Here is a 288,358-nt window from a genome sequence, read left to right on the forward strand (position 1 = left end):
AAATGATTATAATGATAATAATAACATTGTTGAATATACAGTATAATATTATATATATAACTGTTGTTTACAATTTATAATATCTTTTGATACTTATTGATTATTGACCCTAACCCCTCCCTTCCCTTTGACACTTCATGTCCCACCCAGTTCACAACACTCCCAAAATCCTCCACCTCCCCCACCCACCCACCCACATTACTATTGATATTGGTAATGTCTTTGCTCTTGAGTCAATTTATAAAATCCAAAAAACAAATTTCTTTAATGAATCACCTTTTAAATACAAATTACCCAGATTTCCCCAACTGCCACACTTGATCTACTCTTTTTCAGGACGGGCTGAGTCAGACGCAGCAGTCCCTCCTGACGGCACAAAGCGCACCCCCGGTTATCACACAGTACGATTGCGCAACCCTCGATTTATCATTGTTATGCCTTATACACCAACCCCACCACTACCAGGAGCAACTAATCGCAGACAGTCTCCTCGCGACAGAACTGGATCATCAACCTCACCTGCAGGAGCTCGAGCAAGATCCCCTTCAGCCACAAGTTCCAGTAAAACCTTAAAGATGAAACTTAACCAGCAGGGCAAAGGCAAAAAGGAAGACACACTCTCACCAAAACTCTCCAAAAATGGTACTAAATCAGAATCCTCCACTCTCAAAAGACCCAGCAATCTTGTGGTGGACAAAATCAGTCCTAACCTCAGAGGTGATGATTCCATCGGAGAGAGTCCTCAGAGTCCTCAGAGTCCCTACTATAAATCCTTCCCGCCCTTTGTACCTCCTGAAGAAAACCCAATAAAGACTGAGTCAGACATCATAGATACAGTAGATATAGAAACACCCCCTGCAACAGAATCAGACAAACTGCGGGCTAACAAGACCAATTGCCCATGTCTCAGAAATTCCCTTGGGAAAGAGTGGAAATTCAAATGCACAAGGTGCAACCAACAATGGCATGCTTCATGTGCCAACCTCAAGGGAGCTAATGATATCCAAGAGGAAACACCACAACAAGCAGCACTTGATACTATCCTCCAAAGCTGGCTTTGCCCTTGGTGCTTCACTACTAACTTTCCAAAACCTGGTACAAGCACAGCAGCCAAAATGGACCAGACTCTCCTAGATAGCGTTCACTACAGTAAGAATATACAGGTCATCTCAGACGCCATTTCAGGTGCTGTGAACCAGAGCATGCCAACCCTAGAGATTTCATCCCTTGAGATCAGACTAAAGAAGCTCAGCGAGGAGATCTCCAACTTCCAAAGATCACGAGAGCCTGGGACCCACATCACACCAGACCCCAAGCCTGTATCCATTCCCCTCCCTAAAACCATAGAACCACCAATTAAGGACTATAAGATGGACTTCCTTGATGAAGAGACCCTCGAATCTGTGACCAGCTTTCTGTCTGACTGCAAGACCTCACAGAAATTTGTTCAGAAAAACGGCAGGATGGTCCTCAAGCTTGGGGAAAGTTACATGTACTCTGGTGATAGTAGTTTCGTCACACAACCAGTTATTTGAAGACACTATAATTAGTAATGGTTTGTATCCATCCATCTCAATTGCTACCCACTTCCGGCCTAACTGTAAAAACTCGTGTATAGATAACATCCTAGTTAGTGATATTGATAATGTTTTGCTCTCTGGTGTACTTCAGGATAGATTAAGTGAACACACGTTCATATTCTCCTTCACCTCAACCCCGGCCCCAAGAAATAAGAACAATGAAAAACATGTCCGCTACTACGACTACTCAAGTGCCAAGCTTAAAAATTTTGTTTCTGACCTTGAGGTGAAGGTGAATCAGCTGTCCCAATCTTCAGATTTTTGCGAATTTGTCGATTGCTTCACATCCACCCTTGACAAGCACTGTAAATTAGAAGTACCGAAAACGACCAAAAGAACACCAAAGCTTAATCCTTGGATTACAGATGGAATCATCCTCTCAATCGACAGAAAACATGAGCTTTGTAAAGAATGGTCAGATACAGTAACAAATAAAGATCCATCTGGCAATGTCCTTCTTTATAAGATATTTAGTGACTATCGTAGGATGCTTAAGGGTATCATAAAGGCAGCCAAACGCTTCTATTACTGTAACGAAATCTATAAAAACATTGAAAGCAGTAAGAAAACTTGGCAGATAATAAATGAGCTTAGGGGCAAAAGAAAGAAAACAACCAAACCACCTTTTATCATCAATAATGAAAGAATCTTGAACCGGAGAGCAATTGCCAATGGTTTTAATTCCTGGTTCGTATCAATTGCTCCCAAGCTCAATGAAACTATCACAACTGACTTGTCTTCTGGTATTCCAATTCTCCCCATGAAAACATTCCATGACTTCCTTAGCCCTAGTAACTCTCGATCTATTATGTTAGAGGACAGCACTCCTGAGGAGGTTCTAAGAATAATCAAAGAATTCGAGAATGGAAAGGCCAGTGATATTCCCATAACCGTTATTAAAACTTCGTCCCACGTTATTGCACCAATTATCAGCAGATACTTAAACAAGCTTATGTCAAATGGTATATTCCCTGATATACTTAAGACTGGCAGAATCACACCCGTCTTCAAAAAAGGTAATCCAGAAGAAATAGAAAACTACCGTCCTATATCCACCTTGTCCATATTTGGCAAAATATTTGAGAAAATCATATATTCTAGGATTTATTCGTTTGTCAGCTCTCAGGGAATAATATCTAAGACTCAGTTTGGTTTCAGGCAATCGCACTCAACCTCCCATGCAGTAAACTACTCTGTTGACCTCATATCTAAGCACATCAAATTGAAGCACCATGTGTTAGGCATATTCATCGACCTCAGCAAAGCTTTCGATACTATAGATCACTCAACATTACTTACCAAACTAGAAAGGTATGGCATCCGTGGCGTGGCAAACGATCTGATCAAGAGCTACCTAACTAATCGATTTCAGTACACTGATGTTGTAGGAGAAAAGTCCGACCTACTTCCAATAAAATTTGGGGTTCCCCAGGGGTCAATTCTCGGACCCCTTTTATTCCTACTTTACATAAATGATATCTCTAATAGCTCTAGCTTGGGATCGTTTGTCACCTTTGCGGATGACACCAACATATTTGTTGTTGGTAAAACTGCACAAGAAGCATATGAACGCAGCAACGCCCTACTTTCAAACCTTCAAACATACATGCGGGCTAACAAGCTTCACATAAACATGTCAAAATGCTGCTACATTCACTTTAGACCTAAGTCACGTATTGAAGCAAACGTTGAAGAAGAATTCATAATGAATATAGACAACTACCCCATCAAAAGAGTAACGTCAGCTAGATTTTTAGGAGTCGTCATTGACGAAAATCTAACATGGGAAGAACATATAATAGCCCTAAAACGAAAGCTTAACCATGCCACCTCAACTCTGTGTCGTCTACGCTGCTCCCTCCCAGAATTTCTCCACAGACAGTTATACTACACTCTTTTTGAATCCCATCTGTCGTACTGCATATCAGCATGGGGTGGGGCAGCTAAAAATCGTATAAGCTCAATATTCACTGCACAGAAGTACTGTCTGAGGGTCTTGTTTGGTGATAGAGCAGCCTACCGGGATAAATTCAAAACGTGTGTTCGAACCAGACCATTTACTGACCAGAAACTTGATAGTAAATTTTATAAAAAGGAGCACACTAAACCTCTGTTTAAAAACAACGAGATACTCACTGTACAAAATCTTTATACTTACCATAGCTACATAGAATTATTCAAGATCATGAAGTTTTCTACTCCTATGTCTATGTACGAAGAGTATTCTCGTTCTTCCAGGAAACCAATGCTTATTATCAATAAACCGGATCCCCCAGACAACCATAACACGAGGTCAACGAAAATATGGAATATAATAACCCCTAATCTTAAAATCTTTGATTGTTCTGTTAGTATTTCTTGCCTGAAATCCAAACTGAAATCTTCACTACTTTCCAACCAGCATTGTCATGCCGTGTATGACTGGACAAATAAAGACTTTGATATATGTAACCTTAAATTTTCGTAGGCTCCTGCAGGGATTCCACCTGACCTCCAAAATTTCATGACCAAATCGACTTACTCTGCCAGCGTATTCCTCTGTCAAGTTAAATGTGATGTGTGAGTGAGTAAGTGTAGTGTAAAGATATCCTATTTTTGTATCCAATTTGAATTCTAATAAAGACCCTAAGCATTATGATCAAATTTTTAGTACAATAGTTATATCAGGGTTGACATCTATGATTAATATTATAACCCAATATTCATTTCTTTTTCTCCCTTAAATTTAAACCCCTCTTAGACATTTAGCCATGATTTAGTATTGAACACCCAAAATACTTACCGTCCTTAATAATCGTAAAGACCATTTGTTACAAAATAGCTGCTAGAATAATGCATGCCAAATATTCCCTCTTACACCCACAAATTATAATGCCTTCCTATCAACGCCTCTAATTTGGTCACTAATCAACCAGACTAGCGTTATGGTGTGTACAAAAGCTACCAGCCAGTACATTCCTTGCCCCGCTAGTTGATTGTCAAAAAATCATACAGCTCAGAACAAACGGCCATTTACCACTAAGAGCATTATATGTTTTCATTTGTTTAAATTTTATGCTGTAAAATGTGCTAAAACTTTGATTATTTGTTTAATTGTTTAATTGAATTATTGGGGTAAATGGACATTAACACTAAGTTATGAGATATGAGAGTTAAATTAATATTGTAGTCCTATTTAACCCAATTATTTTACAACCCTTTATTAACTTGTTTTAATTGGTTATCTTCCAGATACAAATTCGCATAAAATTCTGAAGTCCATAATTACAATAGAAATTACTGTCCTAAAAATGTATCCGTACAAAGAGAGTTTGGGTTTGAACTGTGCCCTGAGTGAGTCTCAAACCGGGAGGTATTCCATAATATCGGAACTTGAATTTCCATACTCTAGTTAAAAGGAGCCCATTTTACGTAGTTAAATTAATACCATCACAATTTAATGAAATATAATAAATAAATAATCTCTAGAAGTCATGGAAAATTGGAGCATTAAATAGGCCGTTAAGTAAGTTGTCGTGCTGAAACCCGAGTACGCCTCTTAACAATGTAGCCCTAATGCGGCTCTCTCTGTACAAAATTGTTAAGCAAAATTTTCAAAAAATCTGGAAGAGACACCAAATCTTAGTTTGTTTTGTTAGTGCACCGTTTGTGCAATTTGTTTATTTACATTGATATTAGTTGTTGCAGCCATAGCCATAAAATGATGAAGTCACAACAGAGAAGTAGGTAGAAGAGATAAAGAAGTGATGTAATTATAATGAGAAGTAAGAGAAGAAGATGTTAAAGAGAAAGAAGTGATATATTATAGGAAATATACGGCCGTATAATTAGATAAAGATAGGAATGATGCGAGAGATGTATGATGTTACGAGATAATGAGATTATGCTATTATGAGATTTCGAAATGTGAGACAAGTATATTATGGGGAGATATATTAAACTGCAGTATAAATTATTAGCCGGCTAAGGGATAAGGGGTTTAGAAGATGTTGTGAAGTTTATTGGGAGGAGGTGCTATAATGGTTGTTGACAAGGTGTTAGTTTTAATTAGTAGATGGGCTTCTTATCTGTTATTTGAGTGTTGTGATACCGCCAAAAGAGCTCTTGGTGGTTAGAAACACTTCGGATTCAGTACGACCCTTCGAACTTTGAAACTAAGATTGGCAACATGATTTAGCGTAATAGGGTATGCGGACGTGAAGAAGAGAAGATATGATACAGAGGGAGATTTGATAAAGGGTTTGTTGTTTAAAAATAAAGATGATTTAGTGTAATAGGGTATGCGGACGTGAAGAAGAAGGGAAGATATTTTAAATGAAGTAGATACATAGAGAAGTGATTTGATATAGAAGTGATGTTGTTAAAGTTGGCATGGTGGAATCATGCTGGGAAATAAGGGATTGGGAAGAGGGATGAGCTCCTTATAATCCCAGTCCTTAACAGGGGGAGGCGGATCCGCAAGGATCCGGGGACACGTTAAACATTTCTATAGTGCTGGAGAGGAAACTGAAGGCTCCCGTGTCTAACGAAGTGTGAATTAACACACTGCCTTGGTACCCTCTAGTCGGCCGTGTTTTCGGGCTACCTGGTGTTCAGTACCTGGAGCTTGTCACCCCCAGGACTGGACATACGTCCCCAGGCAAGTGGAACACGGTGGTACGTGGACGACAGTCCACACCTAGCTAGTATCTTATCTTTTTGAACCCCACAAAGGTGGAAAATTACCCAGAAAGGGAGTAAATAAAAATTTGGAAGATAAGATCTAGTGAACAGGCAAGGCAAGAGAAAACGGTCAAAGTTCATAGTTGTGACAGCTAAGTCCTCTATGGATAAGACCGTCGGTGGAACCTAGGAGTGCCAATCCCACTTACTGGTCATCCATCGCTACAGACTGGGTCCCTTGCCGGTAGGTTCACATATGCGTAACATCCTTTTATGTAAAAAGTTGCGTGATCTGCTCAATGTACAGTCGGGCCTACATAAGCTAAAAGCGACTTGGTCTTTATGATCGTCCAGTTAGTAAGCGAATGTAGCTGTTGTGATCGAGGGGATTAAAAAGTGAACCTCGAGAAGCAATGGGCAGTTCTTTAAACTGCGGAAATGGGGTCAGCTCAGACTGCGCCTGGTTACACATATGGATTAAGTAAGAATAAATAAGTAAGTAAGGGTGCATAAAATGAAAGTTATGATTGAATAGAAGCAGTTGAAATGTAACAGGAGGTCGAAGACCAGAAGTGACAAATTTTGTTGAAGTTGGGGTAATTTACGTTGTGAAATATGGCTAGTGGCTGCACATTAATTACTGCATTAGGCATTTATAGATTTATGAAGAAATATGTAAGTACTACTAAGATTATTTTTATTCTCCGCAGAATACCGAAAAAGTTACGAACAAGTTGAGAGAACTTACAGGTCAGATGTTGTAGCGATAATAAATAAATTAGAAACATTGCCCTTTGTAGCAGCAAATCCTTTTGCACTGTGTTAGAATTGTTTATGCTGTGTGAAGTAGTACCGTCGGCTGATCGAAGTATGGCCGCTTAGTAGTATTATATTTTAAAAGTCAAGTAGTTTAGCTAAGAGTTGTAGTATTCGAATTAAGAAGTATGTATTATTGATTAAGTAATTGCGCGAATTAAAGATATAAACGGGTTGATCGAAGAATAGCCAATGTAGAGTTTCGTATTTTAATTTTTTTTGAAAGTTTATTTTGTCGTGCTTTTGTGAGAAAATGTGCCATAGAAATTTTATCGATCATAACATGTTATTGTAGAATCATTATAAAAGGGTGCATCTTGTATGTAACTAAGAAGTCTTTAAATTATATATATTATAACATGACGGGGTCGTCATTAAATTTCGATCGGGGAGATGTTAGGTAGGGGTATAGTGAATTGAGGGTGAACAGGTTTGCAAATATCTCACGGCCTGTATTAGTATCTTATAAAATATTTGTACTGAGAGACCGGTAGTCGGTCGATTAATTTAAAGTCTTTATCAATTTAGAAAATATTTGGAGTCAGCGTTACAAGCTGAAAGTTGTAAGGTTTATATGATTGCAATGTCCCACGGCGTGAAGCTGTAGTTAGTATTTTAAGCCGTTGTAAATTAGTAGTTATTTGGAATTGTGACGTTCCCGGTGGGAAAAGTAGTGGCTTGAAGATTGTTAAAGTTTCAAATTTATTAGAACTTATAGTTAAAAGAATACTTACAATTATTTTAACAGCATTGATTTTTGATTATTGTGTTGACGAACTAGCCGAGGTGTTACAAGAGTGCCATGAGAATCAACTCCCCCTTCAACTCCCCAAAGACCTGTCAACCAGCACTATACAAAAAGGGAAGCTCGCCTGCTGCTCGTCGCCTTTCGCCTTTCGCCTTTCGCCTTCTGCATTCACCTGTTCCTATCATGGCCCGGGGTCTTGCTCTGCTGTATCCGTTCTCTCTCCACATGTTACTCATTTCTATTATAGGTTCGTAATTTAGATTAAGTTCTTGATCATGTTATTGTCATTGATTGCATTCGTATCAAAAGGTTGATGTTGAAGATTAGTTCGTACTTAGGTCAATTTCCGTCGTATAATGCTTAATATGCTGTTAATATACATAATATCTCATCAGATTCCTCGCACTACTAGTATTACCGGTTCCCGATAGATCCTTCCAGAATTAGGCGATGGAGTTCCTTTCCTGAGGTAAAAATCTTACGTAAACCTTAATCCATCGTTCATAATCATAGCACTTTTCCACTTGTTAACGTTGACGATTGTAGTATTATAGTTATTTCCTGTGTACTAATTATTAGTTCTAATAGTTATTAATTTTCAGGCAATATGACGGTGATACCCACCCCACTTGTTCTGCCTGTCCTCACCTAAGCTCCACCAGTCGTATTGCTTCGTAAGTTTATTACGTCTTCATTAAGAGGTTCCTACGATAGATTTTCCCTTAATTTAACTTAATCAATCTGAATATTGTCACTACTTAAACGCTCCGTACTTATAATTATCTTACTTCAGATTGATTCCCCCTCCTTCCTCGAGAACCGTTCGTCACTATGTTAGATCCTCGAGATGACCATGCAAGATGGTTCCAACACTGGAAAAGAATTAAGCAATCTATTTCAGCTCGACGGTTATAATAGTTACTATCAGGACACAGCACCTAACAAACAAAAGGGCACTGGAGTAGCCCTTTATGTTGACGATAAATTAAATGCTACTGTAATTGAGAATATATCACAAGTCACAGAACATCTAGAAATACTTGTCTTATCATTAAGTAACGAAGATCAACCTGTTAATGTAGGTGTTTTGTATCGTCCACCAAGTGGCTGTATTTCCCAAGCTCTAGTTGAACTTTCTAACCTTCTTGATCACATGCCGAAGTTTAGTTATCTAGCTGGAGACTTTAATATCGATCTTCATGATAAAGATAACAAAAATGTTCAAAAATATGAAGAAATATTATTCAGTAAAGGATTTTGTCCGTTAATATCTATTGTTACCCACGAAAAACCAGGCTGTAAAGCATCCTGCATAGATAACATTATTACTAACGATATTGAGAATGTGATTACTTCAGGCACCCTAAAAGAACGAATAACTCATCACTCACCTATTTTTAACACATTTAACTGGAATGTTGAAGTCAACTCTGAAAAAACTTCTTTTAAACAATATTACGACTTCTGTCAATCAAATGTTAACGGCTTCCTAGTGGATCTTGAAGATGAGCTTAAAACTAAAACAATCCATAACTTTACTGAATTCCATGACACTTACAAAAACTGCGTCGAAAAATCGTTTAAACTAGAGACCCCGAAAACCTCTAAGAGAACTGTTCAGGTTAACCCTTGGATAACTCCCGGTCTCATTTGCTCAATTAATAATCAGCATAAACTGTACGAAAATTGGGTTGAGATAAGAAATAGAAAATGTAAACTCGGGGAAACTGATAACAAGGGCGGCATTTGCCAGTGCCCTGAATGCTCACTAAAACGTAGTCGCTACCTTATCTACAAAGAATACAGAAAAGTCCTAAAGAAAACACGTCAAACTGTGAAAACAGAATACTTCTCTGGTAAATTTGCTGAAAATAGCGGTGATAGTAAAAAGACCTGGGAACTAATAAATCGTATAAGAGGTAAACGGCGGCGTGAAATAAAGCCTCTGTTCACCATAGACAACGTTAAGATAACAAATAGAAGGATCATAGCAAACGAATTCAATAAATATTTTGTATCATTAGCCTCTGACCTAAATACCGCTTACAATGATCTTGGACAAATGAACATAAACAATCTACCTAGTTTCTATGATTATCTACCGCTTTCAAACACTTCCAGCATTTACATGCATGACTGCACAACAGACGAGGTTAGCAAAATCATATCTGAACTTAAAAATGGCAAGGCAAGTGACATACCGATTCATGTAATTAAGCAGTCCTCTAAAATAGTTACTCCTTTACTCACTGTACTGTATAACGAATGTATGAAAGATGGCATATTTCCAGATGACCTTAAAGTTGGAAGGATTAGTCCCATTTACAAGAAAGATAACCAGGAACTCCTTGAAAACTATAGACCTGTATCAACGCTAGCTGTGTTTGGTAAAATATTTGAAAAGATTATATTCAATAGATTATACAGCTTCTTTCATTCACAGAACTCCTTATATGAAAACCAGTACGGATTCCGTAAAAATCACTCGACCAGTTATGCCCTAAATTACTCAGTGAACCACGTAGAATCTTGCCTCAAGAAAAAACAACACGTTCTTGGAATATTTATTGATCTTAGTAAAGCCTTTGATACAATATCACATGAAAAGTTACTGCATAAGTTAGAAAATTATGGAATCCGTGGAAATGCAAATAACCTTATAGCAAGTTACCTGTCGAACAGATACCAGTATGTCTCGGTATTAGGTGAAGACTCCGAGAAACTTCCAGTAGTCTATGGAGTGCCGCAGGGGAGCTGTCTTGGTCCCTTACTTTTTATTATTTATATTAATGACATCCGTAACTCATCAATTATAGGAAAGTTTATACTATTTGCCGACGACACTAACATATTTATAGAAGACACATGTGTCAAAAGACTATACGAAAAAGGAAATGAAGTTCTATCATTTGTGTACAAGTATATGAAACTAAACTTATTACATATTAACATTAAGAAATGTTGTTTTATTCATTTTAAACCCTCACGGGCCAAAGAGGAAGTAGAAAATGACGAGAACATACTAACTTTAAATAATGTAGTTATTAAAAGAGTTCAAGAAGCTAAATTTCTAGGCGTTATTATTGACGACCAACTTAACTGGAAATCACATACGCAGTCACTTAACTCAAAACTTAAATGCGAAGTAGGAAAGCTGTGCAGAATACGACACATTGTCCCAAAGCAGTATTATAAGGATTTATATCATACTCTATTTGAATCACATTTAGGATTTGGAATATCTGTGTGGGGTGGTATTAGCAATAACCGACTTGAACCTATCTTTAAAACACAGAAAAAGTGTATAAGAATTCTGTTTGGGGATAGAGAAGCTTACCTAGAGAAGTTTAAAACGTGTGCCCGAACACGACCTGTTGATAAGCAAAGACTGGGGGTGGACTTTTACCAAAAAGAACACTCCAAGCCCTTGTTTAAAACCCACAGGTTGTTGACGGTCCACAATCTGTACAAGTACACTTGTCTCTTAGAACTATTCAAAATTAATAAGTTAGAGGAACCATTATCACTGTACTCATCATTTAACAGGTCACCACGACGAGAGGATTATTTCATTACATCACAACCATCCTCACAATTCATCTACCAATCATCATACATGTGGAACAGCTGTCGACAAACATCAAGTAAGATAAGTTTTAATACTCCGACAAACGGGTTTAAGAATATATTGAAAATTGCCTTACGAGAATTGCAATTCAAGCATGATACACTTGATTGGTGTGAGCTTAATTTTGCCACAAATGAGCTCAAGTTCTGATTTATGTGAGTTACTAAAATGACCATATATCTTTTCTCATACATATAACCACTGCACTCCAACCAAAAACATTACTTACACCATACTCCACAAATGATATATATATATATATACACAAACACACTAGTACCGAGCAATCGCACTGTAAAACATGCTCACGATACACTCAAAATTGGAAATATTCAACGGCTTGTATATGAAACTTACACTTACACTCAGTGTACACCCAGTGTTAACTAGTATTACACACTGGTAAACTCTACGTAACGCGCGAAAATAATAATTCTATGGCGTTTTTCATTGTCACATCTCACGTCGACGGGATTAAACGCGCGCGCGCGTAACATCTTATCTTACTGCTATCTCAACGAATAAACACACAACGACTTTGACAATTGACCGACGACTTAACGATTGTGAGTTATGACGGACTTAACTGTATGGGTCAACCACTAAAACTGCATTGTATACTATCTTAATCATTATACTGGACATGAGATGACGAAGTATCTTGAGCAGCACTTTATACCTCCACTTAGAACTTGATTAGTCACGAACAATAGAATCATTATAAATCAATACAATAAAAAATCTTGATCAATAAATGCCTAGCAGCACCAGACAGCAGCCGTGTACCTTTTTCGACTCCACGGAGTCCCTGATGGACTATTGTTTACTTTTGTTAATAATTTGACCGCAACCTTTCTTTCTCGAAACACAAATCCTACTGTACTTCATTACAGTATTAAGATAATATAAAGCAAATCATGTGAATATATGACTACGAAATAGATCTATAGACTTGTCCATAATATTTAATACCGTATTGATGGTTTTGAATTTTGTATATTGAATTTTAATGTGAAGCGTTTACTCCTCCCCCTCGGCAATTAATTAGAAAGTTAGATTAATGACAATAATTGCCAAATGACGTAGTAGATATAGATGTTCAATGTTGTAGAGTGATTTCAAGAGTAGTGGTCCACAGGGGCCCGAAAAAGCCGTACAGGCACTTGGGTCCTTATCCTTGTCACTAGTCCCAATTGGATTCACTTTACACAAAACATGAACGTTTACAATTTAGACGTACACATTGGCACGATATTTATTAGAAAGCAAACAGTATAAAATAATACGTGCGTGCGCGGCTTGAGCCGCGCCGCATAACAATTTATGCGTTTAGGGGCTGGAGTACGCGTGTTTACAGATTAATGAATTGTTGCATTGTAAATATTTAAAGTTGACGATATATTATGATTTAATAGTAAATTTTTCAAAGCTGGCTTTGGACTTAGGTAAAATTATAATTTATTTATTTAAAAGAAAAAACCACGGATAGTTTTAAATTTACATAGTCGTATAACTATAATCAAGTTAATCCTGTTTTCAAGAATGCGCGGCTTTGGCGGCCAGTTATTGACTTGTACATAAAATTGAATTTTAAATAGAAATGTGAATGTATTAAAATTTAAAACTTTCAAAACGGAGGCTTATAAATATTATTATATTATGATTGTAAAATAAAGGATAAAATTTTAAATTTGTTTCACTAAAATTTGTTTCACTCAGTTCTAGTTGACATTCCACTATATGAAAAGACCAGATCGCCACTTTAAATTCTTATTCCTTGAGAGAGAGAGAGAGAACCGGAACAGCGACCTCGTGAATCATCCTATTTAATCGCTTCACCCTCGCCACATTCGCTACTACTTCAATTATTGGGGTAAATGGACATTAACACTAAGTTATGAGATATGAGAGTTAAATTAATATTGTAGTCCTATTTAACCCAATTATTTTACAACCCTTTATTAACTTGTTTTAATTGGTTATCTTCCAGATACAAATTCGCATAAAATTCTGAAGTCCATAATTACAATAGAAATTACTGTCCTAAAAATGTATCCGTACAAAGAGAGTTTGGGTTTGAACTGTGCCCTGAGTGAGTCTCAAACCGGGAGGTATTCCATAATATCGGAACTTGAATTTCCATACTCTAGTTAAAAGGAGCCCATTATACGTAGTTAAATTAATACCATCACAATTTAATGAAATATAATAAATAAATAATCTCTAGAAGTCATGGAAAATTGGAGCATTAAATAGGCCGTTAAGTAAGTTGTCGTGCTGAAACCCGAGTACGCCTCTTAACAGCTAGGTAAACGCGATGTGCCTTGTAGGATGAAATCCTACTAGCTGACGCCATTCGCAGCTGTGCTGCTCGCTGTACGTCAGCGATCGAAATTTATACGCGTATCCCCCGTTAAGATGTGCCACTCGACGCGCCACACAATTTTTTTCGTTGCTCGTCGCACGTCGACGAACAACGAAGCTCGTTGCGACGCGCCGCGCAATGAGCTGCCAGGCTAGGACATCGTCCTGGTCCAACAAATTTTGGCGAGCGATTTTCTCCGAAAATTTAATGAGGGCGTCGACGTGCGACGAGCAACGAGAAAAATTGCGTGGCGCGTCGGGTGGCACATCTTAACGGGTGATACGCGTATAAATTTCGATCGCTGACGTACAGCGAACATCACAGCTGCGAGTGGCGTCAGCTAGTAGGATTTCATCCTACAATGCAAGGCACATCGCGTTCATTTAGCTAACCAGGTGCTTTCGCGCCGCTGCGGGCGCGCTTGTTCCACAATACAAGTCATTTCCGGCGGTCGCGCGCAACTGCAAGCGAGAGGGCTATAGTTAGAGCAACACATCGCGCCACAAGCCAAATATTTATCAACATCTTGACTAGCTACGCGGTCCTTTTCCGCATGCGCTCGCGCTGTGCTCAAAAATTGACGTCGTCAATCAATCAACATCAAGATTTTAGTTTTACAATTGACCTTTATTGTTTATGTCAAAAAATCTTTGAATTTTCAATCGGTGGTCGATGTTACCTGAGCCTGAGGACCTCAGGCTTCGTCCTTACTTCGTCACAGGACGATCGGAGCTCGAAGAGCGTAGAGAGTGCTGGCTGGCGTCGTCCTGTGATGGTCGACGTATTTTTGCTTGCTGGGATCCGGCCGAATGACGCCACATGCAACGTGTAGGGTAAAACTAAAAACGCTTCCCCATATGAGATAATATGACAAAAATTGTTTTGGTCACGTGACCAGTCAATGACATTGATATTTCGCTGCGGACGGTTTGGTGGAGGGTTAGGGTCAACGTTTATACATTATAGGGTCAAAGTTAGGACTAGAGTTGTACACTATTGACATTGTGAGGGTAATGGACAATGGTTAAGGTTTATCACTAGCGACCTTTTCATCTGACCACAATATTGCAAAATGCTATGTTGTATGTCACGTGACAAATTTAGCCGAGGGTCGGAAGACGGAGGTCGGAAGTAAGTGGACTCTGTTGGAGTCCGGCGGACTCCGAGCGGAGTCCGCCGAGCTGGCGGACTCCGCCAAGCTCCGCCGGACTCCGCCGGATTCAAGTCTGGCGGAGAGGTCCGGCGGAGTCCGCCAAGCACTCCGCCGGAGTCCGCGGCGGATCGGAGTCCGCCTAGTGGCTTAGTCCGCGGCGGACACTCCGCCGAGCCGCCGCGGAGCCGCTCGGAGTCCGCGGCGGACTTTAAAGTCCGCTCGGAGTCCGCTCGGCTCCGCTCGGAGTCCGCCAAAATGTACTCGAGTCCACTGTAAATACATTTTGGCGGAGCACCGCCGGAGTCCGCTCGGAGTCCGGCGGCTCCGCCGGAGTCCGCTCGAAGTCCGGCGGCTCCGCCGCGGACTCGACTCCGCGACGGATAGTGCCCCCTTCTCGAACATGGCGTGTGTACGAGAATTGATTGATTGAAATAAATTTTCGTGCACTTACAGAATGAATGGTTAATAATTTAATATATATGTAGACCAAGCTCTGTGCACGGGATGCTTCCTGGAAGAATCCAGTTCTTTTAGCGGGGCACCCTACCTAAAGCCAAATTGAGATATAATAATCATATTCCTAGGGAAATAATCAGAAATCGAATACCAATCCAATAATATGATTTATAGGAGTAGTAACCATATTTACTATGCAAAATGCCCCAACCTCATAGTGTAAATTTATATAAAATTCAAATTCCATACCACCACTAAACCCCAACAGTCAACACAACAGCCCAAGCAAAATTAAATAACTTCTTAAATATACCTTACTGTCATACTACAAATTAATTAAACATTTGAAATCTGTTAACCAGAGAATAAATTTCTAAACCTAATGCAAGTGAAATAATTTAGATGCAATAATGAATGCCTAAAGGGGCCTTACGAAGAAAATATAAGCTAAAAACATATATTTTTCGTAAGGCCCCTTCTCGAACATGGCGTGTACGAGAAGGTGCCTTGCGCGCACACATGTGCGCGCTTGTCACGTTTTTCGCGCGTTACTAACTAGTGGATAAGCGCATGTTGCAGACGTATTTTTAAAGATGGAACAAGATAGACCGACACGAGAACATGGATTTGGGTGCCCTCTGGGGATGCATTTTAGTAAAATCAACTCGACACTGTTCATGCAATGAAACTTAACCTAACCATCTTTGATCTTGACTGATTACTGAAATACTGACAGAATCTGATGACGTCACGATGACAAGAAAATGAATTTTTATTCTGCATATGATAGCATCAAATAAGAAGGCAAATGCAATGATGTCCGAGTTACCTTGCCACCTTTCAAAACGATTGGATTCGGTCGAGAGCATTTGCGGTGAACCTTTAAAAAGTGGAAGATGATAAGGGCCCAATAAGGGCATTGGGCAACCACTAAAACCTGGTTTTTGAAACTTTCTCATGACCATGTCGCAGAAATATCGATTCAGGGTGTTACATATGAGCCGCGCACTCGTGCGCGGCGGGTCATACAACGTATGACAAGGGTCCCCAGGTAATTTGAGGGGTGTGATTAACCTTAGACATGTGCGCGTACGTACTTGATATTCATAAACGTTTATTTCCTGTGAAAAGGCCCTGATGCACTGTGGGCCCGGTCGTCTAAATTTCTTCGAAGTAGCGCGCGCCGCTTTCTTCTCGAAATAGTAGCCCGATGCAACCGGCAAGCGCTACAAAGTAGTGCGCGCTTGGCAAGTTTATTAACAATGGACAAATTACGAATCACCCTGGCTTCCTTACATTCACCTAATATAATTAGTTCACCTAGCCATGAGTTATCATACATTGTATGACCCGCCGCGCACGGGTGCGCGGTTACTGGGCCGCGCTCAGCCTGTCATTCCGCCAAATATTTATTTGGTTATATATGTTAATGAACATAATAGCCTGGGGTCCTCAGGTAAGTGCGCGGCTCCCCTGTATCGTAGAAACTCTGCACCATAGTGAAACGACCGTGAGGGTCACGGCGTGATACAAGCCATGAGTCTACGCTTGATTCACGATGTCAATCCTTCGCAGCTCGGTGAGGCACAGTGGTGCATCTCGCCGATCTACCGAAGAGAAGCATTATTTGATGCGCGCGCGACCCAGTAGTGCATCGCGCTACAAAGTCTACGCGTACTGCGTGACGCGCTTGTTTCACAAGCGAGAGGGCTCTGGATTTGCTCTAACCAAAGCCCTCTCGCTTGCATGTTGCAGTAGCGCGCGACCGCCGAAGGCGGCACGGGAGTATATTATTCTACTTGTAAAACAAGCGCGTCACGCAGTACGCGTATACACATGGCTATGCTATGTGAAGCTCTGGATAGACTATAGAGCAATTTAATCAGTCCAGTAATGAGTTGTATCACGTGGTGACCCCCACGGTCGCTTCACTACGGTCACTTCACTATAGTCTTCGACGATACAGGGGGAGCTGCGCACTTCGTGCGCGGCGGGTCATACAACGTATGACAAGTAATGAGTAAGCATGAGCATAGGTGCTTTTTTATTGTACTACTGGGCGTGCACGCTACTGCAAGCGCGACCAGGGCTTTCCGCAATTTAGTTAGAACAACTCATGAATTGCTCTAACCAGAGCCCTCTCGCTTGCAGTAGCGCGCGACCGCCGTAGGCGCGTCACGCAGTACGCGTAGGCGCGTCACGCAGTACGCGTAGGCGCGTCACGCAGTACGCGTAGGCACATGGCTATGTGAAACTCATGAAGTCATGACATAAAATAAAATGTTATTAATAATTCAGCTGAGGAGGTATGATCGAGCAAAAAACTATTTTTGTCAAATAATACGCGCGCACGTACGTGACAGGCTTGCATAAAACGTTAATTTATAGTTATGGCGGGTGGGAGCTACTGCAAGCACAAAGGTCATGGTAAGAGCAATTCCAAATCTAATCGCGCCCATTTTTGAGTGTACAATGATCTATTTGTAGGTTTACAACCTACCAGGACGCGCGCCGAGTTGGACTCGTCGACGGTCCTGGAACAAATATTTTACGAGTATCACCCGTTAAATCTTCTTGCAACCTTCTGTAGATCGGCGAGATGCGAAGGATTGACATCGTGAATCAAATCTCCAATGTACAATGTACTTATGTCCATTGTTAATGTACTTGTCCAATGTACTTGTCCATTGTTAATGGACTAACCCGGCGCGTGCTTCTTCGTAGCACTTACCTCGAGAAGAATGCGGAGCGCACTACTCCAATATTTGTTTCCAAACCATACAGTCCTACTCCTGTCTTTCAAAATAAGGACCACGGGATGGATGATGATTAATCACTCTACACTCGACTGTCACGTGACTTTTTAAACACGTTCTCTTGGTGGCCCTGAATGACTATTCGAAATCATAGCCCTCTAATCTGATCCCAACCCTAACCCTAACCCAATCTTTAACAAAAGCATATGCTGAAACCCTAACCCTAACGAGAAATTAGACTAACTTCCGTATATGGTCATATCACGTGATCAAGACAGTTTTTCGCCAATATCTCGCTAGGGGAGCATTTTAACCCTATGTCATGGGGGGTGATTCGGAATCAGCGTCCGAAAATACATCGAACCATGATGGTCTCAACTGTCGGGGGGCCTTTTAGAAAAATTTCGAAGATCGACTGTAGAGTGATTTAGCACGCTCGCCACGGGATCGTGTGTATGTGGTATGGTAAATGCAAAATGGAGGTATAGTCAGTCATGATGGTCGGTGAAGTGGCAGCATAGTGGAAGTAGAGTTAAAGTGGCGTTTATCGTTTATCGTTTCAGAGTAGCTCCTGACCAAGTATCCGTATAACTATATTAATATGGGTTACTGTATCTTTCATTGTTTAAACTTACCGTCTCCGATTTTCATTTAAAGGGGGACAATAATAACAGATCAAAGAACACATTGTCATCGATGATCGAGAAATGAGAATATTACTAACAGTAATATAACAGATCACTGGGGATTAAAAAGCTGTGACCGCCTGTTGTCGTTATATCCGACATGAAGATTGAAGTGAATATTATTTAATGAAGATACTGTAGGTACAATTTAAAATTTGTAGCAGAATTCATATCATGTCAGCACAGCCGTGAGACGCCTAACAGTAACAATTATCGTGGTTTTGCAACTTATTGTCTAACTCAAGTTATTGATGTTCTTCCTCGCCGACGACCGTAACGTTTTATTCTATTTCAGTATTTCCGGGGAATGCCGACAGTCAAGTCAATAAAAAAATTGTCAGTTTTGAAATACCAATGATCTCAAGTAACAAGCACTATAAGTTAGCTACTTATCTAGTAGACAATGAATGTTGGTAAGCAGAAACGTAGACCTACGCATTTCTGCATTTTATAACTGCTTTGTAGTAATTGATAGCAATTTAACCGACATAATGGATAACTGTTAAACAAAAAGTAAGCGTTTAAAGTTAAAATTATGCCAGGAACGCATCACTAAGAAACTTTGTTTGCTTGAATTGGCTCCGTATTCACGTTTCAGTTCATTATACACTGCATGTGCAACGAACCTGTTAGTGTTACTATTTGCTGCTATTTTGGTCACGGGGCGTTTTAGAGATAAGGTCAGCGATAATATGCGCAGGATTGATAGCGAAGGAATCATGCAGCTCACCAAATCTTCATCTGGGACTCAGGTTAGATCATTTTCTCACAATTGAGAGTGAAAATATTTTCCCACGGCTTCTACTAATTCTAGAAGTCTGCAATGACAATCTAATACAATAAATGATTGATTATTGTCTACTATTAAATTTAAAACATCGTTACAAATAGCGACCATCCGTCAAAACATATCCGGGTAAGTAATCAAATCGTCTTGTTAATAATTTGCTTATCATTCGGTTATTCGGTGAATTTGTGCACAATTTCTCGAACTTCGATTTTAGTTCACAAATGTAAGTATTTAAATTCCTCGTTAAAATTTGTATCATATCTTCACAAAGAGTCTTGTCATGGCGAAATGAAAATAATTCCTTATTTGCCTTAGTCAAATAATTTTCTGCGGCCTCTTGATAAGTTATCAATTGTTAATCCAAGCAACGTGACTGCATACTTGCAGTTGTACTCATGTCTCCTGATTAAGTATATATCGCACTACAAGACTGCTCGGCTGTAGCCTTGTAAAGCTACGCTTCCATGTTACTTCTGATTACCTTGACTACAGATACTGTGCTTCACACGTGTTGTCTGCAGTCAAAGTGATTGTCCTTCAGCTGAAGCGTCATGCACTGCAGGTTGTGAGATGCGATCTATTTAAACGAGCTTTACGAGTTTCTTCGATAACTGACATCATTTGCATTGACATTGTTGAATTAGTTTAATTATAGTAGTTTAAGAAACTGTTGACGCATCTACAGCCCCATCAATAGACAGCTTTACTTGCTATTCATTATTAAATAGTACATCATGTATCATATTTGTGATGTCACGACACAGTTAAACTTGCGTACCTGATGGTTAAACTTCGAACCTATAAATCATCATGATCGATCAAATTTCACGTTATATTAAAGCGCTCCCTTTGGTTGCAATACCCAATACCCACAGTCTATATCATTCACATTGGTAATTTTATAGTTGCCATGGTTACCAATTTATTGAGGTTTAACGGCATAGGACTTCATGTCCTTGAATTACGAGAATTAATTATCACATAGCATGATTTTTCATTGTAAATCCATAAATTTAATTTTATTTGGCAAGATGTTTACCTGAATCGGTTGATAACAACCCGTTGATTACAGTATATTTTATTGACGCTTCATAGCGAATAGACTGGACTCAGACAGTTTGCTACGTGATCCTCACTTTTTACCACATCACCATTGTTTTAGAAATAACTTTAACTACTTCAAGTTAAATGTACGTGCTTCAAATTTAACGTCAACAATCGTGATGTTGAAGTGAACTGTGAATGTTTGTCCTCTAGAGACTTGCCACCTTGCCGAGATGATTGGAAATGACGAAAGTTTTTAAGCGGCATTTTTAGTTCTACACGTTACGGTCAACATGGATTTCATATGAGCTGTAGTTCTTTATAGTATTAATTTTCCAGCGAGTTTCAATGTTGTGTCCTTGATGATGCGTTCAATCTCGAGAGAGCGATCAGCCGTACGAAGTTCACGTAACTTCGAGGGCTTCCAGCAAAATCAAGTTCCGCACAGTTTCAATCAAAGGTTACAGAGCTTAAAAGGGTTTGAACACCTTCTGCACCGATTTGAACCAAGAAAGGCAAGTTTCTTCCTCGAACCTTCTTGCCTGGGATATTAATCTCCCTCTTTTTGCTCGATATAATCTTAGTATCCGTGCAGTAATAACCTAGGATTCAAATGAGAAAACTAAGTGAGTATTGAGTTTTCAAATCTGATCTAATTTAACACCGTTTCCCTTTCAGCCCGCCCTTCCTCCAGTAATCAAGCCCGTTGAGAGACAGAAATACTCCTGCGATGAGCTCCAACAGTTCATCAGGTTCTTCCCATCTCATTTTACTCTCGGACTTCCAGGATCTTCTCTGAGATTCAGGTAACCACATACTGGCCACGTGGCATCTTTGTACAGTAAAAAGTTTAAGTGTGTGGTAAATTTGCCGGCTTTCAGTCGGACAGTGGTCAATGCTAACTTTTTATGTGACCACCAAGTAGCCAAGTCTGATCTATTCACTATTGTACTTTTACTTCTTAATTCCAAGTTAACTTTTACTTTTTAAGTCTTAAATTTAAATCATCTGTTGCCAGACCAGAGACCTATTATCATGTGATTTCCTTTACGTTTTTACTTAATATAATATTCCTGTGGCCTGTATGCAAGCACATGTCGCATGGTTTCCTGTATGAATAACTAACCACGTTTTACTTAGTTTAATCTCCCAATTTGCAGGCACATCTTAGACGAGGTCATCCTGGCTCTTCACTCCATTCCACCAAAGTACAGGATACCCCAATACAATCTGCTAGGGTTTCTCTTCGCGTGTCAAGGGAATTACAGTTATGCTTTCAGGTAATTTTCTTACTTTGACTTTAAATAATAGCTATTCATTATTCAATTTATAAATCCTAAAACTGAACAATACACGTCTTTACAAAACAATAATTGAAATTAAACTTCGGGATGAAAGTTTACCACATTACTGCAATTCTCATTCACAAACTGCTTGATTAATTCATGCAGAAAATCTAAAACGTTTGCCAAGCATTTGAACAAAGCACCTGTACCTGCATTACTAAATAATAAAATGGTTATAAACGGATACTATGATAGAACTTAGTAAATAATAAAATAGTTATGAACGGATACTATTATATTTACTAAATAAAATAATGGTTATGATAACTATGATAACTATGATAACTATGATAAATATGATAACTATGATAACTACATTATATATGATAGTTACTGTATCTGATAACATTTCAGATATTTCCACGAGGTGTCAGCCCTCCAGGAGAACAACATTATCAGCATAGCAAACCAGGCACACTGTTACCTCCGCCAGAACCTTCCAGAAAAAGCACACGAATGTCTCCAGAAACTTATAAATCTGACCTCCTCGGCGGACTTTCTACAGATCACCAAGGAGAGTATTTACATGAGTGAAGCTAAGACTAACCTCGGGTACGCTTATCATGTATTTGGACTGAATAATGCTGCTAAAAGGATGTACGAATCAGCTCTCAAGTACAACAATACTAATCTAAATGCTAACTTTGGGTTAGCAGCGACCCTCCTTGCTATTTCGTACCATGAAAATCGTTCCAGAAAGGACTTCTACCTAAAGGTTGCAGCAAATCTCATCAACATTGTCCTTCTGAGCGAGCCCGGCTTTCTACCAGCAACTATCATGTTGCTGACAATCAAAGCTGAGAACAAAGCTTACACTGATGAACTCTTAGACTCCCAAATAAGTTCATTCCTCAAAGAACACGAGTCCTCATTAAACGCTAAAACATACCGGGATCTTGCTAAAATCAAAATAGCAAGAAATGACTATGAGAATGATCTGGGTGCAATAAGCCTTCTTGAGCAGTCACTGGAGATGTCCCCCACATCGGAGGCGTATCATCTCCTAGGGAAGGCTCAATACCTGAAGTGGTACAAAGACTCCAAGAAGAGGAAGACCTTTGTGAAGAGATCCCTGACTCTGGCTATCAAATCAGCAGGTATGGATCTGACCAAGTTGCCCGACCTCACAGAAGACATGGAAACAGACAAGATTAAAGATTTACCATCTGCCGTCAGTTTAGCTACTGTAGGACCCGGGGTTCTGAAAACTAACAATATGGGAGAAACGGAGATGTTGGAGTTTGTTCGGAGCCACTTTGAAAACGCTGCTAAAAAGTGCTACAATTCTAACCTGGAGACGTTGTTAGAACTGGGCATAGTGTGCGGTAAGCTGGAGGACTTCTCAAAGGCCAAGGAGCTGCTCAAAAGAGCCATTACCTCTGAAGACACGTCTATCCAAGAGAGAGGTTACCGATACTTGGCAATATTTGATAAAAAAACAGACGTGCGGGTTACAGAGACCTACTTCAGTGAGTGCATATCTCGGCAGCACTTTGTGAAGTTGACAGACAACGAGAAGGAAGAGTTCTGGCAGAAAGTCTACTCTCATGCAGAAGGAGTCCTTGTTGAGAAGGGACACCAAAAAGCCTTCCCCTGGATAAGAGACATGGTCGAGGCTGACTACCACAAAGCTGATATCCTGGTTGAATTGTACAACAAGCAGTCTCCGCAGTCTATGATAGGATTGAATGGGGAACTCCCTGAAGGTGGTGGTAAGAAGCTCAGCTCAGTACAGGCAAGAAAACAATCAAAATCGAGGATGAGGTGATTCGTATAAATAAAATACTATCTGATGAAGTTGAACATGATAAAACAAACTGATAGAACAAACAAATTATCTGAAATATGGAATGAGCAATAATGGACGTGAATCAGTGGAAGCCACCCCCATTCAAATTGCGTTTACCTGCGAAACTGTGCTGTTCAATTACATTATAATTAACTTGTAATTACCACAGTGTTTAAGATTAATATGTCATGTGGGTTGGGTGATGCTGTACTTGAGGGTACACCAAAAGAGAGATAAGACGTCATTAATATTCATATTAAATCTTTAGATCTACATTAATCACGAGACTATACGCCTGTATATGATGATACGATGTATTATATCAAAGAAATTACAGCACTATATTCTGAGGAATGTCAACGATTTGCAATGTTAGTTTTTATTAAATTGTGGTTTCTTTTTGTGATTGAGTGACTAAATTTTGGCAAACAATAAGACAACCCAGGGACAACCCAGGGACTGTAGTCGTACTTTTTGAACCGTCAGCTATCTCTTTGTACTGTAGCTGGAGCCATATTATGACGATGCAATTCACTAAGCTAGGCGGCTCAGCAACGCTCATTATTCCATTTGCGTAATGTTCAGAGTGGTAGTCACGATCTTTTTAAACATACCTACATCGTTTCAGTAGATTTTCTCGGTTTTATATCTTAAATCTTTGGAATCCTGTCTTACAGTCAGTAAGATTTCCGTAGAATCCTAGATATGTAACTGAACTTGACTTAGCAGTTGGCTGTCACCCAAGAGATAATTGGCAGCAACTGATCGCTGACATCCGATACTTCGTTCGCATTGCCACATCATGCCACATGTTGTCGTGACTTAATGATTCTTAGAAAATAGATACCGCTTTCCAAACTCCAAATATCTCTACTCCAATTGTAATTATATGCAAATAGCTACCCCCACATAGATATTATTATATTTTTGATACAAAAATGTCACAACAGTACCGGCAGTAGGTACTATGAAAGTAATGTACTCTTAATCACTCAACATGCAGCTTAGAGCAGGTCCATCTCCTCATGAGTAGTTCCTGCCAGCAAGCAACACTACACAACATCCACTTTCTTCCGATATCATTCTGCACACATTAGCTTGCTTACTCAACACACAGCTAATTATCAGGTCAATAGGTCACGCATTACTCGCATCGTTCGTAACATAACACGCGTTGTGAACACAGAACAACACGCCGTGATCTAATACCTACAATATAATTCAGCTCGTTATGTGTTGATGTCATCCAACGACGCGAAAGTTAAAGTTGTTCCTACCGCCCGACCTCGGTATTTGGTTGCAGTTTATCGCTTTTGGGGCCAAATTGTGGTGGTTTTCAGTAATTTCGACCTAGATCTGGTATTAGTGTGATTTCCGTTACAATTTGCACCCGGTAATTTGTGGACACGAGTGCTAATTACCTTGTCTTGTATACAATAACAAGACATAATTGAATACCGTCCGTGCACGTCTGCAGTACACAAGATTGTATAGTTTGTGAGTGTTTGCGGATATAATAATAGTTTGTCGCCTTTCTCGTGGGCCTTTGTTCGAGTTCACATCATCAGCAGCTTCATTGTCAAGAAGAATAACCTGAAGTATCGCGCCTGAGGGGTCTTGTCAACAAAGAATCAGTTGACTCTTGTTCTCCAAACCCTGTTCTAAGTTTTACCTTTTGTAAGCTCTCTCAATCATAAAGAATGTCTGACCCGCAAGTTCCAGAGAGCCTGAACCTCAACCTTCCAGCACCTACCACACCTAGTGATGTTCAACTTGAGGTTGCAGCCTCCCCTACTTCAGGGCCCTCCGCCTCAACATCAGGCACTCGAACTTCTGTTGGTGAACCAGGGGCAGCATCCAGTCCTATGTCACCTGACAGTGTTAGCGGAGCTAATATTGCTCAGCTGAACTTAGAGCAGCCTCCTACTGCACTTGATTGGGAAGAGGTTTGTGGGACATTTTTAGAGAAATTATAAACGTTTTTCAAAAAACTTCTACTTAGTAGATGGTATTTATATCAAATCAGTATACATGAACACTATATCAACACTATATCAATATGCAACACCAGATTAGTCATTATGCAACACGAAACAACGATCATAAATATATTCAAATGGTCACAGTATGAAAGTCCTCAGAGATAGTAGCAAATCTGCAGTAAGGTTCCTTCTTCTCAGGAGAAATCTGAATGTGTAGGGTCTTCTTCGTCAGTTTTCTCTTAAGCTTCTTGTAGGGTTTCATCATAAAGCGCTTGAAGGAGTTGGACTTCCGTCGGGTCATGTTTAGAGTCCAGCTGCTGGTGACGTGGTCTGCAGGTTTATCAGGTCTGGTATTGCTCTTCAGGAAAGGGCGTTCAGACTGGGTCGTCAGGTTCACTATGGTAGGTTGTCGAATCCGGACTCTGTTCTTGGTAGTGTTCGTGAGATTACTAGTTGATTTGCTCATTCGTAGTTCCCTCTTCATAAGTATGGGTTTTAAGGCATTGAGTTGTGCGTTGGACTTGCTGCGAAAGACGGAGACGTGGTTAGCTTTAGCAGGTTCAGGAGCAGCGGTGGTAACTGGGTTAGTTATTTTAGATTCCATGGCAGGGACGCATGTGCAGAGGATGGGAGTCTCGAAGGTTCGGTGAGGCATGTAGTGGATGACAACAGAAGGTCTGATCTCTCCGTCCTTCTTGGAACAATGGTAGAGCGCTTCTCGTTCAGCTGGTGGGAACTTGTGGGGTAGAGACATCCGGCGGGACTTGTTGAGGGACGGGGAGAAGGGTTGGTCGAGGAATTGATGAGCCATATTGGAGTTGATAGTAGAAATAAGGTGTGAACAAGAAGAATAGGATAGGGTGGTGAAGTGGGGGGCGTTTATATACCGTCTAGTACCAGACCTTGTTATTGCATGATCAACAGCCCCAATGGGTCATTAACACGGCTGACGACTGCAGCCACGTCACATGGTCTTGTTAATGAGACGGCCGATTGCATGTTGGTGTTCAGTTCCAAACGACATGATCCACACACTACGTGTATTCTCACGTTTCAAGTTGCGAGGTGACGTGAGCAGGTTCATTGATGATGATCCAACTTGTCGGATCACGTAAAGTGAGCCATGTGGATCTGGTGACTGTATCTCAATGAAGATCAGGTGATGGAGAATTGGATCACGTAATGATGAACTATGGATCATGTCATTCCTTATGTGATAAGGCAGAAGGTTTTAAATTAGCTTTATAGTCCAAGAGAGAGTTGCGTTTCTAGGGCAACAACTATCACTATTGTGAGATGAACGATTCAGTTCTCACATTGCATTTACCATTCTACCGAATCATAGAATAATCACAAGATTATATATATTATGCAAATCTCACATTGGATGTATGTTAATATTTGTTCATGGACACAGTAATGGATGTTACCATGACATCATCTAACATCGATCGTTATTTTATAATAAATCGTAAATGGGAAATTCCCGTTGTTATGATTATTATTTCAGGTGTCTTCAGAGGCGTCCGACGCTATCAACAATGTAGTTTCAGGAATTGTGGACAGAATGAGGATGTAAGTAGATAATTCATAATGTTATATTATGACAACCGAATTTTAATCTGACATGATATTATTATAAAATGCATGTATGGATTATATTTATGTATGTATGTTTTAAGTTATATTTTAAGTTATTTTAACATCGATCGAAGGGGGAAAGGGGTTTCTTGAAAAACTTACCATTGTAATTTCCTAGACAATAGCTCTGTTTAAAAGTGACAAATGCCAGTAGTTTTCAAATATTACAATCTGCATCGCCATGATTATTCATGTAAATTTAGCTTGTAACCTACAGTCTAGGCAAATGACCGTGGCCCCACACTCCTATAGTCACAAAGTGTCTGTATTTCAATTGCTACATCTGCCCTCACACGAATATAATGAGGTAACGGTTTAACGGGGGCTCAGCTTCAGAGAGAGAGAGAGTTCATTGAGCCCTGGAGCAGGTTCCACACTCTCATGAATCATGTAAACGCTTAATACCAGCCCTGAGCAATGTGGTCCCTAGTTCATTGTTCTGCAATGAACTAGGGACCACATTGCAATCTCATACTAAAAGAGAGAGACGTGTACTGTCGAGCCTCACATTATTACTCTCCAAAATTTCATAGCTCTTCGTTCCTGGTTGCGGTGTAATGTGTCTAGTTGCACGTGCTAGTTTAGTACCGCACGTGTAGATAAGAGCCGAGGGCGATGCTATATCTGTCTAACTGGTTAACTGCTGTATTACGATCAATAACATTAGAGCACTCCTGTGTAGCCGTGTATTTGCTTATTGTAACACTTGCTTTTCTATTCATCCCCTCGTTTTGGAGAGGGAAAGCAAATCTACATCGTCAGCAACTTTCTGAGCCGTTGGTGGCTGTTAAACTACAGCGGTACTTCAATCATCAGACTTCATCTCCTGGCATAGTAACCTATTGTCATAAGCCGTCTGATCGAATATCTGATCTTCGAGATTATTTTTCAAAGCCTAAAAGGGATTCTCGACGTCAGAGCTATCCAGAAAAATCCATAGCAGAGTTTAATTTTACTGAGATCAGAGACAAATTTCAAAATATGGGCGCGGTTAATGACTTTCAGATGCCCTTCCCTGATCCACCACCGCCGATACAAATCAATCCAGTCGAGCCAGATTTAGATAAATTGAAGGATGTTGGAGAGTTACCCAAAGGGTAAGTTTTACCCGGCAAAGCCGGAGGGAAATAGGAAGTTATGATTATCTAGTGTCACAAAACAAACTCTTATACACGTATATTAAAATACATATCCATCCACCCAAGGCCTATTTTCACTTCCTTATCCCGCAGAGAGAGAATGTTCGAGTTGAGGAGGATACAACACGGAGACAGAGCGGTGAGCACTGGGGAGACCGCCCAACAACTCGAGGAGTTCTTTACAAGGGATCAGAATGATACTATCCGAGCTCCTCGATCTGAGGTGAGTTTTCAACCGTTTTGTGAAGCTGGAATGCATGGGGATACGTATCTAGGCTACAACTGATCAAAGGGATCATGACATTTTCATAGACCTGATGTGTACTGTAGTTCCAATAAATGACCATGAGTAATAAAATGGTTCAGGGAGTACAGAATGAATTAGAACTGTTAACAAGAAACAGGTCTGTAGGGAACCTCCTGAACACCCGGTTTAGAACACTCCTAGAAAACTCTCTCCGAGCTCCTCCCCAGCCAACTACAAGAAGCACGGTAAGTTAAATCACTAAATGTTAGATTTTGCATCGCTTAGAGTCTCTATTCTTGTATAGATCGATGAAGTTCATACTCGGTATAAATTTCTAACTTGATAACTTCCAGCCTAGTACCAGAACGGGCCCACTCCCACCCCCACCACCACCTGGGGCACCTAGAGTACCTCCAGCTCCACCAGTTCCTGGAGCTCTCCCTCCAAACGAATCTACTGCTGCCCGACTAGAGAGGGAAACTGTAGCCGCTCATATGAGCCAAGCCGCTCTACAAGCCGCCGAACAATATGAGCCGCCAGACTTTGCAAATAGTAAGTAAATTGTGTTATGCAGTTGTTAAAGTGTTTTCAGGCAAGAAATACGAGTAGTGTACGAGTAGTATATAAATTTTGTCAGTACATTAAAAATAAAACATTGAACATTTGAAATTTATCAAAGCTAAAGTTTATGTAACATAACAAAATGGCCTTCACCTACAAGGTGTTATATCAGGAGAAGGCAGATTTGTTAATAGATACCGTCCAAAACGAGTTTGATAAAAATTGTTGTTACATTCAATCATATAGTTGAAAATATAGTTCTATATATCTTGGTGGATCAGAACTCGTCGTGAATAGCTCTTATGACAGGGTTATTTTTATGGTGCTGGAAATGAAGATAGTTCTCCTTTATTTCCTTCAAACTAAGCTTATTGTCATTGTTAGTGTCAGCTTCATGCATCATGTGTCTCGCTTCGTTCGTAACAAAGTTCACACCTCTTGGATTGAGATATTCTTTAATTTCACCTAGATCGAGGTCTCCATCGTCGTTCTTGTCCATCGACGCTCTAAACTCTGTTCTCCTCAACTTATCAATCTCTTTATCATCCTTGTCACCATCTCTAGAAGCCTCGTGGTGAACAAACTCGGACATAGAAACCTTTCCATCTTTACCTTTATCAAAATCCTCCAGCAGTTCTTGAGCTATCCTAGTCAGCACGTAGTCGGTCGTCATGGGATTCTTGAAAGCAATGTACTCGATCTGGTTGAGAACCCCATCCCCGTTCTCATCAGCTGTCCTAAACTTGTGTTTCTGCTCCTTGTCCGAGTAGACCACGTGATCGGGGTCCCCCTCCCCGAGGTTCTGCATCATTATCCGGTACTCCTCCCAGGTCACTATCTTATCCCTGTTATTGTCGACTGTTCGGAACTCGTCCTTGGCAGCAGGGACGTTCTCCTTGATGTGAACGTCCACCATCTTACGGACCCACTTAGGAACTTCATCCTTGTCCAGTTGTCCGTTCTTATCTTCGTCCGCTTGTGTGAAGTATTTGTTGATTTGCGGTTCATCCAGCTCCACTTTTGCTGCGTCTCCTGATTGTCCTAGAGTGGCATCAACCTGAAAACCAGACGGTTATTCAAAACAAGGCAGCACAGTTAATGATAGCTCATAGTGGGCACAAAAGCGCAATTTCTATGAGGAATAGAATAGTGAGGTGAAGTAAAAAAACAACAATTGGGAAAATACTTACAAGAAGAAGAGATAAGATGACCACCAGTAACTTCATATCGGAATAGTACACAAAACTGAGGAGAGAACTGACACGTTAACAAGCGTCCCTACACTACACTAGCTACCTTGTACATCTTGGTAGCTCTCCACATGGCCATGTGCACGTTCCTCATGTTGATGACGATTGCAGTACGGCGTGTGTTACGTGTTTACTGTACAACTGCGAGATTTAACACTCTGAAGAGAGGCTGATCTGGATTGTATTCTGGACACTCGTTTTCATGATGGACAAATCGAGAATGATTAACATATCATCCACCAATCATTCGTGATCAACCCTATGAGTCATGAGTTATTATGCCGGTTTATGGCTCGAAGAGAATGTATCAGATTCCAGAAAGGTTGTACAGTTTGTGAGATTGTATAAACTTGTTAATTCTTTCAGGACAGTTTGATTACGCTATCTCGGACGTAGAGGAGCTTTTCCAGCGACGACTTGTATCCGATGTTCTTCATAGCACTTTTAGAAATGTTCTCGAACTTCACATAGAGGTAAGCATTTGATATATCAAGTAGTCAGGAGATAATATTTATTATCTAACAATGATTTATTGTATATATGTGTCTTCATTGGTTGATTAAAAGATTGGTTGAATAGGTTAACAACGAATAAAAAATACCATAATCGGTTGATACAACTTGTGAATTCTCTCATTCGCTTTAACAAATACTTAAAAAGTTGACCTAGAAGTACTACGTAGCAATAGAAAAAAAACCAAATATGGTATTGATCAATCGAATTGATAAAGACGCATACACATTAATTAATCTTTAGGTTTTTGATCAATACTTTCATATTGTCACAAATATATTGTTAAAATGTACTGCAAAAAACAACCTTATATGGATTGTTTAAAAGTTGGCACTATCCCTCGTCTCATGCGCCACGGTCATTGTTATTAACCAAAATCATGAATGTTGAAGGACACGGATGTAAGACGGGTAATCGACCACAAGACGAAGTATGCTGATATTAGACACGAAACTAACGGTCCCTGTACATCATAGCGTGCAGGGACCCTGGGTGATAGATAGTATGTTTAGCTTGCTATCAAACCGCTGATATCTGCTCATCAATATGCTGAGTAGAAAATGTGTCGCTATCAGTGCTCATGGCTAATGCTATAAGCTCCGATTCAAATGATATGATCAGTGGCGTAACAAAGGGCCTGATTTTTTGATCTGAGAAGGGGTGGTGATGGTTACGTTACGCCACTGGGTATGATAGTCAGTATTGGAGAGTACCATTAACATGATTAAGGACTATGGGATCAGGCTAAAGGTCTGAAGACCAGGTTGATAAGCTCATCAGCTATTCCACGGCTCCGGCAGTTTATACGCTTAAAACAAGCGCTTCGATAAAAACTCTCTTAATGCAAGCTAATGAATAATGACCAGTACACTTTGTTTAAAAATTGACATTACAATGGAATCGTCCAAGGCTATTGCTTGGGTGTTCTACATTTTATGCCATTTTGGGTCAAAATCACACTTACAGAAAATTGAGGTTATTATTAGAATTGATCATCGAGATCGCTAGCAACTTTTCTTACATTTTGTTTGTACTATATTTGATGTTTCCGGTCAGTAAGTGGTAAGTAGTCGCATGGCTCTTGAGTAAACTACGTCAAAACTATACTTATCCATTATTAACGTCAAAATTTTATGTCATATCAAATAAGGGCTGTTATATGTTGGACTATCTTAGTCGCACCACACTAAACTGAACCCCTCTCCTAACAGCGGAGATTAGTGAGAGCTGGAGTAGAGCCCCGACCCAGAGGCAGAGCTCAGGCAGCACCACAACCTCAACCTCAACCCGGAGCCTCTGGACAACAAGCTCAGCCGGCTATAAACCCGTTCACGGGCACACCTCATGTGAGACCCCTTGTCGAACCTTCATCTTCTAGAAGAATCCCTGAAATCGAGAGACAGGTTAGTGAATACTAATTATTACTCTTTTACCGTCATGATATTGATTATATTGTCTCACTGTTAACGTGTTACATTTTGTTATTAGTAAACTTCTAATATTCAATATTGTTCACACATTTGGTTGGATATACTTACGAGGCTTAGAAAATGGAATTAACACTTCAAAAGCAATTATGTTCTTAAATACTGAACAGTCTTGTCCACGAAGGATTTAATGGTTGATATGGTTTTAACTAAACAAAAGATTTTACCACAGATCCACGTCATGTCAATAGAGATGAAGGAGATGAAGGGCATGTTAAAACTGCTGGTCGACACACAGTTGGAAATGCAGCGAGCTGTCAGACAAGAAGTTAGCGCCATGATGAGAAGTTCCACAGGTGAAATTTGTCTACATAAGTATTCAGTTGAATGTGACTTCTGTGATGAGATATTCCAATTATATAGGTGTCAAGTTTCACAAATGTTACTGACGTTTAAGTTAAATATTACTGACCCTAATTAGTTCATATTCCCACTCACTACACCCAAAATCTTTCAATCTGTGAATATGATTCAAAAAGAGGTGGAGGCGGGATTCGAACCCGCGCCTACATAGTAGACTACGACCTGAACGTAGCGCCTTAGACCACTCGGCCACCCCACCACTGGATGAAATGTGCTTGCGATTACACAAACCGTATTTGAATATTGTCACACAAATAAATCTTTCAAACTGTGAATGTTATTAAAAAAGAGGTGGAGGCGGGATTCGAACCCGCGCCTACATAGTAGACTACGACCTGAACGTAGCGCCTTAGACCACTCGGCCACCCCACCACTGGCGGAAATGTGCTTCCGATTACACAAACCGTATTTCAATATTGTCACACAAATAAATCTTTCAAGCTGTCAATGTTATTCAAAAAGCAGGTGGAGGCGGGATTCGAACCCGCGCCTACATAGTAGACTACGACCTGAACGTAGCGCCTTAGACCACTCGGCCACCCCACCGCTATAAAATTTTCGTTTCAAAGAATGTAATCGATATTTTCTAATTTCAGTTGAGCCGGCAAAACCAACCAAGCAAGTGAAAGAAGGTACATGTGTAGTCTGTCTGGAATACCCATGTGATACTGTCCTCTACCGCTGTGGACATCTGTGTTGCTGTTTCAGCTGTGCCAGAGCCCTAAAAGTGGCCGGCCATCATTGTCCAGTTTGTCGGGCTGAGGTCTCTGACATTCTTCGTATCTATCGTTCAACATAAATATTCTAACATTTGATTTTGAACAGTTCATCGACCACTAGTGGGGATTCGGTGATTAATGCAGTGTAATAATTATAATTTGATACCATACTTTTGTTAATTACGTAATTTATAACGTTAGATGTTAGTGGTTTGATCGCTATATTTTCATCGTCGTAAGACTTTGATAGCATACTATATCAGTTTAGTTTTAATCAAGAGACATTGACATACGATGATTTATCATTTGTTCATAGAATTTTAGCTATTTAAAATTCATGTTTCGAATTTATAGTGTTTCGATTATTGCAGAATGGCTGCATAACCTGTAGTTGTGGACTGTTATAGTAACCAATAATCTAATGCATAAATGATAAAAAATCAGCCATTTGATCGGTGGTCTGATTTGTCATGTTATTCTGCCAATGATAAAGCATAAATTTGACTGTTATGAGTTTAGAGTTATGAATTGTCTGGGATAGGTATTACATAATAACCTGGATCCCCATCTTGTCTTTGATTTTTGGTTTGGTTTTGTATCGCCGAAGACACAACTTGTCGCATAGCTCGACCGGAGGTCAATACAATGTTGTGATGTGGGATAAGCTCAATGTGCTATTAAATATCCGATACAATTCATACTTCATACTCTTGAGACATCAAAATTATTTGTCAATATCTTCTAAATAAGTTAATTTTCGGATCAAGCGCGCGGCACGCATAAACACACGTGTATGCGCTGTGTCCAACACACACAATGACACCGCGTGGGCACGTATGTAAAAGATTTAATATTATTGGGTTCCTTTCATAGCAACTACTGCAATCATTATTTACCAAACACCGAACCACTCTAAAACGGTCAGATATAGATGGGGGCCAGCGTGCCATAAATATTGAGAATAAATTGCCTCTATTAATAGATTATATTTCAAGGTCTGGGCATTCGCATTTCGCATCCATTCCAACTCCTGTCGGAATTTCTCCAAAATTGAATTAGTGAAAGGTGAACGTGTCTTATCTATATCTGATTGCGAGTAAACCAGTAATTTTGCAAATGCTTACCCCATTTGCACTGACTGCACTAGAATCTAATTCTCGTAAAACTGATGACACGAGCCAAGATCAATTACCAAGGATATCAGTCGCGTAATTAGAATTCAGGATAATCTTTCGCTGGGAAAATCACATGTATTTAAAATTTCAACGTGTCTAATGTCTATTCGATCTAAGTAACGACAAAGCCAACGGAATTCAGACAATTCAGCAATGTTTGTAAAATGCACTCTAAGACCTTAACTTTATGGTTGAAGGGATCGCACCAAAGTCTAGACATTTTCTCTTACGTTTCATTATCATGTTTAGAGTGGCTCACTAATTACATGTATACATTAACCATGTTGAAACTGTTGGAGATGTGCGCACCCAGTATTACTTCTTTAGCCTTGATTCGCATAATAATAGGTATGGTACGTTTGACGTGAAGAATGTTTACAGTAAAAGACCAAGAGTAAATAAAATAACCAAAAGTCAAAACTTGCTTACCGAGGAGAGATGAAAGTACACGTGATTCTAAAAGTAACTGTACTGTACAGATGGTTGAACTTATTGATTACACGTTGACTGTTGACTGGGGTTTGTTTTGCAATATCTTAAGCCGCTATCATAATATGTCTGGGCAGTATATTGGGACACAATATTTAAAGTAAACCGGTGGTCTATATTTCTATTCAATAATTCACGTTAATAAATATGTATGTAAACCGGCGGTTATTAATGAAAGTATTCATGAAGGATATGCTAATTGCTAGCATGTTTACCAAACTATTTTGATGAGCATTGTAAACATCCGCTTATAATTAATCCCTAATTTACATTACTAGCAAACTGCAGTATTGCTAAATGTTATTGAGGGGTCGGGTATCTACTACACAACCTAATTGAGGGGTGCCTGCTGACACTGTCTACTCTACGAGTGGGGCGGCTACAGCTGCACTCCACACTTCTCCAGGAGGTAGCACTCTGTCATACTCCACCAGGTGTTGTGCGTGCTGTTCTCTCTGATAATAACAACAGATCACTGCTAATCACTCAATTATACTCATTTCACGGTGTTTTAATACCTGGAATGTTGAGCTGTACTTGTACTTAGCTTGTGTGACCACTCCCTTCTCAAAACTTTTAGTGTTACTCATTACTACAAAACCTGGAGTGCGATCACACTCGAGTAGAAGAGGAAATCAGACATGTCTGATAAAACAGGAGTACAGATAGAAGACCTGTGAAGTAACCAGAAACCTATCTGTTGCTGAAACCTACCACATGTGACCGGTGAACTAAAGCACAGCTCCTGTGTACCAAGTAAGATAGTGAGAGTACATCTCGAGTGTCAACAGGGTTATTATAGGGAGACAAACACTCAAACAGATCCTTTAATAACATAATTACTTTGATTAGTACACTTAGTTAATACACCTAGCTACTTTAATTAGTGTCACATGATCAATAATCACAGACATGAGATTGTGTTGAATTAGTGCACACTCACATGCGAGGCTACTGGGACTTAATTTAGACCTTATTAGCGTTTGCTTTTGAAAGTTCAGGCTGATTTGAGAATTCTAAAACTTTTTGAATGAAGTGGATAGTACGAGTATTGAATGAAATAGAGCCCATTGGACGATGGACAAACTAGTGAAGAAGACAGAATACGCATGCAGATTAACTTTTTCGGTTGATTACGATGAAAATTATTGGTGGGTTTTGTACTTGTAATTATAACTACATTTAACCTTTATTCTAAATAACTGCTTTTATTGTCTGTGAAGTGTTCAACACAGTTGTGTTTCCCCGGAACTCACTAGTCACTATTGTTCTTGTCCGAACAGTTAGTGTTGAAATAGGTTACACACATACTTTCACTATTGTTCTTGTCCGAACAGTTAGTTGTGAAATAGGTTACACACATACTTTCACTATTGTTCTTGTCCGAACAGTTAGTTGTGAAATAGGTTACACAAATACTTTAAGAGTCAAAACCAATGAGATGCGCTGCTTTACAATGTGATGAAAAGGTATTGATTATTGAAGCTAGATAGCTATGTCCAATACAATGTGACAATGTTGTATAGTCATTTTGGCAGTTGCCAAAATGACATTTTCGGTCATAGTCTAACACTTTATTACAACAATGAATCGGTGGACACAGTAAAGATAGACGCCTGATAAGAAAGGACCGTGAAGAAGGACGGAGAAGAATACGAAGGGAAGACGGAGCAACAGATGAGCAGAGGAGATCGCGAGAAGTGGAGCCCTAATGGCAATAGACTTGAAACTGTTTATATTCTGATCTTGATTAACGTTGGTTTCTATATTTTAAGTTGAGGGGTCGTTCACATATTACGTAATCAGCTGAGGGGGGGGGGGGGGGGACCGGGGGTTCCGAATTATTACGCTAGTGTAATTTTTACACAATAGCTATGTGTAAAACTGATTACACCCAAACACCTCTGTTTTGGGGAGCAGAGAGTTCATTTTAACATCTCTGTTTTGATTATCAGAGGGTTCATTTTAACACCTCTGTTTTGGTTACATACAAGGAGGATAGTTTAGGAATTGTTTAGAGATTGCTAGAGAGAGTGGGAAATTGTTTATACTATATGGGGATACTTAGGAGTGGGCCTATTGGATGGCAGGTTACCCTTTTTGGTTTTAGTACAGCAGGAGTTTATAGTTGGAGAACTAGGAAATCTAAATTTATGGGAGATTATATAGAGGAACATTGAGACATTGTAATTGCAATTCTTAATCACGTATTCAATTTGAAGTACTTTCCCTTGCCACCTTCCTGAACCAAATTGTAAGGAAAAGACCGTTTTTATCAACAATAAAGTATTGAAGCTGTAGCCTGTATCGTGCTCCAATACAATGATATGATAACGTACATTTAAACCTGGAGCAAAGTTCAATCTGAATGATGAGACCTGGAAGAGATGGTAATTTCACATTGAGAGGAGTGTCTGACTAATGAGGGGGGAGCACGTGTTTACTGTCATGTTGTACACGCACTGACTGCTCTGTGAGGCTCGTTAACAGCTCTGTGAGGCTCGCTAAAGGGACATGAGGGACGAGCTTATAATGGGGGCTAATGTTCGTGAAAATAATGACACGATGCAGTCCGAATACAAGGTGTATATAGTTGGTGTATTACACTTGGTCGCAGTGGAGTTGTGAGCAGCAGAAACTGTAAATGCATCTCTTTCTCGGGCATTAATCTAGACATTATTGGACACTGAACAAATTTTCTATGCCGAACATTGGGGTCAAGTTTAGAGCAAAGATGCCGGCAACGTTCCGGTATTCTAAACCACCAGGAAATGGACTTTACCCCCACATACCAATAATAATGGGATAACGATAGTACAGGATGGTATCAATACCGTGTACAAATGTAATTACAGTGTACAAATGTAATTACATTGTACTCTAATTACACTGTAATAACTTAATTGCACTGTATTCTCTTATTAGACCCAGGGGAGGGAGCAGTTTCTACAATACACATTGTATACCCTGGAGTATACCCTGAAGTATACCCTGGAGTATACACATTGTATACCCTGGAGTATAGGAGTGCGTAGAGAGTATACACATTGTATACCCTGGAGTATAGGGAGTATACCCTGGAGTATAGGAGTGTGTAGAGAGTATACACATTGTATACCCTGGAGTATAGGGAGTATACCCTGGAGTATAGGAGTATACCCTGGAGTATACACATTGTATACCCTGGAGTATAGGAGTGTGTAGAGAGTGTTCCTGCTGTGTTCCCGCACTTTAAACAAAGTATGAACATGGTACGTTATCATTACTCCTTGTTTGGTGGTTTGTAGCGAAGAAAGCAGCAGGTTTGTTCTGTTTGCTAATGAGAATTGAGATGTTGTTTAAAAGTGTATAAGTTTCCTAAAATTTTCTAATTTTACACCCTTACAGTATATTATTTATTAGTTAGCGGATAGAGGACTGAGGTGTCCGGAGTCTCACACTCTAGAGTCTCACACCCTAGAGTCTCACACCCTAGAGTCTCACACCCTAGAGTCTCACACCCTAGAGTCTCACACTCTAGAGTCCCACACCCTAAAGTCTCACGCATTAGAATCTCACGCCCAAAAGACCCGGACCCTGTGTATGAGTAAGGCGATAAGGATGGATCGCAATCACCATCGACCGTCCTCTTTTGCAAGGATTCTTTCGTAATATGTCTTTTCTTACAATAACCACGGTTTAAATTTTAACAACTAGAATCATTTACTGTTCCACACACTCTTACTATCACAAGAATATGCCCTTACAGGAATGTGATTTACCCTTTCCCACGATCTTTATGACAGATTAAGAATCATTATTTTATATCAGCTACGATCTCATTCGCCTGCATTAGAGCATTAAGAATTTAGGAACCATTAAGGATTTAGTGATGACGTGTGTGTATTGTATAAGTACTTTTAGTTACTATTGTTCTAGCTCGTCGTACACAATTTTAGTGTTGCACAATAGAACTATAAAATTTAGAAGCATGTCCAGCCTCTGAGTTAAAACGTGTACAGGAGTATTATTATAGCACAGGGCTATCCTAATAGCTAGATGATAATATTGGGTGGTCAACTTTACCACAGCACAAATTCGGTAATTACAGTAATTATAAAGCTATTAAGCTATAATTATCATCCAGATTGTTCCTGTGTGAGAGAAGTATGACGCATGTTATGTGAGGGTGGGGCAGGGCTATTACAGTTAGGGTATAGTAGATTCTGGACCAAATACCTGTGTGTATATTGAGTATATAGTACACTAATACAGATCTCTTTAAGGCATAAAGGGAATGATTTCAGTTTTTCGGATTGCATCATATAGCAATGAGGATGTAATATGTTTCGCAACTGAGGCTGAGAGGCATTTTATTTTGGGTAATATTACTGCATCTCATGCTGTGTAAGACAGTTTACCTCAGTCTAAGACAATATAATAGACAATATAATTGATTATGATAAGCTTTATGTCCGTTTATGTAAAGAGAAACCTCATGATAGTATGACGTACCAACTAGACTTCCAAAGGGACAACGCCTCTGGCCTCATGAAAGAGCGTTCTTTTATAGGAATAATGTTTAACATATCCTTTTACACTCTCTTCTAATATTATATACACGATAAATTTATTCATAAGAAAGGAAATAGAGATACTTACCAGTTTTCTTAATCGCAACACGACGGTGAACCAATTGTAATAAACCTGGAGATTATGCAATCTTATCTTTTTAAAGTGCATATTTTAGGTGATCGTCTTTATCGTCCTTTATCTACTTACCGATTATAATTTAGACAACGTAATCACTGATCGAAAAAAGGCGAAACTTATCTCTACGACCTACGTTTTCTGTCAAATTTACAGCCAATATCGGCGGTAAGATTTACTGATACTGATACTGTTTACTGATACTGTGATTTGTGGCAAATTTTTCATCTCACTGAGCTGACATAAGTGAGTTGTATGGTTAGAAAATAATACAATCAGTTAACAATGATTAAAACAATTTACAATTAGATCTTTGTGTACAATCACTCTTGAACAAAATCACTATATTGTAATACAATTTCAAAAATTTATTATACAAAAAATAATAATCAGCAATTTATCTTATCTTTGAAAAATTAACGTAACACCTAGCTTATCGACACTCAGCAACATATTGAAAACATAATTATAATTAAACATTATTATGTATTTACCAACAGTGTTACCAACAGTGTTACCAACAGTGTTACCAACTCTTTAATCACGGTTAAACAAATCCTGTCCTCCAATAAATCATGTTGTTCTCCGTTTACCCACTGCACTTTAAATTTTCATTATTACAAAACATACGGATAAACGAAATAATAAATTACTAGATCATATTTTCAATTACAAAGTACCTGCTACTATATCCGTAACCAACAAACAACATGATTGTAGCGAGTAACGCTGTATTTCATTCAGTCCATTCATTTCCAATCGAATTCGTCTACTAGGCATTAACTAATTGTACAGTGTACATGTTATATTTAAGTAATTTGCCCTCACCAAAATGTGCTTGATTACACAAGAGTATTAATCAATGTTCAGAAACCAGAAATTCTAAAAACTACCACCGAATAATAACCATCAAACCTCAAATCATTAAGTTAAAGACTCATTAATCATTGTACACACACTTGAATAACTGTAACCCTCACACACAGATAGACTACAAAGATCATTAATCTAGTTCTCGTTATGGCAGGGGCGTGGGTGGGGTCAGTAGAGCCCTCTTAAAACACAGATAAAGACTTTAAGAGCTCTTTTACTCTCAATTCTATTTATAGCTCACAAAGCAGCGCCAGATCTGCAGTGCAGGGCAGATCTGTAAACCTTACAATGTGGTATGTTAGAGATAAACAGTCACGTGGTCTGTTGAAGCTCTTCACACATTGGCTTGCATGGTTTTACTGCAGCGAGGGAAGTGCTACTTCTCAAATGTGGTTAACTTGGGTTACCAACTCTTGTGTATTGTGGTGAGGTTATGGAACTGCGGTATCATGTACTGAATTTTGGTGAAGGTTTTTCGTTATATATCGCATAATAGAGTCTAGAGCCTCTCTAGGGAGACTTTTCATGGTGAAAATGTTCAGGCTCGCTCCTAAAGTGTGATGTATAATTATCATTAATCAGTGTACTAATACATTTAACCGAACATTATTATAATAAAAGTCTCCTGCTTTTCTCATTTCTCCCAGCTCTACACCACTAGAACAGTATGCCATAATGCAAAACCAGCTGACCACCAACACCTACTACTTGATCTGAGGTGTGAAAATTAACACATTTTTCAAGTCTAATAAAGAGCGGCCAGAGTTCTCAACTATCAGGTTTACAATGTAAGCCTTATAGAATATAAACTCCACTGTGGAATATAGAATTTAATCTCACAAGATTGTGTGAGGGCTGGCGCACAATGACACTGTAACTTCTAAAACACCTGGAGTATTCTATTGTTCGTTGATTGGAAAAGTTGTGGAGATTCAACTCAGGAGTCACGATACAATGGGGAACAATCTAGAACTTTACCGGACTGATATGACATCTGATTGCATTGGATTTTGTTTGTTTAGCAAGACGAAATCTGCCGATATAATGAAGGTGGCTCTAATCGCACCTGTTTTATCATCATACCGTCAGACGTGTGGTTGAGCTAATAAAATCTAATCTGTGGTTACTGGTTTACAACATGATCGAGTGCACTAGAACAGCTCTTAAAGATACTAGAGTTTCAGTTTCATCTAGCATGTGGCTTGTTATTCAAATGGGAGTTTGGAAAACTAATATTCTAGGTCGTGATTGAGAGTATTAAGTGTATTGCGAAGGTGTCCTATGACCTTAGATTCTACAAATGACTACAAGATTAGGGTCTGTGTTAGATCTACTAATCTGGAAAACTTAACTTCAGAAACAAATCATCCACTGTTTTATCACTGCAACATAATAATATCCTTGAATATTAATAACAATTTAACTTGGAAATAAACAGCTGTCCCGATAGATCCGTCTGTGATATCATACAGATAGTTGACTGCTGCTATAGCTGGTGGTATCGTTATTTTCCGCTTTGCGTTGACGAAGATGTTTCATCCCAGGTCCGTGACAGGGTGTTCCTTATCTCATCGCCAGCTTATTAGCTGATAACTTTCAAATATTCTGAAACTCTTCTCGTTCTTCTGAGACCTGTAGAATTTCAGGTTTTAAATCTATAGAACAAATCGTTAGTAGACAGCAATTGTATTTGACTACAAGGCTTATAGATTTTCCATGCGGGCATAATAAGTAATACATAGATACATAATACATTGCCTTAATTGTAATGTTGAATAAGTTGATTGTAAAACTGTTTGTTTACTCTTTCCGCGAAAAATTTATTGTTTTCATTATTGCATGTTACAGCCAATGTTAGATCCGGCCGGATATTAATAACTTAGACACAATTCGCAGGGCAGTGCAGATTTAATTGGTTTATAGAACAGTAAATAAGTTTGACAGTATACGTTGTCAGGTACCACGGTGGTAGTACCTGACAATATACGTTGTCAGGTAGCACGGTGGTAGTAGCACCACCATGCGACAGCACATAAACTTTTTGGGCTTTTTATATCATGCATAAAAAGAATTGCACGATGTAGCTCATCAAGGGTGGGATGAACTTGATATATTATATTATGTTCTGAACCTGGATTGATTTTAAAGACCTTCAAAAATGTGGTTGAAGCTCTTATAATATCAAACGCAAATGTTTTTAAAATATTGGACATTTTAACTATCTCAACCACCCATTTTACAATTCTGAAAGATCAACGACGGTATCAAGACTTCCCAGACATAATTTGATAGATTTTTCGAGTTATATCTTTAAACTTTAAGGTCAGAAGGCATGAATCGAATTATGGAGCACAATTTTTTGATGGTTGTAAGGTCTCGACTTTCGATGGTAAATCATAATTAGCAACAAAAATCGTTTAAATACATAACGCATACCATGTCCACGAAGGGAGATTTAAAATAAACTAGAAAGATTTCGAACCAAAAACGTATTTAACTCAGCTTACAAATTTCGATCCTTTGCCAAATTTCAAAGACTAGCAATGATTATAATTCTAGTCAGTAGTCATACGAGAGATTTTATTTGATGTCCCGAATACTGTACAGAACTCAAAGTAACGATCGAACTAATAATTTAACTTTCGGCTGCCACAAGGCAATTTACAGTGCCTGTGCCTAGTGTTCATGATGTTAAAACCACAACTTTAAAAAATCGACGAACCTGGGCCACATGATCATCTCCTCACAAACTAGACTCATCACAGTCCCGCTCATCACTCAGCTTTCCTCCCTCCACGTCACTGTGCCACTGGTTAGTCAGGTCCTGCATCTTCGTATACGCGTCTTTTATCTCCTGCTTCGTAAACCTGCACAATTAAAAGATGTAAAATATGATGAAGGACAAATAAACATAAAAAAGGACGAATAAAAGACACACTCATTAGTCATTACTGTGTAGTGTGTACACAAAGTAGTCCTCAGATTTGTCTATATTATATCCTAGACATTCCACGAATATAAAAAGACTAAGTTTTTGTTCTCTAGGTTAGGCTTATTGTGTAGGTAGAGAATAGAGACCCGTTATTAAGGAAACCACACGGGGAGCTCCTGTGGAGGAGGCGGGGAGGTGCTGTGGAGGAGGCTACCTTCTTGGTGGTGATATTTAGTTTAATTATTACCTCTTTATACTATACTTAGAGTAATTAAACTCGCCGAGGGTTAGTGATCTTCATGATTCTCAGGGCAATCATCTCACAATAAATTAATAACTCCTTCTAATCAGTAATAATGAGCAACTTTATTGTGGTTTCAGCCTCTTGAGTGGTTCTTATTGGATTTATCTTATAATAAACAGTAAGGTCAGATTGTCAAGTTGTCTGTGGGAAGGAGAGAGAGAGGGAAGACAGTAAAGTGACATCTAGTTAAACATTTAACAAAGGCTGACCTGAGCAACTTGTATGGTAGTTTGATTACCACACTCTTTATACATAGTACATACACATTAATCAGTTAACAAAGGATTGCCACATTTTGGGTCTTATAACCATATAACCCTCATTTATTTAGCTAATTTGAAGATAAATATTGTGTTCACTCACTTTTTCCGGAAGAAAGGTATGAAGTATTTGTTGTCCAGGACAGTGAAGCCCTTGGTTCCGTGCCAGATATCCTCACTCTCTCCTGGGATCTGGCTAGCCTCCATACTCCGGCCCATCTCCATTGTTTTAGACAGGGGGTACTCCTCGTCCGCCTCGCTGTCCTCCTGAAGAGAAACAGTCAGGCATAGCTATAGGGTGGTTTTACAGTTCTTTGATGTTATGTGCTAATATTGAGAGGTACAGACATCATTAAAACATTAGCTGGCATGCTTGGCAGATATCTGTTTAAGTTGTTTTAAAGTATTAAGTCGCAATAAAAGCGCTTAGCTTCAAATTTGTTAGTGTAACTTATTACACTGGGTATTAGATACCCAGGATAATGTATCTACAGTGAATTAACGGACTGCTTTGTGCTGGACTTCGATCGTGTACCGAAATATTTGCATATTTTCGATAGGTTTGAATATAAAAGTAATATTACACCTGGAATGAGCACTGATATTTTCAGGAATTTAGGTTAATACTTAATAAGATGTATTGGGGGTTTGCAAACTGCACGCTCCAGCAATGATAAGCGAATTATCTATACTATAAGTTATAAAAACTTAAAGGATATACACACTGTCGTGAACATTCCATTGCATTGTAATCTAATCTTGAGTCACAAGATAATCAAATAACACGTACGGCTAACATATAAGATACAACACTCCGTTTAGCGATAATAAATCGAATATGTCATAGCTTCATTACTAAAACTCAAAGTTTTAAAATCACTATTTAGTTGTATGAATTTTGATAACAAATAATCAGTTTGCTCTGAAAGAATTTCGTGTTAAAACCAGATGCAAAGGCTGATCACAGTATACAGTGCAAGTCGACTGCTAGATAAGAAATATATGCACTTTTCACACGATATAATACTGCAGATGTTGCACATACACTTTACATTTTGCTGTTTTTTATGATCCACTCAGTATTCAGGAGCCTCACACAGCACTCTTCTCAAAGGCAGAGAATTAGAATTTGCAACAAGAATCAAGCGGAACACAAGCAAGGGGAGCAGATAAGAGGTACTAAAGCTACACTGCTTACATGAGTCGAAAAACTCGTAAAGCGTGCCTTGCGCTGTTTATCCTGCGTCTGGGTTATGGAATGTCAATTTTCATCTTCAAAACTTTAAACTTTGACAATCGAATATATTATGGTGAAGTTTATTGTCTCATTTAACACCTAGATAGTTGATACACTATTCAATTTAATACAGTTCGTCTTATAAACTTACAATATCTTCATCACTATCATCATCACTTTGAGGAAGCTTCTTGTGTTTAGTGGGAATTTTATCATCAGAATCAACGTTTTGGAGCAGCTTCATAAGTGGCATTGTACTACCTCCAAAAAATAGAATGCTAAACAGAACTATCACCTGAAAATGAACATTGTATGACCAAAATTTAAAAATGAAACTCTGGAAAATAAGTCAACCAACAAATAGAGTAAGAAGGTATTTAATGTTTTTCAATGATTGAAAAAATGAGTAAACGTTTTCTTACCAGTGTAGTGCTGACTATAACTCTCCGTTTCTCGTTGGGGAACGGAAGATGGAGTGCAAGCGAGAATGCAATGGCCCCTCTGAGACCGGAGAACCACATAATAAACTGCTTCTTAAAGTCTATCTGATGCTCACGAAATTTGTTCACAATAACACTGATAGGGAAAATGTTTATAGCTCGTCCAACAAGGCACAATATGAGAGTCCAGATAACAAACGCTGGCTTGAAACTGTGGGAAAAACTGAAAATAGCCATCCCAAGATATGCAAAGACCATAGACTCAGCTAGGAAGGCAAATGTCCTGAAGGTTTGTTGAACAGTGATCTGAGTTACGGGGGATAGGTTGAAATGAGCATAGTGGGACATGACTATGCCACTTGCTAATATTGCCATGATACCTGAATAGTTAAGTCCGTCTGCAAGGAAATAAGGTCCGTATGCAAACAATCCAACTGTGCAGAATTCTAAGGATGGTACTTTGTTGAGGTGCACATATTTCAGAATAAGTGCCAGAGCTAGTGCAAAGATTACACCAACCAGAGAGGAAACTGTGAACTTCATCAAGAAGCTTCCAACACCAAGTGTTACGGCCCAAGCGGTACTGGTAGAATCGTCAAAGTTTATCACAGAGTCACACATTACGATTGAAACTGCATCATTTAGCACTGATTCTCCAAACACCAACATGTATAATGTTGGGTGCACATCAATTGATTGAAATATAGCCAGGGTTGCGACTGGATCCACAGCAGAAATGAGAGCTCCAAAACTTAAGCTTTCTTTAAGTGTGAATGGATAGACGACATCAGCCATTCCCAGCACAAATAGTCCACTTCCAATTGTGATGGCAGAAACAGATGTTCCTAGCACGGCATAGGTGAAAATGGAGCCAAAGTTGGCAAAGAAGTTCCCTTTGTGTAATGAGTAACCACTTTCAAAAATAATTGGTGGTAACATAATCAGGAAAAAGATAGTGGGACTCATCATCTCTTCTTCTTTAAAATCAGCCAGTTCGAAGTAGTTGAGGACCTGGAACAAAGCACCAATAATAGCTCCAAGGAATACAATCCCAATGCTTTCAGGTAGGTAGTGGAAATGAAATTTGATGAGTAGGTATACCAACAGTATAGAGAAAAACAGTACACACAAAATAAAGAAGATTGCGAAACTATTTTGCTTTTCAATTAATGCCCCTGATAAAGGTTCTTTAGTGGCAGGAACATCAGGAACATCAGGAACTGATTGTTTTACAGGCTCAAGTAATGTTGTATTTTCACTGTCAACAATTAAAACGACTTGATTTTCCGTTGCTACTGACACATCACCCTCCACTTTGAAAACCCAGACAGTACAAAGTGCAATCAAAAAGAGTACAGCAGTAATTTTTTTCATATTTCTGATGAGGAGAGACGTCTCACTCTGCTGATTGGAAGCAATAATGTAGCCAAAGCGATGAGATGTGTTGATGTATTCTGTAACTACTGTCTTGCAGTATTATAATCCAATGTTCCCAGCCACCTTTATAAGTAGTCTGACATGGGTTAACTGGCTGAAAATTTGTTTATAATATTAATACAGTTGGATGTCCTCCCTTACATTAACAGAATTCAGATAAATAAGCATAGTCGATGTGTGTTTTAAAAATCAACATCAAAACACTTCAGATGTTTGACTTATCCCTCGTTGCTGGTTTGTTCATGACCCCAAATTAATCAGAACCCAACGAAATTGATCTATTTGTATATCATTACATCTCTAAATCATTCCGAATTATTTATAAATTATTCGGAATTCTATTTAATCAACTTTCAAAATTATCCTCAGGATTACGACTATCGTTGAATACTATAAAAAAAGTTGTATCCTATTCAAAGTGTAAAACAAAATGGTACATTCAGGATACATTCAATCAAATCGAGTGATGCAATTGACACCGGAAACAGAAATGGTCCATTGCTTCCAGGATTAATTTGAAATCTTTATAATATGTTCATCTATTTTGATTGAAATAAATTTTCGTGCACATACAGAATGAATGGTTAATAATTTAATATATATGTAGACCAAGCTCTGTGCACGGGATGCTTCCTGGAAGAATCCAGTTCTTTTAGCGGGGCACCCTACCTAAAGCCAAATTGAGATATAATAATCATATTCCTAGAGAAATAATCAGAAATCGAATACCAATCAAATAATATGATATATATGAGTAGTAACCATATTTACTATGCAAAATGCCCCAACCACATAGTGTAAATTTATATAGAATTCAAATTCCATATCATCATTAAACCTCAATACCTAGTCAATATAATAGCCCAAGCAAAATTAAATAACTTCTTATATACCTTACTGTCATACTACAAATTAATTAAACATTTGAAATCTGTTGACCAGAGAATAAATTTCTAAGCCTAATGCAAGTGAAATAATTTAGATGCAATAATGAATGCCTAATGTGAGTATCATTTGTCAACGTCCTTGAAAAAAGTCTGTACAAGAGATATGAGTAACTAATATAGAAGAAAAGAAAAAACAGGAAGTTGTCGTCTGTTGTAAAATAAATAAAATATCTAGAATATAAATTAGAATATAAAATAACATTCAGTCAATGTGTCGTCAATAAACTGTACAATTATCAAATGTTAAAACTGGGTGATACAGTCACCAAAAAAAATACTAAGTATGATAAGTTAATAAATTAAATGTGGTCTATAAAACTACCACTAAGTATAATAGGTCAATAAATTAAAAGTGGTTTATAAAACTACCACTGTGGGAACCCCTTCTCCAGTTAAAACATGTCAGTCATGTGCAAAATCAATCAGAATGGTAAGGTGGTAAAAAAGGGAATATCTTTTCGATACATCAATTATATATGCCTCAGATTTAAAAGAATTAGAAGTTACTTAGTTATCAGCGACTATGATTGCAGTGTAAAATTTGTCATATGAATTGTCGACGGTATAATTAGGGTCTGTTGTTATAGATGATAGTAGCTGTTTCTTATACGAATCACTAAAGCTTTTAACATCGGGCAGATTTCGTAGATCTGTTGGAACATTATTCCAACATTTTGCCCCCAAGTATTGAAAGTTTTTATGTGATGTTGATCTATTGACATAAAGGTTGCAGCTTTCGCCGCTCCTACTACCTCCTGATGTGTAACTAAATTTGTTCATAAAGTTTGTAGGACAATTGTCATGGATGATTCTAAACATATAATTTGACAGATGAAGTTGTCGTCTAAGATGGAGTGGTAACCATTTCATGTCTCTATAAACATTAAGGCTGCTCTCTGTTTTTGGAACGTTGAGAGCTATTTTGGCTACCTTTTTGTACAGAGTGTCAAGTTCAGCAAGTTTTGTCTTGCCAGCTCTACAATAGATCGTGTCTAAATAATCGAATTGTGGCAACATGAGTGCATTGGCAAACATTTTCCTATATTTAATGGGTAGCAGTGCTTTACTTCTATACATGGCACCAATTCTCTTCATGACCTTCCTAATAATATAATCTACATGGCTTTTGAAGTTTAATTTACTATCTAGAATGAGGCCAAGATATTTTGTCTCTTTGCACTCCTTGATTGTGAAAGTTACCTCATTACAATCAATCGTTATTTCATCATGTTGGTCAACAGAATCAAACAATAGGAATTCAGTCTTCTTTTCATTGAGTGATAATTTATTAACACTGAGCCATTTAAAGATTGTCATAAGTTCTATTTTCATGTTTATAAATGTGCTTCTGCAGGTTTGATCAAAGAATAGTGCACCATCATCTGCAAATAGAAAGGGCTTAGATAGGTTACAGGCATAAATGATGTCATTTATGAAGATACTAAATAATATAGGCCCAATGATGCTTCCTTGTGGTACACCACTCAGAACTTCTAAAAATGAGCTTAGATTGCCATTGATCCTAGTGCATTGATATCTACAAGATAAGAAGTTCTTAAACCAGGTTAAAGCAATGCCACCAATTCCATAATATGCCAATTTTTGAAGCAATATTTCATGATTCACTGTGTCAAAGGCCTTCTTAAGATCAAGAAAGATGATTCCTGGTTTATAAGACTTAGATTTACTCATATATATTTCGTCCATCAGATCGTACATCAGATAAGTTGTGGAGTGATTTTTCCGAAAGCCATATTGATGCCGGATGAAAAGTTTGTTCTCTTCCATGTAATCAGTGAGTTGCTTGCCGACAAAGTATTCTATAAGTTTTCCTACAAGTGGAAGGATGGATATTGGCCTGTAATTATTAGGATCATCTTTCATTCCTGCCTTATGGATGGGAGTTACTCTAGCTTTTTTACAAAGGGTTGGTACAACACCTGTATTAAGGCTCAGATTGACAATGTGGGTCAGTGGCTCAACTATGTGTGGTACAGCTTGCTTAAGTAAAAATAGAGGCACATTGTCATATGAGGCCTTGTCATTCTTGAGCGTTTCGACATACATTAGGATATCAGTTTCATTTATTTCTTGGAATCTATCAAATGAGATATTAGAAGTTCTAGGAGGTAAAAAATCAGTAAAACTAACTCTTTCAATATTGGGGGCCTGATTTTGTAATCTTGATCCAACATTTGCAAAATGAAAGTTAAATAGCTCAGGATCATTCTCATTGATAGTTTGACAATTAGTTGTACCAGGGGTCATATTTGATGCCAGTTTGATAGTTTTCCATATCCCTTTAAGATCATTCTTGGCACTTTTAACTTGTAGATCATCGATTACATTAGCCTTTTTGCAGGTTTTAGCTAATTTATTTCTAATATTTCTCTGAATCTTGTAGCAATCCCAGGCCTCATTACACTTTATACATTTGCTACATGTACCACATTTATTGCAATTTCCATTGTCTCTCTTATCCTTCTTTTTACGGAATTTTTTTAGAAGAAAATGTGTATGATTAATGGCATTTAAAAGTTCAGTAGAAGGTTTATGTATGAACTTTTCATGCTTTTCTATGGTCTTGCAAGGGAAGAAGGTTGCATATGCCTGTTCAATATGATGACAAAGGCCAGCAGTGATAGCTTCAACATCTGTACTTTCCAATAGTGGACTGTAATCAGAACAGGTATCTAGATAGTCTAAGAATTGTTTAACATTACGTTTACAATAATTTCTAATTTCAACCTTCTCAAATTTAGGAGCTATAGGCACTGTGTACGGGTCCTCTTTGGTGACAAAGAGGCATACCTTAACAAGTTCCTTACATGTGCAAGAACAAGAGAGTTTGACAGCCAGGCACTTGACCATACATTCTTCCAACTAGAGCACTGTAAACCACTTTTCAAGCAACAAAACATCCTGGCTTTCAAAAATTTATATACATATCACACATTTATGGAAGTTTTTAAAATACTAAAACTAAGGTGCCCAGCATCACTGCAACAGCATTATCAGTCATCTTTTAGAAAGGAAACCACTATCATTTCACAACTCCCATCTAATGACTTTATATCAAGATCCACCAAAATTTGGAACACAATTGCACCTAAACTTAAGCTCTTTGACTACTCCTACAAGATTAGCCTTGCTAAAAGTCGCCTGAAAAAGGCACTTCTAAAGCTGCAACATGCTTATAATGATTCGGCATGGACCACAAGCGATTATGACATAATGCAGCTGTCATTTGAAAACAATCCCCTTCATCAAATTTAATCCAGTGATCTCGGCCCACAGGCTCCTCCTATTAAACAAATTTGATTTTGGTAAATGTGTGCTGACTCCACCACCTATGTATTTAACCTAATATTTAGTGTATTACAGGTAGAAATTGACTTAGGTAGGTATTTTTCTCTTAGGTAGATATTAAGAATTTGGTTAATTTCTTAATTGTATGACTATTTCCATTACTGAGACGTTTTTAATATTTAATTTAGGAGGGTTTTGAAATTTTTATAGGACTGGTTCACAGAGTGAACAGATTCCAGATTTATATATTTTTAAACTGATATTTAATAAATGATTAAAAGAACAAATTTTAAAGTTGCCATTAGATCCAAAAACACACCCATTATGCTCACTTAAACACAACTCTAAATCAGTAGGCTGTCACTCTATTAATGCACCACACCGATACCTCCACTCCTTGTAGGTTATAAAATAAATTCCAAAATCCTAATTTTGTATCGTGATGGAGACCGGTGTTCATACAAAACATTTACTAGGTTGCCGTTTGGTGTGAGCAATAGCGAACAGCACGCACACTCCTTTGCCCCGTCAACCTATATCTAATCTATTTAAAGAGTGACAACCATACTGCCCATTGAATTAGGATTCTGTTAAATATCAAATTGATTTATTGTAAACTTGTTTAATCTGTAATAAATGGCATAAAATTGAAATTTTTGTTTAACTGAAATTTTTGTTTAACTGACTTTACAATCTATCTCACACATAATAGCTTGATGATCTCCAATACGTTCATCAAGAACAGAAGATTGGACAAAATCTGCATAACAGTTAGTGAATATTACATCAATAGTAGTCTGGGTAACATTGTCTCCACGTTTAGCAACTCTAGTTATCCCTTGAATGGTTTGAACTAGATTGTAACATCTCAAGGTCATATCTAATTTTTTGTACTGGGTGGATGAGATATTATTCTGGTCAATGTTTATATCCCCAATCCAGATAACCTTTTTCCCATTCAATTTTTTCATGCAAAAATGAATGTATTCAATAAAGTTATCAACACTGCAATAATTTCCAGAGCGATAGAAGCAGCAAACATTGATCTTGCTATTCTTAAGCTTCACCCATAATGCTTCAATGTTATCAAGCTTACTATCCATAACTAATTCTGTGTAAGCTAGTTTTTTGTTTATCATTAAGCCACAACCACCCCTAGAACTGTTTGGCCTGTCGCATCGCATAAGGTTGAAGGAGGAAGGAATATTTATGGTGTCTGTGTCAATAGTATCATTAAGATTCATCTCATTTAGGGAAAGTATGTCTAATTTATGATCTCTAATAAGTTGAGAAAGTTCATTACTTTTAGCTAAATTGAGAAGCCCTCCTTGAATGTTACAATGACCAATGCAGAGGTTGTGAAACCTATCAGCTGCATTATTAAAATTTGTCATCTTGTGAATCTTATTAATTCACAATGGAATGAATAAAAGTTGTAAAGTTGTGTTTAAACTAAAAAACAGAATAAAAGCAGGTTGTATTTGTCTGGATGTCGTACTGTAAAAATAAAACTGATGGTAGGAGTGTTATGTCAGTATTCAGCAGTATTCTAATGGTGTGCATGATACTTCAAGTGCCTTGCTAATTTAACTATGCCATAATCATTGAGATGGACATTATCCTCTCCATAACTACTAAAAAATGACGATTTTCTAAAGCCTTTCTTATCACTAAACAAGAAACGATTTGTCTCGGTTGAGAGCAGTTTTACATAGGTGTATTTTCTTTGCAGATTTGATATACACTCATTGATATCAGTTATAACCTTGTTTCTGGAGAAACTCTCCCGAGGTAATAAGTTAACAATTTTAATATCAGCTCCAGGTGCCCACTTGTGAAGGAAAAGTACAAGTTTTTCAATACAATTGTTTGTAAAGTCAAGAGCTCTAGCATCACAAGAAAAACTATCAGGGCACAGAAGTTTAGTCCTCATGTTGCGAGGGCTGTTCAGGATAGAGTCCACGTCATTTGTACCACACATAAGTACAATGCTTTTCACATTATTGGTATTAAGAGTGTCTTTTCTTACATCTGATTGAAACCGTTCATTGATTGCATTGGCTGTGGCACCAGGGTAGCTGAATACATGTGCCTCATGATGTTTGGACGATAGCTTTTCTCCCTCTAATTTGGAGAACATACTAGAGCTAATGTAGACACACAAAGATTTACCAGAATGTTCTATTGATCTAGTCTTAGGGGCCGAGGGTTCAGTGTTCTTAACTTGACTGGAAACATCAGACAGAGTAGATAAGGTTGCGCTGCCATCAATTAGGCGCAGAGTAATGCTTATTCTCATGGTTTCAGACTTGTCCTGGATGAGGCTGTGTTCAAAGCTGGTCTGGGATTGTCTGGTCATATTCATTATGTCACCATGGGAGAGGGTGAGGTCAGCAATATGAGCTCTAAGTTTGGATCTGAAGCTTAGGACTCTAGTAGCCCCTAAAGAGATGGTGGAGATCATGGAGCCTGGTGAAATTGACCTCTCGTCATCCGAGTGAAAGGGAATTCCTTGCTGACCATTTCTATACTTGGTAATCATAGCACTATTGAATTTCAATTTTGGGAACTGTGAGCGTAAGCGTTCTAAAATAGACTTTAGGTATGGATTGTCTGCTACTGGCCTTGTGTTATGAAAGCCTCCATTGTAAGCGTAGGGAAAGTCCCCGTAATATGCAACTGCCCTATTCTCAAACTTATGAGTATAGTGGGTTTCTATATCTAACTTGGCAGTGTCAACAAACTGAAAAACTCCTCGACTCAAATCTTGGTATGGATTGATAGAGTTGGTCACATCATTGTCACCATTTACAGAGTGTTTGGGATTTTCCAAATTGATAATTTCTGCTGAATGTTCACTGTCTTCTGCTGATTTGGATAGCTCTTGGGTTAACTCAGAAACAAGATGCGAGGATGACCTATTACTGAGGGGAACATTGATAGACTGTTCACAGTGATCAGGTACCTGGGGCAACACAGGGATAAGTGAACCATTGCTGAGGGGAACTTTGAGTGCACTGTCACTTTCTGATAATTGTTTATAGAGAAAAGAAATTTGCCGACGAAGACTATCATGTGTCTCAAAACAAATATAAATAATAATAATAATTTCAATGAATGAAATGAGGTATTTATATCCCGCTCATATGATTAACCAACAACACAAGGAAGAGGTTAACCATGTCAGAGCGGCTGACATAAAGTTCAGGACACAATAAAACCTGAAACTTACTTACTTACTTACTAAAGTGTATGCAATATCAAGTCAATAAAACAAATAATCAATATCAATAAAACAAATAATCAAAGTTTTAGCACATTTTACAGCATAAAATTTAAACAAATGAAAACATATAATGCTCTTAGTGGTAAATGGCCGTTTGTTCTGAGCTGTATGGTTTTTTGACAATCAACTGGCGGGGCAAGGAATGTACTGGCTGGTAGCTTTTGTACACACCAGAACGCTAGTCTGGTTGATTAATGACCAAATTAGAGGCGTTGATAGATAGGCATTATAATTTGTGGATGTAAGAGGGAATATTTGGCATGCACTATTCTAGCAGCTATTTTGTAACAAATGGTCTTTACAATTATTAAGGACGGTAAGTATTTTGGGTGTTCAATACTAAATCATGGCTAAATGTCTAAGTGGGGGCCGGGGGTTTAAATTTAGGGGAGGAAAAAAATGAATATTGGGTTATAATATTAATCATAGATGTCAACCCTGATATAACTATTGTACTAAAAATTTGATCATAATGCTTAGGGTCTTTATTAGAATTCAAATTTGATACAAAAAAAAATAGGATCACTTTACACTACACTTACTCACTCACACAGATCACATTTAACTTTACAGAGGAATACACTGGCAGAGTAAGTCGATTTGGTCATGAAATTTTGGAGGTCAGGTGAAATATATTGTATGTACTGTCTACTGTTTGATCCCTGCAGGAGCCTACGAAATTTTAAGGTTCAAGGTTACAAATATCAAGTGTTGCCAGAAATATCCAAGCAATGAATTATATGAAGGTACAGGTGTTATACCATTTACCAAGAATACTAATCATAGCTGAGCACACTTTTAGTTCTAAATAACGTATCATCAAGAATAGCAGACAGTATTCATTTAATCTACGAATGAGAATCTTATAGGATTTCGGGAATGAAAGTTTGGAAAGTAGCCCCTCAAAATCTTTGTATCACGTTGCGACCCCCACGGTCGTTTCACTGTATCGTCCTGACGATACAGGGGGAGCCGCGCACTTCGTGCGCGGCGGGTCATACAACGTATGACAAAGCTCGGTGAGGCACAGTGGTGCATCTCGCCGATCTACCGAGAAGAATTATTTGATGCGCGGCGGGACCCAGTAGTGCATCGCGCTACAAGGTCCCCAGGTAAAGATTAGGCGGAATTTGACGGATGTTACTCGTCTAAATTTCTTCGAAGTATAAGCGCGCGCCGCTTTCTTCTCGAAATGGCCCGATGGCAAGTGCTACGAAGTAGAACGCGCCGGGCCTGATCATTAGCAGTGGTCAAGGCGGAATGACAGACTGAGTGCCGCCCAGTAAGACATAGCCCGAGGCAAGTGCTACGAAGTATTTATATTGCGCGCCGAATCAGTCCATTTGATTGACGATGTCAATCCGTCGAGATCGACGAAGCAAGAATGCTAGTTCGTGCGGCGCGTCGAAGCGGCAAAGTCCTCCAATTAGTCCATTAACAATGAACAAGCAAAACTTTAATGTAAGCTCTAACTATGCCACAAAATGGAATTTTATTGCCGTTCATCATTTACGGGTGATACTCGTAAAGTTGAAAGTATTTACAATTTACTTTGTTTCAAAACCGTCGCGTCGACGAGTGATCCAACTCGGCGCGCGTCTTGGTAGGTTATGAACCTATAACGTTCATCAACCATCACACATCAACGCCAAACTTACCTGAGGACCCCAGGCTATTATGTTCATTAACATTGGGCGGATTTGACAGGCTGAGCGCGGCCCAGTAACGCCAAACATCAAACATTGATTGAATTAAAATAGTTGGAATGTGGCATGGAATTTATATAATGTAAAAATCCTCACAACGTAGAAATCAGTGTCACTAATGATATTATGGTTTTGTATCATGATTAAAACAATTGTCTGACTTGTAGGTTTACAAACTACCAGGACGCGCGCCGAGTTGGACTCGTCGACGGTCAATTTCACATAGCCATGTGTATACGCGTACTGCGTGACGCGCTTGTTTCACAAGTAGAATGTACGCGCGCTACTGCAAGCGAGAGGGCGCTGGTTAGAGAGCCCTTTCGCTTGCAGTAGCGCGCGACCACCGAACAAGCGTGTCACTAGTATATAAAAGAAAATCTTCAGATAATTGCAAACTGATTGACAAACTAAACCATCCCTCATCAGAGTGGTAGTCATGACAGGACCATGTTACTTTGATATTAAGTAAAGCTAACATCTTTCGCTAGGGTCTTTAAACGAAGTAAATGTCGGGCAGCTAAATATAAACAAGTGTAGACAACTGGACGATTGTTAAAAAATGTCGTACGAGCAATCGAAAAGGTCATCAAAATATATTTTAACTACAGGAACAACATAAACATGAAGGAGGTACCGATGTTACTGTGCATTTTATTTTATATATTTTGTATATTTTATATATTTTATATATTTTGTATATTTTATATATTTTGTATATTTTATATATTTTGTATATTTTATATATTTTGTATATTTTATATATTTTATATATTTTATATATTTTGTATATTTTATATATTTTGTATATTTTATATATTTTGTATATTTTATATATTTTATATATTTTCTATATTTTCTATATTTTATATATTTTCTATATTTTCTATATTTTCTATATTTTCTATATATTTCATACTAAAAAATGTATATTTTTTCGAAAGTGCTATATTTTTTATTAGTGGCCCTCCTCGTACACCGTAATTGCCATGTTACAATGAATAATAACATCATAATAAAAATAGTTAAACTTTAACATCCGATAATAAACTCGTGAAAATTAGATATGCGATGTAAAATACGTTTTTTACTTTATACCCGAAAATTAATCTCAATCATAAATTTCTATATCAGCGCGGTGCTAGTCACGTATTGTTATGACGGCGCCGAACCTAAACTAATGAATTCGAAAATAATATAAAATTCTAAATCAGAAGTTAAAGTTATTCTACAAATATTTCATTACATTAACTTACTTGGATTAAAGACGGCTGGCAAAAGGAACCAGTTGCCTGTAAGAGCTTTACTAGTACCCGAAATACCGTTTCTAAAGCACCACCCCAAGCCCGATATCAGCTGAGCACAAACGTATAAATTGTTTCAGGATTTTCACAACAAATCAGCTTGTTCATACTAATACTATTGAATATCGCTTATTAGGATGTAAAAGTTTTGATACATAATTTGTAGCGCGATGCACTACTGGGTCGCGCGCGCGCATCCAATAATGCTTCTCGCAACCACAGAGATCGTATGCAGATCGGCGAGATGCGAAGGATTGACATCGTGAATCAAATACATAATATATAATATAATACACGTCAAAAGGTTAAGTGTCTAGTATTTGTGTTTGTTATTATTAAGTTCGATTGAAATATATGCTTAAAACACTACTACATGTTGTAAACAACAAAATATTTACAAAACAAAACGACTGGGACACATAAAGGAGAAGAACAACACATCACACGGACGGAAACTGCTGCTGAGTTGACGAGTATCTGATTGTATTAATTAAGAGAGTTATGTGAGGAGGGGTCCCACCAAAAGATCAAGAATCTTACCCTTCAGTACATTCCATGTTTTTGTCTCATTGAGTACATCTACATTGTAGTGTAGTGTAAAAATATAGTGCTATACTATAATATTATACTATAATATTATTATACTATACTATAACAGTGGTGTAATGTTGCCTGTTATGTTGGCGCTCCTGCTGAAAAAGTGCCCCCTGTTGGCGCTCCCTCACTTTTGGCGCCCCTCCCTTAAATTGGACAAATTAGGTGATTTAGAGGATACGCAGGTAAAATCTCTAAAAAAGTGTGTCTCTAGAGCAAAATGCACAGCCGGGTCAGCGGGGCCCTTCGTTACGCCACTGCTATACTATACTATACTATTACTACACTATACTCATTACTTCATTGCTGTAATCTGTGAAATTTCAAAAGTATTTGATAAAAACCAGGTTTTTTAATATAAATTTAAAAATGAAGAACCCGTATACCTAGAGTACTCACACACCAGCTAAGCTGGAGTACATCTCACTTGTAAATATCGAAAATAGGTTTGCTGTTTTGTGGTACAGTCCATAGCAAGCACATTCATTGATGAGGAGTTCACTAGAAGTGAACTCAGTACTAACGCCTTTTTTTAAAAATTTTTTTATCTACACACTTATTTTACTTCGGTGTATTCCAACAGCCACAATGTTACACAAGTGCAACCAGCCAATTACAGGAAGCCGAAGGATCTTTTTGGCCAGTGACGGTTAAGGTAGTGTGTACCATACTTTCTTCGTCCGAGACTTTGCTGCAATGTGCAGCTCCTCATTTAACCCTCACACCCGATTTCTCGAGTATTCGGCTGAGTAGACCGGGGGCTGCATAGACCACTCATGATCCTTAGCTGAACGTCGACGACGCTCACCCCACGACCAGGCAGTCAGTGGGTTTCGAACTCGCAACCTAACGATTGTAAGACAGGCCTTCTAACCAACTGCGCTACCTGGCCAAAAAATATTATTTAAAAAAAACACAAAGATGAGGTATGAAAATGGTAATATATTCTTTTTGGTAAGTTACAGTGTTAATATTCGGTCAGTGGATTTTTAAAAAATGCAGATAATTCCTCATCAAACTATTTAGAAACAATGCAGAGTGAAAACCACACAGTTCTTTAACAATCATTTATACAATCATTTATACATCAATTTGAGATATATATAATGAAGATTTATTTTTTCTTTTGATTCCTATAAATTTTACTAACAGTTACAACTACAGATTATAAGGCATGATTAACAAGGGGTGCTAGATACTATTCAAAACGATGACCTTCTGGTGACGTGATAGTCATGCCTTTGAAAAACTCTAGGTAAGACTTTAATTAAGTTTATTTTTCAATATCGTCGAATAAAGAGTTTGATACTGAAATTTCTTGATTAATTGTACATTTGCATAGTCCCCTCAAAAGCATCTCTTCAACTCAAAGTCTAATAGAACATGGCAGTATTCAAATGATTCAATTCTAAGTTGAGTGTATTTTGTTTGAAGTAACGGGTGCAGTGGCGTAACGTTGCCTGTTGGCGCCGCCCCCCGCTGTTGGCGCCCCCTCCCTTTTTTGGTGCCCCTCCCTAAAATTGGATAAATTAGATGATTTTAGAGGATATGCTTGTAAAATCTCTAAAAAACTGTGTTTCTAGAGCAAAACGTGCAGTTTTGCTAGTACCGTAGTTAATTTTTTCCAAATTGTCCCATGTCCCACATTCAAACGACGATCAGAGCTGTTTTTCAAAATTGTCCCACATTCAAACGACGATTTGGCACCCCCTAAGATGGCACCCCCGCACAGCGGGGTCGGCGGGCCCTTCTTTACGCCACTGAACGGGTGGTAGGGAAAACACTGGGCAAAAGTAAAGTAAAGTAAAATTTATGACATCACATGATCACACATGTCTACAAAATATCATCACACTGTGTGAAAAAATATATAATAAATATTTCCCCACCAACATTAATTAATTATCAAATACAATATTTAAAAACAATTTCATCAAAAACATTATCCTATTTCAAAAACTTCCCAGTGGAATAAAGATTTATAAAACGCTTCTTTGCCACATAAGGATGGAACCAAAGATAATTGTTATGTTTCTCTTTATTACTGACATAACTGGCTCCTTCAATTCTTACTAAAACTTCATTAGAAACATTCCAAAAAAAGCAATCATTTGTAGTACTTTTAGAAATCATATCTTTCTTAAATCCTTCTAATTTAATTTTAAAACCTAAAACTGTCACAGAGTTCTTGACGTCCGGAGGGAGTTTGTTCCAATATGGAATAACTCGCTCCGGGAGAAAAGACTTCTGGATATTCTTGACCTTTGTCACACTTTTACTACATCTATTGGATGAAACCAGATTAGGACCTGATCTGCTTGGTCTGAACAAGTCTGAACCATAATCAGTCATACCATTAATAACCTTAAAAGCTTCAATAAGGTCCCCACGTATTCGCCGCTCTGCCAGCGTTGTCAAATTGAGGATTTCCAGTCTACGGCTGTAAGGAAGAGTACCCACCTCATCAATCAGACGGGTAAACCGCCTCTGGACGCTCTCCAGCTCCAAAAAAATCCCCCAACTTCCATGAGCCGCAGGTTGATTCCACAATTGGACACAATACTCAAGATGAGGTCTTATTAAAGCTTTATATATAGCAATCATAACAACCTTTTCTCTAATAACTAAATTCCTTACAATCCAACAAATCATACGATTTGCCTTAGTGATACATCCTTTGATCTGTTCATTCCAAAGCAGGGAGCTATGGGTAATAACCCCCGAATCTTTTTCCTGTGCAGATACTTCAAGTTCTATACCATTTACATTATAATTTAAATTAGGATTGTTGTTAAAATTAATGTGCACTACTTTGCACTTGGCAGGATTAAATTGTAATTTAGCCAAATACTTTCCCAAACTTCTAATTCTTCGATATCTTCAGCAACACTACCGTGGTTAGCTGCATTACCAATTAATTTAAGATCATCAGCAAATAACTTTATCTTATTTTTTACAAGGTCAGGCAAATCATTAATATACAGAATGAATAGGAGAGGGCCCAGAACTGACCCCTGAGGAACACCAGATAAAACATGTTTAACCTCGGACCATTGTCCTTCTACAGAAACCCTCATAGTCCTGTCTGTCAGAAAATCTTTAATAACATCTAAAACCTTTCCTTTGACACCAAAGCCTTCCAATTTAGACAGAAGTCTAAAGTGGGGGACTGTGTCGAACGCCTTACTAAAATCAAAGTATAGAAGATCAACCGGGGCACCTTCATCTAAAATGTCAAGAATGTCATCAAATGTCTCTAAAAGATTAGATAAACACGATTTACCCTTAACAAATCCATGCTGATGCTTCGAAATTCGATGTTCTAGAAAATTTAATACATGTGCTCTCACCAACTTTTCATACACTTTGCACAAAATACAAGTTAATGAAACTGGTCTATAATTTAAGGGGTCCGATTTAATACCCTTTTTAAACAATGCTACAACAGATGCAGATTTCCACACTGCAGGTAAAGATCCTGTATCTGAACACTTTTGAAATAATTTAGTTACTGCTTCAACAAAATTGTTGTCATAAGCTAGCGATTTCAACAACTTCGGATGAACACCATCCGGACCAGAACTCTTAAAAATGTTAAGCTTTAAAAGTTGCTTTTTTATATCAGAACTGCTGACTTCCATATCATCAATATCATCAATACTCTCATTGTCAGGTCTTAAATTCTCAGTTTTAGGGAGAGGGCCAGGTGGTTCACGCACGAAAACAGGGCTAAAGGCACTTGCGAGTACCTCAGCTGACTCAGTCGAACTATCTGTGCGTGTACCATCTCCTCTATCTAAAGAAACCACACTTGATTTAACTTGACGTTTATTTTGTAAATAAGAGTAAAAAGACTTACAATTATGCTTCAGATTAGATGTAATTTTCTTTTCATAGTTAACTTTAGCTTTAATTTCTGCTACTTCATAAGTGGGCACTGGCTGCTAGATCTTCTGTCACACTTGTCTTTTCTTACAGCAAAGGAAAAAAGAAGAATGGTAAAGCCAAGAAGTCAAGAAAATCGAAGTCTTCTGCAAAACTTGTAAGTTATTGGTATAGTCATTAATTGATAATTGTGCTACTACTATCATGATTAGTAATTCTTATCAAATTTGAAAATTCTCATAATCTAAACTGGCATCACAACAATTTGAGGTCATCTTAGTTTAACTATTTAATTTTCAAATGCCAATTACTAAATTGTTATTTCCAATGTAGTCTTATAATTTTGTCCTCTCCGAGCTAAGCAGTATAAAAACGTATGATTAATTTTGGCTACTAGGTCTTCATTTCAAAAGTCTCTCACTGTTTTTGTCATAGGTCAAAGTATCATGAAAATCAATATGATTATTACTAGTCGATTTCACAAGATTTATGATCTCATGACTCATCGTTGCAATCATGCAGGTGATCTATCTTGTTAAAATGATGGTGTAAATTATGTTAAGTATACCATCAATTATATTGGATATAATAATACAAGGCTGTAGGATACATTAACTAAAATTGAACGAATACTCAATGCATAAATTCTCAGATTATAAACGTCAAAGTACTGCTGCAGTACTTATGATGGAATCTCGGGTAACATGACCTACTATTTAGCATTTTTCCTCAGCCACAGCTCTTTTAGGGGTTCTTTTCAATCGGTGCTCTGGCGGATACAAAGTATCTCCTAGTCAAATTACCTCTGAGAGGTGTGAACTTTACAACAAGAGCTACTCGAATATAATGTGTTTTCTGGGCAATCTTCATCTGCTACATCTCACTATCTTAAGATATCTACTTCAGTTACATACAATTGAGAGTGCAGTTATTTCTCTAACTCCTGAGGAGGAACCTGGTCCACCTTCAAGGGGGGTTTGCAATGACAGTGGTGCTCACTGTAGCTGTATACTCTCCATAGCGCATTCAACTTTGTTGGCAACGTATTCGTGAAGGAAGATCCAAATCTACTTCTTTAATCTTCATGCTCGTACCGTAGTTTTAAATTTTTACATCTACACTCACACTCTTTACAGCTTCATGGAGTTCCTATAATCTAGAATAAAGAAAAGAAGATTTATCATAAGAAACTTCACTCGCTAAATGTAAAATAAGTGTAAATTGATTTCATATTTTGTTTTTCCATTAGTGGTTATATGGAGCTATTGAATGATTCTCAGCTGTGCCAATAATCCGGTCAATGCTGTATTGACAATATCATAGACAAAACGTGAAACAATGCTGCACGGCAAAATGTAAACAAGAGCAACTGTTTAAATATAAACGGTTTAAAATTTGATTGTTTGCTGCATGCTACTCTCACAATACTTCTTCTCTTGAGGCGAGGTAATTTTAAAATCTCCCGGAGAGGGGGCTGTTTTCTCCAATCTCGTGGCTTGTAACTCAGGCTATGTCCAAGCAGTTGATCTACAGCCATGTGTGAAATTACGGTTGAACTGACCTATTGATTTTATCGGTGTCTTCAAATGAGTAAAGTAGCTTCACGGTGGTCCACTAGTCGTGTTAGCGTGTTTAAAAGTAATATTATTATATAACTCTAAAGTTTAATTCATTAGGTAAGTACAACAACAACACCGTAAGTAAGCATGTTGAAATTAATTATCTTTATTATATAAGGGAGTGGTTTGTGTACTGTGTGGTATGGTTGGTGTTGACACTACACGTGGTTGTCATGGTAACAGCTCGCTCTCTTTGAAGCTTAATGACATAACGCTAGTAACTGTGGTATTTAGTTAATACACTGAGGTACAAAAGTAAATGTATTGACCATGTATTGAATATTTAGAAATTTTATTTTGTAAAACGTTTATTTTGAAACTGTAGACTTTTGAAAATGTGGACTTAGTAAATCTAGAAAAAAGGATCAAGAAATATCATATCTGATATCGTCTCATTAGTCAAAAGTGAGCCCAAAATATTAATGTCAAGTATTCTCATCCATCATATTTTACAGTATTGACAATGTACATGTAGGCAATCGAGGCATTTTATTTTCTTCATAATATTTTTCTAACATTTGTCGAATTTACACATGTCATGTGGCAAGCATTTCGCACGATTTCTTAGTATCATGCATAATTCCACGATGCTCTACATGATTTGTGTTTTACTGAACGCATGAATCTCTAAAGTATAGCTTGATTAGAGACTAGAGATTTTAAGCGTGTTTAAAATTCCTATTGGTCTGCCCCCGGATATATTATTAAGTTATGTGACGTGATTTTAACTTTCATTATGTATGTGTTATTGGACAAATGTCATTAAAGTTTAAACTAATCGGGTGTTTATATTAGGGTGGTTTTTAAGTTAGCTTTTTATTCTTTTTGCTATTAAATTTAGGACACATTCAGATGTGATGTATTCCTACTACAGGCTACACGACTGATTTACTGTCAAGAGTAAAATAATAGTATTCAAAATTCATATCGAACCCCTGACGGATGACGATTGTAGTCCTTTTCAACTGGTACATGACGTTTTATGTGCCTTAGAATCGAACACAATCTCAATGATCCGCTGACTTAAACGAAAACTAATAATATCTTCATTTGAGATTCAAAATTTATGGCTAAGAATCTAATAGTAGAAATATCTACATACCACAATCCACATGGAGCATTGAGCATTCAATTGAATAGTTTCATTGGGATCGTTGGCACCTTTTACCACAGGTAGTTTAAGGCACCTGTGGTAACATTCGAAGTTGTCTCGTTTTGTGGAACTGTCGAAGAGGTGCTCTAGCAATTTTTGTTTAGAACATCTGCTGGAACTATCGTATGTTATGATCCGACGGAACGCGCGATCGCCAAATTTCTCTTATAGATGTAAATTGAAAACAATCGACAATCACTGTACCTTAAATATGCGCGCGCGCCGCATATGTCCTTAATTGCGCGCCACCGGGCCAAGTACGCGCTGCATGCACCTCTGATCGCGGTTCATTCCATTCATCACAGCCCTTCGATTATTTGGCAACTAATAACTATCAATAGAAAAGTATAACCTGCAGCCATTAGGAACTGATCATCCGTCGAAAACATTGCCCGATAAGGTGTCATCACTGCAGGGTCTTGCGAGTGAAGTGTGTAACACTGTAACAGCCTCGAAAATCATTCTATGTCGTTGATTTATTGTGAAAAAACATGGAGCACTGGTCAAATCTGGACCATATAATCGGGAACACCGGAAAACTTTCTAATAACATGGTTAACATTAAAATGTTCGTTTGTGTTATTATTTGACCAATTTGTCTCCTTTTCATGTACGGTAATCTTTGATTGACATATTCAATATTTTGATAACATGAACAATTAATGATGAGATTTAAAATAAAGAATTTCACAAATTATTGAGTCCTCGAAAAACGAAATCCGAAATGTCGAATGAAACAATGCGTCGAGTTATACTATAATTTGTACAATCATGTTTGATGTTATTCATATTGCCATTGGTTAGTTGTCTGGTACCGCCTGTCCATGATAGTAGTACGACTCTTAATTGCCATTCCACCGTATTGTCCACCCTTTCACTTTCAGAAAGTTTCGCTGTAATGTATTTTGTATCTTCCGCTAATGTTTGAAATACGAAGTGAAACTGTCGGTGTTAGAATCAAATAAGGAAAATAAATTTGCTAGAATATATGGTCGAATTTGATGAATAAAATTATTTGAATGGCATAATTTTCTCCGACTTTGAATCACGAACCAATGCAAGGCTGCAAACATGATAATATAATCAATGACTTACAGTTACACCTTGCATGATTATGAATGGAAGTTCCCCTATAAATGCATTTGAACATGGAACCCCTGGCAGCATCCATCTCATGTCTGAAGATAGTGATAACTTATGTTCAATGTTCGTCACAAACACGAGTGTGCTAAATCACTCTAGAGTCGATCTTCGAGATTATTCTAAAAGGGCCTCCGACAGTTGAAACCAACTTCAATCGATGTATTTTCGGACGCTGATTCCGAATCACCCCCCATGACATAGGGTTAAAATGCTCCCCTGACGAGATATTGGCGAAAAACTGTCTCGATCACGTGATATGACCGTATAATAAGTTAGTCTAATTTCTCGTTAGACGGCCCCAACGTTAATGTGGCTCTTGCTATGTGTTGGTTCAGCCGAATTAATTATTATGTAATCAAGTTTATTTTACTATTTTAGTTAGTTGTCATCCGGCCAAACATTAAGCAACTTATATTGCAGTTCCATTTATCAATTAGTATATCAAAATATGTCATTGTAATTTTGCATGGCTGAAATGTAACGCTTGATTTATATATATAATAATTAATTGAATTTTCAAATAAAAAAAAAGGGTTGGGGTTTCAGCATATGCTTTTGTTAAGGATTGGGTTAGGGTTAGGGTTGGGATCAGATTAGAGGGTTAGGGTTTCGAATCGTCGTTCAGGACCAGCTAGAGAACGGGTTGAAAAAGTCACGTGACAGTCGAGTGTAGAGTGATTAATCATCATCCTCACAAACACACACACTCAAATTTTAATTGTCCTTAGTCATAGCTTTTCTGTAACTCCATACACCATATTATGTAATTCTCAGCAGCCCAACCTTACGAACTGAATTTATCAGTCTCTTCTCTACCTCATAGCCACAAAGGTTTAAATGTTTTACCCACCTTCAAATAGACCATAATTTTTGGTACGTACGTATTTTTGGGTACGTACGTACTAATAAACTAACTGATACTTTATTGTTTATGTTTAACGGGTGATACTCGTAAAATATCTGTTCCAGGACCGTCGACGAGTCCAACTCGGCGCGCGTCCTGGTAGGTTGTAAAACTAAACCTACAATGTTTATGTTTAACTATAATGACAATCGAGAGCGAACAATTCATTGTGGCTTTTGCTACCTTTGAAAAATAAAAGTAAAAGTGATGGTGACTCCACAAAACCTCAAATTATTGGAAGCTAGGATAAATCTGCAATAATAACTGATTATAATATGTAAATATGTCTCCAAACAGTAATAACTATCGTGCTCTTCGAGCTCAACATGCTACTCGACAACTTAGTGTTTATACGCCCGAGCTGATTGGAAAAAATTCCAGTAGGATTCTGCAAAACAATAGGATTTTGCATAAGATTATCTGTAAATCAGTGATTTGACAATAGTGTTTGTTTTTGCAGTTTTGAAGTTGCACGTTGAAATCACTCCCCTGCCTGAGCAATGTGAAAACGACCGAAATGAGAAATTTATGGAAAATTATCCGTTCCTCCTGTCACTGTCTGATAGCTGCGCCTTGAACGAGCAATATATCGAACTCTGCTCTAATATTGGTCACAGCACGTGTGCTCCATCCCCACAAATTTAAACATGAACTCCAACGGTCATCAGCTCGCGAGAGATATTCTATAATCCTTGCTTACGATTTCGAGAGGGTGCCGGGACCGTTCTAATTCTTGTACATGTCAATCTAACGAGCACACGAGATTGCTTTAGATGATAATGCTATTGCAAGTGCGGACGAGTTAGCAGGTGTTTTCAGCGAGTAGATGTAGCTTTTTTTCCGCGTCTTGTGGTTGGAAATTGTTGGCTTGATTTTGAAAAAGCTTGATTTTTACGTGCGATCGTTAACAGTTTTTGCTGGTCTGAGGTTTTGCATATTATGTCACGTGCGGTGTTTTTACTGGACCGTAATGAAAATTAGTGGTCCCAATCACTTAAACCACCGTATTTGGAAACATTTTACAGTTGATGGCAATCACGAGTTCGTTACTACGCTTTATTAATCGTTGCTATAGGTGTTATGTTCGTAAATGATTTGGTTCCACAAATATTCTGATCGTTAGCAGTTAGGTCATTCGAGTACTACTAGTACTGGACGACGTGTCGTCGAGTAGTACTCGAATGACCTAACTTAGAGCATTTGTATTAATTATCTATTTGGTAACGGATTTTACCATGATACAGGCATATTGGATTCCCAGTAATTGTTTAGTCATTACTTAATACTTTACTTATAGTAATACTCTAGCATTCCTGTCTCGTTGCATTACATGAACTTTGTCTTTTACATATCCCCAGTCCTCACTTAGTTTCCACGCTAATCTTTTCGTTGTTTGACCTCTCTGCTTATTAGAGCTCACAAATGAGATGACTCGTAGGCCGGTTATTAGGAAAGGGTTTGCTGGGGTTTCGGACTCGGATTTTGTTAGACGGAAACCTTCCAGGGTGAGTATTTGAAGGTGGGATTCGGTCCAACCTTTAACTTCTCATGAACTTGACGACTGTTATTGTTAGTTTACGTTGCCATGTCAGCCTAATTCATCATTTACATTTTCTTTATGTTAGTCATTTCACTGACGGTTTGCTGGCTCTTGTTATCTTACTCTTAGTCAAATTAGTATCCATGTTATCTACAAGGCTGGAAATTGCGAAATTCATACACATTCCATCTACAGAATATTTTAAAATTGGTGAGGCAGTAAAATTTGGTAACAAATGTGAGGGAATAAATTACATCATGTGAATAAAGCTTTCACAGTTTCACGGTAACGATTATTCAAAGCTCGGTAAAAGCCTTACTGATGCAGGCGATGTACCTCAGGGAGCGAGTGGAGACCATAATCCGACTCCGGAACAAAAACACAAACTCTTCCTTGAGAAGCTGAACAGTTGGCTTCGGGCAAACTGTGCTCAGCTTATTGACACCTTCGCCAGATATGACAGCAAAGGATGTGGTAAGCCACTATTATGCTTTTCACCCATTTTTGAAGCCTTGATACTGTGAATTTGAGTCTTAAAAACCCATGATTGCAACCTGTAGGACTGTAGGTTCAAATAGTTTAACTCTATAAGAAGGGTATAGTATAAAATGTATACAATTGTTTTGATCTCGAAACAAATTTAGCTCATTGATTATCTAAACTTCTAAAATACTGAGCAGCTGCATTCCTAACGCCCCTAAACTTCAGGCATGGTATCAAAAGAAGAATTCTGCGAGAGTCTGCTGCTGATGAAGGCACCCCTTTCTAAGGATGAAACTCAGATGGTGCTAAAGTTTCTGTCCGAGAAACCGCCTCGTGCTAAAATCGATTACTTGCTGTTTGCGAGAGGCGTACAAATTCCATTCCCAGTCCGGGATGATGTAATGTGTGAGGTATGCACTGACTGACCGATCAAATAATTGGCAAACTTATTGAAAGATGTTATCATGAAATGAACGAGCTCTTATAGCTGTCAAGCAGTAGCTTTTGCAGTACTTGTGATACCGAACTTACCGTTTACTGATTATAAAATCACGTTGCTCACATTTTTTCATTGCTGCTGAAATGAACAGTTAGTCAGTTGATAACGTTCCTAACTTCCAAGACCCAGGATATCAAGCTGACGGTACGAGACCTCTCACATCCGCAGTGTACCAAATGTAAACTCAAGTTCCCGCCCACTGAACGTCTTGAAGTGCGCCCCAGGTGAGACCACCGAACTTTTAAAAATAAGATGAACACCTTCTCATTTCTCAAGCACCTTAACAAAGTTGGGCATGATTTGAAGGTAGTTTTATACCAGGTGATCATAACACATCCTCACCCTCAGATACGTTGATCTGACCCTGGAGCTGCTCCAATTTCTGGATAAGGAGATACCATGCAACTTTACCGAGAGAGTCACCGCAACTCTGTCTATATTCGGAATTAAACAGCTTGTTCAGCACACTTTCGGGCATTCTCTACTTGATCTTAAGGTAGGAGTAAGAAGAAAAAACAATCCTGATCTCAATTAATTTTAAGCAAAAATGAATGTACATACAGAATAAATTAAATACTGCTTATACTACTAATACTATTATCACAAAATATTATTGTTTAATGTTTATTAACGAAGTATCTCTGTGCAGGTTTATCGGGAGAGGACAGGGGAAACTGAGCCACTGAAGGACGATCTTACATTAGCAGAGATAGGATTTAAGGTCAGAAAAAGAGCTTCACTAAGTTTTGAACCCCAATAGGCAGACGTTTATCGAGTTTATGATACCATACATCAGAACCTTTATAATATGTATTTCTCAATTGATTAAAAACCTTATCTCAGCCAATGGGGTAAACGCTAGCTCTAGATTAAATCCTCACTCTAACAGGGAAACACCTCCGAGACACCGGAGTCAGTGACACTATTCTACGATGTACATGTGAACGTGCACGTCAACATCGAGGTTACCCACCCTTTCTATGCCTGTCCTCTTCTCCTGACAGACCATTACTTTGCCAAACATGAGAATCCCCCTTCCGGTGCTACGTCTGTGTCGTGAAGGAAAGGAGACACTGAAACAAGCTCAAGTTTTCCTCTGATCTTATCAAGTTTTATGTTCGATTTTCATGAGATTAGCAAGCGTTGACAGATCGACTATGATTATCGATCATTTTATTTGAAAATTCCACACCGATATTTTGAATATTGATTTTATTTTCAGTTAATATATTATTATCAGATATGAGTGCAGTGATTCAATTATTACTATGGGCTTAGAACACTTGACGATGTAATCAACGATCTTTAAATTACGTTCGTGGAAACACCTTTGGCTTTAGATAGTTCCAACTGGAATTGGGCCAATGATACAATCGACACTTTTGACTTAAATTTGATAGAAGTTGGGAAAATTAGTTGATTCCACAGAAACTGTAACAGTTTACACCAGTAATGTTTTATGTTAGAGCATGACAATGAAACAACTTTCATTTTTTAACCAAAACCGAGTAACCTGGAAACTTGTTCTTGAATTTTCTAAATAGTAGTGATAGTAAGATGAATATACAAGTGGCAATACAAGTGATATAAGAAATTTATTTCAAAATGGTACAGAATACGTTGTGCGGTAAACACAGTCACCTTGGTGGCTTGGTCAGTCACTTTAACCTGGTCGATCAAACACAGTCATGTCACTATAATCAGTCAAATACAGTCACTATGATCAGTCAAAAACAGTTACTATGATCAGTCAAATACAGTCACTATGGTCATTCAAATACAGTTACTATGATCAGTCAAAAACAGCCACTATAATCAGTCAAATACAGTCACTATGGTCAGTCAAATACAGCCACTATGGTCATTCAAATACAGTCACTATGGTCATTCAAATACAGTTACTATGATCAGTCAAAAACAGCCACTATGATCAGTTAAACACGACAATTCATTTAGAAACGATTAAAGATCGTGAAATTGTCGAACGATAAAGTCAATGTCTTAGATAATATTATGTAGATATGTGGTAGTCATTGTATTTCTGAATCTGTGAAAGTCGCAATTTTCTGTCCATGACTCGTGGTTGTGTTTATAATGTCATTGTTAAAAAATGCTTCTACCCTGTCGCCTTGTATAACCATTCTGACCCCGAGCTCTTTTCGTCCTGCAGTAAAGATAAGATTGGGAATTAAAAAGACTTGTAATATGATGATCTGATAGAGAAAAGAAAATTGATTGGATATTACAGTTTTAATCTGATACACCTATAATGTATTACTAAGCAGGCGCTCGCCGCTCAGCCTGTCGTTCCGCCGAACATGATAGCTTGGGCCCTGGGGTCCCCAGGTAAATACTGTACAATGAACAGCCCCATTATAATAACTAGCAGGAACCCGTCTAACCCTAAAGTGGTGTCAAGACTGAGAGACTGAGAGACTAAAATAATTATTACCTATTTAATTCGCGTTTTTGACACCACTTGGGAGTCCAAATTTTGGGCACTTAAATTCTTATTCCTTGGCCAATTTTTTATTTTTTCATGCTGATTTGAAGGCCATTAAAGCATTTGACCCAGTTAAAAAAGTTTCAGTTGCATATCATTTACGGTTTATGCGGAAAGTCGCGTTAAAGTTGATGCCGTGGTGTCAGTAAAATGGCACGGATCCATATATCCATATATATCGTCTCGCTTTATATATAGTAAGATATAACACAATTTCGAGCAAATAAAATATCAATACCGTAAAAGAGAGAGAAGTTTCCTTGGTGGGGAGACAGGCTAGTTTTGAGTCTCGTCAGATGTCTCAGGGAGTTAGAGGGAGGGGTGTTGGCACCTAGATAGGGGTACCATCTCTTCTCAACCTGAACAGTGTGACTGAGAAAGTATATTCAGGGTAGCTTGCGATCCAGCTAAATTATAAACTGGTCGGTACCATGGCCGTGTGTCGGTACCAGACTACTATGAAAGCTGTGACGGTTCAGTTAACAACAGCAACATCCTGAAAACTGAGCAAGTTTCATATTAGGAATCTGACTGTAGATAGTAAATATACTTTATTGTTTATAGAATGTACTCTGTAAATAGTAGGTAATTAATATACCTTAAAGTAAACCAACAGGTAGGTCTGAGCACCTCATTCCATCCTCAGTAACTGACACCCAATACAAATTATCTTTCTTGACCTCCTTTTCCCCCCGTTTAATCAACACTAGGACGTTGACCTTACCCTCACCCGACATTTAAGTCACATTTGAAAATTAGAGTTAAAATCGAGGAAGTAAAACCGAGGGACAAATATTTGTTGCAGCAGAAAAATGTCATCAATATTCAATATCAGTTAAATTGTTGTTATGATTTTAAACAACATTGCTATTGTACTGTGCAAGCCCATTTAGTAAACTAGACAAGAGAAGTGAATCATATTTTAGCAATATTCGATGTTAACTTCGTGCATTCTTGATTACAATATTTTCCGGGAATTATTTCCCCGAAAAGTCGTGGACATGACTGGTAACCGATAAATTCCGGCAAGGGTTGCCAGAGTATTATGAGGACAGACTGCGAGTCACCTCAGACTGGCTGGCGGGAAGTTTCAAAACAAATACAAAATGACAGTTGCGCACTATATATTACACTATATTGTATCAGCGCACGTATCAAATTACACATTGTTTCATCCGGAAAAATTATAACAAATAACACCTTGGCTTAGTTATCGTGCCGGGCTGGCCCTCTGCTATAAAGCGTCGGGCATTATCGCCCGTAGGACTCAACAACCAAGGTATTATTGTATTATATACAGGCTGTCCCAAAAAAGACGCCCCAGTGAGAAACTCTCCTCAGTGAGAAACCAGAAACCTTCTAGTACAGTCAAATCCGTCCTAATTTAAGCCTTTGTCGGACAAAATTCGCAACAAAGCGATTTTAACGGGATATGGTCGGGACAGGTCCCAGGAATCATTCCAGAGAGTTCCCAAAAAAAAAGACTTCAGGAAAATCCACAATTACCACTTTTCTACCACCTTTTTACCACTTTGGTTTTCCGCAAATAAGTCACGTTCTAGATATCCTAGAAGATTCTAGTTTAAAGCAGTGTGTTTAGAAAACAAAGAAGAACAACTTTCTCTTTAACAACTTTTTCAAAAATAAATTATTTAATTAATTAATTAAATAATTAAAAATTTTTCAAATATTTCAAAAATATATTTTGTTAAAAATGTTCACAATTACATTCCACGTATAATGAACTAATTTTTATAAAACTTTTGAAAATTTTCACTTTCAATATTTTGGACTTGTAAAATTTTCGAAATTTGTAAAGAATAACCACTATTTACCACTTTTTACCACATTGAATCTCCGCTAATAAAACAACTTCTGAATCTTGTAGAAGGTTGAACCAGTGTGTTCAAAACATAAAAGAGAACATCTTTTTATCTGACAACCTTTGGATAAGATAATCAATTGATTAATTAATTAAATATTAATTAAATTTTTAAAAATTTAAAAATATAATTTTTATCAAAAATATTTGCCGTGACGTGAAACGTAAAATGAATTTACTTGAATAACAGAACATACATCGTCACATAGATTAGAATTAGATAACAGATAAAAAGAGATCCAGATAAATGGATTAAACGGTAAAATATCCAAATTTGTACGATACTATTATAGCTAATAACTATTAAATATTAACACATCATATCTCTCGACTTAGTATTGTGCTTAACTATATTGTTAAAATGGTTGTTTAAACAAGACTTAGCAATTTTTCAATCGCTAACTAGAGATCTTATCTCTGATTGTCAGTTTATCGTTTGGAAGTGTAAGCTTCAGCTTTTACTTTATGTTGACTTCTCTTCGTAAAAAAGTTAAATATGCTAAAAATCGAGGACTGAAATCACACCAAATAGTTGACATTTTGAAAACAGAAGAACACATCGTGTGCCTGATACTCTACGCGTGCAGATTCTATGTAAGTAGCTGTCAACTAATATACAATAATAGTAATATGTTTTTACCGTTTTACTTTTCAGTTTTATGTCAACCGAGACTCGAGAGCGCAACTAGAGGCATTCTCAACCAATACTATGTTTTAATTTACCAGGCAAACGAGGAGTTAATTCCGGTGAATAGGAGTTAAACCCCAGGTACTATTTTAACTATTTATCTTTTAAGTAAGTACACTAACTTTTAAACTATGCCCAGCAAGTTTGAAACGGATGGTTACAGTCCTATTCATTATCCTGAGGCCTCTCATACTCTGTATAAATAAACAAACCATCGTAACACAGGTTGGATCAACATTCAACAACCCCTGGTCACTGAACGAAATTAAACGGCAGTACAACGGCCTGACTGATTCTGCTCAGAGTGACGTCTATTGTGTGTTATTGCAGACAGTGATCATAGACCAGTTCCAAAGATTCATATCGGCCAATGAAGATGAGTCCGTTGTAACTGAGTCAGAACCATCTTTAGTTCACGAACACAGTTTAAACAAATATCCATTCTGTAACGTAGAGATCGCACCAAATGATGAATCCTCAAATCGGATTACAGACAGGGTAAGTTATTGTGTGGGGGAGGGGGGAGGTGGTATAGTACACATACGTTAGGCTCTTACTAATTCGCTCGCCCAAAAATTTCTCCGACGTGACTTTTATTATTATTATTTCTCCGTAGCTTAGTGCACTAGATTCCCACTATCGGAATCGTTCTGAATAGCCGATCCTTACCAACTCCGTGGATCCGACTGGTGGTGTCTGATCCAGTGAATGAGTGGCATAGAAATCGTGCAGAAAGCCCAATTACGGTATCCTAACATCCTGTCACGTGATTATCGATTGGGTAATCATTGATAACCCAATCAGTTTCGCTAACGAGATAAACAAATTGCTTGATAACTTCGTCATTTTCAATCCGTTTCGCGCCATCTTTTCAGATCATATTCCGAATGTAATGGCCTATTGCAATATGTTATAGTGCAGTTTACAGCATGTTCGCAAACACGAGTACATGTTGATTATAAGACTCAACGTATGTGTATTGACTCATGGCACCCCCACTCCCCCTAAACGTAACTTGGAGGATATTTTGATTTCTAAGTGTTATTTAACGACCACGTTGCTGCTATAATACCGATTTGAAACATTACTTATACAGGGGGCAGCACTTATCGTGTTTACCATCAGCTGCAGGCGTGGGATGAGAATGACCTTATAGATCCGATAAGCTGGGGAATGGGGATGGAAGATGAACAATGGGGCGCATGTTCCAGTGACCACTCTTATGAGTACAGCTCCGAAAAAGCTCATTCAAAACATCAGTTGCAACTGTTTTATGTTTAAAGTCAGGTTGTGGCAATGCTTGTTCATGCAGAAAAGCAGGAATACATTGTGGATCAACCTGCCTCAAATGTCAGCACAATTGCACCAATGTGCCAGCTGAGGACTCATAAGTAAGACTCTTATCTAGTATATATGGTTATATAAAGTACTGCTTCGATTTTCCGATTAGTTTAATGAAAAGTTGTCAATTATTCGTGTTATGTAATTTTAAAATATTTTGATCGAAAATAATTATTATAATTTTTGAATATTTGTTTAATAATCGATTAACTAATTAATTAATTATTTAATCCAAAGGTTATCAGATAAAAAGATGTTCTCTTTTATGTTTTGAACACACTGGTTCAATCTAGAACCTTCTACGACATTCAGAAGTCGTTTTATTAGCGGAGATTCAATGTGGTAAAAAGTGGTAAATAGTGGTTGTAATTCTTTACAAATTTCGAAAATTTTACAAGTCCAAAATATTGAAAGTGAAAATTTTCAAAAGTTTTATAAAAATTAGTTCATTATACGTGGAATGTAATTGTGAACATTTTTATCAAAATATATTTTTGAAATATTTGAAAATTTTTTAATTATTTAATTAATTAATTAAATAATTTATTTTTGAAAAAGTTGTTAAAGAGAAAGTTGTTCTTCTTTGTTTTCTAAACACACTGCTTTAAACTAAAATCTTCTAGGATATTCAGAACGTGACTTATTTGCGGAATACCAAAGTGGTAAAAAGGTGGTAGAAAAGTGGTAATTGTGGATTTTCCTGAAGTCTTTTTTTTTGGGAATTCTCTGGAATGATTCCTGGGACCTGTCCCGAAAATATCCCGTTAAAATCGCTTTGTTGCGAATTTTGTCCGACAAAAAGACGTATTTGACTGTACTATTCCTCATTTCCTCAATTTTCCTTTAATGGTACTCATCACTTAGTATGTTTACCTAGGGCCTTTCACATAGCCATGTCACATGTGCCTACGCGTACTGCGTGACGCGCTACTGCAAGCGAGAGGGCTCTGGTTAGAGCAACTAGGGCCTCAAGGGTTGGGAGATTTTTGATCGACGAAGCAAGAATGCTAGTTCGCGCGGCGCGTCGAAGCGGCAAAGTCCTCCAAGGAGATTTGTTTTCTGACGCTGACTTCTGAAAACTTAAGCATTAATTGCAAACTATTTTGAGTCCTCATTTTAAAAATGTCAAAATTTTTCGAAATAGTCCTCAAATTATGGGCTCGTCCACCATCCGGAGCGCTGAGCAAAAAGGAAAAAACCTTTTGTCATGAATTTGATTGCAAACTGTTCATTTTTGTCTCATCTAACTCCTGAACACCTCAGTTGATGCTTAAAGTCTCAAGAGGTGCACACAAATGGTCATTTTCCCAGCAGGCCTGAAACCCAAAAATGGACGATAAGTCAAATTTTCATAAATTATGCAATTTTTATATGTGAAAGTCGTTGATTTTCTAGTTTTAATGGTCCCACATATTCCTTGGTAAGTGTACTGACAGAGTAAGGTGGCCAAAAATTTGAAAGAATATTCATGATTATTATCTTTGACGGATGTTACTACATACTAGTCTAAATTTCTTCGAAGTAGCGCGCGCCGCTTTCTTCTCGAAATGGCCCGATGGCAAGTGCTACGAAGTAGCGCGCGCCGGGCCTGATCATATATTAACAATGGTCAATTATTATCTGATTGGTCACTGCAGTAAAAATTTCAGTCAAAACCGCCAAATTTCAGTCAAGGGGACGGCAAAAAAATATTCCAAAATTGAAAATCTCTTTTTGTATTCTGATGATTTTCCGTTTATTGAAGCTTTCTTTAGGAATAGAACTTTGAATACCTCAATCGTGTCTTGTGCTATCATCAGTGACCTTGTAAGATGGTCATTCAAGAAAAATTCAGTCAAAACAGCCAAGCCCAAATTGCGTCGCGGAGGGCTGAAATTCGAATATGTCCTTCCGGTAAGACAACTTCCTGGTTTTCCTGATCGAGTACGGACCCTGGTGCGTGATTGTTAAAATTGAAACGAAATAAAATATGTTTCTTTAGAAAACTGTTATAATGAAAACATCACAGAACTGAATAATTTGAAATATTATTTCATTGAGTTTTAAGTACCATCGATCAGCAGTTTTTAAATGAAGTAATTAGTAACAATTGATACAATTGTGGTGAGATTCCATTGTACGTTGTAACCCTTAATATAACTAATATAACTAATATAACTAAAATAACTAATATAACTAAAATATCAAAATAAGGAATTCCGTGTTAAAAGTATAAATATAATACAATAAAAGTACCTGTTTATTATTTAAACTCGCAATACGTTACCTGGGGACCTCAGGCTATCATGTTCATTAACATATATAGAGATTCGGCGGAATGACAGGCTGAGCGCGGCCCAGTAAGCAATACGACATTCAGTAAATATCCCACATGGTCGACCTTAATCCCATCACTCACAAATTCAACCATCTGCGGGTCTCTGTTGTCGAACTGTTCCAGATACAACTCCAAAGCTTCACCCAAATCCCAACCCTCCAAATAGTCCGGCTTATCAATATCTAGATGTAGTATCTTCAGAGAAACATACTCCGCAAGAAGAGACAGGAGAACGTTGTGCTCCTCTTCACTAAGTTCGGGAGTGGGACACGGCTTAGTGTAGAAACTCGAGGTGAAGAAGCTGGATAAAAGCTTGGAAAACACGGAATAATTTTCAGGTGAATCGTTGAAAAGTGTCGAACGGATACAAAGAAGATTTACGTGTTTGTACAAAGCAAACAGCTTATCTTTTCGTGACATGAGTGCCACTGTATCTGCAGCTATGTCGAGTGTACGTAAGAAATTTTCAAGAACAATATCACCGGATCCCAGCCCAGCCATTATTCCTGTTAGAGACTTATGTAAATTCCACAGATCACATCCCACCACACCCTTAACAAGCTCCATTTCTAAACTTTCAAGATCCACGTGGTTTTCTAAACTATTGTAAAACTTAACAATGTTCTCAAAGTCCTGGCTGTCCTGATCGTAATACAGAACACGTGAACTCAAGGTTTGCAGGTACTCCTTGTGGTCAGTGGGGAGGCGGCTGATGGAGCTCAGTACGTGAGACTGGAGATAGTTTGATAGGTGAGTTTGGTCATTACAAAGGAATGGAAAAACAGTTTCAGGATTGTATTGCAGATACCGCAACTCTTCAATTGGGACATGACTTCTGCCTGACGTTTCAGGAGCAAACTTGTTTTGCAATAACGACAGATACTTGATCATGTTAAGAGTAACAGAACCAGATTCGCAGTTCGGAGGGAGATCAGTACCAGGACCTGACTGATAGCTTGTTGGAGCGATATCAAACAAAATCAGTTCATCCAGAGGTTTCATTTCTCTGACTGAGTAATTGAGTTGTGAGACTTCCCAAATTCCATTTAGCTCGCACCAGATATCGTACCATTTCTTGATATTAGCTCCAGCGATATGATCAGCTGCTGGTTCTAGTAGAGTTCTGGAGTCTACTTTATAGCTCAGTAGGTGTTGCAGGTCTCTCAGTAGCGTCAATAGGAAGGGTAAGTGTTGTATGAGATGAAGTTTGTGTTGTTCCTCTGTAAAAGTTCTGAGCAAATTGTTCTTCTTTTCGTCTTCTTTTGATAACCTGAAATATGGTTCTTTAATGGGTTGTTTTCTTTTAAGTAAACTTTTTTCGGAGATTTCTCTTATTTAAATAATGGGATTCACGTTGATAATGAGCTTATGTGACATGGCATAAATAAAAATATTAATGATTGTCCATTAGTTTTTCTTGTAACATTTCCAACTCGATTGATGATGTTAGAATGGCCCAAAACACACGGTTGTTCGTCTGTTAATAATCGAGATATCTTGAGCCCCAGGTGTTTAAAATCATAAAACTCCGTGCTTCCTTCTAACTTTTTGTTGAGTAGTTCCATATCACGAGAATTAATTAAATTTCACAATTCTAAGTTTCTGAGAATATTCCCTGGTCCCAGCTGACAAATATTTGATTGGCTGTTCACAAGCAATATTTCCACCACGTTAATGTTATCACTAATTGACTTTCTTAAGAATAAGGAGCAGTTCTTGTGACGTAACTGACAAAAGGATATAAAATGAAAGTGACTTCAAAACTTGACCAGATTTTACACAATCGGTTATTGTGTAGTGCACGAGATAATCTGGCACATTATTGGTATTCAGTTGACAATTAATGTATAGTACTTTTTTGTTCATGAATTTGTATTTTTCATGTTTAAATCCTGAAATTTCCTGCCGATAGGTCACCCAGTAAGTCATCTAAGAATCGCTCAGCCGCTCAATTGAATGAATAACGTTTAATATTTAAACATAAGGGATATATTACTTAGGACCAGTTTTACTGCACCTGCCATCGTTCTCTTTTGCTAGACTCGCGTACTTTGACGTGATTTATGAGCACACGGCCCTGATCTACACAGATAGTCGGTAAAAACATGCCTGTACTTATCTACTTGTAGCTAGATTACCTCGCTCTTATATACTTGTAGAGAAAACCTCGTACTCACAATATTATAGTTCAGATACACCTTCTAGTACTGTGGGACGTGGGTGCAATTAATTAAAAAAGTTTTGTTATGAGGGTAATTAGATAACCGCGTTATCGTGGTCGAGTGGAGAGACCAATTTCAATCAATAACCACCACTTACTTAGAGTTCACTCTCAGGTGACAAAATTACTAAAATAGCTTAGTCTCTTATGAACTGCACTACACTATAGCATAAGCAGTATAGAGTATAGACTAACTCTCAAGTCTCCACTTAATTTCTCACCATGTTTCTTCATCCTACTGCCCATACTAAGCGCACTTAGTACAGATTTAGCACTGTTCGAGGTTGAAGAAAAGATTTATCCGCTAAGTCACCAGCTGCTCTAAAGGGCAGGTCTAGAAAAGAAGAGTTCTAATAACATAATCGTCCAGTCAGAATTCTGGTCGCTCCGTTAAGTAATCTTACCCTCTGCTATAATATACTGCAAATGATCCACCTGTACTCACATTTCGGTTGTACGAGTTGATTTTCCGAGAAAAGGAACTTAATATACGGAAGAATATTTCTATCGGTGCTTCAATTGGAACTTTTTAGTTGTCAACCTCATCAGTTATCTCTTGAATGAGCTACATTCCCTACTACTCATGAAGCGGTTTAAGGCCTAAACATGTAACGGGAGATCAGTAAGTGCTCGAATATTGTTGCAGTACTAGATTTTGTTACAGCCTGTACCGTGTCCCGCTTGTCTTATTAGCAACTCTATCTATTTCATTCTTTGTTTTTACAAAATGCTTATCATTTATAGTTTATTCAATGTTAGTATCCTTTAGAAATGCCTATTTTATTAGCCCACTGCAACCGCGCTGCATAATTTGTAAACAATGACCACAATCGTGAACAAACGTGGTCCATCTCGAGCGAACGTTCCTTATGATCACAGTCACATACAGAATTCTAGTATATATTAATATTACATATTCATATTAGGAAAACAATGACCAATATTGCAATCCCTCGAAAGAAAAATGATAAATACAGATCTTCTATTAATTTACCGCATCTACCATAGATTTTACGTGACCAAACAATATGTTACTATTAATAGGCCTCCATTGTGTAAAATACATATTTTACCTAGTTACATTGGTTTTATTCACACAAAAGTTGGCATCATTTATAAATTTAACTACTCTGTCAAATAACCAGTATTTATTAGTTATTATCGGAAACACTAATATCATTGTCACATAGTCACAATGTTGATTTTCTGGAAGCTAATCCTGGAAGAGGACCTCGAGCTTTACAAGCAGGACCCCACCACTAACGTCATCGCCCTGACGTCATCGCCCTGCAACGCGACATCATGTATTACGACACTGGACAGGACTATCAATTACATAGTCGGCAGTTTCTTCATCCTCCCCTTCCTCAGCTCAACCCTCCTCAACCCTCTGCTATTCTGGTACTTTAACAGCAAGAAAAGTAAAGCTAACACTCTCTTCAAAATACTGGCGGTCAGTGATTTCTTCACCACGTTATTCACCCCGCTGACCTACACTGTGATTATGTTGGATAAGAAACTCTACGCCAGTTCTAATCCAGCTCTGAGACAGGCGAGACCATTCTGCTGTATATTTGGGTGTATATCTCAGGTTAGCCAATATTTTTTAATCACCAGCCAATATCGATATATTCCATCACTTACGTTTTTGATAGTCAATATCAAAACGGATTCTATCAAAAAGAAGTCGTTGAACCTTGTGAACTTGCCACATAATCCAAATATCTGTGCATTCCAAATTCCCAATTACGTACATTTCAGGTGACAACATGTCTAATAGCCTTAACGAGGATGGTTCAAATAATCTTCCCTTTTCTCTACTTCCGACAAAAAGTAGTCCTCATCTACCTTTCAATCTACACCACGTACATGGTCATCAACAACACCACATACTACGTAGCTCTCGAGTTTTACACCCATCTCAGGACCGTCCAGAAGATTGGACTGGACATGTGCATCTGGCCAAACTTCGTGCACTGTCTGATTGGAATGACAGCATCAACCACCACTGTCATCTACCTGCTGCACAAGAAACGGAGTCCAGGCGACTGTAAACCACAGCGGAATATGCGGGGTTGTGTCACTATTCTCATGATGAATGTTCCTTACTTTGTAACAGTGGTAACGATCCTGAATGTGAAGTTGCTGCTTCCCTCCCAAGTCAGCTTCAGGGAGATCCTGTTTGCTTGGCTACCCTTCTGCACCTCCGGTCTCAATCCTATCATGATACTGATAAGAATGAAACAAGCCCGGTCCGCGGTCAAAGCCAAAGTAATGACCATTATAGGAAGAAGTGTTGATATAGCCACGATCACATCAACCGATCAACTGGCGGTTGGATTCGTGGTCAATATGCAACACCAAGATTTGGAAAAATCAAAACACGGCCGAGATGGAGACAAATTTACTGAAGTTGTGCCAATGGCTTATATTAAAAATGAGTTTACCAAAGAGTAAAGCTCAGATGATATTGATACCTTCGGGCATATATTTTTCCTACCAATTATTTTATTTTATTTTGTATTATTCTTTAAACTTGCCACAAAGTCATCTTTTGCAGACAAGCATGATTAAAAAACGGAGACAGGTTGAGAGTGATTACTGCAACTGATTAATCATAAATAATGAAATACTCTGCAACTTACCGCGCTGCATCAGTGCGACGTTTGCTAAAAGGGTTCCTCACAATGTTCTCCGTGACCCAATAACATGCACTCTTGATAGCAGTGAGATCGGTCGAGCAGATTTTTGTATCTTTGCCTGAAATATTTGATCGTTTCCTTGATGTTTGAAGTTTGATGTACGAATTTTTGTTGAAATGTGTGAATTTTGATTTGTTGAGGACTTATATAATGATTCAATATTATGATGTAATAAGTGTTAGATACTTTGCAGATTTCATAAACACAGTTTTTCTTGTAGACAACCTCCCCACAACAATTAACAATCTCATCGATGATAATAAGAGTTGAAATTATGATTGCTTACCGACATAACTTTTCTGGTTAACTTTGGACAAACCACAGTCCGCCAAATTCCCTCTAAGCACCTCAGAATGTTCCCCAACACTTGTGACAACATCTGAAAATTCGCGTTCCCAGTGTCTTCTACAACTCTTGAGATCTTCCAGTTTTTGCATGATTAGAATGTCTTGTGGGGTTAACGAATCATAAACTATCTCTGATTTGTAGAGCAGAGTATCCATGGAGTATACACTGAGTGTCTCAACAACATCCAGTAGGAACATAATCGCAGTATCAGGGGAAACTTCCAGTTTTTCTGATATTTCTTTGAATGCTAGGTCTAATCTATGTTTGTGATCCAAATCGGGATCGTTGGGCGGAACATAGCGGTTAGTTCTGAGAGACAATATAGCATGAGTCAGGTACCACAGGATTGTGGTAGAAAGTTGGGATAGCTCTCGGATGGTAGTCTTTCCTGGTCCGAATTCGTCGCGTTTCAAAGTGTACCCTGCAAATACAGCGTGCTATCCTTATTTCTTTAAATGCGCGCAAAATACGACCATTTCAGAATGGTGACAGATAACAACAACATTTTATGCGCGTTCCCAATATTAAAATTCCGATGCACCCCTGCCAGCCATCCGATAGTATACATCCATTTTTCGAATAAGAAAACTTTTTTGTTTACCTACCTGTTTCAATCATAATCTTTTCGTGGTTGTCGTATTTAGAGTTCTGCTCTGCAACAACGTGGTCCCTACCACCTGAAATTCATAAAAAACTAAGAGTGAGTTTGTACTTGCAATGAGCAAAAGTATTAAAGTGTAGTAAAATAAAATGTATGACATCACAATATTATCACACATCTTTACATAGTACCAATACCATTCCAGTACATGAAAAATTATACAAATATTTCCCCACCAACATTAATAATTTGTCAATAACAACTTTCCCTTAACACCAAAACCTTACAATTTGGACAGCAGTTTTAATTGGGGGACTTAGACTGTGTCGAAAGCTTTGCTAAAATCAAACTACCAAAGATCAACAGAGGCACTTTTATAGTTTATCTGTCAAAAATATCATCGAATGCCTCTAAAAGATTAGATAGACACGATTTACCCTTAACAAGCAATGAGCTCAGAACATTCAACATTGATTCATGATTTACAGTCATGACGTATGTGAAGAAGATGGAATTCGACGTAAAACGAAATAACTAACCTATGACTTCTTTGCACTCCGGACATCGTTCCTTCTGTAAAGGGTCACCACAGTTGTTAATACTGTACACATGTCCGTTACCGCACCTGTAGAATGTATACACCTTCTCCACTCCTGAACATAATGACGTTATAATTATATCATCAATTTCCATGCAATATTTTATACCACGAAATGGAATGTTCGGACAAATTCATTACAAAAGGTGGGCGTCCCATATATTGACCCGAGATTATCAAATTGATGAACATTGCAGAACCTCGTGTTTAAGAACTGCTGAAACACGGGTGCTTGTTGAAAAATATTGACTTGTAATAATTACAGTATTGACAGCTTAGCTAGCCAAGCATGATGTATCTGACGATCAGTATTTCCTGAATATTAACAAACAAATACTTTATCCCACTAATGAGTTTCTTATATTTCAATTAGATATTAATCCTGCATTTCAAGCTGCGTTTGTGTTTAGCGTTGTCTAGTGAGGAATAAGTGGGATCTGAAACTTCTGTATTTAATTGGTTTGTTGCTTAGTTTTCTGCTGAGTGGTGCTTTCGGAGGCTTCATTTCATTCGAAATATTATTGTGTATGAATAATTTGCGAAATACTTTATTAATCGTTTTTCTTAAATTCGGAATTGTATTTTCTAACTGTATATATTTGAAAAGCTTACTGAATAAATAATATCTCTAGTTTATATCCTCTATGCAGGGACTAGTATAATATTCACTACTAGTTGGGCCTCACAACCCGAGTGCTTTTCATCCTTTTGTGAATTGGCGTTGTTACTATTTTCCATGGTTTAAAATTTTATTTTATTGGAGTTTTAACCCCATCTTATCTTTATAGGTACTGTAGTACAGTCAAATACGTCTTTTTGTCGGAAAAAATTCGCAACAAAGCAACAACTCGATTTTAACGGGAAATGGTCGGGACAGGTCCCAGGAATCATTCCAGAGAGTTCAGAAATTTTGGGAACTCTCTGGAATGATTCCTGGGACCTGTCCCGACCATTTCCCGTTAAAATCGCTTTGTTGCGAATTTTATCCGACAAAGGCTTAAATGAGGACGTATTTGACTGCACTACTGAGGATGGACGAAAATGTTTTACCGATGTCGTAAAGATCTTGTTGGACATTTTTGGAACTCATTCGTTGTTTGATTGCGGGAAACATTGATCTTGACATCTCTAATTTAATTGATAAACTACTGTTTGTTCTTAATTTCGGCATACATCATAATATTTTATATCCATACAGGGCACAGGCATAAACTGATGATAGATAAACTTTTTACAGGCATGAAATGGGTAACAAAAGCTCAAAATCAGCAGGAACGCAAGAATTTCTAAAGACTAAGTTCCCATCAAAACCTACACAAAGCTACGATGTAGGGCCAACTTGTCGACAGTCAGGGTGGGCTTTATCAAAACGAGCGATAGAAAAAACAACAGGAGAAACATACATAGCTGAGTACTGTAACAGGGTTACTACTAACCAGGAGGAAGTAGTAGATTTGGGCAGACTTTACCAAATCTTTAAAACAGTGAACCACCCTAACATGGTTAAACTGCATCAAGTATTCAAGTTGAGCAAAGAAAAGTATGTGTTTGTGACGTGTAACTATCAAGACTCAGACTTGTTTGATTTTATTGTTGATAAGACTGAAAATTCAAAAATAACCGAAGAAGAAGCAGCTAACTACACCCATCAGCTTCTCCTAGCAGTACAACATCTGCACAAGCTCGACATAGTCCACAGGGATATAAAACCCGAGTGGGCGTATTTCCAGGACGATGACTTCACTAAAATTCTCCTGCACCCGGGACCTTTCTGTACTGAGCCAGGTAATTCCACCAACCTTACCAAACTCTGTGGTACCGTCACATACTTCGCTCCTGAGATAGCTAACGGAAAGGAGTACGGGAAAGCTGTTGATTGTTGGAGTTTGGGTGTGACTGTGTTCGTGATGTTGAGTGGGGGCATGCCCTTTAATTCAATGTCGGAGACTGAAACCCTGGAAATGGTGAAGAGAGCTGAGTACGAGTTTAAACCTGAGTTTTGGAGTACAAGGTCGGAGGAAGCGAGGGATTTTGTGAGTGGATTAATGACTGTAGATCCTGATAAGCGAATGAACTGTGAGCAAGCTCTGCAGCACCCGTGGATAACCAGTAACCAAGCATGTTGAATGAATCATCTTTGGTCAACAAATTCGCACCCAAATTTTACGGATAGTACCAGACCCCAGGGCCCATGGGTCTGTTATTCAAACAGAACTAAGCCATTTCTTTAAATTTTATCATATAACGATATTATGTTTCTGACGTTATTTTTGAATGCCAATTTGAGATATAATGATCGTTACTCTTGCGTTAAACCATATTCGTGAATCGCTATCTAATATAAGAGCATTTGTAGTACGGAACTTATGAAAATATTTGATGATTGTATTCGAACTTTACAAACCACCTTCTGGATTTCATTTAGCTAAATTAATCGTAAATCTTAGTTCCAAACTGAGAATAAACCTTACCAGCATATTTCTCGGAAGGTCTGACAGTGTTGATAATATCAAAGATATCGTCATGAGGCATGCCCATCCAATAGATATTATCCAGATCAGAGTGTGTTAGCAGATCCCGGAAGTACCTCATGAAGGAGTTCCCGTCCGGGGTGAGCTGGCTGGCCAGATACACAGATATCCGGCTGTGTATACCCATACTGAAACGTTGTGTTCGTTTCACGGTCAAAAATATTTTGCGCTTTTATACAAAGTACAAACCCAAGCTATTAAGACATCAAAATTATCATTTCTCTTGACGTCTTAATGCTACGTAATACTCATAACATAAATTTGGACAGTTTACTTAGAGTCTTGACGTTACAGAATACTGTTGAAAACATAAGACTAACTTGCGACTGTTGATAATGCTGAAAACAGGTATCATGTGACCGGGAAGGGATGTGATAAGACAGTTACACTGCACAGTAGTACTTCTCTGTTGGGCCAGGTACAGAAGACATGCAGCCCCTTTATCCAACCTGCCAACATGTAAGGAAATGTGAGATTCAGTGTGCTTGTCTCTTAACTTGTAAAACTAGTTATTGGATTTTCTGCGAGTTATTTTAACATGATAAAAACCAGAAAATTTCAGAAGAAAGGAATTTTAAACAGACGGTTCTTAACTCACGGCTTGTAATTCCCATTATCACAACAGAGAGTACATATAGGGTAAACTTTATCCTTCATATCTTTGTATCCAGATATCACTTCATTGAGGTCCACCATATCTTCACTACACACCTGATGAGTAATCAGTTAAATTATGTAAATTTCAGAAATACTTTTTAGTATGGAAACTTAATTCCATTTGGAAAGGTTTTGTACTTTCCAAGTTTTCATGCTCATGTAAATTAAACTTTTGTCTGCGCTCTTTCTGTTTTGTGCGGTTAGAAAGTATCTCGTCTCGCAAATCGTAACGTAAGCTAGATAAACATAAGGAACAATTGTTGAACAGCACATTGTCGGAGCATAGGCGGTTTATTATGTTATTAGTTTAAACCATCATGTAAACACCTAGCCCATTTCATCCAATCACAAATCACTACTTATTTATCCTCCTCGAGACCGTATCATATTTCTCATTTATATGCCTTGTTTCGTTTATCAATGTTGTTATACGACACATTCTAGTGAGATGGAACCGAATAATATGTAAGAGAGTAGACTCAATTCATTTGTTACATCGTACATCGTACATCGAAGAGAATTTCCTATTGTTGTAAAGTTGTTTAAGTTGGTTAGTCGTATTGTTACTCTATGAATGACCCTTCAAATTCTCGCTTGATCTTGATAAGGGACCGTTCACATAATGTTTGATATTACGAAAGTAAGCCCCATATTGGATGTGGAGGAAGGGGGTTTGGAAAAACTTACGGTTGCTAACACGTGGTCTAGGCCTGCTAACACGTGGTCTAGGCCTGCTAACACGTGGTCTAGGCCTGCTAACACGTGGTCTAGGCCTGCTAACACGTGGTCTAGGCCTGCTAAAGTGCTAACACGTGGTCTAGGCCTGCTAACACGTGGTCTAGGCCTGCTAACACGTGGTCTAGGCCTGCTAACACGTGGTCTAGGCCTGTCTTTCGTAAACAACAATTATATATTTCTATCCTATGCTGATAGGGGGGGGGGTCTCAAAACTTGCGGTGGCTTATGAGAAGGGGGACCTGGGTCCAGAAGAGCCAAAATATGGCTTATTATTATGTGAACGATCCCTAAACTGAAAACGAAATATTAATATCGGACCGTCCGAAGGTTTATTTTGTTTCAGTTAATGTTAGACTACAAATAAGTCATAATCAAGTGACAATAGTGTAGTTATCGACTACATAATTAAACTGTTCACTGTTATTTCTATCTGAAGAATTGGGGACATCTGACTGTAATTTGTTTAATAGTGTACAGGGTAATGAAATACATTTTTTTTTCAGTCCAAGATTATCAATAGCATACAAGATTTGAGCAAGTCTATCTTTTCTCTGTTCAGCAGTTGATAGAATAACAAATTTTCAAATTGCAGCATGGAAGAAAGTGATATGATACATAGAATCCTGGAGGTAGGAGAGGAAATGTTAGAAAAGTATTGTCCTGAAGAAGAAAGATCCTTGATGTTTCCTTTAGCACCACGTTCCAAATTTGTTGACAAATTTCCAGAAACGAACATGACTACAAAAGAACGGAAGGAATCTGATCAACAAATATAATATGAAAACGAGGTGAAGGTATACGATATTTTGGGGGACCTGTACGGTGGTTTGATAGTTTTCCACGGATTCAGCTACACTCACAAACAATATAGCCTTTTCGTAAGAGGTCATTCCGATGATTGCAAGATGAAAGATGACGAGGAGGAAGGCGAATGTGACTTCTTAGTGATCCATGACATGTTTCTGGCTATTTTGGAGAGCCCCCTCCCGGGTTGCAACATTGCCATGTTACGCAAATAATTGCCGCGCTAACGAAATATTTGCCATCTTAGCAAAATATGCGCCGTGTTATGATGTATTTGCCAGGCTGCGCGTGATGATGCAAATATTTCATAAGGAGGCGAATTTTACGTTAGGAAAATGCGCATTCTTAGCAAAATATTTGCCAAACGGTCTGACGCGCGTTGCACGCTCCTTTTTAGTTTGTTTACGCGAGAATGAAATCTTCGCATTGTTAGCAAAATATTCGCATCCTTATAATTTATTTGCGCGAGAGTTAAATCTACGCTTTCTTAGCAAAATATTCGCCACCTTGTAATTTATTTGCGGGAGAGTTAAATCTACGCTTTCTTAGCATAATATTTGCCGCCTTATGTTTTACAAATACATGTCCTTATACTTATACTTATATTTAAACTACTCATGTTAACATATTGATTTAATATTTGTTAAACTGGAAGGCACGGTAATTGAACTTTAGCTCTTTATACACTGAAGTACACCAAGAAGCTACCTATCAGTCTTTAAGTTCAAAGTTGTTATATAGTGTTAGCAGTTAAAACTTCGAACTTCATCCCATTTCAAATTTCAAACTTCAGTACGAATTATTGCACTTATGCGCCGGACGCCGGTTATACTTATAATGAGGTCCAGAACACACGCTTAAAGTTAATATGTGTTTCTTTACCAATTGAACTTTAGTTGATGTTAATTATAAATGTGTACGATTATAACGGTAACAGCTTCGATGTTTTTACAAAACAGCATATTTCTAACTTAAGTGCGGTACCTATGACCTAGACTTTACTCCGCTAGAAACAATAAAATTCGAAGAATTGGACACTAGGGAAGCTACCTAGCAGTAGCGAACTTTAGTGTTCGAAATAGAACTTAGAGTTTCAGTACGTCCGTATCGCGCGTTTCAAACCACAGCACGTGAATCAATCAGGTAATGCCGAATATAATGAGCTGGCACACACGTTGAATAATGTATGATTATATTCATTTACCCATTGTAGTATGTTCTCATGCACTAACAACTAAGTGCTGTGCATCGTGCGAACTGTAAGACCCGGCGGTCAGGTGGAAGACTACCGTAATCTACAAGGGTGGACCGAATCTGTACTTAGATAAACCTAGGGTGGAGTGCTTATTTTAGGCTCCACAAGAGCGCTCCTACAGCTCTTGAAACATGATTATGCCTGGCTAGCCGGAGTAACGAGTTCGACTTACCTACATCATGTCCTCCTTCAGGTCCACCAGGGTCCCGAGTTCGTAACGTCCCACTAATATAGTGGTACCCAACCACGGATACTTGGGAGTATTATTCTCGCAAGTGGCGGGAAGGAACTTAGTAATTTCAATCATAATTTATAGCTCAGGACCTTTCCTGGCTGGTGACTCATTAGTCACATACTTCAGTGTAGAGACTAGTAACATACGCCTAGTTAAGGGGGCCGGAATGGAACTTCCAACATCAAGGTAATTAGAAGTGAACATACAATAGTCTTCAATAGAATATTTAACACGTAACCTATTAGCCCGTCCTAGGAGTACTCACCTCAGTATAGGAAAGGAGTTAGTTACAGGAAAGGAGTTCCGCTCATGGGTTGGACTCTAGATATGTGATGATCCCCGCTGTTCACGATGATACGTAGTCAGTGCTCCTCCAAGAGTAGTATTCCATCCTGTCGTAAGAGAGTCCGTTGTGGAGAGAACCCAGGTTGGTGAGGACTGGAGCAGAGAGAGCCACAACTGAGCATTGTGCCGTATATTTATATTCCCCTCATTAGGAGGTCGTTAATGAGAATTGTGTTATCTTGATTACTTCTCGATTGACTACCCCGTTTACCGACCGTGAAGGGTTCCTCAGAGCGCTATCTTAATTTAGCTTGAATAGTTATGATTGACTGCTCTCGCTTACAGCTCTGTGATTGCTCAAAAACGCTATCTTGGTTGTCACTTTTATCTTGGTCCCTCCTCTGACGTGGGTGCACCAATTATCGTTGGCTGGAGTCAATTAACTTCAACCCGATGTATAAGGAATTAATATCCAAGAGGTATTACACACTGGTAAACTGAACACACACACTGGTATGCTGAATACACACCGATATGCTGAACCATCGGAGGTTCTTACACGAACCACAACTTCGAAGTCTTTGCAGAACCTGAACATTACCGGAACTAAAGTTGACCAGAACTAAAGTCAACTACTGAACACGCACTGAAGTCCACCAGGGGAATATATTGAAACATTTAATCTGACGAACTAAAGTCGTCCGATGAAGTCATTGTGCGATTCAGCTACCACAATTTATTATTATCACCTGGCCTCACATATTGGAATTATGCTAAAAACTAGTAAAAAGTGAAAGCGATCATGATGTGTAGGTACGACACCGACTTTACGTTTAATTTTAACACAATACATTGATCAATCAATATGATTGCAACCAGGTACCGATCACATATTATATTATTAAGAGGTAGTAAGATTTAAATATTGACACAATTATATAACATCACAACATGGTGAAAATATGTCTATTTTGTTAAAGAAAAATTATTAGTATTACTCCTTGTGAATTAAGTTATGTTCATAAAATACCTAATTCATCTATGGATATGATGATCCAGTAACATTATGTCCTAATTGAGTTACGTTTCTTTACAAACTTAAAACTTCGTGATATTTCAATCGATTTTTCTCGAATTCTTTAAAAATATTTGCCTAATAACGGTCTGACGCGCGTTGCACGCTCCTAGTTTTAGTTTGTTTACGCGAGAATGAAATCTTCGCATTGTTAGCAAAATATTCGCCTCCTTATAATTTACTTGCGCGAGGATTGAATATGCGCGTTTTAAGTTCTGAGCAAACTATTTATTTGAACGAAAGCTCAAAATTTACCGAGAAATAGACCTTTTTATTAACTCATTTTGATGACTGTTTCTGATCAGAAATTGCACGAAAAATCGATTTAACTAGGTTTCAGAACCTATAAACAATTCCTTATCCCTCAAAATTGATTTTTTATAGTTAATACGAGCAACAAGCAACATAAATTTGATCCTATGGTTCTACTCATGATATGACCTAGGGAGTTAAGCTGAAACCGAAACATCAAGGCAATCGAACAGGTACTAACACAATTTTCAGATAGAAATGTTCGTTGCAATATGTTTATTGCACCCGAGAGAGTCAGGACCAGAGAGAGAGAGAGTCAGGACCAGAGAGAGAGTCAAGACCAGAGAGAGAGTCAGGACCAGAGCAAGTCTGAAACACAGAGAGATTCAGGACCAGAGAGAGAGAGAGAGAGAGAGTCAGGACCAGAGTCCAGAGAGAGTCAGGACCAGAGAGAGTCAGGACCAGAGAGAGTCAGGACCAGAGCGAGGCCCAAAATCATAGAGAGTCAGGACCAGAGAGAGAGAGTCAGGACCATAGCAAGTCTGAAACACAGAGAGACTTCGCAGGACCAGACAGAGAGAGAGAGTCAGGTCCAGAGAGAGTCAGGACCAGAGAGCTGGTGGGGGAAGGACCAGAGAGAGAGTCTGGACCTGAGCGAGGAGGCCCAAAATCATAGAGAGGCAGGACCAGAGAGAGAGTGAGAGAGAGAGTCAAGAGCCAGAGAGAGAGAGTCAGACCAGAGCAAGTCTGAAACACAGGGAGAGTCAGGACCAGAGAGAGAGAGATGAGAGAGTCTGTCCCTGACTCTCTCTCTGGTCCTGTCTCTCGCTGTGTTGTGTGCCTCGCGCTAGTCCTGAGTCTCTTTCTGGTTGGGACTCTCTCTGGTCCTTACTCTCTCTCTCTCTGTTCCTGACACTCTCTCTGGTCTGACTCTCTCTCTGGTCCTGACTCTCTCTCTGGTCCTGACTATCTCTCTCTCTGGTCGGTCCTGGCCTCTCTCTGGTCCTGACTCTCTCTGATCCCTGAATCTCTCTCTGGTCGCTGCCTCTCTATGATTTTTGGGCCTCGCTCTGGTCCTGACTCTCTCTGGTTCCTGACTCTCGTCTCAGGACCAGAGAGAGAGTCAGGACCAAAAGAGAGTCAGGTCCAGAGAGAGAGTCGGGATCAGAGAGAGAGTCAGGATCAGAGAGAGAAAGTCAGGACCAGAGAGCATTATGACTAGAGCGAGGTTGTTTGTTTGAGTAACATAATAATTTTCAGGAATAAGGAAGCGAAAAGCGTTATTTGGGCTGTAAATCCAACTAAAATCGATTTCTTCGTGGCAACGTTAGCAGTTACATGAGAATAGTCGACCAAAAGGAGTTGCTTGCCTGCTGTGTTTTTCGTACTTTGCTCTTTACTTCGCTCAAGTTACAAAGCTGCAATAAACATATTGCAACAAACTTCTATCTGAAAATTGTGTTAGTACCTGTTCGATTGCCTCGATCTTTCGGTTTCAGCTTAACTCCCTAGGTCATATCATGAGTAGAACCATAGGAGATCAAAATAAATGTTTGCTTGTTGCTCGTATTAACTATAAAAATCAATTTGAGGGATAAGGGAATTGTTATAGGTTCTGAAACCTAGTTAAATCGATTTTTCGTGCAATTCTGATCAGAAACAGTCATCAAAATGAGTTTAATGAAAAGGTCGATTTCTCGGTAAATTTTGAGCTTTCGTTCAAATAAATAGTTTGCTAAGAACTTAAAACGCGCATATTCAATCCTCGCGCAATTAAATCATAAGGAGGCGAATATTTTGCTAAGAAAGCGTAGATTTAAATCTCGGCAATAATTAAAGGATATAATTAAAACAACAAATTCAATTTGTAAATAAACAACCTGATACATCAACTTTACGTGTGTGTAATGTCATATTACAAACTATGTGTCTGTGGATAAGAATGCAAATATAGTTCACCCGACCAAGCTCTTAAAATTTTATATATTAATATGTAGTTAAGGCGAGAACATGATGAGACATGTCAAATCATTATCAAAATAGCCGGAATTCTAAGCTTAGAAAGTCTATCAAGATCAGAGTGTTTACAGCACTAGTGGAGTCGGTGCTACTGTACGGTTCCGAGACTTGGACAATGACGAAAAGGCTAGAGAAGATGGTTGATGGTTGCTATACGCGAATGTTAAGAATGGCCCTTAACATCAACCAATATCGAGACCATGTCAGCAACCACAGCCTGTACGGTGATCTTCCCAAAGTCAGCTCCAGGATAACCCAACGAAGGCTCAGACTTGCAGGTCATGCTCACCGACATCCGGAGCTGACACTGAACAAACTGATCCTCTGGAAGCCGAGTCATGGGCATACTAACAGGGGGCGACCTCATTTAACACTACTAGATAACCTAAAAGCAGATATTGGGCTGAAGTCAGTAGATGAGATAGCTAGACTGATGGAGGACAGAAAGCTGTGGAGAACTGTTGTCAATGGATCTCGGGAATACCACCCGCCTTAAGTCAAGTAAGTCAATTGATCAATCAATATGATTGCAACCAGGTACCGATCACATATTATATTATTAAGAGGTAGTAAGATTTAAATATTGACACAATTATATAACATCACAACATGGTGAAAATATGTCTATTACTCCTTGTGAATTAAGTTATGTTCATAAAATAGCTAATTCATCTATGGATATGATGATCCAGTAACATTATATCCTAATTGAGTTACGTTTCTTTACAAACTTAAAACTTCGTGATATTTCAATCGATTTTTCTCGAATTCTTTAAAAATATTTGCCTAATAACGGTCTGACGCGCGTTGCACGCTCCTAGTTTTAGTTTGTTTACGCGAGAATGAAATCTTCGCATTGTTAGCAAAATATTCGCCTCCTTATAATTTACTTGCGCGAGGATTGAATATGCGCGTTTTAAGTTCTGAGCAAACTATTTATTTGAACGAAAGCTCAAAATTTACCGAGAAATAGACCTTTTTATTAACTCATTTTGATGACTGTTTCTGATCAGAAATTGCACGAAAAATCGATTTAACTAGGTTTCAGAACCTATAAACAATTCCTTATCCCTCAAAATTGATTTTTTATAGTTAATACGAGCAACAAGCAACATATATTTTGATCCTATGGTTCTACTCATGATATGACCTAGGGAGTTAAGCTGAAACCGAAACATCAAGGCAATCGAACAGGTACTAACACAATTTTCAGATAGAAATGTTCGTTGCAATATGTTTATTGCACCCGAGAGAGTCAGGACCAGAGAGAGAGAGAGTCAGGACCAGAGAGAGAGTCAAGACCAGAGAGAGAGTCAGGACCAGAGCAAGTCTGAAACACAGAGAGATTCAGGACCAGAGAGAGAGAGAGAGAGTCAGGACCAGAGTCCAGAGAGAGTCAGGACCAGAGAGAGTCAGGACCAGAGAGAGTCAGGACCAGAGCGAGGCCCAAAATCATAGAGAGTCAGGACCAGAGAGAGAGAGTCAGGACCATAGCAAGTCTGAAACACAGAGAGATTCAGGACCAGACAGAGAAAGAGAGTCAGGACCAGAGAGAGTCAGGACCAGAGAGAGAGTCAGGACCAGAGCGAGGCCCAAAATCATAGAGAGGCAGGACCAGAGAGAGAGAGAGAGAGAGAGAGTCAAGACCAGAGAGAGAGAGTCAGGACCAGAGCAAGTCTGAAACCCAGGGAGAGTCAGGACCAGAGAGAGAGAGAGAGTCTAGTCCTGACTCTCTCTCTGGTCCTGACTCTCTCTGGTTGTGTGCCTCGCTCTAGTCCTGAGTCTCTTTCTGGTTGGGACTCTCTCTGGTCCTTACTCTCTCTCTCTCTGGTCCTGACTCTCTCTCTGGTCCTGACTCTCTCTCTGGTCCTGACTCTCTCTCTGGTCCTGACTATCTCTCTCTCTGGTCGGTCCTGGCTCTCTCTCTGGTCCTGACTCTCTCTGATCCTGAATCTCTCTCTGGTCCTGCCTCTCTATGATTTTGGGCCTCGCTCTGGTCCTGACTCTCTCTGGTCCTGACTCACTCTCAGGACCAGAGAGAGAGTCAGGACCAGAAAGAGAGTCAGGTCCAGAGAGAGAGTCGGGATCAGAGAGAGAGTCAGGATCAGAGAGAGAAAGTCAGGACCAGAGAGCATTAGGACTAGAGCGAGGTTGTTTGTTTGAGTAACATAATAATTTTCAGGAATAAGGAAGCGTAAAAGCGTTATTGGGCTGTAAAACCAATTAAAATCGATTTCTCGTGCAACGTTAGCAGTTACATGAGGAATAGTCACCAAAATGAGTTGCTTGCCTGCTGTGTTTTTTCGTACTTTGCTCTTTACTTCGCTCAAGTTACAAAGCTGCAATAAACATATTGCAACAAATATTTCTATCTGAAAATTGTGTTAGTACCTGTTCGATTGCCTCGATCTTTCGGTTTCAGCTTAACTCCCTAGGTCATATCATGAGTAGAACCATAGGATCAAAATATATGTTGCTTGTTGCTCGTATTAACTATAAAAATCAATTTGAGGGATAAGGAATTGTTTATAGGTTCTGGAACCTAGTTAAATCGATTTTTCGTGCAATTTCTGATCAGAAACAGTCATCAAAATGAGTTAATGAAAAGGTCGATTTCTCGGTAAATTTTGAGCTTTCGTTCAAATAAATAGTTTGCTAAGAACTTAAAACGCGCATATTCAATCCTCGCGCAATTAAATCATAAGGAGGCGAATATTTTGCTAAGAAAGCGTAGATTTAACTCTCGCGCAAATAAATTATAAGGAGTTATAATTAACATCAACTAAAGTTCAATTGGTAAATAAACACATATTAACTTTAAGTGTGTGTAATTTGTCATATTTTACAAACAATTGTGGTCTGTGGGGATAAAATGCAAATGATAAGTTCAACTCCCTGACCCAAGCTGCTTTAAAAATTTTAATTATATTAATATGTACGTTAACGGCCGGTGATAATGATTGATACTCGTAAAATATTTTTTTCAATATTAAGACCGTCGACGAGTCCAACTCGGCCGGGCGCGTCTTGGTAAGTAATACGTAAATAAAAACAAAAAATATAATAATAATACAGTATATAAACTAAAACAACAAAAATAGATTTTTAAAAAACACAGATATGATATGATGAGGATCAGTAAACCATCTCAAATGCTGCCATTACCTCAACCTGGGGACCCCAGGTTATTAGTATTACTATTATGTTCATAACATATAGTATAGTCATAGAGATTCGGGGGAATTATGACAGGCTAAGCGTCGCCCAGTAAAACTAAAAGTAAATACTGCCACTGCACACTGTGCAGTGCTTACTGGGCCACGCTCAGCCTGTCATTCCGCCTAGCCCTAATCTTTATGAACACTAGCAGGAACCCGTCTACCCTAAAGTGGTGTCAAGACTCGAGAGAATAAAATAATTATTACCTATTTAATTCGCGTTTTTGACACCACTTGGGGGTCCAAATTTTGGGCTCTAAAACTCTTATTCCTTGGCCAATTTTTTATTTTTTCATGCTGATTTGGAGGCCAATAAATCAATTGACCCAGTCAAAAAAGTTTCAGTTGTATTATATCTTTTACGGTTTTTGCGAAAATTTGCGTTTAAGTTGATGCCGTGGTGTCAGTAAAATGGCACAGATAAATATATATATATCGTCTCGCTTTGTATATAGTAAGATGATAGCCTGAGGTCCCCAGGTAATGCAGTGTATGCGGTTCTACGGAATTTTCTGCAGATCTGCTTATTGAGTTTATATTGTGACAGATCATGCTATATTAATATATTACTATATATATTATCCCTAGCTTAGCAATAGCCGGACCCCTCAATATTTTGCATTATTCTTGTGTTTTTCAAATGTGCTTGCAAAATCCACAATTACCACGTCTTGTTTACCACCTTTTTACTACATTGATTTTCCGCAAATAAGTCAACTTCTGAATATCTAAGAAGATTCTAGTTTAAAGCAGTGTGGTTAGAAAACAAAAAAGAAAAACTTTTTTAACAACTTTTAATAAAGAAATTATTTAATTAATTGATTAAATAATCACTATTAGTAATTTTTTCCCAAATATTTCAAAATTACAGTCTGATAAAATAATGTTTATAATTACGTAAAACGTATGATGAACTAATTTTAATAAATTTTTTGAACATTTTCACTTTCGATATTTTGGACTAGTACAATTCTCGAAATTTTTTAAGAATTGCCACTATTTACCACTTTTTACCGCATTGAATCTCCGCTAATAAAACGACTTCTGAATTTGAATGTCGTAGAAGGTTCTAGATTTGATTGGGTAATCAATGATTACCTAATCGCTAATCATGTGACAGGGACCAGGGTGCTAGGATACCTTTATTGGGCTTTCTGCACGATTCCCATAGACGTTTAATTTGGAGGGAGTAAAATTACATTATATAATTAAATGTGCAAAATCTAAAAATGAAATTCGGACGAATACTGTGTTCCCTGTATTATATTTATATTACATATATTATATATATATATTACATGACAGTCCGCTCTGAAGAATGCCTATATTCCTGAATAATCGCATATTATCCTCGATAACTCACTTTGGGACTTTCTGCTAGAGTAAAGATAGGTACCTAACTATTAATTCTTCGTAGCTTTGCGTCCATCGTTATAATTATGATCGTACGATTTTTTATTGAATAAAGTTTACTTTTGTTATAATTGGAGGGATTTCAGTATATTGATTGGGTGCAACTGTATTATCTGATCAACAAGTTCTTTAATTGTTTTTGACAGGGGTGTAGGAAGAGGGGGGGGGGGGGGGGAGGGGCCAGGGGGCCATCGCCCCCATAAAATCTGGGCAAGGGGCCAAAAACCACTTTTCTCCACGTTTCATGCTATAGTAGTAGTACAGTCAAATCCGTCCTTTTGTCGGACAAAATTCGCAACAAAGCGATTTTAACGGGATATGGTCGGGACAGGCCCCAGGAATCATTCCAGTGAGTTCCCAAAATTTTCGACTTCAGAAAAATGCACAATTACCATTTTTTGACCACCTTTTTACCACTTTGCTTTTCCGCAAATAAGTCACGTTCTGAATATCCTAAAAGATTCTAGTTTAAAGCATTGTGTTTAGAAAACAAAGAAAGATAACTTTTTCTTGAACAACTTGTTCAAAAATAAATTATTTAATTAATTAATTAGTAAATTTTAAAATATTTCAAAAATATATTTTCATAAAAAATGTTCACAATTACATTCCACGTATATTGAACGGATTCAGCTGGATAACTGGCTGGTTCCTAAATTCCGAGCGTGAACATAACAGTCTGATGAGTTTATTTGATTAGATCTGTGTAAGTAGAGGATTCCTCTCACAAGTTCACAGCTATTGGCTTGCAAGGTCACGAATTGTAGCTTTGTAGGTCACTTTTATTCAATTTATTGATGGTCAGAATATTCAAATTACCGATGAGTAAATTAAGGTCGCGAATTGCAGCCGGATATCTGGCCGGTTCCTAAATTCCGAGCGTGAACATAACAGTCTGATGAGTTTATTTGATTAGATCTGTGTAAGTAGAGCCGTAGAGGATTCCTCTTACAAGTTCACAGCTATTGGTCACGAATTGTAGCTTTGTAGGTCGCTTTTATTTAATTTATTGATCGTCATGATAAATTCAAATTACCGATGAGTAAATTAAGGTCGCGATTTGCAGGTCACTTTTATTTAATTTATTGATCGTCATGAAATTCAAATTACAGATGAGTAAATTATTGTCACGACTTGCAGGCCACGATCTGTAAACATTGACTTAAAAAACTGTGTTATTTAGCATTTTACATGATCGGATCTTAGTGATCAGGAATTCACCATACAAACTCGGGTCTTGATGCATAGTTAAGTTTTCGATATCATCTGCAAGGAGCTACATACCCGTTTGTTGACATAAGTAAGTAGGCCTCCTTCTTTGCACGATTTTTTGATTGGGGCTTGGTTAATATAATTAATATAATTGGAGGACGAAAACCTTCGATAAGTAAATCATTCAGATCGTTTGCGAGTTTAGACTTTAGATATGTATGCAATTGGTTTCATTTAGGCTGATAACGTCATATTCGCATAACCATGGTAATGTCGTCGATAGTTTGATCTACATTTTTGTGAATAGAGCGAATATTTAAGGAAAGGAATCCAAGCTCGTCATCACCAGGCCACGGTATCTGTTTAGGAGATTGGTATGTGCACCCCATTAATTGTTATTAGTTTATCCGATAGTTCATCCATTAGTCCCATATGACTAATCCAAGGTTCTCATCAATCCTCAACTTTAGGTACTCCTCAGTGTATGTTGACATTATTTATTATCTAATTTATGTGGAGTGATCTCATTTCATACTAATTCTCATCGTTTTTACCATATTAAGCTATATCCCTCCAATGGATCCTCTCGTAAAAGTTAAAATACCTACCTCGTTTCAAGTTCAGCAAGTTTTTTCTGGTATGATCCGAGCGTGAACACAACAGTGTCAGTAGGTTACTGGGCGGTGCTCAGCCTGTCATTCCGCCGAATCTTTATTTATTTATTAATGTTTATGAACATAATAGCCTGGAGTTCCCAGGTATAGTAAAACAATAGGATGATTTTATTTGACTAGATCTGTGTATGTAGAGGATTCCTCTCACATGAACTTAAAGGTCTATTAGCTTATTAGAGTATTAGTATTGCAGCTGCGGGTAATGTTCTATGTACATTTTAGTATTATTACCTAGCATATAATATAAGTTACCAGTCTAGGCCAGATAATACAAATATGCAATGATCGTCATGTCTCACGAAGATAAAATTACCGATGAGTAAATTAAGACTGACACCGGATAGTTTTGTCATTATTTGAATTAACTCCACGTATTGTGATTTACAATACGTGGGGGGGGGGGGTTCACCCTGATTTTTTGTGAAACTTGTTTTCGAGATAGCAGTTGACCAACAAACTAAGACCGGTGACCGAACTTTTGAGAGGGTCCCGAACCCCAACCGCCAAACGGTGCCCGCGGGGCAGCCACGCCCATATTTTGTCCAAATTAGGCCCAATTTAACCAAATACCCTGTACATGCCCAAAACCGAGATTTTAGGTGCTCTACTTGTAGCTAGTGGTTCCTTGAACTCGTATATGAATTTTCATCAAGATTGGACAACAAATTGGCTGAGTTATGAGCCAAAAACTATATGACCATATGTGGGCATACGCACCAATTTTGATCGATTTAGGCCCATAAATTGGTCAAATATCAATATTTTTGAATGGAACCACCTTTATATGAAAGGTAAGCCTATACTACACATTCTCTATGAATATCAGCTCAATATCTAACTAACTGTGAATTCTGTGTTCAAATAATAATATTTGCAAAACTGACTTCGCTCAAAACAATAGAACTCAATAGGGTTTCAATATTTTTACATAACATTTTCAGAATCAACGTAGAATCGCATTTCGACCTTAAGTTTTGGGACAGAATTTTGATTTAGGCTTTTTTTTAAATTTGGAAATTTAAAATTCTGAAAAATGCCCGGCAAATTCAAGCCACTTTTTTTCCAATCTTGATAAAAACTCATATACAAGTTCAGGGAACCACTAGCTACAAGTAGATCACCTAAAATCTAGGTTTTGGGCATTTTCAGGGTATTTGGCTAAATTGGGCCTAATTTGGACAAAATATGGGCGTGGCTGCCCAGCGGGCACCGTTTGGCGGTTGGGGTCCGGGACCCCCTCAAAAGTTTGGTCACTGGTCTTAGTTTGTTGGTAAACTGCTATCTCGAAAACAAGTTTCACAAAAAAATCAGGGTGAACCCCCAAACACCTAAAAACTGGCTATGGGCCACAAAAAATAGAAAATTTGTACCTGGGAGGATATTTTAAACTTTATGGATTTGGGCCTACATATATTATCGGTCATAATTATCACAGACATTCCGTTCACTCTAAAGACCTTAGCGTGAATAATTATGTACGTAACATTCGGCCCGTGAAAAAGTTGTCCGTAATAATTATGACCGATAAGGTAATTACATTAACACAGCTGCAATGGGATACAATGACCCTGTTATCACATCACGTGGTGACATATGTGTCACATTGGTAACATAATACTACAATACTACACCTATAATCTATATATAGGTGCGAAATGAAGTTGACACTCACAGTTAGGGTGAACATCACTTCTAGTTAATGTTAAGAAGTTTAAGTTTCGTAGTTTGATAATAACAGCTTTACGTGACCTTATAATTAGTATAATCCGAATACCTTAAATTGGACCTGTTTTTAAGTTTGGTAACCATACTCGCTTGTTTTCTATTTTCTGGGTTATTACCGACACTTTTTAAAAGCTTGTTTCTTCCTGATGTAACCAAAGCGAAAAGCTCTTCAAATAATCACTGAAATTTAGATCTCGAACTTATATCTTTATATTCATTTTGTTTTCTAGTGACGATTGTAACAGTAAAGAGGCAACCTTACTACGGTCGTTAACGTTTTAGTAAAATGGAGCAGCAGACTGTACCAGACTTTAAAGATGAGATGAGGATGGAAGAAGAAAGTACTTCACCAGAATTGATCAAGACAGAGATTAAGCAGGAGGAAGATCATTTTCTTGTTAAATCAGGAGTGCATTCGAATGAAGTTTCTCAGTTGGATTATCCCAACCAGGAATCAGCATTGCAGTGGGTTCATCTGTCCAATTTAAGGTATTCGGAAAATGCCCACATTCGCTCTGAATATTCCTACAATGCAAGATGCAAAGATGAGATGAAGATGGAAGAAGAAAGTACTTCACCGGAATTGATCAAGACAGAGATTAAGCAGGAGGAAGATAATTTTCTTGTTAAATCAGGAGTGCATTCGAATGCAGTTTCTCAGTTGGATTATCCCAACCAGGAATCAGCATTACTTTGCTATCAGTGGGTTCATCCTAATGAAAATGCTCACATTCGCTCTGAATGTTCCTACAATGCAAGGTGCAAAGATGAGATGAAGATGGAAGAAGAAAGTACTTCACCGGAATTGATCAAGACAGAGATTAAGCAGGAGAAAGATAATTTTCTTGTTAAATCAGGAGTGCATTCGAATGCAGTTTCTCAGTTGGATTATCCCAACCCGGAATCAGCATTGCTTCGCTACCAGTGGGTTCATCCCAATGAAAATGCTTACATTCGCTCTGAATGTTCCTACAATGCAAGCAAAAAAACAGCTTCAGTTTCACATCAGCGGACTCATTCCGAAGAAAAACCGTATAAATGCTCTGAATGTTCCTACAGTGCGAGCGTAAAACAAATCTTAGTTCGCCATCAGATGACTCATACCGGTAAAAAACCATATAAATGCTCTGAATGTTCCTACAGTGCAAGCCAAAAATCACACCTACTTCGCCATCAGACAACTCATGCCGGTGAAAAACCGTTCAAATGCTCTGAATGTTCCTACAGTACAAGCGTAAAACAAATCTTAGTTCGCCATCAGATGACTCATACCGGCGAAAAACCATATAAATGCTCTGAATGTTCCTACAGTTCAATCCAAAAATCACACCTAGTTCGCCATCAGTGGTCTCATACCGGCGAAAAACCGTTTAAATGCTCTGAATGTTCATTTAGTACTGGCTGGCAATCAGCCTTGGTTTCCCATCAGATGGTTCACACCGGTGAAAAACAGTATAAATGCTCTGAATGTTCCTACAGTTCAAGCCGAAAATCACACCTAATTAACCATCAGATGACTCATACCGGTGAAAAACAGTATAAATGCTCTGAATGTTCCTACAGTGCTCACTGGAAATCAACCCTGATTTCCCATCAGCGGACTCATACCGGTAAAAAACCGTTTAAATGCTCTGAATGTTCCTACAGTTCAAACCGAAAATCAAACCTAGTTAACCATCAAATGACTCATACCAGTGAAAAACCGTATAAATGCTCTGAATGTTCCTACAGTTCAGGCCGAAAATCACACCTAATTAACCATCAGAACACGCATACCAGTGAAAAACAGTATAAATGCTCAGAATGTCCCTTTAGTACTGGCTGGAAATCAGCCCTGGCTTGCCATCAGATGACTCATACCGGTGAAAAACAGTATAAATGCTCTGAATGTTCCTACAGGTCAAACCGAAAATCAAACCTAGTTAACCATCAGTTAAATCATACCAGAAAAAGCCCTTTTAAATGCTCTGACTGTTCCTACAGTACAAACCGAAAATCAAGCCTAGTTAACCATCAGATGGCTCATACCAGTGAAAAACCGAACAATTGCTCTGGATCAGAATCTGAATACTCCTACAATTCAAACCAAAAATCAAACCTAGTGACGCAGATGACGCACATCGGCGAAAAACCGTATCAGCGAAATGACATAGGAAAAAACTCACATATTTTTCATGAAAACGATCAGGCTTCGAATAACTTTCAAAAAGGTAGTGTTGGAGGACCCATTTTTGTGAAGCCTCTACCTTTCGTAAAGCCTCTAACATTTGTTAAGCCTATGAACCTCGCTGACACCTTTCTTTCCAGTTCCAGCGTCCCTCCCAGTTCCATCTCCAGTAACCAACCAGAATCTCACAAGTCTCACCCTGCAGCTCCTCTCACCTGGTGAATATGTTTTCACACCTGCTCCAACTGTCCCACCTACATACTCTACATGACAATGTTTCCTTCCCCCTATCATATTTCCTGCCAGTAAATGCAGCGACCATGATGGGGCGTAAATCGGAATGTATACATGTATCGTGAAGAACATATTCAGTTAACGTTATTTTTAATAAAACTAGTTCATCTCCATTTATTTTCTAACCAGTTATAAATCGTTTGTTTACTTTTAACGGCATCAATCAGTTATAAACACAGCTCCGGGATAATTAAATAATCAACCGGGATAGAATAATCAATTCTGATAATCCCGCTGTTTTTTCAGCTTAATAAATAACCCCGGCACAGTTTCTATAATCCCTCCCCGCGACAGCAGCAGTGAGCAGCAGTGAGCAGCAGTTAGTAGCAGTGAGCAGCAGTGAGCAGCAGTGAGCAGCAGTGAGCAGCAGTGAGCAGCAGTTAGTAGCAGTGAGCAGCCTTGAGCAGCAGTTAGCAGCAGTTTCTTTGCACTTAGCACCCTCCTGTGTCTGGTTCAACTATATTTGGTTCGTTTTGATATTCCCGTGGGAATTTCATCCGCACACTGTCATTTGTTTTGGTGACACGTATCACGTTACTAAATACTACGACGCGCATTGGCTAAAATTGTCATGTGACCTAAACGGATTTATAAACGGATTAAACTATTCAAAAGTCAAATTACATGATAATGTCTGACCCAATATAAAAAGTAAATTTACCCAATAGTCAAAAAGTATATCACAATGCTGGCAAGCATTACCGTCGCCCTTATATTCACAATACTATTTTATAGTACAGTCAGTACTATTTTATAGTACAGTCAAATCCGTCTTTTTGTCGGACAAAATTCGCAACAAAGCGATTTTAACGGGATATGGTCGGGACAGGTCCCAGGAATCATTCCAGAAAAGTCCCAAAAAATCTGACTTGAGCAAAATCCACAATTACCACTTTTTTACCACCTTTTTACCACTTTGGTTTTCCGCAAATAAGTCACGTTCTGAATATCCTAGAAGATTCTAGTTTAAAGCAGTGTGTTTAGGAAACAAAGGAGAACAACTTTTTCTTAAACAACTTTTTCAAAAATAAATTATTTAATTAATTAATTAAATAATTAATAAATTTTCAAATATTTAAAAAATATATTTTCATAAAAAATGTTCACAATTACATTACACGTACAATGAACTAATTTTCATAAAACTTTTGAAAATTTTCACTTTCAATATTTTGGACTTGTAAAATTTTCGAAATTTGTAAAGAATAACCACTTTTTACCACATTGGATCTCCGCTTCTGAATGTCGTAGAAGGTTGTAGATTGAACCGATGTGTTTTTTTTTTTTTTTTTTTTTTTTTTTTTTTTTTTTTTTTTTTTCTTTTTTTAATGAGGAACCTGCCAAACCCCAGGGCACCAGGAGGATACCACCGGCAAAGCGGCTAATAGTACCCTCCGGTCTGTGTTGTACCGAAGAAGCTGAGTTAATCGATCAAGACTCGGCTTGCCAGCCAAGAGGCAAAATCTGAGCGGCACCAAGGGTTCAGAGAGAGTCATTTCAGCTTCTCCGGTGCTGGATGCCCTGGGGTTTCACATGCGCCGTAGCAAAATAAATATAAAAACACACGCACACAATTTTTTTTATTCTTTTAGATAATTACGTCTAATAAAGTCAGTGGATAAAGAGTAATAAAATGCACATAAGATGGAGAGAAAAAGGAGAGATACTACTGGTTTTAAATATGACTCTATATCAATACTAGTAGTGGAGATAACTCCACTGGCTACAACTTGTGAAAAAAAGGGTAAAGGTAAGGCACGGCTGTAATTTCGAGAGAATAAATAAACAAGAGTGTATAGTGGATCCAGAACTTTGGGTATAAAATGGTCATCAAGGTATAACGTCTTTAAGACACCGTATAATATCCGGTTTTTCACCTAATAAGAAAAGCTTAAGATGTTTAAGATATCGCTCCCAGAATAGGGGTTCCTTGTTCTGGAAACTCCTTCCAATAAACCAACAGCAAACCGAATTTATGAAGTTAACACTTTTATCTCCGTGATTTAAGCAAATCAAATAGTGGCGATATGGGTCGTCATAATTTGCGTCAATATTCGATCTAATAAACAGATTTAGTCCCTGTAGGAAAGAGCTTGTGGCTGGACAGTCAATAAATATGTGAGAGATAGTTTCGAGGTTGTGATTACATAACGAGCAATTTGGACTATCTTTTTCAATCTTCATTTTATATCTCATGTACCGACAAGTACTAATCCGGTGAAGGAGCTTATATTGGTACTGAATAAGTTTGAAGTTATCTGAGAAAGAAGTAAAAATATCCGTAAAAATACTAATCCAATCAATATCCGTTAAGGAGAGGTTAGCACTCCAGTTCCTCATTGGAGGAAGGGTGCTGGGATCTAAACGCTTAGACATGGTATCTCTAATGTTTCTACCTTTGATAGTGAGAGGAGTATCTCTAGAGTTGGGGGTATTCCTACCTCCCCAAAAGCGAAGTGAAAGTTGGGTATCGATAAATGTAATGTTACTTGTAAACGTATCGGTATTATTAAATCGACGTATTCCCAATTTTATACTCGCATATTGAGTCAAAGAGATTATACTACTTGTTTGGCCCCACTTTCTCAGAAATTGCTGAAAACTTAAGAGGTTACCTTCCTCTGAAACGAAATCAGAAAGATAGATGATATTTCTATCAATAAGAATATCGTTCCAGAGCTTGGAGCCAATGTCCGTTATTACGTCGCTTCCCCACACACAGTGGTTGACTGTACTCTTACTTGACTGTGAAGAAATAGACTTCCAAAGCTTATAATGGCGAAGAAGGTTAAAGGTAAAACCAGTATTCTTTAATGTGAGACAGTTTTCTATACACACAGTTGGTATATTTGGGTGTAAAAGCTGATTGATGATAATATTTTTCCAGGCATGTTGGAAATTAGGATCGATAACTTTTCCTATAAGTGACACTTTTAAACCTATAATAAAATCGTTAGTATAGAAGAGACCTAGACCCCCACATTCACGAGGAGAAGTAACAATATCACGTTTCAACTTATCCCTCTTACAACCCCACAAGAAGTGAAATATCATAGTGTCTATTTTACTGATGGTGTTAGTATCAGGAGTTTCTAGTGGTATGATAAGGTAAGTGAACTGGGAAAGAATAAGAGATTTAATAATTGTACACTTTCCTATCAGAGTTAAGTCTCTCTTACTCCAGGTGTTGATAGCGGTGCTGGCGTTACTAAGTTTACTGTGGTAGTTCATTTTGCAGAGATCAGCTCCACTAGACGTGTTGTCGAACTTGACTCCTAATGCTGTAAACTCGTTAGCTACCATGTCTTCCCCGTATGTACTGGTAAGGTAATTTCGAAGACTAGTGTTGTCTCTGGTAGCTCCTAAAGGTATGCACTTAGTTTTACTGATGTTGGGCTTACAGCCTGAGTGCTGACCGAACAGGTTGAGCTCTAGGATAACTGCATCTACGCAAGCCTGGGAGGGATCCAGGTACAGATCCGTGTCATCAGCAAACAGACTCATGAGTATGTCGATACCATTAATGCTGAGGCCTTTAATATAAGGGTTATACTGTAGCTTATTACTAAGTACCTGGGACACTAGGAGGAAAAGAATTGGGGAAAGGGGGCTCCCCTGATGGACGCCACGAAGTATGTGAACAGGGCTGCTAAGGTGTCCGTTAACGTTAGCGTAACTCATACCAGCGTGAAATGCCACTCTCACCAAGTTGATTAAATAATTTCCAAACCCCATACCTTCCAAGACACTGAAAAGAAACTTATGTTCGACCGAGTCGAAAGCCCGTTGGAGGTCGACCTGCATAATCATACCAGTATCCTCTTGGTTCTCATGGTAATGTTCTAAGGTTAGATACATTAAGATCAGATTATCGCTGGTACTCTTCCCTTTTTGAAACCCGGATTGGGCTGTACTAATAAGTGTTGGAAGTGAACTTAAGATCCTATTTTTTATAATATGAGTGAATATCTTATAGTCTACATTCAAAAGGGTGATTGGTCGCCAGTTCTTTATATAGTTTAACTCAATGGGGGTTTTAGGTTTCGGGATAAGTGTTATAATTCCTAGACGTTGTGAAGGTGACATAACCCCATTATCAACCGACTCTAAAAAGGAGTTAAATAGGATATTCTTAATGTCCTCCCAGAATACTTTGTAGAATTCAGCAGTGAGGCCGTCCCACCCTGGAGATTTATTTTTCTTAAATTTACTGATAATACTATCCATCTCCAGGAGGGAAATTGGCCTATCTAACCTATCAGCGTTCTCCTGATCAATAGTATCTAGGTTACTGGAATTAATATAATCGGTTATTTCATGCTCGTTTGGATTCGTAGAGCTAAAGATGTCCTGATAAAAGTTAACTACGTGCTCAGAAATATCCTGCTGTGTGCGTAGTACACTCTGATCGCTGTTAATAAGTTTGGTAATAGACTTTTTTTTAGCTCTACTTTTCTCCAGCCCGAAGAAATATTTGGTGGACCTTTCACCCTCCTCTGTCCACTGAATCCTAGACCTGGTCATGGCCCCGTTAACCTCAGCTTTAATGATACCATCAAGCTGGGATTCCAAGTCATACAATTTTTTGCGCAGATCATCTTTCTGCATAAAATCAGTTATCTTTTTAACCTCTTCAATATCAGAGGATATTTTTTTCTTTTTTGCAACTTTTTCTTTCTTTTCTTTTTTTCCGAATCTGATCGCAAAATCTTTAATTTTCATTTTAATCACGTCCCAGAGTCCCGAGTACGAATCAAAATTACTGTCAGCAGTTTCATTGATAATCTCCCGTACATTACTCAAAAACGACTCATTATTTAGATGGCTATTATTAAGTTTCCAATATCCTATTCCACGTTTAATGGGGGAACCCTGTAGAGATAATGAAATGTAGCTGTGATCAGATCGAAAACCATGACTAATATCTGCGTTACAGACCGGATAATTAACCAGACTATCATCTATAAGGAAGAAATCTAGGCGTGTTTGGGTTTTGTGCTGTTTATTTACGTGAGTATAAACACGCTCATTACCCCTACTAAGACGGAAGATATCACTGATGCCATGATCAGCGGTCACCTGGTTCAAATATTGCTGACGCTTAGTATTACTGTGGGAACTATTACCACCATATTTATCAAGATTATTATTTAAGATAGTATTCCAGTCCCCAGCCAAGATACGATAATCATCCCTTGTACGTCCTAGAGTTTCCAGGAACAAGTTCTCTACAACATAAGTATCATTGCTATTAGGACAATAGACGTTTACCAAGCAATACTTGATGGAATCCTTCTCAATTTCTAACAGTGATACACGTCCCTGTGTGATGATCCTGTGACTGCAAATTTTAATATTAGAATTGGGTTTGACCAGGAATGTAACCCCAGTGGACTTAGAGGTACCATGATTGAAATAAATATCTCCCCCCCAGATTGTCCTCCAGAAGTCTTCCGTTTCAACTACAGAGTGAGATTCTTGTACCATAATAATATCTTCTGGTTTAGCTAGTAGCCAACCAAGAACCGATCTACGTTTCTCGGGGCTTCCGAGGCCATTGCAATTGAAAGAACCTACCCTAAGACTGGCTCCTACACTGTCATTTTCTGACATTGTAAATTCTGAAATTAGCCGCCGCTCTAAAGTTATTTTCACTAAGTTCGTGACGAGTAAAGCTAGTATTGAGTCTAGTACCGTTTCTCCCAATATTGCAAAGAATGACGTAGTAGTTATTGTACAATGACAAAAAAACAAAATGATAAAAACACACGCAATCACACATCTTATTACTAGTAGATGTATGAATCATTAAACAAGAAATTGCTGAAATAACGCTGCTATAGCCCATATAGTAAATGTATTTTATACGCTTAAACAAGTCCTAGAAATCCCGTGATGGGGCGTCCCCCTAATACTATAAGCTTCTAAGCTGATACTCTCCAATATAGAAGTCAGAGGGAAATCAATCTGGCTAGAAAGGCTCAAGTGGCTGGATGTGAGAGGTGAAAGGTGAACCTGACCTCGCCACCACCTGGCCCAAGCCCACACACCATCACCCAACAACAAACCCCCCCATCAACCAACACCACACCGCCTGACCAGCCCGGCCCAACCCCTGAACCTGGTGCCTGCTGTGAATGAACCCGGACATGGTGACGAGTGTATGAGCCGGCAAGATGGTGCAGTGAAGCTGCTAAGAGAAGAGGTTTGTGAGTGGGCAAGATAAACCTTGATAAAGGTGGGTAATGTGTCGTACGACATGATGAAAAAACTAATAAATGGCACATTGTAAACTGCTATGAAGTTATTAGATTTGGAAATATACCGAACAGTCGATGAGTAGTATAATACTATGTAGTCACGAGATATCGCAAAAATTGTGGGGGGACAGAAGCTCCTAAATTAAGTAAAAATTATAACGTTACACTGCGTACTAGGAAAAGGGAGATGCAACTCAGAGTTAAGCTTTGTAAAGTGGTTTATAATTTAGAACACAACACTCTGACCGTGGGATAGAGTGAGATATACCGTTCATCCTCTTCCTCTGTTGGAGTTCCGTCCTCTGCGAGTTCCACCTCCCCGTCCTCTGTGGTAGCTATTTCCACCTCTGTCATTCTGAGATCCTTGTTCAGCATCCATCTGCTCTTCTCCTCCTGCTCTAATCCTGGGTCTAGGGCTCGTGTTACTTTTCACTCTCCTGGAATTTGGGAGGTCATGACGGGCACGTAAAGCATACTTTATCCTACTAAAATACAACTTTAAACCACTGGTATTTAGATGAAGGGGGTCTTCAGTACCCATTGCAAGTCCAGTTTTCAGAGATCCATCATTTGCCATAAAGACTTTGGTATCAATGTAGGTTAATCGAATGTGGGAGTTACACATAGTCTTGATAAAATGATTATATAACTTAACTTTTGAGTTAGTCTCACTACCAGGCGTGCAGATAGGAAGGACTCCAGGGAGGAGGACGTGAATCTCGGGGCGTTTCTTCAGCAGAGCTGCAACGTAGGTGAAGGTGTTCTCCACCAGCTCCTCGGGTTTGCTGCCTTGCTGTCTGAGGTCGTTTGTCCCTACTGCAATCACGACATCTGAAACGTTCTCGAACTCTTGGGAATCTGGGTTAGTGAGGTTGGAGAGTGTTGGGCAGTGAACACTGGACCCTGGAAGTGCGGGACCGAGTGTTCCTTTGCCGTCCCCAAACTTGATCTTACCTGAGGAGTTGGAATCACCTAAAAGTTTTACGGAAACTCGGTCAGATCCTGTGGGACTCCACTTCCACTCCTCTCGATCCTCTCCACCCTCACTCCCAACTGACTCAAGCTCTCTGACTCTCTGTTCAAGGTTCGACTCGCTCTGCTCGATCTGCACTACACGCTCTCTAAGTTGAGTTACAGAACTAATATTCGTATTGGAATGCTCTTCAAGAGCTGATAAACGTTTATTAATATCTTGAAGTTGAGGATTAATCTCACTTAGATGTTGATCAAATTTACTGTGCAAGCTAACAATAAGAGATTTTAAATCCGTAAGTTCGGACGGGTTATCACTTGCTTTATCAACATCAAAACGAATACTGGACTGAAAGTTGTGAGTAACTGGCATTTTAGCCGGAGGTTCTTTGCCAGATTCACTAGTTATACTATCAGAACTATTTGCACTTGAATTTAGTGCACGTTTAATAGATTCACTTTGAGAGAAAGCACTGTCAGAAGAAAAGTAAGAATCAATACGAGGAGTATCGTCAATTTTAGAAAATGTGAATATCGATTTTGAACCCATCAGATAACAGATAAATCTCAAATGTGACAGTTAAATTGACTAATTAATGGATTGTCAAAACAGGTAACCGTTGATAGATCGTAGATTAATAGCAAGGTTGATAGAAGCACTATTAAGAATATGTAACACTAATGTACGGGATGTACGGAATATTCCAGAAAATGTATAGCTATAAGGTAAAGGTGGCTTGAGCAGCGCAATTCTATAAGTTAGCTAATCTAAGAGATAAGAAAAGACCAACATATAGATAATTGTAAATCAGCACTTGAACCGATGTGTTAATAACATAAGAGAGAACAACTTTTATTCGCCAACCTTTGGATTAGATAATTAATTAATCAGTTAATCAATTATTTAACAAATATTCAAAAATTATAAAAATTATTTTCGATCAAAATATTTTAAAATTGCATAACACGAATAATTAACAATTTTTCATTAAATTGATTGGGAAATCGAAGCAGCACTTTATATAACCAATATATACTAGATACTTATGAGTCCTCAGCTGGCACATTGGTGCAATTGTCCTGACATTTGAGGCGATTGATCCACAATGTATTCCTGCTTTTCTGCATGAACAAGCATTGCCACAACCTGACTTTAAACAGTTGCAACTGATGTTTTGAATGAACGTGGTCGTTAAATACCATTTAGAAATCAAAATATCCTCCAAGTTTAGGGGGAGTGGGGGTGCCGTGAGTTAATACACATACGTTGAGTCTTGTAATCAACATAATCGTGTTTGCGAACATGCTGTTAACTGCACATTGCAATAGGCCATTACATTCGGAATATGATCTGAATTCTGAAAAGATATTGGCGCGAAACAGACTGAAAATGACGAAGTCATCAAGCAATTCGTTTATCTCGTTAGCGAAATTGATTGGGTAATCAATGATTACCTAATCGCTAATCATGCGACAGGGTGCTACGATACCGTAATTGGGCTTTGTGCACGATCCCTATAGTGGGAATCTAGTGCACTAAGCTACGGAGAAACAATACCCTAGCGTATGCACTCCTACTAAAGGCCCTTTATTATTACTTACTTACTTGGGTTGGGTTCCGAGCTAGAGTGCTACCAGGCCAAGAATGTCGTGCATATCCACCGCCAAGTAGTAGCGCGTCAGAGGCACGTGACACCGGCCCACTCCAGCATTGAGTTCTTGTTCTGTCCAGTGTACCCAGGTGTTGAATGGTGGAGTGTCAGGGAATTCATTGAGGAAAGCATCAAGAGCAGGTTTGAAAGCGGTCAAGGTTAGGAGGGACTTGATGCTAGGAGGGACCACGTTGTACAGTGCAGACTGCAGAGGCTCTAGAGGCAAAGGAGTTGAACCTCAGGTTATTGACACTAGTGTACTTGGAGGACCCTAGTGGTCGTATACACGTAGTTCCGTATCGTGATGTTCATACTGTTTGGAGTAAGATTGTTATAGATCTTCCAAACTAGGATGATAGTGTATCTCTCACGACGCCTTTGAAGGGAGTACATAGACAGGCGACGGAGGCGTTCCCAGTAGTTGAGATTTCCAAGACCCTGGATTTTAGCAGTGAAGGATCGTTGAACTGCTTTGAGTTTAATAATTTCGCACTGCATGTGAGGAGACCACAGAGGACAGCAGTATTCCAGATGAGATCGTACGTAGGACTTGTACAGGAGCATCATGGACGCTACATCTTACGAATAAGTTCTCTTCTGGGCTTGGGAATGGAGGATTGTGATGACACTTGGATGTTTCTGCTGTGCGAGGGAGCGTGCTTAGAGCATATGAACGCTACCTTGTCTTCAAACAATGTCCAAGCTGTATCCTGATCGTTGCTTGGGTCAGTGATAGAAGCCCAGTCTACTTCTACCAGTTCTGCATTAATAGCATCCCAGTCTGCTGAGTTGAAGTTAATGTCATCAAGGAGGCAGGAGGGGGTGAAGACTGGCCGTTCCGGAGTCTGCGAGGGGAGGAGGAGTTCAGGATTGAGGAGAGTGCAGCTCACCATGTCATGATCTGATAACTCTGTCTTGGTAACAGAGATACTATGGATCGAGTCAGAGTCGTTTGAGAAAACGAGATCTAAGATGTTGTTCTTGCGAGTTGGCTCGAGGACTTCTTGTTGGAGCAGGCATTCTTCATTGAAGTTCAGAAGTGCTAGGGCTGATTGTCGGTCTGAAAGGGAAATACTGCATCCTGAGTCGATAGAAGAATTCGTCCAGTTGATAAAGGGTAGGTTGAAGTCTCCTGTAATGTGCAGTACAGGGGTGCGTTGAATTCCGTTGATGAACTGTTGGAGGGTAGAGAGGCATTCATCAAACTTGTCAAAAGGAGCTGAAGGGGGCCGGTAAATGCCCGCTATCACGATGTTACTGTTAGCTTCTTTACTGTAGATGGCGACAAGTTCACAGTAGGAGTTTGAGAAGGACTTTTTTTCTTCTGCTGTGATGGAGTTGTGGAGATAGGTAGCGGCTCCGCCACAAGCTCGACTGGTACGCTCCGCTCGGTAGCCGGTATAACCTGGGATGTGAACCTCCGCATCTAAGTGATACGACTTGAGGTGGGTTTCCGTCAAGGTGAAGAAAGGAGTGTGGATCGGGTTGGAGCTGATAGACTCTTGGGGGGCTTTCACTTTCCATCGCTGGTTGGTGATGCCAGGATTCATTCCTTAAATTAAATATTGAAGCTTACGCTTCCAAACGAACCAGTTTAACAATCTAGTTTTAAAGCACAACACTAAGTCGAGAGATGATGTGTAAATAGTTATTATCTATGATATAATAGTATCGTACAAATTTGGATATTTTACCGTTTATTCCATTTATCTGCATCTCTTTTTATCTGTTATCTAATCTATGTGACGGTGTTTGTTCTATTATTCAAGTAAATTCATTTTACGTTTTACGTCACGGCAAAGATTTTTGGTAAAAATTATATTTTTGAAATTTTTAAAAATTAACTTATCATCTAATTAATTAATCGATTAATTATCTAATCCAAAGGTTGGCGAATAAAAGTTGTTCTCTTTTATATTTTGAACACATCGGTTCAATCTAGAACCTTCTACGACATTCAGAAGTCGTTTTATTAGCGGAGATCCAATGTGGTAAAAAGTGGTAAATAGTGGTTTAGTTATTCTTTACAAATTTTACAAGTCCAAAATATTGAAAGTAAAATTTTTTTATAAGAATTAGTTCAATATACGTGGAATTTAATTGTGAACATTTTTTATGAAAATATATTTTTTAAATATTTGAAAATTTCTTAATTATCTAATTAATTAATTAAATAATTTATTTTTGAAAAAGTTGTTAAAGAAAACGTTGTTCTCCTTTGTTTCCTAAACACACTGCTTTAAACTAGAATCTTCTAAGATATTCAGAACGTGACTTATTTGCGGAAAACCAAAGTGGTAAAAAGGTGGTAAAAAAGTGGTAATTGTGGATTTTGCTCAAGTCTGATTTTTTGGGACTTTTCTGGAATGATTCCTGGGACCTGTCCCGACCATATCCCGTTAAAATCGCTTTGTTGCGAATTTTGTCCGACAAAGGCTCAAATAAGGACGGATTTGACTGTACTGTATATTCAGGTGCCTTAAAAACCATGTTAAAATTGAGTTAGAGATCTGAAACTTTGCAGGGCGTCTAGACCTTGTCCAAATCGACTGTAAACAAAATTTCATGTTTCAGCAGTATCGGCAAGTGGGTTTTCTGGAACCCCTGTTTTACAACAGATTGTCGTGAAGTATATGTATGTATAGACGCTTTCGCAGTCAATTGTAGCCTACATTTAAGTGTCCGTAGATTCAAAAGCATAAACGTTACAGTCATCTTGAACCACAGGTTTTAAAGATAATCGTTTAAGCTTCAGTTTACATTGTATTGAAAATTAATTTAACGTCATCATCATCACTTGATGACGTCATCAAATTAAGTGTTTTTAAAACTTGATTTTTGACAAAGTAAGAACTTTTCAAATCGATTTTACACCATTAAGGAGTAATTTCATTCAAAATCTGAGGACATTATTACCTTAGATAATTGTTCAAGCATTCCGAAAATCTACCAGAAAAGTTTCCTACCTTGCTCATTCATAAAGATATTTGCTATTGAAGTTAGTGCTTTTTTGAAGAATAATTTTATAAAAACACAAAAGTTGTGAATTAGTATTCTCTGGTGTTGGGCCATCCCTTGGGTTGTGGAGCTCAATTTTGCTTCTTAAAGGTGTAAATTGTGTTATAGGCTAGTTTTAAAGTTAAAAATCGAAAATTTGCACACGTGGGGACACGCCCAAATTGATTTAAAACAGCTAAAATCACTAAAAACTTTGATTTTCAGGGGGGAATGCAACGTCAATTAATGTCAATTAATGTCAATTAATGTCAATTAATGTCAATTAATGTCAATTAATGTCAATTAATGTCAATTAATGTCAATGTCAGTTTCGCAAAATTTTGGAATACTGACATTAATTGACACGATATTTTTCGACCAGAAATTATGTAGCTCTACCATATTTTTAGCACTTTAGAACGTTTATATCATCAATTTATTCACTACTATCACATATGGAAATGTGAAATGTGAAAAAATTCAGATCATTAAACAATAAAACTAAAATAATACGGTTTCCCGAAATTTAATTTTCTTAAATGGGCGTGGCCATCCAAGGGCGTGGTTCTCAACATCATCAGAACTTAAAACCCACATTAAACGAAATGCCTTCATGACATTTATATTTGAATAACGAATCTTAAACAGCTAACATTACTCCTTCATACTAAAAACGCCGATTTTAGATATTTTACCTGTATAAGAAACCAATAAAATATGGGCGTGGCCGGTGGGGACCGAAGATGGAAGAGTTGGAAGCTGAAATTTTTTTGGTGGTCTTTGAACCTAAGGATCAACAGATAAGAACATACTCATAATTATTCAAGGACATTTTGTTTTTTTGAACCGGTCTAACTTACATAGACGTGAATATCTTGAATATTTATCGAATAATGATAATCTCAAATTTTAAGACATATTAATGTCAATTAATGTCAATTAATGTCAATTAATGTCAATTAATGTCAATTAATGTCAATTAATGTCAATTAATGTCAATTAATGTCAATTAATGTCAATGTCAGTTTGGGGTTTTTATGGAATACTGACATTAATTGACGTTGCATTCCCCCCGATTTTCACGATTTTTATCAACTTTGGAGTCCCGTTGTGATCCAAGTTCTTTTTGAAATCTTTTGAAACTTTGCATGCTTATCAAAATATATATTAAATACCACTATGCAAAAATTTACGGTCATTCAATATTGTATGCGCACGCAACGTCCGCTCAAAGTTTGCACGTGCGAAAGGTGAGAATTTTGCTCATTCGTGATTTCGAATAAATTCTGCTTTCCACGCTATTTAAATGGCATTATGTAATATGAATTTAATGCCAACTTGAATGAGTAAAAAGTGCCATATTCAGTCGGTTATCGACAGATATACCTACCTAAACACAAGGAAACGTTTTCAAAGGCAGAATTTCGAAATCGTTGAAATTACCTCCTTATTAATGAAGTTTCGACTGTGTAAATTATCCTGACATTATAATCAAAAAGAGATGATATTTGACCAAAACCCATAATCATGGGTAGAGTGTACCGCTGCCAGTGTCTCTCTTTTCCAAACAAAAGGAAATGATATTAATTAGAGGAACCGTCCGCTAATGCAAATTGATACCGAGAATGAAATCGGTCGCTCGCTTTTCCCATTTAATAAGCTTTATTACAATTCGTAAGCCGTGAATGAATGGGAAAAGCGAGCAACCGATTTCATTCTCGGTATCAATTTGCATTAGCGGACGGTTCCTCAAATTAATATCATTTCCTTTTGTTTGGAAAAGAGAGACACTGGCAGCGGTACACTCTACCCATGATTATGGGTTTTGGTAAAATATATATATACTTGACATACGTTGCATGCCACTTTTCGAGCGTGAAGCGCGCACCGCCGCATATCTCTGATATTTGGGATATATACGTAACATGTACCAAATATATACAAGAGAATGAGAATAAAATTGCAACCACTATAAGTATAATAAACAAAAAAATAATCTCCGCAAATCTCCAGAATGAGATTTTAAAAAAAATGTAAACTAACTCTTATAAAAGTGTTTTGAATCTTAAATACAGTACAATAGACAACATTGTCATTGCTAGGAATTTGTTTAGAGGATGCTTTAGGGAATCTTCGTTCATGAGCTTTGGTATAAGGAACCTTTCTAGCTATCTTCAATGTTTGTATAGGACGTGTGCGATGATCTGTCCAATATCAGAAAAAGTTGACACACGTTGCATGCCACTTTTCAGGCGCGAAGCTCGCGCCGCCGAATTTTCTGATATTTGGGATACGAAACATTTTTATTTTGTTTTTTTAGAGAGGCTGGGCCAAGATAGCCCACGAGAGGATAGCATTGAGATGCTCTGCCTACCTCTGGGGAGTGGCAACCCTGGGGAAGGTTGCCGGTGAAATCAGAGTGAATGGTGGAGGATGGTGTAAGAAGTGATTGTCGACAATAAAGACAGAGTGACGTCCAACCTTAATTATCTTAATAATGCCTGCTCAGCTAAGTCAGTGTATTCGTTTGATTTTAAGAAACTGTACACCAACCTTCCCCATGATAAACTTATTGAGAAGTTATCATCTTTAATTAAATTATGTTTTGAGGAAAAGAAACTTGACTTTATCAATATCAACGACCAGTTTAAAGCAAGATGGTCGGGAGTTAATAAGAATAAGTGGTCTTTTACATACGTAGTGACCTGATAGATATGTTTAAATTCTTAATGGATAATATTTATGTTAAGTTTCGAGGTGTGATCTACAGACAGGTAATTGGTATCCCAATGGGATGTGATTGTGCTTCCCAGGTCGCAGACCTTTTTCTATACTGGTACGAGCATAATTACATCACATTGCAAGTTAAAAACAACAACCCTGTGGTTCACACTTTGAAACACGCCAGTCGATACATTGACGATTTAACCACCCCCAACATCACCAATAAGACTGTCGATATTATTTGCAATGATATTTACCCCGCAGAGTTGAAGATTATAGTTACAAACTCTAGCAATTTATCTACGACTTTTCTTGATTTAGACATTAATATTTTGAACAATCGTTTCTACACTAAATTATATGACAAACGACTTGACTTTAGTTTTAAAGTCGTTACTTTTCCTAACCTTCGCTCCAACGTACCTGTTAAACCTTCGTATGGAGTATTTGTAGGTGAATTATATAGGATATGCAAATCTTCCTCAGTAGTTACTGAATTTATTCATGATGTTAAATTATTAATTGATAAACTGATTACCCAGAATTTTGAGCGGAAAATCTTACATAGATATCTTAAATTATTTATTAATAGTCAGCCAGCGTGTATCCTCAGACACTGGCATATTTTCACAGTTAATGACTTCATGTAATTATAGTGTGTGTGAAGCCCTCTTGTAATTCCTTATGCATGTTACCTTTTGCCTTTCCCCTTTAGCCATAATTTCTTTGATCGTATCGGTACAGTTTTATTTTATTTACTTTCACAGTTTTTTGTTAAACTTTCAAGCGGTATACTAGTTTATTTACTATATTCTTTCATACTTTTATTTAAGTCTAGTTATTAGTTATACATTATTATATCATATTTTATTGATCTAAGGTGTAGTATTGCCAGATCCTAGTTCATTTTGTAACGGAGTTTTATACTAACAGGAAACGATGTAACAGAGTCGATATATTTTAATGTTGCCATGGGGTGGCAAGTCCCCATACATCGCAGTCCGGTAGTTTCATTGCGTCTTAATATGAGTCAGAATCGATACGCTTAAATGCCAGCTGGGTTTGAAAAAGTAAAAACGAGACGAGACAGCCTTCGAGACAGCCTTCGAGACAGCCTTCGGTGGCGCGCGCTTCACGCGCGAAAAGTGGCATGCAACGTATGTCAAAGATAATACTTTAAGTCACCCCGGTCTGATCCAGCTCTTCCGGCACAATTAAGCGTTTGGTGCGGTTTGCCAAATTGACAATTGTGGTGATGTGTTGGTTATCGAATTTATGTCATTGATTGCTACACGTTGTATACCTCGGCCGGCCGCGCGCGAAGCGCGCGATCAAAAGGGGTTGCAGCGTGTGTCAAGTCATTGACAGAGAGGTTATAGTCCTGGATCGAAATATTGACCTCTAATTTGGGCAATGGCCGGACACTGTCAAAGGAAGTGTGAGACAGTTTCCTCTCCGCCGCCGCACAGTACATAGGACGAGCACTGGTGTTAGATTTGCAAATGGTGTGAAGGTGTTTTTTTAAGCCGCAGTGACCCGTGATGAGGTGAACTGCAGTTCTGTAATATTGTCTGTTGTAGAAACATACGAATAATATAATGTTTTACTTTGTGTTACTGGCTGGCGGTGCTCAGCCTGTCAATCCGCAGAACCTTTAAGTTTATGAACATGTTTATTAACATAATAGCCTGGGGTCCCCGGTACACTTTGTAGCTTTTACTAATTCGCTCGCCCAAAAATTTCACGTGACTTAATTCTGGACCTCATTATAAGTATAACCGGCGTCCGGCGCATAAGTGCAATAATTCGTACTGAAGTTTGAAATTTGAAACGGGATGAAGTTCAAAGTTTTAACTGCTAACACTATAACAACTTTGAACTTAAAGATTGATAGGTAGCTTCTTGGTGTACTTCAGTGTATAAAGAGCTAAAGTTCAATTACCGTGCCTTCCAGTTCAACAAATATTAAATCAATATGTTAACATGAGTAGTTTTAACATAAATATAACTATAAGGACATGTATTTGTAAAACATAAGGCGGCAAATATTTTGTTAAGAAAGCGTAGATTTAACTCTCACGCAAATAAATTATAAGGCGGAAAATATTATGCTAAGAAAGCGTAGATAAGTTGTATCACGTGGTGACCCCCACGGTCGCTTCACTGTAGAGTTTCGACGATACAGGCGGGTCATACAACGTATGACAATAGATAAGTAGATTTAAGTTATTTAAGTATAACTATAAGGACATGTATTTGTGTAACATAAAGCGTAGATTTAACTCTCGCGCAAATAAATTATAAGGATGCGAATATTTTGCTAACAATGCGAAGATTTCATTCTCGCGTAAACAAACTAAAAAGGAGCGTGCAACAGTGGCGTAACGAAGGGCCCTGCTGACCCCGCTGTGCAGGGGGGCGCCGTCTTAGGGGGGCGCCAAATCGTCGTTTGAATGTGGGACAATTTCGAAAACTTAACTAAAGTACTAGCAAAAATGCGCGTTTTGCTCTAGATACACACTTTTTTAGAGATTTTTACCGGCGTATCTTCTAAAATCACCTAATTTGTTCAATTTTAGGGAGGGGCACCAAAAGGGGGGGGGGGGCGCCAACAGGGGGGCGCCTTTTCGGCAGGGGGGCGCCAACAGGCAACGTTACGCCACTGGCGTGCAACGCGCGTCAGACCGTTTGGCAAATATTTTGCTAAGAATGCGCATTTTCCTAACGTAAAATTTGCCTCCTTATGAAATATTTGCATCATCACACGCAGCCTGGCAAATACATCATAACAGTACGGCGCATATTTTGCTAAGTAAAGATGGCAAATATTTTGTTAGCGCGGCAATTATTTGCGTAACATGGCAATGTTGCAACCCGGGAGGGGGCTTTGAAGGTTAAAGTACCTATTTGGGAAACATCAAAAAACGCAAATAATACTTTCGTATGGAACTACAAGGACTCTATAAAGCAACGAAAAAGAACAAAAGATCTTATTTTCGGGATATGCGAGTGGATGCAGTTGACCCCTCCAGAAGTCTTAGACTTTACTGTGTTCAGTAATGTCGACAGAAGTGTAGTCAGTAAATATTCATGTTATGAGAAGCTATCGCCTGAAGAAAAAGAAAGTATACTGTTCATGGACGATCTCGAGGGGGAAAATTCAAACTTGTCCCAACGCTTGGAGATTAGCCAGGAAAGTTCACAAGATGGGTTCTGGAAAAATCTAATCGGTAAGGCAGTTTCTTGTTTCAGAGGCTCTCAAGACGGTTTGGTTAAGGAAACGTTAATGATGATTTTGTTAGGGATGTGGTGCTACGATGACATAAACGACAGAATAAATTTGAAAAAAGTCGACTTGTCCGAGACTATCAAGGATGTGGATTGTCTATTAAGGATATCAAAAATATCAAGAGTCAGTTCAATTCAACAGCCTGTATCTTCGTTTGTTGTGGGTGCAACCAAAACTTTACGAATGTTGAATATAGAATTCATAACAAAGAGCCAAAAGTCGGTGCTGACGAATAAAAAAAAGAAGCTTTGGATTAATGGCCCGGCGGGGTCCGGGAAAAAAATTGCTTATAATGGGGAAAGTAGTGGAGTTATTGGAGAATTCTGAGGAAAAAGTAGTTGTCGTGGTCCTTAACGAAACTGTAGCAAAATATTACCAGCAACATTTAGAAACTGCAAATGTCAGCTCCGTCTTGTATGAGTACATTAATGAAGCAAGTTTTGAAGCAGAAACAGAGTCCAGAGTATTTATTGTACACTACAAAGGAGATTTTGTGAAAGGAAAACTGGAAGTTGATGAATCTTACAGACTCGAATCAATCACAGCTATATTAAAGACAAATAACCATGTCTTTTTGGACGATTTCCATGGTTTGACAGCTGGAATGGCACGCAACTCAACCGTAGATCTCTACAGTATCGTCTTTACTGAGCTCAACTCTAGTTCACCGGGACTATTTTGGGTGACCTACGATATCCTCCAGGATGGATTTTTAACTCAGCATAACCGAACCTGCTTTACGATGAGGGAAGTCATGAAAAATGTGAAAGATAAGGAATGTTTCCAGTGTATACCAAATGTGTTAAGGAACAGTCGTCAGATAGCCGACCTGTTGTCCTCTATTAGGGCGCTGAGATTGGAGAATGAAAGAAAGGAACTTTTAAAATATCATGATGTTAACAGTTTTCGGGGTGTAGCGGACATGGACATGCCAACTGAGGAGCACTTCAAGACATTTTACATGTACATGGCGCTTGATCAAGAGATTGGGCATTACATTCATGGCCTGAAACCAGTTCTATATCAACTTCTCACCCTTTGGTCAAACAAACTTGCCATAACAGCCATGGTGAGTGAGATTTTAAAAGCACAACTATCAAAACTTGGTTCTACTGATGTTGCCATTGTGGTTAATCGAAATATTACTTTTAGTAAGATCGAAAAAGGGGAGGACGATTTAGACTGGAAAGAGGAGTGTGAGAAAACTCTCGGTGGTTTAGATTCTCCATCGCAGGCCTCTGTTCACAATTTTGATGAGACTTTCTCCGCTGAGTGGCCAGCAGTTATATGCAACGTTGAATTTTCCAGAAGGATGTTTTGTCATGAAAATAAGGTAACAATGTCTGCTTTAAATGAATTGTCAAATGAAGACGATACCATGGATCAACTTTTATCAAAACTTTACATTACTGTTTCAAGAGCCCGGGTTTATTGCTGCCTAATTTTTGTAACGAGAGATTTGAATATGTTTATTCGTCCGAAAATGATGAGGCGAGTAGGTAAATTTAATAATTTTATTGAAAACACCGGAAAGGCAGCATTGGAATCATTTTGTAAGCTCGAAAGTACCTTGTTAAAACATATGACTAACGAGGGTAACTATATGTGTGAATCTGAGAGTGATAACGAGATGTGTATGTATGCAGGCGACTATTGCTCACTATTACATCAAGCTTTTAATCTTACTACACTATCTTCAACTCACCCTGTATATATAAAGCGAGACGATATCCGTACCATTTTACAGACACCACGGTATTAACTTAAACACGACGTTCCGCAAAAACCGTAAAAGATATAAAACTGAAACTTCTTTGACTGGGTCAAAAGCCTTAATCGCCTTCAAATCAGCATGAAAAAATAAAAAATGTGCCAAGGAATAAGAATTTTAGTGCCCAAAATTTGGACCCCCCGGCCCCCAGTGATGTCAAAAACACGAATTAAATAGGTAATAATTATTTTAGTCTCTTGAGTCTTGACACCATTTAGGGTTAGACGGGTTCCTGCTAGTATTAAGTAATTCGGAGTAATTTGGAGTAATTAATGTATTATCAATATAGTGCTAGCTATCAATAATTTTTCGGTAGTTCGTTGAGAAAATTGATTAATATTATATACATGATTGATGATATAGATTATTGATTCTTTAGTGTAGGCTATTTTTACTTTTATATTTAAAGTGAACGATCCATCATTATAATATTTATTGATTTTGTTTGAATATTATATAATTATCATAATAAAACTTTACGTAATATCTTATTGAGGCTCATGCCACCGCATCGCAGGTTTATTACCACAACTACTCTTTTAAATTGTATGGTCAATTATACTTGATATATTTATTTAATAACTAATAAAAATATGATATATGGACGGTCTCCGTAATATTCTAAAATTTAGAATCTACAATTTTTTTTCGTAAAAATGTCTCTGTTTCCTCCACTGTAACAATTTAAGAGAATGTAATGCGTCTGACCTAATTTCATTGTTTCACTCAAAACTTACAGAGGTTACAATCTGACAATGAAATCGATAATAAATCAGTAATGTAAATTAATTTTGTCAAAATCGTTGTAGGATACCATCATATAGTCAGCTAAAACAGGCAGCTCCAGTTTAATTAGTTGAGGTATTTACACTGACAGAGTATAAACTGGTATAGACTTACTGTATCAAGTTGCAAGGCTGGAAGGGCTGATAAGCAGTATTTCAAACATTCTGTACCACTTTTGTCCAGCAGATGCTTTAAGATATACTGTCTTACAGCAGAATTATCGGTTTCTGATATCAGTGTCTTCAGAATACCTGCCAATAATCAAAAACTATCATTCAGTAAATTGATCTTAACAATTCGGAAATACGTTGATGGAATTGACGCAAGTACAATTTATAAAAATTTGCAGTTTTATCCAGTTAAGCATTACCTAAAACGTTCCCCTATATTTGAGTAATAACTTGGTGGGTACTCACAAAAGCTGGAAGCTGAGTTTTTGGCAATGAAATAAGCCTCAACGTCCACATCTAGTTCTCTGTTGGAATTATCGTAGAAATCCTGCAATTGTGGTGATTTATAATTCCTATTTTTAGCTTATAATTTATATAATATTGTTGTCGGAATATTGCATCACTTACTCCACCTTCCAATATTCCAGGTATGTGTGTTCAGGCCTCAAAATTCTAACTTTCAGTTTCAGATGGTGCACTTTGAAATTAACAGTCATTCTACTTTAATAACGCTTAAATCAGAGAAATTTGAAATAATTCAACATCATGCTGAGAATACTGATGGGTAATAAATAGGACAATGGCTGCCAACCATGACAGTAGATTAGTTTCAAATTTTCTCCTATTTAATGATAAATCAGGGAGAGGTACTTATCAATAACCGAAAGTTTGGAGTTATCAAGACAATTATAGCGCAGCTGCAGTACAGTGGTATTATAAATACCGTCTAGTAGACAGTAAATTAATAAGTCAAGTTGTTCAATCTTCAATTGAGTTAGGTTTCAAAGTCTTAAATTTAACATGGCGATTTTGAGATCTATGGTACTATCCATGGTGGTGATGTCGGTGGCAAGCAAGAAGGCTGCTACTGCTGACCCAGTCGAGGTCAAGAATCTGAAGGACCTTCTCTTAACTTCAATGCAGAGTATCGTGTCCCTCAACGAGCTCGTCACCGACCTGGCAGACAAAATGGCTCGCTATACAACTTCCATGTCTGACACGAGATCATACGTGAAACAGCTGAAAACATCTGTTGTCGAAGCAATCGGTAAACTGTCGAGCTCGTTCAAGGCGACTCAAGAGGACGTGCAACAGACCAAGGTGGTGGTTGGAGACTTGCAGAAGGACGCGAATCTAACAGCTATCACTGAACAAATCACACAGCTGAAAGAATCGCTGGCGGAGACAAAAGCGGAGTTCGCCGGAATGAACAAAGAAGTGATGGTAGTGGGAGGTGAGGAGGAAGCAGGAGACGCTAAATGTGTGAAAGTCTGCGCTGGAACCACCGGACGGGACACTACAGATTGGGCAGGCTACAGCACACACGGACTAAAACTGACAGTGGACATCAGCAAGTGTGGGTACGTGAAGATCCCCACTATCACCACCTCGGTCGAGGGTAAAGGTTACCACTGGAGGGCAACCGGCACCTCAGCAGTGTACTCCACCACCACTAAAGGGTTCACCATGTATCTGGAGGGTGGAAGAGAACCTGGACACAACCCTAAGGGTGGTAAAGCGGAGGAGTGGGAGTGGAATGTGGAGTGGATTGCAGTTGGGTACACTTGTTAGACTGATATTATTTGTAACTTTTCCAAGTTAATGAGATATTTTTAGTTTTACTTTGAATCGCATGATATAGATCTGCTGTTTCATTTCAAATGCCCATCAGCAAAATTTCAATGAAAATTAGTGAGTTAACCTTGTGACAATATTTTCGGTTCAACTGCAATATGATTATACGAGTGTGCATTTTAAATTGACACAAAGTCAGCCATTAGGCATAAACCTGCAGCTACATGCTAAGGTCCTGGCTAATCTAAAATCTAACCACTAAAAGGCGGGCGCAGTAGAGAACACTTTGTCGGACCAAAGCAACATTCCTTACAGTGACTGTATTCGGGAGAGTTTCTAGGTGAACCATTCTCTTCTCTTCTTCTTCCTGACAATTTAAACCTTTCTTATGGATTCTATGTTAAACATAGTTCCCCAAATAATGATCTGAAGTGAATTGTACACTGTAAGAACAATTAAATCAGTGAATTATATCTGAAATAAAAAAAAGATAAGATGAACAGTTTCAAAACTATAGCATATAAATACCTGATAAACACAAACTAAAGCAGATACGATAGCAGTATTAGAGGGAAGGACTTGACCGATGTCATCGCATATCTTATCAAGCGCTTCTACGTTATACTTTCTGAAATTGCTTCTATTATCAAGACATTTGTGGACCAATTTTACGATTCGCATTAGATAATTTGTCAAGCTCCTTTTTCGGTTTTGGTAAACAGAGTTAACTACAACGCGACGGTCTACAAATCGTATGACTTCTAAAAAATATCCAAAAATAAAAGAAATTGAAGCACAACAAAGCTACTACATCGCATAACTCACCGTACAAGACTTCGAAGAAGGACACAAAGTACCTCCACACTCCCAACAACTCTCAGAACCCCTCTGACAATATCCATCAAGTCGGGTAAGATAAGGTCCTTATCTCTTATCAGTAAAGTTAGATAGTACACCAGTATTCTGTTATCTTGCTGGTAATCCAGCCAAGAGGAGAAGTTACTGAAGCTGGTGTCTTTACCAGATGTAATGTCGCTCGCTACCTGTAATAATACAGGTGATTACTGATTATATCTTAAACTTAAATCCCTTGATAGATCTGTTTATATGCCGTAAGATTGGGGCTAATAACCAGAGAGTTGAATCATGCAAAATCAGCTGTTGGAAATTACCTTCAAATGTTGAGACAGGTCTGCATTCTTTACTTTACAGAACACGGAACTCATTTCGCAAAACCACAACAGATGTTCAGTGATCGTCCTGCCCGATTTTATAATGAACCGATGCAAGAGTTACAAAATTCATTCTTTAAATTATGATTTTTATTTGTGACGTATCCAAAGTGCTGTCAGATGTTTTATATTAATGCTTTTCATACAAAGTTACAACAAAGTCTTCTTGTTATGTATCCTGGGTTTGGACAGGAATCAGGATATTGCCCGCTTAAAATATTTCCATCGCGTTACATAATACTCAATAAATGTATTTTAAAAGCAACCTGTTTGGGGTTGCTTAAAGAGCTCTAACTTTAGTCATTCTTACTGACCTGAGGTTGTCACTGATCGTGTCAAAGGCTAGTACTTTAATTTCAGTGTAAAAGGAATACGCGTTACTCCAAGATATTATCTGCTTACAGCACAGGTCTCCTATTCGTATCTCTACCAGATGTGATACAAAGTTCTTCTTGGTCAACTGTTAATAATGTGGTTACTGGTTACTGGCAAATGGGTAGCTGTAGGTTACTGCAATATAATAAGCTAACAAGGGTTTTGGCAACATTAATAATCTCTGACGAAGTCACCTGACCCTACATCCTACATCCTACCTGAACGGTTTATTAAAGCAATAAAAGTTTGGTAGATATTACTACTTACCTTGACAAGGTCGCCAGCTGTAGCCACAATAGAGGGAGGTAGATTACAGAGATAAGGAAGTACTTCCCCCCACTTATCCAGTGTCCCCTCTAGCTGTGTTTTCAGGTCATTGTCAGGTTCTGCTCGCTTCAGCACCTGTCTTATTATCAGTACTGCACTCTGGTAATAATAGAATATGACGTCATATATCTAACTTGAAGGATCATAATTTGACAATATGATATTTGAAATAACAGCCGATTGTAATTGCAATTTAAATGTGCGAATTTTAAAGCTAAATCAGTTATCTTACATTGAGTTCCATGCTCGATACGTCATGTCACATGACATTGATTGTTTGGCTAATGATATTCGACTTGTCGGGCGTGTTAAAACCTTACCGCAATATTCTGGAAGTTTCCCCCTTGTGGGAGAACCCTTTTCCTGATCCATTTGAACAGAGAGAAAGAATCACTGACATCAGTTTCTTGCAAATCGGGTTTTGTAGATTCATCAACTGACAAGATACTGTAATTTGAGTGTTCCGTTATGTCTGATTCACTGTCAGAGTGAATAGCATCTTGATAGCTAACATCAGGAACATTATCTTGTTCAATCTCCACGCCAGATCCAAGAAGATCAAGACAGCACCCCAGCTCCTTAGAAGCGGTTCCCTTTTGTACCAGTATAAAAAGGGAGATGTCAGGAGTAAGGGGTCGGACTGGTTTGCATTTAACCAGTTCTGAGATCACTCGTCTGGTTGCAGCTGATTTTAGGGACGAATATCCGTCGCAGACAACAACCCCGTGCTGAAAAAGAGGATCGTTATCTTTAAAGGTTTAAACGTTGGAATATGCACTATGGTTTTCAAAGTTTCTTAGTGCTAATATATCAAAATGTATAGATAATCCACGTTCAGCAGGTAATATATTAATTCCACGTCATTTTAGTCGAGAAATTAGAATCCAATTCAAATTGTCACAGCAGAGCAGGTTTAGTTCGAGAGCTTACCTGTAAGGGGCCTCTATTGCAAAGAGAAGACTTAACACTTTCCTTTAAGCACGCCCAGTAACATTGTAACACCTTTTGTGGTGTAGCAGTGTTGTCTAGCACACTGATATTACAGTTGTAGTCGGTTAGGATACCGTCATTAGTCAGAAGGCTCTGCAGCAATTGTGGCTGTACGAACTGGGAGCTCAGAACTAATGGTATGTGGGTTTCCAGACTAATCAATGTTAGCAATAGACTTCTGTAGATATCATCTGAATCTGTTGGTATTGGTAAATGCCTGCTATATCTTTTGAAAAAAACCTTAGCGACATTGTCCAAAGTGTAGGATAAAAGTATATCGAGTTGCTGTGAAATGTCGTAATGTTTTGCTACTTCATCGAGAAGGTCATCATTGTTGGTTCCAAACACCATCTCAGTAGCCAGTACCAATACACATCCAGATTTAAGTGATGATTCGTGACCGGTGTTACTGCTTGTAGGCATCAAAAGATGGCGGTATTTTGAGTAAAACACCTGATCTATCCAGGAGTGAACTTTAGTAAAGTTTATAACGTTTCTATAAGAAAAAGATTTGTTGTTAAGCAATGTGAACAACAGTCCAGGAATTTCCGTTGGAAGACCAATGCTCGCGAGCAACCCTTTAACAATAACGTGATCCACTTCAACAGTTATTAGACAGTGAGAATCGAAACACTCTCTGAGAGATTCGTTCGAAAACTCCACAACAAATCTCACATTTAATGAGCTTAGTTCTCCATCTAAAGTCTTTTCTGTCACAATTTTCAAGATATTTTGGACATCTTCCCGTCTGCTCAATTGAACAACAATTACAACGATATCAGATTGAGAAGAGGCTTCAGACTGTACCAATCTTGCTAACTCAGATACTTCTTGTAGCACGGGATCGTGAGAGATTATCATGCACTGCCTCCCACTCTTCTGGTACAGCATCTTCAAATACTGAACCAAGGTGGACTTTCCGGAACCTTCCTTTCCCCATAAAATCACAGGGACGTCAACCTGCATCCTCAATATCATCTGCATCATGAGGACACAGAATCTTGGAGACATCACTATATTACCATCATCTCCAGGCACCACCACCTCATCTACTTTCTCATCCACTTCCTCAAAACCCAGCATGTTGATTAGAGCACCAGTCACCAGATGATCCTCATCTTTCTGGAGACGACTGGTAATATCAAGGTGCTTGTAGTAGTGTTCACTACACTCGGAAAGGAGCTTCTGGAGATGAACTTGGCAGGGGGTTGCAAGGGTGGAGGTACGGTTACACTCTACTTGTTGCTGAAAGTGTTGGTGACTTTAATCGTTTATTATTTAGTGGATCATATTATATTGAATAACGTTGTTTACTAGAAACACTCGCTTACTTACTATACATAACTAATCATTTTTCATGACTTACTTAACAAGTGCTTAAGATCTTCTAATTCACGTGTGTAAGAATACCTACTAATTATACTAATTTATAATTACCCATTGAACAGCAAGTTTGGGGAACACAGAAAACATCTGAGAAGGGTCAAACTGTCCAGAGAACATTCTTATAACCTGCTCTATCTGATTTGCTATCATCAGCCCCACATTCTTTGTGTAAATATCAAGAAACTTTCCAAAGTTTTCGTTGATATCTGATATCCGTTGGATGGTCATCTCCACAACATGGCTTAGCATCTTGACCACATACCACAGTGTTCGAGTTGAAACACCGTTAAAATATTTCATCAAAATGCTAAAAACTTCTTTATTCTGCAGGACAGTTAAATTGGCAGTGCTGAAAGTGGACAGAGCACTGAATGTATCGGGTGTAGTGTGGTAAGCGTGCAGCACGTGCGCCGCAATCTGCCATTCCTTTACACGAGATATATCGACTGATACAGAGGTGACTTGAGGAGGGAGGGTTAGTGAGGACGTTATCTCATGGGGGGACCGTGTGTAATACCACAATATATCGTGATCTTGATCTAGGTCAAGGTGTGATAATTGATCGGGGGATGTGAGGGTTACCTCGAGGATCAAAGTTTTGAGTCTTCCAGTTGAACTTATTAGAGTTTTAAGAGTTTTCTGCAGTTCGGTAGAAGATTCTGTTACGATGTCTGTTATCAGCAGATGTGGCTTAACCACTGAAATCATAATATCAGATTATAAAATCGTGAGAAACGAAATCTTCAAAAACTAAATTAAAAACAATCCGAAAACTGAAACATTACCAACTTAATTAACATAAAGCTAAATTACCAGATAGTAAATGTAGGTCACTAAAATGTGTAGAAGTAGCTGACAGAGTGTTGGTCCTCAAGATCGTTGATATCACTGTTGACTTTCCAGATCCCTGTCGACCACACACCACAAAAATAGACCTCTGAAATATTTACAGTTATTTTCTGAAGAAAATATAATATATTGTATTTGTGCGTCTAGAAACAAAAATGTCACAAGAAGTCTCTACAAACCTCACATTCGAGAAATCCATGTTCCATCATCTAATTTTACTTCTTTTCACAGCATTTGTTCAGACCACGAATTCGACTTTTAAAATACCATCTCTAGACCCTAAATAAAAGTTTGTTTGAAGAAGAATCTTTCCATGGGATGGCAAGTCCCCATTCATCGCGGCCCGCTAGTTTAACTGGCTACCTACCTAAGCTATGTGACCTATGTTGATTGTTGAGTTTCGTCAAGACTTGACGGGGCCATCACATTTTCTGACCACCGCACATGACAGTGAAGTAAAGTTTCGCTCGTTTCGCCAGCACAGCAGAGAGTTCGTATTTGGACTTTGGAGGAGTATATCCCCTGATTGGCGGCTAATCAGGGAGAGACAACATGAACTTGGTGAACTTATATTTAAAGTGCTCGAGATCTTAAATGACATTCAGATGGTAGGGGATCAGATTGCACAATTTAGGTCCCTGAACTGCAAATGGGTTATCAAACAAGGTGAGGTTTGCTATTGAACTGGCTCTACTTTTTGATGGAATAACTGCTGAATTTCCAAGCCTTTGGCGTGAAATATGGTACAGGTACCATAGTTCGAGACGCACGGAAGTTCGACAAACCCTAAAGTTCGACTTTGTCGAACTTTGGTGCGCTACTTGGACTATAGTTCAACACGCACTGAAGTTCGACAAGACTGTCGATTGTCGAATCTCAGTTCGCTACCTGAACCGTAGTTCAGGTCGTACTAAAGTTCGACAAGAGAACTGCGATTGGGTAGATAAGATGAATCTTCTAATTTAGATTAGCTTTCAACTCAGTTTCATTCTCTTTTATTTCATTACGTTTGAATTTAATGATATATTTTCATTGGACAATTATGAGTCACATATAATAAAGTTTGATAATGTTAATAGAAACTGTACATGTAATATAAATAATATTTAAAGTCAACAAGCAACCATGGATCCAACACACTTCAAATAATCCATTCTTTCGAAGTCATCATAATTTCATAAGTCAGGATAATGTTGTTCAGCCTCCTGTCGTAGTCCTTCCACTTTTTGTGTTGAGGAGGTGGGTGACCAGGAATAAAGGTGATGGTAGAAGACATGATGTTTGATACTAATGTTGTACCTTCATGGGCTTACATAATAGTATATACCATCTCAGCATACGAGCTTGTTATCCCGACTAAATTCCGATGTAATCCCATAGCGTACAGCTACAGTTATATGAGTAGTACCACGAACACCAGCCCTCATGAATACCACATGAACTGTTCGATTACAACGAACTGTTCGATTACAAGCAGTAAATGGAGGGAAAATATTATTATTAACTATATTTGTCGAACATCCGTGCGTGTCGAACCACAGTAACAAACAATGAACAGTGAATCGAATAAAGAGCAAAAATATGTTAATGAAAATTTCACTGATTGATTAATTATAGTTATATCAGAAATATATAGAACGTCCAGATCATAGCTGGTTTTCCCTTTGAGGATTTCCCGATATAAGTTTATATATACATAAGTGCCGAGTCGATTCTTACACAGATGACAGACTGCTGGGCCCATTGGCGAATTTTGTAATATAATTATTTAATCAGTGGGATTTCCATTAACGTATGTGTGTCCTTTATTCGGAGATTACTTATTACATTATGTTGTTTGCAAAATCTGTAATCAGTAACCCGTACCATTTTCTGGTAACGCAAGGGATATTCATTAAAAGATACATTTTAAAATTTAGATTGGCCTGTAATTCAGTTTTTTCATTGAACAATTTTGAGTTAAACCTCAGAACCATCCATGAGTTTTCATTTGGGAGTCTTAAAATTGGCAGATTGCCTTCTTTGTCTGCCTAGTTCTTGTTCGACAACAAAAATACAAATTGGCGAATTTCGTAATACATATAATAATTAATTAATCAGTAGAATTTTCATTTACGTATGTGTGCCCTTTATTCGGAGATTACTTATTACATTATGTTGTTTGCAAAATCTGTAATCAGTAACCCGTACCATTTTCTGGTAACGTAAGGGATATTCATTAAAAGATAAATTTTTAAATTTAGATTAGCCTTCAAATCAGTTTTTTCATTGAACAATTTTGAGTAAAACCATAGAACCATCCATGAGTTTTCATTTGGAAGTCTTAAAATTGGCAGATTGCCTTCTTTGTCTGCTTTGTTCTTGTTCGACAATAAAAATACAAATTAGTTTGATTCAGAGGCAAAATGTAGGTGCAGTAATATTTTGCCATGGTTGTTGTACCCCAGTGTATTATATTCCTAGTAGTTCTAGACTCTAGAGCCCTTTGGCTCTCCAATCTGATTGGAGATGTTTCAGTCAAAGTTAATGCCATTGCTAACAACTTAATATCACCGCCGATTGAAACTCCAGTGAACCAGTCCCCTGAAGATCAGATGCCCAACTTTTCTCCGACGATCTTATCCCTCTCAGTGATACAAAATCTCAAAGTTTCGACCGAATTTTAAGCGTTGTCAAGCGATGGCTTCTCAACGGAGAAAAGCCACCAACTATTCAAGCATTCAGAGCGCCTAAAGAAATGGTTTCTTACTTCAAACAATTCAGTTTGTTGAAACTGGCGAACGGCATTATAATGCGGAAATGGGTGCCTGTGAAAACAAAGTGCAGGAGGAAGAGAGATGGCTTATCTGCGTACCCGATGAGAATAGAGAAGCCGTTCTGCAGATGTGCCTCATTGATGGGAAACCACCCAGGAATAAAATTGACCCTGGACATTTGTCGCAGATACTATTATTGGCCTGGAATGTCCCCAGACGTAGAGTTGTTTGCCGAAGCTTGCTTCACGTGCGGAAGAGTAAAACAACCGCAGGCTTACTCCCAGGCCAAAAGAAAGCACATCATAGCTGATCATTTCAACGACATTCTCGTGTTAGACCACATAGAACCAGAGAAGCTTGGTCTGACAGCTTCAGGAAACAATTAGTATATCCTCAGCATGACCGATGCTTACTCCGGATACGTTGTTGCTGCAGCCACCAACATGAACAGTCAGAAAACAGAACAAAACATTGCTTTGATTATGCATAACTGGGTACTGATTCACGGTGTCCCGAGAGAGATAATCAGCGATAATGCCCGAGGTTTCCGCGCAAAATTCTATCAGGCCTTGCTGAAGTCTCTGAACTGCAAAATACATGTATGGTTAACCTTATGATTGTCGATCTTCATCGAAAGCTGAGCGAAGGGGGGCCCTGAGCGAACCAACAAACGGCTTAACCAAAGTTTGAGACTCGTCATAGAGGGTAAGAATCCCAAAACTTGGGACAAATGCCTGAACTATATTTGTTCATCACTCAACAGCTTAAAAAGCAGAAACACTGGATACACTGCAAACTTCCTCGTTTATGGACACGAGCTCAACACTCTGTTAAGCCTTCTACTGGAAAATGGTGACCTGAAGGATCTCTCAGGAAAAGATGAACCTGCTTCCTTAGATAAAAAGGCATTATTATATGATCTTCATTCTGCTTATCGTAGTGTAATCCATAAGGTTAGAAAGAACATTAACGCCTACTACGCTTACTCCGACATGAACTTTAATAATATAATTAAGAATCCTCCATTTAAAGCCGGGGATTACTGCTACGCATACATTTGCACCTAGATGGCATGGGCCGGTGGCTGGCGAAGTGTCTATTTATTCAGGAGATCCCTTAAAAGTGCTTCCCGCGTGTTGTTGTACCTGGAACCTAGATTGAGTTCCTATTTCACCTTATTAACACTGTTTCAGAATTGAGATATTTTGTGCGTGTCTAGGGATCTCTTTGGTGAGATTAGTTGTTGTATAACTGTTTAGCTGACTTAGTTTATATTCTTATTTTATTTTACCCTTTTTAGTTTTTAGATGATTTATGTTATTTGCATGCTCATGTTATAATAGAGTTTGAAGCAGTGTTGCGTTTTGGGGCTTTGTAATACTATGACTGCATTGCTTTGAATTTGAATTTCTGATGTTATTGATTTTCAGTGCTATGTAACCTGGCAGTAACGTTGAAAAGGACTTTGAGGGGGTCTGTAGTCCCCCCGCATAGTATGTTTGTGTATCACTGATTTGTAAACTGAAGACGTAAATGTTCGTTTTGTAACTCAATCTCATAGTTAAGCGATTATATTAACTTCGATGAAATTTAGACACCCACCAGTGAGAGTATCGCCCACCAATTGGCTAATAAAGTTAAGGTCGCTCGAGTAGATACAGCATACCAGGAGGATCTCCATTGTATATATAATATATCGGGCCGAAGAGTAAGGTGATCCTGAGTGTTGGGTGTTCTTCTCTTCTTCTTTATTGAGCGTGGACGTGGATATCCAGTCTTGGTTGCTATAGGGAAGGTTTTTTGTGAACGTATTTTCCTGTGTATTGAAGGGGTTAATGGCGTCCATCAATTATACAATTGGATGCAAGTCATTAGTATAATATGAGCGACAATGGTGGGTCGAGCAGGATCGAGGTGAGTGGTAAATTAGATCATCTCGCTCTATAAAAAACAGCGATAGCTGAAACGAGAGCAACGGGTGCCGCCAGTTGGTAGCTAAAGTAACTGACCATTATAGTCTGCGTGACTCTATGGTACTACTACTAGTCGCTAAGCACCGTGCTGGCGGCCCAACAGAAGGTCCATTGTTTTATTACTTCCGATAAACTTATCCTTTCTAGTTCTACGTTCGTTTTATAAATCTTGTTGCTCTTTTTCCGATTAGTATTACGTAGTAACGGAGATTACTACAATGGATTACGTTGCAGCTTGATAAGTTACTTATACCGATAATTTACCGATACTTTTTACTGCATCAAAAACAAATGTCAATCACAACCAAAGTTATGAATAGTCATAGCGTGAGCATGAGCACGTGCAATCTCTTGATGTTGCTAAGCAACGGCGCAGTTAACCTTATATTATGTTGCCTCTGAAGTTTGATTCTAGATACTCATTTAATTTTCCCATTCTTTTAAGACGTAATCATAATGCCAAGATCAGTGAGTTATTGATAGTTCGAGACGGCGATGACCAACGACTCTGTTTCCACCTCCGAAAAGAAAGACGGTGCGGGAACTGTTATCAGCAATCCAGCAGCGCAATCGATAGATGAAACCGATTTGACAGACAATAATCAGTCGAACCTTGCTGTTACTTTGCCTGAGTCAGCTAAACGTACCTCAACAAGAAACCGATTAACTGGGATAGGGTTAATGATCTTAACGAGCCTATTAGCTACCATTAATGGATCAATAGCAAAGTATCTCCATATCATCCCAACTGGAGAGCTGGTTGTCATTACAGGGATATATTCGGTGTGCACTTTCAGTGTCGTCATCGCCATGAACGGGATCTCTATATTTGAGTTTACAAGCAAAAAGCTGGTAGCAGCGAGGGTGATGGTCGGGACTGTCTCTTATCTAGCGAGGGTTTGGAGCTTTCAGATACTCCCTCTGGGAGATGCCGGTGCTTTGGTTTCGACAGGACCTCTCTTCGTAGGATTTATCGCAAGGATCTTCATCAAGGAAAAGCTAACTTTGGTTGACATCCTAACCATGTTTCTGGGGCTATGTGGTGTGGTTCTCATATCAAAACCGGGAATCTTTTTCAAAACGGACGAAGAGCAGTTGCCTTGGTTCTACTTCATGGTGCCTGTTTTCTCTGCTCTTTGCATGGCTGTGGTATACGTGATGCAGAGAAAATTGGGCGCAACGGTCAACAGTGTGACCATCTCTTTTTATATCGGGGTCGCCCAGCTAGTTATTGGAGTTGGCTACCAGTCGATTATTTCCGGCACTCCGTTCCCTCTGCTGCCTGACTGCTACACCCCCAGATACCTGCTCGTGCTAACAGGAGTGTTTCAAGTGGGGTATTTTGTGGTAGCCAATCTGACGTTAGAGTACGAGAAAGCAACCACCGCCACCCTCTTCAGAAATCTGGACACTGCCCTAGCTTTCCTTGTACAAGCTACTTTGTTTAGTGTGTCTATCGAGATGGTATCTGTGGCGGGAGCTCTACTGATAGTGTTGGGAACTGTTGGTCTGACCCTTGCTAAAATCTTTAACTTTAAATGTGGTGTCGAGTTTTGATTACAGATACGTTAATGAAGCTGGCAAAAAACTAGATTTTATATATTATAATAATAATAATATAACTAGAAATTTATACATCGCTTTATAGCCAAAAAGAACTCAAAACCCAAAGATTCAATTCAAGGCATCTAAAGCGACTCATGAACATGTACATAAGAACTTATGAGATAGTTATTATATATGATAGTTATAATATATTATATTGGTTCCTCTTTTCAGACTGGTTCGCTTCAAATTCGAAGAATATATATGACAAGAGACAGCGTTTGCACAAAATATGATGATTTTTGGATTAAAATTTGTAATAATAATTATACATTGTACGGAACAAAAAGGATATTGAGCTTTATTCATGAATCAAGTGTTATCAATCATGAAAGACATCGGACAGATAATCACGATAAGCACAAATGTGTAACATAGCAATTACATCAAATATATCCATATTATGTTAAGAAGAAACCCCAAAAATCACGCATCCAGTGATGCAGTAAGAAGTTTATAAACAACAGGGAACACCTCCCACGAATCAACAGCTATCTTCATAGTAGTGAACTGAGGAACACACAATATGAGAACAAAATGTTTGGGAGGCAGCCCAAACATGTAAAACCCGTTCTTGTCGTTCTTATTATCCGGAAGTTTAAAAGAACTGAGTTTAAGCCGGAACCCCTCTCCTGGACGCAGCTTACTGATCATAGCGTCACCATCTCCCCTACACTTCTGGTGCTGTTCACAGAACTCCCACAACTTAGAGAACACCAAATCAGGAGAGAAGTTGGAGAGAGGTAGGGGACAGAGAAGATCAACCATTTCAACAGACAGATCAGGCAGAGATGACCGGTAGTGGTGATTGTGTTGGGTGTACTCAATACCAGCCTTAATGGAAGTAGCCGCCGGGCGCAGAGTCTCCACCACCACACTGATTGTATCCCCAGATCTGAGTACCGGCACGTACACACTTTCTACTGCCCGGTAGTTGGGGTTCTGGGGAGTCAGCTGGAATTCCACACATGTCAGATACTCGTCATCACGTGCCAGGTGGATACAGTAGGAGAGGGATATTGTGAGGTGCAGGGAGTTCAGATACACGCTCATGTCAAACTCGGTGTAGCTAACTGCAGGGTTTATGTATTTCTTACGAGATATCGTAGAGCAGATCTTATCTAGCTTCAGCATCGGTCGTTCTGGGGATGGCGAGTATTTGGTTCCCTCAATTGAAAACATAATAAGACTATGAAAGCATGTCAGAAGTCATTAAAACCCGACAAATGGCTCAGGAATGGTTATAATTATGGTTATTATTAATGGTTATAATTATGGTTATTATTAATGGTTATAATTATGGTTATAATTATATAAATATAATTTCAGATCATGTACCTAAGTAAGTGCAAATACCACCCTGCTCTGCCCCTTGAGACATGAACTTGGTAGCCCCAAATAAGGAGGCCTGAAGTTTGCTGATACTGTAAGTCGTGAGGTATCGGTAGAGTAGTAACATGTAGGATTGTTGGAGAGGGAACCTGCTTAGAGCGCGGCACAGTGCAGCCAGGTCAGGTGTGAGGGTCGTCAGCTTGGGATGGTGCATAACTGAGCTGGGTGGACATAAAATATTTAATCATGGATTTTTATTGGCGTTCAGAAATCCATTGTACACTCACCAGTGAATTGGGAAATTTACAATATAAATTTGGGTAAATTGACAGGACTGAGCTACTTATAACGTTATTACTTACTTGATCATATCGGTGAGGGCAACAATTTGTTTAGAATCCAGGTCCTCCTCCTGTGCTAGTCTAGTGCAGTACCGTATAACAGGTGTAGGGCTGTAGGTCAGTAAGGTCAGGTAGTGCTTGAAGATCGTCATGTAATGATCAGAAGCTGATTTGAAAGTAGCAACAGGTTGCGTGGTTACAAACTCAACCAACTGTAGCAGAACCTGAGGTGATGGTAGATTGAAGTAATATGATATTTATTCACAGGACATAAGTTGAGTCTGATTATACATGCAAACGAGATAAAAAATATAATCTAAAGTAACATCGATCAAAAGATATCTAAATTGCTGCTTTTTTCTCTGCTTAATAACAAACCTCTAAAAGTGTTGGAGAGTAGAGATGGAAAGGTATTGAGTTGAGAAAGTTGACAGCATACAGAGCATACTTCGGCTGATCAAACAACATTACTCTCACAGTCTGCTCAATTTCTCTTAGAGTCTGGTCTCTCTTCGAGTTATGGTAAATCTTCCAAACGACCCGAAAAAACAGACTGGGGTACGTGCCACCAATTTTAAAGAAGAAATGCTTGTGAAAATCAAGGAGAGCGGTCATGAGCTGGCCACTTTCTTCACACTCCGTGTGGTGCGACATTGCGATGATCTTCAAAGCTGTCATCTCGCGAGAGTCAAATGCCTGCTTCTTAAAAAGCTCTGGACAGTACGCCTTTTGCTGTAGGAGGATGTGAAATGCAAGCATTTGGAGGTGCGGTTTAACATTACTTGTTTTCAGTACAGTTCTACAGGCCTGAGTGACATGATCGTCAGAGAATATTGTTGGGTTGTAGATTATGCTATGAGGTGAGTTTTGGGAGAGGTCTGGTATTTTCTCCAGTAGTTTCTTTGTTTTCTCCGGTGGGAACATACTGACACAACGCCTGGATTTTGAGATACAATTTTAAAAGGTTAACAGTTAAAAGACCAATCCAATTCAAAGAAGTAAATTAACAGCATGCAAATTAGGACGATTTCTACTCTTGAAACAAGTATACAAGCTATATTGTATACCTAAATAGCATTAGAACTGATCATAGAATACCTTAAAACATTAGGCCCAACAGTTTTGCTCTCAGCAAGGTTCTGTATAACAAAGTCATGTTGGTCAGATGTGACAGCCCCAGAGACAAGGAGACAGTTGTGATAACTTGTTAAGAACTCGCTAGAAGGGGATGTAGAGTACATGTGCAAATAATCAACCTGTAGTGAGCATCATGAAATTAGTAAATCGTATGGATATTACCTTCCATGAATACTCTTATAATTTACCAGTTACAGCATCATAAAAATATGAGAATATCACAAAGTTTGTCACCTTCTTGACCACAGAAGAGATCTCACTCAATGAGCTGTAAGCCAGAACACGCACTAATACATTGATAGAATCATTAGTTGTAACAGCGTAGAAAACAGCAGCCACATTATCTACTATGTCTTGGTTTGACCTGTAAACATGTTGGTTTGGAGCTATGTGGCGTTTGTATCTAATCAAGCAAAAAATGGTACCTAGTTATCATCAATATGTACAAAAACATTAGCACTACTTAAGAGTCATGAAAAGACAAAATTGTTGCAATGCAGCGATTATACTATTGGGATTCAATGATTGATACTGTAGATTGATTACACATTACAGTCCAAACTTCAAATTGATGTTATTGTTATGATATGAAAATAATTTAAATTTAAAACAATGAAATCAAAATGATCATCACACATAATCACCTGACATTGAGACATACATTAGTACAGTTATTGATACTTGTGGGTGCAGTGGTAGACAGTCATTTCAGTGAGTAGCAAGATGATTTCAGACAGGAGCTTTCCTTTTCCTGATCCTGCTGACACTTGTCTAAGCAGGCAGCTTATGATTTCTTCCTGAGAACATTTTGATAAATTATACACTATTACAGAGACAGGGCGAGGAATATGTCTATTTTTGCAGTTGATGAGGGTTCTCTAAAATAACAATGATTTTTGACTTTATGGTATATAAAAGTATAAATGAACACTTTTAGACAAGTACCAGAATGGTTCTATTATTGCAATACAATCTGCATGTATAATCGAATGTCATATATTAAAGATGGATTCTAATTCATATTAACTTGAAGATTTTGATCTGATAGCAGATGAACCAACCCCCTTAACTTCTTGCAGCTTTCCAAAGACATGTCATTTTGTATCTCATAAATATACTGTTTGACAGTTCCACGTAAAGACATTACAATACCTGACAAATGAAATCGATCATTATCAAAATTCAAAGATACGACTACATTTCAAATGCTAAATAACTTATAGATTAGACTGTTAGACAAAAATGCTAGGCTGATGCCAAAATTTTATCAGAGACTAAAAACAGTCACAATTAAATTGATTCACAAATCACATCCAATATATCCATTCAGCTAGATCAGAACGAAATATAAGTTAAGAGGGCAACCCTAAGAAAGAGCCAGGACAGACTTAATCACCAAAAGATCTGTGTCTATTTACAATACTCAATGTTACTAGGCAGAGAAATTTCTTGACCAGTACAAGCAGTTACATGCAGTCCATAATTGCGAATAAGTTAAAAAACGAACCCTTAACATCCCGAAAACCCTACTTTAACATTGCTTGTTCCTCGAAAATCGTTACCTGGAAATTTCTCTCAACTTTTGATTCATTTACGATTCTATCATAAAAATTTAAGGGTGCCATTAAACTTTCGTATAAAATTAAAAACAATATACACATAATATAACAATTACCCTATATAAAAATTCAATATAAATTCAATAGAAAACTAAATAAACACCCTTTAAGTAGTATAAGTAAGCCAGTTTAAACAACTGGCTCCAAATTTATATCTAATTCTGCTATTTTTACTGCACTACTACTTTTTAACCCTCTCTCTCCTCTAACATAATGCTCTATTTGAATCACATCTAAGTTATGGTATAAGTGTTTGGGGAGTTGTCCTCAAAGAACGGTCAAATGATAGTCTTTTTATCACACAGAAGCACTGTATAAGAATCCTTTTTGGTGATCTCGACTCATATCTAGATAAACAATCAACATGTGCAAGAACTAGACCATATGGCATGCAAATACTAGGCCATAAACATTTTGAAAAGGAGCATACGAAACCCATTTTTAATAGGTTAAAAATTCTTACGGCTCAAAACTTGTACAAATATCACTGTATTTTAGAATTCTCTAAGATTATCAAGTTCGAAGGATCAAATATAAGATTATCAAGTACCACTGCCCATACTCCCTTTATGAGGCTATCAACATTTCAAACCGTGCAACGAGTCTAACAGTTATTCTTCTAAATAAATCAAATACCTTTTTGTTTAATGCAGCCAAGCTTTGGAACACTGTTCATAAAAAAATTTTAACTTCAAGCAATTGTCTAGAAACTTCCATTAACTTGATAAAATTGAGAACGAAAGCACTATTAATACAATCACAGGCTGCTGACTTAAAAGAGACTTGGACTCCAAACAATTTTAAGTTACAGTAATTTAATCTAATTGCAGCAGCACATAACATAATTTAAACTATTGCTATCATTATTGTACTACAGACTGAAAATATCTCAGATCTATTTTGGGCGTTTTTAACAACTTGTATTTGTAATTCTTAAATATTAGATATCCTAATTTATAACTTTTTAATCAGAGTGAATTAATAATTGATATTTGATAATTTATTTATTTATTTGATAGTTTAGTCTGATATTGATATTAATATTGATTATATTGATATTGTTATTATTGAATGAAGCTAATTCCAGACATAAATAATACTACTTCTATTAACAAAGGGACTTGGAGTATAAACGACCAATTTTGCATAATTGTCTTTCCAACCAAGAATTCAGGAGGCAAGGGTGGGTGCGTAAACTTTATGGTCTGCACTCTCAGATCCTGTATCACCCTGGATTCATTTCGACGTATTTTTGGTAAAAGTATACATATACTTTCTGGTCACTCTCTTGCTACTCCAAGTCCCCTAAGATATATGGTCTAATGTTTGCACTAGTTATATATATAAAATATGTTTTTGTCTGCTTTAACTGATACTAAATAAAATTGTTGTTTTCTTGAAATAATAAAATATTCAAACAATATACACATAATATAGCAATGACCCTATATAAAATTCTGTAAAAATGGTACAAATTTAGAAACTGAGGTAAAAATAAAAATAAAACCCTTTGTAATAATATATATAAAAACCACTAAATCACATCACAACAAAAAGTAGTTTAGACCCCCATCCAACTAGAGCACTCCATGACCTTTTAGGGTTTAAGAGTGTTGATCAGGTTAAGGTCCAAATCACTTATTGCCGTGGGTGGAAGGGTTCTGGTACCTCTGTACCCCCTGATAGAGATTATACAGGTTCTGAGTAGATCAAAACGCAGTCTGCGTCTGACAAATGACATCACATCACAATACCGTTGGCCTTTCTTTAGGCTGATCTTTTCAGCGAGATGTTTTAGAAACTGTGAAGCCTCAGTTGCCATTCCTCCTGTAGTACTGAACACCATGACCAGTGGCGTGAAGGTAGCCTTTTCAACATTGAGGACTCTGTCATTGTACTCACGTTTTTTGCTTTTCTCGTGAGATTGGTACATCTGTGAGATGCTCTTGTCACTGTTGGACTGGGCTTGAGGGTGAAGTACCCTTACATCTGTGAATGCCCTGTCCAGCGGCGACCAAAACGATCTCGCACTAATGTCCAGTCTTGCACCATCCTGTCTATTTGTTCCATTAGATAGTTCAAGTGTGTGAGGAACGGAGAGAAGCTGGGGTTCTGTTTCAACGTCTTTGCAAACAGTGGTTAGGAGTTCAGCTATTGTATCTCTTAGTGAATTGTGTCTAAGTGAAACGTAGCCTCCGATTTTGCAGGTTAGAGTATGGTTGATATGATTTTGATTTCCACATACACATAGGGAACTTCTGTTAGCTGTAGACAGTGTAAGATTATATCTGAGTGAGAGGGCATCAAAGAATTCTTGTTTGTTAAGGACGTACCCACATGCTTTTAGAGGGAGTGTGGATAACCAAATGGATGCTCCTTTTTCACTAAGGAGTTCTAATTGCCTTTGTGTTGATGGGGATACCTCATTCATAATAGTTTCACGTTGGTGTTTGTAAAGCTCTTCCTTACGCTTCTTTACTTCACTTATGATGTCATGCTGCAGTTCTTCGTTTAGTTGGAAAGTAGTAAGCTGTTGAAAAACTGCTTCTGTGAGCTGTTTTGTAGCATTTACTGAGTTAGTGTACTCCATCTCTGCTGTTGATGTGCAGTCTGGAATGCTCAGCCCGCCCATTCTTGCAGGAAGTGAAGCTATTTTTCTGATTTGATCAGGCACAAAACTTTTGCCCATAATGGCTGGTATAAAGTCTTCCTTGACACAATATTCCTAGTTTTCTTGAAATTGTTGTTTTCTTGAAGAGCTATGACTGTTGTTCTCAAAAGGTCAAATCTTACTCTCTTCCTAATAAATGTCATTGCCTCACTATATCGTTGGCCTGATTTCCTAGAAAGTTTATCCGCTAATTTCTTGAAGAACTTATTAGCTTCCCTTCCCATACCCCCAGTGGTTGATAGGACTATCGGTGTAAACGTCCCATGTTCCACTTCTACAATCCTTTTATTGTATAAATTCTTTTTCTGTCTCTCGTGGCTATTGTAGGGTGCCATTATAATTAACTTATTTATTTAACTTATTTTCAATAACATCAAACTTAACATCGGTTAAATTAGTGAAATTTCGAATTTTAGTGAAACAAATTAAAAATTTTATCCTTTATTTTACAATCATAATATAATAATATTTATAAGCCTCCGTTTTGAAAGTTTCAGAGTTTAATATATTCACATTTCTATTTAAAATTCAATTTTATGTATAAGGCAATAACTGGCGGCCAAAGCCGCGCATTCATGAAAACAGGATTAACTTGTTTATACGACAAAGTAAATTTAAAACTATCCGTGGTTTTAAAAATAAATTATAATCTTACCTAAATACAAAGCCTGATTTATAAAATTTATTTTAAGATCCACTTACTTTGGATACTTTTGAGGGATTCGTAGATTCTTCTACTGGTATATATCACAGGAGGAGCAAAGTGCAAAGAAACTGTCACTAACTGCTACAAACTGCCACTAACTGCAACAAACTGCCACTAACTGCCACAAACTGCCACTAACTGTTACAAACTGCCACTAACTGCTACAAACTGCCACTAACTGCCACTAACTGCCACTAACTGCTACAATCGCGCCCACGCACTGCGCGCGCAGTTTGCAGCAGTTAGTGGCAGTTTGTAGCAGTTAGTGGCAGTTTGTAGCAGTTAGTGGCAGTTTGTAGCAGTTAGTGGCAGTTTTCTGCAGTTGCGCCGAGCCTTTTAGCAATTTGTCTTTGGCGCCTTACATGCCACATGACTTATTGACATTGTATAATTGGTCTAAAAACAATTTTGTATTATTAGAAAATATATGAATTTGGGACAAAATAATTTACTATCGAAGGAAACAAATATTAACTTTTTGACAAGAAAAGCGATTACCAACTAGTACTACAGTTACACAAACACTGCATGGCAATACGATTACAAATTGTTTAAATGTTAAATCCGGGTATCGCTATTAGTATTGTGCTATTGTGCCAAAATTACAATATTATATGGTCAATCGTAATCATTTGCAATTTGGAAGACCCCTCTGCTGATATGTAAACGACTCCTTATACTAACTTGATTGTAGCAAACCGCGTGATGTTTATTGATCATCAGTTCGATAGGACGATAGTTATGAGAAAAGCTACAAAACTACAATTTCCATTACCAAAGTTTTAGAACTACACGCTTGATTGAGGGTTCAGAACTTTATTTGAATAACAGGGCCTCCCACGGATTGAACAGTTTTGTGCGGAGAAAGAAGTGAAGAGAGTACGAAGCCAAAGAGTTCTCCGACAATTATTCCAGCCAGCCTCACCGCAGCAACGCCAACAGCAAGCAGGAACTTATCCTAATCCATGCAACCTATACAACGCTGACCCAGAATGGACATGCCACGGTACCACTATAATATTTGCTTCGATTCTCCGTGATAGCACTAGCAGTAGCAGAATTTGCTGCTTGTAATTCCTGGGCGTTGCTGAACCTGTCATTCCGCCCTATCTGCTATAGGTAGGGGGTGCACCATAAAAATAAACTTGCTCGGATTTTAAAAATTTTTGTACCATTGTTTTCTAGAGACTGTGAGAAATTTCACAATACCAAATTTGTCATACCTTTTTGGAAAGATCAGTGAGTTTTGCCTAGGTGCCATATTTGATGGTGCGCGGCTTTTGGAGCAAAATTAGCTGTAAAAGTCGCGTAATTTGACCAAATTTGACCAAATTCGTTGATTTTTGTCGTATTATTTGGATATATCTTCAGTTCCTTGCATGAGATCCTTCTGAAAATTGGTGACGACCTTCCAATAGGGCTTTCACAACTGTCCGAAAAATTTGGTGGATATCGAAGTTGGTATAGTAATAAAAATGGGGCAAAATACGCTGCTTTTAGCTGTAACATAATGTCTGATGGTTGGATATGCTTTAAACTTTTCGGACACTTTCCTTGTAAGTCTATGAGTAAGCTTATCAATTTTTGTTGCAATCGGAGGTCGGGAAGAATACTTAATATCTATTTGTTTGAAGAAAATTGTGCTGGCCGAAATTAGCGCTAAAAAACCATCCTACAGTCGGCACGCGCGGCTCACTGTCGATGGCGCACTACCTACTATAGGCATATTTTTAATCGCCATAATATGTTCAATGTTAAATCAATGTGTTTAACTTAATAAATACAAAAGCCTGAGCGAGGTTACCCAGGTAAATTAATCTTTGCAAGTTGAATTTGCGTTTCTGAAACTACTCTCTGCACTGGTGATTGTATTTAAAAGGGAACACAAAATGATGTACGTGACCAAAATTATTCCCCGCGCGACGCGATAGCCGATAACTGATAAGATTCTCTTTCAGCATTCAGTTTCAGTTAATTCTGGGTAATTCGCGCGTAAAATCATATTGGCACGTGTGCGTTCCATGTTCTCAGAATTTGACAACGGTAAGTTTATAATCTTTAACTTTAACTGTTTGGGAACAGGTGTTGTTATTTTATGCTGGGAATCCCAAAAAGTGCTTGATCGGCCAGTTCATCATTGTGTCTCGCTAAATACTTGGCTAGTTTCATTATGCTTATATGCTAATCATCACTGTTGGCTTGGGGATGGTATTCAACTGTTGAGGGCCTACTGTAACAGCCATTAATACGCTTATAGTTTTCAGACAGCTACTAACCGATATCCAATGGGTCTCAGCCATAGAACAATACAGGCTCAATTCGGTGGCTCGGAAAAGTATAATCTATGATATTGAAAGGTTCATGCGCAAATTTACCTAGTTTAGCCGTCATTGATTAGGTACAGACCGACGGAATTGCTCATCAGCAGATCTTGCGCTTCCGCTGCTGTATCGGACGTCTGTGATCAAAGCAGTAAAGTCGACCTCCCATAAATTGACAACAGGATGTCCCCTGATTCTCCTAGGTTTCTGGATAGAAGTCGACTATTTATGCTCAATTCTCGAGCCGATAATAGTCTTGCTTAGATTTTCAGACAATAGTCTTAAGATTCCTGTTGGTTTCATCGGTGTAATTTATTACAAATATTATCTGTTCACCTTAAAGTTAGCAAATTTTGCTTTTCGCAATTGAAACTATAAAAGCGATATGATTAGTCTTGCCAACAAAAGGTGGCTCGAGCTCCATTCCCCCCTACATTCAGTAGGGTTTTGTGTTCACCCGGCTTATATATCAGGGATATGATAAACACACGAATCAGGATGTCTGGAAGGAGTTTCTAGATGTCATGGACACGTGGTGTGACGGCGCAACAAAGAAGAAGATACTTTAATTAGGTAGTGCGCCATCGACAGTGAGCCGCGCGTGCCGACTGTAGGATGGTTTTTTAGCGCTAATTTCGGCCAGCACAATTTTCTTCAAACAAATAGATATTGAGTATCCTTCCCGACCTCCAATTGCAACAAAAATTGGTAGGCTTACTTAAAGACTTACAAGGAAAGTGTCCGAAAAATTTAAAGCATATCCAACCATCAGACATTATGTTACAGCTAAAAGTAGCGTATTTTGCCCCATTTTGATCACTATATCAACTCCGATATCCACCAAATTTTTCGGACAGTTGTGAAAGCCCTATTGGAAGGTCGTCGCCAATTTCCAGAATGATCTCATTTAAGGAACTGAAGATAAATCCGAATAATACGACAAAAATGGTCAAATTTGGACGAATTTGGTCAAATTACGCGACTTTTACAGCTACTTTTGCTCCAAAAGCCGCGCACCATCAAATATGGCACCTAGGCGAAACTCACTGATCTTTCCAAAAAGGTATGACAAATTTGGTATTGGGGAAATTCTCACAATCTCTAAAAAACAGTGGTACAAAAATTTTTAAAATCCGAGCAAGTTTATTTTTATCGTGCACCTCCTACTTTAATTTCGCAATACACGTTCTACCGAGAGAAAAGAGGCTTATTCTCTACTGACGCTGCCTCAAGTTTTAGCCAAGATTCTGACGGTCCAGTCTCTTGGTGGAGCAACTTCGGTTGAGAGGTACCCGAACAACAGAGTTTTCCAATGAAAGCGCTGTCGCAATCGACATCAGCCTCACCCTGTGAGACGAATTGGAGCTTGTACGACTGGGTGATAAACAAAAAAAGAAACCGCCTCACAGTTAACAAGCAGCGAGACCTTATTAATATTATTATTTATGTTATTATATTTATGTTATTATATTTATGTTAACACAAGTTTGCGTCTTATGAAAAATTCACGAATTAAGGAGCAATAATTTTATTATTATTTGCTTATTGCTATACTAGTGACTTATTTTTATTCATTATTGTTTATTTACTGTCTAATTCCGACAACATAGTTTTATCTCATTGTATCCATTTAAAGTTAAAAACGGACATTAAAATGAACGCTCGGAGCCCGGAGGCATTCAAACGTTTACGTACGGGCGTTGACTTGAACGTAAATGGGCAGACTATTTAACTTTAAGGTTAGACGGATATTAATATATGTACGCTATGCCCTAGCTGGGGCCTCTTCTCAGACTCTCGAGCGTTCAATTTGAATTGGTGTCGATTCAAAATTAAAGTTAATTAAAGTTCAATAAGATAAACTTATCATTGCTGGTTTGATTTTGGAACCTTCTCTAGACCTAGTAATTTTGGATTCGTAAGTTATGTGCGAGAATAGCTTCCCAGTCCCACGTCAAAGTGATTTATAGATTATCCTTATTTTTAAGGGAATCGTTAGGTATTCGTATACTTATAGTATAGTTTTATTATTACACGTACGTGACCAATATTATTCCCCGCGCGATGTTATTACAAATTAGATTCTCTTTCACTTTGATCAGTTTCTTTCAAAAACAGATTCGCGCGTCAAATATATTTAGTTTGCGCGCTTTTGGTACTCCCAAAAGTACGTCAAAATGCAATTCTGTGAATTGCATTATTATAAATTTATAGTCATAGGTAATAGGCTCCATGTCATTGTCCACAGGACTGGTCACCGTTAACCTTGTTTAACTTAAACTGGTCGGAAAACGCGGATGTGTTATGAAAAATAATGTTTATCGCTTTGCCATTCGGCCGGTAGAATTAGATCAGAAAATCATGCGGATACCGATAAGACGATAAAACAGTTATCGAATTTTATACCTTTACCTAAGGCTAATGGTGATGCAACGCTAATGGAATACCTTGATCAGAAAGAAGTAAGAACTTTTGCTTTTGGCAAATCTAAAAACCACGGAAATTTTCAGCGACATCAACGCTAAAAGTAAAATCGGAAACGATTTTCACTTCAAGATCTACTTAGAGAAAGGGTAATCTTACTGTAGTGCGACACGTACTGTAATGCGACACGTACTCTAGTGCGAAGTCCGACAAAAACACCCTCTGTCGCACTAGGGTACGTGTCGCACTACCATCCAGGTAGCGTATCCTACTGCGACAAAATATCCTGACTTATTTCCAAGCTCAGGTCACATCCTATCCTTCTTGTGGACCATTAAGTGATTCGTCGGGTCGGTTCACGTCACTTATTTCGAATTGATCTTGCGAATACGATTCGTCGGTTCACATCACGTGTTTCGAAGTGATCCACTGATCACAATTCCTTCGGGTCAGTTCAAGCCACGTATGCAGTGTGTGATCCACCGGGTAACTCTTAAGCAGCATATGATCCTCATTCCTATCACACGTATCGTATGAAGGTATATCTCCGATTTGGATAACAAGTTCATATTCTTGGGCCATATATAAAGTCACGATGATTCTACCAAAGCATCGAACAACATCAACATGTATTCTTCAATCACCTCCATTCCTGGACGCACTACTGGTTCAAGAAACGTTATCCACGACGGATACCGCTACTGCCTGGATAATTAGAAGCGCGACGACAGGACCTACTGGCGATCCACTGGGAAGATCTGCTCCGGACGTCTCAGTCTGATGAACGACACTACTGTGACCAGTACGAAGACTTATTCCCACCCTCCTACTCCTGCAGCAAACTCTGTCCACACAGCAAAGCAGCATATGAAACGGAAAGCTTCCGATACTGACCTCCCTACGAAACACCTAATTGCTGATGCTGTTGGACATTATGAAGCCCTCTTGGATGAGCTCCTTGCTTTTGGAGTCGACCCTCAATCTGTCATGAGTGACTACGAGAGAGCCCTGATAAACGCTGTGGAGACAACCTGTATACTACCAAGAGAGGATGCTTCTTCCACCACAAGCAAGCACTTTGGAGGAAGATGCAGCAACATGACCTAGTCCCGGAATACAACGCAGAGAACTCAGCAGTACGGAAGTACTTTAAGATGATCGGTGCTATTGCCTTCGTGGACCTAATCTTCGTGGACCTAATCTTCGTGGATTGTAATCTTTGATTTTATATTTAACCCCATATTTACTCATACACGACTACACTCTTGTCATTAAAACTTAAAAATGGAAAGTCAAATTTTTATTGCGTAAAGTGTTTTGTCGCACTTTAGTTCGTGTCGCACTACAGTCCAGGTAGCGCACTGTAGTGCGACAGTGTCGGCCTTGAAATTTCTCTGTCGCACTAGGGTACGTGTCGCACTACGATCCAGGTAGCGTACTCTACTGCGACAGTGTCGATCTTGGAGGTTTCGCACTAGGGTACATGTCGCACTAGAGTACGTGTCGCACTACAGTACGTGAACCGAACTGCTGAAGGTAATTCGTTAGAAGGCTTACATCTCGATCCCGGGGTGCGGATAGAAGAAAAACATTATTTATAGTCTTGGACACTTATAACTAGCTGATAGCACAGACTACGTTTTTGTTAGGAAGAATTAGGGTCCGCAAATATGATGTCATTGTCAAAGTATGAGTATTTACTTTGATAGACACCCGGCTTAGTTGTAGTGAACGTACGGAACGTTCACTAAAAATAGTTTGTGAACGCGTTCGCTAAAAGATTTAACGTTCGGAACATAAGGTAAAGGAACGTTAATCAGATTTGAAATATTAACACGTCGACACGCCATCGTTTCCCGCAATTTTACTTGTTCTAGATGAGTTAGAAGAGTTTTAGCGCGCGTGCATGCACGTGTCAGCAGAAAATATTTTAAATGCTAATAATTTAGGTATTTAATGAAAAAATATGTTAGTCTCATTATCGTATAATGGTCAGCATCCGCAATGTCTATCAGTACAGCATCTCTACGTAATTGTGTACACTGTATAGTACACGGAATGAAGTATCGAGCATTAACAGATATATGTGTCATCATTAATTATGGATGAAAATACCTTTGAACTATTGAAAGTTGATGATCAATAAACGTCATGCGGTTTGCTACAAGTACAGTCAAGTTAGTATAAGATCTGTCGAAATTCGAGTGAAATTATTTTCATTCCCATACATTCAAAAACTGAGCCAGTAAACCTTATTAATATTTAGACATGATAAGTAAAAGTAACTCCAATCATTCAAATTTTTCGTCTGGTGTATGTGAGATTTTTCCCTCCAAATACTTTACCGGCTGATAAACATTAATATATTTCATGTACACATCTGTTTTCCAAACAGTTTAAGTAAAAGACTAAAGTTACCGGTACGTGACCAGAACTGCATTGAGTGCACACGTGCGAATTTGATTTTACGCACGAATTAGTATTAAATGTTAGACCAAGAAATTGATCTAACACACAACTGTACTTCTGTACACTTCAATGATTGGGCTGATGACTCCAGTGAAAGGGCTGGTGACTCTAGCGAAAGTGCTGGTGACGAGGAGAAAGACCATAAACCAGGGATTCCTTCGGGAGCATGTAAGATTATATCCAAAGTTTGTTCGCCAATGGGGTGTGTCTGGGTGTCAAAGATCTTCAAGGTGGGTGCTACTTGTGATGAACTCTAGAAGGATGGGATGGTAATACTCGGTCTGGCCGTCTGGAAGCCCATATAATTCCAGTTCAGAAACCGATTAAGGAGGTGCGGCTACTGATGAGAAGTCTCCTTAAAGTTTATTTGGGTTAGAAACGCCATCTGGGTCCCTACCCTCGCACAAGATTATTCTCAATTTTCTTGTTGTGTTCCACAATTCTACCAATAAGTATACTTACCTTTATGTACATGATATCTTTCTATAGCATATTCTCTATACAATAGTGTTTCTCCTATAATAATATACCTATTGTACATGACAGACATAGAACTTATCCTGACTGTCATCTTTTGCGGACCCTAATTCTTCCTAACAAAAACGTAGTCTGTGCTATCAGCTAGTTATAAGTGTCCAAGACTATAAATAATGTTTTTCTTCTATCCGCACCCCGGGATCGAGATGTAAGCCTTCTAACGAATTACCTTCAGCAGTTCCATAACTTAAGGTAGATACCATACTATACTACTTGTATCACGTCGCGATCCCCACCGACATGTCATTACTTTCTCTAAGTAGATCTTGAAGTGAAAATCGTTTCCGATTTTAGCGTTGATGTCGCTGAAAATTTCCGTGGTTGTTAGATTTGCCAAAAGCAAAAGTTCTTACTTCTTTCTGATCAAGGTATTCCATTAGCGTTGCATCACCATTAGCCTTAGGTAAAGGTATAAAATTCGATAACTGTTTTATCGTCTTATCGGTATCCGCATGATTTTCTGATCTAATTCTACCGGCCGAATGGCAAAGCGATAAACATTATTTTTCATAACACATCCGCGTTTTCCGACCAGTTTAAGTTAAACAAGGTTAACGGTGACCAGTCCTGTGGACAATGACATGGAGCCTATTACCTATGACTATAAATTTATAATAATGCAATTCACAGAATTGCATTTTGACGTACTTTTGGGAGTACCAAAAGCGCGCAAACTAAATATATTTGACGCGCGAATCTGTTTTTGAAAGAAACTGATCAAAGTGAAAGAGAATCTAATTTGTAATAACATCGCGCGGGGAATAATATTGGTCACGTACGTGTAATAATAAAACTATACTATAAGTATACGAATACCTAACGATTCCCTTAAAAATAAGGATAATCTATAAATCACTTTGACGTGGGACTGGGAAGCTATTCTCGCACATAACTTACGAATCCAAAATTACTAGGTCTAGAGAAGGTTCCAAAATCAAACCAGCAATGATAAGTTTATCTTATTGAACTTTAATTAACTTTAATTTTGAATCGACACCAATTCAAATTGAACGCTCGAGAGTCTGAGAAGAGGCCCCAGCTAGGGCATAGCGTACATATATTAATATCCGTTTAACCTTAAAGTTAAATAGTCTGCCCATTTACGTTCAAGTCAACGCCCGTACGTAAACGTTTGAATGCCTCCGGGCTCCGAGCGTTCATTTTAATGTCCGTTTTTAACTTTAAATGGATACAATGAGATAAAACTATGTTGTCGGAATTAGACAGTAAATAAACAACAATGAATAAAAATAAGTCACTAGTATAGCAATAAGCAAATAATAATAAAATTATTGCTCCTTAATTCGTGAATTTTTCATAAGACGCAAACTTGTGTTAACATAAATATAATAACATAAATATAATAACATAAATAATAATAAGGTCTCGCTGCTTGTTAACTGTGGGGCGGTTTCTTTTTTTGTTTATCACCCAGTCGTACAAGCTCCAATTCGTCTCACAGGGTGAGGCTGATGTCGATTGCGACAGCGCTTTCATTGGAAAACTCTGTAGTTCGGGTACCTCTCAACCGAAGTTGCTCCACCAAGAGACTGGACCGTCAGAATCTTGGCTAAAACTTGAGGCAGCGTCAGTAGAGAATAAGCCTCTTTTCTCTCGGTAGAACGTGTACTGCGAAATTAAAGTATCTTCTTCTTTGTTGCGCCGTCACACCACGTGTCCATGACATCTAGAAACTCCTTCCAAGTAGTAGAATAATATTGATTGCTCAATGAAATAAATGATTACGATTAAAATGTGGTATATAAGTCGTTCGTTTTTGGTGAAGTATTATCAGTTGCCATCATCAACAACAACAACAACAGCTATTCCAATTCCTGACATGGTACTCTTCTGTCTAATGGACGAAATTAATGGACCCACCGCCTCCCGTAAGGTTGCTTAATCGTTTAATAAGCCTTGACACCACCGCTGATTGAAATTCGCGTGCGATGATGTGAACCCTGCTTGATTCAGGGGATGATGTGAACCCTGCTTGATTCAGGGGATGATGTGAACCCTGCTTGATTCAGGGGATACTGTCATTATGCAGTAATGATCTGGTAGACAGGTGTTCGTGGACAGTTGTCCGCGGACAGTGGTCGGGCTATCTCGATACTGCCGAAACTCCTTCCAGACATCCTGATTCGTGTGTTGATCAAATCCCTGATATATAAGCCGGGTGAACACAAAACCCTACTGAATGTAGGGGGGAATGGAGCTCGAGCCACCTTTTGTTGGCAAGACTAATCATATCGCTTTTATAGTTTCAATTGCGAAAAGCAAAATTTGCTAACTTTAAGGCGAACAGATAATATTTGTAATAAATTACACCAATGAAACCAACTGGAATCTTAAGACTATTGTCTGAAAATCTAAGCAAGACTATTATCGGCTCGAGAATTGAGCATAAATAGTCGACTTCTATCCAGAAACACTATATAGCGGAGTTTTAGGGCCTGAAAAGTGAAACGTGCATGCATGCGCGCTAAAACTCTCCTAACTCATCTAGAACATGTAAAATTGCGGGAAACGATGGCGTGTCGACGTGTTGATATTTTAAATCTGATTAACGTTCCTTTACCATTATGTTGCGAACGTTAAAATCTTTTAGCGAACGCGTTCACAAACTATTTTTAGTGGTCTGTACCTAATTAATGACGGCTAAACTAGGTAAATTTGCGCATGAACCTATCAATATAGGGACTGATGAAATCAAGGCAGTTAGTGGCACAGAAATCGAAAGGATTAGTGATTTCATAAATCAGTAGTCAATGACTAGACAGGGTTATTGAAAATTACAAAGAATAAAATGGCGTCTGGACTTGGGACCAGCTCATAGCACAGTTCATTAATGCAATCTGAAAACCATTCTGCTAGCTAAAAGTAAAAAATGATTTTGTTAGGTAAAACGTACTGAAAATTAAAATTAAGATTAAAAATTGAAAACGAACTGAACTAAAAAAAAGAATGACACGTCATGCTAAAATACATATTCCGAAGTAAAATTAATCCCAAATTTTCCCCAAATGTTAAAATACTTGTCGACAAAGATTTCAAACCGTTTGCGCAAGGTGCAGCAATATTAAAACTTTGTCGTGCAAGTTTACGAACTAAATTTTTACAATCCAAAATAAAACTGTTATAAGAACTATTAATACGAGCTAAACGAACTAACTGACTAATAAATTTACCATAATACTGGCCTTTGGGATTATTCCCATCTAATAGGGATAATTAATGACATCAAAATTATAATCGTTCCTCTTGTCGTAAAGTTTTTAAAAAAATTTTCCCTTATAAATATTGATAGTGATAGTAAGACTAATATCTAAAAAGTCAGTTTCACGAACTGAAGTATTATTTTTATTCATAATCATCTCTGGAGGATATATTTCACTTAAAACTCGTTCTAATAGACCAAAATCATATATAAGACCATACCATGAAGATTATACTTTTCCGAGCCACCGTTGAGCCTATATTGTTCTAAATCTATGGCTGAGACCCATTGGATATCGGTTAGTTGCTGTTTGATAACTATAAGCGTATCAATGGTTGTTACAGTAAGCCCTCAACAGTTGAATACCATCCCCAAGCCAACAGTGATGATTAGTCGAAGCATAATGAAACTAGCCAAGTATTTAGCGAGACACAATGATGAACTGGCCGATCAAGCACTTTTTGGGATTCCCAGCATAAAATAACAACACCTGTTTCCAAACAGTTAAAGTTAAAGATTATAAACTTACCGTTGCCTAATTCTGAGAACATGGAACGCACACGTGCCAATATGATTTTACGCGCGAATTACCCAGAATTAACTGAAACTGAATGCTGAAAGAGAATCTTATCAGTTATCGGCTATCGCGTCGCGCGGGGAATAATTTTGGTCACGTTCATCATTTTGTGTTCCCTTTTAAATACAATTACCAGTGCAGAGAGTGGTTTCAGAAACGCAAATTCAACTTGCAAAGATCAATTTACCTGGGTACGGTACCTCGCTCAGGCTTTTGCATTTATTAAGTTAAACACATTGATTTAACATTGAACATATTATGGCGATTAAAAATATGTCTATAGCAGATAGGGCGGAATGACAGGTTTAGCAACGCCCAGGAATTACAAGCAGCAAATTCTGCTACTGCTAGTGCTATCACGGAGAATCAAAGCAAATATTATAGTGGTACCGTGGCATGTCCATTCTGTGTCAGCGTTGTATAGGTTGCATGGATTAGGATAAGTTCCTGCTTGCTGTTGGCGTTGCTGCGGTGAGGCTGGCTGGAACAATTGTCGGAGAACTCTTTGGCTTCGTTCTCTCTTCACTTCTTTCTCCGCACAAAACTGTTTAATCCGTGGGAGGCCCTGTTTTAACGTTCCTTATGTTCCAAACGTTAAAATCTTTTAGCGAACGCGTTCACAAACTATTTTTAGTGAACGTTCCGTACGAATTCACTACAAGTACAACTAAGCTATAAGGGCAAAATCATCGATTAGAGGCTTTTATCTTAAAGAGTGAACCGGAACGTGAAACAGATCCTATTGCACGGTGGAGAACCAAACTAGCAACTTTTCTATTATGAATACGTTCAGTAGGTGAAATTTATTGTTATTAATTTTTACCTGTCAGATACGTAAAATAACAAAGTAATCTCTCCGTTAGGCGTTCGGGTAGGAGAAATAAGCAAGCTGATAAGAGACAATAAAATTACAAACGTATGCAATTAGTGTGTGGCGTGAGGTATATTTACTTTAATTTTTAGTGCCGACTTTAGCTTCAATGATATCACCGCGCACCGTTAACATACTCATAGTCTGGACAGCACCCTTCTAAATCCGAAAAGTGTCATACTTGTAGTAAATATTTGGTAGAATTCGGTCCAGGACAAGCTATTAAATTTTTTGCTGCGCTCCGGTCTATCACAGCAGTTTTCCTAATACCGTAGAGAAGTTTTTTTTATTAACAAATAAAACTCGATTACTAGACTCCTAGCCTGATACGAACTAAATTAAAAATTGCTCATAATGAACTTATCATCTTATCATAAATAAAAATAAATGCTGTTAGCTGTGAGCTTTTGCTGGTCCCATGAATATAATTCAATGGATATGATATAATATAAATATTCATATACTTGCACATTTACGAGTCTTCTGAATCTATTATATTACATAATACACGACTTCTCATTTCATAATTCATATCAAACATTTATATACTCATGCAGCGAGAACAAAATATTTAGTGTCGAAACTAACACAAGCAGTCATATTGCCGTGTTGTAAAACGGCCGACCGTTTACTACAAGTTAAGTCAAGTCAAATCAAATCAAAACATAGTTTTAAAAAACGTATACGCTATCTGCAACATTTGACATCTAGCACAACGTGCACAGTCTGGTTTAGTCAACAATGTTACCTGGGAACCTCAGGCTATCATGTTCATTAATGAATAGAGATTCGGCGGAATGACAGGCTGAGCGCTGCCCAATAATCAACAATGCAGCTCTAAACGCTGCGGACTTGCTATTATAAAAATTGATGAGCGCTCGATTTGAAATCCCGACGCGCATAAAAACTGCCACTAACTGCTACTAACTGCCACTAACTGCCACTAACTGCCACTAACTGCTACTGTCGCGCGCAAATGCGTGGGCGCGATTGTAGCAGTTAGTGGCAGTTAGTGGCAGTTAGTGGCAGTTTGTAGCAGTTAGTGGCAGTTTGTGGCAGTTAGTGGCAGTTTGTGGCAGTTAGTGGCAGTTTGTGGCAGTTAGTGGCAGTTTGTAGCAGTTAGTGACAGTTTCTTTGCACTTAGCTCCTCCTGTGATATGGGTCATCGAATAGCTCGCTGCTGCCTTATTCATACTCCAGTCAGCCAAAGAATTTCCATTATGACGGCTGTAATTGCTCACAGGTGGGTTATCTGGAAACGGTTGCCGATAGTTTTGTTTTGAACAGCAGTGGGTCTTCAATGAAGATTTGATGGAATGGTGTTGCATAAACGTGGCCCCATTATACTGCAAATGAACCATCATACAATGACTGTTGACATGACGTTGAGTACTGCTCTTGCTGAGACTTTAACGGTGGAACTTTAACTTGGAACGGTGGCCTTGATTCCGATCATAATATATCGTCAATTCAAAATATTTACAATGCAACATTTCATTAATATATAAATAATAAACAAGCGTACTCCAGCCCCTACACGCGCGCATCCATTCTTATCACTTATGCATGCGGCGCGGCTCAAACCGCGCACACACGTATTATTTCATACTTTTTGCTTTCTAATAAATATCGCGTTAATGTGTACGTCTAAATGTTCATGTTCTGTGTAAACTGAATCCAATTGTATTTAGACTAGTGACAAGGATAAGGACCCAAGTGCCTGTATGGCTTTTTCAGACCCCTGTAGACCACTACTCTTGATATCGCTCTACAACATTGAACATTTATAACTGTTATATAATATACTAGAAAGCCCGTGGTCACAGGGAGGAAGCTAATAGTAATACTAATAGATTTTTTTGGTAGTCATTTTTTTATAGCATCAACAAATATCCATCACAACCGAAGATACAGCCAATTAGAATATTATATATATAGCTCGCACTGAACACCACGTAATTACCACAAAACCGATCAAAATGCCCCTCTCAAATCCTTGCACGTGCACGTGCACTTATAAATACAATTACTACGGTAACTACGCAACTTCCTATTCCTCGTCTGATTTGCACGTTGGCGGTCGTACAGACAACAAAAATAATTCTTAGAATTATAATATAGACTAGAAAACCCGTGGTCACAGGAAGGAAGCTAATAGTATTTTTTGTTGTCATACGTTGTATGACCCGCCGCGCACGAAGTGCGCGGCTCCCCCTGTAGCGTCGAAGACGCTACACTATAGTGAAGCGGCAGTGGGGGTCACCGCGTGATACAAATTTTTTGTTAGTAAGTTTAAATTGTAGGTTTACAACCTACCAGGACGCGCGCCGAGTTGGACTCGTCGACGGTCCTATATATGGAACAGATATTTTACGAGTATCACCCGTTAAAGTTTAAATCGCGTCAAAATATTATTGATTATACAGCCAATTAAAATGTTGCTCGCACTAAACACAACGTAATATCAACAAAACCGATAAAAAATGCCGTTTTAACATTTGACAATCTTTGCACGTGCACGTGCGTGTAACAACCCTCGTTACCATGGTTACTACGCAAGTTCATATTTTTAGTTTGTTTTGCACGTGGGCGGTCGCACAGGCAGACAGACAAAAAGAATTCTCTGAATTATAAGTAAGATAACGTCATTTGACAATTATTATCATTAATCTACAATCTAACTGTCTGCTACGAAGCACACTCATAGCACTCAGGGGAATCAGAGGAAGACAAAAAGCCCAGCACCTTGGACTGGATGACGTATCCTTCAATCTCATTCCTCAGAAGACGAGCTTTGAGGTCTCTTAAGTTTGTTTATGTAAATCTTATAGATAATTTATTGTAGCTTTTATAATGTGTAAAATTTTACGGACGAAATGATCCCAGGGGGGACTCCCAACCCACCGCCTCGGCGGGTAGTTGATACACCTTTCACAAGCAAGAGCCACTTTGGTCTACTTGCTGTGAGGTGTATCAGCTACATGGGTTGGGGGTCCCCCCTTTTTTTTTCTTTTTTTTAAATATTTTTTTAATTAATTTTTTAATCTAACTGTCTTGTATGTCGAACAACACCTGGTATCAGTCAACACCTCAGGAGATTAGAATACAAAATTCAAGAATCCTTTATACCAGCAATATTGGACAGGTCGTTTCGAACCGACCAAACCAGTAGAAAACTCTTTGCATTACCAGTCAAAGAAGGGGGTCTTGGTATATGGACACGTTCATTTGAGTTTGAGGATATTGGTAAATATAAGGGACCCTATTAAAAGGCACAGTGTAGTTGACTTTGTCACACTATGAAATTACTTAAACCCTTGATGGTTAGGATAATCGTCTCATCCTCTAGGCTAACTTTGTCACATAAGGATATCTTAATCAGGTGATAAGATATCGCTTAAATACGGCCGGCACGGAAATGGTTACATTGTCACACTATAAACATGTGACGGAGTAAATATGGACCCCTTGCTGCCGTTTTTGACCAAATTTTTGAGTGTCCAGTTGATTGGATGGGTACATATGACCATTACCTACATATTTGACGACTTTTTTCGTTAGATGGTGCATTCAGGTTTACTCTGTCACACATTAAAGAAAATATGTGATGAATGTTTAGGGCACCCTGATAAGCAATGCTGAGTAGTGTAAGTTTATTTGATGGCCTGGAAGTGCTGGGAATTGTTATTATATCATATAGTCGTAAGGAATTAAAACACAGAAGGCACAACCAAGCTTACTTTGTCACACAATCTTGATAATATCTGAACATGTGTGAAATTGAACAAATAATGATATACCAGCTTAAACCCCTTATATTATACGTACTATGGATCAAACAACACTGCTAGTACCATGCACCAGTCACATAAATCATTATCAGGTGGTAATATATTAACAGTGTCACAATTAAACTACCGCTACATGGTCAAAAATAGGGTAATTTCGTCACAAAAAATTATTATAACTCTGTTAGCTCCTTGCTGGCAAAATAACTAGTTTATCGAAATTTTTTTGATGATAAAGTTACATAGTATTTTAATAGAAGTATAGTTCTTCAAAATAGGGGCAAGACATGTTTACTTTGTCACATCAGTTATTATAAGAGTTAGGTAATCGTCATCACATTAACATATATTTTTTGTAGTTTGGATTGATTTATATAGGTAATAAAGCAGCCTATGCTAATTTTTACACACTATCTTGAAATTGTTGGGGCATGAAAAGTTAATTTTGTCACATTTTTAGTGACTTTGACAAATTTAACCTAAAATTGTTAAACTTAAGCTCTGATGTTCTGGACAATATTCTAATAGAGGTATAGAATATAGATCTTCAAAATAGGGGCAAGACATGTTTACTTTGTCACATCAGTTATTATAAGAGTTATTATAAGAGACTATTTCATTCTATAATCATTGTTTTTAATCTATTTACGATTTCGTATAATTTTTTGTGACAATGTAAACATCAACTGATCGTAACTTGCATCAACTACATTGTCATCATATAAAATTTTCCCGCCTTTCAAACCAAAATCAGATATAAATTATTCGCCCAAAATTTTAAATTTCATATATTGTGACAGAATTAACCTCATTTCCCAATAACCAAGTGCCTGTATTAGCTAATTATTCAAAACAACATATTTTAGGGCTATGCTTGGTAGAGCAACCATAAAATAATGAGTTGAAAGGGTTTTTAGGACACCTCACAGTAGAATAGAGGTATGGTATCATGAGTGTGACAAAGTTACCCAAATATTGCCTTGTAACCGTTCGATCCGTGCCCATTAACCAATGTTGTATCATAATTGTTAGATAGACCTAATTTATTATATTTCAGACCAAGGAATGATAATTAGACAACTGCAGTTAACTAAGTCACACAAAATGTGACATTTGAAACATTATAGTGCCTAACAACAATAGATTTTCTTTCTGAGCGGTGCATATGGGATTATGGGTTACGTGGCTAATGTTCAGAACTTCTGAACGTGCTAGGTTAATAGATGTCAAAATTAAGCCACTATCGTCAAAAACGCTATTATTTTTGTTTACCAATATCCTCAAACTCAAATGAACGTGTCCATATACGATCTCAGTTTGATGTCTGATCTAGAGTACGAGTATTCCTGCAAAGTAACATGTGTATGTGGAGGTGACAACTCAATTAACCACTCATTAATATGCTAAAGGGGTGGATATGTATCTCTTCGCCACAACTCATTGAGGGATGTGATAGCAGAGCTTTTAGAAACTGCTGGCTGTAAAGATGTTACCACTGAACCTCTCCTCATTCCTGTCAACGGGAGAGAACTTCCTGCAGGGGCCAACAAAGCAGATGGAGCTAGATTAGATGTTAGTGCTAGGAGTGTTGAACCCATTGGAAAGGGCATTTTTAGATGTAAGAGTATTTCATGCTCAAGCTCCTTCCAATAAGGCTCTAGGATTTTTTATTATTATTATTAAATCTAAAATAGCTAATAATTTAATAAATTATTAACAGGCCCCTTAACGTGGGCAATAATATACGCTTTATAAATTATATAAACAAATTGTAGTCTATTTTTCCAATGTTGTTAAGTGTCTCTTTAGATCTGTTTTGGTGTTTTGTGGGAGTTCCCACATTTGTTGGTTGAGAATGCTCAACATAACATACATGATGCTTGACTGCTTTATTGACCCGGACAGGCACCGGGGGCAGACATCCCAACACCAGTGCGTTGGGACATAGTGTTGGTCTGCTTCAGGACGTGTTAGATCCTAGAGAAGCCGCCATCCCCTCTACTGCTTTAGCTCAGCGGCAGCATGAGCCCTGGTTTCCTGCCACATTGGTACCTCTGAAAGTACAGAAAAGTGGTGGATTTCGGGGTCCAGGATCCTCCCTCTTTAGTCTTTAATCTTTACGGTGGTATTATTTCTCTGAGATGTTTGCAGAGTCTTTATTTTATGATCTTTCTAGTTTAGTTGGATAAATCCTGGAGAGCATCATTTTGTCCCCAAAGAAATTCGACTCTTCTAATGAATGCTTTTTGTGTGCTGCTTTTTGTTAACACTTCATCTAGATAGGAATGTGAGTCAGCCCCACCCAGCTCTTCTTTTAGCTGCAGGTAACTGGTGTCTTGCACCTCCAGACACAATAGGAGCTGGTGTACAGGAGAATCATCGAAGCTGTTGCAGAAACGACAGGCCTCACCACTGTCACCACCCATGATCTTTTGGATATTCGCAAAGAGTGGTGAGCTGCCGTGAATGTAGTCCATTATTCGGCTGTCCAGATTTTTACTCGTGTTGTGCCCGAATAAGAAGTTGTTTTTGTCTAGGAGCAGCCCACTGTTTTTGATCTTTGTGATCACACCAAGTATCTTGGTCTCCTTGTTGTTACTGACAGTTCTGCATTGCAGATTTGTTTCGATGCTGTCAATCCAGATCTTATTTTTGTAGCTCATTATGTCTGCCTGAGTGTAATAGGCCAGATCCTTGAAATGTTGCTGCGTTAGGTCTATCATTCTGGTTCCGTGTGACTTATTTTCTTTCCAAAGGAAGTACTTTCTCAGTGACATTGTTAAGACATGAAAGCTTGGTATTCTGCTTTCGTCAACTTGGTAGAGTGTAGCTGAGAGATTGTCACCTAGGATCTCCAACCACTATGTACAATAGCCACGAGAGACAGAAAAAGAATTTATACAATAAAAGGATTGTAGAAGTGGAACATGGGACGTTTACACCGATAGTCCTATCAACCACTGGGGGTATGGGAAGGGAAGCTAATAAGTTCTTTAAGAAATTAGCGGAAAAACTTTCTAGGAAATCAGGCCAACGATATAGTGAGGCAATGATATTTATTAGGAAGAGAGTAAGATTTGACCTTTTGAGAACAACAGTCATAGCTCTTTTATGTAGTTTTCTATTGCATTTATATTGAATTTTTATATAGGGTAATTGTTATATTATTAGTATATTGTTTGAAATTTTTCTTTTTTTAATCTAACTGTCTTGCTGAGGGGGAGGAGTAAATGCTTCACATTAAAATACTTACATCATACAAAATCTAAAACCATCATTATCAACACGGTTAGTTAAGGCCAAAGGGGGGGGGGGGGGGGGGGGTTAAAATTCTTTTTTTCCAGTTTTCACAGATTTGATCAGAGCTGCTGGAGACGAACAAAAAGAAAAAAAACCGGACCGAAATCTTACCTTGCGTCTTTGAGATATCGCTCTGATCTTTGTTGCCAATTGTTTGGTTGCCATTTTATTATTCAGTTCTCGATTATGAAGGGTTTGGCGATGACAATAAATCGTTATTATGGGTTAAAAAGGACTATCCGACTAAGGAGGAGATTTTGCCCAATTTCTTCTTTAAAAGTACACAAAACCTATTAGAAAAATGAATCAGAGGTTAACTTGTCAAAGATTGTAATATGACCATGAAATGGAGCATACAATTTTGTTATATATCATTAGTAATTTCCATTAACAAATAGTTACCAATATTATATAATATTAAATATCAACAATCAGATATATACACATCTACTCCATCATAGGGGCAGGGATGAGGTTATAAGAGACTTCTGATAGTGGTGTCTCATATTTGCTGTCCATTTTTTTCCATTAACAAATGAGACGAAGCCTTACATGATGGTGTACAGTTAGGGTTTGGGCTGAATAGACCAGGTAAAAATATTCCATTCCTATGAAGAACAAGGGCCAAGTGGCCGAGGGCATACCGTGATTGATGGTTAAATGAAGAGGGGCCTTGCCAAAAGATCAAGTCAGTTCTTTCAAACAATGATTTGGTGCCCCCTCCTGCAAAGCGGGGTTGGCAGGGGCCCTTCGTTACACCACTGAATTGAGTATTATCGTATGGTAACCTTTCAGTACATCCACACAGCAGTGTAGTGTAAACATAGTGATACTTACTATACCATACATACTCAATAAATTTAGATGATGTTTATTGTTGTAATTAGTTAAGTATCAACCATGCTTTTTCAGCCATGTTTATGGGAAGACTGATCCAGCAAACTTCACGGAGACTCTTATCTTCATCAAGCAATGAAATTCTTCTGACTTACCCAGAGTCCAACCCAGGAATAGCTCTTCTAGGTTTGAATAGGCCTCCTGTAAATGCTGTAAGTTTGTCACTAGGTGCACAACTTCGAGAGGCATTAGCTGAAATAAAGTCAAAGAAAAGTCTCCAAGGAGTTATTCTCTACAGTACTTCACCTAAGATATTCTGTGCTGGGGCAGACTTAAAAGAGCGTCTGTTTATCAAGGAAGAGGATGTCCCAGGTAAATATCAGCATTTTGATTTTAAAGGTTTACATGTGAATGATAAAAACGTTTTAACCATTTCGTGAACAATTCATGTTAAACCAACCTTCCACCTAAAAGATCACAATATGACAATTAAATGCAATAGTACCTCTCTGAAATTTATCCTTTCTCTCAGGTATGGTGAGAACATTTCGGCTGATGATCCAAGATATGTATGAGTTACCTATGCCAGTGATTTGTGCAATTGATGGTGTCGCTATGGGTGGAGGACTGGAGCTTGCACTTGGTACTGACATACGAATCTGCAGTACCACAGCCAAGATGGCACTGTCAGAAACAAAATTGGCAATAATTCCTGGTGGAGGTGGAACTCAGCGCCTCCCTAGGGTTGTTGGAGTTCCTAAAGCAAAGGAGCTTATATTTACTGGAAGGGATGTTTTTGGAGAAGAAGCAGAAAGGATTGGACTGGTCAATGCCTGTGTAGATCAGAATGAAGAGGGAAATGCAGCATTTGTTAAGTCTCTGGAAATGGCCTCTTTACTCCAGGAAAGAGGTCCAGTAGCATTAAGGATGGCTAAGAAAGCCATCACTGAAGGTTTTGAGGCAGGGCCTATCAGAGCTGGGTTAGAGATTGAACATGAGGCTTATTTGGGTGTCATTCCTACTACAGATAGGATTGAAGCTTTGATGGCTTTCAGAGAGAAACGTAAACCTAATTTCAAAGGAGAATGAATCATCTAAAACATTAGGATATCTACTAAGTTTGTGTTTGTAAAATAAATCTAATCTGTCTTCAAAAATGTTTACCAATCTATTTAATAATTTGATTTATAATGTGGTACAGAGGTTTTAGTAATTTATTAAATAACGTTTGTGATATGACAAAGAACCGCAATTATGTTTCAAAGGCTGTGATCCCTCAAAACCACAAAGAAATTGTGGTTTCTTCATTTTTTCAATTAAGGAAGTACATTATATGTACGCTGAGCTTGATCTTGTGTGATTGCATTACCATGATAAAAAAATTTTTATATCAATGATTTATATGTATATTATATAGATGTTTCCTTTACTTGATATCTTATAGGACTAATCTAGTTAAAATTCCCTCAAACTTGTTTCAAATGATTTACACCAGGTAATAATTTAATGGTGTAATAAAATAAAGTAATTAGTACATGTCTTGGACTCTTGAATCCTGACGTCATATACAGAATATTTTAGGAGAACTTTCTGGATCATGTCGTATAATGTAATTTTAAGAAGAGCGAAAAATGTCTATTGTAAATTAAAAGCCCTTATAATCATAGTTCAGAGAATGGGCCAAACATCATCAAAATCACCAGCGGACGCGGACGCAAATGATCCGTTTGCTGATTGCAACAGAGATATATCAGATGGAATCAAATTAAAAATAAAAAGTATTGACAAAGGGAAGAAGTTTAAACCGCTTGTCAAGGAAAATACTCCATCACTGAAAGCTGGTGAATTGAAAGATGAGATTGAGAGGGCAGGAGAAATTTCTAAAGCTTCATATGCTCCCAGCCCTACTTGTATAGATTACTCAATATTTCCTCCTGGTGATAGCAGTTACTGGGGAGGCAATGAAACAATTCTTAATTTCAAGGGCTCCATTTATGAACAAATAAATGATTTAGAGGCATGTCTCGGTAGTTTATACGGGATGTTGATAGGGGACTCCTGGGGGCATTGCCTGGAATTTGTTCCAGTTCAATACGAAAAAACAATCATTCGAGCATTCGACGAAACCAACTTTAAAGCACCCGGAGTGTTGAACAGATTTGGACTAAAAGCTGGACAGTATACAGACGATGCAAGCATGGGACTTTGTCTTGCTGACAACTTACTAACTCATGGCCATGTTGATTGTCTTGACCTGAGGAAGCGCTTTGTCATGTGGTGGTATTTGGGCTACAACAACGCATTTAGACATGATACAGGGAATAGAGGGAATCCAACACGGACAGGTAGATCAGTGGGACTGGGTGGTCAGATTTCATATTCACTAAAGACGTTTATAGACAATCCGAAGCAGCTTTATCCATATGGAGACGAAGACATGAGTGGTAATGGCTCGATAATGAGACTGTGTCCACTGCCTATATTTCATCGTGACAGTGACACTGAATATTTGGTATCAGAGGCAATGAAGCAGAGTTTTACAACTCACAGTGGTGTTCAGTCTGCAGAGTGTGCTGCTCTTTTGAGTTTTATTATTGTTGCGGCTATTAAATTTGATAAACAGAGTGGCAAGGAGTTTCTTGACACGCTTGATATGGAACCAGTTATGCAGTATTTGATAACAGATGCAGTTAAATGTATTGCTAATAGCAAACAACATGAGGTGAGCTCACTTTCAATTCTTTAAACCAGATAACTTTAATGCATCTTTGAAGAATAATCTCCACTTTAAACCTTTTACATCTAATGGAAACATTAAAAACGTAGACACAGAAACTAAAAAAACGCTTATTTCACACTAATCTTATAAAAATTAGAAAACGATCAGCTTAAAGATACAGAATATCAAATACCCACATTGGCCCCCGGCCGTGTGCTGTAGATGCCCGTTTTAAATCACACTTAATTATATCCTCTACTTCTAGGGTTGGACAGAAGATAAGTTTAACAAAGTACCAGAAGATCAGTATTGGAACTGGAAGGATGAGAACTACAAATACTCGCCCACCAGATCAGCAGTGAATCCTGGCTATGTCGGGGGTTATGCGTGTGATAATATCTCCATGGCTCTACACTGTGTGTACAACTCAGATTCGTTTGAGTCAGCTGTTCTCCGCTGTATCAATAGGTTGGTCTATTATCTTGAGTGTACTTTACTTTTTTTCTGGCTCATGTGGCTGTGTGGTGACTGTGTGGCATTAATTTACTTTTTCTTCTTATGGAAATAAATTTGCATTAAAGCACTATTATTACAGTAGCAGCTGGCATAAAAGGTTAAGTGACAAACCAGTTGAATTGTATAAACTTAAATTTTTGCCAGAACATTAATGTTAGCTAGTAAACTCATGATTGTTGTTAATAACTAGAAGTCTGCTACTTCTTCAGATGCGGTGACGCAGACACAGTTGGATCAGTAACCGGCCAAATAGCAGGTGCCGTTTATGGACTCAATTCCATTCCGAAATCTGCTCTGGAATGCGTTATGAAATGGGATCCAGAAGCGGAGATTCCTCATCGTGTCATGAAGATGTTCCCGAGGCTACCGGACAACTGAACCCAATTTGGACGATTCAGTAGGGGCACTGTTTTGACACATTGTTTTAGTTATGTTCGGTTAGAAATGGGATTGATTTCTGTGTGCTGCGATCTTTGTTAACTGACTAATAATTGATGGCGATAATTCAGTTTTATTCCTTTTGTCATGTTCAAAGTTTGTTTTTTGATATTTAGTGATTGTTTGTGTTTTGAAAATAGTCTTTTTATTTGATTTTATTTAATCTTGTAACCTTTAAAAATACTTTTTATTGAATATTCTTATTTCGAGTTAACTGTAATATAAAGGTTCTATATAATAAGATAATATAAGGTTGCTCATTTATGTACAGTTTTCTTTCACATTTTATTTTCAGTCACTTCAATGTATGTAGTATGACATCTGGATTATAAAGAGTTGATGTTTATATCTTGGATCTTGTGTTGATATGGTGTTTTTCTGGAATTATTACTCAATGAGATCATTCATAAACATAGCAGAATATGTCGTTTCCACTCAGGACAAAAATCATGAATTATTATTATATAATAATGTAATTCGTTTGGTTGGGTCAGTGGTCTAAATCAAATTATATGTAGTAATGAGTACAACTTAATGATCATATAATATACTAATATATAATTTTGTGTATTTCATTTATTGAGGTTCCAGGAAAGTTATATAGAATTAGTAAATTATGAATATTGAATATTGAATAGGTAATAAGTAACCAATAAATTTGTGATCAGGAGATGTCAGATGACAGGATAGCAAAGCTATATCCTCACGTCCCCGAGTCTCAACTCCCCCGATCATGGTCCAGCAAAGACAGATGGCAGTTCATCAAGCTATCCAGATGTAATCTAAGAGTGCATTATAATGGTGAGCGATTTTAAATGAGATGATTTCTCGTAATAAAAAGAGAATTCATGGATCTGTATTTCGATTTTATTGCACCTCTTAATCTATTAGCCCTCGTTCGGTTATTTTGATTTAAGTTCAGTGTTGTACTTTTAAGGTCAAGGTAAAACGCACAAAGACGCTGCCAGTGTTCGGGCAACTCATCCTATACCTGCTGCTTGTGGTATTTACTACTTTGAAGTGAAGATCATCAGCAAGGGGCGCGACGGGTGAGACTTATATACAAAATTTTTATTTAAATTATTTAAAGAGTTCTATTAATATAAGGACTCCATGTTATATATTAATATAAGGACTCCATATAAGGACTCCATGTAAATTTCAAAACATCGAGTGCCATAAACATATCGAAGGTATTATATAAAAGGGCTATTTTGCTACCGATTCTAATTCTCTATTTTAAATATTTGGATAACTACCTAATGACTTCCTGTAGATATAAAATATAAAATGTTACCAGGTTTATGGGTATTGGTCTAGCAGACAAGTCGGTAAACATGAACAGATTACCAGGCTGGGAGAAGGATAGTTACGGTTACCATGGTGACGATGGTAACTCTTTTAGTTCTAGTGGGAATGGAAAGAAATACGGTCCAACCTTTACCACCGGCGATATCATAGGTTTGCTGTTCGATTATAGTAACTATTAACAGAGATTAGACATATATATATATCTGCCTATATTTTTGATCGAATTAGAAAGGATTTTATCTGTATTCAATTATAATACAAGTTGTCGCTTTGTCGGTAAAGCTCAGATTTTAGGTTCTTCTTTCTAAATCAGATAATTTGTTTTCTGAAATTATTGAAAGTAAATTTCTCAGGATGTTGTGTAAATCTGATAAACAAGACGGTGTTTTATACCAAGAACGGTATAAACCTTGGAGTAGCATTCTTTGATGTCCCGCTAGGGTTATACCCCACAGTCGGCCTACAAACTCCTGGTGAAGTTGCTGACGCTAATTTTGGTGAGTAAATCACTACAATTAACATCTGCACCTTTGGCAATGGGCAAGCATCAAAATTTATATGTTTTTTGAATGAAAATATGACTAAAGATATCATCGACCCTTTATATTGGCAGGCATATTAACTGGTTATTTTATCAGGTGACCGCCCATTTGTATTTGACATTGAAGGCTACATGGTAGAATGCAGAACGAAACTGAGAAGAGAAATACAATCTCACAGTTCGCCCGTGCCACATAGCGACAACAACGACCTTGACACGGTCCTCAAGAAAATGGTGTTCGGATACATGGTGCATCACGGGTATTGTGGGGCTGCCGAGAACTTTGCTAAAGCTACAAACCTCTACTTTTTCGAGGATATTCCCTCGATACAGAACCGACAGAGGGTACAGAAACTCATAATGAAGGGGCTGATTGGAGACGCTATAACGCTCGTTCAGGAGCTGTATCCGTCGTTGCTTGGCAACAAGCCCGCACTGCTGTTCAAGCTACAGATACGGAACTTTATTGAGATGATAAACAATTTGAACAGTAGCGAGAAGCAGTCACACCCCTACAGCATTGCTAGTTTGATGAATGGTAGTGAGGAAGCTGATGAGAAGATGGAAGTAGATCAGAAACCAGGTAACTGATTGTTGAATGTTGGTTTCATGGTTTGTTTTTGCTATTGGATTGGAGATGTTGCGTTTAATTCTTTCCTTTCCAATATTTGAGCATTGTGGTTACTTTAAGCTTTTAAGTGACAATATCTGTTTTATCAGTAGAGATAAATGAAGGAGAAAGACAGCCCAGCCGGCAAGCATTAGAACAACTCCTCCTGTTTGGGCGAGAGTTAGCCGCTCAAAACACACAAGATGAAGATCTCAAACGACAGGTTAATATTTTTACAAATTTCTGGAATGAACATGGCTTTTTAATTCAATTCAGGTTGCGACCTTATATCTTGTAACCACTGTTACACTTTAAACCTAAGCTATACTTTCACCCAGTTGCAAGAAGCATTCAGTTTGCTCGCATACAGAGACCCCAAGCAGTCGCCGATTGGATACCTCTTACATGCGGACCAGAGGGAACAGCTATGCGGGGCTCTCAACAGCGCTATTCTAGGTGATCCATTTATTACTAAGTTTCGAAATACTTTGCATGTGCCGCCTTACAAAGTGTCACGGGTCATGTGATGTCGACGTGCCCTAAACCTTGGTCTTCATAGAAATTTTAAAATGTTGTATTGCTAGTTTTTGAGAAATTGTTATGTAGAAATAGTTGCGCGTATCGTTTGCACATTAGTTTCTCTCACGCGCATTATGGATTAGTTTTGTTCAATAACAAACTGGTCCAGGAAGCTAGAAACTCTTCTCGTTCCGGGTATGGATACAGTTTACTTTACATGGCGGTTTACTATCATGGCGGTCCACACCCCAGTGCGCGCTATAAGATAGTATTTTTTCCTTTTCACTCTTTTGAAAAAAGGCAATAGTGAAAGGTTACGAATGGAGGTTTTTGCAGAAAAACGTGGATTTTGGAGAACGAGATAGGTGGGTTTAAATATATATGTCGTGTGTCCTTCCTTCCGTTCGTTACCATGCAACGAAAAAGTTGGGCGCGCGCGATCGAGGATTGGTTGCGGAGATGTGATGTATAGATAGCCTGTGATCTATGAATGCGCGGCGCGACTGTGTTATAATGTATATGATGCATGTATATAATGTATAATATTACTATTAGGTAATACGCCCAATTTGTACATGGCACGCGTAGTGTATTGATGTGTACACGAGTATAGTTTACCTTTGCTGATAATTTCTTGATTTACAGATACAAGTTAAGTTCTCCGGCAATTGAACTGAATTTCAAGTGTTTCCCGTATTTGATGCATAATTTATCAATATTATTATCATGAAAATTGAAGTGAGCTGATTGGAGCTTATACTTAAATTTATAGTAAATGTGAAATGGAAATCTAGCGTCCGCCAAAACGAAACAACGGGCGCAATTCTTGTTTTATAATTAGTAGTTTTACGCAGTGGGAGTTATGGCTGTCTCATAGCTCAAAAAGGAATTTCGGTAAATGTCAAGGTAAAGAACCATGATTAAACGACTGTGTCCCAATGTGACAAAAACTTTATTTTGTACAATATGTGGTGTTACCATTTATTTAGTTCACAGTTACTAGCTATCACTTTACAAATGATGTGAGGTGCGGTGTTTTAGTCATTCGTGAACAGTAGCATATAACGAGGCGCCAGCCGCGCCCATTTCTCGGAAATCAGAATGGTTTACTTTGAAATCTGTGTACAAATAATCGGTTATTCTGTCACAGCGTGCCACATGCGATCGTTTGCACGCATAGTACAACAGATGTGAAAATATACATCATGCATGCCGCACCCTGCTGTGTACTCGCATGCCGATTGACGCCAGACGGAAAAGTGTCGCCCATCATGCTTTTCTCCGAACACTGAGACGAGATATCTCCGAATAGAAGAGGAGGGCTACCCTCGGTGGAAAATGTGGCCTCTTCGAATTAGATGGGATGACGTAAACCCCACCCGTACCCTCTGCATAGAGGATTTAGTGGATGCAACCATGATCATGACGCATTTTACTTTGTTTTATTGTGTTGCATTCGCACTCATAACAAAAGGAGACGTCATATCTACGTCACTGTCTAGGGTCACTGTTCCAGTTTGTGACATGAAATTAAATATGATCCACGTGATAACACACCGTATTGTGTATAGTTTGAGCTTTGTTGTTTTCTGTAATTCTGACAAATACAATTCCTCAGAATCACACGGTTTACCGAGACAGCCCCCTCTGGAGATGGCCATATCCCAAACTAAGAACACAGTGGGACGGATGTTGGAGGAGGGACTAGGAGCAGGCGCCTACTGCGGACTTGATCAGTTTCTCAAGTGCTCGTTAAAGCCACAATGAAAGGTAACTGCCTGATTGCTGATTCTGTTATTGGAACACTTTTACTTTTATTGATTGATGTTATGTTGACTGTCGAGTATTGTGAACTTGGGTTGCCGATTCAAATTAATTTTAAAAATTGCTTTAAATGCTGATTAACACAAATTTTGTATTTTCAGTGTTCCCAATTCAAAACAACCAAATCCTAGAGAATTGCCGTCATGAGACAAGACCAGCTACAGTATTAAAGATAAGAACTTCAAAGACTGAGGAGTGAATTTAATGTTTTATCGAAAACATTCATCTTTATTAGTGTATTATAGTACAATGGGTGATTTGTTTAATTTGTATTGATCTGATTAATAACACGGGATAAGCGTTTAACATTTATGGTATGAAATTTATTACAGCGTTATTTAAATGATGCTATAAATTTCATCTATTAAATTTGAAGTCACACACCGTACCTGTTTTATGACTTCATTTTCGAATTTGAAATGAAAAATTCAATATAGAAATGCCGTGTTTAGTTGCCCGGTAAGTAATTAGTTGTGGTCAAAGACATCTCGTAACATTTTGTCCAATTATACCAAGTGAGCAAATAATGAGAATTTGCCAATGACGTAATTGTTTATAAATTTAGGCGAAATCTGTTAATCAGGCCAGTCAGATAGGAGATTATTTTGATAGCAAAAACCGACGCGTTGATTTTTCATCGTCATACTTTGTGATAACTGCCAACATTTTCTCTGTTTCTCTAAATTCTAATATTTATCTTGGAATTTTTTATCTGAAATCGACTTTACTGACTGAGCCCATGTTTGAAGATCTTATTTCACGCCCTGAATTTGGTATCACCATTATAATCTAATTTGACAGAATATCGGACATCGAAGTTTTCTGGAATCGCTGATAAAAATAACCGTTTTTAACGATTACGAATGCCGATTTGATGGTAACCAAGGATGCACACACATATTATAATTGGCTAGCTTAATCTAATATAGGTTTTAAAACGGGCGCATACTTTCCAAAAAATACGTTAATTGTTTTATGATATTATGCAGCTGGTGTTTGTTTAAATTTAGTTTTTCGATATTATTACACATATATTGTATACTTAATATTTGTTGATTATGAACGGACACGTTGTTGAGGTTATATTAATTACAAATGAAGGTTCTTGAATATTGGTTGAAGAACGAAAACACATGATCTAGGTTCTGGGTTACTTAACCCAACGTTTTGATGTCAGCTTAAAATAGACAGTGCAATTGTTTGTGAAATGGTTTTATTGAGAACCACCATACATCAATAACGCAACAATTTTTGACAAACTGTCCAAAAGACTTCTTTGTAGAATACTGTTCACGTATCCAAAGAAGCAGATTTTACAACTTGGTAATCTTATGAAGTTGTAGTAAGATTGAAGCACCATTTACATACGAGATAAGCCTTTTTCACAGTGGATATATCTTGATACCGAAGTTAAATTGTGATGATATCCCATTTTTCATTATTACAACTTACCACTTTGTTTTAAATTTGTATACGCGTGTCATGACGAACTTTGTAAATTATAACCGTGAGTGAACATTTATCCGAAGTGTGTAGTGTTGAATGTGGTAGGTCTGTCTATTGCTAATTGGGGGAGCATTAGCACATGATAACCAATTAGCACCTCAAACATCCCATGACTTTTGGCGCGGTGGATTTCATCAGCTGCTTGCAGCAATGACAGAAGTGCGTTGCCAAAGCTACGTCTGCTATTTGTTGCCATAGTGACGGGGTGTCGTTTTAATACCGGCATTACGGAGCACCAAGCTAATTAACTATGCTAGGATGTGACAGGTCAGGTGACCGCTTATCGCACACCAATCAGAATACCCCATTTTGGTCGCGTGGTCGTTCCAAGCCAATTACAGAGCAATTTAGCAGCAAGTCCAGTCAATAATAGCCAGCTCTCAACTGCTGTCCGTATCTAAATCTTTTGTTTCTGTTCTGCTGCGTACGAGGAGGTGTTATTTTAAAGCTGTGCTGTACTGTCACGTGTTGTGGGTCTCGTGCAATCATTGGTTGATCTGTGGCGCGTGCGTTGCCATGGTGATGCACGTGATCTGAATGTTTCTGTCTGCCATTTGAAGACAGCTGATATTTTTATCTCTGGTTCTACTTCACACCACCATCTTCCGCTGTGTGGTTTGCTGACCTACCAGTACCACCTTTTAAATTGTATTTTTAAATTTTATTTTTCGTTGCATGACCTAAACTATTACTAATGCCAATGGACGAGCAAAACATAATTATAAAGCCAGTCTCCGACTCGGCGACTCGTTTCATTTTGATATCATGGGGTTTGTAAAAGATATTCCAAAAAAACGTTCCGAACCAATCATCGAGGAAAGATCATAATAGTTGAATTAAACGACAGCTTAATCTGTCAAGGTAGGGTTGCAGTTAGCGAGTGAGATAGTTGTACATACTAAACATCATCAATTAGTGGAAACTTTTCCTGCACTCGATACGTGTATTTGACCAGTTGCTGATTTGCTGATCGACTGAAACGTCTAATTAACTTCAGTGCAGTTTCTCTCCTCGACTTTATTACTGGCTTAATTACAACCTCCTTGTCTAAACTTGGTAAAGTTGGTAAACTCGGTAGACTGGCGTAATGACTGTGTATTTGTGAAAACTGCTCAAAATTCGGCGCCAGTACTTGCTCTCGACTCCCAGTGATTATACTTCACTCATCGAGTCTTGGTGTAAGCTAAACTTTGCTCTATCTCTACTGCTAAAGACAGGGATCCGTACATTTTGATTTACTATAAATCCAGGAGGGAGTGCCATTAAAGTCATTATATTTTAGAAGCGTCACAAGGCTAGCTCATTACTGCGTATTTTAGCATTTTTATTCATGATGAAAAGTAAATTAGGCCACGGGTATAGCAAACTGTCGTTTAGTTTCTTTTTAAGGATGGCTTTTACATTTCCTATCTTTTAGCCATCCGACAGGGTTAAAGATTTGTCAGTTCCTTTCATCGAGTTTAGTATAATTTCATTAACTTTCTGTGATACGTTTTGTCAGTGTTGTCAGTTGTGGAGTTCAAAGAAATAGCCATTTCTCCCATCTAATCTTGATGAACCTTCTGGGCTTCCCTTGCTATGAGTATGAAAAGAATGAGCCTATCGGTAATATTGCTTTAATACTCTGTAATACAGAGTCTTTTCTGTTTGTGATGTGCATTTTCATCGTAAATCCCTTCAGTCGGTTCTCTGAATGTTTTTTATATGTCATAGACTCATATTATTTGCTATTTGTGATTCAGTTGTGTATTCATTCTTTTCATCGGTTGATATTTGCAATTTGCTATCTGGTTAAAATTAAACTAGTTTAATCCAACTCGCAATCTTTGTAGTCCTAGCTGAAGTATATACATCGAAAATGAGACTAATGTTCGAAAATGGGGGCATGTAGAGAAAGTATCATGGAGAAAGTGGAAGTAAGATAGAGAAATGAAAGTAGGATATATAAAGTAAGAGTAGGAAAGATAAAGTGAAAACAGTAAGAGATTATGGGGACATGCATCTATATTTTCATAATATGAAGTCAAATCGCGGGTCCAACTATAGACGGTTTTGGTGCATGTCCGTCCCCTTAACAGGTGATACTTGTACAACAGAGGAATTTGCATTTGTTTCCCTTTGAATCAATCAAACTAGATGAATTGTTGTAAATACTGAGATCAAACTATCAATCTACAGGCTATCGTCAAACATGTTGCAAGGCGTCATCTTCAGTGACATAAGCCCTAGAAATTGTAAAAAGTTAGTAAAACCCAAAATTCCTTTAAAAATCTGAACACTCTTAAAACGGTTATAAAGTTAAAATTAAGATGTTAGGAGTAATGGAAGGCCAAAAGGATGTATAGTGTTAATTCCCAAAGGTTTTAAAGTCTTGAGTAGTTGAATATATTTATGTTCACGGACATCCAAAGTTTTAGGACTAGAATTATCAATAATTGACACATTAAAAATTTTGTTAAAATCTTCCCTTTGTCTAAAACCATGATCCAACAAATGTAAACCCAAACTATATTCATCACTTGTTTCATCTACCTTATCACCATTTAAAAGTTTATAATATTTGACCCTATGTTCTCCAGTCCTAACCCGTAGAGATCGAGTTGTGCAATATTTATTTTTATCGACTTGTACAATATTTATTTGAAATATTGACCGTCGACGAGGAGAACTCGGCGAGTCGGTGGGTTATAAACCTACAAGATTGAGAAGGTGAGAATGAGGTAGAGAAAGCGAAAGTAAGATAGGGTGAGAATAAACGATGAGGTATTAGGTAAAGGAAATATCGAGGCCGCTAAAAGGGAGTTTCAGTTAAACAAGACCATACATTTTTCAAAAAGAACCCAAACAGTCAGATTATCAATATAATTGGCAGGATTGCCACTGCCTCGAATACAAGGAGTGACAACATGTGTTTGATCGATGCCATCCTATATAATGTAATATGGAAATCAATTTCAATGTATAAATAAGAACTGCCGGTTGAACCAACCAATTCCAGCACACTAAAATGTTACTTGAAGTTATGTTATTATTAAAATCTAAAATAGCTAATAATTTAACAAATCATTAACCATCCCCTTCAAGTATGCAATAACATAAAATTGTTATAGCGTATCATTGAGTAATAATCGAGTAATTAAAATAAAAAACTCTTGTTTAAAAAGTTAAAAATTGACTTCTGTAGTAATTACTGAGACATTGGTCAGCAATTTCACTGAAAGATATAACATGGATCCAATAAGCAGAGCCTATATATAATTTAGTTTTGCTTTTGTGATTCTACTCACTGCATGACATGACATAAGTATCAATATCACAAACTGCCTCAGACTCTTAGAATCGATATTAAAATGAAATTCGGTTAACATAGGACTTAGAAATAGAAATCAAGTTCTTATTATAACTATATTGCTAGATTATTACTATATTGCTAGTCATGCTAGATGAGGCACACAATTCTTAAAAGTATATGAGATAAGTTTGATCGACTTGAATAAATATGCATTTGTATGCTTGACCGTTTAGTTATCAAAATTTCTTTTCCTCTCTAGCTACAACATTTTTATTTTTATTCGCTCCATCTTGTAGTCTCAAAAACAAGTTTTCTTCTCGGCGAATTTACAGATAGAAGAATATTTCGATGTAATTGTATTTCACATGAGTACGCTGCATTATATCCACTTAGCTAGCCATACTGGTGCCTATAAGATGTGAACTAGTATCCTAGCAGTAGCTATAAACTAGTATACTAGCAGTAGCTATAAACTAGTATACTAGTTCAAAGCTTCTTCATGGATATTTGACAGGCTGTATAATCAATAGTCCTAGCAATGCTATTGTTTAATTTTTAGAGGCTCTTGACTTGCTTTATACTATACTACTGCTATATTCATATAAAACATTCATTAAATTTCAGCGCCTCTGAAGTATTAAATCATAATAATAGTCTTTATCTTTCTAAAAAAGGTACACATTTTTTTCACCGATCGAACAGTCAAAGTTTTTATGTTAATCTGTCACGACTGTAACTACATTTTTGAAGAAGAACCCAAACAGTCATTTTTACTCTTTTATTATTACAATCTCACTGTCTAAACTTGGTAAGCTCGATAGACTGGCGTAATGCGTGCATTTATTTTACCAAGAGTGTGATGTTAAAAGTTGGATACCGAAAATGAAAGTTGGATAACGAAAGTGAAAGTGATGTCATGATAAGTGAGAGCTTGTAGTTGTTCCATCTCCTAATAGTAATAGTCCTTACGTGTTGATAGATACATTAATAACTTCCATTTTGGACTCTAAATACCTGACGACACTGGGTTGGCACAGGACACTGTTCCAGTGAGTATATATCTGTCGTCGGTATGAGGAATAGGACCGGGCGATAACGAACAGCAGACTAACTAACTTTAAATAATCACGTATAGGCTGCCAATCATCAATGTCTACTCAATTTCTAGGCGAGTACTGAGCACTGACCAGGAATCTGACCGTTGTTAAATCTTTTCAAAACTCTAAGTAAGTGGTTCTTTAACATATTAAGTAAGTTTACAACAAATCATCTAGCTTGATTGATTCAAAGGGAGAAAAAATTCCTCTATTAGGTAAGCCAGTCAGTTTGATGTCACAAGATTAAGATATAGGGATACCTCCATTTATTCTTTATAGGGTGGATCATTTAAGTTAAGTAATTCTCTGATACTCATGTTCGGCCGTTGGAAATGATGTGATATGATATGATATGACCATGATTTAAGTTTAATTCATTGGAAATGGATGCAATCCAAACCACTCGACGCTTCCTATTTTTACAAGATATGGCGAAATCGTTCTGACTAATTGATCTAACACATTTTAGGATAAGATCAACATAGGTCTACCAATTAGCGACCAGTTTCGACCATGTATTTATAGCAAATTGGACTGATCATGGGATTTAGTCACCAATCACCATCGTTACTCGATTTAAATTTAACAGTTCTTTTGTAACGGCGTTCCTTTCTGTCAGCTAGAATTTTCAGCAATATATTTCTCCATTTGTCGAAGCATAAAAGTTTAACATGGTTTAACGAAACACTCGAAACTCCGCGGAAAAGTTTAACCTAGTACATTACTATAAGTATAAGTATATTATTATTACACGCACGCAGCTAGACTACAAGTAAAGTTGTACGCTGGAAAATTAGCTAGACTTTCCTGGTTCACAGCTTGAGCTACAGTACCACAATTAATCTAGGGTTTCTAGCTGCATATTTCGTAATTCAGTCCACGACAGTTCGCGAGTGGTGTAATCAGATTTACCGAGGTGGCCACAATTGCATGTAACTGTTAGTTCTAGTGCTACTACTCTAGTATTGCTTTATTACGTAATTTTTGCTGAATTTGCGGGGCCAATTTCTCAAATTTGTTGAGAAGCCGAAGTTTGACAAGAGCTATGTTCGCTTTAAAGTTTAAATTGAGTAGAAACGTGTTTCAATTTTGACTGCACTGTGAAACACAATTTAGTTCGTGGGCGTGTTTAAGTTTTACAAAGCTATAATACAATTAATATTATTTTCGCAAAAATAGCTTATTTTGCGAAATTCATTAGCCTATTTTATTTGATATTTCCGCTTAGTATAATACGTGCAAGGTGATTAGGTGACCTACTCTCTGTACACACCAGGTCACCAGCTTAAGATATGCCTTGTGTACTTGAGAATTCCTTTCAACAGCAATGAAGTCATCAGTTTATCTTGTTTTTTAACGGACTCTTCAATCCTCCCGAGTAACACTAACTTCTCTAATTAACACAGTTTAGTTACTAAATTAGTAATGACCCAGACCAGGTACAGAAAATAATTCCCACTAACACTTAGTAGTTGATAGATCAGAGTGATCTATTTTTACATCATCACATGATCTAAGCGGGTAACGTAACAATAGAAACCCAATACTTGCTTTACGGACAGCAAGCATAATTGCACGACCGCACTTTTGCCAAATTTCGATAATTATTTCTAATCAGGATGTCATTTCTCTTCTTTTCTCTGGGATGTTATCACTTCTGCTATATGCGTTCAGTTAGCCATGTTATGATGTCACCTAATCAGCTAATATCAGCCGTCGATAACTAAATTTGTTGTATTTTTCGTCTTCCTGTTGTTGTCTTTTCGACCGGAATCGCTGAGTATCTGCCATTCTTCCATTGCATTACAGCGGCTTCTTTAGCTCGACGTGTATGGTTAAATTGGTAAATGAACGATGTACTACCTGTACCAATTACCGAGTTTTTAAATAACTATTATTCGTTGGTAGGAAAGTCGTGAACTGCTTTTCTGTGAATTACATTTGCAAACCAAAATGCACATACGTTTCACAGTTTTGTTATATAGGTAGGGCAATCAATTTCAGGAATGTGTCGTCCATAATATGTAGTTCCAGGGACTCTTTTCTAGAGTTGTTACGAATTTATTCACAGCTTATCCTATTCCTGCCTTAACTATTAAGCTTTTTTATAATTTCCCTTCAATTCAATCAAAGTTTGATTCAAACAGCCAAAGTTTGATTCAAACAGCCAGCAAGCTGCTAATTTCTTACAATTATATTTAATTTGGGTACACATGGTAATTTTAACAATTTAGTTTTTGACCATATTTTGGTATTTTCGTTCGAAGTTAATTGTTTGGTTGTATTTCAGTTTGCTTCATTATCTGCGGATAAAAGAATGCCAGACATTGACAAACAAAGTTTGATAAAGCAATTGTTAAATAAAAAAACAAATTACGTTAAAGTTTTATAGATCTGAAACCTTTATTACCTCAGTATAGAGAGATTGCTTGAAGATGTATATGTACAAGGCTACCGCTGGGATATGGTGCACCCTTAGTTTTTTCATAGTGGTCGGCAGTATCATCGCCTTCTTTACTCCATTCTGGCTTGTTGCTCCTAATAGTGCCAAAAATGTTACTGCAACGGTAAGTTTAACTTGAAGATTGATAACTCCCTAAATTACCTCAATTCTTACATTTGAAGAGTCCAAATTTGAACAATTAAAGAATTCCGACCGTCACAAAACATCTAATTCACTTAAAATATAGTTTCTCATATTATGAGTTATAAACTTACGAACCTAACCACCCAGGACAAGAATTTCGAAGGAACAGGGGAGTTGAAGATAGATGCGTCAGCAGCCTGTGGAATGATGAGCTACTGTGTCCCTTATACTTATCACCCCCTCAACGACTCCTTCGTCTTCTCCGACGATGCCCACATGCAGAGGTGTCCTCTTTACACCAACTTTGATGACATCCCAACCATATTCGGGAAGGTAACCTATACAAAACCTTCACAGTTTACTTCTTATTTTAGTTTGAAAATTCTCCCTTCGTCCTGATGAAATCTGCCAAAATTCATGTATTCTAGTTTTGCAATTTTGTCCTTGAAGCAGTTAAAATGTGAAATTCCTTTTGTAGTTTGGGCTGATAGTAACTAGTAAGTCTGAGGATGGGTGATTACAGGTGTCGGCGGTGATGTTTGCTGCAGGATGTGTGATACTCCTTATCTCTTGGGTGTTCAGCGCTATCTCTCTTTGTTACGGTTATCTGTGTGACGTCAGCACCTATCTGCTCATCTCCGTTGTCCAGCTCTTCTGTTGTAAGTTATCTCATTGCCACACTGACTCTAATTAAGATTTCATTTCATAATGTGAATCAATTTTCAGAAGAGCAATTTCATAATCACATTTTACATTTTCTTAGCCTCAGGCTCCAAAAGTTCAGCTGCAAGCAATTTAAGCAATCATGAAGCAAACGCAATGCCATTCTCCTGTGATAGATATATAAATATAACATGTACATTAACCCTGATTCTTTGTTACAGTGATTATAAATGGAGTTGCCATTCTTCTCTGGATACTTAGCTGGGATCAGACCGACTTCAAGTGTGTGGGAGAAGGATACTGTGGAACCCTGTCCCAGTTCGACACCGGTGACTGTGACATGGGATGGGCTTTCCTCCTCGGCCTCGCCTCAACTGGTTCTATCCTCATAGCTGTTTTGATCGGATGTTTGTCCTTCTTCCTACAGAAACAGAAAGACGAGAGTTAGATTGTCTACCAATCAAGGGATTTATGTTTGAGATGATGTGATTCGAGTGAGACCTTATAAAATAAAGATCACCAGGAAATGAAAGGCTACAATTCAACCTCGTCAAGTCGGAACAGTATTTCAGTTCTATCCGGATCTTGTAAGCCGAGTTGAGAGAGCCAAAACAGGTATAGCATGGTGGTGCATGAAGAATATGACGATCTTTGAAGTTGCTCACAACGTCAGAACAAATTTACGAGGCGGCTATTTTCATTATTCTTACTTCTATGGTTAGGTTCATCCGTAGGAAATGACAATACTAGGGTCTAGGATTTTAGAAAAACTTTTTGTCGATAATACCAAAAAATGAAATTGTGTTTATATTGTCAACAAAATGGTTATTTCGATGCAATTAAAATGTTTAACAATTATTTTAAATATTACTATATTCTAGACCCCAAAAAAGGTACGAAATGCATAATATTCTCTAAAAATCTAAGAGAGATTACATTATTATTGGACATTATCGGACTTGAATAGTTGTATTACATTTTTTTCTTTATCTAAATTTTAGCAAATTTTGATTGGATTCATATTTTGACTTCTCTATTCATTCATTTGATTGAATTACATTAAACGAGTAATTGTTAAATTGAAATTTACTCATAGCTTAATTTTGAGTAAACATACCTTGTTTGCATATGGAAATTTCCGCAAGGTTTGTGAGTTTGATAATGATTTATAATTTGTTATAATTAGAGAGTATGAATTTTTATAAAAACTCTTAAAACAAGTATTTGCTTTAATTTTTCAGTTAATAGGAATCGCTTACATTTTCAAACTCGACCCAGCTAAGTCATGTGAAAAAGAAAAAAATTATTATAAATATCTCTGCACTCCTCAGTTCGAACCAATTGAAATACCTGTATCTGTACATTCCCACAGAATTTTTGCACGTGCAGTACTGAGTACACAGTGTATTGTCCACAAATCTGAGCACAAATTATTAGTACAAATAATTACAGCCTTCGTCGAAGAATGTACTTAGAATACAGCCACTGTTTTCATGTCTGATGCAAGACAGGAATATAGATATTAAACAATAGAGTATCATTTTTGTAATATAGATCTGTTAATTTCATTATGATAATTAAGTTTAGTGAGGGGAGGTTAGAGAGAGTTATGTTCTATATATTCTTCAGATGTATCAGAATCAAATAAATTTGGAATTGATTGATTGGATTAAATACGAATCTAAAATTTTCATTAACCATCATGTTTGAAGACTTGAATTTTATATTTATTAACCTCATAGAAAAGGCCCAAAGAAAATTCATCATATCTTTTATAAATCACCTGCATAATATGATGATCATGTTATGTTACAGAACATCGGCCCAGCCCATGTGCATCCTTAATTTCCACATCCTCATTAATACAAACACGCGTGCGTACGTCCTAAAATATGCAAAGCGCGTTACAGTAACAATTCACTTTCCTCGTGGTATAATGGCGAGAGCCAATCAGATTCCGACACCTTGCACGATGTCAATAATACCCCCAGTTTGCAGAAAATACGTTTCAAGAGGGGGCAGTTTAGAAACTAAACTAGGTAATGAGGTGATACTCGATGTCTAGTCATTGAACTGATGGCCTTGCAAAATGTGCTTTTACATTGTTCCCCTATATAATATAACGCGTTTTTTGGATTATAGATTTTTCGTAAACTAACTGCGTTGTACTGCAGTGGGACAGTGTTATGAAGGGGATTGCGTATTTTCGTGCTTAAATCAGTTTGATGACGTGCGCCAAAAAATGCAAGTGGGAGCTATGGTGCATTTTAAATAATCGACGAATAAGATGATATCGAAGCTGAAATAGCATCATAGAATGATGTGAACGAAATAGCAGGATATCATTTCATTCTAACTGACTAGGATTAAAGTAATTAAAAAATTGCCCTCCAAATAAATAGGATGACAAATTTTGCCCAAAAAACCGCGTTGTAGAGGGGGAATACTGTATTAAACTGTGTTGTGACAATAACTTCCGCCCACGCACAGAATTGCAGCAGTGTAACAACCAGCAATGAAGGTGATACTACAGCGGGGGGGGGGGGGGGCATGCAGGACACGCAGGCCGCAGGGGTCGATTTTAGAAGGTTGACAACTACACTATACAACTTTGGGGCAGACGTTTGTCACACGAAACTGGCAGTATTCGTGAAATTGGATCAAGAGTTGTCGTGCCCAGTGTATCCATAAAACTAGTATGTAGTGTAAGTACCACTATATTGATATCGATCCAAATTACTAAATATGTTAACACAATTATAACTGCAGTTTTACATAACTCTAAATGCTCAATGAATAGTGAATACCCTTGTTGGTATAATTGTACAACCCTATTTACACTCAACACTTGAATTGGGCCATTTCCCGATACCAGATGGGGGGAGGGACGGGTATCATAAAATATAAATAAACGTTTATCATCGCTGATCACGTGACGTTACCAAGTGTGCATGTCACCTCATCTGATCTCCGGTAGAATGTTTACACAAACCCGGTAGATAAATGTTCTTATTACCGCTCGAGTATTGGCAAGGAAAAGGGAATAACACATTACAATGAAATATGAAGTCGCCCTAAAGTATAGGTCAATGTGATGCATTGTGCCCTCTACTAGATTATTACAGTTTCTTTAATTTTTAAATTCACCATTCCGTAACTTTAAAACACCGCGCTGCAAACTAGAGTTCACAAGCAAGCCCCTGGGACCCGCATTCTTCAAGTATATCTTTCACTTGACTTTCTTAACGGATGTCTTTAATTCTCAGATTTCACGGAATAAAATTCGTTTAGCTCTTGAAGATGATCCTAAATTGTGGTGAAGGAGTGAATATTATGAGATGCTAACTCTGCTGTCACGTTTTAAAATACCTGAAAATAACTTTATTAAAATTAAAGTAATTTTATATCCGTGAGTTAATTTGATGAATATAGTAAAATATCATAATATTTAATAAATAAAATAATAACTAGTTAAATTGTGAGTTAGGTTGATGAGACTAATATGGTAAATAAAGATAATAAAGTAAATATAAATTTTTATAAATACAAATAGTAGAATATATAATATTTAATAAGCGGGTTAAAACAATTATACCGTTAAATTTATCATTTTCCAGCTACCTTGAAGATAGATCTAACTTATTGTGAAGGAACGCATATTGTGAAACGTTATCTCTGTAACCTTTTCGTAACACCCAAAAATAACTTAACCTAACTAGTTGAATTTATTTTATCTTTTGTGAGTTAGGTTAATGAGACTAATATGGTAAATAAAGACAATAAAGTAAAGTAGAATATAATATTTAATATGCGGGTTACAGTTCCCTAGTAAAGTTATACAAATTATTAACATTTTTTATTTTTCACAAATCTCCAGACTAGACCAGTTAATTAATTTCATTTACGGCCCAGCTTGCAATTTCGATCACGCCAAATGCAGAAATAGCTTTTAATAAAATTATTGCCAGGAAAAGCTGCGATTGAGCAAAACTATAGTATTATAAATATGATGTACTATGTAGACTAAACATTTCCAGTTACCAAATCAAATTGATTTATCTACCATTGCTATTTAAACCCACTGAATTTCTATCTAATCATCGTGTCATAAGAAATGTCCCCGTGTGGTTTGATTCAATAAAAATTTAATTTCAAACTAAAGTTAAGTCAACAGTTAGAAAGGAAATTTTAGCCCATGATTGCCACCAAGTTCAATCAGTAGCCGGTTAGTAGCCGGTTAATAGCCGGCGAGTAGACATGGTTATTGTCATCTCAGAGTAAACAATAACGGAGTCTGAACTTTGGAACATGTTACAGTTCATTGGCACAAAAGTAACCCTATAAGTAGCTTTACCGTTATACGGAGTATACCTCGTGCTTTTTTAAAAGCTTTTGTTTAAAAACAAAAGCAATTTTAATAGATGTTGTTGCTCATATTTTAGTTAATAATTTACATACTAACTATTTGTAAAATTAAACGATCATTTATATACCGAACCAATGGAACTCCGGAAGCGTTATGCCGTTATTTGATTTCAGCAGAGTTAAATTGGCCAGAATATTAAACTTATATTACTAAACTTTATAAGCTTTAACATATAAGTTTTCGAGGAATAATCGCGTTTCATTGCATCTGATAAAGTTGTAATAATATTATGTTCTAAGATTATGCACTTATTCTCATATTAGTGTAACCCGGCATTCGACCGGGATTTCACTGCCGCAGTTAAAAAGGGTAAGAGTATTTACCCGCTGAGTCAAAACCCGCATTAGGTGAGCAATTCTATTCGGAGTGCCCTCACGTATCCAATAGTATTTAACATAATCGCATAATCAGTTCTTTTCTCGTGGATAATTAAGTCCGTACACCCTGTACCACGACTATTACACCTCATCGTTTTAGAAAGTAACCCTTATTAACTCCGCACCACACCCGCCTATTATATTTGAAAACATGCATTACATTGTCGTATGAAAGTATGAACTCTCTCTACAGTCCAAACAGACCACTATGAGCGCTCCCTCCCCTAATAAGCTTATAGTATTCATGACAGTGTAATTATGATATATGTACCAACGCTACATAATATGCAGTAATGGGAGAGAGAGCGAGGAGGGAGAAAATGTGAGCCATTTTATGTAACAAAAAAAACACATTTTATGTGGTACAAAACCATCAATTAAACCACTTACCACCGACTGATTTAAAAACCTTTACCATTTGGCCTCCTCGTAGTTTTGTCGGCAATATACCGAAAAAACCAGCCCCCCCCCCCCCCCCCCAACTTTTACCGTTTTCTTGATTAAGCCGCTCGGAAATTACACACGCACATACAGACAGACAGACAGACAGACAGACAGACAGACAGACAGACAGACAGACAGGCACACATTCTGAGATTATTGTTTAAGATTATTGTATCCCGGTCTTCGGCCGGGATTTCACTGCCGCAGTTAAAAAGGGTGTGAGTATTTACCCGCTGAGTCAAAACCCGCATAAGGTCAGCAATTCTATTCGGAGTGCCCTCACGTATCCAATAGTATTCAACATAATCGCATAATCAGTTCTTTCTCGTGGATAATTAAGTCAGTATTAGGCACCACATTCCATGATCATAAGGTCTGTACACCCTAGTTTCTCGAAAACTAGTCTTCAATCGTCCCCAATTCCGTATGTTACTATTTTATACTATTTATAATATGGGAATGTACTATCAACCTGTCAAGGGAGCGTTGTCAAGTGTTTGGAATTTGGGGCATGTCTTCATTGAATTCCTGATTTTCAATTAACTCTGACAGCAGATTGAGTATTATTATTATTAAGAAACTGTTTACACCATTGAAATATTCAAAACCCCTAAAAGAAATCAAGTCATCCTAAAATGGTGATCAGTACAGATCAAGACAGCTAGAGTGAAAATTTGTTTCTCCAAGCAACTCTATCATCGGCTAATATCTTAAGCTTATTAAGATCATTCAAAGAGTTAAGTTTTAAACCTCTACGGGTCAAATCATTCACAATAATCTTGAACAAATTCTTACGATGCGCACCGACGCGCCCTTTACAGTTTGTTGTGACAGCAAACTTTAACGCTAATGCAGCGGGGGAGTCATCAGCACTACGCAAGATATGACCTAGGAGCTTCCACCTTGCTTTAGGGACACGATCTGATAACTTTACTGAGTTACATCTTAGGTATAAGTTTGCGTTGGATATTGTTCCATGAGGCCAATATATGTTCAGTAAAGATCTAAGGTGTTTTCTATGGCAAATGTCTAGTTTTTCTAGTGACTTTGCAGTAGGACACCAACTACTGCAATTGTACATGAGCAGATTGACCATATTTTAAAAAATAATATGGTCAATCTGCTGTCAGAGTTAATAGGACCACTTTTTCGAGCAGAATTATCGAATGATGGGAACTTTGTCAAAATATTTATTTAGAAAACTTGAGATTAAATTAAACGCTCCTTTAGTTTAATAACTTCAATAAGATATCACAATTGAAACTTATTAACCATACAACCTCTGTACCTTTCGTAACTAACAAAATTATAAGTAGACGAATAATATCGTTTCTGGACACACAAACACGACACGTAGATAATGATTAAAAAGGCAGTATTATTGATATTAAAAAATAGTCGAATTTATTTGGCGAAAATGTCTTTGTTAACAGAAATAGTAAAGAAGAAAAATAAAACAAACAGAAAAAAACAAAATATATCTCGATTGGGATGCTAAAAATGGTGAGTTCTCTCATATCAAAAGTGATGCCGATACTTCAATAACTTAAAGTTCTAATAACGACGAGGCCTTTTCTTAGAAGAGGCCTCGAATAATCGCTATCAGCCAAGCGCTATTCTAATAGTTACATCTATACTCTATACATACTTACAAAAGGTAGTTTTATCGAGTAGCATCTAATTCAATACCCGGCTTTTAAAACTTAAATAATGTATCTTAAATCTCAAATCTTAAACTCCCTGAGTACAAATATGACAAATATTTCGGGACGATTTTCACAAAACTATTTAGTATTTACTACAGTTGTAGTATACACTATAAACCCGGTCAGTCTTATCGCGGTTACAAGACATCTGTTATCTTCTTCCAACGATTTGGAAAATCCGGGATACGGAATTTAAGGTTCTTTGAAACATTCCACACATGATACACCAACAAACGGCATAACGTTTTAACTTTGGAACAAAAATAGACACATAATTTCAAAAATATGTGCGTACCGGTTGTAAATAATCGCAAAATCCACTTCAATATCAAGTATTTTTTCATTAGCACTCTAACTCAAGATATTGTTCATGTGCGAACTTCCTTGATCTCACCAGTCACAAGGACAAAACCTTTCACAATACTCATACTACAAATTGATAAATTGATGACGATTAATAATATACCCTGATAAAATAAAATGAGTGTCCCCATCTCGGTAAAAGCTAAGGTAGTAAGGTATCCACTTGTTGTAAGACTCATCGTACACTGATATTCTTAGCTCTCTTGATCTTCTCAAAAGCACGTACAACACCACGTGACTTATCGATTACACTCCATCAACTAAGATGACTCATTTTGTTGTTGTCAAGAGAGAATGTAAGAGGTGAGACCTTGTGTCTATTTGCAGAGACAGCGGACTGAGCACGGCTGCCCTTTTATTACATCTGCTCGCTACAATCAGGTGCTATTGTTCGCATCACACTGGGAACAATGCAGGAGCAGCGTCCTTGCCCTCACGATACAGTGCCGATTGCTCACTTACTCAACCACATACAGGGGCGCACAACACTGCTCTTTCCCCGTGTACTGTACAACTGAACACCAGAGCCGCTAGCTAGCCCCACTCTCTCTCTCTCAATAACATTGTTCTGCTGCATCTGGAGGTAACGAGGTTATGTCATCAGGAATCACATTAAGCAACATTTGATGTTGGGGTGTGCGCTAGTCTGGAGTCGAGAGCACTTCCTTTATGTTTGTACATGATGGGGGGATGTGTGTAAAAAAGCCCCAGCCGGGTTTAATAAAAGAATAAAACTCCTTAGTTGAGTGCCATGCCGCTGTGTTATTAGAGTTAGTCATTACATCAACACTGAACTTGAGCCTCAACATTCAATACGGCGGTTTTCTCTAAACATCACCGGCTTAGCAAAACTTTAATCTCTCAGTGGGTGTAACAGTAGAGAGTGAGAGAGATCCCTGAGTTTTTTTCATCCTAGCAAGATTAACAACTCTAACTAGCACCACCTTAAGCCACGTCAAAAGTTGGAACTGAGTACGTTGTTAGCGCGAGATAGTTGATGAGTACCCTGGCGTAACTGTTGTCTAAAACTTCATCTCACGTGACCAGTGATATCCTATATTAGCAATCTCAGGAATTTTCTGACGCTACTCAGCTCAGCTTCACATGTTTTCTGAGTAGGAAAATATATCGGTAGGGTGATATCGCTGAGCGGGGGGTTAAACGATGAGGTGTGCTTTGAGTCGATGGTAGATTGGAGCGAATCTGGGGGAGCCGCAGTAGATAAACTCTGCCTGGTCTGGTGATACCTGGAATAGACCGGGTGTTAGTGGGAAGCACAGTGTTTTGTCTACATTAACAAGTGTACAGGCAGGAAAAGTGTACGTTATTTCATGTGGGAGCTGGGAGGTGCTGGGAGGTGGAATGCGGAATGTTTGGGAGGTGCAATGTTTAATAGACCGTAAGATTCTATAAATTTCCAGCAAATATATGTTTCGCAACCAAGTTTGACGACATAATTTGAACCAACGTGTTGTTTACCCAAGTAGAGGCGCACGGTTTTTAACGTTCGGATATAATAGGAGGTGTATACTGTTAACTACTACTCTCGAGAGGTTATGTGCCGTGTTACGTGTATGTAAGATGTACATGGTGGTGATAGTATGCCCATTGTATGTACCGTGTATGTACATTGTACATGGTGGTGATGGTATGCCCATTGTATGTACCGTGTATGTACATTGTACATGGTGGTGATGGTATGCCCATTGTATGTACCGTGTATGTACATTGTACATGGTGATGGTATGTACATGGTATGTGCCTGGATAGTGGATTTTACACTGTACAGATGTTTGTCTTTACTCGAGTATCTGGAGGAACGAGCAAATCAAATAATTGTGAAATTGGCTTGGTTGTACTAAGTTCTAGTCCTGCAAGTGCAGATCAACCGATTAAGGCTCGGAACTGAAACCGAGGGGTTCCGTTCAGGCCCTTCACACTTTGTTTCTGTCTAGTTCTAATGTACCGTCACAATAGTGACTTTAAAATATATAATAGGGGCGGAAAATAGTCATAAGCTTACCCCTTCCCCCGACCGGCCGACCCCCAATGACTATGTTGACGAAGTATCTCTAATAGTTATATAGTTATATTGTTGTATTGTTATATTGACAGAATTACCATCATTGTGTTTTGGTGTAATGTTATTAGCATTTCGAATCTTTCCATAATTATCTTACATATCCATTGAATGCCATGATCTTTAAACATCTCTTATGTTTTTCTATCCTTGTAATATTATTACAACTTACAAGTGTTATTAGTATTATCAATCATTCCAGATCCTTATTAAATGAATATACCTTGTAGATTAGCCGACATTCCACACGGCATTGCAAACCAAAGAGGTTTGAAAAACATGGGAGCTGCTATGATTGCAGAGTGACCGGTTAACCTAGATTGACTAATGTTTCACTAATTATTTAAATAGTGAAACCGAAAAATAAGTACTTTAAGGTAGCTGAATACTCAAATAGAATAACAGAAAACTTTCATTCAACCCTTCAAAGTGTAATCATGTAAAAGAAAGGATTATTATGTGCTTATTTCCACTCATAGAAAGAGAGAATACTGTTCCTGGAAGAGAGAATGGCACAGAAAGTTGAACACACATTCTGGCGGTAACATATTTGTCAAAGTAGATTAAGTATAATTTTCAATAAAATGTAGCCCACCTGTCTGCTAATTACATTTCACCGGGTAGCTCAATGTTCTGCTCATTCCTTGTAATGATGTGATAGCTTTAAAGACTCACAATTGCATCAGCTGTAGCCCATTACAAGTGGGGTGTATTTCTTAATTCCATTCTTTATATTTATTTTTATTAACAGGTACACACTACACAGTGCAGCTGCCAGCTTGGCGATCGCAGAAAATTAACTATGAAAATTACTCTGGGTATATTTGAGAATCTACAGTAGGTACGTGTCGAATTATGTTACGTGTTTATATTCTCTGTCTATCTTTACTTGTACCTTTCATTATCACGGGATAATCCAACCACATTAACTTCAGACTCCAGATGTATCATGGACACTTTGGTATGTGGTGTGAATTAACACGTACCAGAAATGACGCAGTGCAAGGGGCATAGCCTTTCGGGAGCCTTTCCTGTCCTGTTCCCAGAAAGCTTTCATATTACTATGTAAGTCTGACCTGTCACGTGTGTCTCTAAGGCAATTTCTGTGCTCAAGATACCGGATAATATTGTGGCAAAATGCTTCAATATTTCCGGGGGTCCCGGCAGATAATCCTGGCTACGTGGCTTAATGTAGAAATTACATCATAAAGCTAGCACTTTGGTACTTTAGGCTAGGGGGCGAAACACCCGGAAACATCATAAAGCTAGCACTTTGGTACTTTAGGCTAGGGGGCGAAACACCCGGGTAATACATCATAAAGCTAGCACTTTGGTACTTTAGGCTAGGGGGCGAAACACCCGGGAATTACACCATAAAGCTAGCACTTTGGTACTTTAGGCTAGGGGGCGAAACACCCGGGAATTACATCATAAAGCTAGCACTTTGGTACTTTAGGCTAGGGGGCGAAACACCCGGAAACATCATAAAGCTAGCACTTTGGTACTTTAGGCTAGGGGGCGAAACACCCGGGAATTACATCATAAAGCTAGCACTTTGGTACTTTAGGCTAGGGGGCGAAACACCCGGAAACATCATAAAGCTAGCACTTGGGTACTTTAGGCTAGGGGGCGAAACACCCGGGCAATACATCATAAAGCTAGCACTTTGGTACTTTAGGCTAGGGGGCGAAACACCCGGGAATTACACCATAAAGCTAGCACTTTGGTACTTTAGGCTAGGGGGCGAAACACCCGGGAATTACATCATAAAGCTAGCACTTTGGTACTTTAGGCTAGGGGGCGAAACACCCGGAAACATCATAAAGCTAGCACTTTGGTACTTTAGGCTAGGGGGCGAAACACCCGGGAATTACATCATAAAGCTAGCACTTTGGTACTTTAGGCTAGGGGGCGAAACACCCGGGAATTACACCATAAAGCTAGCACTTTGGTACTTTAGGCTAGGGGGCGAAACACCCGGGAATTACATCATAAAGCTAGCACTTTGGTACTTTAGGCTAGGGGGCGAAACACCCGGAAACATCATAAAGCTAGCACTTTGGTACTTTAGGCTAGGGGGCGAAACACCCGGGAATTACACCATAAAGCTAGCACTTTGGTACTTTAGGCTAGGGGGCGAAACACCCGGGAATTACATCATAAAGCTAGCACTTTGGTACTTTAGGCTAGGGGGCGAAACACCCGGGAATTACATCATAAAGCTAGCACTTTGGTACTTTAGGCTAGGGGGCGAAACACCCGGGAATTACACCATAAAGCTTGCACTTTGGTACTTTAGGCTAGGGGGCGAAACACCCGGGAATTACATCATAAAGCTAGCACTTTGGTACTTTAGGCTAGGGGGCGAAACACCCGGAAACATCATAAAGCTAGCACTTTGGTACTTTAAGCTAGGGGGCGAAACACCCGGGAATTACACCATAAAGCTAGCACTTAAGTACTTTAGGATAGGAGGCGAAACACCCGGAAATTTTTCTACAAAAGAGCAATTAGGAAGTTCCTAGGAAGTTCAATCGGTACTCGGTAGTACACTGAATAGGTCACAATAGGTCCTCTCTGTCTTTACACTGGGCCACCAACATCAAGTGATTTGCTGCCTGCTCAGCAAATGACAGGTTATATAATCACTGATTAACCCTTAATCAGATCAGGAAATTGATTTTTGCTGTGCTGGTGAGATCTGAAAATTGATCTCATGAGCTGTTCTATCAATATTTTTGTGAATGATCCCTCGGCTATTTATTATGTACGTATTTAGAATATTTCAATTCTTAGAGTATTTCAATTCTGAAGAACGAAGATTCAATGTTTGTATGGTATTTACCAAGATGTCGGTACCACAAAATTCTAAAGAAGGGTGTCCAATGAATGTAAATTGTTTTTCCGTGACGATTATTGCATTAGCAGTCACTGAAGTCAGACTGTACCATAGAGTAAGTGAATGATACGGGGATGCATTTTCTTGCGTTCAAAGTTAGCCCCTTTAGTTCGGAGATATGAATAATGGATGTACCTCTACATTGTGTCTAGATTAACAAGCATATAATCAGAACAGTAACACAGATTCGCCCTTCCGTGATCATGGTTGCTTTTTCTTAGAAACAGATAATGTTCCATGGTTTAATGTATAATGTATATTGTATAATGTATATTGTATAATGTATATTGTATAATGTACATTGTTTACTGATATTTCAGTTAACCAGAGTTTGTTGTGGGTACAGTTAAACACAAAAGTCAGTGGACCTGACATTAATTGAGTGATGTGCCTTGCGTTGAATTAATGTAAATCCTGAGAAGACTGAGAAGACTCTTGTTCAAACACGGAGGATTCCTACCCTAACATTCCAGCTAAACACAACTTCATATACGTACACTCTTTAAGATGTTGCCGTCATCTCAGCAGTCTTCACTATTCAATAGCCTATGCATTATCTGGGCGTTTATTTTTCATTTCAGCATAATATGTATATATTTCAGTAAATGTTTCGTGAGGCGCAAAAATTCGAACATTAGATAGATAGTAATGTACCTACAGATAGATTATACATTTCGTAAATCTATAACGCTATAAACCAAGAATCCAAATATTTCTTGGTGGGTCAAATGACGTATAATTCGGCTCTTTTAACGGAGGTGGTCCAACAAAAATATAATCTGCATGATCTTCAGTCTGGCTCCAGCCTTTCGCCAGACTATGCTGGACATATGAAAAGGAGGAATGCAAATGTTAATGAGGATACCACTCGTGCACATGCTAGGTGAAATGACAATTTTAACTAACAATGCAGTACTCAATATGTGGTCAAGGTTGCAGGGATTATGTCTCCATGAACCTCACTTCCTCATCTTCTTGAGTTAACACTTAAAATGCTAACGCTTACTAGGTGTTTATCAGTTGGTAGAGCAAGAGACGCGAAATCTCGAGGTTCTGGGATCATTCCCCAGTTGTCCCTAGTTTTTCAGAGTTAATCATCACATATAGACAGCATGAGAGTAGGCCTGGCCATCTCGAAGTGATAGCTTACTAGGTGTGCTTCACAAAACAGTTTCGAATATTGCATATTGGTTAGGGCCTGTTCAGTAAGACAATAATGGAAGGGGGGATTGAAACAAGAGGATGAGGATTTCTGCCTGTTCAAAAGTAGTAATAATATGTTTCTTAAGAGTGCTCATGAGTTATTGCTTCATAGTCTTAATATACTTAGTATAGTGATAGTTGGTCTCATGACAATATACTCATAAGTATCATGCCATTAATAAACTAATCTCCGTCGCTATAAATAGCAGTGTAGATTAGTTTATTAATGAATCTCTTAGCAGTGCCTCTGTGCCTAGTTACTAGATAACTGGACATATAAATCTTGCAAAGGCACACTTCATGAATTCACACGACATATATGAATATCTCAAAGAATGAATATATTAGTTTCAATGAGCAGATACAGAAAATTCAGTGGTAGAATAGAAGTTTTCAGAACCGCATAGCATTTTCAAACAGATAGTCATGGTTAATATAAGCTTCGTTTTGGCGGAGTATTGGACATTTTATCTTAGCTTTATCAGAAAAAAAAACTTTATCGCGAGTGAGTTTTTGCTCTGAAAGTGTGATGTGTGATGTCAATGTGTATACTGTTATAACTTATACTGTATAACTAGCCAGAACTTTTTCACGTAGAAAGAATATCAGATTAATGTTCGAGGGAAGCATTAATCTAATCGGGCTAAAATAATATTTATCGCTAATGTCTTGTCTGTATTTTAGGATTACATTCTTATGTTCAGGTTTATTTCATTATAAAGTGCGTCAAGATAGGGTGGTCAAATAATGTTAGCTAGACGCCACGTAATCGATTACATGACGGAGTATTTGTTGTAGCTAGACGGCACTTTCAGAGTACTTGATGCGGTCACTGCACGTGATGCGGACAGAGCGCAGTGCGTGGTCACGTCCGGTCTTTCATCCTATCTAGACGTCACGTGCTGAGTAGAGACCGCAGTACGTGGTTATTACTAAAGGCTATCGACCTCAATTCTGAAGGTCAAGATCAACAGACTACATCCCGAAACTTGGTAAAGAGAGCACAATAACAGCGGCACAATTACTGGACACTGTGAATTAGACTACCATCTTAACAAGCTCAAGCTCAAGCCGACAACTACCTCTAAAACCTGTCCACACTGTCTCATGGAAGAGGAGACAATGAACCACTTTATTGGTCAGTGCCCGAAGTGGTCTTTCCCACGAGGAGGATATTTTGACTCCTTTGACCTTAGTGTGACAGACATAGTGGACAAATTTTCACTAACAAGAATCTCCATTCGTCGGCTTCATACAAGCAACAAATTAACTTTTTTTTCTTCACTAATAAATATTTTACCGGGGTAAGCACAGGGCTCCAATGGTCTATCTTATAGTGGTCATCCTAATCATGACCATTGACCACAGCCCCCTACGAAGAAGAAGAAGGTCACGTCCGGTCTTTTATCCAGCTTGGTTTGTCCAAAATACTTCTGCACTATATTATTCTACCACAAAAGCCATTACCTGTGGGTTTGATACCGCGAAAAGCTAGAGAATAGTGGCTACAGAATCGAGGACCATTAGCACATTCTCCACACCGCACCTTTTATTGCCTATTTTATCTCAATATCTTTATATTAGGACGCAATGAAACTACCGGACCACGATGTATGGGGACTTGCCACCCCATATGGTGCTCGGCCTTTTAGCAAACAATACTGTGCTCGGAGGGGTCCGACATTATGTTCCTGCTGAAATCCTGCACTTGCAGAACAAAGACTGGCTCTACATATTATATCCTCGAGCTAATGAGCTATGCCAGTGGAACCCTGCCCAAATGAAGCGTCATTTAGAATTACGTGATCCAGCAACTTTTTTTGATTTATCCTGCAAAATTACTCTGAAAATTCAGCTACAGTAAATTTAATATGCAGCAAATTAATATTCTGTTACCCAGTCATGAAACTCAAGCCTAGTAAATGCTTTGAACTTGTTGTAGCTTCAAATAACTCACTCTGTAGTCTTTCCTAAGGAGGTGCTACCCGACCTTGACATTAGACGGATGTCTTCTTTCGAGAAGCTATCACAAACCGACCTTGGTGGTTGTGACCCAACTGTTTCTGACGACGCAGTGAAACACTCATTTATAATATGCTAATTTATAATACTGTCCAATAAGACGTGGGGATGTCAGTTAGAACGGTATAACGAGCGGTCTTGATCGCTAGTCACACACGACTTCACATATTACCGCTGCTTTTATGCGTAAAAATAAACAAAAGTTAATGAAGCAAAAGTTAAATTTCCTTCTCACATACTAGGCATACCACACGCCGGTTGTGCGGTTGGAGAGGTTTTCGTTAAAATATCATTATAACATGCCCACAAAAATAGCTAGAATATTTTAGCTTATAAAAAGTCTAGTCACAAAAAGAGCAACTTGACAAATTAAACTAATTACTCTTAAAAAGTTACGTACCTGGACATTAGCGATATTGCAGTCAGTGAAGTTAATAGGACAAGGCTCTCCACTGGCCGTTGATTTCTGTCAATATCGTACTTTGTAAACTAAGATCCAGTATTTTGAATCCCCCTTCTTGGTACTAGCGGAGAGATTAAATAAACGGGCGGGGAAGTTTGGTTATTTAACGACAAAACGCTGTTACTCGACTGCCATGACGTCAATCAGGCAAGTCAACGCTAAACATGGTCAATTCATTATTCACAGCAAACACACATTTCAAACCTGTCCGACAAATTAAAATCTAATACGACCATTAGTACTGACCATTCTGTTGTAGTACTGGATGAAGCGCTTGTGGACAGGGTTTACGCTGCTAATAAAGGATTGGTCTGGACATATAAAACACTGATCTCCGATTACGTAGCCGGCCGTTCCGTCATCAAATAGGAGTAAATATCTATCTGTTTGGGGAAGTGTTGTGTTAGTGAAGAGGGTTTATTTTAGTGACCTTCAGTGACGGCAGTAATGTTAACTATGTACTCTTTCATAAACACAATCATAAAATACCGTCGAAGAACTTTGGTTCGATTCAAGCCACTTAGTGGCATTTCAATATTTGCTGACACAATTTTGACACTATCTAAATCTGATTATTTGTAATGACATAACATTACCACGACTGCCGATACTAAATTCTAACCCCTAACTGCACCCCGATTTACAGCGTCTTTTTCTTTCCCCAAAACTACGTAGTAAATCGGGGTTTTAATGTATCTGGTTTATAAGTTACAAATAAAGAGAAAATCAAAACAGGACTTTCTCTTAATTATGATCTTGGAAATTGATGGTTGGATTCTGACATTCAAATTTTATTATCAATTAATAAGATGTTGAACTCAAAAATAACAAAGTTGTGTGTTTTTTATGGCTTTTTCGATGAAGTAAGAAAATGCTGCAGTCCCTCCAATCTAGCTTATTGGCTAATAATGGTGTTTGAGAGGTCAAAAGCTGTAAACAAGAGGACATGATATTCAATGAAATTCTACATTGCATCGACTTAATGATAATAAAGTACGAACATCTATTTTGTTCTTCAGGAATCTCAGCAACAGAAGCAGTATAGTAGACACCAGGAGCATCGTTGTGATTATATTCCGCTAACACTTTCATTCCTATCTCAAGGTCTATTATCTTGTAGCCGTGGACGTCTATGACCTGAAATTTAAAATTCGGCTTGGATAGACGAAAAAAGCACAAAAAGAGTCATCTCTTCAGTCATTGTAATAGACTATTGTAGTAGACTACATTAGAAGACTATTTAATAGACTACCGTATTAGATTCTTTTATACTGTCTACTATATTTGTAAATTAAGTGAAAAGAATGTTAAGTTATTGCAGAATATACAAAAAATATGCTGCGAGATTTATCTATGGATTATATCGGAAGAAAAGGAGAGATCTGTGATGCCAAACTTGTAAGAATTTACTTCTTAGTTCTTACCAGTTACATTTTTCAGATATTTGTATTCATTATTCTTGTATTGTGTACACTTGAAATATGATGGAAGCATGCCTACAATGGAAATATTATCTCAGTCTCACCTCATTCTGAGAAACAGTCTTCTCAACCAGAATATCATCAAACATCACGCTGATTTCTATCTGCTTGCCTGGTCCTATTATTTTATCATTAACATTAGCTCGACCTAATAACCACTGCCATCCATGATGCTTGGCTACAACACGAATCTCTGAAATATTAATGATATGAAATTCATGCTATATCTAAAATTCTTCCTTCTATACGATTTGAGAATATAATTCACTAATTTAAAGAAGACAATATTGATTGACTGTAAAATTTAACCATTGTTTTATCAACTTTTGTTTCATTTATGTAATTCTCATTATCTACTAGCAAAGGAATGGAAATTAGTCAAACTATGTAATATGATATTTATTGAAGAATGGTATACATACTTTGTTGGTGGGTAAGGATGCATGTATCTGACGGGGCATCCTTGTCTGCGTACAGTAGGGATATCTGTAAAACAAACTTTCAATGTTTATTGTATAAGGCAACAATGAAACATGAACCAAAGTTTCAAACCAGGTTTTGGTACATCGTGCTGTTAAGAAGACATAATAATAATAAATAAATACAACATTTATAAACCGCCTTATAGCTAAATCATATAACTCGATATAATTTAATCCTGGAGATAAACTCCAGTGCTTTCTAAAGCGGCTCTTACATTAACTGAGCTTATTTTAATTGAAAATTAGACATGACAAGTTCATTTTACCTATGTAAATGCAAAATCAATCAAATGCTAGAGAAAAGAAGTATGTTTTAAGTTTGGTCTTGAAAGATGTAACTGACTCAGCTGATCTTATGTCGTATGGCAAGGAATTAAATACTTTAACTGCACAGTGACTAAAAGCTTTCTCTGTGTTTACATAGTTAGGAGAGGGCGGAAAACTAAGGTAAAAATAATCATTATCAAGACGTACATTTTTAAAACTTTGCTGCCTAGGAGATATCAACTCTTTTAAGTAAGGAGGAGCTATATTATTTAAACACTTGTAGGCAAGTAGGGCAATCTTAAAATCTATTCTAAATCTAACTGGTAGAAAATGAACTTTCTTAAGTAGTGGAGTAGTGTGTGCCTTTCTTCCTCTCCCGAAAATAAATCTTACAGCAGAATTTTGCACCTTCTGTAAACGACTTAAATCATAAGAGCTCAGTCCAAAATATACGCTATTGCAATAATCAATTCTAGAGAGTACTAGAGCATGAACAAGCTGAATCTTAAGGTTAAAAGACAGTTTTGATGCAATAAACCACAAATTTCTGATCTGAATATTACATGCTTGAACCACTGACGTAATCTGATCACTCATTGAAAGATAACTGTCCAAATACAGCCCAAGACTCTTCACAGTTCCACTAACAACATGTGGCTCTTGATCCTTAACAATCTGTAGAGAGGCTGGAATATTTGTTGAGTCAAATTTAGAGGATATAACGATGATTTCAGTCTTAGAAGAATTCAGTTGAAGGAAATTGTTTGTCATCCATTTCTTGATATCAGACATACAGTGTTCCATATTGTGCTCTAGCTGTGATGGGTCATCAGAATCAAGAGTGAAATACAGCTGGGTGTCATCAGCATACAAATGAATACAGCACCCATGCATACTTGCAATGTTCTCAAGATCTTTGGTGTACAATATGAATAGCAGGGGGCCAAGGATTGAACCTTGTGGCACACCTATCTCAAGAACAGTTGCTGAGGAAGACGAATCCTTGACTTTGACACAAAATGAACGGTTAGCCAAGTAGGACCTGATCCATGTAAGAGCAATGCCTGTAATGCCATAAGCAGATCTTAGCTTCTTGATTAATCTTGGGTGATTGACAGTATCAAAGGCAGCACTCAAATCTAGAAGTAAAAGAACAACTTTAGTTTTCTTGTCAATAGTTATCAAGATGTCGTTATGGATTCTGGTTGTTGCAGTTTCACAGCTATGAAACTTACCTGCTGTAGCTGAGCTTCTGATTCATGTAAGCATTTGAAAATCTTTCTTTGAATTTCTTCTATGTTTTCAATTCTTGATCTTATCATAGCAAAAGTAGGATCTGAATATGTCACCATAGCTAAAAGCAGTCATTATTAAGGTTTTTCGACAATTTTCGATATTTGCTAACTTTCAGATACCAAAATTGTAAATTGAAGTATTCAACAACAACAAAAAAAAGCATACAATGGAAAGATTCATAATTCAAGTTTTTGGTAAAATCATTTGAATCATCAGGCTGTAAAATTGGCAACATGCTCCTTTACCTGGGGAACCCAGCCTATAATATATAGATTCGGCGAAATGACAGGCTGAGCACCACCCAGTAACTCATGGTAACAGGCTCCTCAAAGAAAATGAGATTCTGCAGGAAAAAATTATTAGTTTTTAATTGTATCAAACATCGCCAGTTTAATAATATGGAACCAAAAACAGCAGTAATATAACTTGTACTGAAGCTGTTTGTCAAACATCAGATGATATCAGTTATGTCTGAAGTTACACGGAGGACTCAAATGGTCAGCTAACTTCTTGAAATCGTGCAACAAGTTACAACTTTTTATCCAAGTCAAAACTTTGACAGCATCTTAGTTACAAAATACGTTAATGGAAATTCACATATACCCATTGCCCATTGCCCCTACAGTCAGACGATGAATCAGAACTAGCAGAGACTTGCATATTCTATAACTTAACTGTCTCTTGGAACAAATTACTGGGCGGTGCTCAGCCTGTCATTCCGCCGAATCTTTATTCTGTTTATGAACACTATAGCCTGGGGTCGCCAGGTCACAGTAAGGAGCAAATAAACTTTTGAAACTTCAACACTAACATAGCAGCTCAACAAAATCAATAATCATTTCAAGTCAATCGTGTCGAGGCTTTTGTCATGTTTGTTAAATCACAACAGCAATATAGGCATGCAATCCCCAATACAAAGACTATGTCAAACCGCTACATCCAAATATAACATCCAAATATAACTTTCAGAAGCACAATATAAGACCAATTCTGCAATTTGTATGAACCATGAAAAAAGGTGGGTGGGGCACTATATCTAATTGAAAATGTTTGTGTCCAACCTTTTATATCGTAGGGTCAAAGAAAGAATACAGTACATGCAAAACTGTAAAACAGTTAGTTGTGCACCAAATAAAACAATTAGATTTGTTTTATTTTAACATTACATAATAATTACAAAATATTATTGATGAGCCGCGCGCATATAGAAATCTAATTTTTAGAAAGTTAGAATTATATATGTTATGCACTGTTAAAACACACAATGAATATAGCTTCAATAATTGAAGCTTTACTCAAATTAAAATATTTACAATTTAAGATATAATTATATTCAATATTACTTACTTATAGTAAATGTGTTTTGAATCGCGTAATATAGTACACTTTAATCCAGCCGCGCAATTATTGATTATATTGCAGCTCAGCGCAAATGTGTACTTTGAGTTATGGATGAAACCAAAATTAAAGTTTTGTAACAATGAACAATATTTTAAGTTTTGTAAGTTTTGTAAGACCTTCCTTCATTCTTCAATTATTAATACAAATATATTTGCTTTAACCAGAGCCCTCTCGCTTGTTTAGTTGTGAAACAAGCGCGTCACGCAGTATGCGTTGCTCTATCCAGAGCCCTTGCGCTTGCAGTAGCGCGCGCCCGCCTCACGGCGGTAAAAAGGGCTCTAGCCATCAACCCACCCAACGATTTTGGCACCACTTTACAGTGGTGCCAAAATTACCCGCGCTTTTGTCCTCATATATGCGACGTGTGTAGCCTTTCAGACATTGATTGCGTAAACGAGGTGTCGTACGTCACCTCAAGATCGGGTGACAGGGGGCTGACCGGACCATGCCCGAAGCTAATTGATCATTGATTGGGTCTGAGGTCACGTGATTATGAGCCTATGAGGTCACGTGACTATGACGTCACCAGAACTTGTCCTTCGTTTCCCGCTCATTGGACCAGGTGAACTTGCATGCTTGTGAATGTAGGTGTAAGTACATCTGTACTGTAGTTTATACCTAATTAACCCCTATACACTGTCACTATGCACTATAGAAACCTGAAAAGTGGTTACTGCATACTGGAGGGAGAAGTGCCAAGACTACCTGCGCTACATAGACGCTGTTGTCAGCACTGCGCACGCGCGCACGAACCTTCCCATCGGGGTTCGTGGATAGGTGCTTTTTTTGACTTGTGAAACAAGCGCGCCCGAAGTGGCGCGAAAGCACATGGTTAGGTGAACAGTATGCGTATACACATGGCTATGTGAACAAATATATTAACAACACTATATTCATATTTTTAGGATTGCATGTTTATAACTTGACGGATGTTACTCGTCTAAATTTCATCGAAGTAGCGCGCACCGCGGGCTACAGGCTAGTCCATTAACGATGGACAAGTTAACAACCTACCAAGGCCAAAACGCGTTTAAACGCGCGCCGAGTTGGACTCATCGACGGTTTTGGAATAAACGTTTTACTTGATTGTGCATATTGATTGACGATGTCAATCCATCAAGATCGTTGCTTTGCGAAGCAGAGCAACGATCGTGAATGCTAGTTTGCGCGGCGCGTCGACGCGGCGAAGTCCTCCAAGATTGTGCACTGACGATGTGAATCATTTACAGGTACGGTTCGCACGGCTGAGTAGTGCATCGTGATCCAAATATTTTATGAATATTGCCCGTTAACCTTAATTTTAGTGACTGGCGTTTGGTTAAATTTTAAAAAGTTCTTTATATTTCTTCTTTATATGCTATATCCAAGTTTTACTACCCACGTTTTAATTAAATTTGACGCGGACGCTCTGCTCTCCTGATTTTCTGATTGTCACTATCAAATAAATTGATTTTCATCTGATAGTTTCATTATATATATCATGAAAACAATTCATTTTATGGTGATAACTGGCCATGGGCATAAATATTACATATCAATCAATTACTCGCTCTTTCACATATATAGCTGCATGTGTATATGGTATATGCGTACTGTTACAACATATTCCTGACCTTAATTGATACACAATAAAATGGAATGTTAATACAAAATAAAACTCGGAATTATAATAAATAAACTGAAATAGAAGGTGTTAATAAATTAACACTAGATATTATAATAATTCACTTACTCACTAACCTCCCTAGACCTGTACCCGATTCCCACTATAAACTAACTACTAACTAACTACTTACTAAAACTACTACACTAAAATATCACCAATTAATATCCGAACTAAAAGTCTTTACTTCCTACTAAAATATATTACTAAAACTATGTTTATACAAATTACACTTCTTCGTTACTATCTTCTTTCTTCTAGTTGACTACTACTTACACTCCTAGCTACTGTTTACTATATCTTCTTATCTTCGTTCCACACTCCACTACAATACTACACACACACACTAAAAACACCTGAAATATGATTCATAAGTAATACAATAAATATGAATCATCTACAACATAAGAAATATATAAACCTACAACTATCATCAATCAATATAAAAGAATAAACCTAAACTATAACCTACACTAGAACCTACCGGTGTTCTACTACACTATCCACGAAGGACTTCGCAGGCTGGTACACCTTCTACACAGTACTGTTACTCTAACACACCTTCTGTTACTCCTTCCTCGTTGGATCTCTTCTTTACCTCTTCTTCACCGTGACACCTTCTCACATTAGCTATAATATATATTTATAATACAAAGAATAATCTTAGAACTCATATATTATAACACTCATCCCAATTTTAAAATTTTTTTAAAAAATGCCCGAAAACCGATCCACCTCATGCGGATCTGTCAAGAATTTACTTAAACAGTCACTTCTAAGAGCTCAAAACCGGTATGGAACTGAGTGGTGTGACAGAAATTTCACTGAATTCTGATTATGAAGTGATATTCATTTGCCCGTTATTCCCACTTAAGCACTTACTGACTGATAAGCTTATCTATGATTACCATGCTTGAATTTAGGTAAACAACATACAACTCATTCCCAGTTACGCTGAGCGCAACCGCCGAATGACACAGTTATATGGGCACGCGCATAGCATTGCGCGCCGATGCTGTGCGCGTTGTCGGCCGAAACTTGGGAAGTTCCCGCTCTAATATTCAGACGACAGTGATGACTCATTAAGAGCACTAATTTCGACCACTTTCCCGGTCGAGCCATACCAAATCAAACTAATTGACCCACGTGTATAGCCAATGTCCTGGCGGTGCTGAGCCGATGTAAAACTCTTCTGTAAACTCTTTTGTCTCTTGTAACTTGTTTATATTTTATATTTAAGTTATACTGTGTACTGTGTACAATAGTTATAGCGTATAGTGTGTAGTGTGTAGTGGTTATTTTGTTGTGACGTGTCACTTTATATTTTGCTACCAACGTCAGCCTTGACTTACCATTTATTGTAATTGGTACAGCATATATCAAAACTAAAACACTGTTTTCGATCTGACGGGTGATGGGCTCTCTCTGATGGGACACGGTTCTAGGGGGTACCCGGGGTACGAGTTAACGAATAGTGTTCGTGTCCTTCCACAACCCCTCTCATTGTGTTTTTGACGGAGGAGAAGCCTAGTTCATCCGTCTGCATCGCTTAATCGAGTTGAAAATTTAGCCAATAACAAACTAAATTACATGTTATACTGATAGCAGGTGTAGAGTTTATAACATACAAATTCTAAATTTTTGACGGCTGACGATGGTAAGTCGCTATGTTTAATTCGGGACTTTTATAGTTTTAAGTCTTGGAGCTCAAAATGTCTCGTGCTGTGGGCCGTATAAACGGCGCACACCACCGCCCCGCCTTACTGCTTACATTACTTCATGGTTGCAGGGCGGAGCTGGTGCCGTTTGTCTCGGCCTCGAGTGGCGAGTGCTTGCCCATCGAATACACAATTGAAACACTAATTATTTATTGGAATTCTACAGTTTCCAAAACGAAGTACGAGGATATATTAACTTTGAGCTTTGTTTTGGCGACTGCTTCATCGATGGGCGAGTAGGTATTTGTTGTTTAGCAGTGTTGAATATTGGAGCAATTATATAATGTATATCTCCATCATAATATAGGCTAGTGTAAACATATATAATCAATAACACAAACAAATGGTATTAGTAACTCGCTAGATTATAGATGTTATTTAAACACATATGTTTACGTCAATTATTACTAAAATTAATATTCTTTTTGCTTTAATATAATTACATGTCACATAATGGATTAGTTGAATGAAACGTGTGCTACAAATGTCTACGCCTCACGCAAAACTGCGTACCGTACTTAGTACTTCATGCTTGAGCGGTACTGCGGTTGACAGTGGCGCGCACTCAATTTAATCACAAATAACGAGCGCGCGGTTTTTTGGAATCTCTCCATTATTATATTAATTAGGTCGCAGTGTTCACGGCCTGTACTGCGTGAACGACAGAAATATCTTTTAAATTATTTTGCTTCTGAAATTTTGGCTCTAGAAATTAAGAAATGTGACATGTAATTGTAAGATAACAATTAAATAGATCATGTGCGCGGCGCCTACAGCTGACCTACGAATTTCTGAACAATTTTAAATTGTGGCTGTGTGCGCGGCGTACTGTATATGTGTTTGAAATTGAAATTTGAATTTATTTATGAATATAACATTATGTATTGATTGTTTTGTGGTAAATAAAAATTTTTTCTTTCCTAAATTTTTTTCTTTCCTAAAAAGAACTGTCGTGCAGAACACGCCGCGCCGTTCTAAATCTCAAATTTTGCTAGTAATAAGCAAAATTTTCCTCTCACAAAGGAAAAAGGTCTACTTAAAAAAATCGTTTAAAATCCACGTCATTTTAAAACTTCCGTCTCAATCATCTGAATCAAAAATTATCAGATTTACAAAATTCAAAGTACCCCATAATACTGCAGAATTCTGCAAAATCATAACTTACGATTAAAATTGGTGTTTTCACCGAAACTCCCTTTTAAAACATACCGTATTTCTTGAGAAATTGCTGTGTTAGAATTTTACTAGAAAACTGATTAAACTGGAGCTAGGTCAATATTCCGAAGAATAAGCCGACAGTTTAGCAAAACCTCTCTTAGTTGAACTGGAAAAAAGCTTCCACCAACTGTAACAATCAAAATATAGGTTATTGCTCAACTGTTTCTAAAACTCAGTTTTCCAGTAAGATACAAACTAATCAACAGCTTTAACAATATCTTAACATGCACACTCGATATTTATATTTTATATGAATTGATCTATTTGTTAGCAGTGTTAAAATTGATACTGACAGGTACTGACTAACTGACAAGAAATTACCTGCGAAAAAAATAAAGTGATGTTAGGAGATAGGACTTTGGCACTGAAAATTTGTTGTTAATAGTTACCAGTTCGAGATCATATACTCGACCTGAAAGTTTAAAAAGTTTCCGTTCATGAAGATAGGGATCTGTAATTCGGGGTTAAAATTATAGGAAAATACGTAAATGAGGTTAACTTTACACAGTGAATTTATCCAATTTTCTTAGTTTAAAATACCCAACTTTCTAAAATTTTAAAATCTAACTGTTAGGAAACACTGCCACACTGCAGTTATCAACATCATAACAGGTGATGTTTGAAATATTACAAATTTCCCTGTCAAAACACTCGCTGTTAAACAGGTTACAAAATTGAAAATATACATGAATATTAAAATAAGCTTTTAAATATGCACGTAAAAAGTATATAAAATTCCCGTTAAAAGTTGTAGTTTTGAACTACAATACAAAACTATAAATAAATTCTTGTAAAACAAATCTGTTAAAGTAATTATTAATAAAATGACACAAATTGGTAAATTACATTACACGTGTTGGTAATTAAAATGACATGAATGGTTCTTTGACACTCCTGAGTATAAGCTCAGGTCTTTGATGGTTGACACTGCGAATTCTGGAACAGTCCTGTCTCTATTTCTTTCTGACGATCTTCTGCGTTGGGACCTTTTTTGGGACCTGTTTTGGTACTTCTTTCGTGACTGTGAGTTTGTCTTCTTTTGTACAAAGCAATCTTTCCACCTTTTTATCAGTTAGGTCGATTACTTGAGCCTCATCCTCACCATCAACGTGCACATTATAGCTGTTCTTGAGTGCACCTGTCGCCTTTCCTGCTCGACTGTCTATCAGCCCACATTTCCATTCTTCATTGTCTCCATCTCTGAATCTTATTGTGTCACCCTTTTTCAGTATGACTGCGTTTTTCTTTCCCGTTTGTTCTTTACTTGTCCATTTCGGTTGAGTCTCTTCTTCTTTGATTTCAACCGGAGGGGTAACCTCTTGTGGTATAGGTTTAATTTCCTCTACTTCAACTGAGGGGGTAGCCTCTTGTGGTAAGGGTGTGGTCTCCTCTTGTCGTACTGCTGTATCAACTTCGTCATTAATTGCTGAAGTAGATGTTGAATCTTCTTCTGAGTCTGAGTCTGAATAATACACAGTCTCGTAGAACCAGGTTGCTGTCTTTGTCGGGATTCTTTTCTCTCCCTCACTCTCATGAGAATCACGAGTCTTTGCCTTTGGGTGAGGTCTTTGCTCTTTCTCTGGTACATCATCAGTTTGTGAGCTCTGTTCATTTTGTACTATCCTGCAGGGGTTAACGTGGTTAAACGCTCTTCCGTTTATTGACACCACTAAATGCCCTGATGTAGTATCTAAAATGGGTTCCTCTCCTCCCATTGCATAAACTTTTTTCTGCCTCATGTCGATAACAAAACGAAAGTCATTCATCATTTGTCTTGATAGTAACAACGGTATTTCACTATTTACTACATAAGTCTTCAGAGTGAAGTTTCTTCCAAACATGTTTACTGGTAGTGTTACCAGTTGAGTAGATGTTACCCTATTTCCGTCTCCGAAGCGGAACGTTGTTTCACAATGTTCAGTCTTATCTGTTTTAATACTTTCAACACTACTATATAACAAATAATTTGAGCTAATGTGAGAAGGTGTCACGGTGAAGAAGAGGTAAAGAAGAGATCCAACGAGGAAGGAGTAACAGAAGGTGTGTTAGAGTAACAGTGCTGTGTAGAAGGTGTACCAGCCTGCGAAGTCCTTCGTGGATAGTGTAGTAGAACACCGGTGTTTTTAGTGTGTGTGTAGTATTGTAGTGGAGTGTGGAACGAAGATAAGAAGATATAGTAAACAGTAGCTAGGAGTGTAAGTAGTAGTCAACTAGAAGAAAGAAGATAGTAACGAAGAAGTGTAATTTGTATAAACATAGTTTTAGTAATATATTTTAGTAGGAAGTAAAGACTTTTAGTTCGGATATTATTTGGTGATATTTTAGTAGTTAGTTAGTAGTTAGTTTATAGTGGGAATCGGGTACAGGTCTAGGGAGGTTAGTGAGTAAGTGAATTATTATAATATCTAGTGTTAATTTATTAACACCTTCTATTTCAGTTTATTTATTATAATTCCGAGTTTTATTTTGTATTAACATTCCATTTTATTGTGTATCATTTAAGGTCAGGAATAGGTTGTAGCAGTGCGTGACGCTCTTGTTTCACAAGTACAGTACAGTAGCCTTCGGCGGTCGCGCGCTACTGCAAGCGAGAGGGCTCTGGTTAGAGCAAACTATCCTACAGCGTCTGAGTACCTCTGGCCAGTGTGGTACTCCATCTTACTGGCCAGCTTCTTGACCAGTCTCTCAGCTTCACCACCCATTCCACCAGAAGTTGAGAACACTAAAGGTGTGAAGCTTCCTTTCTCCACTTCAAGAACCCTTGCATTGTAACATCGCTTTTTCTCATTTTCATGGGACAAGTACATTGCTGGTATCGGTTTGCTTGCATTGGAGGGGGCTGGGGCATGAAATACCCTTACATCAAAAAATGCCCTCTCTGAAGCATTCCAAATCGATCTTGCAGAAATGTCCAGCCTGGCTTGGTCTCCTAGGACTGTTCCCTTTGGTAACTGTAGACCATCAACTGGAAGAAGAACTGGCTCAGTCTGCACATCCTTGCATTTCACAGTTCTCATTAGTTCTGCAAAGGTGTCTCTCAGCGAGTTGTGCCGCAGTGACACATATCCACCAAGTTTGCAGATGAGCGCATGGTTTGCTGAGTATTTCTGGCCACACGTACATGTTTTAGGGCAGTCCTTTAAGTTCAGGTTGTATCTGAGAGCTATTGCATCTGAGAACTGTTGTTTATTCATCAGATACCCATACTCTTTTAAAGGTAGTGCTGTTAACCAAGCACTTGCCCCTTTCTCAGCCGCTAGTTGGAACATCAACTTTGCCAGTGGTGTTGACTCGAGCTCCTGGCGTATTTCTGCTTGTTTTTGTCGATAAAAGAGATTTCGTTCAGTCGTTATCTCAGTTTTCACTCCTTTACTATGTCTCCAGTCCTCTGTGTAGTTGTCTATCTGCTTGAGAATAGCTTCTTTAAGGGGTTTTGTGGCTCTACATGAGAAATTGTACTCTCGGTCTGCCATTTCCATCATAAATGGTATACCCAATCCTCCATATCTTGGTGGTAGAGCCATTATGTTCCTTAGTTCATCAGTGCAGCTAAACAGCCTGTTAATGATAGCTGGGATAAACTCATCACGTGTTACTTGTTCTAGAGGAGTGAGCCTATCTGCAACTCCTGGGGTAGTTCTGCACACATAGTTCCATCTTTTACTAAGCCCATACATGTATGCACTGTATGCTATTTGAGGTTCTCTTGATGCTATATCACTTAACTGTTTAAGATCACGACACCATTCTTGAACTTTTTCCTCAATGAAAGCCTCTTTTCCTTGGTCTGTTCCAATGAAGCTGCCCAGATATCGTCGACCAATGCTTGTCACATTGACATCTGGGAATAGGGTTCTTGCCTTCTCTTCGTGCTCAGGCTTGACTATCACCCATGTTTTAGAAGATTTAGGGTTGTATCCAAAGAGTGGTCCTTTAATACAGAGGTTATCCCACCACTTCCTTATTTCCTCCAGTTTTCCCCCAGCAGCAGAGTCATCAGCATACCAGATCTGAGTCACCTTTCTCTCAATGTTTCCTGCATCAATCAATGGTATTGTACCACAGGCATAAAATCCCATGGCAGGTGGATCACCTTGTGTGGTCCCTTCTTCACTAAAAAGATGCTCATCTCCTCCTGCAATGAACAGTCTAGCAGGCATTCTGTAGGTGTTCATAATGTAAGTAGCAACTTCTGGACAAACAATGTTCATGTTGTTGAGAGCAGCCTCTCGGTTCAGCAAGTTGAATGCATTCTCTGCATCCACTAAGATGATAGCTTCAGTTTCAGGGTCTTCAAAGCAGTCCCTTGCAGCATGGACTGCTGCTTCCACTCCTCCCTGAAGACCAGCACAAACTTGAATAAGAGCAGTGGCTCCAACCAGATCTTTCTGTAGGAGGGTCATTACTGTTTTCCCTATTATCCTTCTTAAGACTTCACCTATGCCTACTGGCCTGACTCCAGGCTTTTTATCCAGGGGGACAAGTCGACATGCTGTCAATGAGGTCAACAGCGTTGGATCCAAATTCCGGACACATAGTTTCCTTGCTATCCCTGCTATGGCATTACATAGATCCTCACACTCGAACTTACCAAACTGTTTAGAACACAGTAGTCTCTTCCATGCATCCGCATCCATCCCTGAAGGCCCTGCAGCACCCTGTACTCTCTTTGCTGCTTGTCTTATCGATTCCCCGTCAATACTGTCGAATATAACCGGCTCTACCCTCCCCACTGGTCCACTCAGACAGCTTCCCTTTGATGCAGGTGATGCCTTGGGATGCTTCTCTTTCAGCACTTTAATTATTGATAATTCTAGTCCTAAAACTTTAGAAGTTCGTGAACATAAATATATTCAACAACTCAAGACTTTAAAACCTTTGGGAATAAACACTATAAATCCTTTAGGCCTCCCTTACTCCTAACATCTTAATTTTAATTATATAACCGTTTTAAGAGTGTTCAGATTTTTAAAGGAATTTTGGGTTTTACTAACTTTTTACAACTTGTAGGGCTTATGTCACTGAAGATGACGCCTTGCAACATGTTTGACGATAGCCTGTAAATTGATAGTTTGATCTCAGTATTTACAATAAATCATCTAGCTTGATTGATTCAAAGGGAGAATTAAATTCCTCTATCAATCAATTACAATTCATTAACATTACCAATATTAAAAACTGTCAAAAATATCTAAGAAAGTATTCTCTAGCCAAAGGGCTCAATATTTAATTATAAATCTTCAATATTGTCTGGTTTATGTCGCAACTTGGGCCTCTGTCCCCCCTGGCCTTATCGAAATAACTGTTGTCTTTATTAATTGGTGCAAAATGATTAACAAATTTCAAGGAAAAGTCGATACTCCACTTTTACAGTTATTATGTTATGGTAAAATTTAGGATTTTCTAGCATTTTCGTTAACAGTAAGAGTTCGTTCAAGCAATTCAATGTGGCATCTGAAGTTGAATTTTCCAATTCTGGCGATCACCGGATTTTCAAATGAGAAGTTACAGTACCCCATTTTGCATTTGCATAGTTACAGGTACTTAATATAAAACATGGCGTTGCTTTAGGACCCATCGTATTTGTACTAAATTTTGGCATTGCTTGGTGGTTGTCATTATTATAGTTTTGTCATTAACTTTCTGCCACTACTTTACCTACAATGCAATCACCTTAGAGTATTATATTGCGTGCAAGATGATTCAAATATCTATAAATGATCATCGTAATTTTAAATTAAAGGATTGGAAATAACAGATTTGGATGGAGTATGGGTGATATCGAAAATGAACATCAAAAGGCTCTTCCTGAACTTGGGCAAGAGCAGATACGAGTAAACAAGCTTAATGATGAACATATATTGAGTGCAGACATTGAATGCATTGACAGACAAACAATCGAAGCCAAGAATTCCAAAAAAACCTGCAAATCAATATTTAGGCTGATAGAAGGAAAACTATTGATACTTCTGGATGGTATAATTAATGTGAATGCATATTCTCTGAACAAAACAAGCATGTAGGACACATGCCTGTGGGACAGTTCTCCTCATCAGTGTTCACATTTTCTTTCTTGTTCTTAAGTTTCCAGTCCTATTTTTCAGAGAAAAGAAAGTTAGTTTCCATGGTAAAGCGAAGTTCGTGCTCACTAGAGCTTTCTTTGGTGCTATAGGTGGAATTTTTAAATACTGGGCAGCCAAAGAAATGGATTACGGTGATAGTGTGGCCCTTAATTCATTATCTCCCATCTTTGCGGATTTGTTCTCCCGAGTCCTCTGGAAAGAGAAATTGAGTATCTTCACTCTAGTTGCCCTATTTATCGGTTTAACAGGTGTTGTTCTTGTTGTAAAGCCGACTTTTTTGTTTGGCGTTTTGGTGGAGTCACAAGTAAAGGAATTTAACCCGTTCATGAAGTTGGTTCCTATAGCTGGTGGCATTATCTATGGATTTGCGTTCAGTCGCATGAGAAAAGTTGGTACTGAGGTTAGCCCCATATTAGTCTCACTGCTTGTGTCAATAATTGTTGTCCGGATGGGATTATATTTTAACTGATCTATGAGGATAAGTTTGTTCTTCCTGGGTGTTTTACAGATAGGTTGGTCATCTGTGTTGCAGGATTTGGTTTGTGTGCTGCTCTTCTCCTTTTAAATCGTGGATTGGCCATAGAGAAATCTGGTCCAGGGGTTCTCATCAGAAATTGTGATATATAGTTGTTGCATATGCTATTCAGGTTGTGTTCTTTTACAGTATTCCTGATGTGCTGAGTGTTTGTGGAGCACTACTGGTAATTTCCAGTGCTGTCAAAGTCACTGCGAACAAGCTGTTCTTCGAGAAATGTTGTAAATACGAGTTTTAACAGGTGTTATTCCATTTATAAGGTGGTAAACATAATTGGTACGTGCAGAAATGTTGTGTCAAGATATCTGCCGAATGTGAACATTGGTTGCTGCGATTAATGAAATATCGCTACTTTCAATTAGCATGTAATCGGTTTTATATTATGACGTTTATTGTTCAGATTAAAATTAGAGCTTTTGGTCCCTAGATAAGTTTCATGACTCCATTATTCATCGAACTTGAGATATTGTACAATAATCAATTAAATTATTAGCTATCTAAGATTTAATAATAATATTGTACAAATTATTAGTTTATCAACTAGGCACATCACATTAGCACACCAAATGAAAAAATATTCCAAAAAATGTTCAATCTCTGGTTGTTTGGCGCCTATCCTGACTTAAGTTATGTTTTGAAATGTAAGCGAGTAGGTTTGTTTCTGCCTTGCCGATACCATGGTGTATACCAAATACACGATTATTTCTAAACATTCTGTTTTTAATACTATTGTGTAAGATGGATATTTGTACAGAAATTCCAGAAATTTCCAAGGTTCTATTATTTTAAATCAACAAAGAATGAGCTATTGAAAACAGGTAGACGTCAAGCCCAAATTTTATCAAAATTACACAGGTTTTTGTTAAATTATTTAGCTACAGCCGTTTTTGAATAGCGATATCTCAGCAATCCAAGTTTTCCAAGAGTTTGGCCGTGTGTTCTGAGATCAGCATGGCTAATCTATACAGTATACAATGATACCAAATATTTCAAAATCCTGGATTTAACTAAATCTTTCGTGTTTCTGTATTTATTACTTTTTCTAAGTATTTAATATTCTTAGTTTTTTCTGAATTTTTCGTCTGATAAAAAGTATTGATATTATAAATTGTAACCCACAGTTTATTTATAGTTGTATTTATAGATAAATTTTTTACGTTTTGAATTTTTGATTAAAATATTTTTAAAAAAATGAATATGATGTAGTTACATTGAAACGTTAAATGTGACAGCAGTTTGCTATTCTTTTGAAGATTTAGATTTGCATAAAATTGAATTTGACTCGATAGAAGCACTGGACCCAGAACGTTCTTGTGAAAACGATTTATTTCTAAAAATATTAACCTTTGCAGTCTTTTTAACAATAATGAAGATAATTTTAGATTAACCTTTTATTTTTCCGATTAGCCACAAAACAAATATTTTGCTTGAAGTTTAACAGAAAGTTACATAAATAAGTATACAATTACACGTCAATGTCACGCAGGAGACTAAAATAAGGAAATTGGTAGCTTCAACAAGCCAGTATAGTTAATAGTCGTTACCAGTATAGCTAATAGTCGTTACCAGTATAGCTAATAGTTGTTACCAGTATAGCTAATAGTCGTTACCAGTATAGCTAATAGTCGTTACCAGTATAGCTAATAGTTGTTACCAGTCAAACACAGTTTCAATAGAAGTAGAGAATAAGACGGTAACTAAAACGAGAATACAGGCAAAATATACATGTTAGGTATATATTTTGCTGTTGGCCCTCACATCCTAACAGTTAGGATGTGAGGGCCAACAGTGATATTATAAATTACATATAAACTTAATGATAATAAAACCGGCAAATTGACCTAAGTTCTTAATGCAGGAGAATCTCATATTGAGAGTACTTAAAATTTTGAACAAAATTGGAAATCTGAAGTGCCTGAAAATAATCAAATAAAGCAGCTATAAATCAGATACACAGACTGAAATAACACATAGATTAATAGTAGGCAGTAGAATGGGGGACCGCTTGATGTTGTGACCGAATTAGAGTAAGCAAGCGATATCTTGAGTAATTTGTGTGATAGAAAGTTCGTTGTTTGATGTAATTACTTGGGGCACCATTCTGAATTCAAGGGAAGATAAATTTTATTAATATACGAAAGTCAAATCTCACATTTACACCCCCTTTAAAAATCTTTCGTACCTAAATTCTCGTTGGATTCATTGCAAAAAATGTTTTACTCTATTCAGCTAAAAATCAATTACAAATTATGATCAGCATCATCTAAAAGAATTTCTAACTGGTGGGGAGTTGACTTAAATCATAAATCCTTCTAACTTATCATTTCTAGTAGTAGGGTAGTATGCACTAAAAGCTGAAAGGATGTTGTGTTTACGATCAAAAGTCCGAGAGTTTTCCTCGCTGACGGCAGTGCTGAATGCCGCCCCAGCAACTACTGCTGCTGCCCTCAGATCATCCAAGCTCGCTTGTAAGTTTTCTGTTTAACTTGTTATTTTGCTGGTTCAACTTATAGTCATCTGATTATAAGATACTTGTCAGACAATTCCAGAATACCCTTATCTCGATCTCGATAAGTGACGTCAATTTACGACATTAAAATAACATCAAAATAATTTCAGCATTCGAGAAAGATGGAGTAAGAAATATGAGTGGTGGCAAGTCCATAGACACAAAGTTCTGGCGTGGCAATGGAGAGATGGCAACCCCATCTCTACACGGAGATATGCCCCAACCAGCATTCAGGGATGAAGACAGAAAATCAAATTGGAAGTCTCAAACTGATGCAATCGACAGGAATGCTAGACAAAACGTAAAGAAACTTTGCTTGAAGCCGTTCGCGTTATCAGCTCTTAATTCTAAACATAATATCAACGTTTTGTAACCTTTATTTCTCATCATGTTTATGATATAATAGATAGTAGATACACATAACACAGTAAGTAAGACTAACATAAGATCTTCCCTCCAGTTACCACCGTACATGATAATTGGTGCTGGTTCAGGCATTGTCCTGTACTTGGCAAAGTATTCACTTTACGGTCTTGCTCTGCTTCTGGGACCCGGTCGTGACAAGTACGCTGCTGCTGCCATCGAGATCGATCTCGGAACTGTCCCTGAAGGTAATTGGATCCAGTGGGCAGTTGCAGTGTATTATAATAATTTCTCTTCGTAAGTTTTTCGTCCTTATAATGTATATAATATAATATATTATTAATGTATATATATTTATGAATAAATAATTTATGTTGAATTAAGCGCACTAAAACACTTGTACTCGCAGGAAAGAATGCTGTGTTCACGTGGCGAGGTAAGCCTCTGTTCATCAGACATCGGACCCAGGAGGAGATTGACAAGTCTAAGGCCGCAAATGTGTCCCAAATGCGTGACCCTCAAACTGACGCCGAGAGGTATTGTTAATTGTTTTATGTGACTTTATTTTTTTAAAAGGGTATTTTCGTGTTTTGTAGCTGTCTTGAGCTATTAGTGCACAATCACTCAGGGCTTCATTAATAATTAAGGGGGCCGGACCTGGCTGGGAGGTCTGAATTTAAGAGCAATTGATTTCATGACATTCCCAGAGAGAAGGGATGATTTCTATAATTTTAAATTTAAGCGTTATAAGCACCATACCCATACCAAATCATAACAAATAAAATCATTTGAGGCATAACCCAACACAAAGTAATGCGGATCGCGGTACTCCTATTCTCTATTACTAAACCCCGTGTTATTGTTCAGGTGTGTAAACGAGAAGTTTCTAATCTGTCTGGGAGTGTGTACACATCTGGGTTGTGTTCCCATCGCTCATGCTGGGGATTGGAAGGGATATTACTGCCCTTGTCATGGTTCTCATTACGACACTTGGTGAGATTATTAGAAGTCGATTGTGATTGTTTATGCCGTAAAATAGCGGAACGTGTTATTTTTATCCGTTATCTTGCCGAGTGCTTAATATGTACAATATTTTAACTATTTGGTAACGCTAACTAGCCCATTACTTAGAAAGACAGTCGTTTGATCACAATCTGTGTAAAACCAGCAATATAAAAAACTGTTTACTCATACCACTTTTTTTTCAGCGCCCGAATAATGAAGGGACCAGCGCCCCTCAATTTGGAGGTTCCAAAACACGAATTCATCACCGAAGATATAGTTATCATCGGTAAAGAAGATTAGATAAAGACGCTCCAGTTATTTATTTCGCTTTTGTAAACTACTAGAGCTCAAATGCTACCTGAGCCCGACCCTTACATGGAAGATTTCGGAGAACTAATTTGTGATTTTTAGTATGTTTCCCGCGACAAGTTCTTGTTTCCTTACGTGGCCTTAACTGACATATGGAAATGAATTATTGATTAACTTAATTCGGAAATAGATTGTGATTGTCATTATCTGCGGAATTTTCAGTTTGTACATTGTAAAACTTCGTCATCAGATTTGTTATTTAAAAGACACATTGCTCGGGTTCCCAGAGACTATGTTGTCATGAAATCAAATCAATCATAGACATATCTCAAGAGTCAATACTTATAGTACTCAATAATATCTGTAAAACTGTAGAATAAGGAGTGAAATAAAAATCAATAATTTATTAGTTACTTTTAGACGAAGTTCGTATCATGTTAATGAACCATTTTTTGCAAAAGAGTGATTATCTTGAAAAAATTCATTGTGCTTGTTCTTCTTTTCCTAATAATTTACACCCTCAGTTAGCAATAGTAACACATACTGTTTGTTTTAAACATATCTTCCATCCATGTCCACATAGTTGTGAAGAATAGTCCGGAATTGCTCACTTTCGCGTAGGCCGCAAAGACAACGATAAGTCGAAAATGTGACACTGTTAGCGATCCTTATAAGCGTCAGCAGTTTCTTACTGCGCGGCTCAGCCCACAGATGCGCCAGGCCAACAGGCCACCGAGCTATTCCTTCATTCGATCCGGCGTAGGTGTCCTCTCCAGGCTTGGTCCTCGTGTCATTTGATATGCCGCCCTCCCGCCCTACGTGGTAGTCGGACGAATAGATCTCGTTCTGTGTTCTGAACAAAACCTTGTCTCCTTCATCTGTGATATTCCAACACTGTTCAGCGCTCACTACCTCTTGAATAGGTTCAAGGTGTCTGTTGACTATGGGCTCGATCCTCAGTAGAAGTACCTGCAATTTACCTTGTTACGAAAATGTTTTGCAAGAATGCACTTAACTTATCTTACTTTTTCATCATCGAGTCTATCAATCCATACACAATACAGATAACCGGACACTTTTTAAGGTAAGCTTGTCTTGTCTGTACTGGAGCTGATAATCTTCCAGTAATTTTCATGACTCTACTTTCTTCGTAAATGTCATTAAATGTTGTGTCAGAGAGATCCCCAATCAAAATAAACTTCATCTCATCATAAATAATGTGCACATTATTTACGTTCTAACCTTGTTTCGGTAAATGCACAAACACAATATTATCGCTAGGCTCATCAAACAGGAACAACCAAATGTACCTAAAATTCGTTGTCAAGCACAATCGCTTCAAATTAGGGGTCGTTCGCATATTACGTAATCAATATTTTGGCAATTTTTACCGTAAGCATTTGAAACCCCCCCGGCCCCCCCCCCCCCCCCCCCCCCTCGGCTGATTACGAAATATGTGAACGACCCCTTATGTAGTTTTGATTTCACCAGCTTAATCACCGTTTTTTAGCAGTAACGTAACGATCGACTGGCCTTTACTTTTTCTTAATTAAATACTTTATTGATAGGAACCAGCCCCTAATTAATTAATGACTGATCATTTTCTAGATAGAGCTGCTATAAGAAGGGGCAACAAAAACACATCGGGTCATAATGGGGGGGGGGGGGGGGGGGGTGTCACGTCCGTCTATGTCCGCTTGTCTCATAGAATCCAAAAAGGACAGGACATAGGCGGACATAGGCGGACATAGACGGACATAGGCGGACATAGGCGGACATAGACGGACATAGGCGGACATAGACGGACATAGGCGGACATAGGCGGACATTAATGGACACCTAAATTGCTAAATAAAATGTTCAATTTTTGCTGTTATAGGGGGATCATGTTTTTTGTCCGTTCGGTACCCTATATTTTCAAAACGGACAAAAAATAGAGCGGACAAAAACGGACAAAAATGGACAAAAACGGACAAAAATGGAAATAACATTTAGATGCTTCCTCCTCCTACTCTTCCTCCTCCTCCCCCTGGGTCTTCCTGATCTTCCTCAGTCCTCTTCCTCCTCCCCTCCTCAGTCCTCCTCCTACTCCTCCTCCTCGTCCTCAGTCCTCCTCATCAGTCCTCAACAGTCCTCCTCCTCCCCAGTCCTCCTCCTCCTCTTGAGTCCTCCTCCTGGGTCCTCCTCCTGGGTCCTCATCCTCCTCTTCATCCTCCTCCTCATCCTTCTCCTCAGTCCTCCATCCTCCTCCTCAGTCCTCCCCCAGTCCCCCTCCTCCTCCTCCTATTCAGTCCTCCTCCTCCTCCTCCTCCTTCTCAGTCCTCCTCAGTCCTCTTTCTCCTCCTCTTCCCTCTCAGTCATCCTCCTCAGCCGTCCTCCTCAGTCCTCCTCAGTCCTCCTCAGTCCTCCTCCTCAGTCCTCCTCCTCAGTCCTCCTCCTCCTGGGTCCTCCTCCTCTTCATCCTCCTCCTCTTCCTCCTCGGTCCTCAGTCCTCCTCCTCCTGGGTCCTCCTCCTCATCCTTCTCATCAGTCCTCCTCCTCCCCAGTCCTCTCCCAGTCCCCCTCCTTCTCCTCCTCCTATTCAGTCCTCCTCCTCCTCCTCCTCCTCAGTTCTCCTCAGTCCTCCTTCTCATTTCTCCTAAGTCCTCCTCCTGAGTCCTCCTCCTCTTCCTTCTGAGTCCTCCTCCTGAGTCCTCCTCCTCCTCCCTCTCAGTCATCCTCCTCAGTCATCCTCCTCAGCCGGCAGTATCGAGATAGCCCGACCACTGGTCCGCGGACCACTGTCCGCGGACCACTGTCTGCGGACCACTGTCCGCGGACCACTGTCTACCAGATCATATTACTGTATAATAACAGTATCCCCTGAATCAAGCAGGGTTCACATCATCCCCTGAATCAAGCAGGGTTCACATCATCGCACGCGAATTCCAATCAGCGGTGGTGTCAAGGCTTATTAAACGATTAAGCAACCTTACGAGATCAGTTCACATCATGCAATATATAAAAAATAACTATTATCAGACTGCATCAATCATTTCTATCATCAACTCCTTCTTGAACAACTACAACTATAGTCTCAGAGAAAATATCTTCCAGTCAGACACCGCGTTTTCAGAAAGTCCAGTCATCTGTGATACCGCAATGCCAGCTAGTCCTTTTATACTCAAACAGAACAGCAGTTGTATGAAGGTCTTGAGAGCGAGCTTCTGTCCAGAGAGGATGCTGTCTGTTCTAATATTCTTGTACTTCTTGCAGGGGGAGCAGCGCCATATCAGTCCATCTGGAGACTTCGAGGATGAGCAGGGAACCAGGGACATAGATGCATTACACCCAGGACAGGACATGGAGCTCTCCAGTAATTTACTACGCTACAATTAATTATGCTAGTCGTAACTAATTGCATCCAAGATACCATACATATGATCTGGTAACCAATCAACTATTCACAAACACCTGTTGCTTGATTCAGGGGATACTGTTATTATACAGTAATATGATCTGGTAGACAGTGGTCCGCAGACAGTGGTCCGCAGACAGTGGTCCGCGGACCAGTGGTCGGGCTATCTCGATACTGCCCCTCAGCCATCCTCCCCAGCCATCCTCCTCAGCCATCCTCCTCAGTACTCCTCAGTCCTCCTCCTTCTCCTGAGTCCTCCTCCTGGGTCATCCTCCTGGGTCCTTCTCCTCCTCTTCATCCTCCTCCTCTTCCTCCTTTTCAAAAACGGACAAAAAATAGAGCGGACAAAAACGGACAAAAATGGACAAAAACGGACAAAAATGGAAATAACATTTAGATGCTTCCTCCTCCTACTCTTCCTCCTCCCCCTGGGTCTTCCTGATCTTCCTCAGTCCTCTTCCTCCTCCCCTCCTCAGTCCTCCTCCTACTCCTCCTCCTCGTCCTCAGTCCTCCTCATCAGTCCTCAACAGTCCTCCTCCTCCCCAGTCCTCCTCCTCCTCCTGAGTCCTCCTCCTGGGTCCTCCTCCTGGGTCCTTCTCCTCCTCTTCATCCTCCTCCTCTTCCTCCTCAGTCCTCAGTCCTCCTCAGTCCTCCTCCTCATCCTTCTCCTCAGTCCTCCATCCTCCTCCTCAGTCCTCCCCCAGTCCCCCTCCTCCTCCTCCTATTCAGTCCTCCTCCTCCTCCTCCTCCTTCTCAGTCCTCCTCAGTCCTCTTCCTCCTCCTCTTCCCTCTCAGTCATCCTCCTCAGCCATCCTCCTCAGTCCTCCTCAGTCCTCCTCCTCAGTCCTCCTCCTCCTGGGTCCTCCTCCTCCTCTTCATCCTCCTCCTCTTCCTCCTCGGTCATCCTCCTCAGTCATCCTCCTCAGCCATCCTCCCCAGCCATCCTCCTCAGCCATCCTCCTCAGTACTCCTCAGTCCTCCTCCTTCTCCTGAGTCCTCCTCCTGGGTCATCCTCCTGGGTCCTTCTCCTCCTCTTCATCCTCCTCCTCTTCCTCCTTTTCAAAAACGGACAAAAAATAGAGCGGACAAAAACGGACAAAAATGGACAAAAACGGACAAAAATGGAAATAACATTTAGATGCTTCCTCCTACTACTCTTCCTCCTCCTCCCCCTGGGTCTTCCTGATCTTCCTCAGTCCTCTTCCTCCTCAGTCCTCCTCCTACTCCTCCTCCTCGTCCTCAGTCCTCCTCATCAGTCCTCAACAGTCCTCCTCCTCCCCAGTCCTCCTCCTCCTCCTGAGTCCTCCTCCTGGGTCCTCCTCCTGGGTCCTTCTCCTCCTCTTCATCCTCCTCCTCTTCCTCCTCAGTCCTCAGTCCTCCTCAGTCCTCCTCCTCATCCTTCTCCTCAGTCCTCCATCCTCCTCCTCAGTCCTCCCCCAGTCCCCCTCCTCCTCCTCCTATTCAGTCCTCCTCCTCCTCCTCCTCCTTCTCAGTCCTCCTCAGTCCTCTTCCTCCTCCTCTTCCCTCTCAGTCATCCTCCTCAGCCATCCTCCTCAGTCCTCCTCAGTCCTCCTCAGTCCTCCTCCTCAGTCCTCCTCCTCCTGGGTCCTCCTCCTCCTCTTCATCCTCCTCCTCTTCCTCCTCGGTCCTCCTCCTCATCCTTCTCATCAGTTCTGTAAATGATACGGAATTAAACCAGTGGCGTAACGTTGCCTGTTGGCGCCCCCCTGCCGAAAAGGCGCCCCCCTGTTGGCGCCCCCTCCTTTTTTGGTGCCCCTCCCTAAAATTGAACAAATTAGGTGATTTTAGAGGATACGCCGGTAAAATCTCCCCCAGTAAAAAAGTGTGTATCTAGAGTAAAACGCGCATTTTTGATAGTACTTTAGTTAAGTTTTCGAAATTGTCCCACATTCAAACGAAGATTTGGCGCCCCCCTAAGACGGCGCCCCCCTGCACAGCGGGGTCAGCAGGGCCCTTCGTTACGCCACTGAATTAAACTGCAATTTATCACGATACTAAAATGTTATGTTAAGCTCGACCAATATGTAATTAGATATAAGCCATAGAGTTAGCAATTTGGTTAACTTCGTCCCCTTGAAACCTATGAAAGTAAAAATAAACTCATTTCAGGGGTTAACTGTAACTATAAGTTCAAGCATATTACCTACGCATAAAGCAGCAATCTCCCATTTGTTATCAGCTGACATGTTATAGTATTACTATAACAGTTAAACTATGATCAAAGTCATGAAGCCCTGGCTTTAACTGATTTTTTTGTGGAGTAAATTTTCGTCAATTTCAGAAGAAATTAGAATTAAGAAAAAAAATTGTAAACAGATATTTAAATTCACGCCTTTAAATTAACAAGATTTCGTTTTTAATTGGAGCATCCGGGCTTAACTGTATATTGTATAATCATGGTCTGACTATACAATTACAAGATGGATCAAAATTAACACAACGTAAAGATGTGCCCACTCGATATACCCGACTCCTAATTATTCGAGAACATAAAACACTGTGTTGATTCAGACCTACCAAATATTACAAACTAGTTTTCAAGTGTTGCAGTCGTTTTCATTTAACGATCAATCGAGAAAGCACAAAAAGATTAATGAAACGCTCGCCATGTGCTCTAGCTGTCAGATTGATCACGTGAAAACACAATTAGTTTTTAATGGCGATTGAGCGTAAACAGAGACATAGTAGCTCAATAATCAAAACCAAACTCATTAATCTGACATTAATAACAGAAAGTCTACGGCGCAATTTAGTAGCATCAATAGAACACAGATGTCATGACTTTTAACCAGTTTTTAATTTAGTCTATATCTGTATGGTGACGGTTGCTGGTACTGTAGAGTGTAGATGTATGAGATGTTTTCGATCAGAGTTTCAATCTGAATCGCTATCTGAATTTCCAGAAATCTTTCCAAACAGACTCTGAGGTGTAAGAACTGTCAAAACCTTGATTTTAATCAATAAAACATTAGGTACTAATGAAAAATACATAGTTTCTGACGAGAAAAAGCTATGAGATGATGGTTGAAAAATTCAAGATCTTAAGTACCTGAGTTACAGTAGCAACAGATTTAGCAACTGATTTCGTTCCCTCCTGCACTGCTCTGCTTACTGCCCTAATTGATTTCATCGGGCCACTACCTGATGGGGTCACAGTTAGCACTATCGGATATTTTAAACATACAGTATACTAAATAAATGTGGTATGTGAGAAATGGTGCATTGAGAATAATCGATACAAATTAGATGATTCACGCATGCTGGATTATTTACGGGTTTGGTTTTCCGATTGGTCTACTTACCACTAGATTCACTAGAAACTGAGCATTCCTTAAGATCTAGAGGATTACTCTTGAAGCCTACATATTTTAGATCCTGGAGGAAAAAAACTGTGTTATCAAAATGAGACTCCGTTTAAATCAAGATGATCTGTAGTGATGGTACATTATAATTATAGAAAATTAGTTTATATCAAAATGATTTTCCTTATTATAAAGATACTCAAATCCAAATACCACGTCACCTCATAATCCTCTCTCTCTAGGATGAAGACCATAAGATGGTGAAGGTAGATGTACTGCTGTACAGTGGCTATCATCATAGGACGCTGCTGTCGCAATGCGTTCGTCAGTCCTAGTGCACAAAGATAGATGAACTACAGGTTTGTCGATATTACTTACTAATTGATCTGATATTTCGCTTAACCTTTTAATTTTAGATTTTCACCAATTCTAATTAAAACTGAAAGTGTTGAGATGAAATTAAGTATACCTGCAATGTTGAGGTCTGTCTCGCTGATCAGTCTGTCCAGGATGTAGTCAGTGGCGCAGAACAAACTCGCCCAATCTGACCCGTATTCACTGAAATTGTATTCCCAGTGTACTTTGTTTCTCGTTCAGTAATCTCAGTTTTCACCGAACTGACCAACATATCCCTCAACGATATCTTTATATTGTTTAATACCAAATAGCAGTGGCAACACAGCAGTTGAATTTTTTCTTACCTGTGCATGATGATAGGACCCTTTGTTAGGTTGAATTTAATTATGTCACGATGGAACAATATCATCTTTAGGAACGCTTGCATGTCCGGTTCCCCGTTCTCATCCCATTTGTCGAAATGAATCTAAAGGGGAACTGGTGATTGATCTACTTAAAACTTAATATTTTAAAACTTCAACATCAAATTTTTGCAGTGTATTGCAATTAACTTTAAGGTTTTAAGCTGAGTTGATTGATCAAAGTCTGACCTGTTTGACAATGAAAGAATGTTGGTAGGGCAAATCTATTCCTGAAATAAATCAAGTTTAGTGCTAGCAAATTTGTGTAATTATAATCGACATTTATATGATTGAAAATGTATTTGCTTCTTTAACCTTTGTAGTCCATCAAACAGTACTAACTAGTAATATCCGACTTCAACTCACTGTATTTTCCAGAGGAAGCTGATGTCTTAGCAGACCTCTGTGACAATGCAGTCTTTATTGATTTGGTGGTTTTCTCAGAGTAAGCCTCCGACTTTGTATCATCGTCCTCATCAGCATCTCCGTTTTCTTCCGTTTCAGCTTCTGTAGCGGCCTCCGTTGCTGTCAGGTTTGTCGCTGATGTTTCGGCTGCGGCCTCAGTTTCAGCTTCTTCTGTTGTATTTGTGCCTAAGGCTTCTGTTAGATTCGTTACAGATGGTTCTGGGGTCTCTACTGCCTCTTCCTCTACTGCCTCTTCTTCTTCCTCTGCAGCCTCTTCTTCTTCTGCTTCCTCCTCTTCTTCAACTTCCTCTTCTTCTTTCTCAACCTCTTCTTCAACTTCCTCTTCTCCGATTTCACTTAGTGAAGGTGAAGACGCTGGTGTTTCGGGCCACTGAAAATAGTCAATAATTTTGGTGCTTTGCAATACATTGTATGTAAGTAACTCTAGAGTTGCTTGTCACGAAAGTAGGAATATGTAGACTGCGATGTTATATCAATAGGTGATCTGGATAAGTCTAGGCATATAAGCTAGTGAATGAAATCAATATGGTAGCCTACCTCGACGGGGCCAACTTTGAACTGTCTGACAATGAAACCATCGTAATCTGTACTGGAAATGTTCTTAACCAGAATGTTGTCATACAGACCGTCATGTTCTGGCCAGTATCTGTGGTACTCTGTCGGACTGTCTATATCCCCTGAGATTAAGCAGGTCAGTCTCTGTATAGTGTTTTATATCATTGTGCCGCAAAAAAAACAAAACAGGAAGAAGCCTCGACTGATCGAGATCTTAGACAAAATACTAACCTGAAGGGTGCAAGTTGATCAGGATCCTAGACTGCTGTTCTACAACCATCTTCCAGAAGTGATCTTTAGTATGTGGTAAAGGAGTCTGAGCCACAATGTACACTCTCGGTCCCTTCCAGCCGTTTATGTAGCTTGCGTTGTAGTAATCATCTAGGGGATCGTCCACTTTGCCGATCTTAACACGTGATATGTCGTACGGTACTATTCCCCTGATAAAAACATGGTTAATCGCGGTTCATATGTCCTGTGAGAAACCTAATTGAGTATCAGATTTATTTAGATTATAAGTTTATTTTCTAAAATGGTTACCATGGTTACTATGGTTACTATGGTTACCTTGCCCCGGCTTTGTTTTTCTTCCTGTTGTAAGTTGCCAGAGCAATGGATTTTTGTTGCAACGAGTCGTGCATGGGAATTAAGTTGAACTCTGCCTTCCACCTTGCTATACCACCGTTGTTAAATATATCCGCCTGGGTTCACGTGGTTTATGTGTCTGTTTAATTTTTTCAATTTATACACAAATAACTTATAAGAGTTCAAATTTTTCAATGCATGATGAAGGATATTAAATATGCAATGATAAAACGCTTAAATCCTTGAAAGAGGATATGATTACTAATGTATTTAATTAATTAACATTAATTGTCACATACCCTTTTTGAGAACTCGTCTACATGGACTGGCAGGCTGACTATCGGCTTTTCTAATGGGTTCTCAATGTTGGTCTGCACTGACGCGAAGTTTCCTCCTAAAAAAAAAACTGTGTTGTCATTTGGATTATGTTACTGTACTTTTACACTTGTTATCATTTGAATTCTGCTGCATTATGTTACTTTTTGGTTTTGATCGGTCTAGTATGTATGTAGGTTAATGAAACTGAACTTTCCCTCCTACCTTTGAACTCTCCGCGCCTTCTAGTGAGGTACAGAGTGATAAAAAACATTATGAAGGTGACTACTCCCAATGCCAGCACTGCTATGAAAAGTATGTAGATCCTGTTTCCTATCTGAAAGAAAGGGGTTTTGGTTCTAGAGTTGGTATTCAGTTCACGTAGTTACAGAGTGAGGCATACTCTAGGAAGTATGTGATTGATTGATCGTGTACTACAAGTATAGTGAAAATACTGAACACTTACGTAAGAAACTGATACATTGTCACATGTAGGCCAGTTCAGTACACCGTTATTGCAGGTCAAACTGAAATTATAGATTAAAACCACCGTTTATATTTGATTTTATGAAGCGCTCCTGAAATTAATGTCCGCAACCCTTGGTCATCACAGTTCATTACAGTTTTGTTAGATTACGTAGATTTGTAGAAAGTAAAATTTTCTAAATAACTTTAAAAATTTGCTAAATAAATAAAAACTTACGTGTGATAATGAATAAAGTCCACACAAACGACAGTAGTCTTGTTCTCGTGTACGAGCTGTGTCGTTGTGGTGTCGTTGGGTATCAACATCACGTTATCAGGTACTTTGTCGAGGGTACACGTCGCGTAACAGTGGGGAGCTTCTTCAGAACACTTGTACCTGGGGAGTGGTAACTAGGGTACTGGTAACTAGGGTACTGGTAACTAGGGTACTGGTAACTAGGGTACTGGTAACTAGGGTACTGGTAACTAGGGTACTGGTAACTAGGGTACAGGTAACTAGGGTACAGGTAACTAGGGTACTGGTAACTAGGGTACTGGTAACAAGGGTACTGGTAACTAGGGTACTGGTAACTAGGGTACTGGTAACAAGGGTACTGGTAACTAGGGTACTGGTAACTAGGGTACTGGTAACTAGGATACTGGTAACTAGGGTACTGGTAACTAGGGTACTGGTAACTAGGGTACTGGTAACTAGGGTACTGGTAACTAGGGTACTGGTAACTAGGGTACTGGTAACTAGGGTACTGGTAAATAGGGTACTGGTAACTAGGGTACTGGTAACTAGGGTACTGGTAACTAGGGTACTGGTAACTAGGGTACTGGTAACTAGGGTACTGGTAACTAGGGTACTGGTAACTAGGGAATTGGTAACTAGGGTACTGGTAACTAGGGTACTGGTAACTAGGGTACTGGTAACTAGGGTACTGGTAACTAGGGTACTGGTAACTAGGGTGGCTTGTGATTTACGGTGTGTAAATTATGTATAAATGTAGATTGTACAAGTGTAGGTGTATACTGTATATGTGTATAAGACGTGTAGAGGTAGAGATGTGTATATTTATAAATAAAGTGTTAGATTTCAACAAAGAAACAGCTTGCAGATGTTTGACTAAAGCTGAGCTCCAACTTCACTGCTACGGGAGGTATTGTCATCAGGGAGAATTTGAAATGAACGTTTAGTATTGTATTCCAATATAAACATTGTATTCAATGGGTTTTTTAATAGTGTGTGTGAAGGATTTTAATATCTTAATAATTTGAAAACTTAAAGAAGTTAAATGATTGAATATAGTGGTATTTGTAGTTATATATATAATTGTGTTCGTTTAAAACGATTTTTATTACCCATGTTCGCTGCATTGTATCCACAAGAGGAAGTTAATTTAGAAAGATTTAGTCTTCTTGTGGACACCTTTATTTTATATTTAATATTTTAAATCTTCAACGCCTTTTTTCAGAAAGAGGGAAATTGTGAATTGCTATATAGTTGTTTATATATTTATGATAGTTCTGATATATTATAATACTAATTGTGTTCATTTCGAATGTACCAACAAACATGTTGTCTGTGGGGTTTGATAATTACTTGTAACAAACTGGTGTGTTTCATGTGCATAGTGATCATTTAAAGTTACAGTGACAGCTTAAGCTCCTGAGGTCTGTTGCATTGATATTTATTATTTCTGATTTCGTATATTACTTTGGGAGGCCTGGAATGCTGCTAGCAGGAGTTGCATTCTGTGGGCACGAGTGATAGGGTCTCCTTCTTTATAGTGAAGAGGCAGAAACAGTTGACCTGAACCGAGGAGAGAGACCAGTGACAGCAAGAATGTCATTTCGATTTGTACACCAAAGCAAAAAAAATGCAGCAAATAACTTCGACAAAATTATGATAATGTTTAAAATTATGAAAATATGTTTATCGGAAATAATTATAAAATGAAAATATGAAATTAATAGAATTTAAGACTTAGTATAACTTAATCACAAAAAGTCTGGCGCACAAGTTACTAATAGAATTGTAAAGATTTAAGAAATAGAAACAATGGATCAATAGATAATTTATATTCCACATTGCTCTATATAACCACTAGCGTATTGTTCATAATATCTCACTAAATTACAAAGATATTATTTAGCTCCTGACTTCCTAAAACAGCGGCAGTAAACAGAGCTTTTCGACAAGACTAACATTCCATCATCGCCCCAGCTCCTTTGCTTTAGCTGTCATTGCTACACCGAAACTCTTACAATCGGCTTGCCTGTTATAAGATCTTGCAATCCGATTGAAGCATCCATAGCTTCATCTGACATAATGCACTTCACAGGGCTGGATAAAGATAGAATAAGATCGCTGTTGCAGGTCCGACCCCGTTTGGAGACCTTAGAACTTGAATGCTTCAGTAACATTTTTAGTTGATTCCAATACTAGAGTGATTGCATTATTTGTTACATCTTCTACATTATTTTGGAGAGGTCTCTGCTCAAACCCATTAATGTGGGGGACGGAATGTCTCTGTCTCAGTTTCTACCATCAACCCGCTCCAACTGTGGCAGGGGTGAACACTTTTTTAGGGAGATATCAGCTTGGAAGACTCTCCTCTTTCCATTTATCATCATCAAGAAACGACTTTTTTGATAGCTTTACTGAGAGTTTTTCAAGCTTTACCTAATAACCACTGCCATCCATGATGCTTGGCTACAACACGAATCTCTGAAATATTAATGATATGAAATTCATGCTATATCTACAATTCTTCCTTCTATACGATTTGAGAATATAATTCACTAATTTAAAGAAGACAATATTGATTGACTGTAAAATTTAACCATTGTTTTATCAACTTTTGTTTCATTTATGTAATTCTCATTATCTATTAGCGAAGGAATGGAAATTAGTCAAACTATGTAATATGATATTTATTGAAGAATGGTATACATACTTTGTTGGTGGGTAAGGATGCATGTATCTGACGGGGCATCCTTGTCTGCGTACAGTAGGGATATCTGTAAAACAAACTTTCAATGTTTATTGTATAAGGCAACAATGAAACATGAACCAAAGTTTCAAACCAGGTTTTGGTACATCGTGCTGTTAAGAAGACATAACTTACCTGCTGTAGCTGAGCTTCTGATTCATGTAAGCATTTGAAAATCTTTCTTTGAATTTCTTCTATGTTTTCAATTCTTGATCTTATCATAGCAAAAGTAGGATCTGAATATGTCACCATAGCTAAAAGCAGTCATTATTAAGGTTTTTCGACAATTTTCGATATTTGCTAACTTTCAGATACCAAAATTGTAAATTGAGGTATTCAACAACAACAAAAAAAAGCATACAATGGAAAGATTCATAATTCAAGTTTTTGGTAAAATCATTTGAATCAACAGGCTGTAAAATTGGCAACATGCTCCTTTACCTGGGGAACCCAGGATATAATATATAGATTCGGCGAAATGACAGGCTGAGCACCGCCCAGTAACTCATGGTAACAGGCTCCTCAAAGAAAATGAGATTCTGCAGGTAAAAACTATTAGTTTTTAATTGTATCAAACATGGCCAGTTTAATAATATGGAACCAAAAACAGCAGTAATATAACTTGTACTGAAGCTGTTTGTCAAACATCAGATGATATCAGTTATTAGACTCAAATGGTCAGCCAACTTCCTGAAATCGTGCAATAAGTTACAACTTTTTATCCAAGTCAAAACTTCGACAGCATCTTAGTTACAAAATACGTTAATGGAAATTCACATATACCCATTGCCCATTGCCCCTACAGTCAGACGATGAATCAGTACTAGTCCGAGACTTGCATATCCTATAACTTAACTGTCTCTTGGAGCAAATTACTGGGCGGTGCTCAGCCTGTCATTCCGCCGAATCTTTATTCTGTTTATGAACATTATAGCCTGGGGTCGCCAGGTCACAGTAAGGAGCAAATGAACTTTTGAAACTTCAACACCAACATAGCAGCTCAACAAAATCAATATCATTTCAAGTCAATCGTGTCGAGGCTTTTGTCATGTTTGTTAAATCACAGCAGCAATATATGCATGCAATCCCCAATACAAAGACTACGTCAAACCGCCGCATCCAAATATAACATCCAAATATAATTTTCAGAAGCACAATATAAGACCAATTCTGCAATTTGTATGAACCATGAAAAAAGGTGGGTGGGGCGCTATATCTAATTGAAAATGTTTGTGTCCAACCTTTTATATCGTAGGGTCAAAGAAAGAATACAGTACAATGTACATGCAAAACTGTAAAACAGTTAGTTGTGCACCAAATAAAAAAATTAGATTTGTTTTATTTTAACGTTACATAATATTTACAAAATATTATTGATGAGCCGCGCGCATATAGAAATCTAATTTTTAGAAAGTTAGAATTATATGTGTTATGCACTATTAAAACACACAATGAATATAGCTTCAATAATTGAAGCTTTACTCAAATTAAAATATTTACAATTTAAGGTATAATTATATTCAATATTTGATATTACCTACTTAGTACTTATAGTAAATGTGTTTTGAATCGCATAGTATAGTACACTTTAATCCAGCCGCGCAATTATATTGCAGCTCAGCGCAAATGTGTACTTTGAGTTATGGATGAAACCAAAATTAAAGCTTTTGGCTTTGTAACATTATTTTAAGTTTTGTAAGTTTTGTAAGACCTTCCTTCATTCTTCAATTATTAATACAAATATATTTGCTTTAACCAGAGCCCTCTCGCTTGTTCAGTTTTGAAACAAGCGCGTCACGCAGTACGCGTATACACATGGCTATGTCATATGTGAACAAATATATTAACAACACTATATTTATATTTTAGGATTGTATGTTTATAACTTGACGGATGTTACTCGTCTAAATTTCTTCGAAGTAGCGCGCACCGCGGGCTACAGGCTAACGTCCATTAACGATGGACAAGTTTACGTTTACAACCTACCAAGGCCAAAACGCGTTTAAACGCGCGCCGAGTTGGACTCATCGATGGTTTTGGAACAAACATTTTACTTGATTGTGCATATTAATTGACGATGTCAATCCATCAAGATCGTTGCTCTGCGAAGCAAAACAACGATCGACGATGCGAAGCAAGAATGCTAGTTTGCGCGGCGCGTCGAAGCGGCGTAAGTCCTCTAAGATTGTGCGCTGACGATGTGAATCGTTTACAGGTACGGTTTGCACGGCCGAGTCATGAGTAGTGCATCGTGATCCAAATATTTTATGAATATTGTCCGTTAACCTTAATTTTAGTGATCACTGGCGTTTGGTTAAATTTTAAAAAGTTCTTTATATTTATTATTTATATGATATATCCAAGTTTTACTACCCACGTTGTAATTAAATTTGACGCTCTGCTCTCCTGATTTTCTGATTGTCATTATCAAATAAATTGATTTTCATCTGATAGTTTCATTATATATATTATTTGATTCACGATGTCAATCCTTCGCAGCTCGGTGAGGCACATGAGTGGTGCATCTCGCCGATCTACCGAAGATGTGGTTGCGAGGAGCATTATTTGATGCGCGCGCGACCCAGTAGTGCATCGCGCTACAAATATATTATGAAAACAATTCATTTTATGGTGATAACTGGCCACGGGCATAAATATAACATATCAATCAATTACGCGTACTGCGTACTGCGTGACCAGTGACGCGCTTGTTTCACAAGTATCCTTCCCGGCGGTCGCGCGCTACTGCAAGTGAGAGGGCTCTGGTTAGAGCAAACTCGCTCTTTACAGGTTAGGACTGGAGAACATAGGGTCAAATATTATAAACTTTTAAATGGTGATAAGGTAGATGAAACAAGTGATGAATATACAATAGTTTTGGCTTACATTTGTTGTATCATGGTTTTAGACAAAGGGAGGATTTTAACAAAAATTTTGATGTGTCAATTATTGATAATTCTAGTCCTAAAACTTTAGAAGTTCGTGAACATAAATATATTCAACAACTCAAGACTTTAAAACCTTTGGGAATAAACACTATAAATCCTTTTGGCCTTCCCTTACTCCTAACATCTTAATTTTAATTATATAACCGTTTTAAGATTGTCATACGTTGTATGACCCGCCGCGCACGCGCGGCTCCCCCTGTATCGTCAGAACGTAACGATAGTGAAATGACCGTGGGGGTCGCAACGTGATACAATTTTAAGAGTGTTCAGATTTTTAAAGGAATTTTGGGTTTTACTAACTTTTTACAATTTTTAGGCTTATGTCACTGAAGATGACGCCTTGCAACATGTTTGACGATAGCCTGTAAATTGATAGTTTGATCTCAGTATTTACAATAAACCATCTAGCTTGATTGATTCAAAGGGAGAATTAAATTCCTCTATCAATCAATTACAATTCATTAACATTACCAATATTAAAAACTGTCCAAAATATCTAAGAAAGTATTCTCTAGCCAAAGGGCTCAATATTTAAATCTAAATCTTCAATATTGTCTGGTTTATGTCGCAACTTGGGCCTCTGTCCCCCCGGCCTTATCGAAATAACTGTTGTCTTTATTAATCGGTGCAAAATGATTAACAAATTTCAAGGATAAGTCGATACTCCACTTTTATAGTTATTATATTATGGTAAAATTTAGGATTTTCTAGCATTTTCGTTAACAGTAAGAGTTCGTTCTGAAGTTGAATTTTCCAATTCTGGCGATCACTGGATTTTCAAATGAGAAGTTACAGTACCCCATTTTGCATTTGCATAGTTACAGGTACTTAATATAAAACATGGCGTTGCTTTAGGACCCAGCGTATTTATACTCAATTTTGGCATTGCTTGGTGGTTGTCATTATTATAGTTTTGTCATTAACTTTCTGCCACTTCTTTACCTACAATGCAATCACCTTAGAGTATTATATTGCGTGCAAGATGATTCAAATATCTATAAATGATCATCGTAATTTTAAATTAAAGGATTGGAAATAACAGATTTGGATGGAGTATGGCCTGGGTGATATCGAAAATGAACATCAAAAGGCTCTTCCTGAACTTGGGCAAGAGCAGATACGAGTAAACAAGCTTAATGATGAACATATATTGAATGCAGACATTGAATGCATTGACAGACAAACAATCGAAGCCAAGAATTCCAAAAAAACCTGCAAATCAATATTTATAGTCGGATCCCAACCGTTCTAAAAGGCTATCTCGTTAGCTTTTCGTGTTAAAAGCGATTTCTCAACGATTATCACCTCTCTAGATGATTCTTAAAACATTTGGACTTCATGGCAGTTTTAATACTTTCAACACTACTATATAACAAATAATTTGAGGACCCCGAAACTTCTGAGTTATACATCATAAAAGATTTTATATCTGTCTCCATCCTCCCAAAAGAATGGTAGATCCCGATCAAAACTCAGAGGGGCTGGACTCCTCAAATCATGTCTTACAGGGGCAACATGACAATGGTAATGATAATGACAATGATGATAGTGCCAGCCCCCCTTGTTTTGTTGTGAACAATCCACGTATGTTAGCTGCTGATGGAATCTGCAGAAACTGCTCGTTTGATTCTAAAGGAGAAGTGGTATGTTGTTATGAATGTAAGAGCAATTTTCACGCTACTTGTTATGAACTAAAGGACGGTAAACGTGTTAACTTTCCTGATAATGTATGCTCCCCGTCCTTACTGAAATCTTTCAATGCTAACACTGAATCAAAACAGAAAGGTAAACGTTTTGGAAGTTTCCTCTTCCATTGTGACTCTTGTGTTACATTAGCAAACCTGAGAAACGCTGCTGACTTAAAAACCCATGTACACACCCTTGAAACAAAAATGTCAAAACTAGATGCTGACATAGACACCATTAAAAATCTCTTGTTAAATCCTGCCACTCTTCATGGATTAAGTAGTACCGCAGGAAACTGTTCCATATCACCAACCCTTTCACCAGTTAATAGTAACCATGAAACTGGTGGCTCTAATGGTGTTGTCGAAAATCCCTGGCGTGACAGCAGCAGAGTAGAAAAACTGAGGCATCCAGCTTCAGTAATAGTCTCTGAAGGGGGAGAAAAAGTTCCATTATCTGACCTTAAAACTATTATCACAGAAAATAACATTTTTGTAGATAATACCTTCGAAAACAAGAAAGGTGAGACAGTTATCACCACATCTAGTCAAGCTGATCGAACAAAGCTAGTTCAATCTATCTCCAAAAAATTTCCCAAATCTGATCTCAAGCAACCTATAACCAAATTGCCTACGATATCCATTTCCGGGATTAGAGATGAAATCACAACCGATGATCTCTTTGAAACCATTATGAAACTTTACCCTGACATCAAGTCCCTCATTGATTCTGGTGAAACATTCTCTGTACTCTCAGTCCGCAAACAACGAAATTATCAAACAGAAAAACCACTTTTTCAAGCTTCTGTTAGAGTGAGCAATGCCATAAGGAAGCTAATCGAAAATCGTGACAATTTCCTATCGATAGGTTTGTACCGCTGCAAGGTGTATGATCACTTTTACATCAAACGATGTAATAAATGCCAAAAGTTTGGTCATTACTCAGCCCAGTGCCAAGCATCTAACCATGTCTGTGCTCATTGCACTGAAGATCATGAAACTAACTCATGTACAAATAAAGACACACATTCCTTTCAACCCTCCTGTGCTAACTGTAAAAATTCTAATAGAACTGATGAACAGTACACACACTCAGCCACAGATAGATCATGCCCAGCCTATATCTCTGAACAGCACAAGCTTAAGCATTCAATCTCATATTACACCCAAAAAAACTGGTGAAGAACAAGACTGGAGTTAAGAGCCTTAGTATGAAATGTGCAAGCTGGAATGTTCGCTCTCTAAACAACAAAGTTGACCATGTTATGAACTTTTTAGAAGATAACAACATATCTATTTTCTTTGTTACAGAAACATGGCTAACTGATGAGAACAACAACACCACTGCAATAATAAAAAACTATGGCTATAAACTTTACCAAGTGTATCGCAAAGACAAATCAGGTGGAGGTGTTGCCATAATCTACAAATCATGTGTTCGTCTAATCAAAGTTTTTGCCAACAATGACGGATCATTTGAGGCAATTAACGCAAAACTGAAACTCGTTGATGGGTCTGTCGTCTTCTGCTCCTGTGTCTACCGTCCACCTGGGTCCTTGGGAAATTTCCTCTCTGATTTTGAAGATTTCCTGGCGGATGCATTCTCAAAATACAAGCATTTCTTGCTATGCGGAGATGTTAATATGCACCTAGACAGAATCTCTGCCCATGTGAGCGAGTGGAGCACCATACTATCATCTTTTGGGCTTCATCAACTTGTCTACTCACCAACACATAAAAAAGGTCACATCCTTGATCCTGTTATTTCTTCGCACAAAGTAGTAGATCAAACTTCTGTTGAGGTAATGCAAAACATGGCCAAAAGCTTCCCATCCTGTGACCACTATCCGATTATATTTCAGCTTCATAAGCCTCCTGACATCGACAAATGTGAGAAAGTCATACGCTTTAGAAAGATCAGAGACATAGATCAGGAACAATTTAAAGGTGATTTATCTGTTGCTCTATCTGAGTTGGTTTTTGAAGAAAAGAGCTTCTCTGATATTGTGACTCAATTTAACAATGGGTGTCAACATATACTAAATGTACATGCTCCAGAATATTCCAAAACCATCAAAGACATTCCCACTGCTCCCTGGTTTGATGGCGAATACAAAGTTGCAAGAGCCGACAGAAGAAAGGCTGAGAAAGCCTGGAAAAAGTCAAGTCTTGACATTGATCATGATATCTTTGTTCATTTGCGAGAGCACTGTTCAGAGCTGACTCTCAAAAAGAAAAAACTGTTTTTCTCTAATACTTTCCAAAAATACAAACACTCACAAAAGAGCCTTTACAAATTTGTAGACACTTTCCTGGATAAAGAAAAGAACCTCACTTTACCATCTTCAGAAAATCTTCAGGAAACTGTAAATGCCTTTAACCAGTATTTTACTGAAAAAATTGAGAAAATCCGAACATCATTTCCCAACACTACTGTGACTAATAGTTCTCCAAACTTCAATGGCCAGGCATTATCTGAATTTAGAAAAGCTACTATTTTTGAAGTAAGAGAATTGATCAAAGAATCTGGCATCAAAACCTCATCGATTGATCCACTACCTAAAGAACTCTTGTCAGAGCACCTTGAGCTAATCCTCCCTACCCTTTGTGATATTATCAACGTTTCTCTTTCAACTGGAAGTATGGAGGGAATCAAACTAGCACATCTCACTCCCCTAATCAAAGGAGATTCCCTAGACACTGAGAACTTAAAGAATTATAGACCCATCTCTAATCTTACATTCATCGGTAAACTCATTGAGCGCTTTGTATTAAAATGCCTCAATGAACATCTAGCCAAGAATAATCTCAACATCGACCACCAGTCTGGTTACAAAAAGCATCACAGCACAGAAACACTCCTCATTACCATAGTCAATGACCTCCTCATAGCCACTAATGAAAACACAGCAACAGTTGTAATGCTTTTAGACCTGAGTGCTGCATTCGACACAGTTGACCATATCAAACTGATCAATATATTGAAGTGTGAGATTGGGATTGCGGGAACAGCCTTGAAATGGTTCACCAGCTTCATCCGTGGTCGTTGTCAAAAAGTCAAGATAGGTGACCTAGAATCTGAAGAAATTGTAATAAAGTTTGGTGTCCCACAGGGCTCTGTCCTTGGCCCTGTGTTGTTCAATATCTACATCCGCTCAATTTACTCTTCTGTAAAATCAAAGCAATTTCTGATCCATGGCTATGCTGATGATCACCAGATCTACAAGTCATTTTCATCCGCTACAGAATATCAAGTCCTCAGCGAAGACCTGCCCTCCTGTTTTAGCGAAATCGAGACCTGGATGACGAATCACTTCCTTCTTCTGAATCCAACTAAAACTGAAATTATAGTTTTTGGTTCAAAACGTTTATTGTCAGAATTAGAAATTGGTGGTGTCTTCCTAAAATCTTCTGTCTGTATAAGACTTGTTAACGTTACCAAAAACCTTGGCTTTACATTGGATTCCTCTCTGACTCTAAATCCTCAGATAAAGAAGCTTAAAGCTGCAAACTGCCACAAGATGCGGAATATTGCAAAGATGAAACCATTCCTCTCTGAAGATCAAATGCAAATCATCGTACAATCTCTTGTTATTAGTTCGCTTGACTACTGCAATGCACTTTACTATGGTACTAATCATTCTGTTTTGAAACAGCTACAATCTTTGCAAAACAGAGCATGTCGCTTAGTTAAAGGTCTAAAGAGGAGAGAAGAAGTTGAGCCCTACATAAAAGAACTTCATTGGCTCAAGGTACACGAACGTATTGAATTTAAAATACTCCTGCTAACTTTCAAACTGCTCCATGGACTAGCACCTTCATACCTGTCAAACCTTGTCAAGTACAATCCCAGTGGTGGCAGAGATGTGTCTCTTCATTGCCCTATAAACAGTCCACCAAGAGCCTTCTCTTCATCTGCTCCAAGATTATGGAACAACCTTCCTCAAGAAATCAGGAAATGTGTAAACATCAATGACTTTAAGGGAAAACTAAAAGCTCATCTGTTTAGAAAGTCCTTTGATATGTACTGAGTAAATAATACATTATCAGAAGATTTTTAAAATCTTCATCCTATAGCAGGTCAATTTTACGCTTTAAATTAAATTATTTTAGGCTACTAATTTTTCAGGATTTTCGGGCAACATTCGAGATATTATTCTTTTCCGTGTTTCACTGTGTCTGCCAACAAAATTTTAGTGTAGGTCAGAAAAGGAGGCTCTATCCCGGGACACCAACATTTTTTGGGTTGGCACCCAGGAGAAAGCTGCCTTATTCTTTGTATTTTGTCTCAAGTATTTTAGCATCTTCTTCCACTCTGTTTATTTCACCGTCTCTAGACTTGTATGTTGCCCAGATAATTTGACATGACTGTATTGGATTTTCTGTAACATCAGTTACTGTTCTGCAGTAAGCTTTTTTAATAATTTTGTATTGTATTTTGAAGTATTCAGATTGTTTGTATATTTGGAGTTATATATATTTGGAGTCTCATACATAGATTTCTTGTGGTCATCATCTATTTTTCATATGTTTTGTTAGAAAACCTGCTAACCTTTCTTGGATATCTTCTTGTTAAAGGTGTTTCTGCCTTATTTAGTCAGGATTTAACTTGTAGCTATAAACTTCCGTTTTTAATTCCAGTCCAAGGCGAGATGCACGATCTCTACTGTCATTTAGGTATCATTTACAGCTGAGCATAAGGGTTAAATTTAAATTATTTAACCTTTTGGTGCTGTATCAAAATAACATTAATTTATTATTATTATTATTATGGCAAGGTTGAAATACATGCAATGAGGGCGTTTTCGGCCACACCCTTTTTCAGGGTTTCGCGGTCACTCGAATTATTGTATTTCAGCCCAGGAAGGTCTTAAAGACTATTCCGATACACCAAAATGTGCCTAATAGCCACATTTATAAACAACTTATGAAGCAACATATACCTTAAAATGCTTTGTTTCGGAAATATGGCCGAAAAACGGTTTTTGGCTTGACGCAGTTCATAATTTCCGTGATTTTTGGCATTTCCGCCTAGGAAGGTCGTAGAGACTATTCTGATACACCAAAATGTGCCTAATAGCCACATTTATATACAACTTATGAAGCAACATATACCCTAAAAGGCTTATTTTCGGAAATGTGGCTGAAAAATGGATTTTTGTCGAGCAAACAATGACAATATTCACAAATGGGCTATTGGACTGTTAACTAGAAAGGTCTTAAAGACTCATGAGCAACACAGCATTTGTCACAAGATGTAAGATGACTCACTTTGTGTCCAGAAACACCTACAAAAATTGGAGATTGATCTACTTTATCATATTTGTGTCTTACGAAATGGCAATTTTTCAAAGTTACGGTTTCTTTAATAAAGGTCAATGGGTCAGTTGCAAACAGCAAATTGTTCGCAATTGCCGACTCATGCACATCATATACTCAAAAACGCTCACATTAGGAGTCATTAGTAAATAACTAATACATGATTTGTGAAAACTCCAACAATTTTTCCTTGGTACAAATTTAAATAAAATGTGTGACGTGCCAGACCAAAATTCAACTTCAAACTTTTTATTTATTCATGCCATGAAACCATAATGAGTTATGTGCCCATCCTTGGAGAACCCGGCGAATGTCCTTGCTGTACGGCAGTGTTAAACAAGGAATTGAAACCGAGGGGTTCCGTTCAGGCCCTTCACACTTTGTTTCTGTCTAGTTCTAATGTACCGTCACAATAGTGACTTTAATATATGTACCAAGAATACCAGACCTAAAATAAATCGGCACTGGATCCGGATCAGATTGTTGCTTGACCGCTGACCAGTACCCCACTGTTTTAATTATGATTGATTTCGCTGCTTCGACCAATGTTGGTCTGTAATCCCTGGATTGAGATTTGTTGGCCGCAGTTTAATTTAGCTAATTTCTTATAAAACCGCAGTGGTCTGGTTCCCACTTCAGAATGACCCCATATTCTTTTTTTCAGTGGCATAGATTTTCCCATCGTTTGATAATGTGTGTCAACTGTCATTCCCTCGTTTTTTAATCAAGTGGTGACTGGCTATTTCTTCTGTTATTACAGCTGTGAGCTGCCTCGAGATCTTATCTGGGGCATGGGCACAAATACTAGAACATTAGAAGATTAGAACTGTAATTCTAGAACTTCAGATTAAGGTTACTTGGCAGAATAGCATTAGCAGGGTTCGAGATTTGACTGAGGGCATTCAGGTAACATACCAGGTTCACATCACCAGTTGAAGTGAATCTTAATTTCGGCATGCAATGCCTTTATGCTTTATAAGTTATAATCTTATAGTAGGATCACAGGGTTTTTATAATAGAAGGTCTCGAGATGCTGATTTAGCTATTTAGATTTCACATGTGACATTTTTCCAGCTTTGGGTAAAGTGGATTTTAGAGCGGGGAGGGGGTCTAAATGACCAAAATCTGAACGATCTCTTACTTACGGGACACTACGGGACAAGGGACGGATCTCGGGCCTAATAGCTGTTTTTTAATGAGAGGCTGGAGTTTGGACCTAGATGGTCAACGTGAGGATAGTATGAGGATTTAGGATGCTCTGCCTGCCTTTCGTGGGGTCTTGTAACCCCTAAAGCTGGTATATCTTATCTAAATTAACCTTGGTTACATCTCGTGCTGTTTCGAATATATAATTAGATTTATAGGTCCAATATCAAGCAAAAAAGTCTGATGTCATGTACTGATGTTACACTTACATGATCTCCGACGCGAGGATCTCCGAAGTCCGATCTTAAAGTTGGATCTCAGAGCCAAAAAGAGGAACGTAAGCCTTGGTTCCTTTCTTTGAGAGTCAAACAGGAAATTCGGGGTTATCAACTCAAACTCGGATTCGTAGCACAATTAAAAAACCAAAGAATAAAAATCTTAATGAATTTCCCGACATTCTAAAATTAATATCAGTTCGTATTCAATTCAGTGGCCCAAACTTCAGTAGGTTACAAGACTTAAGTTCAATTCGAGGAACACTTTGATTAAGCATGATCCTTGTCTAGTTGGAGTTTTCGCATATCATGCAGTAGTTATCTACTAATCACTCCTAAACTGAGCGTTTTAGAGTCGAATCTCGAACCCTGCCATTCGGCCAAGTAATCTTAATCTGAAGTTCTAGAATTACAGTTCTAATGTTCTAGTACTAATGTATTAGTGCCCTACATAAGATCTCGAGGCAGCTGTAATAAAAAAGAGCTAGCCAGTAACCACTTCATTAAAAAACGAGGGAATGACACACATTATCATACGATGGGAAAATCTATGCGAACCAAACCACTGCGGTATTACTATTATGGTAAATGAGCTAAATTAAACTGCAGCCAACAGATCTCAATCCAGGGATTACAGACCAATATTGGTCGAGGCAGTGAAGCAAACGTTGAAGAAGAATTCATAATGAATATAGACAACTACCCCATCAAAAGAGTAACGTCAGCTAGATTTTTAGGAGTCGTCATTGACGAAAATCTAACATGGGAAGAACATATAATAGCCCTAAAACGAAAGCTTAACCATGCCACCTCAACTCTGTGTCGTCTACGCTGCTCCCTCCCAGAATTTCTCCACAGACAGTTATACTACACTCTTTTTGAATCCCATCTGTCGTACTGCATATCAGCATGGGGTGGGGCAGCTAAAAATCGTATAAGCTCAATATTCACCGCACAGAAGTACTGTCTGAGGGTCTTGTTTGGTGATAGAGCAGCCTACCTGGATAAATTCAAAACGTGTGTTCGAACCAGACCATTTACTGACCAGAAACTTGATAGTAAATTTTATAAAAAGGAGCACACTAAACCTCTGTTTAAAAACAACGAGATACTCACTGTACAAAATCTTTATACTTACCATAGCTACATAGAATTATTCAAGATCATGAAGTTTTCTACTCCTATGTCTATGTACGAAGAGTATTCTCGTTCTTCCAGGAAACCAATGCTTATTATCAATAAACCGGATCCCCCAGACAACCATAACACGAGGTCAACGAAAATATGGAATATAATAACCCCTAACCTTAAAATCTTTGATTGTTCTGTTAGTATTTCTTGCCTGAAATCCAAGCTGAAATCTTCACTACTTTCCAACCAGCATTGTCATGCCGTGTATGACTGGACAAATAAAGACTTTGATATATGTAACCTTAAATTTTCGTAGGCTCCTGCAGGGATTCCACCTGACCTCCAAAATTTCATGACCAAATCGACTTACTCTGCCAGCGTATTCCTCTGTCAAGTTAAATGTGATGTGTGAGTGAGTAAGTGTAGTGTAAAGATATCCTATTTTTGTATCCAATTTGAATTCTAATAAAGACCCTAAGCATTATGATCAAATTTTTAGTACAATAGTTATATCAGGGTTGACATCTATGATTAATATTATAACCCAATATTCATTTATTTTTCTCCCTTAAATTTAAACCCCTCTTAGACATTTAGCCATGATTTAGTATTGAACACCCGGGTGCACCCAAAATACTTACCGTCCTTAATAATCGTAAAGACCATTTGTTACAAAATAGCTGCTAGAATAATGCATGCCAAATATTCCCTCTTACACCCACAAATTATAATGCCTTCCTATCAACGCCTCTAATTTGGTCACTAATCAACCAGACTAGCGTTCTGGTGTGTACAAAAGCTACCAGCCAGTACATTCCTTGCCCCGCTAGTTGATTGTCAAAAAATCATACAGCTCAGAACAAACGGCCATTTACCACTAAGAGCATTATATGTTTTCATTTGTTTAAATTTTATGCTGTAAAATGTGCTAAGACTTTGATTATTTGTTTAATTGATTATTTGTTTAATTGAAGTCAATTATGATTATAAAGTGGGGTACTTATACTGGTCAGTGGTCAAGCGTCAATCTGGCCCGGATCCAGTGCCGATTTATTTTAGGTCCGGTATTCATGGAACATATATCATGGTTTCATGGCATGAATAAATAAAAAGTTTGAAGTTGAATTTTGGTCTGGCACGTCACACATTTCATTTAAATTGGTACCAAGGAAAAATTGTTGGAGTTTTCACAAATCATGTATTAGTTATTTACTAATGACTCCTAAAGTGAGCGTTTTTGAGTATATGATGTGCATAAGTCGGCAATTGCGAACAATTTGCTGTTTGCAACTGACCCATTGACCTTTAAATTAAAGAAACCGTAATTTTGAAAAATTACCATTTCGTAAGACACAAATATGCTGCTGGACTGGCCCATTAAAAGAGATGCCCAATAAAGTAGATCATTCTCCAATTTTTGTAGGTGTTTCTGGACACAAAGTGAGTCATCTTACATCTTGTGACAAATGCTGTGTTGTTCATGAGTCTTTAAGACCTTTCTAGTTAACAGTCCAATAGCCCATTTGTGAATATTGTCATTGTTTGCTCGACAAAAATCCGTTTTTCAGCCACATTTCCGAAAATAAGCCTTTTAGGGTATATGTTGCTTCATAAGTTGTATATAAATGTGGCTATTAGGCACATTTTGTTGTATCAGAATAGTCTCTACGACCTTCCTAGGCGGAAATGCCAAAAATCACGGAAATTATGAACTGCGTCAAGCCAAAAACCGTTTTTCGGCCATATTTCCGAAACAAAGCATTTTAAGGTATATGTTGCTTCATAAGTTGTTTATAAATGTGGCTATTAGGCACATTTTGGTGTATCGGAATAGTCTTTAAGACCTTCCTGGGCTGAAATACAATAATTCGAGTGACCGCGAAACCCTGAAAAAGGGTGTGGCCGAAAACGCCCTCATTGCATGTATTTCAACCTTGCCATGAAGTCCAAATGTTTTAAGAATCATCTAGAGAGGTGATAACCGTCGAGAAATCGCTTTTAACACGAAAAGCTAACGAGATTCCGTTTCGTCTCGGACTATTAGGCTGATAGAAGGAAAACTATTGATACTTCTGGCTAGTATAATTAATGTGAATGCATATTCTCTGAACAAGCATGTATGACACATGCCTGTGGGACAGTTCTCCTCATCAGTGTTCACATTTTCTTTCTTGTTCTTACTTCCAGTCCTATTTTTCAGAGAAAAGAAAGTTAGTTTCCATGGTAAAGCGAAGTTCGTGCTCACTAGAGCTTTCTTTGGTGCTATAGGTGGAATTTTTTAAATACTGGGCAGCCATAGAAATGGATTGCGGTGATGGTGTGGCCCTTAATTCATTATCTCCCATCTTCGTGGCTTTGTTCTCCCGAGTCCTCTGGAAAGAGAAATTGAGTATCTTCACTCCAGTTGCCCTATTTATCGGTTTAACAGGTGTTGTTCTTGTTGTAAAGCCGACTTTTTTGTTTGGCATTTTGGTGGAGTCACAAGTAAAGGAATTTAACCCGTTCATGAAGTTGGTTCCTATAGCTGGTGGCATTATCTATGGATTTGCGTTCAGTTGCATGAGAAAAGTTGGTACCAAGGTTAGCTCCATATTAGTCTCACTGCTTGTGTCAATAATTGTTGTTCCGGATGGGATTATATTTCAACTGATCTATGAGGATAAGTTTGTTCTTCCTGGGTGTTTTACAGATAGGTTGGTCATCTTTCATGTCCAAACAAGGGCTCACTCATGTCCAAACAAGGGCTCACCATCCTTTAAGCCTTCCTGTGTAAATTGCAAGAAATCTAAGAGAACTGATGAGCAATACACACACTCAGCTACAGACAGAACATGCCCTACCTATGTGTCTGAACAACATAAGCTTAAGAAATCAATTTCATATTACACTTCAAAAACTGGTGAAGAACAAGACTGGAGTTAAAATCCTAAGTATGAAGTGTGCAAGCTGGAATGTACGCTCCCTCAACAACAAAGTCGAGCATGTTATGAACTTTTTAGAAGATAACGACATTTCTCTTTTCTTTGTTACAGAAACATGGCTGACTGATGCAAACAACAACACCACTGCAAAAATAAAAGACCACGGGTATAAACTTTACCAAATGCATCGCAAGAATAAATGAGGTGGAGGTGTTGCCATAATCTACAAATCATGTGTTCGGCTAGTCAAAGTTTTTGCCAACAATGATGGATCATTTGAGGCAATTAACGCTAAACTGAAACTGTTTGATGGGTCTGTCGTTTTCTGCTCCTGCATCTATCGTCCACCTGGGCCCTTGGGAAGGTTCCTGTCTGATTTTGAAGACTTCTTGACTGAAGTATTTTCAAAATACAAGCATTTCTTGCTATGTGGAGATGTTAATATGCACCTAGATAGAATCTCTGCCCATGTGAGTGAGTGGAACACCATACTCTCATCTTTTGGACTCCATCAACTTGTCTCCTCGCCAACACATAAAAAAGGTCACATTCTTGATCCTGTCATTTCTTCACACAAGGTAGTAGATCATAATTCTGTTGAGGTGATACAAAACATGGTCAAAAGTTTCCCATCTTGTGACCACTATCCAATTTTATTTCAGCTTCATAAGCCTCCAGACATTGACAAATGTGAGAAAATCATACGTTTCAGAAAGATCAGAGACATCGATCAGGAGCTATTTAAAGGTGATTTATCAATTGCTCTTTCTGAGTTGGTCTTCGAAGAAAAGAGCTTCTGTGAAGTTGTTAATCAATTCAATAATGGATGCCAAAACATTCTCAATTTACATGCTCCAGAATATTCCAAAACCATCAAAGATATTCCCGTGCTGCTCCCTGGTTTGATGGCGATTACAAAGTTGCAAGAGTTGATAGAAGAAAGGCTGAGAAAGCCTGGAAAAAGTCAAGTCTTGAAATTGATCATTCTATCTTTGTTCATTTGCGAGAGCACTGTTCAGAGCTGACCCTCAAAAAGAAAAAGCTGTTCTTCTCTAATACTTTCCAAAAATACAAACACTCACAAAAGAGCCTTTACAAATTTGTGGACACTTTCCTGGATAAAGAAAAGAACCTCACATTGCCATCTTCAGAAGATCTCCAGGAAACAGTAAATGCCTTTAACCAGTATTTTACTGAAAAAATTGAGAAAATCAGATCATCATTTCCCAACACTACTGTGACTAATAGCTCTGCAAACTTCAATGGCCAGGTATTATCTGAATTTAGAAAAGCCACTATTTTTTAAGTAAGAGAATTGATCAAAGAATCTGGCATCAAAACCTCATCAATTGATCCATTACCTAAAGAACTCCTGTCAGAGCACCTTGAACTAATCCTCCCTACTCTCTGTGATATTATCAACGTTTCCCTTTCAACCGGAAGTATGGAGGGAATCAAACTAGCACATCTCACTCCCCTAATCAAAGGTGACTCCCTGGATACTGAGAATTTAAAGAATTATAGGCCCATCTCTAATCTTCCATTCATTGGTAAACTCATAGAGCGCTTTGTATCAAAATGCCTAAATGAACATCTAGCCAAGAACAATTTAGACATTGACCACCAGTCTGGTTACAAAAAGCATCACAGCACAGAAACACTCCTCATTACCATAGTCAATGACCTCCTTGTAGCCAGTAATGAAAATACTGCGACAGTTGTGATGCTTTTAGACCTAAGTGCTGCATTCGACACTGTTGATCACAGAAAATTAATCAACATATTGAAGTGTGAGATTGGGATCGAGGGAACTGCCTTAAAATGGTTTACCAGCTTCATCCATGGTCGTTGTCAAAAAGTAAAGATCGGTGACCTAGAATCTGAAGAAATTGTTATAAAATTTGGTGTCCCACAAGGCTCTGTCCTCGGCCCTGTTTTGTTCAATATCTACATCCGCTCAATATATTCGACTGTAAAATCAAAGCAATTCCTCATCCATGGCTATGCTGACGATCATCAGATTTACAAGTCATTTTCCACTCCTACAGAATATCACGTCCTGAGCGAAAACCTGCCCTCCTGCTTTCAAGAAATTGAGAGCTGGATGGCAGATCACTTCCTTCTACTAAATCCGACAAAAACTGAGATCATGGTTTTTGGTTCAAAACGTCTTTTGTCGGAGTTGGAAATTGGTGGTGTCTTCCTTAAACCTTCTGTCTGCATAAGACTTGTCAATGTTACTAAAAACCTTGGCTTCACATTGGACTCCACACTAACATTTAATCCTCAAATAAAGAAGCTCAAAGCTGCAAACTGCCACAAGATGCGAAACATTGCAAAAATGAAACCATTCCTCTCTGAAACTCAAATGCAAATCATCGTGCAATCTCTTATCATCAGTTCCCTTGACTACTGTAATGCACTTTACTTTGGAGCTAATCATTCTGTTTTGAAACAGCTACAATCTCTGCAAAACAGAGCATGCCGATTAGTCAAAGGTCTAAAGAAGAGAGAAGAAGTTGATCCCTACATAAAAGAACTTCATTGGCTCAAGGTACAAGAACGTATTGAATTTAAAATACTCCTGTTAACCTTCAAACTGCTCCATGGGCTAGCACCTTCATACCTGTCAAACCTTGTTAAGTACAATTCCAGTGGTGGAAGAGATGTGTCTCTTCATTGCCCCATAAACAGTCCACCCAGAGCCTTCTCTTCATCTGCTCCAAGATTATGGAACAATCTTCCTCAAGAAATTACGAAATGTGTAAACATCAAGGACTTTAAGGGAAAACTTAAAGCTCACCTGTTTAGAAAGTCCTTTGATTTGTACTGAGTAACTAATCCTTTATTGAAGGTTAAAATTTAATTAAAATGTTTATCTTATAGCAGGTCAATTTCACGCTTCAAATTAAATTATTTTAGGCTATTAGTTTTCAAGGATTTTTGGGCAACATTTAAGATAATAATCTTTTTTTTTTGCGTTTCACTGTGTCTGCCAACAAAATTGTAGTGTAGGTCGGAAAAGGAGGCTCTATCCTGGGACACCAACATTTTTTGGGTTGGCACCCGGGAGAAAGCTACCTTATTCTTTGTATTTTGTCTCAAGTACTAGAGCATCTTTTTCTTCTCTTTTTTACTGTCTCTACTTTTATGTTGCCCAGATTGTTTGGTATGACTCTATTGGATTTTCAGATATAATCTTTATCATCAGTTACTGTTCTGCAGTAAACTTCTTCAATCAATTTTTATTGTATATTGGAAACTTCAGATTGTTTGTATATTTGGAGTCTATAGAATTTCTATGGATTTTTTAAGGAATTTTTCTTGAGTTTTTATAGAATTTTTAATATATCAGGGAATTTCATTTTTATAAACCTGATTTTTAAATTTGTTAGGCTGTTGAGTTTCATACTGCGTTTTCTTGTAGTCATTATCCTTTCCTCTAGTCCTCTGTTAGAAAACCTGCTAACCCTTCTTGGATATCTGCTTGTTAGGTGCATCTGCCTTATTTAGTCACGTTATATTTTACAGTTTTTATCGCCTGTTTTCTGAACAGTTTCTTGTTCCACCTCCGTCTAAGGCAAAGATGCACACTCTCGTTAATTTAAGTATCATTTACAGCTGTGCATAAGGGTTAAATTTAAATTATTTAACCTTTTGGTGCTGTATAGAAATAACATTAATTTATTATTTATTATTATTATCTGTGTTGCAGGATTTGGTTTGTGTGCTGCTCTTCTCCTTTCAAATCGTGGATTGGCCATAGAGAAATCTGGTCCAGGGGTTCTCATCAGAAATTGTGATATAGTTGTTGCATATGCTATTCAGGTTGTGTTCTTTTACAGTATTCCTGATGTGCTGAGTGTTTGTGGAGCACTACTGGTAATTTCCAGTGCTGTCATAGTCACTGCGAACAAGCTGTTCTTCGAGAAATGTTGTAAATACGAGTTATTATTATTCCATTTATAATGTGGTAAACATAATTGGCAGAAATGTTGGTCCCAAGATTATCGGCCGATGTGAACATGGGGGGGTTGCTGCGATTAAAGAAATATCGCTACTTTCAATTAGCATGTAAGCGTTTTATATTAGGACGTTTTATTGTTCCAGATTATTAAAATTAGAGCTTTTGGTCCCTAGATAAGTTTTTCATGACTCCATTATTCATCGAACTTGAATATTGCACAATAATTAAATTTAAATTATTAGCTATCAAGATTTAATACTAATATTGTACAACATTATTAGTTTTCAACTAGCACATCACATTAGCACACAAATGAAAAATAATCCCAAAAATGTTCAATCTTCTGGTTGTTTGGATCGCCTATCCTACTTAACGTTATGTTATGAAATGTACGCGAAGGTTTGTTTCTTGCTTGCCGATACCATGGTGTTATATACCAAATACACAATATAGTCAAAACCTTCTGTTTTTAATACTATTTGTGTCAGATGATATTTGTACAGAAATTCCCCGAAATTTCCAAGGTTCTAATTATTATTAAATCACAAAGAATGAGCTATTGAAAACAGGTAGACGTCAAGCCCAAATTATCAAAATTACACAGATTTTTGTTAATTATTTAGCTACAGCCGTTTTTAAATAGCGATATCTCCGCAATCCAAAGTTTTTTCCAAGAGTTTGGCCGTGTGTTTCTGAGATCAGCAGCTAATCTATACAGTATACAATGATACCAAATATTTTAAAAATCCTGGATTTAACTAAATCTTTCCGTGTTTTCTGTATTTATTACTTTTTCTAAGGTAAATTTAATAATCTTAGTTTTTTCTGAATTTTTCGTCTGATAAAAAGTATTGATATAATAAATTGTAACCCACATTTTAATTATAGTTGTATTTATAGATATATTTTTTTACGTTTTTTGAATTTGATTAAAATATTTTTTTAAAAATGAATATGATGTAGTTACTTGAAACTTAAATGTGACAGCAGTCAGCTAATCTTTTTGAAGATTTTAGATTTGCATAAAATTGAATTTTACTCGATAGAAGCACTGAACCAGAACGTTCTTGAAAACATTTATTTCTAAAATATAACCTTTTATTTTTTTCTTGCAGTCCTTTTTATAACAATAATGAAGATAATTTTAATGAGGGGTAAAATTATAAGTGATGGTTTTTTGCACCCTTATTAAAATATTCTTTTGTATTGTGATACTTCAGTTAAATTAATGATTGTTTGGTGATTTTTCAGCTTAAAGGGTGAGTAAATGCGGTTTTACGACACATGTTTAGTGCTCTGTTATCCAAACAGTTTAATTAAGCAACAATTTAGTCGAAGTTTGAATCTATACTACTTCCTAACACCCACTAGCGCTAAAATAAAAAATGACTTAAGATGTCCAAGCGGGCCCCCTCCCCATTAGCAAGCGGCCAAGCAGCCTCAAATCCAACTCTGATTTGAACACTTGCACTGTGTTCTTGCTGTGTTTGTGTGTCTGTTACGTTTCTCCAAACTTTTATTGTTTATTTTCTTAGATTAATCTTTTATTCTTCCGATTAGCCACAAAACAAATATTTTGCTTGAAGTTTAACAGAAAGTCCATAAATAATATACAATTACACGTCAATGTCACGCAGTGAACCTCAAAATAAGGAAATTGGTAGCTTCAACAAGCCATTATAGTACTAGTCGTTTACCAGTAAAGCTATAGTCGTTACCAGTATGCTAATAGTTGTTACCGAATAGCTAATAGTCGTACCATATAGCTAATATCGTTTAACCATATGCTAATATCGTTACAGTATAGCTAATAGTATATTACTTATAGTATAGCGAATAGTTGTTACTAGTATAGCTAATAGTCGTTACCAGTTAAGCTAATAGTCCGTACCATTATTAGCTAAAAGTGTTAGGACCAGTATAGCTAATAGTCCCGTTTACAGTATAGCTAATAGTCGTTTACCCGTATAGCTAATAGTTGATACCAGTATAGCTAATAGTCCGTTGACCAGTATACTAATAGCTTACATATAGCTAATAGTCGTTACCAGTATAGCTAATAGTCGTTACCAGTATAGCAAATAGTTGTCTACCAGTATAGCTAATAGTCGTTACCAGTATAGCATATCGTTACAGTATAGCTAATAGTGGTTACCAGTATAGATAATAGTCGTTTACCAGTATAGCTAATAGTCCTTACCATATAGCTAATAGTCGTTAACCAGTATAGCTAATAGTTTCCTTACCAGTATAGCTAATAGTCGGTACAGTTATATCTAATAGTCGTTTTACCATTATAGCTAATAGTTAGTTACCATATAGCTAATAGTCTTTCCATATAGCTAATAGTCCGTTACCAGTATAGCTAATAACGTGGTTACCAGTATCGCTAATAGTCGTTACCAGTAGAGCTAATAGTTATACCATATAGCTAATAGTTGTTACCAGTATAGCTAATAGTTTATTACCAGTATAGCGAATAGTCGTATACCATAATAGCTAATATCGTTTACAGTATAGCTAATAGTTGTTACCATCAAACACAGTTCAATAGAATAAAATAAGACGGTAACTAAAACGAGAATACGGCAAAATATACATGTTAGGAATGATGAGGGCCAACAGTGAATTTTAAATTACATATAACTTAATAATAATAACATGCCGGCAAATTTGACCTAAGTTCTTATGCCGGAAAATCTTATAATAAGAGTACATAACATTTTGAACAAAATTAGGAAATCTGACGTGCCTAAAATAATCAAAATAAAGCACTATAAATCAATACACAAAGACTGAAATAACACGATAATTAATAGTAGGCAGTAAGAATGGGGGACCGCTTGATGTTTGACCGGGGGGCGCGAGAGGCGTGAGGGTAGAAGCAAGCGTATATCTTGAAGTAATTTGTGTGATAGAAAGTTCGTTTTTGATGTATATAACTTTTGGGCAATCATCTGCCTTCAAGAAGATAAATTTTTATAATAGACGACAGTCAAATCTCACATTTTACACAACCCCTTTAAACATCTTTCGTACCTTATCTCGTTGGAATTCAGTGCAAAAATTTTTTACGCTATTCAGCTAAAAATCAGTTACAAAATATGACAGCATCTCTAAAAGAATTTCTCACCTGGTTGGGGAAGTTGCCTTAAATCATAAATCCTTCTAACTTATCATTGTCTAGTATTAGGGTAGTAATATAGCACTAAACGCTGAAAAGATGTTGTTACGATCAAAAGTCCGAGAGTTTTTCCTCGCTACTGCCAGTGCTGAATGCCCGCCCCACAAACTACTGCGCTGCCCCAGATCATCCAAGCTCGCTGTAATTATCTGTTTTAACTTGTTATTATGCTGGTTCACTATAGTCATCTGATTATAAGATATGTCAGACAATTCCAGAATACCCTTATCTCGATCTCCGATAAGTGACGTCACTTACGACATTAAAATAACATCAACATAATATCAGCAATCGAGAAAATGGAGTAAGAAATATGAGTGGTGCAAGTCCATAGACACGAAGTTTCTGGCGTGGCAATGGAGAGATGGCACCCCATCTCTACACGGAGATATGCCCCAGACCAGCATTCAGGGATGAAGACAAAAATCAAATTGGAAGTCTCAAACTGATGCAATCGACAGGAATGCTAGACAAAACGTAAAAGAAACTTTGCTTGAAGCCGTTCGCGTTATCAGCTCTTAATTCTAAACATAATATCAACGTTTTGTAACCTTTATTTCTCATCATGTTTATGATAGATAGTAGATACACATAAAACAGATAAGTAAGACTAACAAAGATCTTCCCTCCATTACCACCGTACATGATTAATGGTGGCCTAGTTCAGGCATTGTCCCTGTACTTGGCAAAGTATACACTTACGGTCTTGCTCTGCTTCGGGACCCGTTCGTGACAAGTAAAACGCTGCTGCTGCCATCGAGATCCGATCTCGGAACTGTCCCTGAAGGTAATTGGATCCCAGTGGCCGTTGCAGTGTTATTATAATAATTTCTCTTCGTAAGTTTTTCGTCCTTATAATGTATATATATACTATATATATATATACTATATTATATATATATTATATTATATATAATATAATATATTATTAATGTATATATATTTATCTCTTATGACTGAGTTGAATTAAGCGCACTAAAACACTTTACTCACAGGAAAGAATGCTGTTTCACGTGCGAGGTAAGCCTCTGTTCATCACATCGACCCAGGCTGAGATTGACAAGTCAACGGCCGCAAATGTGTCCCAAATGCGAGACCCTCAAACTGATGCCGAGAGGTAATGTTAATTGTTTATGGACTTATTTTTTAAAAGGGCTATTTTCGTGTTTTGTAGCTGTCTTGAGCTATTAGTGCACAATCACTCAGGGCTTCAATTAATAATTAAGGGGCCGGACCTGGCTGGGAGTCTGAATTTAAGAGCTACAGACAAATTGATTGGATTTTCATGACATTTCTCAGAGAGAAGGATGATTTTCTATAATTTTAAATTTAAGCGTTATAAGCACCAATACCCCTACCAAAATCATAACAAATAAATCATTTGATGCATAACCCAACACAAAGTAAGGGATTGGCGGTACACCTATTCTCTATTACTAAAACCCGTGTATTGTCAGGTGTGGTGAAACGAGAATTTTCTAATCTTCTGGAGTGTGTACACAGCTGGGTTGTGGTTCCCATCTCTCATGCTGGGATTGAAGATATTACTGCCTTGTCATGTGCTCATTACGACACCATTGTGAATTATAAGAAGGTCGATCTTGTGATTGTTTTTATGCCGTAAAAATAGTGAACGTGTTATTTTTTATCCGTTATCTTGCCAGGTGCTTAATATGTACAGTAATTTTACCAATTTGTAACACAACTAGCCCAATACTTAGAAAGTACAGTCGTTTGATCACAATCTGTGTAAACCAGCAAAATAAAAAACGTTTACTCATACCACTGTTTTTTTTCAGATGCGCCCGAATAAAGAATGGACCAGCGCCCCTCAATTTAGAGGTTCCAAAACACGAATTCATCACGAAGATATAGTGTAACATCGGTAAAGAAGATAATAAAGACGCTCCCGTTCTTTATTTTCGCTTTTTTAAACTACTAAAGCTCAAATCTACCTGAGGCCCGACCCTATACATGGAAGATTTCGGAGAACTTATTTTGAGATTTTTTTAGTATGATTCCCGCGACAGAGTTCTTGTTTCCTTACGTGGCCTAACTGACAAATGAAATGGAATTATTGATTAACTTTAATTCGGAAATAGATTGTGATTGTACATTATACTGCGGAATTTTCAGTTTTGTACATTGGAAAACTTCGTCCATCAATTTGTTATTAAAAGACACATAGCACGGTTCCCAGAGACTCATTTGTCATGAAATCAAATCAATCAAATGATTAAGACATATCTCAAGAGTCAATAAATATCTGTAAAACTGTAAGAATAATGGAGTGAAATAGCAATCAATATTTATTAGTTACGTTAGACGAGTTCGTAATCATGTAATGAACCTATTTTTCAAAAGAGTGATATCTTGAAAAAATACATTTGTGCTTGTTCTTCTTTTCCTAATAATTACACCTCAGTTACAATAGGAACACAACTGCTGTTTTAAACATATCTCCATCCATGTCCACATAGTTGTGAAAGAATAGTCCGGAATTGCTCACTTCCGCGTAGGCCGCAAAAGACAACGATAAGTCGAAAAATGTGACACTGTTGCGATCCTTATAAGTGGGCGTCCATCAGTTTCTTACAGCGCGGCTCACCCACAAGCGCCCGGCAACAGCCAACGAGCTATACCTTCCAAATTGCGATCCGGCGTAGGTGGTCCTCTCCAGGTTTGTCCTCGGTGTCATTTGATATGCCGCCCTCACCGCCTACGTGGTAAGTCGGACGAATAGATCTCGTTCTGTTGATCTGAACAAAACCCTTGTTCTCCTTCATCTGTGATATTCCAACACTGTTCAGCGCTCACTACCTCTTGCATAGGTTCAAGGTGTCTGTTGACTAATGGGCTCGATCCTCAGTAGAAGTACCTTCAATTTTATCCTTGTTACGAAAACGTTTTTGCAAAAATGCACTTAATTTATCTTACTTTTCATCATAGAAGTCCTATCAATCCATACACCAATACCGATAACCGGCACTTTTTAAGGTAAGCTTGTCTTGTCTGACCGGAGCAGATAATCCTTCCAGTAATTTTACATGACTACTTTCTTCGTAAATGTCATTAAAATGTTGTGTCAGAAGAATCCCCAATCAAAATAAACTATCATCTCATCATAAATAATGTGCACCATTATTCACGTCTAACCTTGTTTTGCGTAAATGCAACAAACTCATATTATCGCTTAGGCTCATCAAACCAGGAACAACCAAATGTACCTAAAATTCGTTGTCAAGCACAATCGCTTCAAATAATATGTAGTTTTGATTTCACCAGCTCAATCACCGATTTTTTACATAACGTAACGACTGGCATTTAACTTTTTCTTATATAAATACTTATTGATAGTAAACCAGCCCCTAATTAATAATGACTGATCATTTTCTAGATAGAGCTGCTATAAGAAGGGGCAACAAAAACACATCGGGTCATAATCATGTTAGATATTACGTTCGAGAAAACTGGAATTTGTCATGATGAAAACATGGTGACAATCCTCTATTTGATAATGAACGTGACCAGTATTATATTTGATCGTAACTATTAACTGGATAGGGGAAGCCCGTCGCGTCCGCGTCATATAGTCGGAACTCTTGCGACAGTCTCAATAATTGGATAATAAAAATTACGCACATTATGATTTGATGAGGCTAAATAGTTCTGTAAATGATACGGAATTAAACTGCAATTTATCATGATACTAAAATGTTATGTTAACCTCGACCAATATGTAATTAGATATAAGCCATAGAGTGACCAATTTGGTTAACTCGTCCCCTTGAAACCTATAAAGTAAAATAAACTCATTTTCAGGGGTTAACTGAAAACTATAAGTTCAAGCATAATTACCTACGCATAAAGCAGCAATCTCCCATTTGTTATCAGCTGACCTGTTATAGTATTACTATAACAGTTAAACTATATCAAAGTCAGGAAGCCCTGGCTTTTAACCTGATTTATTTGTGGAGTAAATTTTCGTCAGTTCAGAAGAAATTAGAATTAAGAAAAAAAATTGTAAACCGATATTTAATTCACGCCTTTAAATTAAACAAGATTTCGTTTTTAATTGAGCATCCGGCTTAACGTAATATTGTATAATCATGTCGACTAACAATTACAAGATGGATCAAAATTAACACAACGTACAGATGGCCCACGTCGATATACCCGACTCCTAATTATTCGAAACATAAAAACTGTGTGAGTCAACCTACCAAATATTTACAAAACTATTTTTCAATGTTGCAGTCGTTTTCATTTAACGATCAATCGAGAAGCACAAAAAGATCAATAAAACGCTCGCCATGTGCTCTAGCTGTCGAATTGATCACGTGAAAAACACAATTAGTTTTAATGGCATTGAGCGTAAACAGAGACAAGTAGCTTTTCAAATAACTCCAAAAAAAATCAAAACCAACTCATTTAATCTGACATTATAACAGAAAGTCTACGGCGCAATTTAGAAGCATCAATAGAACACAGATGTCATTGACTTTTAACCAGTTTTTAATTTTAGTCTATATCTGTATGGGACGGTTGCTGGTACTGTAGAGTGAGATGTATGAGATTATTTCGATCAGAGCTTTCAATCTGAATCGCTATCAGAATTTCCAAGAAATCTTTCCAAACAGACACTGAGGTGTATAACTGTCAACACCTGATTTTACTCAATAAAACATTATGGTACTATGAAAAATTACATAGTTTCTGACGAGAAAAAGCTATGAATATGGTTGAAAAATTCAAGATCTTAAGTACCTGAATGACAGTAGCAACAGATTTAATGCACTGAATTTCGTTGTCCCTCCCCGCACTGCTCTGCCTACTGCCCTAATTGATTTCACGGAGCCACTACCTGATGGGGTCACAGTTAGCACTATCGGATATTTTAAAACAGACAGTATACTAAATAAATGTTGTATGTGAGAAATGGTGCATTGAGAAATAACGTACAAATTAGATGATTCACGCATGCCTGGATTATTTACGGTTTGGTTTTCCGAATTGTCTACTTACACTAGATTCACAAGAAACTGAGCATTCCTTTACGATCTAGAGGATTACATCTTGAAGCCTACATATTTTAAGATCCTGGTGGACAAAAACTGTGTTATCAAATGAGACCTCCGTTTTTAAATCACGATGATTCTTAGTGATTGTACATTATAATTAATAGAAAATTTAGTTATATCCAAAATGATTTTTCCTTATTATAAAGATACTCAATCCCAATACCAAAGTCACCTCATAATCCTCTCTCTCTAGGATTGAAGACCATAAGATGGTGAAGGTAGATGTACGTCGTACAGTGGCTATCATCATAGGACGCTGCTAGTCGCAATGCGTTCGTCATCCCTAGTGCACAACAGATTGATGAACTACAGGTTTGGCGATATTATCTACCTAATTGATCTGATATTTCGCCTTAACCTTTTAAATTTTAATTTTTCATTGTCACCAATTCTAATTAAAACTGAAAGTTTGAGATGAAATTAAGTATACCTGCAATGATGAGGTCTGTCTCGCTGATCAGTCAGGTCCATATGTAGTCATGGCGCAGGAACAAACTCGCCGATCTGACCCGTAGTCACTGAAATTGGTATTCCAGGTACTTTTGTTTTTCGTTCAGTAATCTCCAGTTTTCACCGAACTGACCAACATATCCCTCAACGATATCTTTCTATTGTTTAATACAAATAGCCAGTGGCAACACAGCTGTGTTGAATTTTTTTCTTACCTGTCATGATATAGACCCTTTGTTAGGTGTGAATTTTAATTATGTCACGATGGAACCATTATCAATCTTTAAGGAACCGCTGCATGTCCGGTTCCCCGTTCCTCATCATTTGTCGAAATGAATCTAAAGGGGAACTGGTGATTGAATCTCTTAAAACTTAATATTTTAAAACTTCAACTCAATTTTTGCAGTGTATTTGCACTTAAACTTTAAGGTTTTAACTGAGTTGATTGATCAAAGTCTGACCTGTTTTCACAATGAAAGAAAGTTGTAGGGCAAATCTATTCCTGAAATAAATCCAAGTTTAGAGTGCTAGCAATTTGTGTAATTATAATCGACAATTTATATGATTGAAAATGTCTTTGCTTCTTTAAACCTTTGTAGTCCATCAACAGAACTAAACTAATATCCGACTTCACTCACTGTATTTTCCAAAGGAAGCGTTGTCTTAGCACAACCATCTGTGACAATGCGTCTTTATTGATTTGGTGGTTTCTCATAGTAACCCCGACTTTGATCATCGTCCCTCATCAGCATCTCCGTTTCTCTCCGTTTCAGCTTCTGTAGCGGCCTCCGTTGCTGTCAGGTTGTCGCTGATGTTTCCGGCAGCGGCTCAGTTTCAGCTTCTTCTGTTGTATTTTGTGCTAAGGCTTCTGTTAGATTCGTTACAGATGGTTCTGGGTCCTCTACTTGCCTCTTCCTCTACTGCCTCTTCTTCTTCCTCTGCAGCCTCGTCTTCTTCTGCGTCTCCTCTTCTCAACTCCCGCTTTCTTCTTTCTCAACCTCTTCTTCAACTTCCGCTTCTCCGATTTCACTTCGTGAAGGTGAAGACGCTTGGTGTTTCGGGCCACTGAAAATAGTCAATAAGTTTGGTGCTTTACAATACATATTATGTAAGTAACTCTCGAGCTCCTGATCACGAAAGTAAAAATAAGTAGACTGCATTTTTATATCATAGGTGAACTGTGAACTGGTGAAGTAGTAGGCATAATATAGCTGTGAAAAAATCAATATGGTAGCCTACCTTCGACGGGGCCAACTGGTGAACTGTCGATCATGATACCATCGTATTCTGTACTGGCAATGTTCTTACCAAATGTTGTCATACAGACCGTCATGTTCTGGCCAGTATCTGTGGGTACTCTGACGGACTGACTATCCCCTGAGATTAAGCCGGGTCAGGCTCTGTATAAGTTCATTTTTATATCATTGTGCCGCAAAAAAGAAAAAACAGGAAACAGCCCGACTGATCCAATCTTAGACAAAATACTGACCTGAAGGGTGCACGTTGATCGGATCCATAGACTGCTGTTCTACGACCATCTTCCAGAAGTGACGTTAGTATGTGGTAAAGGAGTCTGAGCACAATGTACACTCACTGTCCCTTCCAAGCCGTTTAGGTAGCGTGCGTTGTAGAAATCATCTAGGGGATCGGCACTTTGCCGAGACTTTACACGTGATAATGTCGTACGGGACTTAATCCCCTGATAAAAACATGGTTCATGTGTCCTGCAGTGAGAAACCTAATTGACTATCAGATTTATTTAGATTATAAGTTCCGAAAATGGTTACTATGGTACTAAGGTTACTAGGTACTATGGTTACTATACTTGCCCCCGCTTTGTTTTTCTTCCTGTTGTAAGTTGCCAGAGCAATGGGATTTTTGTTGCATCGAGTCGTGCATGGGAATTAAATTGAACTCTGGCTTCCACCTTGCTATACCACCGTTGTAAATATATCCGCCTGGGTTCACGTGTTGTCTGTGTCTGTTTAAGTTTTTCAAATTTATACACAAATAACTTATAAGGATTGCAAATTATTCAATGCCATGATGAGGATATTAAATATGCAATCCTTGAAAGAGGATATGATTTACTAATGTATTAATTATTTAAACATTAATAGTCACATACCCTTTTTGAGAACTCGTCATACATGACTGGCAGGCTGACTATCGGCTTTCTAATGGGCTCCGCAATATGTCTGCACTGACGCGAGTTTCCTCCTAGAAAAAAAAACTGTGATTGTCATTTGGAATATGTTACTGTCTTTTACACTAGTAATTCATTTGGATTCTGCTGCGTTATGTTTACTTTTTGTGTTTGATCGTCTAATATAGGTTAAATGAAACTGAACTTTCCCTCCTACCTTTGAACCTCCGCGCCTTCTAGTGAGGTACAGATGATAAGAAACATTATGAAGGTGACTACTCCCAATGCCAGCACTGCTATGAAAAGTATGTAGATCCCTGTTTCCTATCTGAAATAAAGGGTTTTAGTTTAGAGTTGGTATTTCAGTTCACGTAGTTTTACAGAGTGAGCATACTCTAGGAAGTATGTGATTGATTGATCGTGTTGTAAAAGTTGGGAAAATTGAAAACACTGAACACTTACGTAAGAAACTGATACATTGTCACATGTAGGCCAGTTCAGAACACCGTTATTGCAGGTCAACTGAAAATATAGATTAAAAACCACCGTTTTTATATTTGATTTTATGAAGCGCTCTGAAATCAATGTCCGAACCCGTGGTCCATCACAGTTGCATTACAGTTTATTAGATTACGGAGAAATTGCAGAAAGTAAAATTTTCTCATAACTAAAAATAACTTTTAACAAATAATTTTAAAATTGCTAAATAAATAAAAACATACGTGTGATAAATGAATAAAGTCACACCAACGACAGTAGTCTTGTTCTCGTGTACGAGCTGTTCGTTTGTGGTGACAGTTGGTATAACATCACGTTATCAGGTACTTTGTCGAGGTACACGTCGCGTAGCAGTGGGGAGCCTTCCTTCAGAACACTTGTACCTGGGAGTCGTAACTAGGGTACTGGTATAAACTAGGTACTGGTATCTAGTACTGGTAACTATGGTACTTGTAACTAGATAACTGGTAACTAGGGTACGGGAACTAGGGTACTGGTAACTAGGGAGTTGTAACTAGGGTAACTGGTAACTAAGGTCTGGAACAAGGGTACTGGTAACTAGGGTACTGGTACAGGGTACTGGTATACATGGGTACTGGAACTAGGAACTGGTAACAAGGGTAGTGAAACTAGGATACTGGTAACTAGGTTACTGGTAACCTAGGTAATGGTAACTAGGGAGTACTGGTAACTAGGGTTACTGTACCTAGGGTACTGTAACTAGGTACTGTAACTAGGTACTGGTAAATAGGGAACTGGAACTAGGGTACTGGAACTAGGGTACTGGTAACTAGGGACGGTAACTAGGGTACTGGAAACTAGGGTACAGGTCACTAGGGTACTGGTAACTAGGAATTGGTAACTAGGGTACAGGAACTAGGGTACTGGTAACTAGGGTACTGGTATCTAGGGGACTGGTAACTAGGTACTGGTAACTAGGGTGCTTGTGATTACGGTGTGTAAATATGTATAAATGTAGATGTACAAGTGTAGGTGTATACTGTATATGTGTATAAAGGACGTTGAGGTAAGAGATGTGTATATTTATAAATAAAGTGCAAGAAAACTGCGTCTGTGTGAAACTTTTACGTAAAATGATGCAATAATCCCTCAATCAAAACCCAGTGTTACACGCTGCTACTGGAAACTTATTATACATTCCCATCTTCAACATCCTCACAGTCACCCAGTTCCCAAACATCAGAACGTCACTCACCAAGTATCAGAGCCGTAGCGAGGGAGTGTTCAGGCTTACACTCCACCTGGATGATAGTACTGCTGGTTACACTCCACCCCTGGGCCGGTTCCTCTGTCCCGTTATTTGTCTTCTTTACCGTACACTTGGAGATACAGTCCGAGCTGGCCGTGCTCCGGTCTTGGAACGTAGTTAGTGCTGTGGGGGAGATGGGGTGAGGGTTTTTCAGCTTCTTCAATAGAAGGTCTGGTGGCCTCGCTATTCGAACGTTGGCCAAAAAACTATGGTCAGTCAACGAGTGAACGAGAGCAGTAAGTTAGCCCGAAGATTTCCTGCTGAATATTAATTGTTGTTTACTCACGTTTAGGACACTCCACACACGTGCTCTCACCCTCCTTGTCCGCAAAGGACCCGATAGGGCACCGGTCACACCTTAGAGTTTGGGAGTTTTGAAAGTAGCCTTCCGGGCACTCGCTGCAGAAATCACCGATCTGGGATATTATATTGTAATTAATTATTTATTTAATAACTTATAAACGTCTGAAAACAATTGGAGATATGGAATGAGATTACCTCGTTTGCCCAGTTACCCAGTATGATAAATGGTATTAGAAGTCTAAGGAAGTGAGACGACGATATATCAGGATACTTAGTTGTCTCACTTCGTATAATTTGTAATTCTTCAGAATAGCACTCCTTTAGAATAACGTCAGTAAACTGAAGTATAGTTAAGTTTGAAACTTACTTTACCGGATCCTGATGGACAGACAAATTCCACTTCACTCAGGTAATTTTCCTTGTTTGCCCTGTACGAAATTGCACCTGTCGTGTGTGTAGTGATTAAAATAACAGTGTCGAACCGAATTAATACAAGCATTTAGGACCTTACCTTGCCGTGTAGTGTGGTTCCTATATTTTATTATCTTTTAAGTGGCTGATTTCGTTATCTTTATTCCCGTTTCATATGTTAGGGAAAGAATGGAGAGGATCTGATGTTTTACCCTGTGAACGTTTCTTCCATATCTTCTGCTAGCTCTATGGACAGAGTGAACGCACCTGTCAGCTATAAACATACGAATATCGCCTGAAATATAACCTATTATTTATCATAGAAGTGTACACAAGTCGGTTTGAGTTCGAAAGCTTGATGTTTGACCTTTATAGGCATGTTGAGATAGTCGATGGAGGAATAGTTAATCGATAGATTCCGTCATGTTGCTTACTTGGAAAATGTCTTCATAGTGACAGTGTCATCGAAAGCTTTGTTCGAGGAAATTTTAAGCATCAGTTATGTTTTAATTTCTCTTCATCATATAGCCCAAAAACGATACTTTTTACCGCATCAAAAAATTTCAATCACAACCAAAGTTATAAGTTATATATAGGTATATAGCGTCATAATAATAATAATAATAACAGTTCCCAAGGCAGATGATGGGTATAGCGGACCCGTTAACCTCTTGGAACTGGCTCACTCAACAAGACTTGAAGAAGGAGACAGAAGGATTGTTGATAGCAGCCCAAGACCAAGCACTTAGGACGAATTATGTGAAGCACAGGATTGACAAAACACCTGGCTCTTCTCCCCTCTGCAGACTCTGCAGAAATCATTACGAGACAATAGACCACATACTGAATGGGTGCCCAAAACTTTCACAGACAGAATATAAGTGTCGGCATGACAAAGTAGCTGCCGCATTGCACTGGAGTCTGTGCAAGGAATACGGCTTCCCACGCAGTAAAAGGTGGTACGAACACCGGGCAGAGAAGGTGCTGGAGAACGAAAAAGTCAAGATATTGTGGGACTTCCATGTCCAGTCGGACCACGTTATCGAACACTGCAGACCGGATCTCCTCCTGGTAGACAAGGTAACCAACGCAGCAACTATCATTGACGTTGCAGTCCCAGGAGATACCCGGATCCTGGATAGAGAACAAGAAAAGATACTGAAATATCAAGACCTAAAAAGAGAAATTAAGAAGAACTGGAATTTACGAAAGGTCACAATCGTCCCTGTGGTGATAGGCGCATTAGGAACTATCACCATTAACTTTCGTAAACACCTCGACGCAGTCCACTGCAATCTGAGCATCTCTAATCTCCAGAAGACAGCTCTGCTTGGATCAGCCAGAATTCTCAGGATGGTCTTAGACATATTATCTTATTGAGAGTATAATACACTGTAGATATTCTATATTTAGTTTATTCTTCACTGGATACTGTAATAAACACTTTTTACCTGGTCCTCTTATATCTCTTCCCTTGCTATGCAAGCCCTGTCTCTTGTTTATACAATTTTTAACCCGTATATTGGGTAGACTGTGTATTTGTTTTGTATTTTATATTAAATACAGTTTTGTGTACAAGTAATTATTGTTATTTACTGGACTAAGGGGTATACATGTGTTGGAGTTTTTCTCTTATTCTTCTTCTCTTGCTCTGCAAGCCCTGATTCTTGTATAAACATGATGTTTGTTTAAATATTGTATATTCTTGTATTGATTGTGGTATTTTGTGGGTCAGATTCAGCAATACCCAATGGGTACTTGCTGAATCACTGTTTTATACACTCTGTAACCAGTCGATCCAGTCCCTGTGTTCCGTCCCTTGCCCTGCAAGCCCTGTTTCTTGATAATACAGCATTTATTTATCGTGTATTACATTGTAGTATGTAATAAACATTTGTAGTAGTGTAGGATTGTTTTAATTTCTTTTTGCTAGGTTTTATAATATTTATTTGTATAATTTGTGATTGTTTCTCCCGGTTTTCTTCCCTTGCGTAGCAAGCCCTGTCTCTTGTAAAAACAACCTCGAAAGATTTGTAGATACACATAGTCTCTACACCTTTACCCTCTGGTCCCTAGGGTCAGCTGATCCCGGGCCAGAGGAAAACTACCGACTGCCAAGGTTTGACGCCTAGGCAGTCGAGACCTCTTATTGAGACCCTTTATAATAATAATAATAATAATAGGATTATGGCCACATGGCCATCTCGACAAAACTTGAAACCCAACTGCACTCTACGCTATTGCAGTTCGCACAATATTATCAAAAATAAAAATGTTCCTATCCGGAACATTTAATGATTAATTATTTTTAGGACGTTAACATGTAGTTCTGAATTTAACAATCAAGAAACATTGATTCCTCGGTATTTAGCAATCAATGGGTTATTAGACATGAAATGTGCATATGAATCATGCTCACATGTATTTATTTTTGACATCAAGGTTTCGCTGAGATCCCAGAAGTGACCCTTTGACGATGCTCCACTCGCTATCAGTTCATTTTTATAACATTGAAGTCGAGCTTTGAATGCGTCTACTGAACTGGCTTCTTTAACCGAACTTGGTACTTTGTTCCAGTAATTGGCAACACGGTTACTGAGGACCTGATTTCCTCTTTTATCTTTTAGGATCTTGGTACCGCTACGTGATATCCTGAAAAGATCTTGTCCATAGTCCACTTTACCCGTCGTTATTTTAAAGGTTTCAATAAGATCACCCCTCATACGGCGCTCCAGTAGTGTTGTTAACTGGAGGATTCTCAGTCTCTCATCGTATGGTAGGATACCAATCCCGTCGATTATTCGTGTAAATTCTCTCTGAACGTCTTCTATCTTCTTAATAGTCCTCCAGTTTCCGTGCTCTGCTGGTAGATTCCACACTTGCACAGCGTATTCGATGTGAGGTCGAACTAGAGTTCTGTAGACATTTAGCATAACAAATTTGTTACGGCAGATCAAACTTCGTTTGATCCAGCCTATAACAGACTTTGCTTTTTTCACGGACTTATCTATATGATCACTCCAGTCCAGGTTTCTGGTAGTTAGAACTCCAAGATCCTTTTCTGCCTTCACTTGGGGGAGGCGTTCCCCATTCATGAAGTACTCGTGCATTGGATTGTTACGCCCAATATGTAGTACCTTACACTTGCCATCCTTCACATTGAATCTTAGGAGAGTAAATGTGAGCTAGTTGTGAAATTCTGATATTTCAATCGAGAATGACAGTCAATTGAATTATTGCCAGGCAATTAAAATGTTTAACTGCGCAAAGTTATTTGCGTAATTAGAAAACAACAATATTTTTGTTGATTGTGTGTGCGCGGCGTCATGTCAGCATTGTGTGTAGCTCTAGCGAATTTAGTATCGAAAAAAAAGTATCGATACTTTTTACTGCATCAAAATATTGCAATCACAAACAAAGTTATAAGAAGTCATAGCGTGAGCGTAAATGTGAGCTAGTTTTGAAATTATGATGTATCATACAGCATAACAACGCGCGTTGTTAATCTGTGGTTGCTCGCGCACGTGCATTTTTATCGTTGCTACGCAACAGCGCAGTAAACCTTTGCTTAAATAACGCCATTATTCTAACGATTATTTAACCTCACTTCCGACGTTAATTATAAAAAATCTAAAGCCTAAATCAAAATTCTAAGAATGCTATAGCCTATTCCTATCCTTTTTCTACAACCCTGCTAAAAATGGCGAGGTTTCAACTCCATTTGCGAGCTGGGTTTGGCATCACCAGAGGGTCATTTTGAGGTCGATTTTCGGTGTTTTTTCTTCTATGTCCCCGTTGCCGGGGAAATTTCGTCAAGTTTAAAATATAATATAGATAAAAAAGGGTGGTTTAAATAATTTAAAATATTTTTCACATTTCACGGCCATAACATTTTTAAATATTCGTGTAATTACCGCTTTAATCTATCCACGCGCCACATTTATCTCTCCCTCCTGGACGATTTATTGTTAACACTCAATCATCATCGATAACCAACACTTTATACATAAGCACACAAATATCCACCGCTGGTCAGTAAAGTCCCGCTCAGTTGCAGTGATCAGAGTTATCGAAAGAGTGCCTCTGAAACACCAGATACCCCAGTGCATCCCCTACAACAACCGCCAAAAACAACCACAAGTTGTACGTCATAACAACAAGCATGAGGAAGTAGCCAGCTGTAGTCTGCACTAACTGCAGGGAGGACTGCACCAGGTGGAGCCTCCAGTTGACCGCTCTCCCGGAGTTATCCACCTCGGTCACCCCCTCAGTTTCCTCAATAGCACCATACCCCGCACTTCCTGTGCTGTTTCTGGTGGTTCTGCTGAGGAATTTTATCACCACCCCCATCTCCACCCCACACTGACACGACTTGTTTAGAAAACCTCTGAAGTATTTTAGGCCCTGGTACAGGAACGCTGCTAGAGCCCAGAACAGTGATGTCAGGATGATCCCAGAGAGGGTCTTGATGTCCCAGATGTCGAATAAGACGGTGACTTTGGTGCTTATGTAGAATGTCATTTGCATCATCATCATGTCCATTTCCACTCCCGTTTTGTTGACACACTCACATGATTCCATACCAGCTTTTCGTGCTAGTCTCTCGGAACTAAACAAATAGTGGAGTTTATTTTGGGTTCATATAAAACTACTGAATAATAGTGTTCGTTCAATACTGATGGTTAGGATAATATCCGGTTGGAAGAGACAAGGACAAATGAAACAGGAAGTTAGGAATGTAGGCAAATTTTCGGCGCCAACGCCATCTTCAGGCTCAAATTATTTCTTATATAGTAGTGTTTTAATACTTTCAACACTACTATATAACAAATAATTTGAGCCTGAAGATGACGTTGACACCGAAAATTTGCCTACATTCCTAACTTCCTGTTTCATTTGTCCTTGTCTCTTCCAACCGGATATTATCCAACTATCAGTATTTCAATCATGAGACTACTGCATCATTTGATGTTCGTTCAATGGTAAACTTAATTCAAGCGACACTGCTAAAGCCTACTTAGCGCACTAGAGTATAGATCTGCGTTAACAAAGTCAAAACTAATTAAACCATGCTAAAGCTTTAGGCTTTAATAAACGTTTCTTTCTCCGGGAAAACATAACAGTCCTGTTGTTACATGGACTAGACTGTTATATCTATATACATGTTATATAAACGCAACAAAATTTACAGATCAGTTTTTCAATCTCGGGCCGATGTAAAACTAATTAACGAAACAATACAAACTAGGTGCACTGCACAGTCAATGATTTGTAGTTTAAAAGTTTAATATTCCAAAGTGGAAGAACAGAAGAAATTTGTCAGTTACTCATGAGTTGAAACAATTGTATTAGCAATTAGATAATAGATAGTGAATGTTGGAAATGTGTGTAGGCAATGGCTATAAGGTGCAGCATTTATATATTGTGTTGGTACATGGTCTACACGCTTATAAAATTATCAGAGGAAAATACATCGAATAATAGTGATCGCGATGTAATGTTGATATTACAACAACTTTTATCGAACGTTAAATAAAACTGACACAAAAGATCAGGGACTGAGGGACACTATACTAAGTCTCATGGTAAAATGGTAAAAAGGAGCTGGAACATATTAATGCCAACAGTTCCCTAGCATTGTATTGATCTCAATCTTAGATCATTGTTACTTATATTTTATTAGCTTGTCTTTATTTTGGGTCCGTTTCGTTAAACAAAGCAAGCCAGACTTATACTGTACCTTAATTAATAAGCCTTTATCAACCGGTTGACAAACCAAACTTGTGTCACCAGTTATAAAGTTATGCAATAGCAACGACTACATGTACAACTACAAGAAATTCTGGAAAAGGAGAACACAATATGAAATATTTTCGATGAGGTTGTATCGCTGTTGAATAACTACAATCTGCAAAATCATACACATTTGTAAAATTTCGGAGTTATCATAGCAACCGTTATTATACTCATGTTTTGGGATATTATACCTCGTAACAGTACCTCAGCAGGTATAGGACACGAGGGCGGATCACATGATACTCACTATAACATAGAAATGAGGGCGGAAACAAACACTAGGTCCCAAATGATGAACTAGTAATAAACCTTTTGCATTACACAATTTTCTAAGCCTCAACCTACTTTTATACACGATAATATTCTGGAATCTGATCAACTGTTTCCATACGAAGAGATTACACTTTTAAACGTAAGAAGATGATAAGGTTCTATAATTTTAAGTTAACATTGTGTTCTTAATTGAGTACATCGAAAGCACGTGTAATCCTATGTTTAACCAGTAAAGTCTTATCAGATGTTATCAAATTATTTAATATGGCTAAATTATGTTAGCAGCTTAATTAAATTTATTAGCGTGTTAAAAGTAAGTTCAAGATCAAAAACAAACGTTAAAATAAAATTGTGTAATGTTACAAGTTTATTACTTGTTCATCATTTGAATCGGTGTTTGATCCCACCCTCGTGTCCATGTTAAAGTGAGTATCGTGTGATCTGCCCTCGTGTCCACCCTTTTTAAAAGTACCGCCCTTGTTCAGCAGTCTTAAAAATAACATAACGACAGCAAAAGAGGAGCAAGGAGCTAAATGTGTTTTAGGAAGTACAATTTGTCAGAATGAGACCATATTACCAGCTGAGATAGGTAGGCACTGGTACTAGTACTTACTTATACCCACAATAATTGTACTTGAGTGACTAAGTGAATAAAAGAATCGCAGGAAGCAAATATACAAATAAATTCACACAACAGGATATATCAAACAAATTATCAGCTTATCAGGGAATTTCAAAGTCAGCAGTTTTGTGCCCCAAAAAACAGTGATATGAGTATCTGTAACTGTATACTACAGTAGTCTACACGAATATAATACTCTAATCTCACTTTCAACATTCAACTGTAAGCTATACGTCTTGAAACTTTGAAATGTACATATATTATCTAGTGTTAACATGCAGTAGTTGTAATCTTATAAAGGCATCTTCTATAGCGGGACAAATATGTTAAGCGTGATCAATTTCATTTTAAATCCATAAACATTAACAAACTGCCCTCTTAAAATAATGAAACTACAATTATATAACTTGTGGGCAGTTTTTTAGGCGAACGTTCTAACAACACAGGTTGAGTCACCCTAGAAGATAAGAAGCTACCAGGCCCAGAAGTAGGACAGTTAAAGGTAGGACAGTGTTGCAGCTACCAGGCCAAGAAGTAGGACAGTTGAAGGTAGGACAGTGTTGCAGCTACCAGGCCCAGAAGTAGGACAGTTGAAGGTAGGACAGTGTTGCAGCTACCAGGCCAAGAAGTAGGACAGTTGAAGGTAGGACAGTGTTGCAGCTACCAGGCCCAGAAGTAGGACAGTTGAAGGTAGGACAGTGTTACCAGGCCCAGAAGTAGGACAGTTGAAGGTAGGACAGTGTTGCAGCTACCAGGCCCAGAAGTAGGACAGTTGAAGGTAGGACAGTGTTGCAGCTACCAGGCCCAGAAGTAGGACAGTTGAAGGTAGGACAGTGTTGCAGCTACCAGGCCAAGAAGTAGGACAGTTGAAGGTAGGACAGTGTTGCAGCTACCAGGCCCAGAAGTAGGACAGTTGGAGGTAGGACAGTGTTACCAGGCCCAGAAGTAGGACAGTTGAAGGTAGGACAGTGTTGGAAGTGTTACACAGCTCAGAACCACACTCGTAGCAGTTCAGCCAGGCATTGTTAACACACGCTCCACAAGCTGACCCGTAGTACTCGCCACCTTGTCTGAAATTAGGTTTTATTAGTGAGACTCAGATTAGCTGATTAGGTAGTAGATAAACTTCGATTTATTTGAAGTGCTAATGTTATGTAAATTAGATTTGATTGATAATTATAGATCGATACTTTAAGTTTTTGTAGATGAAATGACACCTCAAATTCAAATCAATTTTTGATTTAAGACATCTCGGTTGCCTCTCATTTTCGACTTTCAAAAAAACATTTAAAAACATATACAGGGTGATTCAAAAATAATTTGGGATTTTTTAAATGACACATTTTTTTTAAAGGAGCTAAATATGTAAAAATGGAGTGTTTTTTAATTTGTCTCGGAAATTATGGCCATTAAAAATCCCAACAAACATTATTTTTGAATCACTTTTTGTGTCGATTCCGTCCATCAAATTTATTTGCGCTAAGGTCAATTTTTAAATGCCAATGTGACAAGGATAATTTATAAAGCAACTTCTTTCCTACTTATGGCTGACGTTTAACTCCAGAAACATTCCCGGTAACCGATGAATGTCATTACTTAACTCATTTTTAGTTTCTCGCGTGGCATACCTGATTGGATGACAAATTACCTCCAATAAATTGAGAAATTAAGGAGCATTTCCTCTATCATATCAATGCATACCTTCTTTATTTCAACATGAATTAAGTTAACTTACCGTTAGGCCAAAAAATCAAAATAAAATTCAAAATAGATCTTCGTTAGATTTTAAAGAGTTATAACGCCACAAAGTACTGTAAGAAAGTTTGTGTTTTTCCACAGTGATAGATTTTAGCCAAAAGTCAAACACACTGCCTGGGGTTATCATTTTAAAATATGTGTTGTAAAAACTGTTTGATGGCAGTGCCGGTGGAATTTTATTATAACTGTTCAGTTAGTAGCCTGACATTTCTGGTATGGTGTGTGAAAACTTCAGCAATCAACAATACTATCAACATCATTCAAACATCTGCTGATCAAGTTCTGATTTGCTGACGTTAGGACAATGGGGTGATTATTTATCAGAGTTTTTTGTAGCTTCAGCAACTTTTAAACATCATTATTTTTCAGGAATTCGATGTGAGACTGGTAGAGGTGTTTGCATGAGAACACGTGACAGAAATTATTGTGCACGTGCCGGACTTGGACCACGTGACACATCTCTACAGTAGTTCAGCTCCACAGTGAAAATACTGATTGGTGACATGAGTTTGGAGTTCACGCTTTGTGAGGTAAATCAATGATCATTATGTTTAATTAGAGAAATGGAGGTAAACAATTTGTAGTGCTCTTCGTTGGATCAAAAGTGTATGTGATAACTTAAAACTGTGAAAATGACCATTCACGACGCGATGACTATTATTTGATCTAAATACACAATCACTCTGGATTAATATTATATGACTACCCGTTCAATTCCAGATATATAATAGTCTGGTCGCACTTCTTGATTACTGTCCGCTAACTCCTGACGCACGAGCCACACCACTTCACACCTGTTTTCCCTGCATTCTGTTAACATCCACCTGTCGTTATTAAATTCTTGACACGATTAGTTTGGAAATTAACCACAGACCACCCCTCCGCTGAACTATTACGCTCATTATTATATAATATTATTATATTACGGCCCAGGTAACGTTTAGTAGTCCGAGATTTATGTTAAATGCCGGTTTCAAGTTCTTTTCCAAAAACTTTTTACTCACTTCTTTTAAGGTTTTACAAGTTGTGCATTGGTCAAGCATTCAATTATATTGTGCGAGAGGGGCCATGTGTGACGTGGGATGACGGTCGTGCTAGTCGTGGCATGGGCGTGATACTCGCTTGAAACAGGAAACGTAAATTATGCAGTGTTTTTAAAAGTAACGTAAGAGTAAATAACGACCTTCTAGAACATTGACAAGAAATACTTTGTTCCATTCCTCTAACATTTAAATGTTTTTACTAGAACCTGAATCTTCTGTTTAATAGATTTAATACGTCAAAAGGAAGGTCACCTACCATAGTTGTTTCTAATCAATTAATAACTGATAGAATTAAATATTGTTCAAATCTTGATATTTAATTTTATCTCACCTTTTCATGAATTTACCCGAAATTAATCTTACTTGTGGTAAGAAGACTAGTCCAGCTATATGGCAACCCTTGGACCCTGCAGTACCATGCACGGGATGCACCAATGAGTTAGCAACTGGACGTTCCTCAGAAAATACCAATAACCCAGATTTTTCCGAATCTTTAACCCATCTATTCTTATTTAAAACATTTTCTGGACCCGCAGCTGAGTGACATAACGAAATTATAAACATAAAGTTAGGCTGAATTATTAATTCTTACCGAATATTAGGGCTGTTTATTCTTACGTTTGATTTTTTAAATTTCTTAGTTCCAAAAAAATCTTTTATCTGCAGAATTTGTCCAAAAATGTTTTTAAAATTTCCTAGCTATTTAAACGGTTCTATTGGCAAAACAGCCTATCACGTAACAATGAACGAAAGTAATTTCTACAAATTTCTTTGGCACCGGGTATAAACTGCTGCTCGAATAAAACTTCAATCGCCTAAACTAATTCCTTTAACATTGAGTATAAATTACTGCACGACCAGCACCTTGATTGTTTTGTGGCAATGGTTAATTAGCCGCCTTGCTCGTGTCCGGCGTCTTGGTTTCAGTCTTGTTAAGAACCTTGCAACTTACGCGTACCTACTACCTACCGCTTAACTATAGTTCAAAATGCTTCGGAGACCTGGACCTTTTGAACTTGACAATGCCCGATGCATAATCGCAAAATTTCTACTATGACCAGAATTTGCTTTCGTCCACTTTTAGATTAGTTCATTAAATAATCTTTTCCGAATTTGACTGCAATCTGATAATCTGGCTTCCGTGAAATTCCAAAACATTGTTTTCCTCCTCCCACTGCGTAGTCCGTGACTGCGGTATTCATCCCAAGATGTATTCTAATTCCGAGTAGCAATCCACCATGATCTGCCTATCTTGAGGCACTAGTTACAAGTTGAGAACTAAATAAATGGTCCTTATATCAGAAGAGCAGCATGAGTCATGACTCATCTGCAAACAAGTTGGCTCTCGTTCCAACCTAACTGGACTAAACCTATATAAATGCACCAAAAGGGATAACTTTAACTTTGATTACTACATAATATTTCTAGACGTGCCGTCTAGCTGGGGTCTAAGGGAGCGGTTATGGTTAAGGTGGTTCGTCTTGAGTTCATATTAGACAGCATCATGCGCAATATATGCGAAACTTCTAGTTTGCCATAATTTCGGAGTATAATTAGTCTAAAGAAGGAATTATGGAAAATATTTAATTGATATTACGACAAGTTATTGTTTCAGGAGCTTCCATATAACTTGTGTTAAAGCGTCTTAAACAATGACCTTTCATACCAATTATATATAATTATATGTTTCCATACCCCCTCCGGTTCTACTACGATAGGTCATTATCTCTGGTTATCATCCTCTCAGCATTCGACCATTTAGTTTATCCCTCTCATTCCATGTACCACTTTACCTCCATCATCTTCTGATAGATTTCCCCGGTATCCTCATCCTGGAGGATTGACACAACCCATGAGAGGCTGGCAGAGCATCTTCGTGCTATACTTTTATGGGCCACCTAGGTCCAGCCTCTCTTTTAAAAATTAAAATTAAAAATACCCCTTCAGTTCGACTACGATACGGAACACCACTCCTACAATGAACCAGACATAAAACAGTGCGCATACTCTAAAGTTGTGCCCTCAGCAGCAAGGTTCTTCACACTTCAGTGCAAGTCGTGCACTGCTCACTGTATAGTTTGGTTGATTGGCACACTTATCAGCATTATCAGTCGGGTAGGCAGCGTTGTACCCTCTGGAGGGTTATGATAAACGGACGGTTTGCACCGCCACCGTACCATGTCGCTTGAACCGCCAGCATTTCCTTATTTGAACCGAGTGTAGCTTTTATATTTGGATATCTGCTATCTCAAACGTTACGAGTTTGATTTTGTCTACCGATTCGACTGGAATGAACTTAATGATCAATTTAGTACCATTTCAGACTGGCCCAACAAATTTGACAAAGGCACTGCCGACTTAATTCTATTTCTGTACTGAGTTTTAATAAACAGCAGTTTGCGCTACGTTTACTATAAGTGCTAAACTTATGCTGATTCTTCACTGCTGTATTTCCATAGAATAGAACTGTAAAACACGGAGGAATTTAAAAAATAACAAGTGAACATTAATTATATCCATCCCCAACTATTGCTGCCTTAAAATAGCGCGTAGCGCGTGTCTCCTATGCCGGAGTCATAATATCTCTTGAGATGCTTGGCTTATTTCCTTGTTTGAGTGACTCTATCTACTCCAATTATAGATACGGATGCTGTTTAATCCGTGTTACATGTCTCAAACAGTCTACTTCGCCGCCAGTATCTCTCTCTCTATATATATATATATATCTATATTTGCAATTACCACAACTTTTATTCCATATTATATTCCTAAAAGTCAATACTGAAAATAGTGAATATCCCCCTAAGTAATTGATCCTTTTCATATTTACTGATCATTTTTTCTTCTGCTGTCAACAAGACTCTAGAATGACAGCATCAACTGAAAAAATTCTGGTCTAAAATATTTGCCAATTTTTATCCAGTTCTAACGGCAAGTTACACGCCAACCACCACTGCCACTCCTCTCCGATGCCATCGATCTAGCCTAAACAGACACAACGTATCTCAAATTTAGCTGTAAACGGTAGATATCCAAACTAGCAGCAGAGTAAAATGTCTTGTAAATGAGATAATGGCCGGCCGGAAAATGATGACCAGCCGTCATTAGCTAATCTGTGTGAAGTAGGGATGAGGAGCGTGACTGTGCTGTCTCTGTCGCCTGCCCGCTCCCCCGGCTCACCACCAGGCTGACAGGCTGCTTCTAAACCATTGTCTTAACACTTTAACCTGTTTAAATTTCGTCTTTTCCCTTCACAGAAGGTTTATGTTGGATAAAATGCCGTGATGTGTTTAGCAAGTTGAACCTACTTTCAGGTGTTGAGTTTGTGCTGTTCAAGCCCATTGGTTGTTCAGTTTCCCTGGTATACAGATAGCGCAAATATTTGCCGATGACGCACCTATTGTGCCAGGCTGCAGTGCTTCCTAGTTCAAATCGCTTCTGAGTTTTGGGCAACTTCGCTATGTGCCAGTGCGATGGTAGGGAACTATAGCAACCTCCCCTTCCCACTTCCCAGGAACGTCCTCATATCCTCCCCCGGAAATATTATTATAAATCGGATATTCTTCTCCCCATCAGATATTATTCTTCCTGGAATACCTCACGTACGCCACTCGCACTACTCTTCATTTTATCGACAATACTCTTGCTAACCGCTCCGGTTAAATATTTTGATACAGTAGACAGCAGTATCATATCCTCTGAATCTAGGTCCTCAGCTGCACCCAACGCGTAGTATTTAATTACACACTTTAATAAAAGTTTCCTTCTTTTCAGTCTTATCGGCATGTCACTATTATTGGCCTTACTTTGTCACCGCTGATTTGACACTATTGTTGTCACTGCTTTGTCGCCATTGCGCCACTGCTGTCATAAGAAATTTCGCTGTAACTATTGATGAATAGAACTATTTTGATAGCAGGAAACTCTAGGAAAGTCTGTATGTTATAATCGAATCTTCATTGTTCATATAGCATATTAATTATTCACGGATCATGTACATGTTGACCCAGCTGAATGTGGACCATCTCACCAATCCATCCTACCATTTTAAGAAATTGCTCCCCAGTGAAACCCAGACCCATCTTACGCGAATCACCGCACGCTTTGTTTCTAGAAGTTTTTGCAATCTTCAGCGTTATCTCGACTCGCTCAAAGTCAAAATTCAGACTAATCTTCCACCAAATTAAGACTCACTCGCGTCTGCCACTTCTCCCACTTCCTCGACTCCTCTAAATACAAAAACAGAACAGTATTCGCTCGAAAACTACTAAACGACCACTATTTTACTATATACAACTATTATATTATTTTGACTATTAAGATTATAATATAAAACTTCTAATTTGTGATCCTTGTAATCCTTGTAATCCTTGTAATCCTTGTAATCCTTGTAATCCTTGTAATCCTTGTAATCCTTGTAATCCTTGTAATCCTTGTAATCCTTGTAATCCTACAAGCTCAGCTGATCGATTGAGCTGAAATTCTTTAATCATTTAACTATGCATGATTAAACGGATTAAACGGATTAAACGTTAATTGGTCAAGAGAAGCCCTAACACTCCTGGCTTGACAATACAAGAATGAAATCATAGCATAGAAATAAGATACGAAAACCGTAAAGAAACAAATATTATAATTTAAGCTAAGTCTCTCGGGAAACGAAGTGCATCTATATCAACTAAAAATTTAGCAATCTCTTTTAAAAGCTTTGGTTGAGTGAATATGAGATCCATTCCCTCGGAGAGGTTGGTTTTAGCTTCAGGGCTAAGGCGTCCTTAGTGGAACATGTAGCGCAGATAGATTTAGGATGTTGTTTCTTCTGACATGTCCATGGCGTCCCGTTTCAATATTTAGGCGGTGAGAGCTAGTCCTTATTTGGGCTAGTCTTTTTGACTGGTTATATGGAAGATAGAGAGAGAGGTATTTTTCACAACCAAAACTTGATTTAATCGAATTGTAGAATCCAAGTTTTCTGTTGAGCTGTCTCTCTTCATCCCATTGCGTTCTAAAGCAAGAACGGAGAACATCTCGTTTCTGAATGGGTGATTGTTGCCTTTCGTTCGTTTCTGCCAGAAATTGATTCATCGACGTAATGCCGGAGTACCATGATAGGCCCATTTTCTTTTGTTCTGTGAATGCATGTCGAACTGGGGCTTCCGATCCGGAAGTTTCCATGCTTTCTAGTCTTCGAACATAGTTAAATACTTGGGGACTGGCATCAATAGCAAGAGGACATCGACCCGTATCACCCCACACTCCTGCATTGGAGGTTCTTTTGCCGACGCTTATAGTCCACTTTAGGAAGGAGAGGTGAACTTTCTCGATCTGATCTTCGGCAATTTCCTTGAGTTGCCGAACTTGTTCCGGGAAGAGAATGCCGTCATGAATTTGGTCTGGGGTAACCATATCTGACAACCGTAAGAGGCGATAGGAAGAACTAAGGCGTCGAAAAGCTTAAATATCACAGTTTTCTTAATTGACTGTAGGTCAATCTTACTTTCGAGTGAGAAGTAGCTTCTGATAGCTTTCTGCTTCAATTTCACTTGTGCTAGCCTCAGACTTCCAGTAAGAGTAAATGTTATGCCGAAGTAGGTATATTCTCGGACAGAGGAGATGGATATTTGGCCGTAAGTGAAGTTTTTGCTTTCTTTTAGTATCCTCACAGCACGGTTGAAAACCATGATAGCTGTTTTAGATATGTTAACTGACAAGCCCCACTCAAGGCAGTAGGATTCGAGAGTGTTGAGCATTTTCTGGAGACTCATCGAATTTAGGGCAAGCAGTATATTAGATCATCAGCCCAGAGTAAGTGAGTCACTCGTGTCGAATTGATGATAGGCACTTCAACTTCTTCCAGCTCGTTAAGGTCTTCAGAGAGCTGATGGATAAATATATTAAAAAGTTCAGGAGACATTGGGTGACCCTGTTCTGTGCCACAAAGAACATCAATCCTTTCTGACAGTTTGTTCAAGAGTTTAATTTTCGCTGATGAGTTAGTATACATGTGTTTCAAACAGCTGAAGAATCGGCCTTGTATTCCTAAGTGCCAAATCTTGTATAAGAGAGCTTCTCTGCATGTAAATTCTTGCCTGAAACTCAGCAACTGCAAGACAACCCGATACCAAAACCCCTTTTAAAGTTGTAAGGTCAGACCTGTGAAGCATGAGATGAGAGATATTTTTTCAAATAGCTGCTATTCCTTTATGATTTCTATCTCCCCTCAGCTTATAGTATCGTGTCGCTGTGTTGTATCATTAAACAAACTTTTGCGTCGATGACATCCCAGGGCTTCGCACCTCAACTTGCAAAACTGCCCTTCCAATTCGGCTGCTTGTGGCTCCCTTTTACAATTCAGTCATCCTTTATTTCCAACCGCCACCTACGGCTATCCTCGCGGCTCGCACAAATAGTAACGAATTAAGGTAACCTACAATCATTTTAATACTGACATTGTTATGGCTTATGACGCCAGACTAACCAAATAAAAAATTTGAGTTCGTTATTTTCCTTTTTGATAACTTATATTATAGTCTATAAGTGGTCTTTGAACTAAAACTCATGACAAAACTCATGTTGATAATGAAGCGCGAGACGTTACTGATATTTAACTAACCAATAACCATCCTATCCCTGGTTCTCACCCCCCAAACATGAATATAATATTAAGATCAATATGATTGTAAATTTTCTTAAACGTGACTTCTTAAACTTATGATCATACCATTTATATTAGTAAAGAAGTTAGTTAAGCTGACGTTGTGAAATTATTTATTCAAAAAGTTTCAGAAAAATGTATCGTTTAGCTAAAGAGAGCTGCTCTCTGCTCTAACCACAAAGATTTCTCTAGTTTTGCGTCTAGGATTTAAGTGCGTGATATGTCTTCAAAAGGTTTCTCAGACAATTTAACATTTTTAAAGACTCTTTGAATGCGATTTATCTGCAATTAAATAGTCGCGTCTTAAATAATGTTTCATTTATTTCCATAATTTTGCATAAGCAATAAGATTCTCTTTACCCCAAAATTGAGATAAGTTGCCTAAAATGTCAACAATATTCTTATAGCCATTCCCTGCTCTGCCATCTAGATACTCGATTTGCACGAAACTACTTGTCTGCTTCATAACTTTGCAGCCTGGCGAATAGTATAACACCTTCCTAAGACATCAGTTAACGACACCTAAATAGTCTAGCCACAAGTATGACGATACTGCATAGTGTCAAATTGGCATTTTGTTGAGGTTATAGTACTACATTTCAGCAACATTTAACATATTCACATCATAATTTTTATCCGCTGCACATTTTTAATAGCATGTGTCTGAAACCAATTGCGGATATATTTATAGGCAGACCAGTCATATATTATAATTATTTGTTCTAGCACCGAAATACATAACCGTACATGGGATTATCCGATATTTTTATGAAATTAGAATGTTAAAGAATGTTCACAATTAATCATGGATTTTGAAGTTTCTTTTTGAAGTTTCTTTGATTTGGATCAAGCCGAACGCCACTAACAGATTTCAGAGTAATTATGCGACAGCTGCCAATTCTCTCCTGGCGTTCTAATTTGTAGTTGTAGTCCACAATATGGAATTGCCGGTAATTTTTACTTTGAATACCTGATGCGACCAACCAAAATTTTTAAGGCTAATGTTAATACTATTAGCCAATCCGTGATTGAGATAGACGGATTCCATCTCCCGCCAATTTCTACGAGGAAAGTTTCACAATTACGCAGTCACCGTTTAATGAACAAAAATCTTTGTCTTTTTCAGTTTGATTTACACATATCCAGTTAAAAATGGGCATGCATCGAACTTTTCACTCGACGTTTGATTTTTCTTCCAGCACAAAACTCATAACCTGCGACCTGCGTCACTTTCGTCGAACAGTGAGAGTGCTATACCAAACAGGGCAAAGACCTCTGTTTGTCCATTCATTAATTCCTTATACTCAAGGCTAATGCATCTATCCGTCTATCAATATAAACTTGAGAGCTACGGTTTATCTCGAGAAATATCCACCAGATATCGATTAAGTCGCTGTCCTACGTCAACTAACACAGCGGTGCCGCCTTTGTGCCTACCATTTTACCCATCTTATCGTATCGGTTTGTTTCTTAATGCTTTAATAGTTTTGAAGTTTATAAGACATATCAGCCTCAACTTTGTTAGCGTTACTCAGTACATGGACTGCCGAAATAAAACGTTTATATTGAGCTACGACTTAGTGAGCTATAATGATGTTCACAGAGACCGTTTGAAGTCGGATCATGGACATCATGTGTACTTCTTCCTTTTGTTACCAACCCTGGCCGTTATAAAGACATAGCTCTTGCTCTATTCCTCGTGTTATTGCTGGCAGAGGTTTGGAGACGCACGTGCTACCTCAGTTATACTCAGTGCAGGAACCTTTGATCGGCCCTAATTTTAAGTTTTACAGCCCAATACTTTGGCAGTCCTCCCAATTATTACGCATAATAATGGCAATACAGTAAAACACTGATTCGCCGCAACTCGATTTACCACAAGTCTTCGGAATCGGTATCAAGGTCTCCCGGAAGACATATTTGACATTCCTATTATTATTTCTTCTAGAATTCTATATGTCTCGAACAGTTGTTCCTTCGATTTCAAAGTGTTTGACAACTGAAGTGGAGGGAAGCCGCTCTTCAGTATGGGGTTGATTTTTGATACAGGAGCAATATTAATTGATCCGATTTGAACGCGATATTCACATGCTCTAATATGATAATGCAGAGGCAACAAGAATTTAGTTTAATTTCTAATAGTTTAATACTATCGAATTGCTAAGTATATTTGTGAAATTATCAAACATATCACATCTATTGATATGGCCTTTTCGGCTTTTCTATCTTTGAAAATAATAATTTTGGACCCCATAAACCAAAACCTCGATTCACCGCAAACCCCGATTTACTGCGGGTTTTTCCTTTTCCCAACGTCCCCGGTAATTCGGCGTTTTACTATCTTACTATATATATTTTATTATTGTTGATTTATCATGCTAATACTTGACGACGGGATAATAATAAACATTTCCTCTCCTGACCACTACAAACTTCAATCATGACATATGCAATTCTATTAAAGACCCTGTCTGCGAATGATAGTAGTTGACTCTTGTCGCACGCCATTAAAATGTCAATTTGAAATACTTTCAATTTTCTGCACTTGCGCACTATTTCGATATCATTTCATTTCTTTATGGTTAACTTTCAGAGCTCAAAGATGTCTAGGTACTCAGTTGGAAAATCGTTACAATTAAGCAGATCAGTGACGTATATGAGCCTGGCTTCTAACTGAATAGATTAATACGTTAATACGTTAATTAGTTAATACGTTAATACGTTAATTAGTTAATACGTTAATACGTTAATACTTTAATACGTTAATACGTTAATGCGTTAATACGTTAATACGTTAATACGTTAATGCGTTAATAATTTAATAAGTTAATGAGTTGATAAATTATTAGTCATTTCCTCAATACACGCGTCTAATTTGGCACTGAATTGCTGTCGTTGCCATCACTTCATGACTATCTCTATTTGGAACTGGAAGTAGACTAATTTAACAGGTGTCCGGTACTGGCGACGTGTCTACCAACCATGCAGTAACCATGAAATACTGAAATACCCAATACTACCTCGATATAATTTTTAGAAATATTCCGTGTTTCCTACCCAGTACTTACATCTCGTATTTAGCGCAAACGAGGGGTTTTACCCCTGCCAGGGTGTCACACTCCACTTTAGCCAGCTTGTCCGTCTCGCCTACAAAACATTGCATCTGGAGGGTTAAACCCAAAAAGAGGCACAACAAAACACAGGATCGTAACATGATGTCGGACTGGGAGTGTGAGATGTTGTGTGAGTGTCCGTGTGTATCTTACTGAGCTTGTTTAACCCAGACAGTATGCTTGCACATTAGGTACTGCTCCAGGCATGGATATTGTGTTTAAGGAAAATCTATGGAGTATAGAATAAAGAATGATATATTTCTTTATTCGAAGCAAGAATTAGCTTGGAATTTCTACGATTTATTGTTATAGTTATACCAAGGCCAAGCTTATAGGTATGTTAATGGAATGACCATATTATGTTCATTATATGCAAGCCTCTTGATTTATAATCACCGGGTCTAGTAATTGTTTAAGAGAGTTCTCTGGCAGTTACGAAACTCGAGAGACTGTGGGATACTGAAGGGAAAAGAAGCAGTTCTAACGAGCGCTTCTCAAACACAATGATATATCTTGTGAAATTGGCTAGTATATATGAAACATTTGACATGGAGTTGTAGAATGTAGAGTGAGCTATGTGCCTCGCCGGGCTAAAGTAGTGGATGTCCTTGCTGTACGGCAAGTTAAACAAGGAACTGAAACTACTAGGTTCCGTACAGACTCAACTCTGCACCCATGTCAATATGTTCATTATATGCAAGCCTCTTGATTTATGAGCATGGGTTTTCAGATACCATATTTAATACAAATCCGACATAAGGGCGTTAGATTAATCTTGAATATAGACTGGCGTGAATTAGGCAAAACTTAAATTATGGATCAGTTTCCAATGTCACGCGCTCATTAATATTAATAAGCGCAGCATTCGGTAAATTCGTCTAAGTATGATTTCTTAGACATTGGCTAACCAGATCAATTACTGCCTGCTTACCTGTCTAGGTCAATCCAAAAGTAGTCTGGAACAATTGTTTCGTGACAGCGCTTCTCTCCATTTATCTCTATCACACAAGAGCTGCACACGTACATGACTCGATCTAAGTATTCACAATACTTTCGTTATGAAATGCATTACTGCGGTAGCAATTTCTTGTTGACCAGCAACTTCTTATTGACCAATTCTTAGGCTGACAATAACTGCATTACTGTATCAGCAATGTTTCATCATAAAATTAATCGGTTTGCAATATTCATATATAATCCATTGATATTGGTCCATTGCCTATAATTCAGGCATTTCGTTTAGAATTAAAACAAGTCCTTCATATTATGGAGCCAGGGTCTGGACTGGCTCACCCGGTTAAAGCACTTCCATCCCATTACAAAATAATACTGAAATACCTATCGGTCGTTATTTGACCGAACATTGCGTGAACGGACATAATTTTGAACGGACGAAGGCATTCAAAACCATCAAAAATCCGAAATTTTATCATCCTTCTCGGCGCCTTTTCCCAATTTTAGCAGATAATTTTTCGATCGGTTGATGAAAATCTAGCGTCCGCTAACCGGCGTAATCCTTGTTAATACAGTAAGCAAAAAAAGCGTTCGTTAAGCAGTAAAAATGTTGATATAATTTAGTCCGATGATAAAAATTGAAATTGACCGACATTTTTTCCCGATCCATGACTCCTGTGTCAAAGGCACAAAAGAGTCAAGGACAATGGTTAGCGAACGAGGTTTTTTTCGTATATGGTAGCTTGTGACCGTCGTACAAACGAACGTGCCCCTGCGCACAGATGTCGCCCACGTTCCTAATAACTGCGCAAAGTTATTTTGCGCGCTATTCTGAAAGCGAATTAAATTATTGTTGGCGCGCTGAACTGATCAAGTAAATCGTTAATTTCACCATGTACGTATCCCACTAGGCATTAATTGATAGCATATTATTTCGAGTTAGTATTATGCTATTTTGCACAGATCCGTGTCGGGTTGCATGTACAATAAACATATGGTTACCTTCCTTTCCAGTTTCCATCCCTCACTCTCCAAACCTATCTCCAAGATACTCGGACAACACGACATCAAAGTGACCCACTCATCAGCCACTACTCTCCGCAACCTTCTCACCAAGACGAAGACCACAC

At 38.1% G+C, this 288,358-nt stretch overlaps 20 protein-coding genes, 1 long non-coding RNA gene and 3 other non-coding genes across 34 annotated transcripts; 13 read left to right on the forward strand and 11 right to left on the reverse strand.

Moving 5' to 3' along the window:
- Positions 1-19,447: 19,447 nt before the first annotated feature.
- On the forward strand, positions 19,448-24,204 carry LOC134820526 (uncharacterized). 2 transcript variants are annotated; one of them, XM_063830966.1, is made up of 4 exons: positions 19,448-19,602; positions 21,363-21,490; positions 21,845-21,964; positions 22,385-24,203. In XM_063830966.1, exons 1-4 carry the CDS (start codon positions 19,543-19,545, stop codon positions 23,796-23,798), a joined length of 1,722 nt encoding a protein of 573 aa, XP_063687036.1. In that variant the 5' UTR covers positions 19,448-19,542; the 3' UTR covers positions 23,799-24,203. The 2 variants fall into 2 exon arrangements, with proteins under 2 accessions (XP_063687036.1, XP_063687027.1); XM_063830957.1 differs by lacking the exon at positions 19,448-19,602 and adding an exon at positions 20,169-21,199 and having other exon boundaries at positions 22,385-24,204.
- A 690-nt stretch (positions 24,205-24,894) lies between these two features.
- On the forward strand, positions 24,895-34,068 carry LOC134820180 (splicing factor 3B subunit 2-like). 3 transcript variants are annotated; one of them, XM_063830412.1, is made up of 9 exons: positions 24,895-25,765; positions 27,312-27,376; positions 28,675-28,804; positions 28,948-29,073; positions 29,182-29,380; positions 31,006-31,112; positions 32,364-32,555; positions 32,812-32,935; positions 33,599-34,068. In XM_063830412.1, the coding sequence occupies exons 1-9, from the start codon at positions 25,520-25,522 to the stop codon at positions 33,799-33,801; spliced, it is 1,392 nt and encodes a 463-aa protein (XP_063686482.1). In that variant the 5' UTR covers positions 24,895-25,519; the 3' UTR covers positions 33,802-34,068. The 3 variants fall into 3 exon arrangements, with proteins under 3 accessions (XP_063686482.1, XP_063686475.1, XP_063686489.1); XM_063830405.1 differs by lacking the exons at positions 24,895-25,765; positions 27,312-27,376 and adding an exon at positions 27,977-28,539; XM_063830419.1 differs by lacking the exons at positions 24,895-25,765; positions 27,312-27,376; positions 32,812-32,935; positions 33,599-34,068 and adding exons at positions 27,977-28,539; positions 31,545-31,654 and having other exon boundaries at positions 32,364-32,443.
- LOC134822032 (calumenin-like) lies at positions 29,440-30,680 on the reverse strand. Its single transcript, XM_063832870.1, has 2 exons — positions 30,580-30,680; positions 29,440-30,446 (listed from the first exon to the last, which is right to left on the reverse strand). Exons 1-2 carry the CDS (start codon positions 30,613-30,615, stop codon positions 29,667-29,669), a joined length of 816 nt encoding a protein of 271 aa, XP_063688940.1. The 5' UTR covers positions 30,616-30,680; the 3' UTR covers positions 29,440-29,666.
- Positions 33,119-33,201, reverse strand: Trnal-cag (transfer RNA leucine (anticodon CAG)). The gene has a single exon. It is a non-coding gene; the product is annotated as a tRNA-Leu (tRNA).
- On the reverse strand, positions 33,292-33,374 carry Trnal-cag (transfer RNA leucine (anticodon CAG)). Its single transcript has one exon. It is a non-coding gene; the product is annotated as a tRNA-Leu (tRNA).
- Trnal-cag (transfer RNA leucine (anticodon CAG)) lies at positions 33,466-33,548 on the reverse strand. The gene has a single exon. It is a non-coding gene; the product is annotated as a tRNA-Leu (tRNA).
- A 6,285-nt stretch (positions 34,069-40,353) lies between the features above and the next one.
- Positions 40,354-47,668, reverse strand: LOC134818956 (sodium/hydrogen exchanger 8-like). 2 transcript variants are annotated; one of them, XM_063828693.1, is made up of 6 exons: positions 46,103-47,668; positions 45,832-45,975; positions 45,642-45,689; positions 44,547-44,710; positions 43,670-43,814; positions 42,328-42,579 (listed from the first exon to the last, which is right to left on the reverse strand). In XM_063828693.1, exons 1-5 carry the CDS (start codon positions 47,492-47,494, stop codon positions 43,691-43,693), a joined length of 1,872 nt encoding a protein of 623 aa, XP_063684763.1. In that variant the 5' UTR covers positions 47,495-47,668; the 3' UTR covers positions 42,328-42,579; positions 43,670-43,690. The 2 variants fall into 2 exon arrangements, with proteins under 2 accessions (XP_063684772.1, XP_063684763.1); XM_063828702.1 differs by lacking the exon at positions 45,642-45,689 and having other exon boundaries at positions 40,354-42,579.
- Positions 47,669-59,862: 12,194 nt separating this feature from the next.
- On the forward strand, positions 59,863-72,186 carry LOC134813092 (uncharacterized). Of its 4 annotated transcripts, none has more exons than XM_063820774.1 (8): positions 59,863-59,955; positions 62,679-62,742; positions 69,286-69,418; positions 69,653-69,837; positions 70,050-70,150; positions 70,275-70,422; positions 70,576-70,647; positions 70,816-72,186. In XM_063820774.1, exons 1-8 carry the CDS (start codon positions 59,936-59,938, stop codon positions 70,984-70,986), a joined length of 894 nt encoding a protein of 297 aa, XP_063676844.1. In that variant the 5' UTR covers positions 59,863-59,935; the 3' UTR covers positions 70,987-72,186. The 4 variants fall into 4 exon arrangements, with proteins under 4 accessions (XP_063676844.1, XP_063676852.1, XP_063676860.1 ...); XM_063820782.1 differs by having other exon boundaries at positions 70,056-70,150; positions 70,816-71,443; XM_063820790.1 differs by lacking the exons at positions 59,863-59,955; positions 62,679-62,742 and adding an exon at positions 68,763-68,909 and having other exon boundaries at positions 70,816-71,436.
- Positions 72,187-78,308: 6,122 nt separating this feature from the next.
- Positions 78,309-133,324, reverse strand: LOC134813212 (uncharacterized). Of its 2 annotated transcripts, XM_063820902.1 has the most exons (21): positions 133,216-133,324; positions 133,001-133,124; positions 132,239-132,885; positions 130,742-132,046; positions 130,132-130,539; positions 129,752-129,910; positions 129,424-129,569; positions 129,050-129,137; positions 128,703-128,920; positions 128,406-128,505; positions 128,134-128,244; positions 126,549-126,630; positions 126,247-126,383; positions 88,257-88,369; positions 87,979-88,107; positions 87,599-87,786; positions 85,069-85,182; positions 84,534-84,605; positions 83,867-84,349; positions 83,524-83,638; positions 78,309-79,927 (listed from the first exon to the last, which is right to left on the reverse strand). In XM_063820902.1, the coding sequence occupies exons 1-21, from the start codon at positions 133,243-133,245 to the stop codon at positions 78,616-78,618; spliced, it is 6,081 nt and encodes a 2,026-aa protein (XP_063676972.1). In that variant the 5' UTR covers positions 133,246-133,324; the 3' UTR covers positions 78,309-78,615. The 2 variants fall into 2 exon arrangements, with proteins under 2 accessions (XP_063676972.1, XP_063676979.1); XM_063820909.1 differs by lacking the exon at positions 130,742-132,046 and having other exon boundaries at positions 132,770-132,885; positions 133,216-133,321.
- On the forward strand, positions 82,302-83,384 carry LOC134813227 (uncharacterized). Its single transcript, XM_063820919.1, has 2 exons — positions 82,302-82,469; positions 82,640-83,384. The coding sequence occupies exons 1-2, from the start codon at positions 82,383-82,385 to the stop codon at positions 83,333-83,335; spliced, it is 783 nt and encodes a 260-aa protein (XP_063676989.1). The 5' UTR covers positions 82,302-82,382; the 3' UTR covers positions 83,336-83,384.
- On the forward strand, positions 86,352-87,521 carry LOC134821073 (calcium/calmodulin-dependent protein kinase type 1D-like). The gene has a single exon (XM_063831745.1). It carries the CDS (start codon positions 86,372-86,374, stop codon positions 87,251-87,253), a length of 882 nt encoding a protein of 293 aa, XP_063687815.1. The 5' UTR covers positions 86,352-86,371; the 3' UTR covers positions 87,254-87,521.
- On the forward strand, positions 103,507-105,639 carry LOC134822945 (zinc finger protein 436-like). The gene is made up of 2 exons (XM_063834223.1): positions 103,507-104,588; positions 104,673-105,639. Exons 1-2 carry the CDS (start codon positions 103,507-103,509, stop codon positions 105,607-105,609), a joined length of 2,019 nt encoding a protein of 672 aa, XP_063690293.1. The 3' UTR covers positions 105,610-105,639.
- Positions 133,325-138,260: 4,936 nt separating the features above from the next.
- On the forward strand, positions 138,261-139,322 carry LOC134810932 (uncharacterized). Its single transcript, XM_063817663.1, has one exon. The coding sequence runs from the start codon at positions 138,261-138,263 to the stop codon at positions 139,320-139,322; it is 1,062 nt and encodes a 353-aa protein (XP_063673733.1).
- A 271-nt stretch (positions 139,323-139,593) lies between these two features.
- LOC134819474 (uncharacterized) lies at positions 139,594-143,303 on the reverse strand. Of its 2 annotated transcripts, none has more exons than XM_063829429.1 (8): positions 143,208-143,303; positions 142,862-142,977; positions 142,415-142,544; positions 142,142-142,299; positions 141,422-141,980; positions 141,065-141,267; positions 140,709-140,923; positions 139,594-140,512 (listed from the first exon to the last, which is right to left on the reverse strand). In XM_063829429.1, exons 1-8 carry the CDS (start codon positions 143,271-143,273, stop codon positions 139,797-139,799), a joined length of 2,163 nt encoding a protein of 720 aa, XP_063685499.1. In that variant the 5' UTR covers positions 143,274-143,303; the 3' UTR covers positions 139,594-139,796. The 2 variants fall into 2 exon arrangements, with proteins under 2 accessions (XP_063685499.1, XP_063685502.1); XM_063829432.1 differs by having other exon boundaries at positions 142,825-142,977; positions 143,208-143,299.
- Positions 143,304-167,593: 24,290 nt separating this feature from the next.
- Positions 167,594-168,934, forward strand: LOC134819232 (methylglutaconyl-CoA hydratase, mitochondrial-like). The gene is made up of 2 exons (XM_063829054.1): positions 167,594-167,892; positions 168,053-168,934. Exons 1-2 carry the CDS (start codon positions 167,598-167,600, stop codon positions 168,607-168,609), a joined length of 852 nt encoding a protein of 283 aa, XP_063685124.1. The 5' UTR covers positions 167,594-167,597; the 3' UTR covers positions 168,610-168,934.
- A 79-nt stretch (positions 168,935-169,013) lies between these two features.
- LOC134819226 (ADP-ribosylarginine hydrolase Tri1-like) lies at positions 169,014-171,744 on the forward strand. The gene is made up of 3 exons (XM_063829041.1): positions 169,014-170,242; positions 170,505-170,707; positions 170,965-171,744. The coding sequence occupies exons 1-3, from the start codon at positions 169,118-169,120 to the stop codon at positions 171,131-171,133; spliced, it is 1,497 nt and encodes a 498-aa protein (XP_063685111.1). The 5' UTR covers positions 169,014-169,117; the 3' UTR covers positions 171,134-171,744.
- Positions 171,745-171,772: 28 nt separating this feature from the next.
- On the forward strand, positions 171,773-177,447 carry LOC134826087 (ran-binding protein 9-like). Of its 2 annotated transcripts, XM_063838356.1 has the most exons (10): positions 171,773-171,777; positions 171,862-171,994; positions 172,131-172,242; positions 172,494-172,654; positions 172,858-173,001; positions 173,143-173,628; positions 173,766-173,878; positions 173,994-174,111; positions 175,793-175,944; positions 176,100-177,447. In XM_063838356.1, the coding sequence occupies exons 2-9, from the start codon at positions 171,865-171,867 to the stop codon at positions 175,939-175,941; spliced, it is 1,413 nt and encodes a 470-aa protein (XP_063694426.1). In that variant the 5' UTR covers positions 171,773-171,777; positions 171,862-171,864; the 3' UTR covers positions 175,942-175,944; positions 176,100-177,447. The 2 variants fall into 2 exon arrangements, with proteins under 2 accessions (XP_063694426.1, XP_063694425.1); XM_063838355.1 differs by lacking the exon at positions 171,773-171,777 and having other exon boundaries at positions 171,840-171,994.
- Positions 177,448-184,306: 6,859 nt separating this feature from the next.
- LOC134819932 (LHFPL tetraspan subfamily member 6 protein-like) lies at positions 184,307-186,356 on the forward strand. The gene is made up of 4 exons (XM_063830090.1): positions 184,307-184,460; positions 184,628-184,813; positions 185,004-185,139; positions 185,365-186,356. The coding sequence occupies exons 1-4, from the start codon at positions 184,329-184,331 to the stop codon at positions 185,589-185,591; spliced, it is 681 nt and encodes a 226-aa protein (XP_063686160.1). The 5' UTR covers positions 184,307-184,328; the 3' UTR covers positions 185,592-186,356.
- A 5,261-nt stretch (positions 186,357-191,617) lies between these two features.
- LOC134813409 (histone-lysine N-methyltransferase SETDB1-like) lies at positions 191,618-204,832 on the reverse strand. The gene is made up of 7 exons (XM_063821173.1): positions 204,592-204,832; positions 203,030-203,093; positions 202,652-202,800; positions 202,128-202,263; positions 201,373-201,509; positions 201,064-201,187; positions 191,618-193,706 (listed from the first exon to the last, which is right to left on the reverse strand). The coding sequence occupies exons 1-6, from the start codon at positions 204,706-204,708 to the stop codon at positions 201,095-201,097; spliced, it is 696 nt and encodes a 231-aa protein (XP_063677243.1). The 5' UTR covers positions 204,709-204,832; the 3' UTR covers positions 191,618-193,706; positions 201,064-201,094.
- Positions 204,833-212,601: 7,769 nt separating this feature from the next.
- Positions 212,602-221,694, forward strand: LOC134826088 (ubiquinol-cytochrome c reductase iron-sulfur subunit-like). The gene is made up of 7 exons (XM_063838357.1): positions 212,602-212,621; positions 219,599-219,738; positions 219,890-220,080; positions 220,240-220,390; positions 220,552-220,678; positions 221,010-221,135; positions 221,351-221,694. The coding sequence occupies exons 2-7, from the start codon at positions 219,633-219,635 to the stop codon at positions 221,445-221,447; spliced, it is 798 nt and encodes a 265-aa protein (XP_063694427.1). The 5' UTR covers positions 212,602-212,621; positions 219,599-219,632; the 3' UTR covers positions 221,448-221,694.
- A 5,032-nt stretch (positions 221,695-226,726) lies between these two features.
- On the reverse strand, positions 226,727-232,453 carry LOC134811031 (uncharacterized). Its single transcript, XM_063817775.1, has 17 exons — positions 232,428-232,453; positions 231,761-232,246; positions 231,519-231,677; positions 231,282-231,342; positions 231,041-231,152; positions 230,800-230,894; positions 230,483-230,616; positions 230,147-230,355; positions 229,898-230,037; positions 229,301-229,730; positions 229,124-229,164; positions 228,878-228,999; positions 228,646-228,734; positions 228,398-228,507; positions 228,177-228,249; positions 227,924-228,015; positions 226,727-227,796 (listed from the first exon to the last, which is right to left on the reverse strand). Exons 1-17 carry the CDS (start codon positions 232,451-232,453, stop codon positions 227,749-227,751), a joined length of 2,427 nt encoding a protein of 808 aa, XP_063673845.1. The 3' UTR covers positions 226,727-227,748.
- A 1,515-nt stretch (positions 232,454-233,968) lies between these two features.
- Positions 233,969-234,544, reverse strand: LOC134815895 (uncharacterized). The gene is made up of 3 exons (XR_010160324.1): positions 234,415-234,544; positions 234,244-234,307; positions 233,969-234,014 (listed from the first exon to the last, which is right to left on the reverse strand). It is a non-coding gene; the product is annotated as an uncharacterized LOC134815895 (long non-coding RNA).
- A 14,540-nt stretch (positions 234,545-249,084) lies between these two features.
- On the forward strand, positions 249,085-258,730 carry LOC134811118 (solute carrier family 35 member G1-like). Its single transcript, XM_063817890.1, has 5 exons — positions 249,085-249,363; positions 250,367-250,451; positions 253,420-253,586; positions 257,851-257,972; positions 258,655-258,730. The coding sequence occupies exons 1-5, from the start codon at positions 249,085-249,087 to the stop codon at positions 258,728-258,730; spliced, it is 729 nt and encodes a 242-aa protein (XP_063673960.1).
- Positions 258,731-270,845: 12,115 nt separating this feature from the next.
- Positions 270,846-271,622, reverse strand: LOC134819521 (protein SLC31A2-like). The gene has a single exon (XM_063829492.1). The coding sequence runs from the start codon at positions 271,593-271,595 to the stop codon at positions 271,062-271,064; it is 534 nt and encodes a 177-aa protein (XP_063685562.1). The 5' UTR covers positions 271,596-271,622; the 3' UTR covers positions 270,846-271,061.
- Positions 271,623-288,358: the final 16,736 nt, after the last annotated feature.

Source organism: Bolinopsis microptera, chromosome 1, assembly GCF_026151205.1.
Source record: "Bolinopsis microptera isolate Bmic1 chromosome 1, MBARI_Bmic_1.0, whole genome shotgun sequence".
NCBI classification, from domain to species: Eukaryota; Metazoa; Ctenophora; class Tentaculata; order Lobata; family Bolinopsidae; genus Bolinopsis; species Bolinopsis microptera.

What these genes read in the sequence shown, in the direction of transcription:
- LOC134819521 (XM_063829492.1), bottom strand. Translation starts at nt 271,595, where the DNA reads ATGGAATCATGTGAGTGTGTCAACAAAACGGGAGTGGAAATGGACATG.
- LOC134810932 (XM_063817663.1), top strand. Translation starts at nt 138,261, where the DNA reads ATGACCAACGACTCTGTTTCCACCTCCGAAAAGAAAGACGGTGCGGGA.
- LOC134818956 (XM_063828693.1), bottom strand. Translation starts at nt 47,494, where the DNA reads ATGAAAAAAATTACTGCTGTACTCTTTTTGATTGCACTTTGTACTGTC. An exon ending in ATGATAGTGATGAAGATATT is followed by an intron (nt 45,690 to 45,831) that starts GTAAGTTTATAA and finishes TCCATAACCCAG; the next exon opens with ACGCAGGATAAACAGCGCAA. An exon ending in ATACCTTTCTTCCGGAAAAA is followed by an intron (nt 43,815 to 44,546) that starts GTGAGTGAACAC and finishes TTAATTGTGCAG; the next exon opens with GTTTACGAAGCAGGAGATAA.
- LOC134813227 (XM_063820919.1), top strand. Translation starts at nt 82,383, where the DNA reads ATGTTGGATAAGAAACTCTACGCCAGTTCTAATCCAGCTCTGAGACAG. An exon ending in TATTTGGGTGTATATCTCAG is followed by an intron (nt 82,470 to 82,639) that starts GTTAGCCAATAT and finishes CGTACATTTCAG; the next exon opens with GTGACAACATGTCTAATAGC.
- LOC134826087 (XM_063838356.1), top strand. Translation starts at nt 171,865, where the DNA reads ATGTCAGATGACAGGATAGCAAAGCTATATCCTCACGTCCCCGAGTCT. An exon ending in TCTAAGAGTGCATTATAATG is followed by an intron (nt 171,995 to 172,130) that starts GTGAGCGATTTT and finishes TGTACTTTTAAG; the next exon opens with GTCAAGGTAAAACGCACAAA. An exon ending in ATGAAGATCTCAAACGACAG is followed by an intron (nt 173,879 to 173,993) that starts GTTAATATTTTT and finishes ACTTTCACCCAG; the next exon opens with TTGCAAGAAGCATTCAGTTT.
- LOC134819932 (XM_063830090.1), top strand. Translation starts at nt 184,329, where the DNA reads ATGTATATGTACAAGGCTACCGCTGGGATATGGTGCACCCTTAGTTTT. An exon ending in TCCCAACCATATTCGGGAAG is followed by an intron (nt 184,814 to 185,003) that starts GTAACCTATACA and finishes GGGTGATTACAG; the next exon opens with GTGTCGGCGGTGATGTTTGC. An exon ending in CGTTGTCCAGCTCTTCTGTT is followed by an intron (nt 185,140 to 185,364) that starts GTAAGTTATCTC and finishes TCTTTGTTACAG; the next exon opens with TGATTATAAATGGAGTTGCC.
- LOC134822032 (XM_063832870.1), bottom strand. Translation starts at nt 30,615, where the DNA reads ATGAAGTTACTGGTGGTCATCTTATCTCTTCTTCTT. An exon ending in TCATCTTATCTCTTCTTCTT is followed by an intron (nt 30,447 to 30,579) that starts GTAAGTATTTTC and finishes TCTGGTTTTCAG; the next exon opens with GTTGATGCCACTCTAGGACA.
- LOC134819474 (XM_063829429.1), bottom strand. Translation starts at nt 143,273, where the DNA reads ATGTCTTTGGAAAGCTGCAAGAAGTTAAGGGGGTTGGTTCATCTGCTA. An exon ending in ACTCTCCAACACTTTTAGAG is followed by an intron (nt 141,268 to 141,421) that starts GTTTGTTATTAA and finishes CCATCACCTCAG; the next exon opens with GTTCTGCTACAGTTGGTTGA. An exon ending in GCCCTCACCGATATGATCAA is followed by an intron (nt 140,924 to 141,064) that starts GTAAGTAATAAC and finishes ATGTCCACCCAG; the next exon opens with CTCAGTTATGCACCATCCCA.
- LOC134811118 (XM_063817890.1), top strand. Translation starts at nt 249,085, where the DNA reads ATGGATTGCGGTGATGGTGTGGCCCTTAATTCATTATCTCCCATCTTC. An exon ending in TGAGAAAAGTTGGTACCAAG is followed by an intron (nt 249,364 to 250,366) that starts GTTAGCTCCATA and finishes ATTTTATTTCAG; the next exon opens with CTTCATAAGCCTCCAGACAT. An exon ending in CGATCAGGAGCTATTTAAAG is followed by an intron (nt 250,452 to 253,419) that starts GTGATTTATCAA and finishes TCTGTGTTGCAG; the next exon opens with GATTTGGTTTGTGTGCTGCT.
- LOC134826088 (XM_063838357.1), top strand. Translation starts at nt 219,633, where the DNA reads ATGTTGTGTTTACGATCAAAAGTCCGAGAGTTTTCCTCGCTGACGGCA. An exon ending in ACAGGAATGCTAGACAAAAC is followed by an intron (nt 220,081 to 220,239) that starts GTAAAGAAACTT and finishes TCTTCCCTCCAG; the next exon opens with TTACCACCGTACATGATAAT. An exon ending in GGTTCTCATTACGACACTTG is followed by an intron (nt 221,136 to 221,350) that starts GTGAGATTATTA and finishes CTTTTTTTTCAG; the next exon opens with CGCCCGAATAATGAAGGGAC.
- LOC134811031 (XM_063817775.1), bottom strand. Translation starts at nt 232,453, where the DNA reads ATGACAATACCTCCCGTAGCAGTGAA. An exon ending in GACTTTATTCATTATCACAC is followed by an intron (nt 231,343 to 231,518) that starts GTAAGTTTTTAT and finishes CTATAATTTCAG; the next exon opens with TTTGACCTGCAATAACGGTG. An exon ending in CTGTTGCTACTGTAACTCAG is followed by an intron (nt 227,797 to 227,923) that starts GTACTTAAGATC and finishes CTTACACCTCAG; the next exon opens with AGTCTGTTTGGAAAGATTTC.
- LOC134813409 (XM_063821173.1), bottom strand. Translation starts at nt 204,708, where the DNA reads ATGGTGACATATTCAGATCCTACTTTTGCTATGATAAGATCAAGAATT. An exon ending in CAGAAGCTCAGCTACAGCAG is followed by an intron (nt 203,094 to 204,591) that starts GTAAGTTTCATA and finishes TTTGTTTTACAG; the next exon opens with ATATCCCTACTGTACGCAGA. An exon ending in TCCTGAAGAACAAAATAGAT is followed by an intron (nt 201,510 to 202,127) that starts GTTCGTACTTTA and finishes TTCCCCAAACAG; the next exon opens with ATAGATATTTACTCCTATTT.
- LOC134813092 (XM_063820774.1), top strand. Translation starts at nt 59,936, where the DNA reads ATGCCTTTGAAAAACTCTAG. An exon ending in ATGCCTTTGAAAAACTCTAG is followed by an intron (nt 59,956 to 62,678) that starts GTAAGACTTTAA and finishes CTTTTCTTACAG; the next exon opens with CAAAGGAAAAAAGAAGAATG. An exon ending in GGGATGATGTAATGTGTGAG is followed by an intron (nt 69,838 to 70,049) that starts GTATGCACTGAC and finishes CTAACTTCCAAG; the next exon opens with ACCCAGGATATCAAGCTGAC.
- LOC134813212 (XM_063820902.1), bottom strand. Translation starts at nt 133,245, where the DNA reads ATGATGGAACATGGATTTCTCGAATGTGAG. An exon ending in CAGCTGGCGACCTTGTCAAG is followed by an intron (nt 129,570 to 129,751) that starts GTAAGTAGTAAT and finishes CATTATTAACAG; the next exon opens with TTGACCAAGAAGAACTTTGT. An exon ending in AAACTCAGCTTCCAGCTTTT is followed by an intron (nt 126,384 to 126,548) that starts GTGAGTACCCAC and finishes GATTATTGGCAG; the next exon opens with GTATTCTGAAGACACTGATA.
- LOC134821073 (XM_063831745.1), top strand. Translation starts at nt 86,372, where the DNA reads ATGGGTAACAAAAGCTCAAAATCAGCAGGAACGCAAGAATTTCTAAAG.
- LOC134820526 (XM_063830957.1), top strand. Translation starts at nt 21,047, where the DNA reads ATGATGCGTTCAATCTCGAGAGAGCGATCAGCCGTACGAAGTTCACGT. An exon ending in ACCGATTTGAACCAAGAAAG is followed by an intron (nt 21,200 to 21,362) that starts GCAAGTTTCTTC and finishes TTTCCCTTTCAG; the next exon opens with CCCGCCCTTCCTCCAGTAAT. An exon ending in GGATCTTCTCTGAGATTCAG is followed by an intron (nt 21,491 to 21,844) that starts GTAACCACATAC and finishes CCCAATTTGCAG; the next exon opens with GCACATCTTAGACGAGGTCA.
- LOC134819226 (XM_063829041.1), top strand. Translation starts at nt 169,118, where the DNA reads ATGTCGTATAATGTAATTTTAAGAAGAGCGAAAAATGTCTATTGTAAA. An exon ending in CTAATAGCAAACAACATGAG is followed by an intron (nt 170,243 to 170,504) that starts GTGAGCTCACTT and finishes CTCTACTTCTAG; the next exon opens with GGTTGGACAGAAGATAAGTT. An exon ending in GTTCTCCGCTGTATCAATAG is followed by an intron (nt 170,708 to 170,964) that starts GTTGGTCTATTA and finishes CTACTTCTTCAG; the next exon opens with ATGCGGTGACGCAGACACAG.
- LOC134820180 (XM_063830405.1), top strand. Translation starts at nt 28,058, where the DNA reads ATGCTATATCTGTCTAACTGGTTAACTGCTGTATTACGATCAATAACA. An exon ending in AGCCAACTACAAGAAGCACG is followed by an intron (nt 29,074 to 29,181) that starts GTAAGTTAAATC and finishes GATAACTTCCAG; the next exon opens with CCTAGTACCAGAACGGGCCC. An exon ending in TCCCTGAAATCGAGAGACAG is followed by an intron (nt 32,556 to 32,811) that starts GTTAGTGAATAC and finishes ATTTTACCACAG; the next exon opens with ATCCACGTCATGTCAATAGA.
- LOC134819232 (XM_063829054.1), top strand. Translation starts at nt 167,598, where the DNA reads ATGTTTATGGGAAGACTGATCCAGCAAACTTCACGGAGACTCTTATCT. An exon ending in CAAGGAAGAGGATGTCCCAG is followed by an intron (nt 167,893 to 168,052) that starts GTAAATATCAGC and finishes CCTTTCTCTCAG; the next exon opens with GTATGGTGAGAACATTTCGG.
- LOC134822945 (XM_063834223.1), top strand. Translation starts at nt 103,507, where the DNA reads ATGGAGCAGCAGACTGTACCAGACTTTAAAGATGAGATGAGGATGGAA. An exon ending in TCTCATACCGGCGAAAAACC is followed by an intron (nt 104,589 to 104,672) that starts GTTTAAATGCTC and finishes CGGTGAAAAACA; the next exon opens with GTATAAATGCTCTGAATGTT.